This window comes from Phaethon aethereus (genome assembly GCF_964289735.1).
Source record: "Phaethon aethereus genome assembly, chromosome: 1".
Taxonomy (NCBI): domain Eukaryota; kingdom Metazoa; phylum Chordata; class Aves; order Phaethontiformes; family Phaethontidae; genus Phaethon; species Phaethon aethereus.
Genome location: NC_138575.1, coordinates 143,910,802 through 144,199,159, shown reverse-complemented (window position 1 = coordinate 144,199,159; position 288,358 = coordinate 143,910,802). Strand labels below are relative to the sequence as shown.

At 42.4% G+C, this 288,358-nt stretch overlaps 2 protein-coding genes across 2 annotated transcripts; both read right to left on the bottom strand.

Annotated features, from left to right (window-relative positions):
* Window positions 1–80,586: 80,586 nt before the first annotated feature.
* Window positions 80,587–255,075, bottom strand: DHRSX (dehydrogenase/reductase X-linked; the record flags this gene model as incomplete). Its single annotated transcript, XM_082009356.1, is given in 8 exon segments — window positions 80,587–80,784; window positions 109,993–110,200; window positions 127,170–127,377; window positions 142,237–142,338; window positions 203,428–203,496; window positions 216,212–216,319; window positions 254,443–254,611; window positions 254,613–255,075. Coding segments are annotated over 8 exon segments (1,215 nt in total). The 5' UTR covers window positions 254,766–255,075.
* Window positions 244,839–247,080, bottom strand: ZBED1 (zinc finger BED-type containing 1). Its single transcript, XM_081996864.1, has one exon. It carries the CDS (start codon window positions 247,063–247,065, stop codon window positions 244,978–244,980), a length of 2,088 nt encoding a protein of 695 aa, XP_081852990.1. The 5' UTR covers window positions 247,066–247,080; the 3' UTR covers window positions 244,839–244,977.
* Window positions 255,076–288,358: the final 33,283 nt, after the last annotated feature.

Genomic DNA, 288,358 nt, shown 5'->3' with positions numbered 1-288,358 from the left:
ATAAAGTCAAGGGATCATTTTTCTCGTATTACTTCCTGCAACATATTTATTTTTCTTTTGTCAGAAAGTACAAAAAGAAGTGTAAGCATTCAGTATCTAACCCCATGGCTTTTCTATTTAATACCATCAGGTCTGAGAGTGACCAGTAACAGATATTTTATATGAAGGTCCAATAATAAAGTCCACAGAACAGACATTTTATTTGCTCAGAGTGGAAGTCCTTTCTCAATTCCTATTGACTGGTATTTGATTAATGCCTGAAGCGTAATGATTATACCCTTCTTTAGGTTTTTGTTTTGGTTGTTCAGAATACGCTTGGGCATTCAGCTTTTTTACTCTATCAGAGATAAGCAAAAAGTCTAAATCTATGTATAATTCTCTTTGCTTGTATGAGTTTCTTCATTAACTTGAAAGAGAAACAAAAAACTTGTGAAACAGTACGGCAATACGTTAGCTACCAAAAACTTATCCTAAAGGCTAGAGGTATGCAGCAGGCACAAGCTTGCACATGGGGAAACTGGGAGGCATAGGACATAAAGCCTTGCTACAGGGATGTACTAAGCACCTAACAGGTATTTCAGACCACTTGTGCATAGACCACTTCCCTCTGCAGGTGCAGATCCTGCCTCTTTTCTCCCGTTTTCCTCCAGTTCTGAACAACATGCACCCAAGGAGTACCCTGGAGAAATCCCTGTGCTGTGTGGAGGGTCTGCTGCTTGTGCAGAAGCCCTGAAAAGAGTGGTAATCTTTTCCCACACACAAATCATGGCCAGTGTCACCCTCTTCTGACAATTATATTTTCATCTAATTCATCAAACGTTAAGTTTTTCCATTATGCTCAGCCCATCCATTACAGTACCTCACCAGGTTACCAGGTTCAACTACTACACACGCCCCAGACAAAACTCAGTGTTAATTCCTGCCCACTCATGTCCCACCATAGCAGTCCTGGGGTCCTGACAGCCTTACTGACACGGAGAACAACCTCACTGCTCAAGTAGTCTTCTCATGTGACAACAAGCCAATTTTGATACATAGGAAATCCATCTGTGAACAACCTAGTTAAATCTGTACTTGCGGAAAACGAAAGGATATATTCATTTTTCTCTCTTCAGGGAAATGAGCGAGCCATAAAAGATAATGTTGTGTAATCATAAGTGATAATAGTGTATACAGTGATAATAAACGTTGCAGTGTTTACTGATGTACTGTGAAATTTTAATTTTTTTTTTTCATTAAAAACTTGATAGCTCCATTGGAAGCAATGAGAACAATGGAAACTAATTCTACAAAAATTTCCTGTCATCATGACAAGACAGTTTTTGCATAGTTTTCATTGAAGCAACAGAGCAGAAATATAATTTTAAACTTCATAGTCATTCATCTCCATTACTTTGTTAATATGCTGTGCCATTGCCACATCTCCAATCAACCAAAAAATATCCTGAATAGTAATAAGGGGATCAGCACCTTCCAAAATAATTGTTTGATCAGGTATGAAGCGTCTCTTTCATACAGAGTCTTTACATTAATGACTGGGTTTAATTAGACTAGTCAGAAGTCAGAAAGAAGCAACTCGTTCTCAGCATAATAAACTGCTAATTACTAACTGCACAAAAAAGGTTATGGATAAAGAGGACTTTTGCTATTAAGGCACATAGCAGAACAACTTCCGTTCCCCTCACACTTCCTACATTTATCACAAACAATTGTGAGACCCTTTTGAAGGATTATTGGTCTCTCTTCCACTATGCTACTCTGAGATAAAGAAGCAGCTTTAATGCCAACAGTGTCATTTCCATCTACATAGAGGGCACAGAGGTATTTTAAGCAACATTCTCAAGACCAGTGATGATAGATCCTCAGAATTTCTATTTTGCTGGATTTTTTTTTTTTTTCTTATTCAGAAACCAAATATCAGACACTTCAAAAACTCCTGTAAGAATGATATTTGCAAGCAGTGTTAGGGATATTCTCCTCATTTCAAAATACTGAGATCTGGGGCCAGAGAATGTCAAAGTAATCATGATTACAATAGTGAGTGACATTGCAATATGATCTTAAAACAAAGGTAGCAGCTATTTAATAAATCTTTGAATTTTTTTTTCTTAAGTCAAAGTGTTTTCTACTCACACTGCAGTGCCCCACTATTTATTTATACCACTTCATATACAGTAATAATTCCTAGTACTTCCATGACACAATGAAAGCAAAATAAAAATAATCTAATAGAATTTTAAGTGATTTTATGAAATTGAAAATTTTAATTTTTAGATTTTCCAAAACAAGGCACAATTTAAAAAATTATTTGGAATTGGTGACATTCTTTTTATAAAAACCTGGTTTTGGCATAAATTCACAGCTACTTTAGTCATGTGTCTAATTTAGTGAAGGAAAACAGACTGCAAATAAAACTTTTTTCTTGAGATGTTTCCTACTTTGCCATTAGTACCTTCCAGTGTGAAAGCTGAGGATGCTGCTTAAAGCTGTCAAATTCTCTGTGGCCAAACTATGAATGTGCCTTATTGTCCACTTTTGTACTTGTGTCCCAGACTGCAAGAGCTCAAAGGTATTATTCTCACTGTCAGGGGAAATTTAGTGGAAGCAGGATTTCATCTGATAAACATTAAAGAACAATTCCAGAAGTAGAGAATAACTGAACGTCAGTGAGGGTTTTTTAGATATTCATGTTTTGAAATCCAAGGAACAAAAGGTTTGTGTACAAGATGTAAATTTGCCTTTGAAAAAGTGGAGTTATGGAAGCAAGACATTAGGAAAACACTTTTTCAATATAGGACTGTCCCGATTTCCAATGGGATAAAGTTAATTTTCTTCATAGAAACTAGTGTGAGGCTGTGTTCTCGATTTGGGATGAAAAATGTTGATAACATACTGATGTTTTTAGTTGTTACTGAGCAGTCAAGGACGGTCCAGCTTCCCACGCTCTGCCCTGCCAGTGAGGAGTCTGGGGGTGCCCAGGGAGCTGGGAGGGGACACAGCCAGGACAGCTGAGCCAGGGTGGTCAAAGGGATGTTCTATACCATATGTCATGCTCAGTATATAAACTGGGGGAGTTGGCCGGGAAGGTGCCGCAGCTGAGGAACTAACTGGGCATCGGTCAGCAGGTAGTGAACAGTTGTGCTGTGCTTCACTTCTTTTGCATATTCTTTTGTCATTATTATTATCTTTTTTTTTTCCTGTCCTATTAAACTGTCTTTATCTCAACCCACGACTTCTACCCTTTTTCTTTTCCGATTCTCTCCCCCATCCTGCTGCACCTGGGAGGAGGATGAGTGAATGGCTGTGTGGTTGGTTTGGCTACCTGCTGGCTTAAATCACAACAAGGAACTTTTTCCTATTTCTTCTTTTTTTTCTCTGTGTGCTTGATTGCCCCACTCCAGTTCATTCTGAGAAAGATTGCCAGCTGACATTATCTACCCACAGGTACTCAGAGGGATTTGTATGCAAACTCTGCAGCTCAGCGCAATGACCTCCAGTCCTCCAGTCTAGCTCAGACTCTGGAGCTCTCAAGCAGTATAGAGGCCTGCAGAAGCAATCCCACCCTAACACAGAGCTGGGAGACCCCATGATGGCCAACTCTGTCCTTCCTGCATGGAGACATCACCTGTGTTTGCATCCCAGCGAAGCAGTGGCATGGCGTTCTCCCTGTGGGATAATTCTGGCTGTGAGGGGCCTCAAGAGGTCTCCAGTCCAACACCCTGCCCAAAGATGGCCCAGCTCTGGGGTCCAACCAGGCTGCTGAGGGCTTAATCCAGTCATGGTTTGAAACCTTCCAAGGACAGAGATGGCATAGCCTTTCGGGACAGCCTGCTCCACTGCTCATGGAGGAAAGTTTTCCTTTTATGTCCAGTCTGAACCCCTCTGGTTTCAATCTTTGCCCATTGTCTCTTGCCCTCCTGCCATGCAGCACCGTGAGGAACCTGACTGTCATCTCAAACAGCTCCTCTCAGACATCAGAAAACTGTCGTTAGATACTACCCCAAGCCCAACTAGCATGCTAATGGAGGCCATGCAGGCTCTAGTGAAGCAAAGTCCACATGCTATTGGTAAAATAAGTTCTGCTATTAAGTCTCTTCAACAATGGTGATTTCCTGGGGGGCTGGGGGGGAGCAACCAACAGTAAATTATGGAAAAGAAACCCATTCAAACACAAGGCAGAAAACAGGGGTATGACAATATGTCCAGAAGAGCTCTCCCTCAAAATAGTAATTGAAATTGTAGTTCTAAAATAGAATACATGTTAATTCTTAGTATAGCAATGCATTATTAACATTAGGAAGAGTACTGTGTGGCTTTAGAAAAATACAAATGCATTTCCCATGTCTCATTCTTTCATGCTAAGATACCTGTGAATGGTACTTTAACAAACAGATCTGGTTTTTTCCCAGGTGTCCATGAGCAGTTCCATGAGTTTGACCTTATTCATAGCTAATTTCAAGATAGCACAATGAGTGCAGAAGCATTATTGATTTTTCATGAGCTTAGATTGATTATTTTGTGTAGCATATTGTTCAGCTATGAGCTCAGGCAAAAGGCACAAATGAATAGTACATTACCTTTTCCAAATAATTTTAATACTAGCACAAAGAAATGCATTTCAAGTTATTACTATTGCAAAAACCGTACCCAAAGCCTGACTTCACCAGGCTTCTCAGATCCAGGGCAGAGAAGTTTTAAATTTTTTTGTCTTCATTTGGTCTTGACTTTAGATACTAGAACATCCCTTGGCATAGAGGATCCTATCTGATTTGTAGAGGTTCATTGCATTGGCTAGACCACCTGAACACATCAAGCTCCAAGCATACGGTCTCCTCTGGTTTCATGATCCTCCAGCCAAGTAGACTGTCATACAAGAGAAAAATTATCCTAAAGAAAAGAATTCCTGATGTCCCCCTTTGGGAGTGAAACTGCTTTCATTGTGTGATCCTGTCAGCTGCAAGGGACTACAGCTTCTGATTGGATCAGATTAGGTTTCCTTTAGGAAACCTGCATCCCCCAGATTTATGTCATGTTGCTAAGAGCTCCTTTGGGCAAAGGATTCACTGAGCTCTATAAATAGCATTCCAGTTGGATGTTAAGTATTATGTTTTACTATGTTTAAGTAGAACAGTGGTTTACAGTTCACCATCTTAACTCACCATTTGATTCATATCTGAAATTCTCAGAGGGACCAAGAAGGAAAATTCTTCTGTTCCTCATATTACCATAATTTAAACATGTCTTCTCCGGAAACAACTTTCATCTCTTTGTCTTTATTAAATGTGTTCTTTTGTTTAAAATATAGTTATTCTTCCAACTGCTGCATTGGTTTTGCTACTATAGTAGCAAAAGCAGCGGGGGGAAAAAAAAAAAGGTAAAAAAATAGCAAATAGTTCTTTGTCCTCCCACTGAGACACAGCACAAAGTCACAAAGGAAATCCAGGACATAAACTCCATTAGCAGAATGCAGGTCTATCTCCCACATGCAATGTTAAAAATATATCCCATTACAAAATCTCTGTGTCTTTGCTGCTGAAAGCAATAATTAGCAAGGCCCGTGATGAAGAATAAGTGTCTAACATGAATGGGCTCTGATTATGTTGTTGTCCAGGTACTTTCATTGACTATAGCATCCTAATAGTACTTCCCATAAGACGCTGCATTCCTGCTCTCACTGGAGCATATCAGGAAGACAGCCTTGCCACTAATTTGCTTTCACTTCTCTTATTTTTCAGTCCTAATGTTGAAAACCATTCTCCATGAGGATGACGCAGGTTTTAGAAATACGATAAGCAGGTTGACAGGTGGATAGATAAGAAGCATTTAGAGTTTTGCACAGAAACCACTGGGCAAACAGACAAATGTTTGATAGCTAGTTAGAAGGCCATATTGGGTACCTGCATCAAAGAAGGCAGAAAACATTCTGGTATTTCTAAATTCAGACAGCTGCCTACTCACTTTACACACTCAAACAAAAACAAATAGCATGTCTGGAAAATCTCACTGCAGTGGGTTGTAACTCAAACCAACCACCAAAACTCCATGTAATGGGGAAAAACATTTAGATATAGTACACAGGACCATACAATGATAAACAAAAATCCCTCACTACATCCCTGTGACAACTGCTGCACAGAACTTGCTTAATAAGCACAAGTATCACTTTCAGCCGAGGGAGGAAAACTGCTATCACACAGAGCTGCTAATGCCTTGGCCCATCACAGGACACAAAGGTTCATCAGGCATTTCTCAACTTCCAGGCAAAGCAAAGGCTGTTGTCGACTTTCTTTACTGATATTATGACAATGCACTTGGGTTGAGCTACCTGTTTTAAAAGAAGTACAGATAGGTTGTTTCATAGATTTTTTTTTTTTAGAGATATATATACACACACACACACATATCTGTGTATATATATAGAGAGAGATTGTACAGATTTTTTATACAGATATGTGAAAGCTACCTTTCTCTCTCTCGATAAATATACATTTAAGTGAGAATTTATTTTAATCTTTATTTCCTCATATTTCTTTTTTTTAATTTAGTGTAATTTTCTTTAAATAATGAAGCCTATGAACAGTTATGTTGTCTCACATGTTTTAGTTCAAAGTTTACACAGTAGAATTTGCCTCTGTATAATCCAACATTAAGGTTAAAATTGAGGTCATGCTTTCCTCACAGGGCTGTTGAGTCTTGGGGTTTCTTCAAGGATTGCTCACCTTCCACGCAAGATATTCTCCCTTGGGAGAACTGCTCCTGCGCCTTTGCAACCCATTTGAAGTCGTGGTGAATCACATTGAGGCAGCATGTCCTGAGAGGAACATCTCCTGTTAAAAGGGAAATTTCTTGCAGCCAGACTTCATCAAGTGGGCAACATGGATATTTTCTTACAAAATGCAGATATTTTGTGGTTTTTTAGTGAACTTTAGAATATCTCAAGTGCATGTGCAGCCCTAAAATAGCTCTTCCCAAGGTCTGTGGCTCAGTCCACCAGGTCATGAATTTTAAGACTTTTGTACCCAAACAGAGACCAAGCAGTGTTTCTGGGTTGGGGTTTTAAGGCACAAGTCTTGGCCTGCAAATCTTCTGCCAACCACCACCGCAATGTGAAGACTGTGACTCCTCTGCAGAAGTAAGACATCACTCCAAGGATCCTGTTTGAAGAAAGCACAGCTGCAGTGGTGTCCAGGGCAGACACCTCAACTTTTCAGAGGGGTGCCATAGGGAAATCCTACTTTTTTGGCGACGGGTTAGAACAAGACCCTAGAACACCTTTATTCCTTTCTTAGCAATGGGAGATGGTGGACTGTACAGACTTCCCATGCATCATCTCCCACTTGCTGAGTGCCATTCCCTGTCCCCTTGGTGCCCAGGTCCCCAGTCCAGCAGAACTCCACTCATCTGAGCTCCAAAGGCTCAGTTGTTTGCTCTGGAGTGCCTTGATTTGCCTATAAGAAAGCTGGGGGTGCACAGGAAGCTGGGAAGGGGACACAGCCAGGACAGCTGACCCCAACTGACCAAAGGGATTTTCCATACCATATGATGTCATGTATGGTATATAAAGCTGGAGGAAGAAGAAGGAAGGGAGGAATGTTCAGAGTGATGGCATTTGTCTTCCCAAGAAACCATTACACGTGATGGAGCCCTGCTTCCCTGGAGATGGCTGAACACCTGCCTGCCCATGGGGAGTGGTGAATGAATTCCCTGTTTTGCTCTGCTTGCGTGCGTGGCTTTTGCTTTACCTATTAAACTGTCTTTATCTCAACTCATGAGTTTCCTCACTTTTACTCTTCCGATTCTCTCCCCTGTCCCACCGTGGGGGAGTGAGCGAGCGGCTGCGTGGGGCTTAGTTGCCGGCTGGGTTTAAACCACGACACACAGCCATACCAGCCAGTCTGCTCCCCGCACACTCTTCTTCTTCCTTGTGGATTTGTCCATCCTTTCTATAAATGCTGTACTTCCTTAAAATGCGAGGCATTATAATTTGCTACCAGTTGGCAAGTACCGACCACACAACGTACCGAAGAATCACAAGCAAGAAGAATGGGAACAGTCATCAAGAGCAAGACAAACAGAAAGAGACAAGTAGGTGCATGTCAGAAAAATTACCGAGTTTGTTAAACACCCTTGTCTTCAGCAAGTCTGATATTAGATTCACGAAGGTTATGTTTACAGTCCAGACCCCACTGACATTAACAATGAATTCCAATTCGCCGAAGCAAAAGTTGATTTAATTTTTGAAGATGGCTATATTGTTTATGCTTCAGCAGAAGTTCAGGCATTTTTTCTTCTAGACAGTTGTTCTCAATGTTGTTTTAACAGAGTGAAAATTATTCTTTGTGACTGCTTACATTGATTGCAGAAGTCAGCAGCTTTCTGGATCTCCTCAAATACCTCTAATCTGAAAAATTACTATAGAAGTGATATCATAATATCCCTTCCTCATCTTCTCTACTTGGTTTCTGATACCAGTATAGTTAACGATTAAAGTAAAAAGCATTGAATCTCTCACATCTTAAGAAATGAGGGGATTTACCTCAACAGGTGAAAATGTGTCTTTCTGAAGTATGATTGAATTTTGCAACTCAGGGAGAAACTGTTAAGTTCTACTTACTTTTTTCACATTAGTTTTTAATTTAACCTGGGCACAAATCACTTAGCTATTTCTTCTTATCCAGAGACTTTTACTCATAAGAGTAGTAAAAAAAAAAAAAAAGATATAAAATCAGCAAGAAAATATAGAACTAGTCTCTGAAAAAAACAATAATTTTTTTCTGACTATCAGTTGCTTCCTGAATAACTTCTGCTTTCTGTAGAAATGGACATAATTTTTTCAATTAAAAAAACCCTAAGAAGTTCATCAGTGGATGAAATTGGTTTAGTTCCCTTTTCTATAGTAGACTTCAGTTTTCTTAAATGGAAGAAAAGCTGTGCCCATGTCACATAAAGGGTGCAGTGTAGAATGTGTTTGGTGCATATCATTCCTCGGTGACACAAGGTAAAGATAAACAAATGAGACAGCTGGATTTTTTGGTGTTTGCATTTTTCACTCCTTTTCCAGAAACATTTTCACATCAAAATGGAGACTCAGATGTTCCTGAATGACAGTGGACCAATATGAATCAGAAAATTCATCCCAATCTATTTAATGTACTGCTCAATGCTAACTACAGACAACTATACTCTGCTTCTTTCTTTCACATTCAATAGACAGATGCTGTTATAAAAGTTATTGACTGTATGCAGATTATATTGTGGCCAGATATAGACTATTTCAGTTCAGAAATGCGGTAACTTGAACAGTTTCAGGTGGTATTAACCTGCCCATTTCTATTATAGAAAGCAGGAAAATTTATAAAAATCAACCCAAAGCTTATGTAGCTACAGGCAATATAGCTACATAGTTTGAAGTGCAATGTAAAGTACATTCAGGTGTTTTGAAAGGCCCAGAGGCTTGAAACTATGCCATAAATGAGAAGAATAAATTCTGCTACAAAAAATAGATTTCTGCTTAATTTCAAGTAACACTCAGACTTTTAAAATTTATACCTTCATTCTCAAAATGACAACAGAACATAGTTGGAGATTGCTTGTCATTACAGGTCTGGTGTATGGGCTGCAAAGCCTATCATCATTATATCACACTAATATAACCTGACGACAGTGGCCCCATTTGCATTTTCCACGACACATACTATTTTTCTGTAACCAGAGAGACAAAATTCAGCCAATGAAATAGTATTATTTATGATGACTTTATAGAACAAGTATTACTCGGTATGTACCACAGTGCATTCCATGTATTATGTATGATTTTGCTGTTAATCAACAGATTTTCAGTTTGTCAGAGAAGTCAAAATTGACATATGATAGAAAACCATGGGAGCCCTTGTATCAGGCCAAGCTTAATACATCAGAAATTGTTTATTTTCCCAAAGAGACCAGTGAATTGTCAAAGGTAATAGTGAATGTTCCAGAGAGCCAGTCATCCAGGGAAAATTATTTACAGCACTTAATGACTGCAAAAGAGTTGTGTATTTTTGCTGCCCCCAGGATGAATTGAAACTGTGAAAGCTCAGTTTCACATAAAGCCACAGTGGGATATAATTTAAACAAGAAGAACAAAAAATCTCTTAGTATATCTTCCCAAATTTTAAACAATGGGCTTCATTTTTACATCTTTCTAGTTCCACATTATTTTATATTTTTTTATATATTTCCGTTTTATTCAACCTAAAACAGTAAGAAGAGTTAGGCCAAGAAAAGTCTAACCAGCTCCGTGTCCTCCAGCAGTGCCCAGGAGGGCTGGTGGCATAAAAGCAGTATGAAAATTTAACAATAACAATTATTTAGCAATATTAAGATACTCAGAAATACATTCTCAAAAATATTCTTCCAGTCTTCTGCAGCTTGTGGCTCGGAGTCTTCCTGAGCAAGGACATGGTTTTCGCCTTTGGTAGTCACTAATGCATTTTTTGCCCCCTTGATTTGTCCAGCTGTTTCTTGACCTGTTTCTTAAACTTTTAACTCCACCACATCCAGTTGTAAGATTCATGGTTTACATATGCAACATGTGAAAAATAGTCTCCTTTTTCTTGTTTTCAATCTGCCGCTTGCTAGTTTCATCAGATCCCACTTGCTTCTTGCACTGAAAAAGACGGGGAAAATCCATTTCCTGTTGACATTCACGTCAGTCAGCATATTACCTATGCTGTGTCCCCCTCAGTTTCCCACCCGGTGACCCCTTAGTCTATTTAGTCATTCCTCATTTAAAATCACTCCTCTCCTTTGGCTCTTCTCATTGCCTTCACTACATCTTTCCTACTTCTCCTTTCCTCCTTCTCCTCTGAGATGGAGACCTAAGATCTCTATTAAGTGCTCAAGATGCAAACACCCTGTAGATTTATACTGTGCCATGATGATGATGCTGTTTTGCCTCTTCTCCTTTCCTAATACTTCCCAACACTTGACATACCTTCTGAAAACTGCTACCTGCTGAGCTGGTGTCGTGAGACAGCTGTCTCTGTAGCACCAGCCCTCGGGCCTGGGGGACAGAAGCCGCCTTCAAGGAGCCAGAGGCTGTGGCCATCTCGGTATTTAGGCAAGGATCTACTGAGTGACATCATTAAAAACTCAGGATTTAGGACTTGGTCGACAGTCCATGGAAATTGCTGGCAATTTTTCAATGATGGGATCAACCTTTCCATCATATGGTTTTCTCTGGAGGAAGGTATGGACTGTATTTTTGGCCACTCCTTGGCCATGTCAGTAAACCTTTCCCATCTTTACCAGCACACTTAGACTGACAACAGTCTACCCACACTGCAATGCACTCTCAGACTTGCTGTTGCAGCTTTGGTTTAATATGTTTTGCACTGGAGACATGTTTAATGTTTTATACCCTAGTTAAGTTAGATGAAGTGCTGCTGAGCACAGTGTGATGCTTATTATTTTAATCCTGTTAGGCCCCATTTGGGAGCTAAATTGTGTGCAGTTATTGTGGGCTTTTTATCTCTTCGATTTGGTTTCCCCACTCCTTTTAGGAGGATGAAAGGTTTTAACGAAACAGCCTGTGCTGAGCGTGCTATAATGGGTACTAGCAGCACACCACTGTTCCCTTTCAGGGCAAGAGCCATGGGGTGATCTGGTTTTTCTTTTTCATCTAAAGAAACACATTCATAGAGCTTACGCTCTGCTTGCAGGACTCCTGGACATGCACAAGTATCTGTTTTGCAATGTGAGGATCTACTCAAACTGCCTTTAGAAACTAGCATTCAGAGCACTTGGCTCTGTAGAACAGACATGCAGAACCAGTTGAGAGCTGAATTTAAGAAAAAAGGTGCCCAAATGAAGCATACTAGAGCCATGTAGTTTTATTTAGGCATGAGGTTATAGCATATTATGCATTTTAAGACATCACATCATCACCAGTGAGTTCTCTACTAAAAAATAAAGGAATGGCTCTGTTGGGCTTTGATTGGATCAAGAGTGATATAAAAGCATGGCTTTGGCAGAAGGGGTCTGAATTTTGCTTTATTACCTCGATATAAGTGGAGACAGTGAAAGCACAACAATTTGAAAGCTGACTTAAGGTGTTCAATGGGGAACCCAAAAAACTCATTATTATTGTCCTTGACTGGCAGGGAAAGTATTAAACAAATATAAAGGACAAAGAGAGGAATGAGGTTTGCTGTTATGTATAATTTCAAGAATACTTGAATTTTTGAATGCCAGATGTTACCTTCCTTTCTTGGCTCAAATGCTTTGCTTCATAGCTCTTATGAAGACATTTGAACAGAAGTATGGTAGTCACCTAAAAAGGTATTAAATCCAACTATGACTAAGTAAATCTTGTTGCTGTTTCCAAAACAGATACAATTTTTCAGCCTTTTATATTCTTAACTCTTCTTTTCTTCTCAACGTCCCTTTGGTTTTAATTTTTATGAACTTGACCATGGGCAACTGGAGGTGGGACTTTCAGCAGTCAGTCCCAGAGCTAGCTATGGAAAATGGGGGCTGACTCCATCAACCACTTGCCTTGGCACCATTCACTTGCTACTTCAGATTCACTTACCTTTTAGATGAAATTAGAGAAGAACAAGAAATACTTTGGCTTAGTATGTAAGCATGATATAAATTAACTACTAATTTAAAAAAAAATATTAGGAAAGTATTTTGGTTGCAAAACAAAAAATGTATTGGATCAGTGATCTGGTTTCAGTTTCTACAGTAGAACTAGGAAAAAACATCAGGTGGAATAAAATCTGATAGCTTTCTTGACAGCTGTAACTACCCATCTTGACAGTGAATAAAATTACAGTTCATTTAAATTTGAATTTCAATTGAAATATTTATGAATATGAGCAATCTGGCATGGCAGAAAAACAAAACAGTAAACGATCAGGGAGAGTTTAATGCACTTCCAACAGGAAACCAAAATTCGTATTTTACTTTGCTGTCACTTTAAAATGCCTCTCTTTCCTGTGACAATCCTCTTTTTCTCTTTCACAAAGGATTAATAAGTATGCACCCAAGGGAGCAGAAGGCTCTCCAACAGTTTTAAAAACTAGGGCACCTTACTGTCTCTGTGACTGTTGCTATGAAAATGGGACACTCATGAAACTGGGGCACCTTGTGACCTTGCCAAAGATATATATTGAAAATAGTAATGTTAAAAACAGACAGACAATCTAAATGAATCACACTTTTAGGAAGCTAAAATTATTCCTGTGTGATGGTAGGAATGGAATTTGGAAAGCTAATGCACATATACTTGCATTCAACCTACGTCTGCATACGCACAAATTGGGTGTTTCCACAGTCCCGTGGACAGAAAGCCGACAGGCGTTTGCAAACGGCCAAGTAGACACCTCTGGATTAGAAGAGGTGAAGGTGTGGCACCCAGGACAGCCGACAGCAAGGCAGCCCCTTCGCCACCGGGACCATGACACACCTCAGCAGCACGGCTAGTTCAAGGAGCTCTTCCCCCGGCCCCTCTCACCCCTCGCTGTCCAGTCCTTCTCCGGGCAGCCCCCTGAGCTCTACTCACGTCACCTCTTTGCGGGGACTTTCTGAGGACTGGCTCAGCGATGCCTGGGTTGACCAGAAACACTCCCACGGAGACGAGTTCACTGACGAGGTTTCACACCCCGGCTCCACAGGCGGCGGTGCTGGTGCAACCAGAGGAGCCATGGGGCAGCCCCGTCAGCCAGGGTCACCGCCGCAGTCACCAGGCCGGGAGACCTCAGCTTGAGGGAACACACCAGTTCCCTGCAAGAGCTGGTCCTGAGTGCAGGCGTCCTGCCCAGCCTGGGGCACAGGCAAGGCAGTGGGGCCATAACCCGCCTGAGCTATGCTGGGGGTTCTGTGGGAAGAGGGGGCTGGGGATTCGGAGAATCAAATATAGCTCCTTAGAGGAGCTGTTTCAAAATAGCTTCTACCAGACTTTTCTCCAGGTGGTCAAGAAGAGAGAGAGTAGGCGAAGGGATCTGGGAGAATCTGAGTAAGTAAAGCTTATGTATACTTAATTTATTAGAAAACTGCACTATTACGGGAGTCCTCAGTAAATATGCAACTTGCACTCTGCCTGCAGTGCTGTGCTGCTCATCAGCCAGGCGGGGAACAACTTTATTTATTCAACTGCCTGAGTAGAGACGTCTTGGTACTCGGTACAAGAGAGGGCCACTTTGGGGACAGAAAGCTTTTTTCAACTTAGAGGCACAAGAAGACGAGGGAAACGAGTGTGGGAAAATATTCAGCAGCAGAACAAAGCATCCAAAGCACCCGTGTTAGCTTTAGGAAAGGGGAGAGTTACTATCTACTTATCTGTTGATGCCACTAGCATTTCTGTTGTGGGTGTAAAGAGCTCATTGTTTTTATAACCTTACACACAGATCACCTGTGTTGTGTTACACCTGCGTGTGCCCCTGAAAAAGCTGAGTTGTAAACAGCACTGACACCAGTCCTCTTCCCAGAAAATAATGTGCTTAATTACGAAAGCAGCTTGGGGTTCCCAGCTGGTGCTGGAGGCCTGAGGAGACTGGCTAGGTTTTGACCTGAGGACTGTTCTGGTCTCACTTCAGGTTGTTGTCCTGACTCCAGGGCAGGATGACCCTGTGGGGACGTGTGTAGAAAAGAAGGAGAAAAGCAAGTCTGCCTGTCTGGGTGTGTAGGGCAGCTGTAGAGATTTTATTACACTTTAGATTTTATTACACATATTTCATTACACTTACGTTTTATTACACCCGCATTTTATTGCACCCATTTTATTACACTTTTAGAATATGCGTGCATAGTAGTGTAAAGCTGAGCACGGCTGCTGGTGGTATGCAGTAAAATTCAAGCTCCTTTCCACTACGCATCATAGTTTTCACACAGGCACTTGAAATATCATTGTGGTTTCCATATTCCTGAATGCTCCTATGAATTTTTTTATGGTACTTTATCACTTAGTCTTTTGTCTTATTTATTAATACAATGCATTTTCTATAAGAATTTCATTGTGATCCTCATATTATTCCTGAGATACTTATTCCTAACTTTTGTTGGATTTCATACAAAACTCTGTCTTTATTTTTTACCCTTTGCTGTATTTGAAGAACTTAGTCTTTTGTTATTTATATCTTCTCCACGGCAAAAACAAAACTTAAATGGGAGAAGAAAAGCAGGTACTGCTTTCTTGGGTATTTTACAGTTTGAGGATCTTACCAAGAGACTATAGTGTTCTTGATGTATGAGCTCAACTCCTGCCTTCGCTGTGTCAGAAGATTTGGCACCAACAATGAAGGTTGGGATCTAGTGTTCCCAAAGCCAAGAAAAATTGCCTTTTCAAAGCCAAATACAGAAACAGGTCAATCCTTCCAGCCTGATAATGGAGGAGTTTTATTGTTCATTTAATTTAAGGACAAAAGTACGGAACAAACAACAGTGGCTTAAACCTGCCTGTTTTCAAATACCACTGTAGCATGACATTTTTAATGAAAACACAGTGACTGTGGTGGGACAATGCAATGGAGCATTAATCACTGCACCCAGTGAAAACAAAGCTCTGTTTCACAATTACTTATTAACTTTCGTTCAGTATGTAGTGCTAAGAAAAGTATGCTGCAAGAGTACTAGTTCTCTGCCAGTTACCAGAGACAAAATCTGGAGTTCTGTAACTATTATTAGCTTGGATTTTGAGATTGTCCGTAACTGTTAAAAAGGTCCATTTTCTCTTAATGTTTATTTGTGTGTGCTGGCAGAGCTTAGCACCTGGAGTTAGGAGCAGTGAATACTAACTCAGGAGCTTCTTACAGATGTTTGCACCTTGACTTTGACAGCGTCCGTTTTAGAGGACAGAAAAACAGCCTCTTTCTCCCTGCCTCTTTTTGCAGTTGGTTGCAACATCCATATTAATTTAGATCTCCGAAGGAGAATCAATTTTACGTGTTTTGACATGAGAAAATTTATCTCATTGCCTTTTGTCTGACCCTGCTCTTTTTTTAGTTCTTATTTAAATTCATACAGAGTCTTTATCACAAAGGTTATCCTAATGTTCATCTTTTGTATTTGTCACTGGAACAACTTGTTCTTGTCTACTGTATGAATATAGCGCTGAGATCTCCTTGAGGATCTCCTTCTGCAACATACGCCTTAGCAAGAGGAAAGAATGATTTCAGCAGTGTCCCTTTCAAAAAAAAAATTAAAAAAGAAAAACAGAACAAAACCTCATCATTCAACAGAGATGAGGTCACAGCCAGGAACAGCTTAAGAAAGTGACTGAACCAGACTCTCTAAATCTGCAGAGGGTTGTGATGATTAAAACTTACAGAAGCCTGGTATATTCTCTATATATGATGGTTAGCACAGTGGAGAAGATAGTACCATAAAGGACATAAGTTGCCCCATGCTAATGACAATTGATGGTAACCCATTCTCAAATGACAGATCTCCTGTTGAGGATGTGGATAAGGAGGAACTTAGATCCACTGAATGGCTTTAAATGAAACAATTCAAAACCTATATATGAATCTTTATTAAACCTTAGAATTGATAGATTAGAAGAAATATTACCTACATAAAAAAAAAATACATTGCTGAAACTGGCCAAAGGTCTCATTTTGTCATAGAGGCTAGAAGACATCTTCACAGATACCTAAAGCTACTTAGATGTTTTTTCCTATTCAATAAACATGAATAGTTGTTAAGTGATGAATGGAAAAAGTATAAGCAGAGGTGATCATTTCCATGCTCCTACCTTACAGTTAAGGTGCTCAACTACGCAGACAATTCACTTCCTTGTTCCCAAATCCATATCAAGTCAGTCACCTTGAAGCCTGTAAAATACATGTCCAAGGAAAGTAGAGGAACCTGCCCTCCAGAGGTAACTATTTTTCTCCAGTGACTGTAGAGGGAGCCTACAAACTGACTTTGACTTCATGCCTAACATCTGTGTAGTAAGGTTGAGGTGCAATCCCTCCCGCTTGCGTGCACAGCCATGCACTTTGCAAACAATCAGAGCTGGATGCAACCTCCAATGGCAGAAAATAACCATGACTTTGTGTGTCTTTTCTTCATTCCTCTGTCTTGAGTAGTTTTACTCAGCAAACATCCATCTTCAAATTTCTTTTTACTGCCGCATGCCGAGTTCATTCCAGCCAGCTGATAAATGATCCTGCTTAGTAAAGATTTTCTTAACAAGAAAAAATGGAAGGCTACATGAAGCTCATAGAGGGGTGCATGCCTGCTTATAGGAGTATGTAACGAAGTTTGTTAATACAAACATAAGATTTCTTCTCCTCTTTCACTCTTCAAAATATAAACAAAACAAAATAAGGAAAAAATGTCATTTTTTAATGTCTACTAAATTTTCCTTGATTATCATGTACTTTGAATTACCATTTTCTATTCAGAAATATTCCTGCGACTTGGCTTCAAAATACCATGCAAGTACAAAAATGTAATAGCAGATGTTAGTGTTGCAGATGTGCTGATCAAAACACACAGAAAACGGGAAGATTTATCTTGTTTGCTGTGCACTTGACAGCTGCTTAAAAAAAAGGGGGGGGAGTATTCATCTGTATTGGAACAATTTACCGGACAACACAGTTTGATGTATTTTACTGCTTAAAATTGATTCTTACCCTTCTGACAACTCACTGTTTGGATCTAACATGGCACAAGAATGGAACTAGCCAACAGTGATTAACAGATCGTACCTTTTCTAGTCCGCAAGCCTCCTCATGGCGTTATTACAAGCCACTCTTTCAGAAAGTGACAAGATGGGCACCCAAGGTGCCCATGCAGAACGATACTTTCAGTGATGAAGAAAGGGGTAGAATTGATTCATTCACATTATTTCAAAGTTTCTTCCACTCCAGGCTGGAAATAAAGCTTCTAGAAACTCCCTGTAACTTCCACAATTACTTTGGGGGCTGGTAAGAGACCAGACTTCATTTTGAGAAGTGAAAACAAAAAGTTTCAGTTTGTCACCAGGTCCAAGGAGTAAAATCACCTCTGGCTTTTGCCCAGGACTTGCCTGTTTATTGCTCAACTCTGACTCCTCTCCTAAACAAGGCTCCTACTGTGGGCTCCTGTAGGTCTCACAGAGACTCTTTCAGCAGCTGCGGTGCAGCCTGACATCTTGTGCAGCCAGGACACAGGTCAGGTCTGCAATAACCTTTAAAAACAAGGTATTAGTTATTAAAAGTCCCTTCAGCTTTAAGTGCAGAAAACAAAATATGCACAGACATAGTGCTGGCAGCGTCACTCACTTCGGTGGCTCACCACCCCCAGGATTCATTCGCAACCACCTTCCTAGTGAAGCATCCAGAGACCTCGGTCCTTCGTTTGAAATCCAGTCACAGCGTTTGCACGTGCTCTGTTTGTTAAAAAGTTAATGTCCAGTTGTTGACTCTCATGGTTGTCTCCAAAATAGCACCATGACCTGGCCGTCTCCCAGTAGGCATGTCCAAACAGGTACGAACGCGCTCCGCTCAGCACGCCAACCTTCACTCTTCTGGCCCAGAGGAAACACGAATCACATCCAATGCCCAGCAGATACTAACACAAAGGCAAACACGCTGCAGACACTGCTCCATTCCTTACAATTGCCATACGTTTTACAGCAGTGTCATTTTAATGGAAACAAAAAAGAAAAATGGCTTGAAAAGGTGTTTCTTTAAATGCTAATCTTTTATCAGAGTTGACTTTTCAGCAAGACACATCAGATTTTTATCATTTGGCCTCTTAAAAAAACAACAAACAAAACCCCACCAAACCACCAAATAAACCAACAATATCTGAAAATTTCAGACTAGATCCCACCCTTGCTCCCTTGTGTAGGCAGATGGGAAGGGTCACATTCTGCTTCTGATGCCTTTGCAGGGAGAACTGTGCAAATGCTCATCGCACATCTGGATGTTTGGGGGGGGGGGCAGGGAAGGACCACATGGTTCCACAGCATTGGGAAGGGATGGTTGCATCACAGCTCCCCTAAAAGCTGCTAGGCACTTACCCACTGACTATTCCAATAAATGCGGGGATACTGAATGAGAAACTTAACTTTATTATTGGTACTATGAGGGAGGCAAAAAAAAAAAAAAGAGTATTTCTGACTCCAAACATCTATGCTTGGCCTTTTCCAGAAAATTACCTGCAAAACATTTGTTTGAAAATACTTGAATATGAGCAGACATCCAGCTGTATGCATCTGCTACCCCCAGCGATACTGTCAGGCTGCTCATAGGATCATGCCCATAGGATCACATCCAGAACCTGCCTTGATCTTGTCCTTCTCCATCCCAATATTAATCCTAGAAAAAGTCAGCTATCCATCTCAACCTTCATAATTCCAAGGAAGAGGAATCAACTTGGTTTCAGCCATAGTTACAGCAGTTCCTTGCAAGCTATTTGCTCTGGGATCTTTTCTCTGATGTTATTTTATACGCTGAGAGTTTGCACAGTATGGTTCTCAGTGCATTCAGGCAGGATAATGTAGTACAAACTGAGGTAAGGAAGTCAGACAACACTCTCATTTTACAGAGGAACATCCTGGAAAGAGGAAAACGGTGGTTTGGAGGTAAGCAGATCTATGCAGTGCCTAAAAATTAGCCATACTATGATTAAATCATAGCTCTAATATTATATATATTTCTTTTCAAAGTGATTCAAATGGGTACCTCAGCCTTTTTGCATGCACAGTTGGAGACCTTGAAAGAATTTTGTTTCTCAGACCTCGTCACTCTAAATCGCTGCCTTTCCAGGGCAGTACACAAAGTCACCAGTCGCCTTTCAAAGGTATGACAGGTGTGTCTTATCACATCAGTTAAATCCATGCAAGAAAACCCTTGGCTAGGAAACCTGCAACCAAGTGCAATAGCAGCACAGCAGTTAACTCCTTCCCTGGCTGCATGTTCGCCTCTAACAATAAGCCCAGTAATACACCGGTTAAGCATAGAATATCGGTAAGGCAGAAATACAAACAGAGGGAGCACTGAAAACCGGCCATCAGAAGATGGTGCCGGCATTTTGCTCTTCACCGCTGATTTTCACCTAGAAGATTGCTCAGTCACCCTCACCTTACAAGCGCTGCAGCGTTGCATAACAAAAAGCCAGCTGTAGGGTGACTTTCAGTGCTCCCGGTCTGTGCTCTTCTCCACCCTTTCTGTGCATCACAGAAAAGGGGGGTGTATAGGGTTTATAAGGGATATTGTTCACCTCTAAAGAAAAAGTAACAGACCCATCCCTGATTGCTTCCCCTGTGTAAGTACGGAACATCCTTGACTCTCTGCTGCAGTTTGCACGGCGGCTCAGCTCGGGGCAGGGAGAGCGTGTACAGGACTTTTTGCAGACAGACTTGAGCCTCTCCTGCCCAAGCTGACACAACGTTAGGAAGCCCTGCAGCCAGGGATAGGTAACCAGGGTGGCATGGTCCTGCCAGTGCTGCACCGGGACCAGTCACAAGGAGGGGAACACCAGTTTGTGCCCACTGTAGCAGCTTTTGTGGTCTAGGACTACGACCACAAAATGTACGTTTTCATGAAAAAACCCAGGTACATTCAATATAGCAACTAGTGTCGGGGGGGATAAGCTATTTGGGTCTCAGGGTACACAGAGCTTAACTAATCTACAAGAATGTTATCTATACTCTAGATGTAAAGTTACGCCAAACGATCCTGCCCTCTGCACTGGCATCATTCAAACTAGCCATTAAGATGCTCTGAATTTCAGCCAGAACTTGGTTAGAAGCCAACTTTAGGACCAGGGCATGTGAGAGGAGCCTTAGATCCAGAAGCCAGGAGCTTGCAGAAAGAATTAATTCTTTTTAAGCATCATGATCATTATAGCTGTTCCCTTTGAGATGTCTGTAAGGGAGTTAATTTGTAATGGATAACTTTCTAGTTTCCTAGTCCTTTTTGGAAATGGAGATGCCATATCTCAGAGCTGGTTTTCTGATAAGTTGCTTCTTTGGCTGACTTTTTCAAAGTTTCTGCTTTCCACTTGTTTTATGTGTGATGATCTGAAACTTAGTCAAGCTACATCCAAGAACTGAGCCCTATATCCCTCTTTAATGAGGATCAGTTTTTCTTTTTCGTGGTCCTCCATTTTGTGATTTTTAGTCGTAAATATTTCTTTTCCCAGATACAACATCAAGGCAGGAGAACTGTACTAATATATCTGCTTTTAGTGATGCAACTCGGCTTTAGATATGGAAAATACTGCGTGGCCTTTTCCTCCCTCTAGGTGATCCTGCAATCTATGCTTTAGGTTGTGGACAGCTTCACTGTGTTGTTTCTTCATCTGTTTCCTTTTCCCCCTTTTGCCACTAGTGATAGTCCAGAAGGTTTTATCTATCAGAGAATTTAAGCAAGTGTTTACCATTTTCTCAGGAGTACCAGTGACATCAATAGTTCTTGAGCATGTGCTTAAGTACTTCGCTGATTTTTTTAAAGTTGGTAAAATAAGTACTACAAACCAAATTTTCCCCATTTCTTAGTTTTGCCAATGTTGTGGTTTAGCCCCAGCCGGCAACTAAGCACCACGCAGCCGCTCGCTCACTCCCCCTCCCACAGTAGGGCGGGGGAGAGAATTAGAAAAAAAAACCTCGTGGGTTGAGATAAACACAGTTTAATAGGACAAAAAGAGAGAAGGAAACAACAATGATAATACCAACAAAGGAATGTACAAGAACAAGTGATGCCCAATACAGCAATTGCTCACCACCCCGTGATCGACAGCCCGTCCCCGAGCAGCGATTTCCGCCCCCAGGACAACTCCAGTTTATGTACTGGGCATGACGTCGGATGGTAGGGAATATCTCTTTGGCCAGTCTGGGTCAGCTGTCCCGGCTGTGTCCCCTCCCAGCTCCCCGTGCACCCCCAGCCTGCTTGCTGGCAGGGCAGCACGAGAAGCTGGACTGTCCTTGACTCCTTAGTAACAACTCAAAACATCAGCACATTATCAACAGTTTCTCATCCCAAATCCAAAACTTATCCTCACACTGGCTTCTGTGAAGAAAACCAGCTCTATCCTGGCTGAAACCAGGACAGCCAAGCAATCTGGTCTTTTCTTCATTCTGTCAAACAAAATGTGGTGTATGACCAGAGATGGAATCTGCCTGCAAGGAAAAATAGCAATGAAAGCTACCGCACCGCCCCAGAACATCAAAAGAAATGTTCAGTCCAAAGCATCTGGGCTTAGTAGTGCAAAAATTAAAAGAACAATAAGACAAAATCTGCTTAAATGTCAGGAATATTATGGTTCAGACTGTGCTTTGTCACATCACATCAGTTCTTGTGGCATTATGTAATGCCATAGCACCTTTCTTAACTTAATTCCACACAAAACCTTATATGATATCTCACATTTTAATCAAAAGTTGAGAACACCTTTTTCATCCCCCTTTTCTCCTAAAATGAATTGTCCAACATGAGCTGGAAGAAAATGAGTAGGCAAAATATTCTGGCTAATACCAGAGATTTTTTTTTTTTTTTTAATTTGATTAATGCCTTCAGTACACATTCCTTATTTCTATCAGGGTGGAATAAGTGGAATTTCAGAAAATGAGATAGAAGAACCCGGGACTGAACACAGTATGTGGTGCTAATGGGTGGCAGCTGGCCATGCCAGCTCTGATCTGGTATGATTTGAAGGACATAGCAAGGGGGTATTTCCAATCTTTTTTCAATGTTGTTGCTTGTTTCTTACGTTTTGGGGGCATTTCTTTCTCTGTGTGTTGAGAATGTAGGTTCCATTTTTAATACTGAAGTATTAAAGACCACCCTTTTCATTACTTTCCATCCATAAAGAGAAATCTTCTTCAAGTTTTCTGGGGTCTTTTTTCTGTCACAGATGAGTTTCTACTTAGGGTTTTCAGGGCACAAGGACCTTAATTCCCTGATCTAGCAGAAGAGTTAGACCTTCCTGAAACCTGGGGAATTTCGCTTTAGGCAGATGAGGTGCTGAATTTTCTTTCTATGCTGAGAATCTTTTGACAGTACCAGTCCCCAGCTGCAACAGTAAATATACTAAGCTTTAAAGATGACTAAATTAGGTACAAAGCCACAGGGGATTTCCTATTACCTGCGTAAATGTAAGTATCTCCTGCTGATTAAATGTCCTGTAAACATTCTTAGTCAGTTACTCATGCAGGTTGATTGTACAGTAGGACTAAAGAAAAAACACCTACTTAGCTGGAGAAGATATTCTGGAAACATTTTTGAAGTAATAAGCTGGCTATAAGAACTACCACAATTTTAACACTGAGAGGAAAAGAACAGCTGGATGCTGTTGGAGGGGTTGTGCATCTGCCCACTTCATGCCTCTGTCACCCAACAGTACTGTAACTTAAGTTATATGGATCCTGTCCCCACTCCCACCAGATATTTGTACCCAGATAACAGGGTAAATTACGACTACTGTTTCATTTCTGAATAACTTAAATGAATGGGGGAGATGCAGTAAAATGTTCCATCTTAAATATATAGAAACAAATACATTTGAATGGATATGTGTAAAAAAAGAAAAAGGGCATATGTTTGTATGTGAAACTACATTTTATTTTGCCATCAAACTTTCACCATAAAATTTAGTATAGAATTAATTGTCCCATAAATGTGCTTGCAGCTCTAATTGAATGCTTTCTATTTCTCTTCAGTTTTAAGTGCCTGCTTTGGGGCATCTAGATGGTCTCTTGTAGTTATGCAAAGATAATCAAAATTTACAACACTTTTGAAAATGAGGCCTACAGTGACTATTTTATATAAAACACATCTTGTTTCTGCTTGTAATGGTTTTGGAATTTGGGGCTTTTGGGGGGTTTGGGTTTGGTTGTTTTTAGAGTTCAGGAATTTCCTGAACAGGGAAATGATACCTATGAGGAATATTGATGATGACATAACAGTATTAAAATGTATTTAAGAGTCTTTGGTGGAAAAGAAATATCGGGGAGGGGGTGAATCAAACAGTGATGAGCCATTTGCCCCAGGAGTGGAGTACAAAGTTCCACATGACACTATTGCCAAGTTCCCTTCCACTGATGTGTCCCCACCATCCCATGGAGAGCACGCCAGGGACAGACGGACAAATATTCCCTCAGCTCAGAAGTGTTCTGCACCTTCTGCTGAGCCCACAGGAAGCAGAAGTCAGCCTTGCTAAGCAGAGAGAGATACTCCTCCTCTGCCTTCTCCTAGCAGGAATCTTGAGATCGATCTCAAACACGGCTAACTTTTTCAGGAGGTTCATAGGATTCCTGAATCGTCTTCAAGTTTCCACCCTTGGAGAGTAAACAGCGGGATGGTGTAGCTCGAACTGCATTTGGCTGCTCTTCCTCCTTCAGTCACCATTTTCTCCTTGCCCTCAAACTACCCTCAGGGTGCCAACCTGTTATTCTTTAGCTAAATGTTTGTATAGACAAGGGCACTTTGTTCTTTTATGATTCATGAAGATGTACTGGCTCTTTAGCATCAGCAAGGATAAAATCCACTTTTCCTTTCATTTAAGTAAATCTCTTGCATCTGTATGACTGCATCAGTCATAATGCTGATCAGTCTTAATCAGGTACATCAGTCTTAACGCTGAGGTACCTTTCTTTAAGTACATACAAAATCAAAGCCAAAGGACAAAACATACTGTAAACAGGGATCTCTATAATTCTTTTAACTGCAGAACAGAAAATGAAACAGACCAAGATTACACAAGGTGTTGACATATTTGGATTTCAGTAAGGCATCTGGAATGTTATACTGCACTAAATCATTTAGGAGACAATGATATGAAGGAAGGTTGATTGGTATGTCTCTACCTATAATCATAAAGAATAAATCACTTTAAAGGCACATTTTTAAAAAATGACATCCTTCTAGCCTTTGGAAGACAACATGAAAACAATTTTCTTATATTATTATACAGCTTTCTGATATTCAAAGACTGAGAAAATTGGAACCATAATAAGAACATGGTTTGAGGGTATTCTAATTTGCTCAGTAAAGTGGAAATTTCAGCATCAGCTAAAGTGTACAACCAAAGACAAGAAAAAGACTAAGACTGTGGGACAAGCAGGATAACAGCTGATAGCTTAGGAGGAAATCCCTCTGGAAAAAAAGAGATAAATAGTTAGATGAATATTATTTCTCATGCAATGTTATGATCAAAAGGTAAACATGATAGAGTGGATGTATTCATTAACTAATGAACTCTGTGTAGGGACATTGTGGGTAAATCTCAGCTGCCTGAACAGGTGTCTAGTGCCCTATAAAGTGCTTTTCAGTACCCAAAACCCCCAAGCATATTGCACAAATATGACAAAGGACCTATCAGAGATGCAGACCCATTTGGGGCAGCAGCTGGAAGCTAGGTAAGATACAATGTGCATCCAAACTTCCACTAGGCACTTACACTTAGGCACTTACCCTACCTGTATTACTACTGAATTTTAGTACCACTGTAACTACTACCAGGATATCGTATTGTGTTCTACTTTCAACAGCACAAGAGAGAGTGCAAAGACAACTCAAAGACACCTGAGAATGATGCAATGAATGAGGGAATACATCTTATCATGATAGTTACAGGGAACTCATCAAATTTTTAGGAGACTTAAAGAAAAATACAATTGACCATAGACTAGAGTTTCCATATGGGAAATTCAGGTCTGAGAATACACAGTTTTTCAATCTAAAAGTTTAAATTCTACTAACTGCAAGTCAAAGTTAGAGACATTCTTAGCAAAAATTAAATGGGAGTTTTCACACAGATGTCAAGGGTTATAGCCTAGGAGGAAGGAAAGAGTATTGATTGTTTGTTTTCACTTATTACTGGAAAATTACATTTACATTTGAATACTTCTCTAAAAGGGCAGCTCTAGTTCAAACAAAAATCAAGTTTTGGTCTTCATAAAGAATATGGTTTGGTGTTTTAATCTGTGTTTATGAACTTGCTTCATTGTATATTAAAATTGCCTGAAAAGCAAATTATAAACTTCAGTTCATGTTGATAGTGACATGGAGAGGCTGAAGAAATGGGCCAACCAGAGTCTCATGATGTTCAACAAAAGGAAAAGCAAAGCCTTTCACCTGGAACTGAATAACCTCATGTACCAGCACAGGCTGGGGACCCACCAGCTGGAAAGAAACTTTGCACAAAAGGCCCTGAAGGTCGTGGTGGGCAACAAGTCAGCCTGGGCCAGGAATGTACCCTCATGGCAAAGGTGGCCAACAGTCTGCTGGCTTGCATTAAGAGAACTGTTGCCAGCAGGTTGAGGGAGGTGATCCTTCCCCTCTGCTCAGCACTGGTGAGACTGGGTCCAGTTCTGGGCTCCCCAGTACAGTAGAGACATGGACATACTGGAGTGAGTAAAGTGAAGGACAACAAAGGTAGTTAAGGGATTGGAGCATGTCTGATATGAGGAGAGGCTGAGAGAGCTGAGACTGCCCAGAGAGGAGAAGACTCAGAGGGATCTTATCCATGTCTAAAAATACCTGATGGGGAGAGTAAAGATGGAGCCAGGCTCTTGTCAGTGATGCCCAGTGAGAGAACAGAAGACAACAGGCACAAACTGAAACACGGGACATTCCATTTAAAGATTAAAAAACCCCAAACTCTTATTTACTGTAAGGGTGGTCAAAGGTGGTCAAACACTGGAAGAGGTTTCCAGAGAGGTTGTGGAGTCTGCATCTTTGGAGATATTTGAAACCCAACTGGCCACAGCCCTGAACAACCTGCTCTAGTTGACACAATTTTGAGCAGCAGCTAGGACTAGATGATCTCTAGAGGTGCCTTCCTGCCTCAATCATCTTGTGAGTCTGTGATTCATATTTTTTGAAGGCAAGATTCAACTGTATTGCACAGAAAAAAAAAGTTATTAAAAATTATATTCTGGACTGAAGTGCAAGGAATTTGGATTTTGGCATGGTTTAGGGACTACAGGCGAGGAAGGAAGGGAGGAAGGAAGAAGGAAGGGAGGAACGGAGGAAGGGAGGAATGGAGGGAGGAAGGAAGGGAGGAAGGGAGGAAGGGAGGAAGGAAGGGAGGAAGGGAGGAAGGGAGGGAGGAAGGAAGAAGGAAGGGAGGAAGGGAGGGAGGAAGGAAGGGAGGAAGGGAGGAAGGAAGGGAGGAAGGGAGGAAGGGAGGGAGGAAGGGAGGGAGGAAGGAAGAAGGAAGGGAGGAAGGGAGGAAAGGAGGAAGGGAGGAAGGGAGGAAGGAAGGGAGGAAGGGAGGAAGGGAGGAAGGGAGGAAGGGAGGAAGGGAGGAAGGGAGGAAGGGAGGAAGGAAGGGAGGAAGGGAGGAAGGAAGGGAGGAAGGGAGGAAGGGAGGAAGGGAGGAAGGGAGGAAGGGAGGAAGGGAGGAAGGGAGGAAGGGAGGAAGGGAGGAAGGGAGGAAGGGAGGAAGGGAGGAAGGAAGGAAGGAAGGAAGGAAGGAAGGAAGGAAGGAAGGAAGGAAGGAAGGAAGGAAGGAAGGAAGGAAGGAAGGAAGGAAGGAAGGAAGGAAGGAAGGAAGGAAGGAAGGAAGGAAGGAAGGAAGGAAGGAAGGAAGGAAGGAAGGAAGGAAGGAAGGAAGGAAGGAAGGAAGGAAGGAAGGAAGGAAGGTTGCTCTTTGGAGGCAAATACAGCATTTGTCAAATACAGATTACTTGATTTAAGGTATTCACAAATTCTAGCAGTGGCTTTAAAACTTTACTTGAAACACTTTACACACCTTACAGTCTTCAGGCCATTCCTTTGCTAACTAATCTGGCAGTAAATCAGAAATCAAGTTTTGAATGTAAAGGCACATGACACTCATTCTTTCAGAGAATAATGCACTGCTGCTTGAAGTCAGTTTAAATTAACCCTAAAGTGAGACTTTGAAAACACAGAAATGAGATCAGAAGGTAAACAAATCCATAAGCATGTTCCTATAAATCCTTTCAGAGAAATACATTGTTTTGGAGAATTGTTTGAAAAAGAGAACATATACAAATGAAAGGGGGGGAAGGCACAACAAAGCTTTTCTCATCACTTGGGCTACTGCTAGCACTTTTGACCTTTCTCTCTTCATTGAACTTTCAAACGATGAAAGGAAAAAACCAGTCCTTGGAGAACTCCAACAGAGTAGAAGCATTTTACAGGGGAGCAGCTATTTGTGGGCAATACTTTTTATAGACAGATTGAATTATTCTTAGCACACAGTTAGATTTTCTGGTTTACGTAAATGCTGAATCATTGTTCTTGTGAATTGCAGTTCTGCATGGCTGAATTAAGTACTGTCTAGCAGCCAGTTATTGTGAAACTACTGTACAATATACACAAGCGAATTAAAAGTAAACTTAACTTGCACGTGGCAAGAAGAAAGGTGGATGACATCCTTGATCCACTACCTTCTTGAGCAATTTACAGAAAACAATTGCAGGAATGCATGCAACAGTCTAGCAGGAAGGAAAAACGGGCTAGGGACCAGCCTGTCCACCTCAAGTATCTAACTTGCACCTAGCATTTTGCAGTCTGGTGATGCAGTCTCTTGCAGTCCTTTCTTTTCTGCATGCAAAGAGGTGACTGAAGGTCTCGAGTGGGATAACTGGGCTGACTTACTGTGCTGGTTTTGGCTGGGATAGAGTTAATTTTCTTCATAGAAGCTAGTGTGAGGCTGTGTTTTGTATTTGTCCTGAAAGCAGTGTTGGTAACACAGGGATGTTTTTGTTGTTGTTGAGCAGTGATTGCACAGAGTCGAGGTCTTTTCTGCTTCTCACACCACCCCACCAGCGAGGAGGCTTGGGGTGCACAAGAAATTGGGAGGGGGCACAGCCAGGACAGCTGGCCCCAACTGACCAAAGGGATTTTCCATACCATATGATGTCATGCTCAGCACATAAGCTGAGGGAAGAAGAAGGAAGGGAGGGATGTTCAGAGTTACGGCATTTGTCTTTCCAAGAAACCATTACGCGTGATGCAGCCCTGCTTCCCTGGAGATGACTGAACACCTGCCTGCCCGTGAGGAGTGGTGAATGAATTCCTTGTTTTTCTTTGCTTGTGTGCGCGGCTTTTGCTTTGCCTGTTAAACTGTCTTTATCTCAAACCATGAGTTTTCTCACTTTTACTGTGCTCATTCTCTCCCCCGTCCCACCGTGGGGCTGTGAGCGAGCAGCTGCGTGGGGCTTAGTTGCCCACTGGTGTTAAACCACGACACTCAGATGCCTCAACTGAGGAAGTGAAGCCTTCAGAGGTGCTTTTTTCTCCCTCACACCAAGGGAACTGAAGCACTTCAGAAGGCTACTTCCCTCTGAGTCCTGCCCCTGTTATTTGCCTGAGCAACATACTGTGGATCCCACCATTTTTAGTGTTGTTTAATCACTACAGAGTGGATCCCATATTCAAAGTCCTGTCCTACATGACGTACTACTTAAATAGCTTTTTAACTTACATTTTTAAAAGTTTGTCTGCAATTACTGATCCAGGAAAGCAATGACTCTTGCACCCCAAAAGGCTTTTTATCCAGCATGAAAGTAAAGCACACACTCAGCTACTCCACACCTCCCAAGATCTCCTCTCTGCTGTAACCTCCCGGTTCTTTACACAGCGGTCAGTATTGCCATCCTTGTGTACTGAGAACAAGACCCAAACTGTCAAACCTTTTTGCATTATCACTAGTGGTATCAGTCTCATACTAGTTACTTAAGACAAATGTTAGTTAACTGTTCGGAGGTCAAAAACTCAAACGTTGGTAATTCCAGTTACAAGTAATTTGCTATGCAACAGAGATATATGTGCATTGTGCCAGGACACAGCTGTTTAATTTAAAATTAACTATCATCTGCTCAGTCAGGGGGAAGATATTTTCATTGGTACTTTCAGAGTAAGGGAGGGAAAACATAAAATCACTGAGATGTTTCACAATGTTGGGAGGGGAAGATTACTGCATTATGAATGAAGCAAAGTAATCAACCCGGCTGTCCTTTCCCCATCAGTTTCATCCTCTGTGGTATAAATCAGGGATGCTCAACTGGTTTGGATATAATAAAAATAAATATACACAAAATTTTCATTATATTTCAGATCAACTAATTCAGAAATTTAAAAAAGTATGAACAGCCTTTGATTTAGTCTGGTTTTTTAAGTTCTGTGAATTTTCTTCAGGTTGTATAATTCTGTGGGAGGTATATTTTTAGACCTTCATCCTGTGGGGAGTCCTCACTCAGATGAGACTGAATCCACAAACACATAAGTACTTACCAGATTATTATGAGGTTTGCCCTTTTTATTGTGAAAGCTGTGGGAGGGAGAGAAGTTGAAGTTAAGAGAGGGAAATCTGAACAACAGCAAGGATTCTGGAGGCAAGTTTGTATATTTGGTGGCTGTTTTTCACTCCCCTGATAATTTTGCCAGTCCCTGGAATAATGGGAAGAGAAGTACTCTGAAATAGGGTCTGCTGCTGCCTTTGCTCTCTGCCTCTGGCAGAAAGTCTTGGGTTCATTGACATGTGATTGTCAACTTTGTGCAATTTACGGGAAGGGATCTCTATAAAAAGATTTCCAACTTGAAAAATGCCAAAGGAGTAAAAGGTGTCAAAGGTGTTAAATTGAGTGCATGGGATTCATTATTTCAGTAATATACTATATGGTGTATAAACTGAAGCTGTGGATACAGCTAATGCATACACATGTTCTTCACACACCGTATACTCTCATAAAATGCCCTTTTTAATATAAGGTAATACTCATTGCCACTATAGTTATACAGCTGTACCAGGAGAAGACTGAAAGTCCTTTATTTTTAAATGTGTTTGATATTTACACTCAGCAAGTAAGGTGACAAGATTCCACAACACACATGATACCTCTAACAGTTAAAAAGATTGGATTTATAATTAGGCTGTTGTCTCTTATATTCTACTTCTCTAAAACAAGGTATTGACATGCTATAGGGGTTGATGTTAACCCTGGCCAGCAACTAAGTACCGACCAGCCACTTACTCACTCCCCCCCAGAGGGATGGGGGAGACAATCAGAAGAGCAAAACCAAAAACCATCGAGGCTTGAGATAAAGACAGTTGAAGTGAAGCAAAGAGGGGAAAAAACACAAACAAGTGATGCAAAGACCATCACTCGCTACCTCCCACTAGCAGATCAATACCCAGCCAGTCTCTGAGCAGCAGTTACCTTGGAAAATCTGCCCGTACCCCCCCCAGTTTTTACTGATGAGCATGACGTCATATGGCATGGGATATCCCTTTGGTCAGTTGAGTCAGCTGTCCTGGCTGTGTCCCCTCTCAGTCTCTTGCCCACCTCCAGCCTAACTTGCTGCCGGGGAGGAGTGAGAAACAGAGAAAACCTTGATGGTGTGCAAGCACCGACCAGCAACAGCTAAAACATCTGTGTGTTGTTAACACTGTTTTGGTCCCAAATCTAAAACAGCATTATGCGGGTTGCCAAGAAGAAAGTTAACTCCATCCCAGTCAGATCCAGTACACTTCTACAAATTAATACCTAAGTCACATCCTGCTTTCTTTAGGTTTTCAGCCATTGCTGCCCTTTCACATGTTAAAGATGTAAACCCACTATAAAGTCAGACTGCAGTGTAGACTAAAAATGGTTTTAGAGTGTTTGGTTGCCTCCCCTTGTATTGACTAGTTAAGCTCCTGTGCTACTTGCTATTTACCAAGACTTAACTTTCTTGTCCACTGTATGGTGTAGCAGTGTTATACATATTTGTTTAATAATGGAAAATTACATTTCATGTTCTCTCTTCCATTCAGGCACATCACATAAGTCACAACTGCAGCAGCTAGAAACTGAGCCTTTTCTGTAAAGAGGCTAAGGATTGCATAGGAACAGGCAACCCTCTTATTTTTAAGGTTATGTCCATGTCAGAACTTAGAAGATAAATTGCAGCTCATAGAGTCTTTTAAACTTGCCAGCTTGGGTCTTGATAAACAGCGAAGCCAAGATAACAAGAGGCTAAGGACAGACTACGGGATCCGTCAAGATCCCAAAGCAGATATTTATGCAGGCTGTATCAAACTAGCTCAGGTATCTCCACAACTCAAAAAGTTTCAGTGTAGTAGTTCCTTTGTACAGTATAGAAGAAAAAAGCTTTGTATAGTACAGAAGAAAAAAGCTTGTGTAGCTGATGCACTGTCATAGCTGTTCTGCCTGGGAGGCTCTGCTGGAGAGCAGAAGTAGCAAAAAAATAAATTCTACATCCAGTTAGGAAAAAAAATTAATTCTTTTGTGATAATCAAGGTGTTGGGAATTGTATCTAGGAAAATTGCTGGAAAAATCCATGAGCACAGAGGATCTAAGAAGACACTTTCAAGATGTTGTACTCAATGGATGTCTCCAAAGCCTTGATATCAAGCAGAACAGGAATGATAGGATACATAAAAGCGTGGTTTAACAGATGAAGGAATGTGCTCACAATAGAGACTGTTGTAAAATACAAATATCAAAGGTCCGGACAACCTAATTAAATTTCCAGTTCTCTAATTAATTATTTCTGAGAATTGTCACAAACAGAACAGGCACTGCATTCTTTTGTTACATTGAGAATCATTGGATTGTACTGCATTCACTTAATGATGTTTAATCCAGAGCACATACACGAGAGCAGCCATCAGTGGCACAGGAAACCCATAAGCCCATTACATATACATGCAGAATGCACACGTATTCTCAGTGTGCATGTCAGGCACCCATTAAATCCCATTGCTAATACAAATTTGGCTAGTAAGGACAGCTTTTCTGGTAAAGGCATGTTTTGGGGCAAGGGTTGCTATTAATGTCAAATATGCTATATTTCACTTCATTACACTCCTCACAGTTCTGCATCAAAACAGAACAACTGAGCTTTTTTTTGTGGTAACTCAGCATTTGCAGTCACCAAAATGTCAAACTGGACTGAGGCCTCCAGTAACTGCTGAAATATGTTGTACCTGATGGAGAAATGCAGCTGATAGGCACTAAACAGATGCTGAGACAGGAGACCAGAACTTAGGCGCAGTTCCTGCCTTCAAAGATGGGCTAACACCAAAGATAAATGACTACAAGCAGATCCTCTCATTGATACTTCCTCTTACTATCTTGAAGTTCTTTTTCCAAGGTATGGTAGTATAACTGCCCTTGGTTTCAATGGTAGAAACAGATTCCAGAAACCTCTGGTATCGTGAGTGTATCATGTCTGGAGTCACTTACTGCATACTGATGTTTGGATTTGTCCTGCCCTTCACAACACTCACATGGAGTGACTACCATAACATCTGTACAGATCCACATCTAGATGACCTCCATTATTCCGCAGTTGAATAAAAGTTATTTGTGCAAATGAGTGCATATTTCTTTCTCCTATGCACTAAGAGCCATGTCTTGTAAAAAGAAATTGGTTGGACAATGGGCAACACACCAAAACCTGTGAGCTTCTCTCTTGCTTTTCACATCTCAGTTCACTGACTTCATACATCCATGCCAATCATCTTAGGGCCATTTTAATTTCCACTAGCCTATATTGCTGATAAAGTTGGACATCTCCTCCAGAAGAGTCAATCAGGTTCCTTCTGTTATCAGCTGGCATGGCAGACATCCCCAGAGCTGGTACATATCTCCAGATACATCCAGTAGACTTAATGGGAAGTCCATGTGTTAATTTCGACTACGTGCAATAGGCTAGATGTCTTCGCTGTGTGTCACATTCACATGAACATTAGTCTGCAATATAATAAATCATATCGAAGACGCTGTTCTTCCCAGGCCCAGCACAGTACATCAGCAACACAAAAAAACCACGTTTCCCTGACCTCAGTCTTGGTTAGCAGGGGTCTAGGGTCAGACAGTATACAGGATCTTAGATGTTTCTGAGAGAGAATTGGACTTTGGATACCTGAAACAAAACACTGAGCCTTCAAAAAAAAAGCCTCTTGCTCTCTTGTGGTTTTTTTTTCTTCAGTTGCTTGAGGAGACTTTTTTTCCAATTCTGGTTTCAAGAAATGTTCTAATGGAGGTATCTTTAAAATCTGTTTTGTTACTTCTCAGCTCCCTTTGGAACCAACAGCAATGTCTGTAATTATGGCATGCCTCATGTCCAAATTTGAAAACTTACTTTGATTTCTAAAGAATGAGGGAAATAGTGCTATATACTGCAAATTCCACAGCAGTTTATTTTTCTTAAGGCAGCAAATTTGCTTGAAAGAAAGATCAGCTTTAATTCACTGAGTATTCAAAGGACACTGTTTGCACAAATAATGAAAAAACAACTCCATTATAATCGGACTCTTTAGTTTTGCTTCATGCTCTACAGAAAAGAATCTGAACATTCATCTAAATGTCGACACACAGTTTCTCTGGACATGCAAGAAGCAATCTGTATATACACAACGCTAAATGTTTGCTGTACAGGGATCACAATGAGGGCTGTTTAAGATTTGTCCAATCAAAACATACCTTAATAAGAGGTTTGTGCAGCTTTCCTAGTCACCATTGCCGAAATGGTTGTGAAACTCAAGGGAGTAAATTAGAGCAGGTATGAACCTGCAGTCTACCCTGTCACCCTGTGCCGTTCCTCTGCTCGTCCCCAGGGCCGTCCAAGTCCAAGCTGCCAAAGCCGGTTGTTTACTGATTGTGCAGAGAGCGCTGACGGAAAAAATCCTCTGCTTTCCACCGCAGCAAGGACGTGCCTGTGTGTGTGTGCGTGTGCCTTTGGCTGGCAGGGTGATGTCTTTCAGCTGCCTGTTTTGTCATTCGGCAGCGGACCGACACAAAAAGCTTAGGTTGCCAGGCTGCCTTGGCAAAACTCCTGTTTGAAGCAGCAGCAGGAGGAGATCTCTGAGGATGAGGTTTTGCAGCTCACATGCTAGGAACGTGGATGTGGCCCGTTGACTCTTCTCCTGAATTTCTCCATAGTCTTGGTAGGATGTAACATCAGCAATATGAAAATGTACCCCTTAGATACTGTCCTTGAGACTTTGTGTGTAGAATCACTAAAGTCTGGACTGACTTAATGCAGTACACACTGTCAACAGCTTACACATCATACTGCAAATACCTGGTGTTAGGAGAGGTTTCCCTCTCTAGCCAGTGAGAAAAAGAGGCTTCTTCAAGACCTTCCCTCAACTATTGTGGTTTGATGGCCCGAATTTCCATACAAATGCTCTCTGTAGCTAAGAAGGGAGGGTGGCTTAGATACCTAAAATAGGGCTCTAAGTGCCCCTTCTAGACAGAAAAAATCAAGTGGAAATATCTATGTGGTTTCCATGCCTATTCAGTGAGGATCCATCCAGTTTTTTGCAGACATTGCCCAGCTGTGTCCCTGGATCTCAGCATTCAAGAAATTTTCTGTAAGTGCTTAGCACTAAAGCAAAACTGCAAAGAAAACTCGTATTTCATGCTTGAGTAACATGCAGCACGAGACCATGTTTTCCTGACATTCGTTAGCTTAATGTGCAATTTAAAAAAGACCCGCTCTTTTTATTGGTAATACAAAATAGGTCAGAGAAAATGAAGACATATTATAAAAGTTCTGGAATAAGGCATCTGTCTCAGACCTCATCTACCTCTTTAATATAGAATGAAAATCTATTCACTAGTCTTTGCTTAGATCAGTTCATGTGAATGGCTTCAAAACCTTTCTTTAATCACAGCCATCTTCAGCAGCTTGCTGTATTGCTCTTTGCATTGTTCTAGTGAAACCCATTTCACACACCAAAAAAAAAGGGGGTTGCCCTGTAGAATTCTTTTGGTTTTTACTGAACCAATTTAAATTTAATTTTTTGTCATTTGAATCAAGGAAACATTCCTCACCCCTAAAACCAGATACATTCTGTCTTTAGGAAATTGCAGAAGGCTGCACATGAAGACTTTCAATGGGGACAATCAGCAAGGCATCGGTACGTGATGAAATGGGGGATTAACCTTTTTGAGATTGGGATGCTGTTGCTAGGTCTCCTGGCACAACAGATCCTTTCTTATTGTTGTGCTCCCTTGCTGTTATCAGAGTATAAATATTAAAGAAATGTTATTAATTCTGCAGTATGTTTTTGTGGGATTCAAAATATCCCAGAAGAATTTCAGACTAACATGAATGAGACTGCTCTAGAAGTAATAGGGACTTTGTACAGAAGTACGTTAATGTCTCCAGCATGATGGAAGCTTTTGTATACAATTATCTTAGGCGATAAAAAAATAAAATAGAAGGGCATGTGTGATTCTAAGTTAAGTACTATAAAATTTTAATGTGTTTCTTTTTTATTTTTATATTTTGCTATCACTGCCTCCTCTTTGTATTCATAACCCTCGTTCCATTTTTTGTGCCCAGCATGTATGTATATGTGTACGACCCCAGTTAACGCATATCTACGGGTTTAAGCGTATGGTTATTGTTCTGCACTCTTAAATCATTCTATTTGGCAGAACAAAGTGAGCTCGGTGCAGAACATTAGGCATCTGTGTAACTGGCTGGCGGCTGTCAGCCTGGGTGTGAAGTCCTCTGTGGAGCGTGGGCTTCTGTGTGTGAAGGTGAAGCCTCTAAGTGCCAAGATGAAAGGATGGCCAAGTGAGCTACAAAATGTTTCCAGTAATATCATTAAGGAGCGAGCAGCTAACCGTTTCCACGTGATTATCGCAAAATGTTTCACCAATCAATATTTGCAGGTTTAAGTGCCGAACTGTAATTAGAGGCTAAAGCCCGGAGCCAGGTGCCATGCGGTAGCTGCGCCCAGCTCCGTGCCCAGCTGTAGCTACTAGCCGCTGGCCTGGGACAGCCCTTGCCCTGCTGGGCTGTGCTTACTCAAACGGCTGGGTGGGGGAGCCCAGGGCAGAAAACAAAAAGGTTGCCGAGTGCTGAAAACCTTACAGAATCACAGAATCACTAGGTTGGAAAGAACCTTCAAGATCATCAAGTCCAACCATTAATCCAGCACCACCATGTCCCCTAAACCATGTCTTGAAGCGCCACATCCACACGTTTTTTGAACACTTCCAGAGATGGCGACTCCACCACCTCCCTGGGCAGCCTGTGCCAATGCCTGACCACTCTCTCGGTGAAGAAATTTTTCCTAATATCCAATCTAAACCTCCCCTGGCGCAACTTGAGGCCATTTCCTCTTGTCCTATCACTAGTTACTTGGGAGAAGAGACCAACACCCTCGGCGCCACAACCCCCTTTCAGGTAGTTGTAGAGAGCGATAAGGTCTCCCCTCAGCCTCCTCTTCTCCAGACTGAACAACTCCAGTTCCCTCAGCCGCTCCTCACAAAATATTTGGCCAATGCAGCGTAGGTCTGAACGGCCAATAAAATTCAGTAACTTTATATTCACTCACAGGAGAAACGTCATACCCAGTAAAAGGAAAACAAATGCAGCTGAGTTCTAAAAACTGGGAAAATCCCCAAAATATTTAAGTATTATTTCCTGGGGAGAGCCTTAGATGACTCTAGTAGCAGAAGAGCTACGGGCAATTGTGAAGCTGTTGGTAGGATGAAAGGAGCAATTTTCTTTGAGTGGTAAAGAGCTTCTTCCTCTTTTGCTGTCTCTGTCACCTAACCCACCTTCCCTGGTACATCGCACATGCCGCTTGCCCTGCCTGGTAGGGCATTATCTTGTCATAAGATAACGAGCACTAATGAGTTTCTGTAGTGAATGCTGTGACTTGGCTGACGTATTTAAATATTACAAGCAGCCACTTGAAAAATGAATGATAAACAAAACGAAGGCAACCTGTTCTTAGCACTTCGGCCTTTGAACATCTTAAGTTGCTTGCCGTTACTTTTGTCCCTTAGCAAAGGTATAGCGCAGCCAGCAGAAATCAGCAGACAGTAAAAATGACGAAAGCTGTTTCAATGTGCAATGTATTATATACTTTGAAAACCGTCTGTTCTCCATTGCTTTTGCAGTAATTTTTTTTTTTCCTGACACTGTTATGTAGCTAAATAGTCTGTTTTGACTATTTAAGTATATAACCTCGTGGGAAGAGGTTCCCTCCCACTTCAAAATGAACTTGTCGGGGGCATTTTTGTTCTGTTCCCCTTTAGGAACAGCTGCGGAATTTTTGGATGCGGTATTGAAAATAACATAAGTAATAAAAGTGAGTTGTCATGAGCAGAACTGTATGATTTTAAAATTTGCCATAAAAGTACTGGTTTCATTGACTCAAAGCTGTTTTAAAATTCTAGTCACATTTCCCAAATAGTTTTGAACACATGGAATGAGATATCAGACATTTTGAAAGAAATATCCTGATTTTTTTTTTCAGAGCATATCTCAAAAAAAATTTCAGTGCTAGTTAGATAAAGTTGGAGGCAAAATGGAGGGAAGCAATAGTAAATATTTATTGGTCAAAGAAAGAACTGAAATGTCTTCTAAAATGTTAAGGTCCTTGCCTGGGAAATTAGAGGTTTGTGTTTCAGTTCATGCTCCCTTTTCTCTTAAACATTTAATGAAAAATTAAAAAGCTCCAGCAGAAGAGAATGAGAAAGCCTTAATGCATAATCTCATATAATCCAACAAAGAGGGTGTTCAATAATGTACCTATTATAAAACTAGGTCTTTGTTTTTATTAAAAGTGTTCTTAATTTTATTTTGTTTATCCACGTTGATTTGATTTGGTAACTATATTGACAAAATTGTTTGAAGCCAATTTGGGAAAAAAAAAAAATCTTTTTATTTGAGTACCAACCAAAAGCCAGCCATGGTCATATTCACAACTGCATGTATAAAAGGTTCTTAACAAGGAAAAAATGCTTTATACTCTCACCAAGAAAGAAGCAGAGCTAACTGTTAGAAGAAACAGGATTTTTACATCCAAGTCTCTGCCATCTAAATATTTTTCTGCGTACCAGAACTCACAAAATGTTGATTTCCTTGGTTTGCTAGAAACTGTGGCCAAGGGACAATTGTTTTCATGGGCAACGTTAGAATGGTTTCACTCCTTTATTACACCACTTTTTGTTTTAGGGCTGGTGGGGGCATGGATGGTGGTTTTTTTTAATATTGGGCTTTGTCATGCTGTTTTGAGTTTCTTCTTCAGTAACATCTCAAACTGATTAATGGACTTTTTTCCACTAGAATCATAGGAATTTGAAGTAATTTTATTTAGACAGTTTTAGACAAAAAATATTTCCAATGAACTTGGTTTTTATGGAGTGATTTTTTTGGGGGAGGAGTGGTTACTTGATTGTCATTTCTTTCGGTGGGAATATTGGTTCTATTGGCTTGGGGGGATTGTAGGAGGCATTAAATTTACTTTTGTATCTATTCATGTTTCTCATCCAAGTTTGATTGACTTCCATGCCTTTCTGCTGTGCTTTCTGTCTGCCTTCTCAATGTTTGTATGTGGTATTTTGGACCATTTTCATTCTCTGCATCTCACTTCCATGCCAGCACTGAAGGAAGCATTTCTGTATGGCTTGTTCTCTGTTCCTGTTTAGATAAAAAGCTCCTAGTGTTTGTTATTATCCATAAATGAAATGTTTCTTACCAGTATCCTGAATGTAGGGTGGTATTTATACTATCTCTGCTTCTGACTTATCAATACATTAATTAACTCCACATCTTATTTTTGTTATCTCTTTGTTTTGCACACTAGGGTTAAAGAGTTAGCTTGAAGTGTTTCCATAATATAGCTATTTAAGTTTCCTTAATTATTACCTAATACACGTACTACCACCATTATGTAGTAGTAATAATAATAATAATAATAATAATAATAATAATAATAATAATAATAATAATATAAAATCATCTTTCTTGGCAGGGAATTATTGTTATTACTGCAACACCTTCTAGTATGATCTTTGTGCTGTGGCTTGTAGTGAAAAGAAGTAATAGTAGTGCTGGAAAGGGCCAAAATGCTTGGTTTTTGGAGGTATGCCAAGGAAAACAAATGCATGGCTACCTTTCTCTGACAGGTAATCTTGCTGGTGCTGACTGGGACATAAAAGAAATTATTCCAATCAAGTTCCTTTCAGTTGAGATGTTTGTTCTGACAGAGAAAGTGTCAAATGCGTATTTATCCCAAGAACTAGTATCCTGAATTTTTTCTCTTCTGCTTATTTTTAGCGTGCTTTACATGCAAGAGACACAGAAGAAATAGAAGTCAAGCTGCCTTACGCGGCCTCTGCCATTCATATACAGACTTAGAGACTTGTTTGCAAACGTTGCTTGTTGCACACCTGCCCAAGCTTCTTCTGATGGGGAGGTAACACTATTCTTGGAAGTGGTTTAGCTTAACACTGAAAGTTGTATTGCTAAGAGACTTTGTCATCAGTTTATTCTTTTTCCAGCTAACAAAGATCTTCTGGGAGAAACATGAAAGAAATCAGGCATCTGATATGCTCCCTGGTAAGACAAGGAAATGCACTTAACAGTTTACTTGTTTTCTTTAAAATATTCCTATCCACTCTTCTAGGTTGAAACAAATGACACGAATTTACTTCATCTTCCTTGCTTCTTATGGATAAATAACTCATTCTACTTGTGTGAATATCTTTCATGGTGTGTAATTCAGTTTGACTTTTGGCAGTTCTCACATTTCTCAGTCTCAGGTGATGTATATCTAGGAATTAAAATCTCCTATTAAGGGCATAACTTTCATTATTTATTCATCTCTACAGTAACATTACAGAGATCCTTGATCCATATATATACCATCCTCAGGGTTTATCACTGGTTGGTCAAATTGTCTCAGGAGAACTTTTTTAACATCCTTTCCTACAGACCCTCCAACATTTAATCTTCTACTGAATCCCATTCACCTGAGCCCTTTTCAGCTAGGTTTTAACACTATGGTGATTCAGAAGTTTCTCCAGATCATTTCTCCACTCTTCCATTTCTCACTTTTAAGTCATCCATATCATGCCTCAGTATCCCAGACACCTGCATGGTGTCAATCCTTCAAGAAAACTGTTTTTTTTACTAGATTGCATATCTGTGACTGGAAGTAAAATCTTGCTTCTCATAACCAAGCCCTGTTGTTTCTTTTGAATTTTTCTTGCTATGCATTTACATTCCTCTCTTGGGAATGGGTTGAATTCCAGAGAGAGAACTTAAACTTTGATCATTTTAGCCTAGTGTAGACAACCTGGACACACTCCAGTGTAAGTTCTTGTCTTGATGCCAAGAACACTCAGTAGGGTCTTCCCTGTTATTTTCAAGATCCTCTTAGTTCCAGTCTTGTTTATCAGTTTTTGTTTTCTCTACATCAGCTCCTGTGGTGGGATTTAATTTTTTATTTTTCCTAATAAGGGCATCTTCCTGGTACCAGTTCTAGTTTTCTCTATACCAGCTACCCTGACTGTCCATTCCTCTCTCTTTGTTGGACTAAATGTGCTGTCTTCTCACTTTCCAACTTACATTGTGCTCCCACCAATCCTTTTCCTTCTTCTCTGAAGCAAACCTGTTCTCCAGCTCCGCGTTCTCTCTTTCCCGGGGCAGGCTGCACAGGCGCGTGTTTCCAGGTTCACTTTCTTGTGCTAGAGTTTGCTCTGTAGTTCTGTTACGCGGTACATTTGCTTTATGCCTGAAAGTCAAGAGAACTGTTAACTCAGGCATATTGCCAAGTGTTACATCTTCCCTCTCTTGCATGTCCTCAGATCCTGAAGTAAATTCTACCACCCACCACCTTTGGTTACGCCGCTTGTTTATTTGCTTCTTTTTTCATGAGTTCCAGCTGATGACTCTTCAGCCAAAAACAGCTTCCAGCTTGTGTACTGCTGGCAGGGGAAGGGGGGAAAATGAAATCACTTGGAGGTTTTAATAAAGTAAGAGTAATTCAGCAGACTTGTTTTTTTCTGATATGCTTTTCTTTTTTTCTTCATGAAGGGTCTGTCAGGCTCGTGAATTCACAATATGTTCTGGAGTCCTGAAGCAACTTGAGTCATTATAGCACAAACGCATAAAGTTTTATCTATAGCTTTAATTTTCATTATAGGTACACTAATTTATTCTTCTTTGTGGGGGAGGGCTTAAAAATAACCCTGGAATATTTTTTTCCCCCACTTCATTTTCTTTCCTTTTTCCTGCTGCAGAAAAAACTAGTATCAGGTTAAGATCTGCGCAGCAATAAACCTTTGCCACTGGCAGGAATCTAGCAGTCACAAACAATTAGTTCTTTCTGTGAGTGGTCCAAGGTTAATTTTAGCCTCCTAAACTGTCTCCTGCCAGATCTGATAAGTTTTCTCCTTTAGCTCCAGCTGCCTGGTCCCTGATGGGATTTGGCTACAAGGAGGCTGGCATTATCAGCCCATTAACCATCACTAGCAGGAGAACTGTGATGCTGATGAATATTGATCACCCGTTCCACGGGGTTATCAGATGATGCTGAGTGAACCTGACACGCAGTTGTTTCTGTGGGCAGCTCTTATTTTTTACTGGCTGATGGCGCTTCTCTCCCTGGCTCTGCCCACGGAGGAGAGAGCAATTCAGCAGGGCATCTCCGCTTTTGCCATCAACAGGTTATGTCCGACTGCAGGAAGGGATTGCAGCGAGTGTCTTGCCCTGTCTGGGTCAAAGTCCGGATACGACCCATGCAGCTGTCTGTCTCCCTTACCACACAGCTTTGCAAAATCCTTTTATTGGTGAAGCAGGGAGAGGCCCAGCAGGTTAGAAACGGTTGGGAATGGACTTTCAGGCACTGGAGGGGTCTGTGCGGTACTCTCGAAACTGTGGATGGCTTGCACCAGAGTTGGGACTTAGCTGTGTCTGGGGGCCGTAGGTATAAGGGACATGGAAGGTCTGTCAGTGAGACCCAGCCCGATGGGACAGAAGCGTGCAACCCAGCTTCCTGCAGACACCTGCAATCAGAGGGTACGTTTGGTTCTTTTGTTTTTCAGAGCAGACAATTACGAAAAAAAATCTGTATAATGCCAGCGTTTTCTTCCTAGTCAAAGCAATATTACTCAGGGCTCTGGAGGCTAAACAATGCTTGTGTGTTGGGTTTTTTTTCTAAAACAAACAGTCTGGAAAAAATAAATATTTTGTTTCCTTTCACGGCATAGCAACACAAATTCTGGGACTAAAACTAGGACCAGCACAATATTTGTTAATACATAAAATATCAAGTCAATTAATCAAGTTAAAATTTGATAAATCCTTTATTTTGTTTATTATTTACCCATTTATTTCATTACTTTGGCAGTCGCAATTCATTCAAGAGACATTTCAGGGGGGAAAAAAACAAAACAGAATCATCATATGAAGGCAAACAGATACTGAACACACATTTCCTGGGAGTAAGTTGTACCTTGGAATAAAGATGAATGAAAAAATTATTGTTTAACATTACCTTATGGAAAGGAAGAATTAAAAAAAGAGATAGTTTGCAATATTCCCACTGTTTTGTGTGTTTGTTTTATCTTGCTCCAGGGCATGGTAGAACAGGAGTAGGTTTTCTGTTTAAGATAACTGTTTCCCCTTTTAATTCTAAGGTAAATGCCCAATGGATTTTTAAAATCTTGGTAAGATCTGTTGTTATTTCATGTCATCGTTTTAGAGAGCATTAGAATAAAGGGCTATGTTTTCTTTTTTTCTTATATTTTTTTGTAGAGTACTTAAAAGTTATTGTCTCAGCGTATAATTTCTAATCACAGAAAATCATAATGTCAATCAGCATTTCCTCAACTCTTTTTTTCCAGCTTTATCGATGAAATGGGTATCAGGTCTACCAAGGGAACATACAGGAATGATGGAGGAAAAGAGATGGCAGTGTCTGAAATGGAGGTAATTTAATTGTATTCTTATTTTGGGGAAAAAAAAAAAATCTGAGAAAGTATTTTTCTAATTTAGATAAGTTAAAGTTTTGGACACTTCAGCAGGCAGAAGATTTGGAAAGCATATGAGCTTCAGCTGCACCCAAATGTTCTGTGACCTGTTGGCAAGGCTTCCCTGGTATCAAAAGGGAAAGCCTGGCCTCTCCAAAACGAGCATTGAGAAACAAAGCCTGCCCACCAAACTATATCTCTGCTCCACTCAAAGCTCATCACAGCCGACGTGTTTCTACAGATGAATTTGTTTGACACATCAGCCCCTTTCATAAACACTTGTTTTCTTTGAGAAAATTTAAGCTCAGTAGCATTAGAAGAATGCAGAATGGTAGATGAGAAATGGGATAGGGAAAGAAAAAAACAAAAGGGAAAGGAAAGAAAAAAACAAAAGGGAAGGGAAGGGAAGGGAAGGGAAGGGAAGGGAAGGGAAGGGAAGGGAAGGGAAGGAAGGGAAGGGAAGGGAAGGGAAGGGAAGGGAAGGGAAGGGAAGGGAAGGGAAGGGAAGGAAAGGAAAGGAAGGAAAGGAAAGGAAAGAAAGGAAAGGAAGGAAAGGAAAGGAAAGGAAAGGAAAGGAAAGAAAGGAAAGGAAAGGAAAGGAAAGGAAAGGAAAGGAAAGAAAGGAAAGGAAAGGAAAGGAAAGGAAAGGAAAGGAAAGGAAAGGAAAGGAAAGGAAAGGAAAGAAAGGAAAGGAAAGGAAAGGAAAGGAAAGGAAAGGAAAGGAAAGGAAAGGAAAGGAAAGGAAAGGAAAGGAAAGGAAAGGAAAGGAAAGGGAAAGGAAAGGAAGGAAAGGAAAGGAAAGGAAAGGAAAGGAAAGGAAAGGGAAAGAAAGGAAAGGAAAGGAAAGGAAAGGAAAGGAAAGGAAGGAAAGGAAAGGAAAGGAAAGGAAAGGAAAGAGAGGAGAGGAAAGGAGAGGAATAAGCATTGGTTGCATTTTTTTAAAGTTAGAAATCAATATCACTGTGATGGTCTTGGTTACTCAGTGGAGAGCACAGAAGTGTAAATTGAAATGCTCAGCCACCAGTTACAAATGTGTTCCTCTTGACTGCAGATTATTTTCATACCTATAAATTTGCAAACACTGTTTAGCTGGACTTTGCATCTTCCAGATTTTTACTTTAGTTAGCAAAAACAAAAAGAAAACAGAAACAACTAGCAAAAAATGTTAAAATGATGAAATAATCCAAAAACTAATTTTGATGTGACTTTGCTCCAGCATCCTGTTCCCTGCTATCTACAGAGTGATTCTTCCCAGTTTGTACAGTCTGCAATTTATTATAAGATCTGGTTATGAAGATTAAAATCCTGAAAATCACAAAAGATCTGTTTTGATCAGGTACCACCCATCACAACAGAAGAAATTAGGAAGAAATCAACAAATTAAACTTTTGACAGAAATTTAAGGGCTAAAAGCTAATCTTCCTTGCACTTCTTGATTTTTGACAGATGATTTCTGAAGGTATATTGCAGTAACTCCAGTAGGATCTTGTCAATCATAGTGTTACCTTCGTAGAGCTTACGTACCTGTGTCTCTGTGTGAGTTTCAAAAAAGCCATACAATCTTTCCAGGATAGCCTAATGCTAGAAAAGCTTAATTCAGTTAATACTTCCCTTTTTATGCTAGAAGATTCTTGGATGTTGACTTTCATCACCAAACTTTGATGCCTGCTCTGGTGGTGTGCCCATTATTTTAATGTTAAATGTTCTCTTGCAATCTACATTTAGATCAACAAATGCCTGGATTCACATAAAAACCTTGACAAAAAGGCTGAAATGCTGACATGCTGTTGGTAGTGTAAGTAATTTTCGTAGCCAGCAGCAGTGCAGTCCACTTTGACTAAAGAGATGTTCTAGGTTTTACTCTACTAAAGTTTAGTAGAAGGCCACTTCTCCAATGCACCCAGCCAGTGGGCCACGGGGCACACTGTTCAGACCTTCAAAGAAGCCAGGTCCACCATGCAGATGTGGAATCAAGAGTCCCAGAGGAAAAAAAAAAAAATAAAAACACATTGGAAGTTCTGGCTGAGACATTAAGGTTGGACATAGGCTGTGTCTCCAGACACGACACTTTTGAGGTTGCAGGTATTTGAACATCAGGGATTGACGCTAGCAGTTCTCGGAGGAAGGATCTGGACACCAGATATGCCTATGTCCTAGCAGTACACTTGTGGCCTACTGTTCAGGATCATCTCAGGGGATGTGACACCCATGGGCTATTAAAAAAACCCCACCAAAACCCAAACAACCCCCCCCCCAACCCCACTCTCATTCTTGTTTTTCTTCACTTTTTCTCCTCCATCTCAGAACTGGGCTAGGCAGAGCATATGCTGGGTATACAGATGCAATACTGAGGTATTGCCTACTCATTCTGGTAAACTCTCTGTGGATGTCACTGGAGTCCAACAGACTAGATGACCCTCTGGAGGTGACTGATATCTCTATGCAGTCCAGAGGAACACTAAGTGATGCAGACTGGAGCTGTCTCTGTAGAAGACAAAGGTGTCTTCCTCTCCTCGTTAGTTGCTGTGACTGTGACCAGTTAAGGGATCTCAGTTAGGGACCTAAATTATGGGGACAGAATTCCCTCCCTTCCACTGGTTTTCCATAAAATGGCTCAAAGAGGAAGACAAAGCTGTCACCATTTTGTTGGATTCTGAAACAAACAGAATACAACTTTCCTTTGCCTGACAGTACACATTCAAGCCTATTCCTATACAAAAAGTGGGAGCTGCAGCTATACTCATAAAAACACTCATATTTTCCAGAGTGCCTTACTCTGTCTAGGTTTGGTCCATCTTCCAACTGAGCAGGAGCAATTCAGTCACTCTGGAAAAGCAGCATCCACCACTGACATGATTCAGAAGAAGTAACTGTGCTTTGAATTCATAATTTGAATGTGGTTTAGCTTTCAAGTGCAAAGATGCACTAATGCACATGAAGTCAGAGGGAAAAAAAAAACAAATTCCAGAGAAATGTGATCGAGGTGATCATGTGATTATTGTGCTGATTTTTCTCTCTTGTGGATATTGCCCTGCTTCAGAAGATTCAGGGAAAGTCCTTGATCAGAAGTTTGTTTTAAGGCAAAAGCTTTCTTGAGCCTTTTGAATTTTGCGTTTGGAAGCTTTGAAGTTGTCTCATGCTCTCATGCTGAGCCTAGTAGGGGATGGATGTGCATACTGGCTTTCTTGCCTGTGAATCTTCTTAAACCTTACATATGTTTAATGTTTTTGAAAAGCCACCAGAAAGCCTATTAGACACAATAGCTCAAGGCATAGCTATAGAATATATACTTCAATGTGGCATTACACATCAAAGGGCTCTGATAAAGTAGGACTTTGAAAACACTGATACTGGGCCAAGTAAAACACAGTTATAAAGTAGGACTGTGTTTCTCTGTGACCTCAAAAGTCCTTGTTCAACAGGCAAAAGGAGTGTGCAGGGAAGTGATGTTTGTAAGTGAAAGGCTGGGGCATACATCAGCATCAATGCAGTTTGTAACCTCTTTCCTAGAGTTTGCAGAATTAACTCCCATTTTCATTTCTGATAAAATCATCTGTTCTGGCTATGCCAGATGGTGGACATGTTGGAAGAAAAGCAATACCTTTCAAATGTACATGTTGATATTATAGTGCAGAAAAAGGCAGCTTCACACAACTTATTGAGGCTGTCGTTCTGCTCCCTGTTGTGCTCCATTTCCTTTTGGTTTACGGTTAAGCTCAGCACAATCAATTTTGCACGTAAACCAGGGACCAAAGTCACAAGTTAAGTGGGCAAGGGGCCACAGGCATGTCACTAATTTCTATTCATTGATGTTAGCATGGTCAAGTGACGCTGATTTTGGAGTTGCATATTTCTCCTGTTTAATGACAGCCAATGTTTCCTACCCCTCTCTGCTCACTGTCTGTTATTTCTTCCTTTGCTGTGAATGTTTGGAGCACAGTGTTTAATTTTGGACACAGTGTCTGGCCCTCCAGTGGGGAAGAAGCTTACTTAGGACTTAGCTACTCAGTATAATCCTCTGCCTTTTGGTTTGGTGGGGATTATTGGGCATGGGTAATGAGGAAGGTACTGGGAACCATAGTAGTGATTATGCACTGACCACTCAACGAAGAACATTTCTGAGCTGCTGAAATAAAAGCTTCTTTGCACAGTGTGTTAGATAGAGCAGTGGAAACTGTGATTAAAACAGTCTCATTGAGAAATTATGAAAGACCAAAGACAAAATAACTCCTAATAGTATCAAAAAAATTGTCAAACTGACACAGAAAGATATAGCTCTAAAGAACAGTTCATGCCTTAGAAAGACATCTGAGAGAAATCGCTGACCAACTACAGTACTCTTTGAAGTGCTGGGAGATTTGGACAGAGAGTGATTCTACTGCCCTACATATAGTTCCATCCGCTGATACAGATTCATTCTGGGACTTTTTCAAGTTTTGAAAGTGGAGAGCACCTCACCTTCCTCCAGGTTATACAGCAGCAGAAAGCTTTAGTGATGCAGCTATCACATCAGAGCAGGTACTTGCCTGACAGGCAGAAGTTTCAGGTTCTGCCCTGTGCATAAAGCAGTGTGAGGCCTTGGACCCTCAGTCTCCTGACCTCGAGTAAGCACCCTATTTGTCACAGTCTTTTAACAAAAGTCCATCCTTCCCTAAGGAATACTTCTGAAAATATTTAATTGAAACCATATATTCCCATTAGAAGCTTGAACAAGTCAGCATTTCCTTTGCTTGTCATCAAAACTTTATCACCCAGCTGTAATTGCCAAATCTGTCAGAAGTGTTTGTAGACACAACTAAAGGAGTGTATTGCTCATCTCCAGTTAAACCTTTGCCTCAACACCGGTTGCAGGCACTGATAATCTGGCCAAAGTAGCTGTGAGTCCTTCTTTCTCAGAGCAACCTCGACAGCCGGCTGTGATGGGGTCAGGACTTGGGAGGACGCAGGGGAGGGCACGTGTAAAGGCAATGAAGCACAGGGTATGTTCCAGGAGACTGACTGGCCTCTTTTGCTGAGGGGTCTCTCACCCACCTTTGGTAGTTCTTTACAAAAGTTGAACTAAATCAGAGAGGTAGTGAAGAGTTCTCTGCCAAATTACTACAATGGTAGAATTTTAGCTGACTGCTCAGGGAGAGCTCCCTGTTAAGGCCTGTTGTGAAGGCAGGGCTGGAAGACATCTTGGGGGGTGCCAGCCTTAGAGAAGGCTAAGGGTAATGACATCTTAAGATGCACAGGAACTTTTATTTCCTGCTAAGGAATTTCTTCTTCTGCTCAGAACATTGACTCCCAGTGGTGGGATTATTCTGCTCATCAGCTCCTACCACCATTATTTCTTTATCTAGATTTGCTTAATTTCCATGGAAAGCAGATATCGTGTTTTCTCTTGTTCATTAGATTTGTCCTGTGTGATCTAATATTAAACTTACAATAGCTGAAACAATAAATACTTATTGATTCTTTGGCCTCATTTCTGACTATTAATGGTAGCTGCTTTTCATATCCATGTATATTTGCAACAGCTACCCTTATGAAGACCCTTTCACAGCTATAGCTCTGCTTCCAGGGTGTAATTCCATCTGCTTTATTCATCTCAGACTTTAAAACTGTCACATTTTAGTAATCTACTAAACCCCATAAAACCTGTCCATTACCTGTGTCTGCAGCCATAGAATTGCAGCTTTTCCTTCTGCATTAATCATGACACACTTGCTTTGGTTTAAGGACCAGTAAGGGACAACTTTGTCAAACAGTGCTCCACTAGTGAAATGTGTGATGCTTACCTATGGAGCAGAAGAAATCAGAACAAAAAGAAACTACAGTACCTGAAATAATGAAAACATTGGAGTATGCAGGTTTCAGTAGTATATAACATCTTCATTCTTTCAGATGATGTTTGATTTATTAATACTAGTACTGCAGAGAAAGACCAATGCCTTGGTAGCGTGTCGAATGTCACCTAATTCAACAGAGGGCTTCTAGGCACCACAGCAAACAGCTTATCAGATATTCATAAAAGGGGATCATGAGTACATCACTTCACACTTTCATAAGAAGCAATGTGCCTCTTTTAAGGGCTGCATACATTTCTGTTATCCTTTTGCAGAGCAGTTTGAGTCATTTCAGATATTTCTACCAGGATAAGATACTGCTAGGCACTGACGTAGGAACCAGAGCTCTGTTGTGAATTTTATGTGTAAATAGACAGTGTCTGTCCCATGATCAATAACAAGAGGACCAAAGGCAGTTACAAGCAACAGATGGAGAAAACACATAAGAGGCAGTCTGGTAGGTAATGTAACCAGCAGTTACAACATGCCAGCTGTCTGAGTGTCAGACTTTTGGCATTGCAACTGAGACAAGTTTTGAGGGGAAACTTGTATGTAGACAATGAAGTCACTTTGCCAATAGAGTTTTCTGCCATGCATAGGGAGCAACATGGAAGAAAAAGCATGTGACACATTTCCCAACGTGTAGTTTTGAGTAGTGTGATCTCAATTTCAGAAAAAAGTTCAATGTGATGGATAACAAATATTTTAAACCACCATTATTTGGGCTAAGTCTAATTATGATGTGATAAATGGGACAAGGGAATGACGAGATTCTTCAGGAGGTTTAACAAAGAAATGATGGCATGAAATGAAGTTTATGAATGTGGGAAAGTAAACCCCAATCATGGAAAGGATTTTTTGGCAAGGCTTTGAAGATTCAGACAGATGACTTCAGGGGAAATATGAACTGATAAATCACAAGTATCATGGAAGACCTCCACTCGCTCATTTGAATTTGAACTTTTCCATTTAGAAAATGAAAGAACAAGCCTCAGAATTTCTGTTGACTTCATCTAAGTTGATGATGGGGACTGAAATATCTAAAACATAAGAAGTGTTTTTCATATCATCACATCTCCCTTTCCTACCTGAATATCAAAAAAGGCTGAAATTTTGATTTGGTTACTAATAAGAAAATAGAAATGCTAACTAAGGAAGTAGCCAAGAATATGAATTAATCTTTGCCTTCTTGTAGAGGAAACAAAGAATAGATAGCATTATCTGTATCTGACTTACAAGCCTAAAACAGTACATAGGTTTCATTTCTATGTTATTTTACCATGAGCAGTAACTTATCACAGAAGAAGGTCCCTGGGGGAATGAAAAGGAGAAGGCAAAAGCTTAAGGGGGAGCTACGTTGCACCAGGGACTCTGAAAAAAATTTGATCCTCAGTAAACACAGGGTTTTTAACGCTATGCACAGGAGAGCACAGACACCAAACCACCCAGCTATAAACTCTCTGAAGTTTTCTCAGATGTTGCCTATCTGTAGGTTTTTCATTCCCCAGGTACACAAGGGCATGCCTACACTTAGGTACAGACATCTTGGCTGGCTCCACTGTGCTCCCCTGAGCACAGGAATGCGGAGATGCACAGTGCCATCCAAAACTTGTGATCTTGAAAAACACCAGGTAACCCTGGAGGCACCTTGTGTGTTTCAGAGTTATGCCTTGTTACATGTCCAGAAATGCCCCAGTTTTGATGGGACTGGGCATCTCAACACCACGTTCATGTCTAAACTTAATTGCAATACAGAAAGCAAGGATTTCTCTATCCCATAATCCTGGAAGGATTAGTCCCATAAGTGTTCCCAAAACATGTCCCCACAGTGGGTCTGCATCCAGTGCAGCTACAAGTATGCCTTTTGATGCAAAGGGAAAGAGGATGACTCATGCCCCACCTGTTCTGTGTCGTAAGACAGAGGTCTTACAAAATGCTTTGGAGAAGTTCCCACCCCATCCGAGTGGTTTCCAGCCCATGCTCACCTACTCCCAGGAGAGCATTCATATCAGAAGGCTGTGTGCTCTTCTGGATCCAAGGCTCCTCCAACCACACAAGAAAGTGATGGCTTCCAGCCTACAGGGTTGGGCACTCACTTACTCTCTACTCCAAACCCTCCAACAGATTTTTTTTTTTTTTTTTTTTTTTTGGTGACTGTATATTGTGAAACAGAGAAGCAATGCTGGAAGCAGGAGGCAAGATATCTGTGTTTCCTTGTTCTACCCCTCTGTAGATGGACTGTGCAAAACATTTCCAAATTCTGCATATCTCATCTCATCTGCTCGTCAATATCTGGCTCCTGCATCCTTCTCTCTGTTTGGTTCTGTAGAACAAGTATCTTTAAGCACTGACAAAAGACCCCAACATTATAGATAAACATTCCAAAGGCAGCTGTGGGCCAGCGTGACTTTACTCCAAACTGATCCTGTCACTGTCAAGTGTGTAATAAAGTACTTGAATGATGATGTTTCCAATGAACTAGTGATGACTTGATATCAATTAAGATAATGGTCCATGTTATTTCATTGCAAAATAAGAACATCAAATCTTCAAGGTATATAAAAATGGCTTTCAAATTGTTTTACACTAGTGCAGCAGTGCAGTTAAAACCAAAGCAGGAGAATCACATATCGGAATTTACTTCTGAGAAGTATTTTTTGTGAGATTTCCCATTATGCCCCCTAGGATTCTTGCTTTGCAGATCAGCAGCAGTGGGAAGACAGGATACAACTTGTTAGCTGCATAATTTCCATTTAAAATTAAAATAGTGTCAGTACTGACTAAGTTGTTCCTGGAATTTATATACATTTCCCAACCCAACTGACAACAAACTTCAGCTCTGTTGTGCTGCTATGATCTTTCCTTCATTAAAATGTGTAAATAAATGATGTGGTAAATTATCTTATGTCTAACTCTTGTCTTGTTATTAATCTAGAGGGAGATGAAGTTCTTAGAACAAGGCAGGAAAGACAGAGAATACAAGGTGATTAACTTATCTTCAATTCCACTCACAACAGGATTTTTTAAAATATATGTTTAGTCTTTAAAAGATGTTTTTCTAATTGCAGAGGAGAGATCCCTTTATGAAAATAATCTTTTTTCTTCAAGTGGTAAAGAAAAACACTCTCTATTAGAGGCTCCCACAAATCAAAATTAATCCTGAAGGAGCTCTCCAGAGGCATTACAGGAAGCAAAGGAGTTGTGTTTATTTTTAAACTGATTGTTTGTAATCTGAAAAAAAAAGAAAAAAACCCAACCTCCCATTGCTCACTCTTAAATAAAAAAAAAAAATATTATTTATTCATTCTTCATGCAGAAGATTGCTGTTGCCAATAGGCAAATAAAATGAAATGCTCTTTGTCCCAAAGAGTTTATAATTCACGTTTGTGTATGATGGCTTGGAGAGGGGTAAGGAAAATGGAAGAATAATGGCTACAGAAAAAGGTTCCTGCAGGGCCTTTGGTTTATTTTACATATGTCAAGGTAATACGACAAATAAACATGCATCTGTGTGTATGTTGTATTAAATATATGTAACATGAATTCTTAGTTATGGTCTGACTAAAGCTGTGCATAGACGCTACCTCAGTCAGCCTTGTTGGTTGGCAAAAGGCTCACAGTAAAAGGGGAGAAGCCCTGAAATCGGGGCAGTGAAAAGCTGATGGAAAAGAAGCAAAGGTTGATGGGGGGAGCGGAGAGGGTGGGAACAGGACCGCGTCCCAGGAGCAGGGCTCACAGGGCAGGGAAGCCCCATCCCTGCCATCCCAGGTGGCTGGGGGAGACCAGCTGGCAGACCTGTGACTCCCCAGATGCTGGTCCCCATTCCTGCTGTTGTGGGGAAGGGGCTTGCATTCCTCACGCTGCCCAAGAGCCCAGCGCCATCGAATGCTGCCAGCGCGGTGGGGAAACAAGCTGGGGATGCTGAGCTCAGACATGCTGAGGTGCTTTTCAGAAAAAGATCTCACAGAGCGATTGTTACAAGTTCTTTCAGACAGAAGGAAAAAAGATGTGCTATGACTATCAATCAAAGGCCAATTAAATAATACAATAATAGTTGAGTCACAGACAGAGCACTCAGTACAAGCTGCTTTGGTGACAGGAGAATGGACAAAAATATTCACACTGGCAGACCAAGTGAAAAAGCAAAAATGAAATCCCAACGTCTTTCCTCTATAGTTACACAGGCTTGGTGTCTTTCATGAGGAATCCCTTTGCTGTATTATGAAAGGGAGCTCATGAGAGCCAGGAAGCCAAACTCCATTTCAGAATGGAGTTCACTCCTGTGTCCGTGAAAAAGGATGGTTATGCACACAACCCCCCCCAGCGAAGAAACAAAACCTTCCTGGCCGTGCTGCCCACAAGAGCAGACATCTGTCTGTGCATTTGAAAATAACCAAAACGTGCCAGTTGGCATTTTAGTTGGCAAAATGTGCACAAGTAGGGCTCAGACTCAGAACAGTTATTAGCCCGTTGAAAATAGAATGAAAAATCTGTGCACACGGGTGGCTTGAAGATATTTAAACACGGTGATTAAACATAAAATGCCTGTAGTTTAAGAGACTGTCTCAGTGGACATATTTAACCTTGTAAAAATTCCAGAGTTACTGGTGTGCTTTGTGGCTGTGAAAGAGAGAAGAGGCGGACGGCTGCACAGGCAAGCAAGGATTGTACAGGCAACTGAAGACCGCACAGGTGACTGTATAATCAGCCTGATGTGACCAGAGGGATGGCACAAATAGCAAAAGGTGTTTTAGCCTTTTGGTGCCCAGCATGGACATAAGCAACAAATGCCGGTCGTGCTGGGTGGAGGAGCAGACCTGGAAGGCCCTGCCTTCCTACAGTCAAGCCACAGCCTCCCACAGGGGCTTAAGAAGGGGGTTCGTAACCGGTCACCAGGGATGGTGGGAGGGGATGGGCCTCTCTTCTGGTCATCGCTGCTTCCCGGCCAACCTGCAAAAACGGCCGCAAATTTGCGACCTCTCCTGCTCCTCGGTCTCTTTGAATACTGGGGTTTTGGGAGAGGGGTCGGGAGAGCAGAAAGGGGAGCTGCTGACGCGCGGCTGACGCCGTGGTGGGCCAGATGTGAGCAACGATGGCGGCAGCCTCTCGCCCGGTAGCCTAGCAAAGGCAGCGTGTGACCAGGACACACCGGTCCCCGCGTTCCCACTCCCCTGGGGCAGAGGGTGCGCCGGGGGCGCAGGCAGCTCCTGCCTGTACCGTTGGGCAGCCCTGTCTGCGGACAGCCCGAAGAGACGGGAGAAAGGCGCAGCAGTAAAATATCCCGTTGCCTTCAGTTCCCGCTACCCCCGCTGCCGCCCGCTCCCGCCCTGACAGGTTTCCGTGGCTCGTGGGAAGCGCAGGCCGACGCCTTCCCCCTGGGAAAGCGGCTGCCATGCCATGCCCTCCCTCCCTTGCTGAGGGCACGGCGCCGGTCCGAGGAGCGACGTCCAGCAGCAGGGCCGCAAGCCGGGCCAGGCGGCCGGCGCGTGGCTCTCCTGGCCGCGTGTCGCCGAGCGCTCCGCGCGGCGTACGCACCTCTGCGTCCCACGGACCGGGTCCGAGAGGCCAACGGGCTCGCCGCAGTTTGCAGCCCCCCAGAACGCTGCAGCCTCTCACCGGTAAGCCAGAGGCTTCTGAAATGCTGGAGCAACGTCTTCGTAAGGTGTGGGAGTGAAGTACTTCATTCTCTTGCTTATTCTTTTGACGTAGATTTTAACAAGACGGAACAGCACAATAGTAAATTAATTTAGTTTAACAATTTTGATGGTAACAAATGGGGAAACAGATCTTTGTAATTAGACTGCAGTCTTGTGCTTTTCTCCAAATGCTGCAGTCTGTTTCTGGGATGCAGAATAATTTCTGCTTCCAAAGGCCGGAAATTATTTTTCAAGACACAAATAAAAATAATTTTCCCTTTCAGCCTTTCTTGTGCCTTTTTCAGTTCTATACAACATTCCTGTAAAGTTATTTACGAAGCTTCTTAGCTTCAACCAGCCCTGCAAAAAACATTTTGGATATCGCTCAAAACACGTTAAAACATAAAACACTATTAGAAGTGCCCATCAAAGAACTGCTATTGCTTAGTTGTTGTGAAGAGTATTGATTTCACTGAAAACCATGAAGCTGATTATTTATATAAAATCAGTAAGAGCAACTACAATGGAAAACTGATACGACAAAGAGAAGTCATAGTTACGGAATAAAGTGATTTCTGTAAGCACCTGGAAGAACATTCCCAGATGGTTTCAGGCATAGCAAATATTAATGCAGGGGGCTTGCCAAAGGATGGTTCGCTCCTGTCAGTACATTTGCAAAGGTGGGGTTATTTTAAATAGAGTTGTTTGGGATTTTTTTAAATATGTAATTTCTTTTTGTTTCTGTTTTTAAAAAATCAAATTTTTAACCATATTTCTCTTTGACTTTTTCCCTCTTTCTGTATTCACTCTTTGCTCCCTTCAAGAAAGCAAAATTCAAAGACAGAAACAGGAAAAAGCATGAAAAATCATAAGAAGGGTAATTTTTAAAAAATATAAAAAAGCCACTCCTACAGCAAATCCCTGACTTCTTTCCCAATGCTTGAATGCAGACAAAAAAAAAAGAAAAAAAAAGAAAAAAAAAGAAAAAAAAAGAAAAAAAAAGAAAAAAAAAGAAATGGCTTAAAAAAAATTAAGGGAATGAAAAATATTCACTTCATGGATTTTTTTACAATTTTGGTGAAGACCATTTTTTGCTGATTTTATTTTCTATTCAAATAGTGTAAGAAGCACATTTTTAAAACTATCTTCTTTTCTTTGTGCTGTAGTGGTAAGCCCTGACACAGCCAGATAATCAGAGCCCTATTCAGCCAGGTACTGCCTGCATTGTGGCAAAGTTGTTTAATTTGCAAGTTTAACAGTAAAATAAGGTGGATTTTTTTCAAATTGGACAGACATAAGAAGGGCAAAACACAAGTCTTTAAAGAGACTCCCAGCAGACAATTTAAGGGCAACCCTTTCACTGGTAAATTTAATCATTTAACATCAATCCAATTTAGGTTCTGTTGAATATTAGGAGGGAGCAATAATTTTTATTATGTGGAGACAAAGAACTGCCTTCAAATTAAATGTTTACACTTAAAAACAAGAAATAAATTATTGTGTCCCTCCTGACTGTCTCTCAGAATTCATTCACATGATGTAGCACCAGTTTACTTGAAATGGGAGATTCTGCTTTTAAGTGACAGTTGCAAACGAGTCATGGTTCTTCCACCATAATTAAACTTATCTAAAAATAAAGATTTCTTTTTAATGAATTTGCAGCTTATTTTTCAAAAGTTTTAAGGAACCTAATGTCCATGAGAAATCTATGGGTCTTAGCCCAAGCTGGCTGTCTGAATAGGCTGTCAGCATTGGCATTTTCAGGGCAATCTCTCTACTGGCTTGAATTGACTTTTCGTTCTAATCATTATTCAGCTAACAAGGGAGGGGGGTTGTTGTCTGGGTCTTTTTCCCCTTCTAAAGGCTTCTGTAGAAATGGAATCTGCTACTGTGCAGAGCCAGCATAAGATATATTCCTTACTTTGTATTCTTGACTTCCATCCCGCTCCTGCCCTGCTCCGAGGATTAGCGTGCAATTTTGTTGATGCATTGGCTTTCTGCTGATATTTTCCTTAGGGACAAGATTTCTGAAGAAAACTTTTGAAAATACAAGCAGGAATGGTCTTGTTTCAAGGATCAATGACAATTCTAAAAAGTCCAGTAACAAATTCTCCTAGGCTGCTTAAGTACACTAGAGAGTATCTGAACCACTGACTCACTTCAGGCTACTACATTTTGCTGAATAATTTTACATGCAAGTTATTCTAAATGTGACCTACAGTCTCCAAAAGCACCCCAGGCTCATCTGCTTTTATATTATAAACATCCTGTTTCTTGAAGACAACATAGTTATGAAATTTTTGAACCAGGATGAAAAAAGATGTTGAGGCAAACAAACTGCAAATGCAGCTACTGTATCACTGGAGGGAACCTTACAGAAAATAGGTAGACCTAATCATGTCAAATATAAGGCAGTTGTTTACACGTGGGGTCTAGGGACTAAAATTTGGCAGTGGTAGAAATTGGAAGTGCCGGCTTCTCTTTGCAAATGTGCCTTTAAAGTGCAGTCTCTGTTTCTCTATATAGAAGACATTAGCATATTTCTAGCCTTAAGAAAACAATATAGGGAAACTTGGATATTCACTGCAAATTATTTCCTGACACGGCAAAGGTCTATGATTTTTTTTGGCACCAAAGTACTGCTATGCTACCCTGTGATTTGCCTTTTCCCCTCAGTAATTCACAGTGACAGATTTTTAAACAGAATTACATCCCCCTAAGCAGTTTCCCGTGCTCTGGAGATGGGCAGGACGGCACAGACAATAAGGAAACATGACTGGAATACAGACACGGATGTCTTTGTTGTTTGGCATCCACACAGAGATAGGTGTTCAGACCTTCTTCTAGCAATGAAAGAACACCCTGTGCTCTCCATGCGTTTTATTTCTGAGGAAAAAACAGTGTGTTTGTGAACATGCATAAAAGGGGAAACAGGTTTAGAAAAGAAAACCTGAATAGACCACTGCTTTTCAAAGGCTGAAGGTTGCTATTCTGGTGAGATTGGACCTTTAAGGCAGCTCAGCTCTTTCACAAACCTATTGTTACTATGCCAGAATGGTCCCATTGTGGGCACGTATCTTACCCAGTCTCATCCCTTATGTCTGTGCTATGAATTCATAAATGAGAAGCCATAGAGTAATATGCCTTTTTAAAGAGCTTCAGAATAGAAAGTCCTACTGTCACACATGGCTGTAATAGAACAAAAAACCTTTTCTGAGTGTCAAACCTGCTGTGGGGGAAGAAGGACCCGTTGTCTTTTAGGCACAGAATGATTAACACATAGCATGGAACATGCCATAGATATCTTCCTGCAACATCAGTATGCCTATAGGAACATACTGTAGTTTCACATGTAGGGACATGTGTAGTTCTGTCATTTACATGTCCTTTACATATACAAATACTTTTGATGGCTTTGAGAAGAAAGAAAAGGATAAGCTTGCAGATATCCAGAAGCCCCTCTGTAACACTCATAGACATTCGTTATTAAAAAATGATTACATGTTTTGTGTCATTTGGGATGTATATTTCCCTGGTTTGTACATATGATATAAACAGAAAATAGTATCACAGTAACAGGTAATGCACCGGTATAGCTCCATCCACTTCCATGTCAGGACTTACAATTTATAAATTGATAAGACAGGTCAGACTCTCACCTTAAATCTTTTACTTCCTTGCTTCCCAATCTAGGATGTTACAGGCTTTCCATGATGCTGGCCAACTATCCAAAAGAGCGGCGAGAAGTGCAACAGTGAATTCATAATTAACCTCTGTAGCTCTATTGGCAACAACCCTTTAATCATCCAAGATTCTTTTTGAAGAAATTGGATTTTGCCCTTGTTGCAGGAGAGAAGGGATCTGATTCTGCTCATAAAATGTATAAGACTCTGTGTTATTAATTTATTTTCCTTTCTCTTACAATTTTTCCGTGCTGCAGTAGAAGATTCAAATGTGAACTCGCTTATGGTCAGTTACACTATGGTTTGTATTGCAATAGCATGGAAATGTCGCACATGGAAAAAAGGAGCAGGACTGGTGCAACTGGCACTGAAGCACCTTCCATTAGGAGTGGATTAACAGAAACCTCTGAGGTAGATCTCTGATTTTGGATGGAGAACATGAAGTCAGGCTCCCAGTCCCAGGTCTGATCAAAGACCCCGGTGCTTCATGGTCAATTTTGAGGCCCTTGGTCCTCCAGAGTTGAATCCAGGGCTCTGAGTAAGCCTGGGGATGGGGAAAATTTGGTATGTGGCAAAGGGAACCAAACAGGACAGTTTGTTTGAGCCAGGAGCTGTCTAAAATTTTGCATGGATGAAATGTTGAGCCTCATCTCCCAGGTACCTTATTCATTTCTGCATTGAGATGTCTCTATTCTAGATACACAGCCCAGAAGACTATCCTGAAGGTTAAGTGCTGTTACCCTTTACTTCAAAAGGCTGAGAAAGGTATACTGCTAGATTTCTTTTATGTACGGGATACAGTGCAAGGCTAATCTTTTTTTTTATAATGCTGGAGTCCTTAGAGCCTTGGCAACATTACAATGTCTCACCTAGACTAAAGGTTAGGTAGGACAGATCTCCCGTTGTATTATTAAAGTTCCCACAAAGTTCAAGAATGGTGAGCTAGGTTTTGACTGTTCTTAGTGTACTTTTTCCCTCCTTGCTCCAGACTTAAGGAGCAATTGAAGGTAGGGTACAAAAAGAGTTGTGGCAAGCTAGAATCTAGGATTTCTCTTCTTGAATGAGTGGACCCCAAGCCACAGTTTCCCTGACCCACAGAAATTTGATTTCAGTCCTGTGTCTTCAGCTGCAAGCTCTCTACCTCTCCTCTCCTCTCCTCTCCTCTCCTCTCCTCTCCTCTCCTCTCCTCTCCTCTCCTCTCCTCTCCTCTCCTCTCCTCTCCTCTCCTCTCCTCTCCTCTCCTCTCCTCTCCTCTCCTTCTTTCCAAAGGGACAGTTTGCCATCAAGGTACTCTGCAGGGACATGTGACTTCATAGTCTCAGTGGGCATTTCAGGATCGAAGGGACCTCTGCAGGCCTTCTGGTCCAACCCTCTGTTCAAAGCAGGGTGAACTTCTGATCAAAATAAGGTTGCTTTGTCCAGCCCAGGTTAAAGTAACTCCAAGCCTCTCTGGGCAGCCTGGTCCCTCTCAGGAAGTCACATACTTCTTGGTCTTGTCAAGATACACCAGGTCTGCTCTGAGATTACCTACCTCCCTCCTTGGCAGGAACACCTAGAGTGAGATTCATCCTGCCTAAAAGCTGATTGTCTGATCTTGACCTCAGAAGCCTTCAGTCTGTGACAAAGAAATAGGTGCTCTTAAAAGTGATTTTGTGCCACTTCTCTCCCCTGATTATAGAGGTAGCAGCCAGCAGAGTTGCTATTTAACTCTTAGAGGAAAGCTCCTTTCCCAGGTTCAGAGGTTTCAACCTAGGCCAAATGAGAGGGGCACACCAAGCACTTTGACTCGCTTGAGAGCAGAATGAAGGCAGAGACATAATTCAAGGTGGTTGAGGAACTTCTAAGCTATTTTGATGGAGTAATGCAGCAGCAAATTGGAGGATCTCAGGATCACAGTTCTGATCTAAAACTGCAATTTGAAAAAAAGACCTAACTGACCCAGCACTGAGCTGTAGTTTGCTTCATCATGTTTAATTAAATGACTGTTAGTCACTGGTTTCTTTTTTTCTCTCAGTCTCAGAGGCACAGATCCAGAGAGAATATATTTGATTCAGTACTCTCTTTCAAAAATTATGCTAAGAAGATCAGGATAGTCTTTTACAAATGCATCAAGCAAACAGAACATGTGAGGAATTTACTTCCAAGACAAACAGGAGGTCAGGAATAATCAGAACCTCTCATTCTCTTGCATTAAAATAGTGATAAACAAAAGGTGTTCCTCTCCAGGTGGCAATGTCTAAAGTAGCCTTTCAAAACAAACAGAAGGTCTACATTGTTTACTCCATTTTCTTCAAGCTACTTAGCTGGGATTATATTCTGTTTTCTTCTGCAGCTGCCTTCTCCACAGTCAGTCTTCTCCCTGAAGATTTCCTTTCTCCTTCATCGCCTTCATCATACATATTTCATTATCTCACTCTCTCTTAGAAATTGCTCTGTCCTATCTCTTGTTCTGTTCCTTAGCCAGTTTATTTCTTCTCTGCTTTTGTTTTCTGCTCTGCCTTTTCCGCCTTTCTTATTGCAATCTTGCCCATGGTGAGCTCCTGTCTACCTAACTACTACACCGAAACACAGCCAGACAAGATCTCCCTCTGGGAAACCACAAAGACTCCTCCTGCTTTCCACTGACTCTATGGTGAGCAATGGAGTTACTGAAGTTCACTAGGACCCTAAAATTTAGAAGCAAGCTGGGTGAGTGGAACTAATATTTCTTCTCTTGCAGATTTTTTAAAGCTTAATCCCTTTATTCTGTTTTTCAGTTGTATCCCCTGGCTTTCTCCAGGTTTTTTTCTCTAACAGTTTCTCCATCCCTTTTAAGGCTGTGCCTGCACAGACAGCAATGGGCCTCTCAAACTTAGGTTGGTTTGAACACCTCACATCTGAACATAATACCTTCTTTCTTTGAAGCATTTCTGTTTGAGAGCTTCATCTCTGGCCCTGCAGCAATACCAGGACACTGCAGGAGACCACAGTTTCTGTACTCTGTGCTACTCTTCCTGCGTTGGAAAGGTAACCTGGATGCAGGAAGAGCATCTCCTAGTCTTCCTGGGTTCATGTAAAAGTCAGGTACAGAAGTGAAGCTTTTATGTAAAAAATGCTGCTCCATCATTTTTCCCCTCTCCCAAATGTCATCTATTTTGCTCCGTGCTAGGAATCACCTAGACTCCCACATCTACTCCTAAGGCCATTTTTGAGCTCTAGTCTCTACCTTTATGCCTATCCTTTCTTGTCCTGCACTCACTCACAGCAAAAGTTAAAAAGGCAAAGGCTATCTGCAAAAAATATCCTCTCGTCTGAACTCATATGACTTGTGCTGACAAACAGCAGCTCATCACTCACTACCCTCATCCTTGCACACAAACCTGCTGAAGGTGAGCAGGGACACCAGGAGCTCCCTGCCAACCCGAGCTTCCCAGAGTCCCTGCTGGCAGCACAACTTACTCACAGCTATCTGCACCTCATCCGTCATTTCTGAGAACACAATATCAAGAAAATAATCTGCCACATATCAGGAAGTGTGGGAGGGGAAGATGTATTTTTATATAAAACTAGCTAAAAAAAAATCCTCAGAACTGCTTGGCTGCAGTCAATAGGAAAGCTGAAGGAGTTTAACTGTGTGAGGTTTCCCCAGTTCTTGGAAGAGAGAGCACCAGGCCTGCACAGCATCATGTATGGCTGCTGTGGAGCTTCTAGCCCTGAAAGGATCACCTGAGATGTGGTCAGGACAAATGTGTCAAAACCTGTGCCGTGTGGGCATGGATTTGAAGCACTCAAAACCAGGATGTGAACTCAAGAGCTGCTGAACTGAATTGTTCTGCTCCCCTTGACCTCCTCCTCTTTTTTTATTTTTAACTAAGAAGATCTGCCCGTGCTGCTGGTAACACTGCAAGGAAGGTTAATCCAGACACCTACCACATATGTGGGCTGCATACAGGTTTGAGGAATGAAAAATCACCACAGAGAAAGAAAGACTAGATGATCTGTTTGAGAGCAGCCTTTTAGCTTGCCAGAGATGAAGTTCTCTTGGAAAGAGAGAGATGTCCAAAGCAGCAGCTGGGGATTCCTCTGTTCCTTCATTGTATTTGGATGCTGAGCTACAGCACAACCTTCTGCTGTGGTTTAAAGCTGAAGTGTCTTAATTGCTTCCTGAATTACACTTATTATAGGAGTCTTGATTAATTTCTCCTTTCTGTTGCAATTCTAGTCCGTGCAAGAAGTCTTTGCTAGTGGCAGGCTTGCCTAGGGCTGTCATTCCTAAAAAACCTCCAACAGTCTTCACAAGTAACCAGCATTTATCAGAAGCCAAACTGCACTCCCTAGAAATGGGTAATGTTAAATGTGTCAAGGAATTTAGGTTTGCAAGAAGCCACGCAGGTAATCAAGCTCAGGTCCACTGCTGTGTATATACCTGTCCCTGCTCTAGTGGGACCTCAGTTTTATAAATACTCCAATTTCTTTAATCCCCTTAATCCTGTTAAAACTATTCCCGGGACATAACCCCAGATGGTAAGAAAATTTCTATTGCTGTTCAGCCTAATTCATCCATTACTGAATTATTCCTCTTTGTGCTGCCACCACTGTCTTTCAGCTTAAACAGTCCTTTTTTTGCCACGGTGTTTATAGAGAAGAGCTAGAGCCTCTCTAGAGAGAATCAGACAATGAGCTGTTTTAAAGAGAGACTCCTGTACCCACTGCACTTGGGACGTATTTAGACACCTGACATCTGGCTCTCATCTAACATAGGTGCTGTTTGTAATTACAGCTGTCCCGTGTTCTGTTGGAGGAAAGAGGGGAGGAGAACAGGCACACAAAAGAGTGCAGTGGCCATCCCTTGCAAGAGTTTGGTTTTCCTATTAGTTTCATGTTTGCGCTAGGGATGTTTCTGTCACTTTTGATGATTGCTTCTGATGTCTCCTGGTAGTCCTTTCCATGCTCTGAGTAAGGAGGATTTCTGATGCCCAGGGCAGGCAGGTGTCCTTCAACCCTCTACCAGCCACTGCCCTGTGCTGCTTTCCCACAGGTGAGCGAAGTATCTCAGATCTGGCTGCTCCAGCACTGTGCTCCAGCAGGGCATCCCCCAGTCTTCTCCCTAATTAATAAGAATTAGCAAGGTTCAGATTTGAAAACAAAACAAAGAAACAAACAAAAAAAACTTCTAAAATAAAACAGGGTGAAAATCATAATATCAAAATATCCCACCAAAAATAACTTCTGCTTAGGACTTGCCTAACTTTAGGAGCACTGTAACTCACTGGAAGACTCCCCGTCTCACCTGCGGTTCCCTCAGGCACACAGAAATCTGCTATGTACGACTGGGACCTTCTCCATCCTGACAGTTGATGCTTTGCTCCTATATGAACTCTTTTACCCAGGATTTAGGCAGAGCCATGCTTAAATCTTTTCACAAACTGAACTACATGCTGTACTCTGAGTTCTTGTAAGACCCTGTTGTAGGGCTGGGACCTGCACAACAGGCGTTGGGACTGTTTTCTTCATAAAATACCAAGCTCACTGCCTCTTCAGTGCTAGGGGAGTGAGTCAGATCCCCCCCCACCCCACCCCCCCTATTAATCTGCCTCTTTGCAGGAGCGCAGCACAAGCAGCGAGGGATTAGCTGCTCCGGGCGGGTGGTCTCCTCTTTCACAGCCGGCGCTGAAGCTCTGCCAGGCTGCAGGGAGACAGGGATCCAGGAGAAAAGCCAGACAGTAAGTCTGAGCCTCCGCAGCCTCCTGAACGTGCACTCACCTGCAGCAGGGAGGTGCCAGCCCTGCTGCCTCCCCCAGTCTGCAACATCACTTAGCCCATGTTTAATTTAAGCATGTGCCTACTTTCGTCGTTACTAAGGGCACTTGCATGCTACATTAACAACACCTTGCCCCACCAGCCTCACTGTGTTTTTAAAACATCTACAGAGTAGCGTTTTTAATTTTTGTTTCATCTCAAGCAACATCCAGGCCACCTAAATCCCATGAAAACATATCCCACCCCTCGGTTTCCTCTGCACAACTGTCTCCAAGCCCTGGGACTGAAAGCTCTTGCTTTCTTCAGCCAAGAAGACTCCTTCAGGCCCATAACGTCCAGTCAACTATTCTCTTGAGCTACCTAATTGATCAACACAACGAAGTTAAACTGGGAGCAATTAGTCTCAAGATCAGTATTCGTATTTTTTTAGATCTGCGGAAGGGCTTAAGAGCCACAAGCCTGCCTGTTTCTTCCCACAGCTATACCAGCTGGTCTGGAGAATGACGTGGACCTCGTCTCATTCCTGTTCATGAGCCTCTGACAGCTACAGTACAGGCTCATCTCAAACACACAAGTAATTGTCAACTGTGTTTTGTAACTTCGTGTGCAATTTGGAGAAGGTAGATGGAAGTGATGGTAAGAGGAAGCTATTGCTTTGCCTGGCAGAGGGGAGGTGAAAGGCAGGCCAGCTGTAGGTAATCAGGGTGGAAAGCTGCTGCTGTGCCATTTTAGGATTGGCAATTCGCAATCGCGAGAGACATTTTTTTCTGTCCTGCCAGCTGGAGGCTCTTGGCAAAGTGGTTATGTTTTTAGAAGCTAAACAAATTCATCTTTCTTATTTTTCCCCCCAGTTTTGTATTTTACCTCAAGAGGTTTGATCTAAAGCTTCTTATCACATGTGACTAACAAAAGACTTATTAAAAATGAAAGAGAACACAAGAAAAATAGGAAGAAGTACAAGTGTTCATCTGTATTCAGCAAATCAGCTGCTTTTTGAACATATGAAATCTAAGTGGTTCTGAATGTCTTCATTTTCCATTCATGACAATAAATGATTTTACACTGACATACAGTTACCACTCCAGTTTATGTTGCTGTAAAGAAGCGCAGAGCTTTGAGTTGTCTTGTAGCACTGTACATAATCAAGTACTTGAAAATAACAATTATCATATTTAGAAAACTCTGACACAGGGAACATTCTCCCATGTCTTCTCCCAAAACTTATCCTTAGTGAGTCTCTTATCCTTAGTGAGCTTTGATGTATGGTTTGAACTTGTGGTATATGACTATTTGTTCAGCAATACCGGGTTAGTTTTGGTTTTCTACTTTGAAAATGTATTTTAATGTCTCTATTATTTTCCTCTGGAGATTATACAGACATAATGATTTTCTGATTAAAATGTGTTGAACTGAAGGCTTAAAGTTTAAACATATCTTTCAGTTAGTGTTGGTGTTTATGACAAACTCTCAAACACAGAGAACATTTGGTTTGGTCTTTATCACAGGTAAAATTTAGCCCTCCAACTTGTGCTGCGTATTGTACCTACCAGGGTGTGATTTCAAAACCATTTTGGCACCTGTCCCACATCTGTAGCACAACACACTGTAGCCTCGAGTCAGTAAAACACGTGCTGAAATTTGAGCACATGCTTAAAAGCCATTTCCTCCTTCAGATACATTCAAGCACACAGTTTATACTGATGTGTTTTGCCGAGCTGACATGATGAGTAGTCTAACTTCAGTATCCCAAAACATCTGCTCTCAGGAGAATTAGGTCATGTAGATTTGCAGAACTTCAGGGAAAGGAAAAAATTACAGATTCAGTCTAACCTATCACCCAGACCTTTTTATTTGCTTTAGAAGAATGCAGGATAGGAAGCTATTTGCAGGATCAAAACATTCATAAAACTATTTTGCAGATACTCGAGTTTGAAGGTTGTTGTTCAGATGGTTGTGCTGCTGCCTCCTGACCTTGGAGCCTTTGAAATAATATAAAAATGACTTTGCATGAATTTGTCAATATTTCACAAAAGAGCAACACCCAGAATTTGACTTTTTCAGCTGTACTGAAAACAGCAGCCACTTTGCGTTACCAGCTACTGTGAAATTAAGGTTCAACAAGTGTCTTTCATTTTAAGAGGAGGTAAGTCACACCCCGGAACAGATAGGACCACATTTCCCAAGTCCTGTGACCCTGAGAGCTAGTCTTCAAGGGACTACTCAAAACTGAGATACAGAATCGTAGAACCATAGAATTGTTTAGGTTGGAAAAGACCTTTAAGATCATAAAGCCCAACCATGAACCTAATGCTGCCAAGTCCACCACTAAACCATGTCCCTAAGCACCACATCTACGTGTCTTTTAAATACCTCCAGGGATGGTGACTCAACCACTTCCCTGGGCAGCCTGTTCCAGTGCTTGACAACCCTTTCAGTGAACAAATTTTTCCTAATATCCAATCTAAAAAATCCCAATGAACAAATGCAGGATATGAAGCGCTTGGTCTGATTAAGATTTGGATAACTGCTCTTTCATTTTTGCACTTTTCCAAGAGACGAACATTGCTGCTAATTTCCTTCTCCTATTTTCTTTTCATGCAGCCTTCATAGTTGAAACAAGTGGAGGGAGAAGAGATAAAAAATAAAGCGTATGTGCTGTATCTTCCCTTCTGGGTCTTCACGGGCCCCAGCAGTGTGATGTGAAAGGAACATTTCTGTGCAATGAATCCTCTCCTACAGTTCAAGTCATCAAGGCATCTTCGTCAAAAGGAAAATCTCTTCATAACATAATTGCTAAAGACATAGAATCTTATTTTCAGTACAGAATGAAAGACATGTCTTTCACTAAAGGCTTTTTCCAGGAGATTGGTTAAAAAAATTACTTGACTGCAAAATGCTGCACTGTCTAAAGTGAAATAGTATGAGGAACACAGCCATATTGATCCAGATCACCTCAAAAGTGAATATAATTTTTCTGTTTACAAGGTATTTAGAAAAAATAGTCTGTTTCTATTTTTCATCTTCTGGAAAACTGAGTATTTTAAATTTTTGCTATTAATATTTCCACTGTGTTTTTAACATTATCTAAGTTAAATCTTTTGATTAGACCATTTTGATTTTCCAAAATAAATACTTCAGAACCTGCGCTCTGCAGGAAATACCTGCGTCTTGGGTTTTTGTTCAGATGCAGGATGACAGCTGTACTTTTCAGTATTTCCTGGAGAATGAGCTGGTGATAAAATGCTTTCTGCTCTACAAGACTGATGATAAATGCAGTAACAGCAATTGTGTATTAGGAAAATGAAATGTGATACAAAATGTGGCTTGGAGTCCCGTAAAACAGATGGTAATGATTCTCCTCCTAATAAGCAGAGAAGCTGTGAATTTGCAGCTTGAATTCAGTGTCCAGGAATAAGACCCAGCAGGGCAAGAAGGAGTTACGATACTGCGATCACAACTGTCGTGCCACACAGATACACAGAACAAAACTCATTTCCATCAGCTTTGGGAGAAGCCTCTCACCTGCACAGAGGGTTGCATAGCGAAGTTGCATATGAGAGGGAAAGAGGTTAAAAATTAAGATGAAGGAGTTAGGAACAGATCAAAAAAAAAAAGATCTCTGAGAGCTTAATCTGCTTTTCTAAAACACGGCTAGAGCCAAGGTTTGGAGCCAAGTCGCTGCAGCTTCAACACTGTGCTGAAGTACTGTGTAATTGCCGGGGATCTCCTCACCCCGCAGGTGCAGCGCAATGTGCATTTATACAGCTAATCCTGGCTGGGATGAGAGAGAAACGTCTTCTGGGAGATTCTGTCAGAGTGATAAATAACAGAAATAATTTCTAAAACAAAGGAAATGACTGATTTAGTGAAATTAGTTGTGTCCCAGATAAGGCAGGTCACTGCGTACTATGGCTTTAATGGCTGAACTATGGCACATTTTCATGACGTCAGTGCTCTAACTCTCGGTCCCTGTTGCACCTCCTGACTCAACAACTCCAAAATCCTCTCAAGCACTCTCTTGTGTAGATTTAGGGCTTTAACAGTGGAAATAAATCACAATAAAAGAAGCATTTGGAGTTCTATGAGATCATACATCTTGTAACAAATGAAGTGGTCTGTATTTATGGAATAAGACTTCGCGGGTCAGAAAAAGGCTTATAGAGTCTCTGAATCTGAGCTCCTCTATGATGCTTCAGGGAAGAAGGTCCATATAGCCTGGGGGTGTAGGAACAGAGAAAAAATAAGCTGACTAGTGAGGCTATATTACCTGTGTATATCAAAATCAGCTGTTGAGATCCTGAAAGCAGGAGGGAAGTTGAAAAATTGTATGAGATTCACAAAGAGACAATAAAATGATTACAAGATGTAAAACATGACTTCTAATGAAAGATTCAAAGAGCTTAATCAAGCTAGGTTATAAAAAAATATGCTAAGAGGTGACTTCTTCCTTGCCTGGCTGTCTCCACCGGGATCAGAACACAGTTTCTTCAGCCCAGCAGATGAAAGTGTAACTAGATCAAATAGATGGGAGCTGAAAAGCTACTCCAATTCAGGTGTGAAACAAAGCTCAGGTTTTTAAGCTGAGGGCTATTTATGGCTGGAAAGAACATATCCAAGGTGTTTTATGTTTCACTGGAAAATTTAAACAATGACTGATGACTATCTAGAAGAGATGATCCAGTTCAAATAAGAATTAGCTGACCTTTGTTGTGCAGAAGATAAAACTGTAAGATTGCTACGGTGTCTTTGAGCTATGAAACTATGAAAAAAAAATTCCAGAAAAGACGACCTTTATTCTTAGGCAGTTTGATTGCATGTAAAACTGGCTGAGCCCACAAGAGCTTGAAAATGTACAGGCGCTGGATATTTACCTTAGACTACTTGTCTATTTTCCCCTTCTGGCTAGTCAGAGAGACAGCATCATGACTTATTTCACACTCAAATAGGTCAGAGGAATTGTCCCATAGAAGGACTGCACTCACTGGCCACAGATGGAGCCTAACTGTCTGGCTGAAACTATCTATACTGCTTTTAGATGGTTTATTTTAAGTAAGATGAATGCTACTCTTTTTTTCTCAATATGTGGAATTTTTATATTGCATATTTTTTAAGATTAATCTCTTTGAAACAAAGAGAGGGCTTTAGTATATCAATAGAATCACGAAGGCACTTTCACTCCAGAGATAATGTTCTGAGGCATTATCAAATTTAAATGATACAAGGTTTTTATAGCTTCTTCTGCTATTAAGTTATGTGTTTTTCTACAGTGATTCTGGGATGTCTCATTATCTTCAGTGGAGCTGTACAATGCAGTTAAGGGAAAAGTTCTGTGCAAATATTTTACATTCATGTTCTTGAGCATAATCTTACTTTTCTTGTAAAGAACCAACATTGTCTTCAATGGAAGTTTTCCCTGAGAAAAGAATGCAGGATTTTGCCCTTAGCTATGCTGTAACTCTTAAAAAGAGTTTGTTTTTTTCCTTCAGTATTCTTAAAAAAGCCTTAGATGCATCACAGATCTTGAATATATGCAGATTAATATGGACTAAATAACGAATTCCATAAATGTGGGCAAGCTGGAACAAATCTTGTTACTAGTTTCAGAAAAGGGGAGATAAGTAATAGATTAAATGCAAACAGTGATGTTACTTGAGCTTGTTTTGAGAGTTCAAGCAATGCAAAGATAGAGGGGAAGTCCATGTTTGTTGGCCTGTGTTCTCTGGAAAGGACATAATCCTGCTTACCACCTTAATATGTCTTCAGTTCTGTCTGTGAAGAGATGACCAGGTTCAACATCACTCAAAAAGTGCCATAGCCCATTTTTTGTCCCTTTTTTCCTTTTTTTTTCTTTTTTTTTCTATTTCTTTTCTGGGATTAGTAACTCTTTCACTTTAAGGTGATCATTTTCCATCCAGAAAGTGTTTGTCTAAATAAATGATGGTCACTGTTATTTTTTTACTCTTCTTGATTGCCTGTGTGAAAGGAATTCTTGGCTCAGGTCCATTTCCAAAGGAAGAGATGCTAACAAGGGTTGATGGGTATACTATGGAAGCCAGTAACTACATGCATCTGGAAACAACACTCCTGGCCACCGGTCTGTTTTCTTCCTGACAATGCTCACAGCATTGTCAATGTTACCACCATGGATTGCTGAAACACAGTGGGTTTGTTTTAAAAAATAATAAAATTGCCTCTAAAAAATTTGTTCATAATAACGGCTTATCTGTCTTGCCTGGCCTGATGTTTTACAATACATTTTACATTCTGCACTGACTTCTTCAGCTATTGCAGATTGACCAGTGTCCTCAGCCTTTGCTCTCTTGAAATCATGTGGGTTTACCTTATCTGTGACAGATTTCATGTTAACTTCACTAGAAGCTGATTTTGTCTTTCCATGGAGGCAGCTGGAGCATAAACCATGTCATATAATGAGCAAGGACAGTCTAACACCAGAACTATACAAGAGCCAAAGCTTGCATGAAAATAGCTTATTTAGGATGAGGATTTAAATATCTGCCATGTATTGTTATATTTAGGGCTAACACTGCTGTGCATTTGGAAGAGGCAGCAGCAAGCCTGATGTTAAATAATGAAGTCCTTTGTTTCTGTGGTGTATCACTTCTCATTTTGTACTAAAGTAATTGATAATTGTACAAAACTTGAACTATAAAGTTTAGATATTTCTAAAATATCATTGTGGAAGTGTGGCTAGAGGTTCCACATTCAGGGCTTAAAATAAATTTTGAACTGGGAGGAAAGCTGTAACTACTTTATTATGTGCAAATAACAGTGTATTCACACACAAATTACAGCACTTACTCTGCCAGTACATAATTCATTTCCCCACAGTTTACAAATGAAGCAGCTAATTAATGAAAAAGTTAACATTTTTCCTGAGAAACTTAGGGCTTTTTGTCAGCATATTATTTATTTCCTATGCAAGTTCATTGTTTAAATAACATTCTTATCAAGTTCCTAGATAACTGCAGTCATTGCAGTAAGTTCTATAATATTTGTTCGAACTATCCTTTAAAAGTGTTTGTCTTTTTTGTCCTTTTCTAAGGTTTCTTTTTTTCACAGGAGCTGAAAAAGAAGAGTAATCCTTTTTTAAAAAGGAATAAAATGTTGGTTTGAAAGGGTTTCAGTCCCTCACCAAGGGCAATAGGATCAGACAATGGTGGCCCTTAGCAGATACTTCTGCTGATCTCAGACTTGAACTGGACCATAGATTTTGTGTGCCTTTTTGAGACTAGGTAAAGGCACCTAGATTTTTGAATTAAACATTAGCCTTGGTGGAGTACTGGCATGGAAATAAGCATTTTAGAAGCAATGGGTCACTCTCATACTAATCAAAATAAGTGCTGTCACTTAGGGTGTGAGGGAGAATCTAAGTATGACTTGCACTATGACTGACCTACTTTGCTTAGGAGCCTACCTGGCCTCCTTGCCAGGTATCTTTTCAGAAGCATTATCTTGTCATTGATAATAATTGTCATTATCTTCAGGTATCAGGTCTACATGTTCCAGTATGTAATTCCTGCCACAGAGAGAGGATCTGTTTTCTGTTGGAAGGTTGATTTGTCTAACATCAATATACAATTATTGGAGCTTGTTTTGCCTTTCTTTGCAAGGTTAAAAATCTCACTAGAGTTGAACCTAGGGGTAGGTTCAACGTGCCAGAGTTGAAATCAATAGCCCAGCTCAGGTGCATCTACACCAATGCATGCAGCATGGGCACCAAACAGGAGGAGCTGGAAGCCATTGTGCAGCGCGACAGCTATGACGTAGTTGCCATCACAGAAACATGGTGGCATGCTTCTCATGACTGGAGGGCTGCAATGGATGGCTATAAGCTCTTCCGAAGGGATAGGCAGGGAAGGAGAGGTGGTGGGGTGGCTCTGTATGTTAGGGAGTGTTTTGATTGCATAGAAATCGAAGATTGTGAAGACCAAGTAGAGTGCTTGTGGGTAAGGATGAGGGAGAAGGCCAATGAGGCAGACATCCTGCTGGGAGTCTGTTATAGACCACCCAACCAGGATGAAGACACAGATGAGACATTCTATAAGTGACTGGCGGAGGTCTCGCATTCACTGGCCCTTGTTCTTGTGGGGGACTTCAACCTACCGGACATCTGCTGGAAGTATAACACAGCAGAGACGAAACAGTCTAGGAGGTTCCTGGAGTGTGTGGAGGATAACTTCCTGACGCAGCTGGTGAGTGAGCCCACCAGGGGAGGTGCCTTACTGGACCTGCTGTTTACAAACAGAGAAGGACTGGTGGGAGATGTGGTGGTCGGAGGCCGTCTTGGGCTTAGCGACCACGACATGACAGAATTCTCAGCTGTGAGCAAAGTAAGGAGAGGGGTCAGCAAAACTGCTACCATGGACTTCCTTAGGGCAGACTTTGGCCTGTTCAGGTCACTGGTTGAGAGAGTCCCTTGGGAGACAGTCCTGAAGGACAAAGGGGTCCAGGAAGGCTGGACAGTCTTCAGGAAGGAAATCTTAAAGGCGCAGGAGCAGGCGGTCCCCGTGTGTCGTAAGAAGAGCTGGCGGGGAAGGCGACCGGCCTGGCTGAACAGGGAGATTTTGCTGGGACTCAGGGAAAAGAGGAGAGTTTATCACCTCTGGAAGAAGGGGCAGGCAACTCACGAAGAGTACAAGGATCTCGTTAGGTCAAGCAGGGACAAAATTAGAAACGCAAAAGCCCAGCTAGAGCTCAGTCTGGCCACAGTCGTAAAGGATAATAAAAAATGTTTTTACAAATATATTAACAACAAAAAGAGAGGCAAGGAGAATCTCCATCCCCTACTGGATATGGCGGGGAACATTGTCTCCAAGGACGAGGACAAGGCTGAGGTACTTAATGCCGCCTTTGCCTCAGTCTTTAATAGCCAGTCCAGGTATCCACAGGGTATTCAGCCCCCTGAGCTGGAAGACGAGGATGGAGAGCACAATGTACTCCTCATAATCCAGGAGGAAGCAGTCAAGGACATGCTAAACCACCTGGACACCCACAAGTCTATGGGGCCTGATGGGATCCACCCGAGAGTACTGAGAGAGCTGGCAGAGGAGCTTTCCAAGCCACTCTCCATCATTTATCAACAGTCCTGGTTAACAAGGTAGGTCCCAGAAGACTGGAGGCTTGCCAATGTGACGCCCGTCTACAAGAAAGGCCAGAAGGAGGATCCTGGGAACTACAGGCCTGTCAGCCTGACCTCTGTACCAGGGAGGATTATGGAGTGGTTGGTCTTGAGAGTGCTCACAAGGCACCTGCAGGACAACCAAGGGATCAGGCCCAGCCAGCATGGGTTCATGAAAGGCAGGTCCTGCTTGAGCAACCTGATCTCCTTCTATGACCAGGTGACCCGCCTAGTGGATGAGGGACAGACTGTGGACGTTGTCTCCTTGGAGAGGAGATTACTTTAGTAAAGCCTTTGACAGCGTCTCCCACAGCATTCTCCTGCAGAAACTGGCGGCTCGTGACTTAGACAGGTTTACTCTTCGCTGGGTGAGGAACTGGCTGGATGGCCGAGCCCAGAGAGTTGTGGTGAACGGCGTTAAATCCGGCTGGCGGCCGGTCACAAACGGTGTTCCCCAGGGCTCGGTTCTGGGGCCGGTCTTGTTCAATATCTTTATTGATGATCTGGATGCGGGAATTGAGTGCTCCCTCAGTATGTTTGCCGATGACACCAAGTTGGGTGGGAGTGTTGATCTGCTGGAGGGCTCTGCAGAGGGATCTGGACAGGCTGGATCGATGGGCAGAGGTCAACTGTAGGAGGTTTAATAAGGCCAAGTGCAGGGTCCTGCACTTTGGCCACAACAACCCCATGCAACGCTACAGGCTTGGGGAGGAGTGGCTGGAGAGCTGTCCGGCGGAAAGGGACCTGGGGGTGTTGGTTGACAGCCGGCTGAATATGAGCCGGCAGTGTGCCCAGGTGGCCAAGAAGGCCAAGAGCATCCTGGCCTGTATCAGGAATAGTGTGGCCAGCAGGAGTAGGGAAGTGATCGTGCCCCTGTACTCGGCACTGGTGAGGCCGCACCTTGAATCCTGTGTTCAGTTTTGGGCCCCTCACTACAAGAAGGACTTTGAGGTGCTGGAGCGTGTCCAGAGAAGGGCCACAAAGCTGGTGAGGGGTCTGGAGCACAAGTCTTATGAGGAGCGGCTGAGGGAACTGGGGTTGTTCAGTCTGGAGAAGAGGAGGCTGAGGGGAGACCTTATCGCTCTCTACAACTACCTGAAAGGGGGTTGTGGCGCCGAGGGTGTTGGTCTCTTCTCCCAAGTAACTAGTGATAGGACAAGAGGAAATGGCCTCAACTTGCGCCAGGGGAGGTTTAGATTGGATATTAGGAAAAATTTCTTCACTGAGAGGGTGGTCAGGCATTGGAACAGGCTGCCCAGGGAGGTGGTGGAGTCGCCATCTCTGGAAGTGTTCAAAAAACGTGTGGATGTGGCGCTTCAGGACATGGTTTAGGGGACATGGTGGCACTGGATTAATGGTTGGACTTGATGATCTTGAAGGTCCTTTCCAACCTAGTGATTCTGTGATCTCTCAGGTATTTTTTCTATACGTATGCACCTACTGCAAGAACTCAAGCTATCTCTCAGCCATGTCTTCAGTGAAGTGAAACACAGGGTTTCTCAAATCTCCAAAAATTACACGTCCTTGAAATGTGAAAAGTAAACCAGCTCGTACCATTTCTGTGTGCAGAAGTAAAATCATTGTCCTCTTTCTACATGCTTCTTTTTTTTTTTCCTGTATAGATATGCTAAGGATTATTTTGGATTTTTGCAGCAGGATCACATGTGAGTGTTCCCAGTGACACAGAGCACTTTATGATGACACTGGGTTTTGCTCAAGGCAGGCTCGTGTGCTTATGTGACATTGCAGAGCTGACACAGTTTTCTGCTTTTAGGTCCCAAGATAACTCTTTTGCAACTAGCTCAACTACATCTTGATGGCATTGCACCATTCTAGAAATCCCTGGCTTTAGGACACTTTTCCCTCATGCAGGCACAAGCTGTGTTTTTCGTTCTCACAAACCATGTTTTCAGTGTTGTTTAAAACAGATTTCATTGGACTGTGACTGCTAACAAAAGTGGTTCAGATTACACCGAAAGTGGGACTAGATGTTGTTACTGTTTGCTATTTTGCCAATTCCTATGACACTTGAAACTGCTTGTGCAAATATTGTGGAGCTTCAAGAGAGTTAAAACTAAAGGTAATTTGGTCCCATTTAGTTTGAGTAATCCTGGGTGTAATTCTAGCAGCAATGTTGTTCTGTGGAAATGCTATAGCACCATCAAAATGTTGGCTGTCTAGCAGGCTTACTGCATCCTGTGCATGATCCATGAATAAATAGAGGAATTTAGTTCCCAGGGTGTCAGTCTGGCACATTTCACAAGCACTACATTCACTTACCAAAAAAAAAAAAGGCCAGCCAGTCATATAGAGAAAGTGCTATAGTGACTGAGCAGTAAATTTCCTGCTGCTAACCCTTGTATATACTAACTCTAAGAAGCTAGGAATAAATCATGCATGGCTTAATTCAGAGGGGAAATATGTTCTTCAGATTTTGTATTATTTTTGTTTTCATCTGCTTTTCTTTCGTCATACTATTTTTTTTGTCTTTGCATCTCCTTGCTAGTCTCTGGACATATTAATATTCTTTCACAGAATCATAGAATCGTAGAATCATAGAATCATTAAGGTTGGAAAAGACCTCTAAGATCATCAAGTCCAACCGTCAACCCAACACCACCATGCCCACTAAACCATGTCCTGAAGCGCCACATCCACACGTTTTTTGAACACTTCCAGTGATGGTGACTCCACCACCACCCCGGGCAGCCTGTCCCAATGCTTGACCACTCTCTCCATAAAGAAGTTTTTCCTAATATCAAATCTAAACCTCCCCTGACACAAGTTGAGGCCATATCCTCTCATCCTATCACTAGTTACTTGGGAGAAGAGACCAACACCCACGTCGCCACAACCCCCTTTCAGGTAGTTGTAGAGAGCAATAAGGTCTCCCCTCAGCCTCCTCTTCTCCAGACTAAACAACCCCAGTTCCCTCAGCCGCTCCTCATAAGACTTGTGCTCCAGACCCCTCACCAGCTTTGTGGCCCTTCTCTGGACACGCTCCAGCACCTCAACATCCTTCTTGTAGTGAGGGGCCCAAAACTGAACACAGGATTCAAGGTGCGGCCTCACCAGTGCCGAGTACAGGGGCACGATCACTTCCCTACTCCTGCTGGCCACACCATTTCTGATACAGGCCAGGATGCTCTTGGCCTTCTTGGCCACCTGGGCACACTGCTGGCCCATGTTCAGCCAGGTGTCAACCAGCACCTTCAGGTCCTTTTCTGCCGGGCAGCTCTCCAGCCACACCTCCCCAAGCCTGTAGCGTTGCATGGGGTTGTTGTGACCCAAGTGCAGGACCTGGTACTTGGTCTTATTAAACCTCATAGACTTTACTTCAGCCCATGAATCCAGCCTGTCCAGATCCCTCTGCAGAGCCCTCCTACCCTCCAGCAGATCAAAACTCCCACCCAACTTGGTGTCATCTGCAAACTTACTGAGGGAGCACTTGATCCCCTCATCGGATCACTGATAAAGATATCAAACAGAACAGGTACCAATGCTGAGCCCTGGGGAACACCGCTTGTGACTGGCCACCAATTGGATTTAACTCCATTCACCACACTCTTTGGGCTCAACTGTCCAGCCAGTTTTTTACCCAGCTAAGAGCATAATTAGATGTGGTCAGTTAGATGTGATCTCTCTCTGAACCAAAGGCTGGAGATACGCACAGTGAAGTACCAGGTTTGAGCTAAAAACCCCAAATGGGATAATACTCCAAGGTCCATGCATAGGAACACATTCATTTTGTTTCCAGCCTGCTGCAAATGAGAGCACAACACTGTGTTTGCACTTAGTTCTGTCATGCAGTGCCACAAAGTGAATATAAGCTTTACATCTGCCTATTGGTCTCCTTTGCTGTGTATATCTTGAAAAAGGAAACGCAAGAACTTTTATAGGATTATGCTGCTTTATCAGATGACACCTAAAATGAATGAGGTGGGAGTAGGGTAGAGCTTATTAACAGCAAGAGTTCAGGCTCCCTAGTCACAGAGTCCATGCTTGGAAAGTTTCTCTCACTGAGGAGAGATCATAGAATCACAGAAGGGTTTGGCTTGAAAGGAACCTTAAAGATCATCTAGTTCCACTCCCTGTGGTAGGCCATAAGCAGGGACACCTTCCATTAGACCAGGTTGCTCAAAGCCCCAGCCAATCTGGCCTTGAACACTTCCAGGGAGATGTGGGACCATCCACAACTTCCCTGGGAAACCTGTTCCAGTGCCTCACCACCCTCACAGTAAAGAATTTCTTCCTTATATCTAAACTAATTCTACCATCTTTCAGTTTAAAACCATTACCCGTCATTCTACCACTACATTCCCTCATAAAGAGTCCTGCCCCATCTTTTCCTGTAGGCTCCCTTTAAGTACTGGGAGTCTGCTATAAGGTGTCCCCAGATCCTTCTAGTTGTTTTGGGGAGACTTCTAATCTTGACTGAAACTTCCAGGGCAAGTTTCACTGTAAATTATTCTCATAGTTTACCACCTTCCTGTTAAAATGTTGCATCTATCTTCAATCCAGTTTTTCCTTTTAGTTATTTGAGCTTGTAGAAATTCAGACTGTCTTTATATTGCCACATGTCTGTTTTCTTCTTTACTCCATGGATGTGAACATAATTTTTGAAGCTTCTCTTTGGCAGACATACGTAGAGTTCCCTGAACTGTGCACACTGAAGCATGTTAAAACCTGATGGCATCTGAACTGACCACCATGCCACTCAGAAGAGAAATCTTAGGGTTTACCAAAAATAGTGTCATAAAAAATATCAACTCCACACTCAGAGACAGTCAAAATTAAAAATAAAACAGCTGTTAGGAATTTTTAGGAAAGAAATACATAACAAAAGGGAAAATATCCTGTTGCTGCTGTGTAAGTCAGATGAGTAGGCAGGGGCTATTCTTCAACATGGCAAAGAGACACTTTAAGGGGGACAGGTTGGAAGTCTCCAAAATCCTTATCAATGTAGGGTTTGGTTCTGGGGCCGGTCTTGTTCAATATCTTTATCAATGATCTGGATGAGGGGATCGAGTGCTCCCTCTAAGTTTGCAGATGACACCAAATTGGGTGGGAGTGTTGATCTGCTGGAGGGCTCTGCAGAGGGATCTGGACAGGCTGGATCGATGGGCAGAGGCCAACTGTATGAGGTTTAATAAGGCCAAGTGCAGGGTCCTGCACTTTGGCCACAACAACCCCATGCAACGCTACAGGCTTGGGGAGGAGTGGCTGGAGAGCTGCCCGTTGGAAAGGGACCTGGGGGTGCTGGTTGACAGCCGGCTGAACATGAGCCGGCAGTGTGCCCAGGTGGCCAAGAAGGCCAAGAGCATCCTGGCCTGTATCAGAAATGGTGTGGCCAGCAGGAGTAGGGAAGTGATCGTGCCCCTGTACTCGGCACTGGTGAGGCCGCACCTTGAATCCTGTGTTCAGTTTTGGGCCCCTCACTACAAGAAGGACGTTGAGGTGCTGGAGCGTGTCCAGAGAAGGGCCACAAAGCTGGTGAGGGGTCTGGAGCACAAGTCTTATGAGGAGCGGCTGAGGGAACTGGGGTTGTTCAGTCTGGAGAAGAGGAGGTTGAGGGGAGACCTTATCGCTCTCTACAACTACCTGAAAGAGGGTTGTGGCGACATGGGTGTTGGTTTCTTCTCCCAAATAACTAGTGATAGGATGAGAGGAAATGGCCTCAACTTGCGTCAGGGGAGGTTTAGATTTGATATTAGGAAAAACTTCTTTATGGAGAGAGTGGTCAAGCATTGGGACAGGCTGCCCGGGGTGGTGGTGGAGTGACCATCACTGGAAGTGTTCAAAAAACGTGTGGATGTGGCGCTTCAGGACATGGTTTAGTGGGCATGGTGGTGTTGGGTTGACGGTTGGACTTGATGATCTTGAAGGTCCTTTCCAACCTTAGTGATTCTGTGATTCTGTGATTCTGTGAAAAAGTGGACTGGTATTAATTTTTTGCTGTCTCTTCCAAACCATGAACTCATGAAACTCATATGAACTAGGTTCAAAACCAAGAAAAGGAGGCAATTCTTCATGCAATGGGCAGTAGAGAAGTGAATCTCCTTGCCAAAGAAAATGCAAGAAGTTGTGGATGCAAGTTTACACAGGTTCAGGAGAAAAGGGGACAAGTAATCTTAGCCCACTGCCGAGACAACAAGGTGACTGCATCCTCTGCCAAAACCAGTGTCACCATTATTATGTTCGATCCTCGTTCTCACAGCTCACCTTTAAAGGAGAGCTAAACTCAAACTGGAAGCAACTGAATTCGATATCCTGTCTGAACACGTTATTTATTTACATTTTTTTGGTTCTGACCTTCAGTTAATACTTCTGGATAAAAGTTGACATATAAAATTAATGTTAAGATAGAAACAACGTAATGATCATGAATACCAAATGTCTGCATTAGTACAAGCTGAAATTCATTAAAAATTGTCTTAAAGATTAATGAAGCTTAAGGAGAAAATGTTGCCACTTTTAAAACAGATAAAAAAGAGTAAGTTATACGTACAAAGGTGGCTTAAGTTCAACATGTCACAGACACAACATACTCACCAGGGGAAGTTGTGGGTTTTTTTTTTTTAACAAAAAATGAAAACGCAACTCTGAACAAGGTTAAAGATTGTATTTTAATCACAGACTGAAACATCATGATTTACAAAACTGATGGTTAGATTTAAAACCAACCACTACATCTTTCTGTGGGAATATTCCCCCCACACCCTAGCAGACTAGGGGTTCAAGTGAAGAACAGAGCTGTTCATGTTTGCCTTTGGGACTCAACAGTGATTTCCAGGATGATGACAGATGCTGCAAGAATTCACCTAAGATGCTTGTCAATGCATTTCATTTACCCAGCTGGAAGTGGTTTCTTCTAAGGAACTCTGCTTGATTCATCAGAAATCCCAACCATCTTGCAGCTTTCTGTCCAGAGCCTTCTCTGCAGCTCCTCATCATAGGCTACGTCAGCCGATTTTGTCCTTTCCTCATTGTAAAGGTAGCAGCCTCCAGCTCCTTCCATCTCAGGCGATACTGCTGCATACAGGGTTGTAGAGGCTCCTTCCTCTGGAGTCTGCAGAAACAAAACCAAAACAAATTCAGGCAAGGCAGGTACAATAGAAGAATTACATTACACCATAGGACCTTACCAGTGACAATCAGCTTCCCTAGTTTTGCATCACACTTGTGGTTGTTATGCAAACCTCAAGCTGGTAATGATAAAAATGCCACCTATTCAATCAGCGGAGTACAGTCCATTTCTACAGCACTGCTATTTTGAGATAGCTTAAAGCCACAGAACAGATATATGGAAAACTCTGGTCCATTTTTTCAGGATCTAGTCAGATGGAGCGTACAAAATAATTGATTTATTTTCCACAGTTAGAGCTAATAAACCCAAAAGCAAACACAAATATTAAAATCCTACTTTAGTTATCCATTTTGCAAGGATGAAAGGGTCTGTATTCTGCCTTAAGAAGATGAAGGCTATGCTGTGTGCACAATGTGTTCATTGTAACAACATGACACAAGCAAAGGATCATTAAAAACATGACAGCAAATTAAGATTCTGCAGTTCAATCCAAGCAGGCAGGTAAACCAGGGAATTACATTTTACAGAGAGCACAGTTATCAGCTTTCTGCAGTGTCATAAAGCAAAATGGTGACAGATCTATAATGTCTGGTATACTGTGAGTATTAAATGAAAATTAATAAGGGAATAGTTTAGAGTGATAATTCCTTTCATCCTGAGGATATGCAAAACATTGCCATTTTGTATTCAGCAGGATCACACAGCTATCCCTGAAATTATTTCAATGGCATTTTTTTTCTTTTATTGAAACATATATATAAAACATAACATTTGATATGCTTTGTCTTTATCACTGTTATAATCATGATCAATGCCTGCTAGACAGTGCATCATTTTTCAATCCTTACAGTCACTAACAGTAACAATGCTGCTCATAGCTTTGGCTGCTGCACCTGACAGGAGTTCTTTTCCTGAAGAACTCACTTGATGAATGAGACAGTACTGAATAGGTTACTCAGTGCCTAATTTAAAAAAATATAAATCTAAGACATTTGAAGCTTTTTGTGACAAGTTTCAGGTATTTTAAAAGGAAACAACTCCTATGTTTTCTCACTGTACAATTTATTAGAAATAATTCATTTATCTGATGCATCTGGTGTTTGGTCTCATTTACAGATAAATTAGAGCCATGTCACACAATCACACAACAAGGCAAGGTTACACACACTGCGACTTCTCCGGCTGCCACCAGAGCAGAGCATCCTCAGCATCTGAAGAGAAACACATTCCCTGCGTGACCACCGGCACATTCCCCAAAAAGAGAACTGCTGAAGAAGGAACATGGCTTGCTGAGGTACTTCCATGCACCGAGCTCCACTGCTTCCATGCCAAGCCCTTGATCAAAGGTGTTTCAGCTGAACGAAAAACTATTGATGCCAACAGACACCACCATACATTCCTTCAATGACCACAAAATAGCCAGCTTTTACCATCAGTTACCACACAAAGACAGCATGTCCTGTTCCAAATAGACCAAATGAAATAAGGTGATAATTCAGGTATCCAACGCGCTATTCTCTCAGCAAAATACCAGTTAGCGCATTAAAAAAACTCGGGTCCAGGTAACTACTGGAATATTTTTTATGTTTTAAGAAGATCACTGTACTATGAGATATTGTCTAGAAACACTTAAAAAGTGCTTATTTACCCTAGTTTAGGTAAGGTACTACTATTACTTCTTCACCCTTTGTTATCTTACGGAAAATAGTGCTATTCACATCCAGCAGATTATTTAAACGGCATAAAGCTATGTGCATGCACAATTCTTTGCAGGATCCGGATGACTCCAAGAAGTTGAAGTCCACATGTTCACACAGTGGCTACTATCATGATCAACTATGATGACAAAATATCTTTTTATGCTGCTGTAAAGTAGTAGAACAATGATGAATACAAGCGTTCATATTTAAACAATTTATTCTGGATGATAGAGAGAAATCAAAAGTTTTTTAAGGTACTGCTGTGCTTTACTTAAAAATTTAGCGACACAGATAAACCATTAGTTCATGCTATGGTTCACTGGATGTTATGTTCCTGAGTTCAACAGCTCTCCAGCACAAACAAGTATAAATGTCAATGTCAATGACTCCCAAATCTTAATGACAACAGCACAAAACAAAAATGCTTTAAAAAAATTTTCTGTGGGCAGAATTTGTGTGGTTATGTCCTTATGAGCAGGGCTCTCTACAGCCTCAGAGACTGGTCTGTATGGGTCTTTCTATCAGAAATACGACGTGTCTTTGCTAATTTGCTGGGAAGGTTCTCCAAGGATATGCAGGATTTATCAAGTTTTTTATTTTTTCATGATATGCCAAGTAAGTTCCTCACCAGAGGGGATCTATTCAAAATAATACCAAATACGTTAAATAAAGGCTATGTAAGAATGGAAAGACAATTGTTGGTTTTATTCATGCAGCCCTAGTACGCCTTTACCAAACCATTTTATATAGCAAACTGTTTCCTATTCTTCAATACAAAGAAAATATCGAGCAGGCACAGACAATAATAAATGTGCTTACATGGTCACACCGTGACCAGGCTATAGGCACAGTGACATCATCATCATCCATTAAGGTCAGCTTGTGTAACTTTTCACAAGATTTAATTTGTTTTTCATCCTGTCCACCAGTTCTAATATGCTGAGTAGAAGGTTCTATGCAAAATTCCTATTCAGGTTCTATCACCTGTCACTAAAAGCAATTATCTAAACACATAAGGAAAAAATAATATAATACATAAAGCAATTACTGTATAATAATTTAAGTTAAAGGAAAACAATTTTTCCAGTGCAACAGGGAGCAGAGTTGCACATGTATGATTAATTAATTGTCTTATCTTATGAGTGCTTAATTAATGCTGAAAGCTTTAATGTTCCCTTACTTGAGGATCTCTTCATTGTTTTGGCACGTTTTCTGTTTAAGGTAGAAAGGAAACCCTACACCACAAGTCCACTGGCCTTCCAGCTGGGTGGATGACCTACCTGTTTTGAGAGGCTGGAAGAAAAGCACATGCTGTGACTCCAGCTCTGGATCATGCCCATACCTACCATGAAAGCACTGTACATCCACTTGCCCACACACACAGTCAAGACTCTTTCTCAAAGTGCTGGATCTACTACACACCCATAGATCAGCTGCAACACATATAAACACACAGACTCATGCACTCATGTCCTGCCTGTGTACCAGCACGTGAGGAGCTGCTGGGAAGGAAGAAGCTGGCAGTAGGTTGCAACCATTGGTGCAATTCATGAGTATCTGGACAGGGAGCAGGATGAATTTTTCCAGCAGTGGCAGCCTCACTTCTGGTTGCCAACTTTCCTGGGAGACCCATAGCTCTTCTTTTACCACATGGTAGTCCACAAAAAGATGAGTAGGAACCATAAAGCCCTTGGAAGAGAAAACACCACAAGCAGGAGACTACTGCAACACATCTGACCCATCCTTTGATGCCAACGACCTTCTAGGAAGGACAGTACCTGATAATAGGCCAGAGGAATCACCAGCCAGTAGCTGAATACCTTGATCTATAAAACCCAGGATCTTTGTCATGATGCTCTACAAACAGGAACAAGTTCCCGCTTTTGGGACTGTGAAGCATTATACCAAAATTTGCAGGTAGATAGGGAGTAATAATAAGTATCATTCAAATCACAGGGGAGGATACTCTACACGTTGCCAGAATTTAAAAAAACAAGAACAAAAAACCAGTAACAAAATAATACACATACATATAGGATCAGAAACATCTTGTTCATGAATTGGTTGGACTTGTTCTAAGACAAGAGGGATTCCTATAAATTGCACGATGCCTCTTCACTCTTCAGTTACCAACTTGTTTGTGCTGAATTTTTTTTAAATTGGACTTTTGTTTACAAATTATTATATTATTAGTATCCAAGCAACTGTAATTAATAACTTTGTCATATCCAAGTAAAATTGATTTCTGCTTAATTTTTTCATAACGAAATTCTGCATCTGCAATTCCTTTTGCCTGTTACAGTATTGATCACATCTTTTACTTTCTTTTGCAATTAACTATTTGTTTGCAGTATCCCTTCAACAGAAAATAAAGGTCTGATTGAAATTACATATCTTTGTATTGCTCATTACATGGGTAGGCTGTAGAAGAAGGAGAAAAAAGATTACACGTAACCAGATTGTTCAAGAAAAATGCAGCCCATATACACAAAATGACATTATTTTGGCACTATTCCCAAAGAAAAAGATGGTTTTTATAGTAGCTTTGATATTTCTTTTTTTTAAATATTCATCAATAGTAAGTCATCAACATAGAATAATTTTCCCTTGGCATGAAATGGAATATTCTGTTCTGTGAAAACTGGGACATATACTCAGAGGGTTTGTGTTTTAGTTTTGGGTTTTTAAGACTTGCCAGTTAATGCATTTTGATTAATGCGTTTTTAAGTACCATATAATCTTGTCAATACTAGGCACTAATGCTTGCAAAATGTGTTAGCTGACAGTCAGTCCCTGCAGCCACGTCACCATGAAATGTCACATCTTTTTCATTTGTCTGCTTAACTCTTTGGAAATCATGTGTCTGCGTCAGTTATACATGTTGGCTTTGTGGTGCTTTCCTTGTTAATCCATCTTCCATCTCCACCTGATTCATAGCTCAGAGTCCTGGGCAGACAGTATGGTATGTCCATCAGAAACCACAGAAAACTGGACAGAAAACAAAACTAATAAGCTCCTATAATTCCTCTTCTGCAACCCATTCATCTTCCCAGTACCATTTTCAGTAACTAGCAGCAAACAGTGAGAACCTTGCTATGTGCCTTAAACACTATGACGAACAGTTTGAATGGATGGCACGTATATACTTCAAATTGCATTGGTTGACAGAGTTGGCCATATGATTGAAAAAGCTATAGTGATACAACCTGTGGTATCAAAGGAGTACTTACTCTGGAGTAGCTTCCCCGCGCCCCAGTCAATCAGCTGATTGTACTTGGTTTGTATTTTATGACTTCAGGATGCTGCCATTTTGAGAGATGGCAGGAGAGAAGGTTGGGCAATGAGGATGGAGAGCAGGAAGCAGCTGGCAAACTCAATGACTGACATCACAGTTGCATTTTGAGGGACACGAATGAGGGGCCAAACAGGCAGATGTGCACCCAGGACTGCCTGGTATGCTGGCAAATGGCTTAATGCTGAGGAAGAACATGTTATAACACCTTTATCCATACAATTTGTGATGCAGAATACATTAAGTATTGGTGGAATGCCAATAGGAATACTCATCAGTACTGGTTTTATAATGGCGGTCCTACCTCATGTACTCACATCCATTATGTCATGCTCTTTTCAGTTCATATGGGAAATCTACTCATGGGCTGAAGAGTTAAAGGAGTTTTTCAGGGGTTTTTTTGGCACAGGGGCTGAGGATGTTTGCTCTGTGGCCTTGCTTTTTTAAATGGGTGAATTTCCATCAGGCCACTCCTGGCTCAGGTAACATGAAGACATGACTCTGGCTAGTGACACATTCCCCAGGTTCCAGCTAGGAAGACACAGCAAGCACTGAACAGGCCATCTTCTGGGCCTGGGTACTCAGGCACTCTGCCAGTGTTCTTTTACTTTTCTCAACATTTATTATTCTGGCAATGTTTTTCAAAAGTTAGTGTTTTACTGACTTGCTTCTGGACTGAAAAACTCTGTATATATAGAGTGTTCTGCCTTTTCCATCTTTCTTCAGGAAAGACAACGATCATCTGGGATCCCTGAGCAATACTATGCATACGGACAGTGGGGCTTAGCAACAAGAATGAGAATACAAAATTACTGTTTCTTTGTACAGCAAAGTCTTTCATCTACTTGCTGGCAGCTAATGGAGGGGTGACACCCAGTCACCCCTAATGCACTGCTTGACTCTCAAGAACAAAGGAAAACATGAAGCCACTGCAATACAGAATAGTTTGAAAACCATCAGAAATTGAGTAGCTGGGATAGCATTCCCATGAATATTAAAGCAAAAAAATTTGTGAGAAACAAATTACCTCTGTTCTGGGGAGCACTGATTACTATGATCTGTGAACTACTGAATTATTTCAAAACCAGGTTACTTACAGGTGCAAGACTCCAACGTTAAATAACAACAGCTGCTCGAGTGTCACAGCCTCCTGGTGAGACATGGGCTACATGTACTCAACGCTTGTTGTGCAACTTCTGCAGTGTCTAGACCTCCTAACGTGAATCGTTGCTTTGAAAATTTCAGCCAAAAAGTAATCAGTTGAAACACTGAGTACGAAACCAAAGCTAGAATGGAAACCAGGACGTGGGCATAAGGACCTGTTCAGCAAACTTTGATCAATAAGGTTGTAACAGCTGATTGCAAGTCCTGGTGAGACCTGTGGCCAGGACCAACTGTCAGATCCCTAGGAAGCCAAAGCTGCCAGAGAGGTCTGGCAGCACAGCTTTTCACACTATCTTTGCCTTCACTCAAAAGCCCTGGTTTCCATCTGTGTTCTCTCTCTCCTCCTATTCTTTCCTATGTAGCTCACTATTATTCTCTTTCTTTCCAATTTCTGCCTTGATTATAGACCAGAAAGAGAGAGAGACGTTTTATTGAATATACAGTTCTCCCTAGAGACGCAGTCAGCACCATCAAATTAATTCCTCTTCAATCCCCAACTCATGGCAAAGAGAATTCTTTAATAAATTCACTCCTTAATAAAATTCTTTAGATTTCATCTTTAAAAAAGACAGCAGCGACAAACACAAATGGCTGAGTTAAAATGTGAAGCCTTTCTCCTGATAAAGTTGTGGCTACAGAGAAATCATTTCAGAATCAAAGATGTGAATATATAATAAAAGACAAAACATTGATGAATTAAGAACACTAGGAAATATTCAAGCTAAAAAAAATACCAAAACGTTGAAGAAAAGGAGCTTTTATAATATGAATAATTCATGCTTATTCTGGGAAAAAAGAGAAGCTTCTCCCTGAGCATCCTAGCACAAGACACCGTAAAGAATAGCAGCAGAGATAGCTGGCAAGCAGACACAAAGACTATCAAACCCCGAATCTCTCCTTCTCTTTCTGTTGAAACCAAATTTTCTGGAAAGATTTTTCAAAAAAGTCCAGGTACACAGAGAGTCTGAGAAGACCCACCTCATCTTCACATCAGCCCCTGTGTAGATGGCTGAGAAATCTTTAGACAAAGTAGACTATGGAAAAGACTATAGACAAAGTAGCTATCCCCAAAGGCTGCCAGGGTCAGCCTGTTGGTCTGGGAGCCCAAGGAGCAAGGCAGGTATGCAGCCTTGAATGCCTGATTTCCTACAAATCTTCTGATGGAGTCAACAGTGGAAGGTTTCACTTTGTGTTGTGCCAGAGCAATGCCTTCCGAGAAATCTGTTTTGCTGGAAAATTGCCAAGCAGCTCTACTCTGAAGCCCTGGGATGGCTCTTCTGACTCAAAACATGAACAGAGGTTTACTGAGGATGACAGTGACCACGGCTCTGAACCCTTCCCTTCCAAAGCAGCTGCTTCCGACTAAGCAGGACATCATGGGTCATCTCAAATAGTATCAGATGCCTGTTTTCAGGCAGCTGAATGAAGCCGCTGTTGTCTGGCCAGCTTTTTGGGCCACACTGAAGAGACTTCCATTTATTTCAAATACCAGCTTCAACAGTGAACTCGCTTGCAGATACCACAAAAATAAATTTACGTGTCTTGATTTCAAACTGAATCTCTCTCACTTAGAAGTGCAATATAACCTCAGTGATTTGAGCAGGACTGTTTGTGGATCCATACTTTGCATTTTCTAAGCCACTGAAATGAAGGTCTAGAAGAACAATGTTTAGTTTTAAGCAATTTCCAAAACAGAAACATTAACCCAACTTTACATGAGTGAATTTGAGCAGGGACTTGAAACTTTGGGTCAAAGTCATTAATCATAACTGAATTCTTTGTTCATTTTGTCAAGTGCATTGAGGAAGATTACTTTGCCTGAATGTTGACCCCTAAGCTCACTTTGCAGCAGGCAGCAGTGTCTTCAAAGTCAGAACTGAGATATGGCTACAGCCACTCAAATTACATTACACTTCTTACCTCATTCAGCTCGGAAACAATACGCAAAATTTGACAGATAGGAGTCTGCTGCCCCAGACATTGCATAATCATCCAGCCAGGGACTGTCACTTGCTGGAAGAACATCCCGTCTCTAGGAAATAAGGCAGGCAATAACAGGAGGAGAGCGCCGAGAGAGTACACGTACTTCACAAAATGCTGGAGCCTCTTCTGGGAGCGTGGCACTCTGTCTGGTTAGCCAGCCCTCTGGAAACCAGGCGATGTCCCGGAGCTGCCTATTGCTGAGGATGCCTGACTTAAATCACTCAGAATTGTCCAGGGTATCTTCACATAATCTGGGATTTTCTGCAACACCTCCATACACAGATGGGCAAGTGATTTACTGAAGCAAATGCGCAAGTCAGGAGAAGAGATGAGGAAAGAAGAAGCCTCCTACATCCTAATCCTGATTCCTTGCACACTAGGCTGTTACTCCTTTTCTGCGTTTGTAAAGGAAAATACACAATTTGTTTACTACCAGCTTTATGGCCATAATTAAAGTATCATGTGAGCAATTCAATATAATCTTCTTCATTCCAAGACGTAGGCTGATCTGCCATTAATTAAATACTTAATTACAGCTTAGTATTCATGCTAGATATATGCTGAGGAAAATATTTTTATTAACGATGCAAGGTTTTAATTCTACTGAGTTTTGAACTATTACTATCTGAGAAATATGAATAAGAGCATAAGACTACTCCTTCCTCCAACAAAGCTCTTGGAGAGGCAAACTTTTTGATAGGTAGCAGCTGGAACATCTGCATCATTTAATAAAATATGCCAGATTTTTAGTTGAAAACACAATTTAAATATGAATCAAAATGGGAATGGACCAAAATTAAAGAGGACTTAAAACAACAACCAACCATGAAAGCTTTACAGCTTTCATTCTCTATGCATTAGCTTATACCAGTACATTGGTCATCTTTAGTTTGCTGAATTCTTTCAAATGATGCCAGATTTTGACAACCAAATAAAAAAAACACAGAAAAGAACAGAGAAGTGTTTACATTTTAAATGGTAGCTGCATTTTTTACTAACCCCAGAGAACAGGAGACACAGCAAGGCTCTAAGTGCTGAAGAGAATGCTCATGAGTGCATACACTGCCGAACAAGTTCTTTTATTACCTGCCTGCTCACACAAAGTAAAATGTCTTTGCTGGCTTTTACTAAAAACACAAGACTTCAGGCATGAGCTATATGGTGACTTCTGACTCGCAGCCCCGCACTGTCATCGCTACTCTTTTACTTACTGTTTAACATTTGCCCATATATCTTGTTCTCCTTCCTCAGAAAATGGAAACTGACACATCTCCAATGTCACAACTTTCTTATAAGGGGTGTTTTTTTGGTTTTGTTTTTTTTTTATGCTTATAAGCACTCAGGATGGTCAATGGAACTCCGAAATATTTAACAGATAACCACAATATAGCAAACCTTTACCAACAACGAGATCAAAAAGCGTAAAGACTGTGCAGAACACAGACAAAATGAGAGAACTCAAAATTATCCAGGCCAGTGGCTGGCGGTTTCACAGCCCCTTCTGTTTAAATTGCTACAACCCCCCTTCTGCGCCCAAACTGCGGGAGGGCTATTCCACCCGTGGGCTCAGCGGGGCGGTGGGGCTGGCAGAGGCTGGTTGCTCACCTGCCCGCTGGGGGCACTTGCTGAGACCGGAGGGCTCAGGTGAGAAGGTGCAAATCCCTTCCTGGAGCACCAGGTAAGGTCCGCGGAGGACACTTGCCTTCCAGGACTCGGGCAGGCCATGCGCCTGCGCTGGCAAAGATGGGGACCAGAAACAGCGAAGCGCGCAAAACTAACCCAAAATGACCACAGGGCGGTACAGCTCCGCATTAATAGCACGCAAACAGGCCTGGGAAGGTGGGAGAGATGAAAGCAGAAATACACTTTCCCCCGGAGTGCTCGTGCCGAGGTTGCAGCGGCACGCTGGCCGGGCTGCAGCCGACCCCGCGGACGGGCCGGTGGGCCCACGCACAGCCCTGCGCCTGGGGCCGCCGAGATGGGCCCTCGACAGCAGAGCTGCTTGCCTGCCACAGAGCTCCTGGGCAGAAAGAGAGACATTGCCTCGCAGCGCTTGCCCTCGCCCTGGGCCCCGGCCTTTGTCTCCTCTTCCCTCCTGCTGACGCCAAGACCTTCTGCAGGACTGAAGCACGTGGAGTCCTGCGGAGGCTGCGCTGGCTGGGAGGAAGAAGCAGAAGCTTCAAGCACATCACCAAATACCACTTAGCACTCTCTGTGCCCCGACTGGTCTGGCTTTCTCTTTTCTATATAGTTATTGTGTTTAAATTACGGTTGTGCAGTATTCCCCAAGCTGAGAGGAGAAGGCCAAACTGGAGGACACATAGAAGTGGTGGAGAGCAAAGGAATTTTATTCTGCAAATATATGTTTCCTATAATTCCAGCTGCTGGCAATTTCAGCATTGAATCTTGAACAATAAACCAAAAAGATACGAACAAGGAAGTTAATTTAGGTCTGTCCCTTGGTGACATACTCCAAAGATGGAAAACAAGAAGAGTAGACTAGCTTTCTATAGTTATTTTAGTGAAAGAATGGAAATAGAAATAGGTGAGAGTGGCTCAGATTTTCTAATCCTATCTTTCTGACAGATACAGTGAACAGAATTAGTTAGTTCAAATCAGTAATCACAGATATATGTCCTCGGTTTTGATGAGAAAAATGTGCCCAATAAGTTCAAAGTATTTCTGTTTAAGTAATAAAATCCTTAAAAAATGACAGTTCTCTTCATTTTAATTAAAGCCATATTTCATCTGAAAGCAGCTTGTAAAAAAAACAAGGAAAAAATCAGTCATCTTGTACATAAAACTACTGTTTCCCATTTTTTATCACAACAGAATGCTAAAGTCAGAAAATCACAGATAGGTTCTGAAACCATATGACTATGGAGGTGTCTGTGTAGTTTATCCTCTCAGTTACCCAAAGGAATTACTGAATTTAAAGGCAAAGTTTATACTCAGTTGCAAATCGACATATCTGAATACTTACTAGGCCACTAGAATCAACCTGTTTTTAACAAAATAACTAAAAATAAAAGTGCAAAGAGGACTGAATCTTATTATTCAAATCAAGCTTTTTATTGTGTGGACTGCAAGTGAGTTTAAGCTCTATAACTTAAATCCCTTTGTTTAAATCAATCAACCCCAGGGCTTCTTACTGTCTGCCACAGAACCTTTCGATGGCTTCAATTCAGAAAAGCCCCAAAGAACATGTATAACTTTAGACAGGCAAATAGTGCCATTGATTTCAATGAGATTAGTCATGTTTCCAAAATTATGTCAGACAAGATCTGAAGCATCATATCTTTTACCGCAGAGTTCATTATAGAGAGCGAACACGCAAACTCTCAGCCATGCAAATGCTTCCCAAGGTCTGAAACAGAAGCAAAAAACTTCCATCTTGAAAAAAATTACTCGAGTTTAAAGTTATCACATTTAATCAGCTAAATGGTCTGAAAGAAGGGCAGGTTGGTACTCGTAGTGCAGAGGGGGATGTTAGTCTGGGGAGAGGTGACAACTTTATCAATTTGCAAGGGGCCAGAGAGAGAAAAACAAAGGTGGCAGCTCTTGCCAGTGGAACAGATAAAGGAAAGCAGGGAATTGGGATGTACTGACAATTGTTAAGTACTAGTAAGTAGCCAGACTCAGATTTACTATCCACCAAAGTTGTTGCTTTTACTATCCAGGCTTACTTTTAAGGTGTTTTGTAAACCTTCATTAAGGTAGCAGATGGAGCCATTAATTAGTGAAAAACATCACCCCTGCAAAGGCCAGGACTGGATTTGGTGGTAGATGTGGTCCTTCCCGTGTTCCTGTTTCCTTTGCCGGATGAAGTCAGTCACAGCAGAAGTGTCATGTTGCTGTACCGGTGACACGGTATGCCCCAGTCCTGTGCGAATGACTAAAACTGACTGTCCTGGCTTGTGTTGCAGGAAGAATTGGTTCACGTTGCAGAAATCAGCTCCATAGTGAACAGCCAAAGCTCATTACCTGAAGGAGGATGATGAAAAACTGGAAAGGAGAAAAACATTTAATCCCTTCCACATCCAAAATTTTTCCTCAATCTGCTATTTAAAAAAAAAAAAAAAAAGGAAAAAAAAAAAGTTGTGGGGCAAGAACGTTAAAAATCCCAAAAATCTTCCTGAAAATCTTCATATTCCTTTTATTTCATTCTCAGATAACTCCCGTCTCTGCAGAGAGCTTCTGGGCGGGGTTTTGATACTGGACAGATTAAGGGCATAGGTAGCTGTGACCGAGAGACTTACACTTGCAGATATATCAGTAGCCGAAATAACGCAGTGAGAATTAACCTTTTCTTTTTATTAAGTGCCCCAGGAGAGTTTCTGTTGCACTTGTATTCAGAGAGATTTTTGACTAAAAGGTTAGAGCAGTTGGTTAGAGTGGGAAACAAATACTGTGAGGTTTTGTGGTTCAATAAATACATGTTACGGACTCATCTGGTGCCGAAATAATTCGCTTTGTTTAGGGAGCTTGTATTGAACTGAGCTCTTTGGTAATGCCATTTTGCTACACACGTCCGTTTGCCTCGAGAGTCCAATCAATGAGCCATCCCCGCTCGCTCGCTCGCTCGCGGAGGTACACTGCAAACAGCGATGCTCCAGATGATTAAACTTCTGTTTCCCGGGAAAAATTCCAGTTGTATTACTGCAGAGCTGTGCTGTGGTTTTGGTGACCGCTTTTAACTCATAAAAATACAGGCTGAGGTCTGAGCAGAGGCTTGAACGCCAGCACAGAGCGCCTGTCCCAGCCCTCCCCGCTGCCCCTCCCGCCTGCCCGGCAGCTTGCTTAAAATTCTGCTCTTCACCTGCAAGTCTGCACAACTCTGCAGCCGCCTGTTGTTATTTAATATGTACTTCACAGCCGAACTGAATTGTTCCAATCAAGATTAGGACTCCGTTTCTCGAGGTGGTATGCAAAGCACGTCTGCAGTCTAAACTTGCACCCATTTCTCCGCCTGCCCTTTCATCATGCCCCATGACAATCTCACAGACAGTCCCAGCTCTTTTTCATTCCCTTTTCCTCCTAAATTCCTAAATGCCTCTTGCCAGGCCCTCACTGCAACCTCACTGAGTGTGGCTCCTACATCAGTGTGCCAGGCACTTGCCCCGTTGGGTCAGATCCCTTTTTGCAGCCCATATGCCATGTGGAGCAGGGTCTCCTCAGGGGCTCAGGGTCAGTGGGCTCCCAGCCCAGCACCGACACTCGCCTTCCTTGGATTACCCATCCATGTCACCGAACCCTTTCAGAAACAAAAAAGGGGTAGAGAGCAGCCTTCAAAGCATGAGCTCTTGGGGCAGATGACTCTTACCATCTCCTGAGAAAACAAAGGCGCAAGCCCAAGCCTTTTGAGAGTAGAGAAAGAAGAGGGAAATATTAGGTGTAACCTCATCAATACATTGACCCAGCCAAATCGGAGAAGACAGGAGAAACGGTAGGTCCACAAGCAGTGCCAGGCCCTTACAGCAGGGCTCCTCTTGCAGCAAAATCGCAAGGGGAGTCGAAATGGTGGTGTGACAGCATGTGGCATTGCTGGATGCGTGGGGCTGCGGGGAATGAGGGCGAGCGGCGCTGGTCTCAGGGCGCGGAGGGCACCAGCATCAGTCACAATCCCTCGGCCCTTCCCAAGGCATGAGCCGCTTCTGCGGCTGGAGGGATGAGCTGCAAAACTCCCTTTGCTCTGCAAACATCTCCTGAGTTGATGTGGCTAGTTTTTAGTCCCTGAGCTCTGTAAAAGAGCCACAGTCAAGAAACAAGACTTTCCCAAGCAGCACGTTTTTTATTATAAAAATAATCTTAATGTTTGGGTTTTTCCAATTACATAAACTCCTTAGTGACCAAACCATAACTGACCTTTACTTTTAAAGCTGTGTTCAATAAAAGAGGATTACAATTGTTTGTGAACTTTGGTAAGTCTGTAACATGGCTCAGGGAAAAAACCCTTAATTTATATTTGTCTAATCCCTAATAGCTGCTGACAGTCTGTGAAACAAATAGTTTTAATTATTTTCTCCTTGCTGAATCTCAGGTCTCATCATTTAATCAAAAAATAGCACATTACCGACAACCGGGATTAAAAGGAGAGTCATACAGTAGGAAAAACAGGAAATTACATTAGCAGCAAATAGTGACAAATATGTCCTTCTCATTGCAACTCTGTCCTGAGACAGCAGAATATTTACAACAACTCCCCCATAAAAGAAAAAAATCTAAACAAAACAAAAAACCCTTAAGACTTTTTCCATTTATCCTGAGATTTATGGCTATTGAAAATGTCAATGTGGTCTCTGCAATAAAAAAAATACTTTAAAGACTCCTTTCCGTTATTAACAAACAATGTACGGACCTTACACATTGGTGTAAAATGAGTGCTACTTCTTTTTTTATTGGAACTACTGATGCATGAAAATGACTATAGAGCTAATCAATAGGTAATGACTATATTTCAGGAGTAATGCTCTGTTCAGAGAAAAAAAAAGGCTGCAATTCACAAACAATTATTGACACCATAAAGCACATGAATCAATGCCCGTAAGAGATCTGTACATTATTTAAAATTTCTTTAGCAAAATTTGTCTTTGTTCCTTCATCCTAGAGTAATTTTTCCTGCTTGAAATACTGTGAATATGTTAAAGGTTAGTGTGAATACGTTAAAGACACTAGGATGAAATGCAAAAGCTAGACTTCTGATGGATAAGCCTAACAGCCAGCAGTGGCGTGACTATTACCACTGTAGCCATGGGAATCTGTGCAAAGCCCTTTCTTGCATAAGACACTGTCAGTCACAAAATGATCAAGACCTCACCTCTCACAGGCCCAGTATAACCCTGCAGGACTTCAAATTTTTAGTCTTCCTAGTTCCTTTTTCGGCATGCAATGTTTTACTGCTCAGGGTAACTGGAAGTAGGTGAGGTGGCCGGAGCTGGAGGTGCTGTGCCCCAGTGCCCGCTGAAGTCTCCCAGAGAGACAGATCTATCGCTGGCTCCTATAGTGAACCTATGAGTTCCCGTTTGCCCAATTCTCTAAATATAGCCCTTTGCCTTGGTTTTTATTGCCACCTCTGTGTAGAGCAAGGGAAAAGCATGAACTAGTCCAAGGGACAAATCTGAATTCGCCTCTGTTAACACAGGGGAGGGAATAATCCATCCATTCTTCTCGTGCATAAACAAATACCCCAGATGTACAGGGCAGTGAAGAAGCCGATTACCTCTGGCTCTCACATTTCTCTTTTTGAGTCACATGCCACTTGAGACGTGGCTCGTTTATAGCCTGAAATTATGTACCTTTACTTTAGGTTTTAATTGCAATTCAGTCTGCTTACCCCCGAACAAACATCTGGTCTTTGCTTAGAGAGCTCGAGCACCTGACAACAGTTACCAGCAGCATCTGAGAGGAGGGAGAGATTTTCAAAAGAATAAATACCCAGCTGCGGCTAGAAATAACCAGATTTGGGTGTCTTGCTACAGCTCTGCAGAAGAAAACAGCAGTATTTTTTAATCACTAATACAATAAAATGGAGAAAAGTGGTTTGGTTCTTGAAAAATCAGGCAGATTCCTCTTCTAGTCTAAATTAATATTACAAAGAATTTACAAATAGCTGTAGATGACCACAGTAGAAAAAAACCCACGTAACCACAAAGAGAAATTTGAAGAGAAAATAGCACTGAGGTATACGTTCTTACAGAAAATGTTTCCCTAAGCAAAAATAGATGCTTGAGCCAAGTATGCTCTTTAACTCCTTTTCTGAAAATGCAAACTCCTTTCAAAAAAGCTCACTCAGGGTTTTTTTCCTTTTATTTAGGCAAGTATGAGACTGAAGATTTTCTCGGCACACACTACTCATTTGCAAGTAGTAGAGAGTTGCTCACGCTCATAGAGTTGCTTTTGTGTAGAAAAGGAAATAAAATCTAGACATTCTTCTGGCCTGCGCTAACTGCTGCTGCATTGAATAAGTACAAATACAACTCTTTCGAAACTATAAAGGGTGAAGGAGGCTCAGCGAAATGGAGATGAGAAAACAGCCCAGAATATATTGACATAATTTAAAAATAAACATAAAAATATGCATCTGTGGGGTGAGGAGCAGGAAAGGAAGCTGCTATCCCAAAGCTCGCCTGCCTGAGCGCACTGCCCTGCTGGCTCCCCATTTTCCAGTTTAATTTAGAGGAAAGGTTACTGTCATCTATCATGTTCCACGGGTTGTCAGAAAAGCCAGCCCTATGTATTTTATCATTAAGAAACCCCACCGAAGAGGTGTTTTAAACAGCTGCAATGGAGGTCAGCCGACTACTTGCCAGCTGCATCGTAGCTCTGCCCTTTCTTCCAATTCAAAATTTATTAGCCAGAGGATAATTGCAGGTGTTTTCGTCCATAATCCACAGTGACAATAAGAAACAGGAGATCAAATGAAAAGGATCTTGCAGTCTTACAAAATTTTGTAAGTTTTGCTATTTATATAGCTTTCCTAAAATTTCTTAGGTATTGCAGGTGACTGAAATTAAAAGTGAAAAAATGTTATTTAAAACTACTTCAACAATATATGTATAATTTGCAAATTTACAGTTGATTACTTTTTTGCTTCGTATATTTAATTAAAAGGAAATTATATTTTATTAATATAACTGTGTATATGAAAAAGTTCTATACTTGAAGGTAAGAGATATTTTAAAATGCAATTATCTAATTTCTACAGATTTTAGCAAACGGACTCCAATACGTGAAAGGCACGCCAGGCTTCTGCACTTTAGAGACATCTATTTTCCTATGATAGAGGCACTTTGTAACTGTAATAAGAAAATACTTGCAAAAGCCTGTTAATAAATACCTACTGTCACCAGAAGTTTTACAGAAATACATGTTGACCGTGAAAATATGGAAAAATAAGAAATGAAGTTATATGCACTGACTTAAGAAAAATACCTTCCACCTACCACACATGAGTATAAGGAATTTTTTATGCAAGAAAGCTGTTTACATGAAGAAATACCTATTGGTACAAATGACCCAGCAATGCTGTGTTCTTTACCGGAGAAACTATGCACTGTTTACTAATTCCTTGAAGTGGCAAAAACACATGCATCTCAGTGACATGATTCATAGACAGACATTTCCATCATAAACATAAAAGAAACCCTACAGGCTGCTGACAGCAATGAAAGCTGAATGAGAGATTACTGAAATACAGCTAAATTGAGGGCAGCTTAAGAGACCTATGTTTCAGTTCACCACACTATTTATTTCTTAACAGTTCAAATTTTCAGTATAATCCAAAGGATTTATTTTTAAATCTAGGCACCCATTCATATCAGAGGGCAAAGCTTTAACTCAGTCATTTGGAACATCGACACATTTTAGCTATCACAATGGATCCATGATCAGTATTTTGCAGCAGGTCTATTGTTCTGATTTGAAACGCACATCCAAGAAAGACCAAAAACCCAGCTTTGCCCCCTCTAAATTATCACATCATGATTTAAATAAAAAAGTCACAAAAAGTTAAAAAAAAAAAAGATTTTCCAGATTTTAAAATGTGCAGTATAATCTCTCCATCAGAAAACTATGGCAAGTAGTGGTGAAAACACCAATTCACGTGAGGCAGACCTGCCATCACAAACCAGGAACATAAGAATACCTTTCTTCCCCTAGGCAAAATCCTGTACCAAACTCTCTGTTCTGGACGTTTTAGGAATAGAAATCCTCACTGTGCAAACCCCTGCTAGTCTACTACGGCCACTGTCAGTTGGAGGTCCTCAGCTGACTTCCCGCAGGGCTACAAGCCTCCTCAAAATTAGTCATCTTAAAGGTACTTTAGATGCAAACCGGACAGTCAGGAAGGTACAAGATGACAACCTCAAGCTGCTTGTGGAAACACGGGGGAAGCCACTGTCTCTCGTACAACTCACACACTACCTGCTGCTGCCCCCAGCCTCTGTGCTGGAAAGGGTTTCTTGAGCACTAACTTCTAGAAGACCCCTGTGGTAACCCCGATTAGAGATTAACAGAGAAGCTATGCCAACTCTACAGCTCCGTTTTCAATTTACCTTGGCTAATTTATTTTTTAATAGCAGGTACAGATTTCTCGACTAGGACAATAAAAGATCTCATTTTCATTGAAGGGTCTTCAGTCTGACCCGTAGCCCCATCTTCACTTTTCTCCTGTAAACAACAGCCAGCACTGTTGGAAGCACAGTTCAATACAGCTGATCAGCAAACAACTGGACGAACTATTGTCTAGAAAGGCAAGGATGGAGGCAAGTGCAAGAAGTGGCACCAAAGGTTTTCCTAACGGATTTTCTGGTTACTCCACACACTCAAAATCAAAATGAACATTATCTGGGAAATCCTCATTTTTGGACCCTTATAGTGGATTCCTTTTTTTTTTCAGCATGGGAGCAAAACAGATAAACCTGAGGAAAATTTGGATTCTAAATACAAAAGGAATTCAGAAGGAACAGGGCAGTGTAGGGACCTCTTGGGATATCTCTGATCTCCTCATATTGCAAATATCTTATCATCTGATCTCCTCCATAAACCTATTCAAACTTAATCTTAAAAACAACATTTTTCCTATAGCCACCACTCTGTGTGGAAGTTTTTTCCAGAGTCTGATTCCAGTGATTAGAAACAACTTTCTTATTTCTTTCTTCTTATTTCTTTCTCATTTTCTCAAATTAAACACATTTCCAGTCAGCTTGCTTCAATTCATCCTTGTCTTGACAAAATTATTTTCTTAAAAGCAACCTCACTCACGTTTAGTTTGATTGAAGACTATTGCTAGATATCATGATGTAACTTTACAATAAAGAGAAAAAAAAAAGTTGTTGCCTCGAGTATTTACAGAGTCAAACTGAAATCAACACGAGAGATGTGTTGTCTTTATGGTAGCAGTGATGGCAGTGGTACCATCCTTGAGTGGGGTGGTACCTGCTCACATCTATAAAACCTAATGACGCTAATGCTGCAAATGCTCTCTGTCCAGCCAGAAGAGTGTGGGACAGATTGTGCATCACATGTACGAGTGCTGCTGGGCACTAGAGGTGCTTTATAATGCCCTTGGCTCCTCTGAGTAAACTGTTGTGTAGTGACCTGGAGATGACAAATCCAGGTACCTCAGCACAAACACATTTTATATTTTATCACCTTTTCAAAAGGCTGAAAATAGATGACTCACCAGCAATCTGCCTTTGACCCAGTGCTGTGCAGAGTGGGTTGAAACTCTCGTAGGAGAAATTATACAGCCAAGATACTGGGTGATGGATATATTTTGCAGTGAAAACAGTGTTTTGTGTGAAATAGGCTTGGCCCAAAATGAGGGGGAAAAAACCACCACACCACCAAAACCAAAACTGAGCACTTGAGTGAGTGTATGTAAAATAGCATTAACAGGTTTAGAAAAAAAGACTATGTAAAACTGCCTGCTTCCTACCTTCCAGGTCTGCTTGTTGAACGGATTTCAAGCAACATCAGCTGAATCTAGTGTTATAAACATTTGAAGTACTTAGTACCTCTGAAGACCTGCAGGGCCTCTAAAGCGATTAGGGTTCGGTGTATCTGTGCCAGCCTTAATCCACTTCCCCAGATAATAGGCATATAAAATAGGACACATGTGCCACAAACCTAAACCAGTCAAGAAATATAAAAAGCCAGTGCCAGATCAAGGAGAACTTCTAAGGAGCAGGATCAGGCATGTAAAAATGTTTTACATAAGGACAGTACTCCACACAGAGGATTTGAAGTCAGATCAGATAATTCTTGCTACAAGAATAATCCCAATAAGATTGGGACCTGGATGGTTTTAGGTTTGGGCATCATTTACTCATTTAGCAGGTTCTCATCAGCTACACTTGTGCAAAGCGACTGATGAAGTACCAAAACTTCATGATGATGGAAGTCGTCATTTTATATGTAAAGGAAAATGGGGGATGTAAATTGTCATTACTGATCATGGTACATGAGAGTGGTGATAACTGAACTCCTCTCTGAGAAGTGACCAAGCTGCATTCACAGCTTGGGCAGTCATAAAAATAACCTTTGTACCTGGGCAATGTACAACACTGACAAAAAAACAAGCGTGCTGCCCCATAATGCCTTTTCCACATTCATTTTTAGAACAGAGTCACCTCTCAAAATATACTTATAGCGTGTAATTTTATTTTCAACACTCTGAGCTCCAAAAACAATGGGACAGCTTTTCTCTTTCTACATTTTTAACCGTCTTAGGATAGTATGCAACAAGTGGCAGATGCTGTGGAAAACTGCATTTTGCATCTCAAGAGCTCGGCAGGCAAAAATATTGAATAAATCAATCCATACTGCTCTTCCTGAGACACATTCAGCCTCAGCATATTGCTGCCTGCTGCAGGGATGCAAGGCAGCCGGGGAGCGACTGCACAACGCCGCTCGCAGCGAAGCTGCAGGAACATGGGGCGGCCAGGCACCGACTCCGGCCCCTGCTACTCATTCAAAAAGAAACATATATACTAAATTGGATAAACTATTAATAAGATGGTAAGTTAAGCTCGTAAGTTGGCGGTGGCAAGCTCCAGGACTATGGTGAGCAGATAAGAGATATTGGGAGCAGCTGTTATTTTTCTAGACCATGCCTGAGCCTAGGACCAGCAGCAGCACCGCTTATTCCGGCGACAGAAAAGTAGGTCAGCATGACGGGGCCAAACAAATACCACTATAAATTCCATCCCTGATAAGCTGTCCAAGTTCATTCTTGTTTTATTGCACGTTGCTCAGGTTTCATCCAAATCCTCTTGTGCATATGTTCTGTATTGCCCGCAGAGCGCCCAGTGCGTGGTGACGTAACTCCTGTGGTTGCTTCCGCCTTCCAGTACTGAGATGGCAACAACCACATGTAGTCATTTGCCCCGCAGAGACTCACAGACGCAACTTAAAGAGAATGTTTAAATATGTAATATAGAAGATACTAACTCTGGACAGATTGGGTTAATGACTTGTGTGTGAGCCACATCTAGGATCAAGATCCTTCTAGAAAAATGGGGGCTAGAGGCCCCGCACCAAATTCTTTTCTCATGTTTACCTATTAAAATCCACCAAATCCCATGTATTTAGCCGAGAACAAAATGAACCATATGAACGAAGTCTTGCAGTATCTCAGTACCCTTTCTAAAACGGAAACACGTATGTTTGGGGCTGGCAGTTGTCAACCGTTACAATCATTACTAAAGCCAGAGTTCTTCAAGTGACTTCTGAATTGAAACTTTTCAAAATTCATTGATTGGCTGCTGGATGATCCTGTTATTTTTTAAAATGTATTTGCTGCTTCCAGTTCTTTCTCAAATGGTGGATGGTGCCCGCTTTCCGTGGTTCTCTCTCTTATATATCGTTACATACATTGCACTATTATAAATACATACAGGGACAACACGTAACTACCCATGTAAATTCATGGCAATATCTATGTGATAAATAGTGGAGGCACATGATGGATTGTAAACATATGTGAGAAATACATTTCATAAGTAACTGGGATTTCCTCATCTGTGGCTGCCTGCGAGCACATTTCCCACTTATACGGGAAATGGTTCGATACTCCAAACACCTAAGAGCTGCCATATGAAAAACCAGCTTGATTACAGATTACTTGTGCCCCAGCTATGTGAACACACCTTTCCAATTCCCACTGTCTACTACGCACATCCAAAACCATATTGTTTTCAGTTCTTAACTAGTACCTCTGGTTTTATAAAAATAACACAAATTTTATGTCCTGTACCTTGGGACGGGATTCTTCTTAACTAACTTTATACCTTTATACAGCACAGACACCTACAGCTGAGCTAGTCACCAGAGGACCCCTTTGTAGTTCACAGGGATAAACCAGCATTTGAAGGACTTGATTCATCAGGCCAGCTGTAGATATTTATCTTGGGATAAGACAGATCCAGTACCAGGAGTGACCCTCTACCAACCGTAAGGAGATCACTGAATGAACAACTCTGATGCAGGCATTCATATTGCAGACATTTATGAACTAGCAGCCCTGTCAGAGGTGACTTTCAGGCATAGATGTACAGACCACTGGAAAAGGGGATGTCTTCAGCTTCTTGGCAGAACTTGGCATTTTCTGTCAACCTTTGAAAGCTCAGGATGACCGTTCAAAATTGTGTCTATGTTGTTCATGGAAGAGCTTCCTTTCTGCACACTGAAAGGTTTTTCAGTCTCCTTGGGTTACTGGTAAATTAAGGAGATTCACATTCAGAGAGGGGGGAAAGGAGTGCTTATAAATCTCCAAAGCATTTTTAAAGTTATTTTTTCTGTGGTAAGTAGAGGCTTAAGGTCATGCGGCTTTGCAATATAAATTTTATCAGCATTGTTTTGTTATAGATGCATTACAAGTAGCAAAACAGCAAGGAATTTAGGTAGGTCATCCTCAGAGAAATATTAATTGATCTATAATGGACACTGTGCCTGGTGGCAAACTGCCCATGTATGTATATATATATATGAATACACACTCCCACAACCTCTTCCTCTGCATCTCCTTATTTTAGTGACCTAATTGCAAACTGCTGCTCACTCACAAGCTCAGTAGCAGGATTTTCCATGGGAAGCCAGTGGTCTTTCTCCTTAACCCAGTGTTATGGCTCTTTCACATGGAAGAGAGAAATTGCCTGTAACTCCTGTTCCCACCCATGCCGGATAGTGGGTTGTTTCAGTGGGGCTGGGGTGGTCCCTTCTCTCTTGCTCTTTTTCTCTCTCAAAGAGATAGCTGAGAGATACGCTGGTGAGCAAGATCAGTGGCTGCCCTCTGTTCTGCCAGTGACTTCAAGTTTCCAGCAGTGTTCTATTACCTGACTGAAAGAAAACGGAATTTTAATTACCTGGTGGTGGAGGTAGAACTTCTCAGGCGCATGAGGGAGAAGTACAGTAGTGTGATGCTATAACTCCTAACTATGAAGATTATGGATTGAAAGTGAAAGGCTAATGGTCTAGTTGAAATTTCAATATTTTCTCTCATTCTCCAACCTTTCAACCTCTTTTTTGAGACCTTTACATTGGAGGCATTGTAGTTACCTTATTTTAAACTGACAGGAATCAGTAGTGAGCCTCTGGCATGTGTTTGGTCCACAGCAAATTCTCTTCCTCTTTTGTGTTTCCTCCATTTTCAACAAGTCTGATTGGGAATAGATTACTGTACAAAGGTATTAACCAAATACATAGGAAAGTACTGCCAAGAAATGTTAGCAAGGAATAAATTGATTGATGGAAAATGTCTTTCCTAACTGACTCTGTGGGTTCTGAATATGAAAACAGTTACAGATTACAAGACAATAGGTGCTGATGTGCTAACTCTGGTTAGGCTCATCAATTTTCACAATTTCTTAACTGTTTACTTACTCTGTCCTCATTACAGCAATACAGAGACTACTTTTTTCACTCTTTTGGATACAAATTCCTTTCAGATAGATAGAATTAAAGAATCTGCCTGAGGTGTCAAGTTAGATCAATAATCATCTACCATACAGGAGCTAGGGATAAACCCTTTCTTACACAGTACAAATGCCTGTCTTCAGTATGCTTCTGACCTGCCGGCAAAATGATATCACAGCCTTTCAGTTGCTTACCAGTCCAAAAGTTTCACTCCAAAACAATTTCACACAGGGCAAGCATAGGTTTTTACATATGCATTGAATAGGTTTAACCTGCGTTTCCTTAGACCATTTTCTAGGCTAAAAAGGGTCAATCCTGCAGGCAGTGTTAGACATGGAGACAGTTTTCCCATCCTGTGAACTCTTCTGAAAGATGGAAAGACCCCCATTTCACATTGCCAGGCAAAAAAGAGGGAAGCTTTTTTCTTCTTAACCAACCAACTAGAAACATGGGACAGGGCACGAGATGGATCTCTGACTCTGCACACTGCTTCATTTTTCGCTTGCTCCATGGCTCTGTTTCGGCCTGTTCCAACTAGCACTCTCCAAGAGGAAGCCTGGGTGTGGTTTGGGGATAGATCATGCCAGCAGCTTCTCCGAACAAGAGTTATAAACAAGAACTTCAACAGCCTTGACTCCCTGTGGTGCACCCCAAGATGATCCCACCCGTTTTGTGCTGTCCCATACAGCACGCTTACCCTTTTGTGTGCCATACGCCAAGGTACGCAACGCAAATCCTTCGCTTCGCTGCCGTCAGAACACTCTCCAGCAACTCTCAACATATCTCTTATAATAAACATTTTGGCTACTTAGGCCTGAGAAAACACACACAAATATCATATCTTGGGACTGCAGGGGAACAACAGGTTCGGTGGAGACCAGGGTCCAGTGCTATGCAGGTGTGCACTTTGAGTCAGCCTCCTTTAGAGGGATCTAATCCTAATTAGGACAGACACAAAATACTCCATGCTCCAAAGCCTTCTTATTTAGTAGTTAGAATAAATAAAGCAGCCAAACCGCACCCGCATACCCCATAACAGGCAGGACCCGGGTGCCCACCCAAGTCAAGGGATTCGCAGCTGAGAAAAATACCCAGATCACCACGATGTTGTAGCTCAAAGGTGGATTGCTCATTATCCTTCTTAGGTGGGTCCCTCTATCTTTCCCCCTAGGATCGTTCTATGGCTATATGAATAATCAAATATTTATGAGATGGGAAAAAAGAAGCCCTTTGTCTCTGAAGCTCCAATTCCTGCACCAATGTGTACAAAAAGGGACTTTTTTAAACATCAGAGTTACTGGGATAAAGCAGACTGTTTCCTTCTCTCTGATTTTGACCATAATCCCACTTTTGAGCTGAAAAACTTTTTGCAAAAACTAACCGCAAATGACACCCTTCTGCAAGTTTTCATTTTGTGAGAAAATTCCAGACTAACTTTACATGAGGACCACACACTCACATGGGCCGAAGATGTTGATGCTGATGAATTGCTGCTTTCAGCTGTAGAATTTCATTATTCTCGTTCTGTACAGCTGGCGTTATTGTGTGGTGATGTGTTTGCCTTCTGACACCTCGGGGGGGAGGATGAAATGAATTTTCTACATTCACAGCACCAAAGAGACTGTTTGAATAAGAAATGCTGCAATAAGACCTGCACGACTATGTCCTCTGGCATGAATGATGAATCCAGGGTTTTTAGAACGTGTTTTCTAGCAGCACTTATGGACTGGAAGCATTTCTTTAAAAATGTTATAGGAAAATTACACTAAAGACAAGCCTATTTTGACAGACGAAATAAATGAACTAGTTTATATTGGCTCATTTCTAGCCTGTGTGAAGCCTTTCCCTTCACTTTTACAGGCCAGTAGATCACTAATCCTACTCATTTTCAGTTTGTCAGTCAATAATCACTTACGTGGCACTATGTCTTTGGAAATCACAGCTGAGACACGGTCTGATGCGCAGTCTTCCTTCCACGATGCCTTGCTAAATACCTATCTGAGGCAGCTCAGAGGACCGAATACTCTGCTGCTGGTAATGACACGTTCACCCAGCTTGTCATAAAGAAGGTTTTGGGGAAGTTTACAACACTGCTATGCAGGAAATGTCTCTACTTCAATGGCATAATGAAGTTATATGAAGCAGAACAGTCCCTGACATTAATGAGACTCAACTTTTTTTTTTGCTCTAAGGCACTTTAACTGTATCACGAGCAGAGGCCATCTGACTTAAGAATGAATATTCAGTATCTGTAGCAGAAGCAGAAATACTTGAGAGGGAAATGGTACCTTCCCACCTTCTAGCCTGGACAGTACCCATCACTAAAAGTGGTGTGCTGCACAGTTGGCTAAATTGCAATTTGATGCCCAACCAATGGCTTTTTAGGGTATTATTATGTTATTAATTAGTTATTGTTTACTCGTTTGGATTTTATGTCTTCAAAAAAGATCACTTTATGTTGAATACTCCTAAGGGATAGCATATTTCACGGCACTCCGCAGGGAACTGTGACAGCTCATCAGCTTCTATTTACTGAGAAGCCATAGGGGTAGAAATAAATTTATGTTTTTAAGGAATAAACATAATTCCTCTCCTGCATGTGACAGGTGCAACCCCTGTTTATTAAAAAAGTAGAGAAAACATTTTGCAAAATGGATACTTCAAGAACAAGTATCGCAATAGACAATAACTTTCCTGAGAAAGAACAGAGTTGAGAAAGAATGAAATAATAACTTCTAAAGGGCAGGCAACTGTTTCACAATTTTTATGACTGTCACTGACTCCTTTAGCCTGGCCTATCTTAGTTCTGCAGCAGTGACTCTCACTGCAGCTTGTTGGGGGAAAAAAAAAAAAGTAAACTGACTTGGCAGAGACATTTACTGAGCTACTTATGAAGACCAGAAGACGATGTTTCACAGTTCTGAGAAACTCAAGCTGTTAATACTTTCAGTAAATTATATGTACGTATTATGGCCTATTTACAAGGCTGTAGGTTTATTTGCTTAAGTACCTAAATATCTTGAGGCGGCTCTGAGGAGGATGTTGAGCCGACAGCCTTGTCTGCCACGCTGAGCCGCCTCAAATACCCGGCGAGAGCGGGGGCCAGGCTGCAATCCCTGGGAGGTGTTTGACTGGAATGCAACTGGGACCAGTGCTGGCAGAAGTGCATTTAAAGGTAGTGGAGGCTCTGCCACAATATTCTGAAATTAAATCAAACAACATGTTGACTTTCTCCTGAGGGAATATGATGTGATAAATCTGTGATGCATTTCCTCACCGGAGCTATGTGGGCTGTGCTGGCTCTCGCGAGCACCAGGTTGCAGCGGGTGAAGCAATTTCCCGCGCGCATTTAGAAACCGCTCCAGAACACTTCAGGGTGATAAAAGTTAGTTGAGCCAATATGATTAGAGAGCTCTCACCTCATTTTCGCTGCATTACTGCCATAATCCTAGAAGGAAGATTCATATACATGCACTCAAGAATGAAATTCCAGGGGAGAACAAATCCATAATACCAACAATTGACTAATATTATGACAACTGAATTTTCTTGTGCTAGCTTTCTTACTTTTTTCAGGGCAAATTTACCCTAGTGCATGAGACCAACACAAGACCTGCCCAGGCCTGAATGCTGGATACTATGGCCCTCAGTACAGTGCTATTAAAATTGCCAGGCAGGCTTTCAACATGAGCTTGCTGTAGAGCTAAACGTCCCTGCGTGATGCAGTTCTGCCAGAGCTGAACAGGGCGTACCTATGTGATGAAGTGCTCCTGAATGTGAGAAAGGCAGGCAAAGTCAATCCCGAATGCATAAACATATCTTAAGCAACAAGCAAAGAGTAGAAGTCAGAGCTGTAACTCAGAAGTCTAAGGGAGGATGGGAAGAGTGACAGTAAGAGTTTCCCTCTCCTTTGGTTTATAGAAAAAACACATTGAGCATTATATAAAAATGGGAAAATCTCAACCTCAATTACTGAAGCATTCGGTTATCCAAAGCTGAAGTTATTCAGACCCAAAAAGCAACTGATGCACTTGTTTCTCAGGCAGCACACACATTGCACTTCCATGCAAGTCAGGATGTCTGTCCATCACCTGCTGCCAGGCAGAATTCCTTTAGAGGGGTATCTCATCCAAAGAATAGGAAGTGACCAGGAACTGTAGGCACCATTACCATTAGAGCTAAGTATGCGATTCCCTCTTGCGATAAATCCAAACTCATTTTGTGTGTGTTCAGTGACATCCCATTCAGTGCCTAAACATGGTCAGTATAATACAAAAATGTATCCCTGGGCACACCAATAAAACTGAATGGAACTGAGTGCTGTAAATAACACGACACTCAATTCTTGGTCTCAGATGCAGAAATTTTGACGGAATTTTGTAGCTCTAGAGGAAATGCTGAGCACAGCCTAAACATCTACATGAAACTGTTATGTTAGCAAGGTGAAGTCAGTCCAATGAAAAAACACCACCACCCAAGACTGATATTTAAAATGGCAATCCCAAGAGGCAAAACAAGTTTAATATATACAGACTGGCAAAGCTGCATTCTACTTCTTTAAGAATGCATTACATACTATGAGCATTCCTATTACAATTTTATTGCAATATTCAAGGTGTACTCAGAAGATACTATTAAGTTTTTTTAAATATGGGTTTATTTGTTTGCATCTTATTTTACAGCCACTCTTCCAGCCTCCAGTTTAATTTCTAAAATTAAAGCTAGTGATATTTCCATATCAAAGTTTAAAATTAATTTGCTTTGTGAGACATGCCCCTTGATCTAAAATACTTCATTTTAATTAGGACATCTAATTTTCTCTAATGGAATCAGGTTCCATTCACTTAATCCAAAACTACTTTCTGAAAGAGTTATAAGCAGTACATTTTCTCAGCACAAGTCCTCCTAAGGCTTGTCCGCATGAGGAGATTGCACCTATGCGGCTAAACTGATTTCAGATTGATCTACTTACACCACTACAAAATGTTACTGAAATTAACTGTAACTGGGTCTACCCCACTTCTGGATCACTTTTATCAAACAGCTTTAAGTTTCCTGATGCAGAAGACCAGGAATAGATAATAGAAAATCAGGTACCATTACAAGTATGTGTTAGGATGAAAAATGAAAATTGTTCCACCTCCCAGAGCACGAGTGTCTGGACCCGCACAGCCTGGAGTATGGCCACTTCCCACCATCAGTTTTGTACAGCTTCCTACTTCCCTTTGCCTTCTTGTCTGTAACGTGTTGCATACTGTCGCAGATCATGTCTGCTTCTCATTAAGAGGACGTACAGGACATTTCTGAGGAACACTTTGCATATTCTGGCTCCATGTTAGGATGATGTTCTGCCTCCATGCACACACAACGGTACATGGATAGATCAGGGCAGAGATAATCAGTGCATGGGCACAGTGAGAAGCATCCCTTCCCTTACTGTGAGAGCTCCCTCCATTTAAAGTAAGTGTTTGCTATGGGGAAGGCCTTTCTTTATGGATTTTGTACATCTCATCAGCGCAGAGAAATGCAATAAATACCATACATTATGATAAACTCGGAAACACTCTCAGCTCCTTGCTGACTACAGTTCTCACAGTGCAGGGGCACAGCAACAAAATGATGTAAAAGACTGCATACCTTGAAAAATATCCAGGCTGTCATCCATTTGGCCACTTTTACAACCCAAAAGACATGCTTGTAGAGCTCAGTATTCACTACTCCAGGGTCTACTACATTAGCAGTCACATGGCTTCCATTTGCAGTCAGAAGATGCTGTAGTCGATAGGTAAATAGCACAAGGGCAAGTTTGCTTTGGGCATAGGCTCCATGGGGTGAATACGAACATCTGTATGCAGGGGAGAGAGAGAAAGAGAGAGGGAGATGCAGATGAAAATAATCAGAAGGAAAACAGAGCTGCACAACCATCAGATGTACTGCATTTGGCAATATGCAGCAAACAAACAGCTATACATTGAGTCATCAGAAGAAACAGCTTGTCACTGGCAGACCTGTTGTTTGCTGGAGTTCCAGTGATTATGCCATCAGACACCAAGTCTGATGTATGGCGGGGAAAAAAAATTAAATAAAATTACATGGTACCTGGCAGACTCTCTATGTCAAAAATATTTAAACTAGAAATGCTGAGGCACCAAACTGCAGGATATCATCACTTAGAGGCCCCCAAACTACTCTCTCCTTCCTCCCACACATACGTACCCTGTTCGCACCCAGTAAATCAGTGCCTGATAATACTACTCATGGTTATTACTATCTGTATTGCAGCAGGATCTACTAGTTTCTGACAAAGGCTCCTGTGTTGGGCACAGTACAGGTGAGTAAGGCAATCATTGCACCTGCCCCAGTGACACACCAGATTACGCATGGCTAGAGAGATGGATAAAAAGATGGGGCAAGGAGAGCAGCTGCAAGTATAACCACAGTTATGCCATATACAGCCTTTAGAGCACAGGCAGCTGGCTGGGTCTCTGCCAAACAGGAGGTGCGACGAAGGCACACAAATACTGGGACTTCACAGAATCACAGAATCATTAAGGTTGGAAAAAACCTTCAAGATCATCAAGTCCAACCATCAACCCAACACCACCAAGCCCACTAAACCATGTCCTGAAGTGCCACGTCTACACCTTTGTTGAACACTTCCAGTGATGGTGACTCCACCACCTCCCTGGGCAGCCTGTTCCAATGCTTGACCACCCTCTAGGTAAAGAATTTTTTCCTAATACCCAATCTAAACCTCCCCTGGTGCAACTTGAGGCCATTTCCACTCATCCTATCACTAGTTACTTGGGAGAAGAGACCAACACCCCCCTCATCACAACCCCCTTTCAGGTTACAGCAAAACATTATCTGTTGAGACTCCTGTGCAGCTCTCTCATCTGGATGCTGAACCTGCCTTTCTTTCACATCAAACTTTCTAGGAACTACTGATTAGTTTGGTTTCACTGCATGCAGGCAGTAGTATTATTTTTTTAAATAAGCAGGCTAGTTCCAGCCAAATTAGCAGGTATGTCGCTTAAACTGCCCCTCCCGACTGGGACAGGCCTCAGCATCACTTCCACAAATTCCTATGGCATGACAGCTCACTCTTGTAATTACTACAGCCTCTCATCTAACCTTTTTTGTGCTTAGCAGAAACAGAGGTAATTCCTGGGATTACAGACAGCTCATAGGCAAAGCAGGCAGGAGCCTAAAGCAACGGGCTCCTGGGAGCAGCAGAACAGCTCCGGTGCCCATCCCCAGCTGCTGCTGGTGGAGGGAGATAGAGGAGCACCCACCCAGGAGCAGATGTCTCTATCTCAGCTCTCTCCTTCCCTCTAGTTGTTGTCCTGCTTCAGTGACAGCCGCAGCTACAGCTCCATCCTCTCTGTCTTCACCCGCAGCACAAGCAAACGCCCAGGCTGGAGATGCTTCCACCCTGCTGAAAAGCCTGCCTTCGGTTTTCTGTGGTTGCTACTATGTGCAAGGTTTTTATTTTGAATGAAGAGCAAATATGTCTGAGTTCTTTTTGTTATCTCATTCTTGATGAATACCTTATTTATTATATCCGGTCCACTTCACCACAGAAAGCCCTGGACGCTAACAGACTGACTCTCTGCAGAGGTATAAGGCTGCTGAAGCAATTTAACTGTTCATGTTATCTGAATGGACTCAGAAACTTGGAGACACGATGGTAAATCGCACAGCTCAGCTACAGGAAGTAAAAGACAACAGCATTAACTCTCCAGTGCATCTCTTTTTTTTTTTTTTCTTCTTTTTTTCCCCTGTTCTATTCTTCTTCAAGCAAATGACAAACAAACAGGCTACAAAAGCATTATATAAATTGAGAAAGAATAAAAAAGGACAGCTGATTGTAAACAGCCCTTGTACCAACCAACGGCCTGAACTGTAACATGCTGGATAACGTAGCTCCATCATCATAAAGATACCACCTGCGCCTCAGGGTAAAATGGGCTATTTTAAGAATAAAGAACAATCACTGCATGAATATAAAAGTGACTTGGCGTTAGTCAGGAAATCGCAGTTACATTTTAAATTCAGTAACGTCCGTGCTCTGATCTGAGGCACTCAAAATGTCACCTTACGCTTCATGCATATTTCAGCCCTTTTAACTTGAAGGACCAGATCCTCAGCCGCTACGAGCTTCCCGTGCGCAGCCGCGCAGGGCAGAGCTCACGCCACCCATGGGAAGAAGCACTCAACCGAAGCGCCTCCGGCAGCCAGCTGGCAGCCAACCCTGGCACTTCTCCATCGGTGCCACCATTCCCCCACCCATGGAGAACACAAGCTGGGGCACGGGACAAGCTTCCCGGGTTGAGTTAGAGTGATCTTGTCTGGCAAGTGGCTCGCAGGGAAGCAGGGCTGGGGACTACTCTGACTTGTTCTGCCTGGGTCTAGTCTGGCCTTCAGTAACCTCCAGATGCCAGGCAGGAGGACGCTGAACGCTCCGCATTCCCACATTTTGTGCGAGTGCTGTTTTGACTTACCTTGTGGCAACGAAGCATAAACTACAAGGGCCGGATCCTCAAAAGCCTTGTACTTTGCATAGATATCTATGTCAGAGAAACACTAGCGCTGAGAAGATATAAAAAGCTATCCAATCACTGAGGAAGCCTTTTATATCACAGTGCAGAGATGCAAATGATTTGCAAGGCAGCGGGGAATCAGACTTCAATAACACACTATAGATATAAAGGATATAAAATTGGATACACAGAGCAGACACTTTTGGCAGAACCCCTGCAATGATTACCTGCTCTCTTCCCATTTTCTGTGTGTGTGTCTTTTGCTTTCCAGGAATCTGACATCAAATGGACTACATAAGACAGAGGAATAACCTGTGACACAGAACTGACAAGGATTTTCATTGAACAACTGTTTTGTTCTTGAGACCCTGTTTTCTTAGGTTCATACTGTTTAAATGCCACATTGGGAAAAAAAATCAACACTGGTTACTTGATTTCAGTACATCCAGTCTTCACTTTACGCATTAGAAAAATAGGAGTGCACAGGCTCCTGTACCTGTACCATGGTTGCATCTGCCATGCACAAACATGTTGCATCACAGATTCACAGAATCACAGAATGATTTGGGCTGGAAGGGACCTTTAAACATCATCTAGTCCAACCGCCCTGCCATGGGCAGGGACATCTTCCAAAGACCAGGTTGCTCAAAGCCACGTCCAGCTTGACCTTGTACACTTCCAATGATGGGGCTTCTACAATTTTGCTGGGCAACCTGTTCCAGTGTCTCACCACCCTCACCATCAAAAATTTCATCCCTATGTCCAATCTAAGACTAACCTCTTTCAGTTTAAAACCATAAAATGTATTACTCCTATATATGGAATCATCTGGCTTTAAAGCCTATGCATCTAAATCTAGCCTCTCTTGGCACTCTATGCTCTGCATGTACATTTTCTACACTGAATGCAACTATAATTGTATACTAAATAACATAATAATATTGATATTATGCATTTCCCCATTGCTTTCATCTTCTGAAGGCTCTAAAAGCCTTCTAAAATGAAAGCACATACAAGAGGCCAACGGACGCACAGCCCAGAGCCGAACACAGTTTACCAGAGAACCGTGCTGGCTCACCAGTGCACGCGGGTGCCTGTGGCACTTGGACCCCTGAGGAAGCAGGGCATGGCAGCAAGGCAGGCAACTGCCCAAGCAGAGAAAGTCGGCCTCCTAACCGGGTGGCTAGCCAGGCAAAAGACTGGTAGCTCCCAGCTCCCAGTGATATATGCATACACTGGTCTGGCAGCTAGAGAGCTAGGAGGTACAGGTGTTGGACTGCCTGGGGGTCCATCCTAATAAATGCTGCCCACCAGGCTCGAGCTATGCCAGACAGCACGTGCTGTGGCAAAAGCAGAGCAAGGGAAGGCACTGAGCACGGACTTGGTGGGAAGAAATCCAGTGGGAAGAAGTGGCATGTCTGGCGTAGAGAGCTTGGAGAAGTTCATGCCCACCCAGTCATTTGAGCGGGGCTCTCTGTGGACCACTCTTCCTACCATGGAAAAGAGTCTCCCTGGGAGATGCCCCACTAGAGCATTTTGTCGAGTCAGTGCAGATAAAAAAGGGCAATACACAACTCACTGAATGGAAACTACGGGAGGAATGAAGGCACGCAGAATTTAATTAGCTGCTTTGAAATCTGACCAAGAGAGCAGCACCATACAAGACCTTCTTCTTCCTTTTAAAACAATGTTTTATTGATTCTATACTGCTGAATAAAGGATCAGGATAAAGCAGGCTATGCATTTTCTGTTCAATTGATTTTTAGTAGAAATTCTTACTTTTGGCTTAAGATTTTTTGCAACATAGACTGACAAGTTTGAATTGTCATTATAAAAATTAGGGAGAAGAACAGAAAGGAATTCTTTTGTATTTTTGCCAAAACATTGGAGTGAGTGCCTTGTGGTTTGCTGGTGTTTTTTTTTTTTTTTTCCCCACCAGAAACTGGTTTTATCACTCATCTCCATGGTACTGTCTCTAGCAGCAGTCTCCCTAGCACGCTGGGGCAATGTATGTGTAAAAAGTAATGAGGAGCCAAATTTCAAACCAAAGCCTGCAGTAGCTCATTAGGTGTTTAAATATGGACTTAGCTGCTATCCAAGTTTGAAAATGGGATCCATGTTTAGCACTTGCCTTGGCAGCCAGTCTTACTCTGGTTTCTTTTCTGTCTAGCTTTAGTCAGTCTGTGCTCAGCAGAGGTCTCCCATTCACGTCCAGTGACACCGTGTTTAGCGAAGAGCGTTAGGTCAGCTCAGGGAACCCACTGAGTAGCAGGGGAAACAAAACTGCTGCTCGGCACAGACCACTTCCTCCACACCACCTCCTGCGCGTAGGCTCACGCTGCTCTTGGTTTTTTCTCTTTCATTAGCGGCTGCTTTTGCATCGTGCACACATGTGGAGGAAGCGGATATACCCCGACTGAAAGAAGGGTGCAGTGACAGCACCTTTTCCCTTCCCCACCGCATCTTGCTTCAAGAAAAGGCTCAGAGGACCTGTGACCATACTGACCAACACACAGCTACATTTAGCCTGGCTGGTGCTAGCAGTGAGGTTTTCCTGATGTGGACCTCTTTCACACCGCGCTTGCCTTGTGCATGTCATCCTCCCCTCACCACGCTCCCCAATTTCCAGCGCGCTAATTTGCCTGGAGGGCAGAGTGTGCCAAGATCAAACTGCAGAACAACCCGACTGCTATGTGCTCCATCAAGAGACAAGTGATGCAAAACGTGGGTGACATGCTGGGGTTTTTAATGAAAGGCCACACAAAATTTCAATATATGCCTCAGGATGAATCAGTGAATTAAGCAAAACACAGACTTGCTGTATTAAAATGACTAAAGTTTCCTAATGATTTATGTATTAATCTTGCAATACATCATCACCATTGCTTAGTCAAGAATATAAAAGACTATTATTAAACACTCATGAAGCTTTCACAGTCCTAAATTTTCTTTCCCCAGGGAATGCAGCACAAGATTTTTCAAGATTTTGATAGATTTTGCAGTTTATTTTAAAGCAGCTACAGAAACTTATTACAGAATATAGGTATGTTTTTTCCAGTTATCGTAAGCAGTTTCTTTCTGTGATAACACAAAACTTGAGTCCTAAATATTGCTTATTAGATTTAAGCAGAATTCCTAACAGTACTACATATATTTATCCTGTTAATACATTTGCTGAGTCTCATCAATTATGATTTTCCCTCGATACAAAAAAAAAAGGAAAATACAGAGAAGGAGAAAAGGCAGAGTTGGAGAAATTAGAATACGTGTATTACCACTGAAAATTAGTATCCTGACAATTGAAAGAAAAAAGTATATGCATTAATAAAACAAAACTAAAATCTAAAGTGTTAGTGTATGTACTTATTGAGATGTTGTTACCATTATGTTTTGTACAGTAGCTGTCCTGTTACCAACCACTACTATAGGCTACCGTCTAGCCACCCATTTCATATACATGCCTGGGTATTTTGGGTCCTCACTGAACAACGACACTTCCTCATGTACATTTCTTTCATATACTTGATATGTTACCTTTAAAAAAACATATTTAGACATCTATAACAGTGTAACAGTACATACTGCGTATGTATAACAGCCAAGGAGGCCTTAGCACACCCTCATGTATTTGAATACACTGGCAGCTGTAATTTGAGTGAGTAAGAGCTTAAGCATTAGGGACTCCTGAAGTGCCCTCATGACCCTGTGATGGACACATCAGAAAGGAAGACTGCAAGATGGATAAGTGATACTAGTGGTTCTATGCAAGCTGAAAAGCAAAGCCTTCATGTCCTAGTTGGTCGCACCAGGGTTACTTAAGCAGCCAGAGGCAGGCGGCACTTTCAGAGCAGCTCACCTTGCCCTTTCATTCCAACCCATGGACAAAGACCGACAATGTCTAGAGCTTCCCCCTCTCCCTGCAGTGAGCCTCTCAGTGCCAGGTGCTGCTCACACGCAGCTCTGGCCAAACCCAGGCTTCCTCTGAAATCTCAACAGTGGTAAAATAGCATTTTTCTTCTTAAAATTACAGGATAAACAGAACGGTGGAAGCTCAGAGCTGGGAGATGCTCTCTATCTCTAAAATGTTGGTGATGGTCCCACTACCAGTAGCTGGCTTCTCTACAAGTCAGTGACTTCTGCCTTGTGCCTAATCCACAGATCAGTAGGAGCCACAAGCTGGAAGCTGGGTTGTGGGGCTTTTTCAAAGCCATGCTTCCCAATTTTCAGCACTTCAGTGTATAAATACATAGCCTTCAGTGACATAGCTTGTTATAGCTTGTAGGAAATGCAGAGGGGACAAAAATTAACTTACTGTCTTTGGGGTCTTCACATGTAGTGAAGGAGCCTGGAACATCTTTATTATAAAAATATTTATGAAAGGCAAAATAAGCAGGGGATTGTCATCCTGGGCATTGCTGTCATCCAGATGGAATCAATGCATCATTTTTCAGTTGGTTGATCCCTCCTCCTAATGGCAGCAGGTGAGATGTCAAGATCCCTCCTGCTCTACTGATTGCCTTGCTGTGTGCAGCTCCATTGCTCTGTGCTCAGCATAGTTCTCAAATGTATGAAACAGGAACTCAAAGGCTGGTGTTCTCAAAGTCTCACCAGAATCACTATCTTAAAAGAAAGTCTAATTTGTTTGTGTACAATTGGTGTTAATTTCAAATGCTTTTTATGATTTGAAATATTGATGGCAAGTTCAAGTTGTAATTACTGTAATTCCATTCTCCCAGGAAATATATCTTTTCATAAAGAACTACATAAATTGCCTCTTCTGAAGCATCATTTTTCTACAGTTGGTGCATACAACGCAGTGTTAAGTACTTGCTAATATTTGAAGTAGTATTTGAGCATAATGGTATCCCTTCATTCAATTAAAAATCTCCATCAAACAAATGAATGAGTAAATAAATAGAAGCAAGCAAGATTTTGTGTTGCTGCAGCCAAGAAACACATAAAGGCTCCAAGACCTACATTCTGTGTCCTCGTGGCCCTTTTGCGTGATGGTCATGCAACATCATGGCCAGATATCTTTTCGTATTACTTCTTGGATAATCTGGATCTCAGTTTATTGAAGATTGTCACATATCTTTTAAGATTACCTCTTGGATTATAACAAGCAGAGTTCTGAGGCACTCTCCACCTACTTGTGGAAAGCTTCCTAAGTCTCCCGCAATAGAGGTTTTAAGTTGAAGGAAGCAATGGATCTTCCTATGGAGTCTTCCCTTCCACCTGAATGCACATAGGGCCATAAAATGGGCCAGTAATAACTTGAACAGTCCCAAATCTTATTCCTTTTTTGATAAAACCATCTTAAAACTGGTGTAGACTTTTGCAGAACAGCTGCAGATTCTGGGCTTTTAATTTTGGGACTGAAAGGGAACTGTAGGGTCTTGTTATGCACAATAAAGTGCTGCCATTTGAAATCCAGTGGAGTGCACGTGTGGCTAGCAGATTTCCAGTAGACTACATGAAATTTGTTGATCTATATGGGAAGGTAATGTAAGGTTTTGTTTTGTGGTGGGTTGAACCCCCTGCACTGCCTTGGAGTTGAGGAGGTGCTGAATATGTTCTGCAAGTGCAAATGTTCAACATGCTGAAGAACTGCTTTGTCTTACCAGGAGAAACATGGCTTGAATGCACACACAGACTGCAAAATCCTTTTTCCTCCAAGATACGTATAAATACTGTGCAGAAAGTCTTATACCACCACTCTCTGTCCACAGAAGCAACACAAGATTATCAAGTCTTACACAATAATTTTGAAAGTCAGGGTGGGGTTTTTTTGTTGTTGAAACAATCTAATAACTGCTTTTTCAAAGTTTTTTTACATAGTGAGGATATGAGCATCTCAGCTTCAAACTGAGAGATAAAACTAACTCCCAATACATGAATTAAGACAAGGAACAAGCTCATAAAGACAATTGTTTGTTAAAAACAGGTGTGAGATGCCTTCTCCGCTGTTGGGAGACCTTTCTAGGTTAAAGAAGAAATACGGCTGAAATGCCAACAGGTACAGGAAAGATTAAAATGCGGACGTTTTCTGCACCCATGAAATGACTGATAGTTCAGACACAGCAGGAAAGGCTTTCATTTGTGTGAGACCATATGTCACCAGCAGCCCTTGGCCGCTGTCAGAAAAGATGCAGGAATTAAATACGTGTATGAAAGGGGCCTGTAAAGAGGGGGGTCTTACTTAAGGAAGATAAGCAAGTCAACTTCAGCAAACAAAAAACCCTGCAAGAAATTAATAACATACAGTGTCTCAAAGTGGTCCACAGCCAGCATTACAAAGTGGTTCCCCACCATAAGGGACAGTGGCAGCAATCACTTGCTCTACCATTTAGCCTTAGAGTTGGTTTTTGGTTTTGTTTTATAAGTTTCCCAATACTGTGTCACCCTGGAACACTGTAAATAGAGATCTGTAATGGAAAACCAAGTATTTCCTAAGAAGGGGCACGGCATGACCTGGGGCCAGAGCGCAAGAGATCTTTTTCAGTCAAAAACACACTGGAAGCAAGTGAAGCCAGGCAGGTTTGGCTTTCCAGGAAATGACGAGAAGTTTCATGTCCAAATCCCGAAAAACCAACACACAGTCATAGAGTGCTCTGTCCCAGCCCACACTGAAAAAAGAATTAAAGGATACTGCTGCTTCGGCAGACTGATTGATTTTTGGTGGCGATTCAGATACTGAACACCCTTCCACCACCACCTCTTTGGGCTGAGAACAAAAAGATTTCATGCAAAATTCACAGTATTGTAATCTGGGCATTTCTGCAGTACTGTATTACAGCTAGAGTCGCTGTTAAAAGCTCTGTGCGTCTCAGAAAGCCACCGTGATCCACAGCGCGCCTCACGCTCCATCCTTCTTGGGAGGCCGAGATGGTGCTGTGCACAGCCGGTCTCCACCTCCCATGACAAAAAACGCAGGGGAACCAGAGCACCTGACATATAGCAAGAACAGAAGAACTGGAGCAACGAAGCTACAACTATTACAAGACATTCTGGCAGTATTAAAACTCCCTGTGGCTAACCTGTTTTATAGTGTCGTATTTTATTTAGCAAGTACATTTTTCATAAGCCCCACATTTTTAATAGAGAACTCAATTTAATCAAAAAACCAATTTTTCTTCACAGGTTTAAGTATTCAAATGCCTGGTCTACTTTTGAACAGATGAAGTTCTCCTTCACTGAAAGAAGAGGTTTAGGATGGGGAGCAGAGAAAAGGTTAAGAGTTATCATTTGTAATCGCAGAGGCAGAAATCTGCTTTTGACTCCCTCCAGTACAGCTTGTAATCCTTCATGCACGTGGCAAGATCAGGGATGTATGGCTGTGAAGAACCAGGGGCAACAGCAGGGCTGCAACCAGAGGGGATTTGTGGAAGGCAAGCTGATCGTTTTGACCTTTTCCCTTAACACGTTATTGCAGGGGTTTACAAGCATGTGTGCAAGCTTTCCCTAGCTACACGAGGCAGCTCGAAGGACAACTGCGCTGAAAAGGTACTGTGAAGACGGTAGTAGTTAGAGCAATTGAGAGGAATGCAAAAATCTTATGAATAATCACCCAGGACCTGAACTCCAAAGCTTTTAAGGTTCGTTCAGCCTTAACGAGTCTTTTTTGCTTATAGGGAGGTGTTAAACTAACCTCCCCCTCTCACGGGGGGGCCACACTGCCTCCACTCCACTTTCTCTGCAAGTCTCTTTTGCCGTCTCCGTCACACGGCTGCGGTACGTTAGCTTTCAAGTTACCACCCAACCGGCTTGCCGTTTCGGAAAAGAGCATCCCTGCGAGCTCCGCGGCCGCGGGTGCCACAGGGAGCTGACTTCGCCCACCCAAGCCGCTGCGCAGGGAGAGGCTGAGCGGCAGGGACAGCCCTACGTCACATACTTCCCAACACGTTGCAGTTTTGAACTATCCTATTAAATCATTAACCGTTATTAATAATCCTTTGTTAAGGCCGCTAAGACCATTAATTCCTTTTAGACAAGAAGGAGTTTAACATCGGGACACACAAAACAGCTGCCTTAATTTCCCCGAATCCATTAAAGTCTGACTTTACCGGTGCGATAGTAGTGCTACACTGCGTTATTGTTCTTCAGAAAACAACGACCCCGAAAAGTATTTTGATTCGACAGAACAAAAATGCACCGATAAATGTAACATTAAACTTTCCAAAGTTGGCATCCTGACTTAAATATTTCTTCATTATTGGCTGCAGGAACAGATTGGGATCACCTGTGGCCTGCAACACAGATAAAACACACGCTGCATATGAACTAAAACTCAGCCTTTGGACTGATGAATTGGTCTGCAGATATAATAGCCCATTTACTGTTTTAATTAATTCATAGAATTTGAGATCTGTGCCTTCACTAGTACACTCATTTTCCAGGCCAGCAAGTTAATTTTTGTAATTAATGCTAATTGCCACTAAAATAAGGGATCATTTTGCAAAGCAGCAAAACCTTTTGTATTTATACAGAAAGCATTTTGCAAAAAAGGATGGAAATACCCTTATGTAGGTGCATTAAGCATTTGAATACTTATCATCTAACTACAGAGAGGAAAACTTGGAAACCTGCTGCAGGAAGGACACGTTTAACTCAATACAGCAGTCTGCCATAGTTGGTATTTGGTCCTGTCAAGGGAACACGATTTATCTTGCAAATTGAGCCAGAATAAAAGTTATTGTTGGGAAGTTGCTTAAACAATACAACTCAAACAAAAACATATATTCCTTGAGTAAAATAAAATCTATCATAACATGCATCTGTCCTATTGCCTAGAAGAATCTTTTATGATAACAATTTCTGTAGTTTTAAAGCATTTTTTTTAAGCAGTAGCCCCATGACACAGCTCTTTATCTGTAACTGTGAAAGACTGCCGTACTGACTAAAATGGATTAACAAATAAAAGGATAATATTTAAAACCCATCCTATTTCCTCTTACAAATTTTCCTTTATTATTCAAAAATTTGGAAATAAAACAATAGTACTATGGTACTAGTATGCTACCTCAGCTTCATGTTTGGTTTCGCTTGAATTGAAGATATTGCACATCCCAAAAGTTCTTCCAGTCAGAAAGAATTAAGAAACTACAAGCGACAGATCAGTTGTGAAAAGGCACTGAAGGAACCAACTGTGAATTAATAAAGAAAAAGCTTTTAATTTAAAAAACTGTTGACTCATCAAACCATTCTTAGGGAAAAAATTGGTTTTAAACAAATGTTCAGCTAATAAGCCAAATAATTTGAAACTGGTGACAATACCTTACTTCAACAGGATGCCTTAGGAATTAAAGGTTTGGGGTTTCAGTTTGATCAACATTATACTTCAAAATATGAATGACAAGGTACTCATAAGGAAAATTACAACATAAATTAGAAATAAAATATTCTGAAATCACTGAAAGCAATGGGTTTGGTCTGAAAAATTGATTCCTATTTTCCAAAAGTAATTTGATATTTTAATTTTTCATTGTTATTCATGGACAATATTTTCAAAATCTCAGCAATGCTGATAGGAAAAAATCCTCAACTTTCTGCCCAAACTTAATGCAACTCCATTTACCAACAAACATCGCACACACGCAAGAAGTGAAGATAAAGGACAACATGCATCCAAGAACAGGAGGTCTCCAGGGACTTGGCAGACAGATTTTCCCATCAGTACGTGACACCTCCTGTTACATCCCTTATGAACTGGCTAACAGAGATTAACTGGGGCTGCCTTGTCTCCGCAGCATCCTCGCAGGTCCTGGGAAGAGCTGTTTACCCTGTTTTACACCAGCTAGGATGCACATGTGGCAGCAGGGATTTTTGCAATTCCTTTCATTCAGTCTCTATTGTCTCTGACATGATTCATGCGCTATGGCTACAGGGGAAGAAAAAATTTATCTGGGGACTGTACAAGCTTGGAGAGTTATAAAAAACATCAGATCCTTCTGCAGTTGGAGAGCAGAGGAAAGAGAGCAGAAAAAGTGTGACTAACTGTTCCTGAATATACAGAGACGTGAACCAGAAAAGGAGCTGTGTTACTATGGCTGGGGAGTTCATAGATCTGTGATTCACAGCATTACAGGGCCCATTTGGCATGCAAAAAGAGAGGATGATGAAAGGAATAGTTAGTCATGGAGAAAAAGCTAGACAGAACACACAAAGATGCTAAGCCTTGGGAAAGGGAGCATATTCAGGTGTGACACACAGCCTGGGAAAGGGAATAAGGTCTTTTTTTCTTTATTTTCCTAAAATTCCTCCTTACTTTGGTAGGCAGAGTAACTGAAGGAGTGCCCTCCATCCCAGCCTTGTAAGAGCACCATGAACTCCAATGTACTGTTGAAGCCTAACTCAACCCAAGAGGATAGCACAATGTTCTTCAAGCTGTGTTAGCATCAGACAGCCATATTCTCTCATGACCATACTTTTTCCTCCTCTCACTTTAGAAAGTATTATTTAAGGCAGGCAAAAGAGGAAAAAAAGACATCCCGACTGTTAGAGTGCACAGTGTACTACCCTCAGCATGCAATTGCTGAAATCACCACTGCTGAAGCGCTTGCAGATAGATAGCGTTTCTGTTAAACTTTCACCTCCTTGAAAACAGTCGTATTAAAAGTAGGGATGAAGGAGAATGATTTGCCTGAGGGATCCCCTTGTCGTCTCATGTGATTGCTGTTGAAAATGGTCTGGATCTAAAAGACCACAAAGGTGTTTGATGTTCTTCTTATATCCTTCAGCAAAAGAACTGGGAGAACAGTCATTGCTCTTGTGCGTTTGCATTTTCAATAACACACATGAAACAAGCTATGCCCTGCCAGTTTGGAACAAGCTCTGTCCTGCCTTGATGTACCTGTGCTGTGTCTCTTCCACTGGCGTGTGTGAAGAGGATGGGCGGGAAGGGGGAGAAATGACATTGGTAGGGGAGAAATAGGACTGGGGCTAAGAGGAGAAGATAAGAGGAAGATAAATAGAAAGAAGGAAATGAACTAGTGGGTGGAAATAAGACCCACCCCCAAAAAGACCTGGAAAAATTAGGACATAGGGAGGGAAAAGGAAATGGAGACAAAAAAGCTTAAAAGACACAGGTGAAGATGAAACTATGAACAGAGAAATCAAGTAGGCAGGCATGAAGAGAGAGATAACAAAGGAAGAAAAATAATGTAAAATGCAAGGAAAATCAATAAAAAAATTAATTAAACATCCCACCGAAAAGGAGATGAAAAGGGATAAATCAGATTGGTAAGATGGCAGAAAACCAACCAAAGAGGAAACATGGAAGACATTAACAAAAGCTGCATTTAACACTGTTCTTGGGACAGAACTTCCAACAGTTATTTGTTACGCTGTTGCCCTGTAGTCACTGTAATATGGATGACGTCTGCCTTCAGAACAGGTATCTGAGCAGCAAGCACAAGCAATGGGGAGTGATGGCCACAGCTGTGGCTGCCAACCCAGAGTCCCCCAACTGGGAGAACGATCCCATAGAAAAATCTGTGGTAAAGCAGAGAACTGAACCTCGGTTTACTGTGTCCTTTCTGTCAAGACAGTCTTCTGCCTTTCCTTCTCTGCTGTGTCGGATGGATAGATCCCTCCTTCACCACCATCACTCACCTCCAGTTTGGACACTAGCCCAATCAAAAGCTAGAAAAAAATGGGTCAAGAGCATGGTAAACAATTCAGTTTGCTGCCACCAATAATTTTTCCAGCACAGAGTATGGCCCCCTTTCTCCACTGTGAATAAATGACTCCAAATTGTTCTGCTGCTTTCCTGTGAGGTTAGGACTACCAGGCAACCTGGGAACATACACCCAAGTCGCGAAATGAATTATGGCCAACTAGTTCAACTCAAAATGCAGTATAAAATTTTTAGAAAGATTTCCCATTCACACAAGCGGCAAAAATGTGAGGGATGGCATCACTGGGAAACTGTGGCAATTTGTGGAACACTATCATACCACAGTGCTTACCATGGGTGTCTTTACCACATCCATTAAAGCTCTTAAACGCTGCTCTGAATCACAAGGCGTCTCCGAGGCCCCGTGGCGTGGGCAATGCCTGTGGACGGTACCCTACAACAGTCCTCCAGGGCTGCGAAACCACCTGCTCACGCTGTAGGCACACACTCCAACACACACATGAGCTCACTGCTTTTAGCAGTGGCGTTTGTGCAATAACTAACTATTCACCCGAGCGGGGGCTTATCAGCAGTTAGGCTAAAAAAAAAAACCCAAAATCAAAACACCCTGGAGTGTTTTGTTCTGATCGAACCACAAAAAGGTTTGGAGCTGAATCCACAGCCCCCTCTGGGTCCCACCGGTGTGTCTGCATGCTCGGAAGGCAGGCACTGCTGCCGCCAGTGTCATCCAGAGCATCCATGTGGGAAAAAGCAGGCAAAACCAGCCAGAGGCTGTTGTCCTTTATGGCTCTTCTTACACCAATAAAGTTGAAATGTAAAGGGCAGGGTTTGGTGAAAAGCCACAGGTAAATCTCACTGGTATTATTTTTTACATCAGATTGGCCATGTTCATGCTCAGCCATAACTTTCCTAACTGAAACATTTATCGCTCCTTTAAAATATGAGTTAATAATGATGAATCACAGGTAAGGATGATCCTAAATTAAAGACACACAGTATAAGGCTTTGCTATAATCACAGAAACTACTGTTATCTAAAGACACAGACTAGCCATACTGAATTTTGCATTTTGCACTTTAGCCCAAAGAAATACTGATTATGCTCCTCTCAGCCCCCTTGCGTGGTGCCATCCAGCACATGCCCATCAGAAGGAATGAATACACACATCAAGTGAAGAGTAAGGGTAATTTCCTGTGGTTGTTTTACAAGCAAGAGATTAAACTGTGACTACCCTGCAGAGTTTAAACAATGTGCCTGTAATAAAACTGATGCCTAGTATGTAATCAGAAGTCAAACAGAAAGTTTGACATGTTTAATGCAGCATTCATATGTAAAATGTCTGCAATGGCAACAGCCCAGCCCTCTAATTTCAGTCTTTGTGCCAAAATGGAACCTCGGGCCAGGTGCCTCTGAAGACATGCTGAAGTCCCCGGCAAAGGACCGAGGCAGAGTTTCTCCATGGAAATGGCGGAGAACCCAGACTGGCTCTGTGCAGACATGCTCTGGAGCCCATCAGAAGACAGGCTCAGTTTGAGCCCGCGAGTAAGCGTGTAATTGCCGCAGGTGACTGCATGGGGAAATTTTGAAATGTATCTCAGTTATCCTGCCCCTTCCTCAATTACCTAAACAGCTCTACACAGTTCCTGTATGGCACCAGAGGCATTTACTGAAACGTTTGATGTCTTCCTAACGTCATAAATGTCCTGCAGACATTCACCCACGGTTTTCCTGAACGAAAGTAGTCGGACAGAATATGGCCATGCATTTTAACCCATCTTGCCGGGTTAATAACCCAGGACGGCGGCAGTCGTGGACCTGGGTAAGGTCTCGGGGACACAGAGAAGAGCTGGGCTGATGCGTGGGAGGGCAAGCATCACTGGGACGGGAGGGAAGGCACGGCCCGGGGACGGGAGGCCGGCGGGGCAGCTGGAGAAGCACCATGAGGGGGGCAGAGGTGGAGGACGAGAAGGTCAGGAGCGGTGCAGGACGAGGCGGAGGCCAGAGGCGGCGGGGAGGGAGGGCAGTGTGCCGGCAGCTGGAGGCCAGCGGGCAGAGCTGCCGGGGAGGAGGCAGCGGCAGGCAGCGCATGGGCCGGGGGAGGCTGCGAGGCCGGTGGGGCCAGCTGCCCCCCCAGAGCCAAGCCAGCAGCCCCACGCCCAGCGGGCAGGGAGCTAGCAGCCACAAGCATCTGTCTGCGCCCACCTGCGGGCAGGATCAAGGCCTCTACCTATGCATCCACTCGAGGACGAAGTCTGTTAGCGCTCGCCCAAGCCATTTTAAAGCACCCCAGTTATTGCGGAGTCTCCCTGATCGGGCAGCGATGAGTCCAGGCTCTGTGCCACAAGCGTCACCCCAGCATAAGCATCAGAAAGGAAAGGAAGGCTTTCAAGGTTCGGAATAAAAGACTCGATTTAGAAGCTTATGCATTATTTGTACCCCTTGACTGAAGGCTGCAAGCTTTGTTCAAGCCTGAAAGATATTAAGCAACTGTTTGAGAATCACCATTAATTAAAAAAAAGAAAAGAAAAAAAAAGGCAACAAACCCCCCCCACATTCAGTATTCGGTAACCATTCCCTTGGAGTTTAATCTGCACACCTTTACCACAGGTTAGTGAATACCAAAAAGGGATCAATACCTGCTTTGTAAGTCGTTCAGGTGCAATTCGCCTACATAATGGGTGGCTGATGAGACAGTGATGATCCTAGCGTTGTGACTGTGCGTTCCTGATTGCTTCAGCGTATCCAAGAGGAGGTTAGTCAACAGGAAGTGTCCCAAGTAGTTCAAGCCGAAGTGCTCCTCAAACCCATCCTCCGTCTTCCTTTCAGGGACCAGCATCACCCCAGCTGGAGAAGAAAGTAGAGGTAAAACCTGCTGATTTATTTCAGAGAAGGAGCAAGCTAGAAGGAGCACGGATCTCCTGCTGCAGAGTGTAAACACGGCATTTAGAGCAATGAGTGATTGGTGATGGCATGTGAAGTGTAAAGCCGACACTGATTGATTTCTGCCGAGAAAAATGTCAAAACCCCCACTTCAGTTCCTTTACCCAGAAAACAGGTAGACTGACTCCCTCCCTTCCTCCCTGCAGGACTGTGAGGATAAATGAATTCATTTGTGAAAAGTGTTTTGAAGACATTAAAAGTTGAGTTAACCCATTGCTATTGTGCCAGAATTCAATGCTGCAGATCCGCAACAATAATTAATCCATCTACAATAGGTGGGAGCTGGGCAATCCCAACAACATTCCCTCCATCAAAGAGCTTAGACCAGTGGAGACAAGACCAGGCTAAGCAGCAGACCTGCTCTCCCAGATGGCTTTCTGCTGAGTCCTGGCTGGAGTTTAAAGATCTGTTGAGTCTTTGTCTGAAATCTGCAACTTCTATCTCACTGGTGTGGGTGAGAAAAGATGCAGTAAATTTACCCAATATGGCTTAATTACTGTGCTTACAAGCAGCTGCATATTGAAATAAGTTTCTGAATGCTTATTTTGGCAATATTTTTGCATATATTTCTACAAACCACAATTTTCAAACTCAGTGCCTAAAATAAGTATCCACATCCCTAACATGCAATGTTGATTTCAGCATCTTGCAGATAATCCTGAGCTCAAGCATAAACTATACCATGCACTGCAGCTGTGTGGGGGATAGCTATCCTGCTCAACTATAATGTGGACTTGAATGTTACAAATTATTCTTATTTTATTAAAATTTGATTAAGGTACACGTGGACTTGTCCCTTGTAATTTAAATGTAGGTGGTCATGGCTCACAAAAAGTAATGTTACAGGCCATTTGTCTTCTCTCTAAAACACATGAATATGATATAGCAGAAAGGCCACCTCTGCCCATGGACATGAAAGAGTGTCAGCTTCATCAGCTTCATCCTTGTGCTACTTCATATGCCCATTAAAAACCCTTTAACATCCCCTTTCTTGACGTCAGACTGGTGACGGCATATTAAATTATCAACTTAAATTGCACATGCTGTGCATCTGCACCACTCCTTTGGGAGGAGTCCCACCACCCGAAAGTCCTGCTTTGTTACTGCTACTCGAGCGGAAGAGGAGATATTTTCAGGATCTTTTTAGCACGGCCAACACCCATAGCAATTGACCTACGGGCTGCCTACTGCTTAACAGGCCCGCATGACGAAGAAACAGCTGTCCCTGTGCGAGAGCACGGCCCAGAGTAAAACGTGGGCATTTTGTAGGAGTGGAGATTAGCTGTTTCAATGCTAGTCTCTACTGTTTGTGGAGACTGTGGTTTTATACAGGTAGGGGAGAAAAAGCATGAGGGAGGTGGGAAAAGAGCAACGGTGAAAGGATGCAAAGAAAGAATGTAAAACATAGCAGATGATGGAAAAGAAAGTGAAGGTGAGGAAGGGAGAGGAAGACAACTGGAGATGCAGTGTAAAGGTAAGGAATGAGAGAAGACAGAGCAAACTAAAGTTTTGGGTGTAACACAGTGTACCCGCATATGGAGAACTTAAGACTGAACATGAGCGATGCTGGCTGATGGCACGGTGAACGGAAGACAACACAAATTACATGATGAGGCTCTACAAAAGCTCTGACTGGCATCTCTCTCTCTCATTACACCCACTTTCCTAGATCCCTCAGAATGATGGGAAAACCCAGCTGGCGGGTGCGGTTTCTCTGCATGTCAAATCTCAACAGAAAGGCACAAATTAGAGGGTGCCTGGTTGGGTCTCCCCTTGTATCCTCCTTCCTCAGCAGCACTTACTCTGTTGCATGGTGCAGCTGCTCACATAGCTGGAAACCGATTCCCATTTCCTCCATAACCTGCACGTGCGGCACAAAATGACGTCTGGAACAGTGGCTGGGACCGAGCACTGGCGTGAAGGTTACGGACAGACAGAACCGTGAGACAAGGCCTGTTTTCTGGGAATAAAGAAAGGGTGGGAAGGCTCCCAGGCTCCCAGGCCAAGTCACAGCCTGCTACAGTGCGAGTTTTAGCAGACACAGGGCTTAGCACAAGTTAAGCTATTGGAGATGGGAACAGCACCACATCTCTAAACACTCACGCCGGTACAAGGAATCAGTTGGCATCTCTCTGAGGCCCATCCTGCTCCCCAAAACTCTGACACTTTGAAGGAGTGTCAGGAGGAAGCAGTTTGCCAGAGGTCTATTTGCAGCAACACTGGTAAAATGCAAGCCCAAGAAAAGGCGGCCAGCGTAAAACAGCCCTGGCACAGCAAAGCTGATGTGAACCCCAAATGTTGCTTCTGCATCCGCCGGGGCTGCTGCAGGGCTCGCTATAGGCACCTCCATGCACACACACACTTCTGCTGGCCGAGTCAGATGGAGGGGTGGAGGAATTTGTCCGGAGAGAAGACGAGTGTAGACAGCTGCTACAGCCATTCAGCTTTGCAACGTGACCAGCAGGCGAGCCCGGGAAGGCTGTCACCGCGTGCATCAGCCCCGAGGACGCCTGTGCTACAGCAACTGCCCTCTCGACCTCTGGGGAGATGCGGGATTTCAAGAGCACATACAGGCTCTGCCCTCCACCCCAATTAGTCTCCACCATCTGTGCTGCACGTCCTGGAAACAAAAAACAGATCTGAGCTCATGCTCAGAGAGAAAAATTTTCACTCATGCAATGCACAACTGTTAAGAAACACGTTCCCAAAAATTATTTTGCTCATTCTTCAGGAGCTTCCTCTGAGCAGAAATTGTGGTCAGGTCCTTGAGCAGGCAAAATCACCTCTCCTTACATTTGTTGCTACTATAATTCCCTTTTTGTCTTCAAGCAGTGGTCAAATCCAAAACACCTTTGAAAGACTTTTTTTTTAAAGGCTTTGATCTTTGAGGTGGTTCATATCAAGGCTATCAAAAAATCTTTCCCTGCAATTTAAGGGTAGTTTCTTTTATTTGAGGGGAAGCCATTTTAATTCACTGAGAGCGAGCGTGCAAAGGAACACCCAATAGGCAATTGAACCTGGCTGCTGCTCTGACAAAAGGGAAAACCTTGTAGGTGTAGCAGCAACCTCTCTTTTTTAAATTATTAACTACCTAACGTTCAGTAGGTACTAAAAGTGGCATGTTGTTGATTTTCTTTTGTCCAGAAACATTATCAGCTTTACTCAAGAGCCCCAAATGGTAAGTCAAAGAATGAAAGAAGAATGAAAGCTGCTTTTCTTTTTTTTTTACTTCTTGATTGTAAAGTAAGAATGATTTCATTTATTCTTCTGGTATGGAATCCATACAATCCAGTACCTTTCCAATTTTAATTATCATTAGTCAGTCTCCTCGGTTTTTTGGAGTGCGTGTGAAATTTGAAGTGGCAGCACACAGACCATTAGCGTCAAACACCTCAGTTCTGATAAAATTATTTGTATGTTTTACCTGGATTGTTTCCAGAAGCTTTGTTTGAAAATACGTCACTGATATCAGCATGGCATTAGAAAATGAATTGATAAATAAGCTGAACATGAGCTTTTACTCTGTAATTGACTAGCTGCTATTGAAACAGTCAGGTAAAAGACTGACAGTACGCATGCAGAAAATGGCCGAAATGACACATTGATGTGTGATTTTGCAAGGGTGGAAATAAATTAGAATAAGGAAAATATTTTGCAGCATAACTACGCTGAACAACTATTCTTATAGTAATACATTCCAATGTGCTGCAGTTAAGGCATTTATTGTAGTATGTTCAAATTATACACATTTTATTTAGCTATAATGAATAAAAAAATTCTTTCCTTTTTTACTTTTATGACTAGGCAATAGTCATATTTTTCTCTCAAAGAATGAATACACCTCAAGAGAACTGTCTTTGTAAACCGTCATTTATCATGCTTTTCTATAAAAGTTTGTAATGAAACTCTTGGTTTGGGATCCATCAATGAATTAGTCTTGCATGATTTTAAGAGCTTAATGGATCTGATACTGCACACAGCATAACCAAAATGTTTATGACAGTTGTAAATATTACAGGCCAGGCATACCAGGTTTTTATTGGATTATATAGGATAATTTGTACCATGCCTGCCTGTACTGCAGATGATGGTAAACATTGCTGTAATTCCTGTACCTCCCATTGCAAAGACATCCTTCATCTCCATTATAAAATATGTTTTAAGAACTTTAAAAATACAAGTATTTCACTCATCTAGATGTATTTACAGTGAGCTGCTTCAAGGTTTTTAAAGGTAGTTCTCTCAAACTCACTACAAAAGAAAGATTTAAAATCTCTTTTTCACACGCAGAACAAAATGTCCTCCTTCCGAGCCAGAGTGGGGGTTTGGAGGGTTTGGAGGCAGTGCTGGGCAGACAGCACAAGAGGTCATCCACATACACTTACACGTAACACCTCCATAGCAGGAGGTGAACCTATATAATCACATTCACCCAATTCTTGCTATTTGCAAGGAAGAGATGCATATGGAAAAAGTAATAGAGATGGTAGCTCCAAGTAAAAGCACAAAGCCTTTTCTCCATACAGGCTCTGTACTGGCGTAGCTGATTCATTTAGCAGCATTTATCCATCCCATGAGTGCAGCCACACGAGGCGACCCACCTCACGAACAGAGTGTTAAAACCTCTCTCTTCTGCACGCCCATACACCAAAAGATCTACGAGCGGATCTATTCTAGCTATAGAATAGTATAGCCCACTTCTCTCCTGAATAGGGACAGCTATAGTGGAGCGAACATCTCAATAACCGTATAGCAGCATCCCCTGGGTAGGCTGCCTATACTAGACTGCTCATCCCACCTCGGTCAGTTGGGCTATGCTACCCCAGAATAGTCCTGTGGATCTCTCCTGGCTAGCGAGCAACAAGGAGATGCAATGCCTTATTAGAAGAAGTGCCCCCAGAAGTGCCTACTAGAGACACAACTGTACCCACATAACTGCTTTTTACAAGTATGGCCTCCTCGGGGCTGCAGGGAGGAGAATTTACAGGCTGCTGCCACACACTGCTTGCTACGTTACATCCATACCCCAGAGCCCAGCGCTGCGGGTATGCTGCACACCTACTGGTATCCCAGAAAAGCCTTCTGAGTCTAGACAGGACCACACACAGAACACAGATTAACAGTATATGAAAGCTGAAAAGGCAAAAATCCAAACAGTTAAGAAATAAAACACAAAAATACAATGAAGCTTGGTAGAGCTCTCCAACCCTATGGTCTTATTTTCTGTCTCCCCAGAGGGATTTCAGACTTTTGCACTTTCTAATGTCTTCTGGAGCTCTGTATATATGTATATGCAGTTTTCTAAAGCAAACTGGGAGGAAACTGAAGCAAAGAAAGGAATTTTAACCCATAGCATAACGATGACGCCTAGATGACACCTAGAGTCCACACCAATGCATTTGACCCATGTGGAGATGCAAGAACATCTGCTGTCAGCCTGTCTGGCATCAGTGGTGGGACAGTGTCCCGTGCATGGACCTTCCCTGAGGGTGACTGGCCATCATGAAAACGAGTTTGAGAAAGAGCAGGGCAGCACCGGGACTCAGCCTCGGACAGCCGTCTCCAGAGGATTTGGTGTCTCCTGCCACTTCCCAGAACAACTCCTCCACAGGAATCTGCCTGAGCCTTCGCTCCAGCACTCAGCGAGTTCCCAGCACCTCCCTCCTCCCGCTCCCTTGCAAGGGGCTGTGCGCTGCCTTCCTGACAGCAACCCAAACTCCCCGTGCCAGCACCAAAGCACAGCCCTGACAAAGCCAAGGACGGGGTGCTGTGTCCCAGCCAAAGCTCTGGGCTGTGCTCCCCTCCCTCCCCTACCCCCAAAATCAGGTGACCCGACGCTGATCTTATCAAGGAACAGTATGTGTGAGGGGAGCAGGGGAGAGGCTCAGCCCCAGACATCCATATCATCTTCATCTGCCTCTCTGCTTCCCCGCAAACGGTACATTTGCTCTCCCTGATTTTCTTACCCAGCCACTCTAGCTCCTTGGTGCCTGAATCTCATGAGATCTCACTCCTTATCCTGCAGGCATCTGCCAGTCACATGCTTTGATCACCCTTCCCTTGCTCCTGAGGCTGGTTTCCTTACAGGGCCATGACCCGTGGCTCTGACGCTCCCACCAGCTTCCCCATCCCCTCTTCAGTGTCAACCAGTTGTGACACAGAGGTAGATGAGAATTAACTTCTACAAGTTATGCTGAAGTTCGTGGCCAGGCACAAGAGAGAGGCTCCAATCACATCCCCACTGGGGGGGATAATTCTCATCTCTGTTAAATGTCAGTAAACTCACAAAAAAGACATCAGTCAAGAATTCCCACACTGCAAGAAAAGGTTCAATCAGTTTGTGCTCAACAGAGACTCTAGTCCTCAAGATAAGGACTCAGACCTCGTGAATTATGTGGTGTCTAAGCACTTGCAAACTCTGACTGCAACCTCTCCTTATAGTTCAAACATGCCTAACACCTCTTTTCGTCCTCGCTACCCACCCCAGCTCCCTCCCCCCATACTCGCTCTCCTATGAATTTCCTGATATTGAACAAGAATATATGCTATATTCATAGTTTAATTGTTAAAAGGTCTTTTAATCAGCAAATTTAAATGTATTTTTGATAATGCATCAAATTTTCCCCCATCCTAATGGTTCTCACCTGACAGTCCTGTTTCCCTGCATCAGCTCTTCACTCCATCTTCTGCTGTCTCTCCCTCATAACCAGCCTCAGCTGCCTCTCTTTTATTTCAGTTCTTTACGCCAAGGCTCCTCATATAAATGTGCCTCTCTTGGAGGTTAGGGTCTTGTACCATCTGCATTCAAACTGGGCTTTTTCCTCTTCCACACTGCAGGTTTTGTCACTATGCCTAAAAATGCAAGAGCCAGCTCTTCTAGAGAGATGAGGTCACTAGCCAGTCAAGGTCATCAGCTACATCAGCTCACCAGCCATGCCTGGTGAGACGTTTAGCTCCTGACAGCGCTGAAATCACATCCCAGCTCCACAGTCGCATTCCAGCTGTGTATCAAGGTAAAACCCAGACACCCATCAACTCCCATCCACCTCTCCCCACCCAGCAGTCTGCTTTTCATGGGACAGAAACTTGCTATGGAGGTCACAGAGGACCCGGGCCCTGGGTGTGGACAGTGGAGAGACCAGGAGGAGCCTGAAGCAAGCCATGGTGCCCGTCTCCACCCCAGCTCAGAGGTAGTCACAGGGAGCAGAGGGGACACTGGTGCCCAGCCTCAGTGCCAGTGCCGTTGCCTGCACGCAGTACTTCCCACCACAGTTCAGGGTTGTGACTCCAGCAGAAAGACCTGCTCGGTCTCAACTCAGGACATGCTTGGTACAGGCAAAATCTTTAGCAATTAAAATGTAAAAGATGTTTTTCAAACTGCAGTGCTTAACAGGCTTCTGACTCAACCCGTCATGGGAATCTTCCATGGGTGGCGAAAGGTGAAGCTGCCTCTGACACAAAGGCAGCATCTTGCCTGCATTCAAGTCCCTATTCCAAACTGTGATAACACCAGAAATTTTCTAAAGAAACTTGCCATCATTTTTGACATTAAAAAACAAAACCAAAACCAGCCCAAGATGTTTTTCTTATCATCCTTAGAAGATGAACTCTTTTGTCTGGCATTACCAAAAACATCAAATAAAAATAAATGAGCCTTATGCAAATTCTTGGCATGGAAACTCTTAGCCCAAACATTAAAAGTTTGACTAACTAGTAAAGAACTGAAAATTGAGTAATGTCTACTCCTGGTCCTCCCAGATCCACCTATAATGCTCACAAGGGTGAAGTGGACTGTATTAGCTGTGCCAAAGAAGATAAAGCAATTCATCTTTTCACTGAAGACAAGCTCTTTGTTTACCAGTAGGTTAAAGAAAAAAAGAGAAAAAAAATGCAGAAAATCCACATTCAAGGATTATGAGAACAACAACCAAACATCTTTGTTAGGTTCAGCACAAAACTGAACAGGCTGCAATACCTCCTTAAGAACAGATTCACTTTCTGATTCAGTGTCACGCTATTACATAGCGAATACACAACGCATGGGCTAGGTCCCTGGAAAATGAGTCAGTCTAAAAAAGAAAATATGATCCACAACTGAGGTTTTGTTTTGACACTAAAATAAATCAGGGCATTCATAATTGGGTCTGGATGGAAAAAAAAAAACAACTTTGTTTCCTAAAAATATGCTCAATAAGTGTTTGGTTGGCGCAATGGTGAGTTATCCCACTCATAATCAGAAAATAGGAAAGTCAGTCACAGCTTTGTAATCCAATACGAAGGTGTCTTAGAAGCAAAATATCCTGTTTTGCAATTTGTATAAAAAATATTTTTACCTAAAATCTATGAAAGGATTAGGTAAGAATAAAACATGTCTCACTCCTGCCTCTCAGAAAAGCCAGTGGCATATGTTCCACGCACTTAAGTAGAACTGGTTGGGTTTCCTAATCCAGCAATAGCTGAATTTTGTATCTGTCTTCCACTGATAAAACATCCACATTCAGGACGTAAAAGCAAATGGGTCAAGAACCCGCAGCATGTGGAGCCTGAGGTATTTCCCTTTTCACAAAGTGTTTGATATCACAGACACAGAAAAAGCTTTGGAAATAATTAGAAAGACAAAGATAGTATCAAGCAAAAGTAAGGATTTTCATGAATGAAATTCTTACAGTTTGAAAGTCAGAAGTAGCCTAAAGTTACTCTTCTAAAGTTCCTCTAATAAAAAATAAACCTCTTATAAGAAATCTGATATCTTTAGGATACATACCATTTTGGCAGACAACAATGTTATTCAAGTATAATAAAAGCTCTAGCTAATGACTGCTGCTAAAAATCTGCGCACTAGGTAAATGCTGGCATTGCACAACTCTTGGTTGCTCTGAACAAGCTGGGTTGGATACCATCGGCAGTATCACGGTGCTCTGACACATGTGCCCAGACAAGTTACTTCCAGTACCCAAGGCACCTAATGCCTGTAAAGAGCAGTGTGTGATCAGCCAGCCTCCTCATACTTTCTGGCCACCTCTCTTATAAAGATGATGTCTTCTGAAAAATCTGAGTAAATGGCATCTGTCATGCACTGAGCTTCTTCAAAAAATATGGCTCTAAGAGTATCTTCTCATTTTAGGACACATTAATGCTGCATGTTAGTGTTCTTATGACTCTTCTAGTTTTGCCCATCATCCATGGAATATCCATTTTAAGCCAATCCCCCCGCCACCTTAAATTATCTTTTCCAGCTCTAAGCATCTCCCAAAGGCCCAGCTCTCCCATGATGTCTAGTATCTATCACCCATTATATACAATAAAGTGCCACTTGCCCTTCTGCTTGTTCTCTCTTTTTCTTCCTGTCCCTCTACACCTCTTCCATTCCAACTTTGCTTGCATATTGCTCTAATTTGTCTTCGAGGAAGGGTGAAGATGAAACATGATGCTGTAATCAAGACACTGGAATAAGGTTCATGAGATATCAGATCCTGACTTCACCACATCCTTCCCATGTGGCTGGAGGCAAAGCATTATTTTTGATGAAACCCAAGTTCCACTGGAGTCAACAGCAACCCTCCTCAATAACTTTCTCTCAAGGCCTTCTCCAGTGAATTTCCACATCTCTGGGGTTTCTCTCCTTTTCAATTTACAGTCTGTGTAGCCTGCAGCTGCTACAAAGAGGGGAGCCGGCTCTTAACTACCAGTGGCTCAAGATCTTTTCGTAGATCCCACTGTGAAAATGTAAGTAACTATTCTTAAACTTAACTGATAAATAATAGCTGTGAATAAGTAGGCAGCTAATAAAAATGTTTGTATTTGATGTATCTACTTGTTTCCACTCCTGAAATGTCATACTACTTCTGAAGATTTGATCCTGCAAATACTCAAACACAAGAATAATATGTGATCAACCATGGCAGTATCCACAGGCCTCCTCAAATTGCTCCCTGCAAAGTCCATGGCTGGACTGCACATGGCTGAACTGTGTGTAGGTAACACAGAGAAATATATATATTTCACATACTTACCTACTGATACAGCTTTTATTGTGCCCTAGGAATTAAAGAGGAAGGCTTATAGAGACTTATTCATTCTATTAAGAGACTGAGATTTCTCAGATGATCCACAAAGTACAAAATATGAACCTCTGAATCAGCCAGCAGTTCAGAAATATTGATTTGAAATTGGCTTAGATAGGCTTCAACCTGAAATATATTAACTGTAATCTGTCTACAATAGGCTAATAATAGTCTGAAATCTCTAAGTTCTTTTTCTGTGTTTGTGTGCATGCCAAGGTATATACTAAAAGTCCTTGTAGTTTTCTCCTCCTCCTTTCCTATCCTGTAGCCAAAATCACAAATGAACTGCAACAGAGAAGGCAGGCCGTATTTCATTGTTAATGAATTAGACCATGCATGTTTGGTATCCATAGGTATTCTTTTATCACTAAAGATGTTGTGATTTTGGTGTTAGGTCCCGTGGTTTTAAGATTATTAAGTACTGTAAACAATGTATAAGTAAAAACATTAACTACAAGGTGGTGAGAAGCATTTCTAGCACACAGAGAAAATGACTGACTCCAAGTTAGAAAAAACCTCTCTGGCATGAAACAATGACTACCGCTCATGGAATTTTATGAAGTGTTTTACTATCTGTCTCTTTTGCAACCACAGGAAGATAGTAGACTTTCTAATGCATCTTTACAGCAATAGTATTTTAATGAATATATTAAATAATTACACTAGTGTACATGCTGTAATTTGCTAAATGCTTTTCAACTGTACAAAGACACAGTCCTTTTCAAAAACAAAAACAAAAAATTGGCACCCAATTGCTAATTAGCAGACTGGAAGACATACTCTTCTGACCTTCTGTCAGATTAAGTTTTCTAAACTGCTTGTACTGCATCCATCTTTCTGTGGTTCATAGTTCAGCTATTTAGCTTACTTTTTTTTTTTCACAGAAAAATGAATTTGTTTTGTGTCATATAATTTTTCTCTTTTACCACTAGCATATTATGTTTTTATAAAAAATGTTTATGTAATACTCTATTTGCATCTTTAATATATTTTGTTTATTTTAAAAACCAAGAGCTGAGCATGCACATTACCGATGCAGAAAGCATAGCAATGGAACAAGAGGCTTTTATTTGTCAGCTGAAATAATGCATGCATTCAACCAAATTTTTCCTTTTAAATTAGAAATTAGAAAGTTAAATGTATATGCTAAAATCAGCTATAACAAAAATAGAGGAGGTGACTCTAGTGCACTAATCTCCATTTTGAATGCCCTAAATGTTCACATAAGACTTCTTAAAGTGCCTGAATTAATTGGATACCTAAACCTTGCTGAAATTTTTGTGGGACCTGGGTGCCTAGCTCTAGGAAAATAATACTTTGAAAATCAGGACGTTAATATTAATTTAATTTCCAAAAAGATCCTTGAACTGGGCAAGTGATGGAGACACATTTTTTTAAAAAAACATCAAGGACCTGGAAAACTGCGGAATTTCATAATGATCTTAGATCAGATATATAGTATTTATTATTTACCTAGCACAGTAATTCATGCCAAATCACCTGTTTTTAATAATATTTCAATGTTAATTTCACAGTTTGCATTATTGTACAATGTTAGAACTTTCCTTAATTCATCTTGAAATGTTTGGCTTTTTGATAGGTTCACACAAGCCCACAACAAATATCACATACATACAGGATACATATTGATGGAGATAAGATGTGGAAAGAACATTGATGTATAGGCATGGTTATATCAATTAGTTTAAACGATTTTGATTTAAAACAATTAAATAATAGTAATATAGTGTGCAAAAAAATTGCAATGTAACATTTCTTGACCTTTTTACATTAATTATAATAAAAGGGTACAGTCCTTGATAATAAAACATTTGGTCATACGAAGATAGAGAGGAAAATTCGTATTAGGTTGCTGACAGTCTGATTCAGAAGTCATAAGACCCACACAAAGTCTGATTTTCAAAACCTAATGGAGACTTTCCATTAGCCCCAAACAGACTTTGGGTCAGACTCTTAAAAGCATATGACTGCCTACAAATGCATTGTGCGGGTGCCTGGCTCACAGGCTCTTTGCCATATGCTAAAAAATAAAAATACTTCTTCATATCAAGAACACTAAAACTTCAAGATCTGTAAGAAATAAGAAAGCACTAGATGATACCAAGGGACTGTTGTGGTTTAGCCCCAGCCGGCAACTAAGCACCACGCAGCTGCTACTATTCTAGATGTGTGCACTGAGACATAAGAAAATTAACCATGTTTTCATGAGATGTCCTGCAAGCCACCTTTTTGCAAAGTCATGCAAAATGCCTTCCTATTGACAACAGAGTTTTCTGACAGAAAGCTTACAGACTCACGGACAACATGCCCAACAACTCATTCCTATCAGACATTTAAATATTGCAAGCATTGTCCTCTTCCAGAGACTCAAGTTTGTGTCCAGGGGATCATGCGGTGAAGGCAATGGAGCTGTCAACTGTGATGAGGCTTTTGAGTGAGTAGTGCCTCCAGCCCTGATGGACTGAATCTCCCTCCTTACTGCATTGCATTACAGTGAAAAAAATGACAAAAAAAAAAGGAAAGGGGAAGGGAAAAGGAAAAGCCTACTAGTTAAACCAAAGGTCAGCATTTGTCTTGGCTGTGCTCAACACTGATAGAAAGCCAAGAGCAGCTGTTCAAAGGTTTTTGCATCAGGACATTTCTCCTCCATAAGGTATGTTAATTTTCCTCTCATTTACCAAGAAATCACTTGGGCTTTCACTACAAAACTAGTAACAAAACTAAACACTACAGTTTATTTACAAAAGCAAACAAAAAGGACCAGAAAAAAAAAAAAACAACGGGAAAGAGCTTTCATAAGTGGGGGCTGAGATGACTTGCCAAGTAATGGTTGGAAACTAACCTGGGAGTATTTACAGCGGCTTTGGACATGATCACTTCTGTGATTCTGTTAAAGATTCAGCAAAAAGCAGAGTTGGACCATTCATTTCATTGTAGTTTCTAACAAGATTTTCTCAAACAACAGGTTTCTCTTGCCAACTGTATTTGGTAACCAAGAGTAAGTGAAATCAAATGCCCTTCTTGCAGGTCACGAAAATATAGCCTAATTCAGGCAAATACTAGTCTCAAGCTTCTTTCTTAAAAGAAGTTTTGGACCTACACTCTTTGGTGTCATATTGTAATAGGCACATAAGGAGATCTATTTTCATGTAACTTTGTTTCTTGATTAAGAAGATATACTTAACTGCAATTTTCATCCATCCTGCTTCAGCAGCAGCTAGGGCAGAACAAAATCCTTTATTCAAGAGGGCTTCCCAGCCGTACTGTTGCTTCAGCCCCGTCATTTCTCTCCCAAGCTGCCTCCAAAGCCCCTACTGCACAGTCCTGGTTTTGTTGGTGCAGACAACCGGTGGAGGGCAGGGGATGCCTCACAGGTGCATAGATCTCAAAATATATTTTTTTTTTCTCCCCCACAAAATGCTGCTTTTTCAAGTAGTGTTATTCCCATCTGTGTAACAGTTTGCACTCTGCACCTTTAAAAGCAGGAATGTAAAACTGGAAAGAGTTTGTAATCAGGATTAAATATCCACTACGTTTAATTATTGAACAATTAAAATAATAATGGTAGGCTTTTTTGACTAGTCAAATAAAAATGAACATTTAATTGAACATATCATGAATGTTTCATATCAATCAGGAAATAAAATACTCTTGAATGTTTCTTGTAATATTTGCTTGTGTTATTGAGGGCTCTTTAAGGCATCAACAAATGTAACAAACCCATTTATTTGCAGCACGTTCGCCCTCACTAGGACTGAAGGGTGTGCAGGAAAATAGAAAATGTTCTTTGGGAATTCTTAATAAAAATACATGCAAATAATTGGGAAAATAAGAACAGCAGCATATAACAGCAGAAAACTTCTAAAAAGCCTAAATTGTCGCTGGCGGGTTTTTCCCCTAGTTAAATAGACAGGTGAAAATTCCCCTTTAGGAAAGTTCATGCATAGCATGCAGGGTTTTTAGAGGAAAATTATTGTATGGGCTGGTTTCCAAAAGTATTGTGGCTATAAAATATAATTAGATGGCAAGTATGTGAATAACAAAAGTTAAAATCCCTAAGAGTAATGAGATTCATTTGATAATTGTATGAATGCAAGATAAATGTTGTCCTTTTAATTTTTTCTCTGACCACTAAGGACGCAGTTTTATGGACAACTTTCCAGCAGCACCTTGATCTAAGCAGTGATTGCCATGAGGTCGCTGGATAATTTGCTAGATTATATTTCAGATGGATTAAGCCCCCAGTCCAGCTCACCACACGGCTACAGTGAATGCATGTATTCATAGAGGGAAAATACAGCGGGAGAGAAAGTAAATAAAGATGAAAGGACAGGTTTTCTACAGGCATAAAGTACAGCTTTCCTTTTTTTCTTTTTTTTTAGGGATGCTCAGATTCTTGTGCACTTGCGTGATGTTTAGTGCTGGAGAGCTAAAAAATGCAGCAAAGAACACAACTTGCAGTAACATCACGAGCAGGGGTGGTACCAAAGTGTTCTGTTCAGCTGACAGTCTCTCAGAAAGGTGCAATTTAAATCCTCAAAAGACATCCCTGTTAATACAGCCATATTGTAACCTGCCATATAGTTCAGGTAATCAATCTGGAAAGTGAAGTGATAGACCAGACCCCTGTTTGGCACATCTTCCCCTGCAGATATGAGAAGCAAAAAACAGAACTCACCATTATTCACCAGGACATGGAGTGGACAATTCTTTGCTCTAAACCGCTGCACAAATTGCCGTATAGACTTCATGGAAGCCAAATCACAGTATAAAAACTCCACTGGGAAAGAAGAGGAGATGAACAAAAACAGAGTTAAGTCAGTTACAATGATATAAAAGCACACTTATACACATCAGCAAGGACTCCTGTGATAATGTCATCAGGAAAGTAAAGATGTTAAAAATAAGCAGGCTTTTGAAAATTATGGGTAAAAGCTGGTCTCAGAAGGTTTCTTCTTTCTCCTTTCTCCATTTCTAATTTTCAGCTATTGATTCTTCACAGAACAAATATGAGGAACTTTGCTGCCATGTTATAAAATTGAGGCAAAAAACTTGAGTACCTCAGCATTCTCCTTGTCCGTTGTTTCCAGTTTGCCAGTCTTGCTCACCAAGGCGGGTACACTTTCTTTGACCCTGCTGTTCTGGCTGACACACCTATAGAAGCCCTTATTATTATTCTTTGCATCCCTCTCCAAGTTCAGATCCAGCTGTACCTGGGCCTTCCTGACCCTACACAACTGGGCAGTGTCCCTGTACTCATCCCAGGATACCTGGATATTCTTCTTGCCCTTCAGTTTGCCCAGGAGATCTCAACTCATCCATGTCAGTCTCTTGCTGTCCTTTCCTGATTTCTTACATGTCACAGTGGGACTCCAAGTCACAGCTAGGTTGTGACACCTCCATTCCAGCCAGATCCAGTACACTAGGACACTGAGGTGGATTTGCCTGAACCTCTTTCATACAGTGAACTTCCCAAGAAAGACCAAAAGGTGTTTCAACTTTAGAAAGTCAGACAGTACTGAGCAACTTGCAGTGGCTAAGTCCAGCAGAAAGAAAGGCAAAGGCTGTACAAAGCATGCTCCATTTGCTCACCATGTCCTTGCAGAATGAGTCACAGAATCATAGAATCTTTGGTTTGGAAGGAACCATTTAAGGCCATCTAGTCCAACCTCCCTGCAATGAGCAGGGACATCTGCAACTAGATCAGGTTGCTCAGAGCCCCATCCAACCTCACCTTCAATGTTGCGAGGGATGGGGCATCTACCACCTCTCTGGGAAACCTGTGCCAGGGTTTCACCACCCTCATTGTGAAAAATATCTTCCTTCTATCTAGTCTAAATCTACCCTCTTTTAGTTTAAAACCATTACCCCTTGTCATATTGCAACAGGCCCTGCTAAAAAGTCTGTCCCCATCTTTCTTATAGGCCCCCTTTAAGTACTGGAGGGCTACAATAAGGTCTCCCCAGAGCCTTCTCTTCTCCAGGCTGAACCACCCCAACTCATTCAAGCCTTTCTTCATAGGAGAGGTGTTCGTTCCATCCCTCTGAGCATTTTGGTGGCCCTCCTCTGGACCCACTCCAACAGATCCATGTCTTTCCTGTGCTGAGGGCTCCAGAGCTGGATGCAGAACTCCAGGTGGGGTCTCACTAGAGTGGAGTAGAGGGGCAAAATCACCTCCCTCAACCTGCTGGCCACGCTGCTTTGGATGCAGCCCAGGGTACACTTGGCCTTTTGGTCTGTGAGTGCACATTGCTGGCTCCTGTCCAGCTTTTCATCCACCAGTACCTCCAAATCCTTCTCGGCAGGGCTGGTCTCAATCCATTCTCCGCCTAGCCTGTCTTTGTTCTTCTGATTGCCCTGACCCATGTGCTGGACCCTTCACTTGGCCATGTTGTACTTCATGAGATTCACACAGGCCCAGCTCTCAAGCCTGTCCAGGTCCCTCTGGATGGCATCCCATCCCTCAGGAGTGCCAACCGCACCACTCAGCTTGGTGTCATCTGCAAACGTGCTGAGGATGCACTTGATCTCACTGCCAAGGCTTTAACGTCCTTAATGTCTGGTTTGATTTCAACTCCCAGGTTTCCTGTTCTGTGGTAACCTCTGCACAGATGCCCACTCCCCAGGATGGTTTTGGCCACCACAGCTGAGGACTGGACCTCGAGGTTCTTGTTGTGTTTTCCCTGCTCCCCTCGTCCCTCCTATGTTCCATCCTGAGGGCTGCTGCCCTGTGCTCCACAGGAAGGAACAGCCACCCCCTTCTTTGTACATGGCTTCCCCCACCTCTTCGTATGAAAGAAACAGCCTTTAAAGGAAGGGGAAATTAAAGATATCCAGTTATTCACACACACTAAAGGAAGTCTTTCTGACAGGAACATTAAACTATAGGGTAAACAGGTTGCAATAAGAGACCTTTCCTGTTACTGTTTTCCCTGGTCCATCAGTGATGTTCACCAAACTGCTTCATCCTGTCACAACTGAGGCTGCAAGCTATAATGCCTCTTTACAGTATGCCCGTACAATAAAAGCTTAGGAAAGCCTGCAGGCACAACAGCAAACTAAATAACAAAAGACAGTCATGGCTCTTATTAAAATCCTTTACAGAAGAACAGTTCCTTCAGTTCCTTTCAGTTTTACAGTATGGGGCTTTAATAATCCTTACATATTTTGAATCTAGACAGTATTAGTCCTCTGAAATTGTCTTATTGAATTTATATAAATTACTCAGTGGCCTTTTCCATTTTTTTTTTTTAAAGAATGCTTAGATTCCATTTTAACATGGTATAAACACATTTTTTTCAAAATGGCTGTAAAGTCATACCATTTCAACAGCACTGACCCATGGATAACACTAGACAATTTCTTAAGCTCCCTATGTACCTTTAGAAGGTCTGCAATTTTGTTTAATTTCACTGATGTCCTGCATCTGGCAGTGGTAAGGAAATGCAAAAGTTATTAACTCCTGACAAAGAGTTGTTCAGATCATTCCTTTTGTGGCCTGGCAGCTATGGAAAACCACATGAACAGCACTGTAATTGCTCAGGTACACAACACCTGGTTGTACTAACTTATTAGTAACTAGTGCAACAATGAATGGAGTAAGGACCTAAGTTAAGCTTTAAGCTGACTCTGTTGTTGTTCTACTTATCCAGGCAGCTCACTGAAGAAAGAGATTAGGAAAAGCATCATCAGCTTCTTAGGAGGCAGCCACTCACACTGCCAGTGGAGGAATCCCTTCTAAGACAAAATATTCACCTTGGTAGAGAAGACATTGGACTTCCACCAGCTGCAGTATTTTGTGGCACATTTTCCAACCACTTCTTCACCACCCATATGGACTGCGGTAACATTATACATCACCTGTATTTTGCTAATGCCACCATATGTGCAAGAGAACCAGGCCCCTGAGAACATTCACTAAGCTAAATTTTAATCTCTCCCCTCATCTGACCTTGAAATTTTCCTTTTCTGCATTGCCAAAAGCAACGGTGGTTAGATAACCAGTGTGGGAAGGCAGGTGCTTTTCAGCCTGACTGGTACAATCTCATCCTTCCTGGGAATTAACTTTTTGCTATGTCTGTCTGATCTCCTCTCTCTTAATTTTGTAGTTTTACAGAACAAGTGCTGTCCTTCATTATGACTGTACAGTGCCCAGAGTAATGGCACACTCAGGCAAGGGTTTCATTACTAAGCTTATTTACTTGCTTACTTGGGAAGCGTGTCATCATTCAGTATTTGTAAAGCACTTGCCATCAAAAGATCATAACATGCTTGGAAAGAAAAACAAACAAACAAATCAAACCCCAAACCTTTCTTTTTGCTCACGGGGAAGCAATACTAATGGCCAAAGTCCTTGTTCATGCTTATTCGTACACGGTGGCTCTTTGCCAGGGAGGTGGTCTCACTGGCGTGAGCGCCGCGCCGACTGAGGTGCCATTCCACTCGAGACAGGGTGCCAAAACACGGCTCCAAGTCATGTGCTGACCCAGCGGCAGGGCCATGAACAGAAACCGGGTTTCTTCCTTGTCCCATGGTCCATGTGTTTGTTATTTTTAGCAGCGTGCGAAGAATTACATATTTAGAAGCTAAGGACAATGGCTTGTTTTTAGAATATTTCAAAGTATGCAAAAATATACTAAGCAAGCCATTTTAATAAATGTCTTAATTACTAAAGATTAAATTAGTAAAACTTTTAATGATGTGAGCAAATGACCAGACGTGAACTAGCAATGTGACTTGAACAACTTTTCAGAAACATTGATGGCAAAAGGTGTTCTGTATAGGATAGGTATAAGCAAAAAGAATAAAGATGTGCAATACAAGCAAGCAAGCTGAAACATATGCCAAAAATAATATTTAGATACGTTACTTCTTATCTTTTTTGGTTTGTCTGCCACTGTTCTTCAAATTATTTAAGTACCTATTAATTGACAACAGTGGTCATTCTGTTTTTGAGTTTAATAATATAATAGGCTTTCTAGACTAACTGGTTCCTTTGATTTGCCGTATGCCATTAAGAAAAAAAATGGAGAATCGAATCTACATACCAAATATCTGCAGCTAATGCTACTGAAATACTCTAATTTCTAAATCTGTCCTGTTTTATCTCTCCTTCTACTATTCTTCCCCTTGCTTTCAGGTACTTGAGAATGACAGACATGCCCGTATTTCTTTTTTCTGGTGGATGTGTCTCTTGTTCTTCTCTAAATTATCTTTCCAATGAAAGCAGGTGAGTACATAATTGTCAGACACTGGCTAAAATATTCACTGTTAAAAATATTTTATTATTATTTTATTGTCATTTGATGACTCAGACATCAGAAAGCTATTAGCTAATAAAATATAAAAGGAGCATAATTTCCCAAAAGACATCTGGAGCTGCTTATGCCATTATCCACATATGAATAGATATGTATATGATGGTACTAGAATTGCTGCTTTGCCTAATTGCTTTCTTTCAAACATGTATCTGCCTGGTGCAGCATCTTTTCAGCAACAGAAAAGCCAGTACTATGTTTTTCTGGCCGCTCCTCGATAAGGCCATAAGAATCTCACAAATCTCTGCTGGCTGACCCCACCAACCCCTCTGAGCACTTGCACAGCCCAGCGCCTCCTCCCGCACTGTGCGTCCTCCGCTCACTTCGTCGTGGCTACTGCAGCCGGAGGACCCCAAGGGCAGGCACCTGGGGGCTCTTGAGGAGCTTTCTGACACCATGAGCCCCACGGGAGCCCAGAGGAGCCCCAGCATTAGGAGAGCCTGACACAGCCCCTGAGTGCTCATGCTCCCCCGAGTTTCCCCCTCGGGGTCGACTTCCCATTTAGGACCGTCTGCTCCTTCACACTGTCAGCACCGTTTCTGGAACCTCCTTTGCTTTCCGCACCAGCCCAGTTGACTCTGCTTGCTGTGTCTGTACCACAGAGGCTTAAAAAGCATTGAAACAGGAATTTTGGTCTACTATGGAAGGAAAAATTCAGAAGCAAAAAGAATGGACAGGTATTGCAGTGAATGAACTGTAACTTCTGAGACATCCACTGATCAGCTGAATACAGGAAAATGAAATGTTGAGGCTCCTGCAAAGACTATGTCACTTAGGTTTGATTTAGATCAGATTAAGATGAGATGGAGACCACCTACCAGTTACCAGTTTTTCTACATTCAGCTCTAACTCGTCACCTTGAATTTATTATCAACAGCTACAGCTCCACTTCAGCAAAAATCATAAGTCAGAGTCAACTTTCTTTTATGACTTATGCCAAAGCAGTTCTCCCTCATGCTTTCACTTTGTGTTAGAAACACAAGCGGGGGATCCATTCTAGGGAAAGCTGCAACTCTGCCCAGCGAGCCAAGAACTTGTAGTCCATGGTGGAAAGAGGACTACAGAAAGGATTGCTTTGCCTGTTCTCATTTACCACCCATCTATCCAGTGTCTGGAGATACCAGAAGGAAGAGTTATATCTGCAGCAAGGCACAAAGAATGGTTCCTAGACAAAAGAATAAAAAATGGTACTCAGTAGTCACATATTCATGCTCAAAAAACATGTCGTAAAAGCTCCACAAAGGCGCATTGTTCGCTGGGTGCCCCATCTCCAGAGGGGGCACTGGGGCATTGGCCTATCGTCTGCTGTTCTGCCTCACAGAGTTATGCTTTGGCATCTGCAGAGCAGCAAGGAGAAATGTTGTCCTGCTCACGAAAGAACTGAATACGCTTCTGAGCACCTGGAGAGTGCAACGGAGATGTTGTTTATCAGAAAGCGCTCCTACTGAGGCAAGTATCTACCCCCTGACAGATGCTGCGTTGCAGAGCTAGGGAAGCTCTGTCAGCAAGGCGGCAAGTGGAAATGAAGTGGAGCAAATCCCAGGAAAGAAATAGCATGAACTGGAGGAGGAGAAGACATAAAGCAGTACTGACTGGAGCCTCCTTCGGTTTTGTCACTGCACTGTCCTTGCTGACACTAATAAACAGTGGCTTTGGCTGGTCCAGTCTTCAGAGACAAGCTTGGTATCTCCCTTCTCCCGTCATCCTCTCTACCCAAAGTAAGATGTCCCAGAATCAACTGATCTTTCTCAGCCAGCTCTGCTCATCTGCTTACACATCTTCCAGCCAAAACAAAAGCTGTTCTCAATCAAAACAGGCCTGCCAAGGGAGGAGAATGAACTTCTGGCCAGCTGGAAATTATGACCAGTTGAGCTCAAAACTGTGGCCATTACATGACAACGCTGTGAGTGGAAAATGCAAAAGCAGTTCTAGGCTGCTAACAAAACCTGGGTTTATCAGTCTACAAACTGGGTATGCGTGGAAGCACACAAGCCCCCGTTGACAGCACATGACTCCTGTTAACATGATTTTCCTACTTTGCCTGGACTAACAACAGGGCTGGGTTGCCAGTTTTGCTCAGACGTGCATGATGACAGAACACCACATGCTGTTCAGGGTTATAGAACGCTTACTTTAAAAGGACTTCTAGGAAAACAAAAACAAACAAAAACCCACAGGTAAATAAGGCGTGCACCAGCCAATTGCATATTGAGCTGTACAATGAGAGACAGTCATTATAAATGCAGCAAGCACAGCATCTCTTATTTATGCCGTGCTCCTGCCCTTGTGCCTTTGATGACCTCTCTGGCCTCTACACCACAAGAACTCCAGAATCTCCCTCGTTCTGCATTAGCAGCCAAAATTCACAGGAATTAAATATTAAATTGACTAATGCCCAGAAAACCCCAGTGTGTGCAATGGTACCTACGGCACTAGTTGACTGTTAATTCCACTTGTAATTATGGTGACAATTCGCAAAACTTTGGCTCCTAATCCTTCAAACTCCTTTAAGCATGTGACTGTGGGCCAAATTGTTGTCTGTTGCCTGTTGGGCATCTTACAACTTCCCCTGACCAGTCTTCTCCTCTGTCCTTTACTAGGCTCTTTTTCAGATCAATGATCTTTCATAGACGATTAATAGAAATAATAAATTATGGCTAACTCTAGCACAGATTTACTGTTCAAGCTGAAACTTGTGATTATGCCATTGAAGAAAAAAACAGATGGAACACATCCATCCGGCAAAGTGTATGAGTGCACTACCATGGATCAAAATTGTGAGCATATTTAAAGACATACGGTTTGGGCACAGTCATTAAAAGATACACTCACAACTTCTGTTAGACTAGTTTGTCTAGGGCCTTCCAGCAGGCGAGCGAGAGCACCTAAATTCAGCTGCTCCTTCTCTGAGTCATCCGTTCTAGTGCCACTAACTTTAAAGGCAGTCTAAGGAGATCAGCCTCCTGTGGCTAATGTTAGCCTTTGTGAACAGCCGCTGTGTGTCATCCTCCAGCCTATTCAGTGAAAAAAGAGCTCTGCATCGGTGTTCACAACATAAACAGAAATCCACATTGGGCAAGTATTAGAAATTCATGCGCTTTTGTTCTTCCTCAGGATGGTTTGAACCTGAACCTCAAAGAGCTATTGTAAAAAAAAGGCATTTCATGGTAGCTTTAACCTATTGTCCTAAGAGAAATGGGGAAAAAAGTCTTCAGCTTTCTGAGAGATGCTTTCTCTCTTAGAGGTTGAAGAGTAAAACAAAAAAAAAAATTTGCTTTTTGAATCTGAGCAGTCTGGCTTAGCTACTTTCAACTTCCACAAGAGAAGTGTGTGGCCTAGTCCAGTGATCCTTTAACTTGTTAAATTCAGCAAACACCCCCGTAGCTCTTGTGTACTGGTTAATCAAAATAAGCAAAATTCCAGGGTAAGAAGAGTGTTTCAGTTCCATCGGTACCAGCAGCTGTCATTAATGACAAAATATCAGCTCATCACAGGGGAGCCCCCTGAATGGCTTCACAGATCATGTTGCCAGAGCACTGGCATGTAACAGCAGTACAAAAAGGAGGTAAAGTCCCTGTAAAGCAACAGAAATGCCCATGCGTGACTCTGGTAATCACACCACCAGGTAGGATGTTATTTAAATATACTACCATTTTAGCACAATTCCTACAGACATAGCATGCTCTAGGTTTTCCAAACATACAAGTAGTGCTTTGCTGTATAATATTTGATATTGCCTGTTCAGCAGGGACAGGGCTTGAAAAGAAATAAGCTGCTATCAACTTGTCAGAAGAGTAACCTTAGGAGGTGGTGGCAGCAGGACAAGAGCAGTAGGATCCATAGCCAGCCCTCAGGGTAAGAAAGGTTATCTTAGCTTCCCGTGGGTAAAATTTCCTCCAGATTATTCACTGGGGGGCTTTATATTTTTAGAATACCAAATACGATAATAGATAGATAGAAAATTTCCTCATATGCTTGCTGGAAATTAGATGCCATCTCCCTCCTCCTCCTCCTGAGTTCAGGTGGTCATCACCCAGGTTTCTGACTGCAGAGAGACAAAGTCCTCTGATATCCTCCCTTGCTGCTGTGGGAGGACTTTGTTTTCACCCCACCAAAAAACTGTTTTGGGAACCGCTTCTGTCATCATTTCTAATTATCTATGGGCGTGCCTTCACAGGTTGAAAGGAAATATGATTTGGTCTCTTCATAGGACCATGTAGAGCCCTGTGGAGAAATGGTGGGAAAATTACATGGTCACACCAATTTCAATCTGGCGCTGATATGTGGCAAAAAAAAAAAGTGTTGCAGTGGAAATGCTTCTCATATTTCTTCATCCTTCATCCTGTTCACAGCTAAGTGTGTTTTCTTCCTTCCACAGGGACCAGAAACAAGAGGACAGGACCAGGTAAATTCCCTCTGCCTCATGGGGACAGAAGAGTTCACAGTGAGCATCTGAAGATTCCTCATTTATGGAGAAGATGGTTTAGAATACCCTCGTTACTATTATTACCCTCATCGCATGGGGGGTTTGAACTAGATGACCTTTAAAGGTCCCTTCCGACCCAAACTATTCTATGAATCTATGATTCTGTATACTTTTAGATCTATTTCCCTCTTGCTCCCTGGTGAACAGATTTTTCTATTAAATTTCATTGCTATATTTTGTGAGTTGCAGATATGTTTCTTTTTCTTCTTGGGTGACATTTAGTCCTTACAGTGGCTTAGCTCTACAACTGTGGCTTATATCACATTTGAAACCTCAAAATATATGGCACATATGTGACACACACATTACAGAGTTCTCATATTGACACTTTCCATCAGGAGTAAAACTCAAGTAAAGAGCTTTTTGGAAGTAATACAGAGTCAAGCTATTAAAGAAGACAAAAGTCAGCAAGGCTTTTACAAGATGACTAAATGAAAATGTACTTCAGGGCAAGTTAGGAGCATGAGTCTTCCTAGAAATGATGCTGAGTCCTCAACTGATTTAAACTGCTATAGTTCTGCAAAGTATATGGAGCTATCATTTGTCTCCAGTTTCTCACTCTGGACTTCCACATTCCCAATGCATCTTGGGTTGTGTAGCTTAAAAGTTAAGATATAGAATCGCTTGTATAGTTTCATGATCAAGGACACGTAGATGCATATGAAAGAGTACCAGTGAGGACAAAAAAAGGCCCAGCAATCTTTTGCTGGCAGACTTCTCCTTCAGAATATTTTATTAGACATGTACCCTGGCTAAAACATGCACAGCACTGCTCTTGAGCTGTTCCCCTTTTGACTTGCAGAATTTCTTTTCTATATGAACAGCTTACTGTTCACAAGCAAGTGTAATTTATTTATTCAAAACATTTTCTCCAAGCTAGCCAAACCCTACCAAATTCAATTTAGTTTCAAATTAGCTACTTTGCCATCTCTACCCCCCTAAATCTTTCTTCCCTCAGCCTCCCTAATTAATTTATTTTTTAATGTGAAAGTCTACATTCTTCACCTTATAAAATAAAAAAAATAAACCCTCACATTCCCAAGGTATTCATTTTGGAGACAGAATCAACAGGAACTTCAGTGAAGAAGAGGCTGTTCAGAAAGTCAGGGGTTTGCTAAAACAAGGCCACTTTAATTACAGGCACTCCTACAGCCATGATATAAGTAGAACAGACTTTTTCTTTAACTTGCTACAGTAATGAACCTCCAAATCCAATTAGCCTGCTTTTGGACTGAAATAGCTCAGTGCTGATGATACCCCAGTTCCCACAGTGGCCCAGAACTGAGCTGGGACACTTGGTTGCTGTCGGTGTGGTTCTGGCTTCTCTTGTCCTCTCGTAGATGTAATTGTCAAGAGATGTGAACTGGCTCGTAACCTTCAGTCTTTTAAATTTTACCTGCTATTACTGATTTTTAAAGATAGATTAAGACCTTCTGTGGTATTTTATGGCAAGTATCAAAGGTTTCAATCAAAACTCAGAGAGCAACCAGCATGTCCTAGTCTGCCATGCAGAAGCTTCTTTCCATAAACCCATATCAAATACACACTCAGAGATGTGAAAAAAGTCCCTTCCACTAGGACTGTTTGTCAGCACACTATCTAGATATTTCATACACGAAATCAACTTTCAATTCATGGCCAGACTTTAATATCAGAGAATCATTATGTGATGGCAAAACAACTCTCCCATTGGCTACATTTCCTGAAAAGAGCATGCATTTTCTGAGTATAGCTGTTTACCATTTCAAAACCACCAAAATAAAAACCTCCAGTGTGAAGAAGTATGTCTGTAATAAGCTTTGGTATTACCACAAAAACACTTCAGCAAATATTCTGCTCCACACCCTCTGAGGTAACACAGAGAGGCTGATAGTGTCTCTGCTTTGTAGTACTTCAAGGACAAAAACGTTGCAGAGTCAAAGGATATAAAACAAAGAAGAAGGGAATGATATTTCCAAGCTCCAGGCAAGAATAACTTTGAGCTGTCCAGAATACAACGTCTTTTGCTCTGGACATGCGAAATATCCGTAACATGTATTTCTGCAAACACTACCTTCTTTTTCCCCAGAAGTGTTTTGGTTTTTTCCCCGTGTCAGCCCTAGCACCCACTCGGTGACCTTGAGCAGCTCTCAGATCCAGCTTCAATCAACTTTTTTTTTTTTTTCTTTTTCTTTGGAGGTAGTCTTCACAAGGATCGGCGAGTCACTCCCCCCCTGTGGCAGCAGAGGCAGCAGAGCTGGTGGGGGGGAGGCAGTGGGAGAAGGCAGCTGGGGTGGAGGAGATGCGAGGGGCAAGGGCGGCTCCTTCCACCAGTCATGCAGCTTTAGGGTCAGGTTAGTCACAGCTAGCCTGGTTTCTGATCACCTGGTGGGGTGGCTGGTCTCCCTCGGCACCCCTGCCCCTCTGTTCCTTCCACACAGGTCTGCTGGTGCAAGTGCCTCTCCTGGCTCGTGCCAACCTATACCTTGGATGTTATCTGGGTTATGGTAAGGGAACATAAATAACCTTGGGTAGCAATGCCGTCGTCCTTTCTCACTCCTCCAAAAGTCAGGATGCACAAGCTTGCTTTTTCCTTGTCTCCAGATGTGACACTAGGCTGTTTCTCTTTCATGCTTAAGCAAGCTTAGATTGGTAAAGGGCTTCTAAGATATGATTCATCTGACCTGTTTCACAAATCTGGTTTAAGATGAGATGAATCATGTCCTACAACTGCTTATTCCCCTCCACAAACTGCAAAGGGAGCTTGGGGACACTGACTCAGATTTAAATCTCTGCATTATAAACCTCAAAAATTAGGTGATTTGAATCCTAGTGTTCAATTTCAACTAATAATGAACAAACAGAGAACGACAGAAACATGAGAGAACTGGGCATGTGTGCAGATGATTCAGGGTTATTCACCATACTCAAGATTAGGAAAAAAAAAGAGAGTGAGAACTTTCAGGAGGATCTTGCCAAAGGCTCACAGATAGCTGGGTAACACAAAGAAAATTCATGCTGGAAAAAGATAAGGAGTCTTGCAGGGAGTGTTTAAATTCTTTTCATATTGTGAATGCCTCTGAAATAACTGTGACTTCTCAACACAAAAATTGAGATATCGTTGCACACACTAATTGACGAACACATCCCCAGAGTCAAAGAAAGTAAATATAATCGTGGTTGGTTGGGTTTGGTGTCGCTATGTATGTACATGCACATAACTGAGACTGAGCTTAAGCAGACTGCAAGACATTATCATTTCTAAAATAACAACAATATAGCTATGCATCCCAGGTGAGAACTGGCAGTTTTGCTACTGCTCTATAAATCACACAGCTTGCACAGCTGCTAATCTGCTGCAGAGATCTTACTAGCTAGCAAAGTAATAGGAAAAAGAAGTGCAGAAGACTAAAATGCCAAGAATAGAACCAGAATCTCTTGACTGCTGCTTCAGAGGCTGTCCCGTGCGCTGGACTCCACTGCCTTTCTATTTTTACTTCTATACAAATAGGTATTTCTTATTATTTTCAGGGATGCATTCATGTAAGAAAGACTTTTTTTTTTTTTTTTTTTGAGATTGATTAATCTTTAGGAAGCTTTAAATCTTCCCCCCTAATCCTGTTTTGTTACTTACTTTGCTATTCTTCTTCTCATCTCACCTCCCTTGCTGGTCCTCCAGAACTTTTAACATGATCACTCTAATGTAGTGTCCCTATTTAGTGATGGGGCTTTAAAGCAATTATCTTTCATAGCAGTTTTCTGCTAATGCTGACCTGGAATTTCAGGCAATATAAGCCAGAGCTGCTGAGTGAGGAGCCACACGGTTCTTCTCCTCCACCTCAGTATTCAGTGCCCCTGGTATTTTCGTTCTTGAAGGCAGACTCACTTGCGGACATCTGAGTAATTCTTACTCTTAGGAATGTGCATCCTGTGTATTGTCCAGTATGAACTCATGCTGATAACTGTTTTCATTAGACAGTTTGTGGAAATTTTTCCTTTCATTAGAAAAAATATCCCTGGGAAGCCTATCTCTGGCTGGAAAGGGTACACACTCATTTGGGGAGTACTTAGGAAAGAAACAGGTACTTTTAACCACATAAACCCCCTTTTTTTCAAGGGGAAAAAAAAAAATCAAAAATATTTTTTCTAAAGGTACAGCTTGGGGAAGTTACCAGATGAACAAAAATGGATACTTAAGTCTTCCTCCTGTTCAAAAATCCGGCTTGTGTCTGCCGGTCTGTGCCCTTTACGCCAACTCTAGGGACTGCCTGTACAGATAGGTCTTTGCATTCCCATTCAGTCTTTGGACTTTCTCGAGATACTTTCATCAGCTGAACTCATAACAAAAAAGTGTTGGTGAAAACTCACCATTCCTCCATGTCTAAATTTCTCACCTGCAGAAGGGGTGCAAGGTACAGAGCAATGTGTTAGTCGTACTACAGTGAGAGTAGCCCAGCTTGCTGTTCAAGAGATGTATAGCTACGGCAAAAGCATAACAAGTGTATGAATCTATTTCTGTATGCATCTGCTCTCTAGTTAGCAGGGAGGAAACCAGCAGTAGGTAGAAGGGTCTGTCTTTTTTGAGGCAAAAGTCACAACATTCTTTTTTCCTTTGGTGCACACCCTTCAGGGACAAGCCTTTAAGAGAGGGGAGGGAGAAAATAGATTCTCATTAGCCTGCTTATACCCAAATATAATTCAAATACAGGTAAACTGGATTTTTTTTTCCATTCTCTTACCTAAGAAACATAAACTCGGAAAGACAAGACCTCTTTTAAATTTCGCATCCTCTGCAGGGAATTCATAATGTATGAAATTACTATTATTATGCTTTCTGATGTATTATCAGCATTCAGTTAATAAAGAAGCTAGAGATTCTACTCACCATAGATTACTATTTCTAATATGGTGATAGCTGTGATCCCAACAGTACGGAGATGGGGAGTAGAGAACTACAACCGGCAGGATACTAGATCTAAAGACTTATGAAGGCTTTTGATTTCTTCTTTATGCCAAACTAGCATTTTTGGGGAAAATAACCCCTCACATATTGGGAAAGAAATCAGATAATAATAACTTTTGTGCAATCAAGCATGCTATTCTAGCACTAGCTTCAACAGCAGGTCTGGATCTGAACTCTACCTTTTGAATACATTTTGAATTGCTGCAGAGCCCCAGATTAGCAGCACTGCAAGATCAAAAGGCTGTGATGCAAAATTTTGGTGCAGCGTGCCGCAACATATGAAAACCACACTGCCTCTTTTTAGCAGATTCTCACCCACCATAGTGCCTCCTTAAGTCTATGTTTAGGGCTCAGGTCAGCTCGCACCTGCAGAGGGCTGAATCCGGCCTCCGACGCCATGGTGGGCATGGTACCACCCGCCCCGGCGCGGGGTAGGGTGCTGGGCCCCCTTCCCGCCTCCTCTCCCTCATTTGGGAAAGGGCAGCGCAGATGAGCTGGTGCCCGCCTGGGAGAACATGTCCGCTCTGCCTGGGGAGAGGGGGGAGCCGGGCTGCAGCGAGGCTCGGAGTGACCACCCAGCCCCGTCCTTCCCCGCCGGCACTGGGGCCATGTGCTTCCTCCCGTTACTTCACAGAAGAAACACAGATCTCCTTTTTTGGGACCAAAAAAAATTTGGTTAGCTGTGTATACAGCTCTGGAACAACACATTTATAATGGGCAGGTAGAGTGCTAATTTAAGGGTAAATTATATATTGGGGTTAGCAGCTTGGATGCTTTGTTGTTTGGTTCTTTCAGACTGCTTGGATGGCATCCATCCATGCTCTGCGATTTATCTCTATTTAATTTTTCCAGTTTTTCAGACCCTTGACTGTTGGTAATTCAATTTCTGGCAACAGCAGACCCTCAGTCCCTATTATAAGTTATACCCCAAGGCAGACACACTGCCATCTGCACTGTAATGGTGGTGGTAGCTAGTGGATGCAAACAGGCAAATGTCCAGATGCCGCTTGCGCTCTGAAACAGATTTAATATACAAATAATGTTTGGATTAGAAATACCCTCTGAATCCAAATGTGAGCCTCTCAGAAGCATTAGGTGCTCTCCCAAGGGACCCCTCCACCCTGTACTCAACTTCTGCGTATTGCTTGTCCCAACAGCTTTAATGGATGTGGAAAACAAAGTATTTTCTTTTGTCCAGCCTCCAAAATCATCAAAGGAGGAACTAATCCCCATCCAGTCACCCTTCATACACACTCACTTCACTTCCCTCATCCTCCCTTATCCTCTCCTCCCAACCTCCATGCCCCCCAGAAGAAATCTTCTTCCAGGAGGTTTGTGCTTACAGCAAACCGTCAACTCCTGCTTTCCCGAGAACCACATCCCGCTCCCCGCTGCCAGTGGCAGCTCTGCCAGCTGCAGGCGCAGCGCAGCGGCGCAGGGCGCAGGGCGCTGCCGCGTGTGAGAGCCGGGAGGCATCATCCCCTCTCCAGCCAGCCTGGAAACGATACAGTTCTTGACCTGAATTAAAGAGGGATGATTTGATCTCTTGGGAGACAGTCCTGAAGGACAAAGGGGTCCAGGAAGGCTGGACAGTCTTCAGGAAGGAAATCTTAAAGGCGCAGGAGCAGACAGTCCCCGTGTGTCATAAGAAGAGCTGGCGGGGAAGGCAACCGGCCTGGCTGAACAGGGAGATTTTGCTGGGACTCAGGGAAAAGAGGAGAGTTTATCACCTCTGGAAGAAGGGGCAGGCAACTCATGAAGAGTACAAGGATCTCGTTAGGTCAAGCAGGGACAAAATTAGAAAGGCAAAAGCCCAGCCAGAGCTCAGTCTGGCCACAGTCGTAAAGGATAATAAAAAATGTTTTTACAAATATATTAACAACAAAAAGAGAGGCAAGGAGAATCTCCATCCCCTACTGGATATGGCGGGGAACATTGTCTCCAAGGACGAGGACAAGGCTGAGGTACTTAATGCCGCCTTTGCCTCAGTCTTTAATAGCCAGTCCAGGTATCCACAGGGTATTCAACCCCCTGAGCTGGAAGACGGGGATGGAGAGCACAATGTACTCCTCATAATCCAGGAGGAAGCAGTCAAGGACATGCTAAACCACCTGGACACCCACAAGTCTATGGGGCCTGATGAGATCCACCCGAGAGTACTGAGAGAGCTGGCAGAGGAGCTTGCCAAGCCACTCTCCATCATTTATCAGCAGTCCTGGTTAACAGGGGAGGACCCAGAAGACTGGAGGCTTGCCGATGTGACGCCCGTCTACAAGAAAGGCCGGAAGGAGGATCCTGGGAACTACAGGCCTGTCAGCCTGACCTCTGTACCAGGGAAGATTATGGAGCGGTTGGTCTTGAGAGTGCTCACAGGGCATCTGCAGGACAACCAAAGGCTCAGGCCCAGCCAGCATGGGTTCATGAAAGACAGGTCCTCCTTGAGCAACCTGATCTCCTTCTATGACCAGGTGACCGGCCTAGTGGATGAGGGAAAGACTGTGGACGTTGTCTACCTGGACTTTAGTAAAGCCTTTGACAGCGTCTCCCACAGCATTCTCCTGCAGAAACTGGTGGCTCGTGGCTTAGACGGGTTTACTCTTCACTGGGTGAGGAACTGGCTGGATGGCCGAGCCCAGAGAGTTGTGGTGAATGGTGTTAAATCTGGCTGGCGGCCGGTTACAAGCGGTGTTCCCCAGGGCTGGGTTCTGGGGCCGGTCTTGTTCAATATCTTTATCGATGATCTGGATGAGGGAATCGAGTGCTCCCTCAGTAAATTTGCAGATGACACCAAGTTGGGTGGGAGTGTTGATCTGCTGGAGGGTAGGAGGGCTCTGCAGAGGGATCTGGACAGGCTGGATCGATGGGCAGAGGCCAGCTGTATGAGGTTTAATAAGACCAAGTGCAGGGTCCTGCACTTTGGCCACAACAACCCCATGCAACGCTACAGGCTTGGGGAGGAGTGGCTGGAGAGCAGCCTGGCAGAAAGGGACCTGGGGTGCTGGTTGACAGCCGGCTGAATATGAGCTGGCAGTGTGCCCAAGTGGCCAAGAAGGCCAAGAGCATCCTGGCCTGTATCAGAAATGGTGTGGCCAGCAGGAGTAGGGAAGTGATCGTGCCCCTGTACTCGGCACTGGTGAGGCCGCAGCTTGAATCCTGTGTTCAGTTTTGGGCCCCTCACTACAAGAAGGATGTTGAGGTGCTGGAGCGTGTCCAGAGAAGGGCAACGAAGCTGGTGAGGGGTCTGGAGCACAAGTCTTATGAGGAGCGGCTGAGGGAACTGGGGTTGTTCAGTCTGGAGAAGAGGAGGCTGAGGGGAGACCTTATCGCTCTCTACAACTACCTGAAAGGGGGTTGTGGCGACGAGCGTGTTGGCCTCTTCTCCCAAGTAACTAGGGATAGGACGAGAGGAAATGGCCTCAAGTTGCGCCAGGGGAGGTTTAGATTGGATATTAGGAAAATTTTTTTCACTGAGAGGGTGGTCAGGCATTGGAACAGGCTGCCCAGGGAGGTGGTGGAGTCGCCATCTCTGGAAGTGTTCAAAAAACGTGTGGATGTGGTGCTTCAGGACATCGTTTAGGGGACATGGTGGCGCTGGATTAATGGTTGGACTTGATGATCTTAAAGGTCCTTTCCAACCTAGTGATTCTGTGATTCTGTGTGATTCTGTGATTATATTTTAGGCAGAAATTACCCCCACATCTTTCTAAAAAACTCAGCAAGGACATAGCCTACAGTGTGGTGGAAAGAAAACATGGGAAGGGCTGAAGTATACCCGCATTTGTAGCACGGGGCTCCCGGCAAGAAGAGGGAGCCTCACCCCACACGGGGTGTTGCACAGATCAGCACCAGTACAGCCCATCTTTCTGATCTCCCGTGTGACACAGGGCATGACCCTGCAGTGGCTCATTCCCGAGTCAAACCTATAATTTCTCAGTGAGCTATGGCACAGCTTGATGAGCTATTAGTTGAGGGAAACTAGCAAGAAACAAGGATGCTGCTTCTTCTTCATGGGGCTCGAGATGTGGAAAACCTGTGTGGTCACGGTTGCATCTTTCTGCCCTCTGACGAGAAAGGACAACTGTGGTTATCCTGCGTGATAACCAAGGGGGTAGAGAGTTGCTCACGACACCACTGGAGAATTTCCTTGCTCCCTTCCATGTCTCCTTGGATAAGTATTTTGATTTATAAACTGCAAGTTTATTTGTATTTCCTAAGCAGACATCCACCTGATATTACCCAGGCAGAGTTTCATCTGTCTCTACCGAAACGGTTCAGTATCTGTCAAATATACCTTCAAAGTTTCTGGACTTCACAATGAGAAAGTTGTAATTTGCTCCTTTTTGATAGGCACAGCTATCTATAATACACATCCAAACAGTCTGCGTGGATGGCTTCCCACAGTATTCAGCCTTCAATTCTGTTTTAAAATTACCTTCACAAAGAGAATGAGGTGAAGCAGAAAGACTTCAGGCTCACTAAGCACTTATTCTCTATTAAACCGTTCTGAAAGTCATGAAGAAAAAGGTAAATTGATCACGAATATTTCCTGTCCCTATTTTGGAAACAACGGCATTCTTGTTCTCTGAAGACGTCTCTTTGCTGTTGCCTCAGTTAAGTCAATGAGGAAGAAAGGAAAGCCCGAGCCAAAGAGAACAGAGAACAATTTAAGACATTTGGGCAACCTGGAATGTAGTTTTGCTGGAGGGCAATATTCACTTTCCACATCATTTTGTTTTTGTGGAATAAAGGACTTGTTACAGCTTGGCAATGCTTTTTAGAAGATTTAAATTTCTAACAGAAAACAAACCCTTTAAGATGCTTGACTTGCATTGTTCCAAATTACCACATTCTTTAGCTCTAATCAACCCGGTTTTGATCATTGCTCTTTTAAGATATATTTTCTTAACATAAGCAGAAGTTACATTGTCTTTGCATAAGCTGTGACTCACAGCTATGATTTTATACTACTTTAATGTAGGACTGTTTTCAAAACTCTCTCAAAAAAAACGTGTATGCAACTAGTACATCAGCAAAGATTTTAAAAAAATGAAATTTTTTTTTTCAGAACTGTCAAAGCTGACACCTATTTTATCACTGGCAACCACAGCTACAATATCCAGCCAATAACTTTTTTACCTCAGTTGGAGTGAGCGGCAACCATTAAAAGGAAAAGAGTGTGCAGTCAAGGTATGTGAGTGACTGCTGATGGCGTTTCAGAAGTTACAGGTTTTGTTTCGTCCATGAAGATGAGTAAAAGACGTTTGTACTCCATGCTCAGAGCAAGGAATCCTTCCATGCTCCTCTAGATTGATAGGGTTAGTTTGCCCACAACAAGAGCAGTTTCTTATTCCCCTTTGCCCTTGGTTTCCTGACTACTACACCTTGTGGATGAAGTGAATCCACTCTTAGGAAGGGCCAGTTTATGCTGCTCCATTTTTTTTCCTGGGAGTAGGGTCGTGGTGCGTTTTGCGTAATGCCTGGCAGGACAGCTCAGCCTAAAGCCAAAATCCAGGGCAACATCTTTCCTCCTCTGTGCCACTTCTCCTCTAGTTCCCTCTACTGCAGTTTCATACCTGTATTCTTTCAATCCCTCTTTAAAATCTGCTTTTGGTTATGGGAAATGTGGACATAAATTACACATGCCTCCTTCCAACTGAATTCTGTCTTCTGGAGCTTTTCAATGAAAGGAGAGGGAAGAGGATGTGTCTGGTACTTGCGAAACAGTGGGAGCAATCCTTCTAGTGACTGGAAATACACATCTCAAGAAGAACGTGTGTCGTGCATTAATTCCTGGCAGAAACATGAAATCTGTCACTTTAAACTATAAGAGTTTTTTTTAACTACAAGAGGGGAAATAAGACCAAGTTCTTAGTGGGGAAGTGACAAAACTGATGACTGACACAGGAGAGAAACTTGCAGCTGGTGCCTACACAATTTGAAGAACATATCTATGCTCTCTCAGAGGTTATCTGAATACTCCTGTTATACTGTGGTCAGCTTGTGGTAAAGCCACCTATTAATGTCAGACTTGGAATCCAAGAATTTTGAGAGATACTCTTTGTAAAAAAAAAAAAAAAGAAATACAAGTGGTATTAATTCTGTGACACACCATGGGTAAAAATTTCAAAAGTTGAAGTGCTCTCACAAAACACAAGCAAGATGGAAGAAGGAAACTTTCATCTGCAATGAAAATCTGTTGGCTTAATACAAGTTCTACCAACGTAGCTCCAAAATCAAATGGAGGTCAAATACCATGCCCGGTTTAGAGGAATGTTAAAAGTACACTGGATCGTACATAGATACTCAATTTTGTTAGGACACAAATCAATAAGAAAGAAGTTTTTAAAATGTACTTTTCTCAGCATCACTCAACCTCTTCTAGAAACAGCAGGAAAAGCTCTAATATTGTCCAAGTGACGAAAACTTACCACTTTAACATTTTGAGCTAATCTCATTCTTTTCAAACACTCGGAAATCAAAACACGACTACAGAGTCTTATAAAAGACAATTCTAGAGAAGCCACTAGTCATGAAAAACCCTGACCTAAGTATGCGGGTGAGTCAGGAAAGATTATCATGCAACATAGCTTATATATTTAAAACATCACACGATTATAAGAGCCATAGAAAAAAGTGTGATTTTTCCTACAGAGAGATTCCCATAGGCCCTTACTGCAGTTACAGTTTAACAGGATCCCTTTGAAGCAAAAGGATGAGCTACCCTGTGTGAGAACATCAGAGCAGGCAAATCATGACACATTAGTGTGGCAAATGCTACGACTTTCAGTTACCTGTTCACAGCTCTGCATTTCTGCAAGGCAATGTGCATAGCATACCAATGCGTACAAGGATGGCCCGTATACCTGGTCCATGGTGATAACAAATGGTAAGACTATCACATCCACAACAAAGTGTGGAACTGAAAAATTTCTAGTTGAGAGTTCATATCACATTACCCAATCTACCCGAAAAGAATGCAGTGGGAAAAACCGTTATGAATTTTGAAAAAGCTTTAAAAAATCATCAGACCATGCAAAAGACATCTCTGTAACCTATGAGCTATCTCCTGGCCACTTATCGCATTTATTCCAGCAGTCTCTGTCCTCGATCCATTAAAACGTAGCACTAGCTGGGGAAAGTATTCAGTGCTATTTGAGTGTTTGAGAGCTGCTTGAACCCAAGGTTTCAAACAGTTTTGTAAGCCAAATTGCCAGAGTTTATAATGAAGGGTAAAATACAGCAAAATAATTACATACATTTGTAATTAATTCTTTCTCAATTGAAATGCAAAAATTGATCTGTGACAAGTAATTATTAAGAACTCTTAAGAGTGAAAATACAATGGCAATTTTCTAAATTAATTTAATGGTTGACTTATTTTAATTAGTGGTAAATTATTTATTGCAAGTTCTTTAATCATGTTCTATTTACACAAGGGAGCCCCAATCTTGGTTAAGCTATAGAAATCACTGCAATAATAAACAATAAAAGATGGTATCTAATTCTTACGGTTTTGTCTGTGCTTGTGGAAGAGAAAGCAAAAGAGCTTGAAGTCTCTGATTTTTATTTTACTGTATAAGGTTATGTACAAGCCACCTATCTGCAGTTAAAGTCAGGAAGCATGGATGGAGCAGATCGTCACAAACCATGGGTATATGCACGTGCACCATGTCACATCCCTTCATAAATTTATCGGTTTCTACTTTAGAAATAGGTTTTATTCTTGTGGGAAGTCTGATCCATAATCTCGCTTTTCCAGCTGATGGGAAACGTTTTCTAATTCCTGGACTAAACATACTCATGGCTAGTTTATAACTCATTGTTTTTGTCAACTGTATTTTACTGTAAATATTTTCGTACTGGTTTTACTATTTGCCCCATTGACATTCCCACAGGCAGCAAGGCTATCCTCTCTCATATTCAATAATTTTTGGACAAAACCAGACATTTAGTCTTTTTGTTAAAGTAGACTCTCTGTTTATCTCAGAAAGCCTTCTCTATTTCAGCTTGCATTCACCTTTGTTGAACACACAGAGCAGGACAGTACCCTGTATTTTAGATGGAATTCAACATAACTTGGTACTGATATTTCCCAATTTCTTTCAGGTATACACCACCAAATACCTGTTAGGATCATTCATCTTTTTCACAGATATATGAAAGCCTAAGCCACTGCAGCAATGGCTTATCTTTGTCACCTTTAGTCATCCTAATAATACTGCATCCACTGACGTCCTCCTTTTCCTTAGTTATTTTTAACAGATGAGCTTCGAGTTTATAGCTGAGAACTTATTTTGTGTTATGACCCAGGGAAGCCTTTTGATACTAGACAGATGAAAAGCATCTCAGTATTAACAGTTTGCAGCTTATTAGCACAGCATACGTCTGATGAATTTCATTGCACCACACAGAGCTTCATTTGGATGATTAAAATTTCATACCAAGAAGTTCAACTAAGCTGTTCTGGAGAATCTGCCATTAAAATTCTTTTAAGTCTCATCATACCAATCCAGGGAAAAATCAGCTATGACAGGCTTGGAAAAGTTCACATTTAAATAATGCTCTTTGTCCTCCATACAGGGCATATAGAAAAAGTCAGCACCAAATATCACAGTGACTTTTTAACATACTATTCCTTCTTCTTTGCTAGATCGTTGGGGGAATATAGGAAGCAAAATGGGAGGGCAGAAGAAAGGGCGGTATTTTGAGGTAAAGGTTGCTTATCTCACAAAATGGAAAAAAACAGATAAAACGTGTCAAGAATGAAAAAGAAAAGTGTCCTGGTTTCAGCCAGGATACAGTTAATTCTCTTCACAGAAGCTAGTGAGAGGCTGTGTTTTGGATTTGGGATGAAAATAATGTTGATAATGTGCTGTTTCCAGTTGTTGCTGAGCACCCAGCTTAGCATGCTGTGTGTGCCCGGCTTCTCCCGCTGGGCTGCCAGCAAGCAGGCTGGGGGTGCGTGGGGAGCTGGGAGGGGACGCGGCCGGGACAGCTGACCCAGGCTGGCCAAAGAGATATTCCATACCATACGACGTCATGCTCAGCGCGTAAATCTGGGGGAAGAAGAAGGAAGGGGGGAATGTTCATAGTTATGGCGTTTCGTCTTCCCAAGAGACCATTAGGTGTGACGGAGCCCTGCTTTCCCGGAGATGGCTGAACACCTGCCTGCCCATGGGGAGTGGTGAAGGAATTCCTTGTTTTGCTCTGCTTGTGTGCGCGGCTTTTGCGTTACCTATTAAACTGTCTTTATCTTAACCCATGAGTTTTCTCACTTTTACCCTTCCAATTTTCTCCCCCATCCCACCGTGGGGGAGTGAGCGAGCGGCTGCGTGGGGCTCGGTTGCCAGCTGGGGTGAAACCACGACAGCGGGTAATGGAAACCCACCTGCCCATGACTGATGGATACATCTGCACCAACCCCTTGCTAGCTTGTGTCCTACTTCATCCAGTTACCTGTGGAGTCAGATGACCCTCTTTTGCCCCTAATCTCTCCTATTATTTAAACATACATCTTGTTATACATTCCTTCTCCAGGATCTGCCAAATCTGGGGGATCTCGTAGCAATCAGCAGATTAAAGAGGTCATTTCCATCCCTGTCGTGGTTTAGCCCCAGCCAGCAACTACGCACCACGCAGCCGCTCGCTCACTCCCCCATGGTGGCACGGGGGAGAGAATTGGAAGAGTAAAAGTGAGGAAACTCATGGTTTGAGATAAAGACAGTTTAATAAGTAAAGCAAAAGCCGCACACGCAAGCAAAGCGAAACAAGGAATTTGTTCACCACTCCCCACGGGCAGGCAGGTGTTCAGCCATCTCCAGGGAAGCAGGGCTGCATCACGCGTAATGGTTTCTTGGGAAGACAGACGCCATAACTCCGAACGTCCCTCCACCCCTTCCTTCTTCTTTGTCCCAGCTTTATATACTGAGCATGACGTTATATGGCATGGAATATCTCTTTGGCCAGCCTGGGTCAGCTGTCCTGGCTGTGCCCCCTCCCAGCTTCCTGTGCACCCCCAGCCTGCTCACTGCAGGCCAGCATGAGAAGCTGGACTGTCCTTGACTACTTAGCAACAACTCAAAACACCAGCACCTTATCAACATTTTCTCGTCCCAAATCCAAAACATAGCCTCATGCTAGCTTCTATGAAGAAAATTAACTCTACCCTGGCTGAAACCAGGACAATCCCACTGAACCTCTGACTGGTGGCCTGGATAGAAAGGCGTGCTCTGACCCTCCCCGCTCAAAGTTCATGAGTCCAGTCCTGACGTCTTTACAGGACTCATTTGACACCAGTGCTGTCACTTGTGAACATGTTCTTACTCTGGCATAATGCTTATGGATCTGAAAAAGCGAGGCACGTTTAAATAGATGAACAGCAAGAAGGTTGTGTGTGGTTTTTGTTTTCTACTTTTCCCTTAATGAAATTCTGTTATGTTGGAAAGCATTTTAATGAAATGCATACAGGAAACAAGCAGAAGTTGCTTGAAAATTAGAGCTAATTATACATTAACTGCAAGACTTGTATGCAATGGTCTGAACACAGTAGTTAACACATTTATCATCAGAAGTTTAATGATAGAAACAAAACACAATGCTTCTGGTCCTTCTTACAGTTGTATAAAAGCATTAATTAATTGGCTTATTAATAGGTAGAAAGTCAGTGGGGTATTAGCATTTGGGTATTCTTTCTGCCTCCCACTTTAATTCATTTGGAGCACTTTCCCAACACACACAGTGTTGGCATAACTCTCTTCCTACTGAAATGAACAGATATTTTACCCTAGATATGGACAGAATAAGAAAAATAAAAAGAAAATCTGAAAAAAACCCCACTTTGTTCTCTAAAGAGAAGTCCGTAGCACAAACCCTACACATCCAGCTTCAGTGCTTTGGACAGGCACTTCGGCTTCCTGGTGGTTAGAAGACGACAGTGGGCTCTTTCAAAGGAAGCTCTGGAAGGTGACCTTCCTTCACTGACTGCATCAGAAATACAGGAATCTGAATATTTGCCTAGATGATTAGAATAAAGAAGTATGACAAGAACAATAAAACCATTTCTATTCCCCCTTTTTTTGATTATAATTTCTAGCAGTTATGTGGAATTTATGACTACTAAGGAAGTAAATGAGCCACCCAGTTTTACATTTGTCAGAGGTATCTAGAAGAGTAGCTAACGATGTTACTGTTTCCTGCAAAAGTGGGTTTCCAGGTATAATGAAAATTATGCATGAGAGACTGCATTCTTCATGTCTGTCATTCTACTTCTACCATGATGCTGAAAAATGAAACTGATTTACCTGCTCATCTATCCCAGCTTTTGTTCTTTTCCCAAGAACCCACTAACCCACCTAACTATCCTGGTCTATATCTTTTCTTACTCACATCGTAACAGTTTTCTCAGAGACACAGTGAGCTCATTAATTTGTATTTCAGAACTAGAAACCCTTCTTTCAGAAAGGTAGGCTATTTTGATCTAATATTCAATCCATCTCTTCTGGAAATTTTTAACCTATTTATTTTACTTCATGTTTTATCGCCCTTGCTGTTAAAGGTGATTTCTCATTTGACCTTATCTGCCTTCAACTGAGGGACATAAGTCAGATAATACTCTGAGTTTTCAAACCTAGTTCCAGTCTTCACAGGAGACCACACATCAGAAGTAAGAAGTAAGGAGGGGGGTCAGCAGAATTCCTACCTTGGACTTCCAGAGGGCAAACTTTGGCCTGTTTAGAAACCTGGTTGAGAGAGTCCCTCGGGAGACAGTGCTGAAGAACAAAAGGGTCCAGGAAGGCTGGACATTCTTCAAGAAGGAAATCTTAAAGGCGCAGGAGCAGGCAGTCCCCATGTCCCGTAAGAAGAGCTGGCGGGGAAGGCGACTGGCCTGGCTGAACAGAGAGCTTTGGCTGGAACTCGGGAAAAAATAGGAGAGTTTATGGCCTTTGGAAGAAGAGGCAGGCAACTCAGGAGGGCTACAAGGATGTCGTGAGGTTATGCAGGGATAAAATTAGAAGGCCCAAAACCCAGCTATAACTTAGTCTGGTTACTGGCGTAAAAGACGATAAAAAATGTTTCTATAAATACATTAGCAACAAAAGGTGGGCTAAGGAGAATCTCCATCCCTTAATGGATGCGTGAGGAAATGTAGTGACAAAGGGTGAGGAAAAGGCTTAGGTACTTGATGCCTTCTCTGCCTCAGTCTTTAATAGCAAACACCAGTTGTTCTCTGGGTATCTAGCTCCCTGAGCTGCAAGTCAGAGATGGGGAGCAGAATGAAACCCGCATAATGCAAGGGGAAATGGTTAGCGACCTGCTACACCACTCGTCTATGACACACACAAGTCTATGGGGCTGAATGGTATCAATCCAAGGGTACTGAGGGAGCTGACAGAAGTGCTCACCAAGCCACTCTCCATCATTTATCAGCAGTCCTGGCTAACTGGGGAGGTCCCAGTTGACTGGAAGTTTGCAAATGTGACACCCATCTATAAGAAGGGCCCAAAGGAGGATCTGGGGAACTAACAGCCTGTCAGTTTGACCTCGGTGCGGGGGAAGGTTATGGAGCAGATCATCTTGAGTGCCATCACACAGTGCATACAGGACAACCAGGTGACCAGGCCCAGTCAGCATGGGTTCATGAAAGGCAGGTCCCTCTTGACCAACCTGATCTCCTTCTATGACAAGGTGACCCACTTAGTCGTTGAGGGAAAGGCAGTGGATTTTGTCTACGTAGACTTTAGTAAAGCCTTTGACACCACTTCTCACAGCATTCTTCTGGAGAAACTGGCTGCTCATCCATGGCTTGGATGGGCATACTCTTTGCTGGGTAAAAAACTGGCTGGATGGTTGGGCCCAAAGAGTTGTGGTGAATGGAGTTAAATCCAGTTGGTGGCCAGTCACAAGTGGTGTTCCCCAGGGCTCAGCATTGGTAACTGTTCTGTTCAATATCTTTATCAATGATCTGGATGAGGGGATCAAGTGCCCCCTCAGTAAGTTTGCAGATGACACCACATTGGGTGGGAGTGTTGATCTGCTGGAGGGTAGGAAGGCTCTGCAGAGGGATCTGGACAGGCTGGATGGATGGGCTGAGGCCAGCTGTATGAGGTTTAATAAGGCCAAGTGCTGGGTCCTGCACTTGGATCACAACAACCCCATGCAACGCTACAGGCTTGGGGAGGTGTGGCTGGACAGCTGCCTGGCGGAAAGGGACCTGGGGTGCTGGTTGACAGTCGGCTGAACATGAGCCGGCAGTGTGCCCAGGTGGCCAAGAAGGCCAACAGCGTCCTGGCCTGTATCAGAAATAGTGTGGCCAGCAGGAGTAGGGAAGTGATCGTGCCCCTGTACTCGGCACTGGTGAGGCTGCACCTTGAATCCTGTGTTCAGTTTTGGGCCCCTCACTGCAAGAAGGATGCTGAAGTGCTGGAGCGTGTCCAAAGAAGGGCAATGAAGCTGGTGAGGGGTCTAGAGCACAAGTCCTATGAGGAGTAGCTGAGGGATCTGGGGTTGTTTAGCCTGGAGAAGAGGAGGCTGAGGGGAGACCTTACTGCTCTCTACAACTACCTGAAAGAAGACTGTAGTGAGGTGGGTGTCAGTCTCTTTTCCCACGTAACAAACAATAGATCAAGAGGAAATGGTCTCAAGTTGTGCCAGGGGAGGTTTAGATTGGATATTAGGAAAAATTTCTTCACCAAAAGGTTGTCAAACATTGGAACAGGCTGCTCAGGGAAGTGGTGGAGTCACCATCCCTAAAGGTGTTTAAAAGACATGTGGATGTGGTGCTTAGGGACATGGTTTAGTGGTGGACTTGGCAGTGCTAGGTTAGCGGTGGGACTCTATGATCTTAAAGATCTTTTCCAACCTAAACAATTCTATGGTTCTATGATCATACAATCACCTTTATAACCATTAGAAATGTATTACAACCAGTTAGTTTTCAGTGCTCCCTAACATGTTCTTAATTGCTTTTGTTATGCCTTTTTTTTCCCCCACTGCTGCTAACAGCCCTTTAGTTTTAGTACCTTTTGCATTTTTTCTCTTAAAATGTATGACAACAAACTGTCCTATTCCAGGGAAAATCTGCAGGGTCAGACAGAAACTGAACACAGATTTTTTGCCTGGGGTGTAAACTGGCAGGATGCAAGCTGGCTCTGGTCTGGAATTTGATGTAGAGCTGTGCATAAGCAAATACACTTGGCAAATGCTTGGGTAACACCTAAGTTTCCCTCTAAGGCACTTTCTCCAGTTGTTCAGTCATTTCCTTGATCCACCCTTACACTTTCCCCAGTTTTTCCAATACCTTATGTGTGAGTATACATACATGTATGTACACACATATATATTTTGTTGTATCAAGTCTGATTTTCAAAGTGTCATTAAAAAGGTATGTATATTCACCATTAAGGGTTTTAATGTGCTGCTCATTCTTCTGATTTTGCACAGCACAGCACAAAGTATGCGTTCTTGATTGCCTTCATCTCGGGGTCATTTTTTTTGATCCAATTTTTTTTTAGGGTTTAGTGGTGCTTTTTTTTAGGGCAAAAGGGATTGATGCATACAATTAATGGGAGTACATAAAAAAAGAGTTAAGACAAGTCCTTGACTTGCCTACTTACTTTTGTGCGGCCTATGGGCTATCCCAATTTATTAAGGTTAACAGTGAAATTATTCTAATGCAAAGCAAGCAATTTAACAGATATTTAATTTGGGAGGTGAGACTTTCTTTCTTTCTTTTCCAGGCCAAACTGTAACTCTGCCAACTGGATCCACCTCCCTCTGCCCCCAGAAACCAACCACTTCCAATGAAACATCAGGAGAGACAATTCTCTAGCCAGTGCCTTGCATCACCACTGTTCATGCAACTCAGAAGCAGCTGACCAGATTTTTATTGAGCTTTTCCAAGTAATGTACCTTGGCACGGGTTCAAGCATGAAGAAAATATGAAGCGACTGCAAAGGAGAGGCGGTGACAGGGATTCAAATGGCAAAAAACCCAGCATTAGCTGCTGTGGGGAGGCGTCTCAGAGAGCTGCAGCAAATTTCAGTTTGGAGTGCCTGGATGACCCCTCCTTCCACACCTGGCCTAGCCAGGTTACAGAATACTATTTATTGATTTTTTTTCTCCCTGGGGTGGTTTCTGCACCCGTACTGAAGGTGCCCGCTGCCCACTCGGGCACGTGTGGCCACTGCACTGCCCTGCGCGGCTGCAGCCCGCGCTGCCCACTGGCTGCTGCGTGGCCAAGCACCCTGCTCCTCCCGCGAAGGACCCTTTGCTCCTTGTTTCAGCAGGTATCAAACACGTCGACATCCGCCCTTAAGACACCCAAGCTATTGAAGACCAAGGGAGGCTGTAGTGCAATTCAGAGCAGTGCTTTTCAGAAACACCATGCTGTTACGAAACAGAGAGAGAAACTCGTTTTCTAGGAAAATGAATCCTCATTAGATGAAAACTCCAAGGAAATAGCTATGAAAAATATGTCAGAGGTGTACTGCAGAGTTTTAATGGCATTTTCTTCATACTGATTACCGAAATTAATTCACAAGACTTGCCACAATATGCTGATAGGATATAGCTGTAACACTTTAAGCTGTTGTTAAGAATTCAAAACATGACAATCAAAACAGTCCTCTTTATATGCGATTAGAACACTTATTTGCTTGTTTGACGCAAAATTAAGTAGTAAAAGCAACCGGGAGCTGGGAAGGCAGCCAAGCAATAAAATTGATTGATTGCCCAAATACATAAAAATCATATCCACAGCTTTCAAACAGTCTCTCAAAAGCAGAAAATCATCTCTTCAAGGTTACCAAACAACCTGGTTAGACAGGATGGCAAACTTGCTTTTAAACAGAAGACATAGTTTGTCTGTGAGGTGTAGCTAATACAATTACTGGTTGCTCAAAATAGCATGCACTTCCATAAATCTGTCTCTGTTTAAGCTAATTACCAGAAATTATTCAGCAATGTCATTTTTCTTGATTCTTCGATTACATCAGATATACAGTTGTGTGTTGAGGAAAAACATACCAGTCATAAAACCCATGTTTTTTTCAGAAAAGACGCATTCCCAGACTTTGTTTTGCTTTTCAACTGCTTCTTTCATAAGGTTACAGATCACTTCACCACAGCACATCAATTTTCTTTTGTTCATACATTGCAATCAACCACAAAAGGATCCATCTTTCAAATTATATCCATTTCTCCTGCACTGTCATCATTGTCTCAAAGTCAACATTTTCCAAACCAAGTATTAAACAAGTATTTATAGTAAAAACGGAGTATAAATTGCAGAAATCGAACCCTTTGGTGCACTCACAGGCAGACTTTCCTGTTATAGGATGATATTTTCAATCTCTAGTTGTCACCAGAGGATAAGAAGAACTATTTTAAAAGCAGGAAAATAATATCTTACAAATAAAAATGCTTGAATTAAGCAAATTAACTGCTTTTCCATTGAAAGAAATCAGGATTCAGCCTCAGAGAAGGTGCTGAATACAACACTCGGCACTGCAGCCAGAGCTGGCTCAAAAACTGTTTCTTATCCTCACTGACTGAATCAAGGCCACAGTTGTGCATGCCAAATTCACATTGCTCTTTGTTATTATTACGTGTGACAGCCTTAGTCGTTGTGAAGGATCAGAATTCATGGCACATGGCGTTCAGGGGGATTCAGTTCTGGCAGGAGCTACTGAAAAGCCAAGCCATAAATCTGCCTTTGTAGGCTCTGATCAAGAAAAAAATACTGCTGACAGGTCCAAAAAGTTGCTGAAATACTTTTCACAAGAGAAGTTGCTTATGAGACAAAAGGATGTTGTTCCTCAGCCCCTATGAATAAAATCTAACAAATATATGGCAATAAATATCTTCAAAGGCTTTTGTAAGTATTAACTAGCCAAAATTAATTTCACTAAAACTTCTACTTGACTCTTAAGTGGTTGGTTAAACAAAACAGACAAATAAACCTCCTACCTGTATGCTTAAACTAGAGAATGACTTCTGAAATAGATTTGATCCACATTAATTACTTAAAATAATACAGCATCATGAATTTTACCTACATATATTGAATGGACATTACTCAGCAATCTCTGAACTGTAAGAGTTGCAATAGTCCTTTTAGTTTTCAAATTGTGGTTCAGTTTTCCATATCATTGTAATTATTGCAGCTGCACTGCTGCCAACAAAATCCTAGACTCAAAGCTCTTGGCTATGACAGCACATCTAAGTAATCACCATGGGATACTGGGCTAAATTCAAACAGGTTTCTTTTTTATGAGCTATATACATGAGCTAAAGCTAGAGCATGTTTAAACAAAGCAAATCAATTCAAGTCAAGCCTCCCTACTTAATAGATTCACACAGCTTATTAAGATGAGCAAACATGCCTTAATGAAGAACACCCATCTTATAAATGAGAGAAATAAGGCCTTGGTGGTGCTATTTAGGCAGGGCAGGGCATAGCCCCAGTTTCAGGCTGCCTCAGTGCTTGGAGAAGAAAATCCACTGCAAAATGAGTTCACTGTGGACTTTTCACTCCTCTGCCCATTACTTTTAGTTCTACTTTGCTACCTATTAGAGTTGTCATGGTTATCTGATGACTGCCCTTTGGGCACATCATCCTTTGAAGGACAAAAGGAGTCATGGCTATAGTGACTTCATGTTCAGCTGGGCCTTTCAAATGACAGAATGGCTTCTTTCACTTCCCCTTCTAGAAAATCACCAAGTACTTCAGAAGCTCCTACAATGTAAACAAATACTAGCTCTAAAGGAAGATGTAGAGTAATATCATTAGTCAGTGGAAACTACCACAACCATTTCCTATAATGAAAACTCTTCCCTTCATGTATTTTTTCCCAACCTAGTACAACTTGGAGAAGTTGTCAATGTAAGATGGTCAACAATTGTGTCATGCTTGGACTGTGCCATCTCAGACGCTACAGGCTTTTTCCACTGACTTGTTAGTTGTAGGAAACTGTAATGGCTCTAATTTGTCTGTGAGGCAACCATTGCCACACTATGGCCTATGAGTGGTGAATGCTGTTTAATACTAGAAAAGTTTTTAAAAAAATGTATTCAGATGCACAGATTTGGAGGCAACAGTTCCAAACCGATACTCTCCATAGTTTGTACCATACTTGGGTATGAATGTAGAATCACAGAATCTTTGGGTTGGAAGGGTCATTTAAAGGTCAGCTAGTCCAACCCACCTGTGGTCAGCAGGAACACCTGCAACTAGATCAGGTTGCTCAGAGCCCCATCCAACCTCACCTTCAATGTTTCCAGCCATGGGGCATCTACCACCTCTCTGGGAAACCTGTGCCAGGGTTTCACCACCTTCATTGTGAAAAACTTCTGCCTCATATCTAGTTTGAATCTACCCTCTTTCAGTTTAAAACCATGACCCCTTGTCCTATAGCCACAGGCCCTGCTAAGAAGTCTGTCCCCATCTTTCTTATAAAAGCCCCCTTAAAGTACTGGAAGGCTGCAGTAAGGTCTCCCCAGAGCCTTCTCTTCTCCAGGCTGAACTACCCCAACTCTCTCAGCCTGTCCTCACAGCAGAGGTGTTCCATCCCTCTGATCATTTTGGTGACCCTCCCTTGGACCCGCTCCAACAGGTCCAGGTCTTTCCTGTGCTGAGGGCTCCAGAGCTGGATGCAGGACTCCAGGTGGGGTCTCACCAGAGAAGAGTACAGGGGCAGTATCACCTCCCTTGACCTGCTGGCCACGCTTCTTTGGATGCAGCCCAGGATAAGGATGGCCTTCTGGGCTGCGAGTGCACATTGCCAGCTCATGTCCAGCTTTTCACCCACCGGTACCCCCAAGCCCTTCTTGGCAGGGCTGCTCTCCATCCCTTCATTCCCCAGCCTGTACTGATACTGGGCCAGGGTTGCCTGAATGTAGTCAGAGTATTCTGCATTATGTCTTTGACAAGACACTACTGGTCTGGTTTTCCTTGTATTTTTGCCCCAGTAGTTGTGAGTATGGACAGCACATGCAACAGAAGTGTAAAAATGCTATCATTTTAATCTGTAGCACTTAGCATCCTCTTAACCATAGTAAATTTGTCCAGATGATTGACTAGAGCTAACTGGAAGTCTCAAAGGCTCCAGAACAGAGATTGATTAGCTGAGAATTTCTTATCATGGGCACTGGGCATGGGTCTGTGGTTCATATACACAGACACACATCGCATTCATAAACGAACTACTTAATTCATTATGTAAATTTTTACAGCTAATTACAAAATACATGCTAAGGAGTGCTTCATATTCCAAGGGATTTTGATCTCTATGAAAATGATTAAATATGGAATTGGTAACTAGATTCATCGTTTGCTGAAAAATTAAAAAGGAAAATGTAGGAAAAGGAAAACAATTACTATACAACACTGTGGCTTCGTGCAGAATCAACTCAGAATTTCAAATAGAAAATCCGGTTTGCCAAGAGATTTTCCTGTTTATCATCTTTTAAAAAATGGCTATCTGACATCATCATTTACTGTGCACAGTACAGCTTACAGTCATTCATATTCCCTCTCTGGTTGTGTCGCTTCTCTGACCAAAACACCTGAAAATATATAATTATTTATGAAGAGAATTCAGATGGAGAAAATGCTAATATAAAGTGGTATTGAATGACATTAGAAAGCTCACCAACATTACTGAACAGATTAAATTAGTATTTTTCCACAACATTAAGACTCTGTCATGGAATGCAGCTCACAGTACATGCCTTTCTCTATCTTTTATTCAAATTAACTCCAGGCTTTTCCTTGCTTTGTGGCTTTATCCTAATGGAGAATTATGATGGAGCAGTCAGTTGTTGCCCAGGTAATATCACTCACAGGAGTCCTGAACCCCACCAGGCCATCAAAATATACATTGAATAAATAATGTGGTATTTCTCACATGAATGACTGGTTCTGTCATGCACAGAAATATTTTAATACTTTCTTTATTTTCTTTTCCCCTCATCAGTCAAGAGATACTCTCTTCAGCTGCAGATACTTGTGGTTTTGTGGTTAGAGCAGTATTTCATCATGATCTACTACATATAATACATCCACAGGCCATGAAAAGAGAACATTTCAGGTACACACGGGTTGAATTCTGCAACAAGCTGCAGAGGTGCTACGTATTATCTAAGGCACAAACCCAGGTTCAATATATTTTATCGAAACAGAGACATGTCATAGCATGGCAGCACAGTATCTTCTAATTCAAGCATTTTAATACTGTATTTAAACACAGTTGTTATCACTTGAAGATAAATACCTTGTTTTTACTTGATACATGTTTTCCTTTAGAACTCCACCTTCAGGAAGATTTGAAGGGAAAAGTAGCTTTTTCCTCACTGAGGGAAAAGTACATCAATAAGCTCAATGACATCTCTTACTAAGATGTTTCTTCTTGCTGGCTTTTTTTCCTGTTGTTACTTACATTTCCTCTTCAGACAGGAAATTCTATGCAATGTCCTTTATGATTTTGTGCAGTATTAGCACCATTAAAGAAATACAGGTTCACAGGCACAAGAACTCACTTCTCTGTTTCCACACATTTCATCCAACACACCATCTTCCCTCCCATGAAAACACGAAAGCTGGAGTATCACAGTTTGTCTTACATGTTCCCCAGTTCAGATCATCTCCACATTTCTATCTGTAGTGGTAGGGGGTTCTTTCAGAAGAATTATTTCAATATGGTACAGTTAACATATCATAGCTAAACAACAAATCCTGCATCTCTGGCACACTGGAATTTCTTTCATAACATAAAATTCAAGCTCTCACTAACATTTCATGGTGTTACAATGATGTTTTATGGTGGAAAAAAAAACCTACATAAAAAGCTCTGCATTATACATTTTCATTCTTTTATAAATTTTCACTGACACCAGGTGACCTACCCTCTTGGTACTGAGTTTCCATGAGTAAGCTCAGAAGAGAAGTAGCCTGCATGATAAGAAGTATTTACAAAGCAAAGGACACACTAGTTCAGTATCATCACAGATATAACAGTCCTGCAGTGACACACGTGGAGCTTGATATTCTTTGTGCTCAAGTCAATAATTAAAAGTACATTTACTTCAGTGGGAGGCTTCAGAGGAACAAAATGAAAACAGAAGGATAATGATCAAGACCACTGAAATCACGGGTGAAGTTGTGCATATTGACCTAGACTAAGGCTAGGTAACATAACATAATGTAAGAAACTAGGGCTTAGGGAGAGAGACAGTTGGATAGTTGGAGAAGATCAAGCAGACAGATCGAAGAAAAGATCATTGAAGGGATTTAACACAAGAATTTATACCACAAATGCATAAAGTAGAGGCCAATATAATCAGAAACTTGGGAAAAAAAGATGATGGTGATGGTCAGCAATTTAGGCAAGCTGAAAGCAAGATACAGCATAAAACTTGAACACGAAATGATTGCTATCTGAAGCAGGTGAAAAAGCAAGGAAAAAGAATAAGAGAAGTTTCCTGTATCACCTAATTTCTAAGCAGAATACTTCTGACTCTCTTAGGGATCATGAAGCGTTGAATGAAGCTTTTAGAATATCTGTAAGTGTTTTAGATATAACTGTACCTCTTGAATGTAGCCAAATCATAAAGAAACTGATTAAAAAAAATCAAAAAGACAGAAAAAACAGATAATTTGGAAGAGCTTTTGGAACAAAGCCTCCTGCTTTGACATGAAACAGAGCGTGGAGAAACAGAGTAGATAATGTTTCTGCATATTTCCAATAGTTTGTTCCAGAGCAGTGTAGATGTTTTACCACTCTATCTCATCAGTCAGTCGTGTGAGACTGAGAATGAGGAATTCGACCAACTGGAAGCACAACAAAGGACCAGCAGGAACTTCACTGACAACAACAAAAAATGAGAATAAAGGAGCTGAACAACTGCATCGAGTGCCTCCTTCAGACCTGTAACAGGGGAAGAAGAGCTGCAGGGAAGACGAGAAAAACAGAAGGTTTCTGCTCTGGACTAGCAAAGACAGAGAAATCAAAAATGCCCTCAGACTACTCTCCTATTAGGAAGTAACAAGGCAGGTCTACTGCGCATGGTTTCATCAAGAGGAAGCATCAACATTGATCAATACATAGCATTCCCTGTATGAAGGGAGAATAAAAGTATCTTTGTGGTAGGGAGAGAAACATTAGTAACTTCAGTGAGAATGGCATATATAGACATTTGCCTTGCAATGTCCTTTGGAGAGTTGAAAAGATGAAGCACCTCTAGGAAGCTGAAAGTTGGGAGGAGGAAGTAGCAAGATGGACTAAGAGTTATGCAGAAGCAGCTAGAGGAAGCCACACAAGTGAAGGCTGTGTGACTGCGCCACTCAGAAATAATGCACGAGACATAATTCAGTGACCATAAAGCAGAAACATGTATACTGCTTTAGATTTGTGCTTGTAGCCCAGAAGGCCAACCATATCCTGGGCGGCATCCAAAGCAGTGTGGCCAGCAGGTCGAGGGAGGGGATTCTGCCCCTCTAATCCGCTCTGGTGAGACCCCACCTGGAGTCCTGCATCCAGCTCTGGAGCCCTCCGCACAGGAAAGACCTGGACCTGTTGGAGCGGGTCCAGGGGAGGGTCACCAAAATGATCAGAGGGATGGAACACCTCTGCTGTGAGGACAGGCTGAGAAAGTTGGGGTAGTTCAGCCTGGAGAAGAGAAGGCTCTGGGGAGACCTTACTGCAGCCTTCCAGTACTTTAAGGGGGCTTTTATAAGAAAGATGGGGACAGACTTCTTAGCAGGGCCTGTGGCTATAGGACAAGGGGTCGTGTTTTTAAACTAAAAGAGGGTAGATTTCAACTTGATATAAGGATGCATGTGATGAAACCCTGGCACAGGTTGCCCAGAGAGGTGGTAGATGCTCCATCCCTAGCAACATTGAAGGTGAGGTTGGACGAGGCTCTGAGCAACCTGATCTAGTTGAAGATGCCCCTACTCATGGCAGGTAGGCTGGACTAGCTGACCTTTAAAGGTCCCTTCCAACCCAAAGATTCTATGATATAAAATAAGTGACGGTGGAGTTGCCTTTATTGGCGCTGAAAATTCTCTGGGCTTAGAGTTACTTTCGCACAGCATTTCTGCATTTTCCCAGAGCTCCGAGCTGGATACTGCACTGTGTCTGCAAGCACGATCAATAATTCTTGAAAGGTGCAATAAGAATGAGACTCAAATACCTAAAACAACCACCTCCATTTTAGCTGTAGGTAATATTTTGAGTAAACAAAAGTGAGATAAAGTAGAGCAGAAGAGTGATTAGATCATTTAGAGAAAGTGTATTTGCCTCACTTGGTGAAACCTATTTTCTTGACGTTGCTCAAAAGGGGAAGAAGGGGCTCAGTCAATGAGCAATTCTGTTCCTAGAAGAAACTATTTCAAGTTGGTTAATATCCTTTACAGTACTGGAGAGGTAAATTATTAGTAAATGATATTTTGAAATATTACCTTGAAGCTTTAAGCATATGCCCCAATAATCTGAGATTAAATCATTCAGCTATCAAAGTGTTATTGATCCTGAGCAAGGGTACTAAAGTCTAATCAGAATACCTAAATTACACTTTACTTTCAAATTATGCTGCTTTTACAAAACATATGTTGTATGTTGTAGTTAAAAGCAAAACCATACCTTTGTTATGTTTTCATTAATGTTAGTGGTAATTTTGGCAGCGCTACAACATATTACTGAAAGGATTTAGTTAAATGTAATGTACAGCACAACTAGTAAGGAAAATTCACCAGCACAGGTGCTCCTAAAAATATATCCAGCAAGGCCAATAAAAGATTTTAATCTGCTTTTAACTCTCCTTTGTAGATAATACAGTATATTGTGCATGCACTCTTCTACTGAAAATTTACTCTTATTTCAGCTTGTCTCTTTTGTTGAAATATGAATCTCTGTTCTGCCATTCACATTCAATCAGTCTACTCACATTGACTTTATGAAGAGAAAAGTACCATTCAAGCAATTTGGACACTGAGGACATGATTTTAAAGAGAGAGATCAGACTTCCTGAATTAATGTTTCTCCTTTCATCTTCATACAGGAATGCTATTGTCATAGACACAGGGTATTCAAGGACAGAGTCATCCCTAACCTAATACTGCATTGGGAATATTTGGTGTTATTTATTAATTGAATCATTTAGTTAAGTAAAAGGAATAATGCGCACACAGGCCATCCTTTTGATCCACAGACCTTGTACACAATACATGAGAGGTTTCTCCAAGGTTGAATTTTCAGGCTCCATGTATTACCAGAATAAGAGAAGGAAAGAAAGAAGCTAGAGGCATTTGAAGAGCATGACAGCTCAGAGAAAAAATCTGCAGACCATCTATATGACACAGCTAGAATAAGTCCATGAGTGCTCACCCAGCTGCAGCCTAAGGGATCTGCCATGCAGCCAGCTGCTGCTGCTGACATCTGGGATCTGTAACCGGCATTGAAAAGAAAAAAAAACAAAACAAAACAAAACAAAAAAAAGGGGGGGAAAGAATTGAAGAGTTACATGAGGTTAACAACGAGAACAACAGAAAAAAATCATCTCTCTTTCCCCCAACACTAGACGTATTTCTGAAGAAAGAAATTTTGTTGCAGGCAAAAATGAAAATGGACCCTCCATGCACCGCATGGGCACAGTGCACAAACGAAAGGTGAAATAAGCCCTGGCAAATGAGCATAACACAGTGAACCTATTAGAGGAACACACTCATATTGCTAAAAGCAGCATCGTATGCCCATATCTGACCGGCAGTTTTGTTTACGTGCTGCTCCACTTGCAAAGATCAGCATGGCTAATTCATGCCGTGGGGATGAGCGCGCCTGGTTTTTGATGCCGAGTTCAGTGGTCTCAAGCTTTACGCCACGGGAATCCAGCTCTCCGCTCACAGAAATCCGCAGCCTGATTTCCCCTCCCCGCTCACCAGTATGTACTGGGCATGGAGAGAAGTGCAAGCAGGGAAGCAACTGGCCCGAGAACCGGCCGTGTGCCGTCAGCAGAGCTAGGGAAGGGGCGACCAGCCTGCCAAGGAAATGCCCCTTGCACAAAAGCCTGGATCCTCCTACCACACCAGGGACCAGGTGTTTGGCACCCAGCTAGTAACGTCAACTCCTGTTGTCTGGGTTTCAGTGTTTTGCAAATCTCTATGAAATACCATAAAGCTGGCAGCCAGTACTTCCAGATTACTGCAGAGAGCTCCTGACAGGTTCCCTTTCTATAGCTTGTGCACTTCATCAAAGGTTACTCCATATGTCTAGATAGCTTCTCATCCTCATATGACCTCCTCTTCCTCTCATGACTGACAGCATTTGAGATATGAATGATTCAGCTATGCCTGACACAAACTCCCAAAATCTTTACTAAGTGTAATTTTATAGAAGCAAATTGCCTGTTTCTCTGAGCTGGATCAGCAATGTTTCCTCTTGCCAACCCGCAATGCTAGTGAAGGTTTGAACTGCCGCAGTCACTCTCTGAGAAAGAGACATCGTTGGGAAAGATCATGGGTGGAAAAAAAAAAAAAAAGACTTCTGTGCTCCTGCACGTGTTTCTGTGACAGCTTCTATATTTACATTTTTGGGGGAACTAACTCTGGGCCAGATTTTGTCAATCCTATTCACAGTGAAGAGTATCTCACTGCACAAATAGTCCCGAGGGCCTATACTGAGGCAATCTGGATCCTGCTGAAGAGCTCTTATCACTGTGAGTGAGTTGTTTTTCTGTCTGGCTTAAAGATGGCTTCAGCTGAACTAGTCATAGGTGAAGGCAGTGTTCATTGTGGTGGCAGACTGCGACCTCTACATAGGAAGGAACATTTCTGCAAAGGCTCTTCTGCTGGTGGAAGGGGCAGATGGCACTCCATGAGTTTGGAGCATCTGCATGAAGTAGGGAGTGAGAAACGTGAGGCACATCTGCGTTGTTACAGTGATGCTGCTCATAGGCACCTGGCCAGCAAGTACAGACACACACAGCACTCTGCAAACCTCTGCAGAACAGAAAAAACTTACATTTTGGGCAAGGAAGACTTGGCCTTTGCTCTTGGCGTGAGACAACTTACAGTGTTGCTCTAGCCTGGAAATTACATTTCTGGAAGTTATGGAACTGACCGCTACATCTAACATACATAGATGCTGATACTGAGTGCATGTACTAGAAGTGTGTTTTTGGATGTGGCTTTGATGCCTCTCCCCAGCAGACTTTCACAAAGGTCAGAGCTTCTTCCTGAGGCAGTAAGGAAAATCCCATTGCACAAAGCAAACACACAATATATTAATACGTAAGTATGACTAGGCATATTCACAGAAAACAGGTAGACAAACAGATCAACCACAAAAGTAACTCTTGTACTTTCTGCCTTTCCTCTTCAGTTTATCTACAAGCACTTCTCCAAAGGCCTATATAGAAAAGTACTTCACTGATGAATAGCTAGTATTTGGCACAACTAGAAGGCAGTTTGGAGCCCTAAGATTTTACTGTGTCTGTAGCTTAAACAACAATACACATGCAGAGGAACTGAAAAGGGGAAAATTATCAGTTGTTCATGCTTGGCCTTGAGATACAGCCATCAAACGTAAAATTTCAGACCTTCAGTGCAGGTCTTAACCCCCAGATCACGTAGTCTGGCACATTTACAGCACTTGGCATCACAAAGAAAAGGTTCTCCACTGGTTCATTTCAGAAGTCCCATGGGAAGCTAAAAGTGTTCACCAGAAACACAGAGTATAAAACAACATGTAATTCCAGTACCTTCAGGAAAAAAAATCCCAGAACCCACTGATGTGTTCCTGTTACAGAGATTTAAAACTAGCAAAGCTGTAGAAAAATTCTGATGGGTCGTTATCTAAGCCATTTACTCCATAAATAGCACAACTGATTTCAGGACCTTTGCTGCTTTCATCAACAATACAAGTTCCTTTCACCCTCAAAGTAAAAGAGAAACTAAAAAAGAAAAAAATTTTAACACTACAAACATTAAGCCTGCTGTTCTGTGCCTGTGATGAATAATGCTCGTGCTCTGGAGGACCCAACAGTGTTACCACCAGAGAAACTTACTATACCTCTTCTTGTGAATGATGGCTGTATTTAGTTTGGGCTTGAATCCTGCCTGACACATCTGATTCCCTACAAATTTCACTCAGGCCCAGAGGACAAAGGACTGGATGAGGGCTGGCACGTAACACACCGAAACTGTAGAATAGGAAAACTCTTTGGGTTTGGGGATGGTATAAAGTTTGCCTAGCTGGTTTGGGGTTGGTGCTGGTAAGCATAACCTTGAAGCCAGATTGTGGTCTTTCCCCTATGGGTCCTGAAACATTCCAGTCCAATGGTCTAAGTGGCTCAACACACAGAATCCAGCCTTAAAAAGAGTAAGGAGGGGGAGCTAAGCAGATTTCTTTTTGTTAGAGTTACCCCTGGCTAATGGCTTTGCTGGACTGAGGCCAGATACCATAACATACATATCTCTTGAGTTTGTCTAGAAGTGGTAGGTGTATCATTTGTTAAATTACTCTCTCCCTTATCTCATGTGGGAGGAAAAAAAAAAAAGGAATATAAATGTTCTTTTACTACAAACAGACACAAACTGTTTTGCAGCAGGTTGAAATGCTTCAATACATATCTTCCTGGGAGCCTTTAAACTGTTGTTTCACTAATTCCAACAAACACTTGTCTTCCCTATAAAGGAATGAATTATGCATGGCAGCAAAGGAACGGAAAGAAGGGAGGTGATCTCGGTTAACTACAGCTGCCTAGGTGTTAGCTGCCTAGCTCTAGCTAGTCATTTATGCTGTCCTCCTTAAAACAGATGTCAGAGGTGGAGAAAATTGCTTTTTAGATGTGCCAGCCTCTCTCTTGTCACTAGTAAAGGTGTTTGGGTGAAGAGCTGGGAGGATCCAACCAACTCTCAAATGGCTGAAGTTGGCTAGGTGAGTCACGCAGCGCCAGGGAGCACCAGACGGGAGCAGAGCAGCACGAGTTCCAGCCCCTAACCTCACCCTCGCTGGCAGCACCAGTTGCCAGTTTCCTTATTTCTTTGTGGCCTGCCAAAGGGTACTCCATTTACCCAGGACCAGGTGTGGTGAGTCTCACCTAACAGTCAGCTGCAGTAAATGTGTGCGAGACCCAGCACGGTGGGTCACCGCCCAAACCGAGCAGGAGGAGGGCTTGTCTGGCCCATCGGTTATAGTTGCTTCCCACAGCATTTCCCATCATCTCCCAGCCACCAGCGGTTGAGAGATGTTAACTGTCCAAGCTATGCCTCAGACATTTCAGCATGTGAGAAGACCACAAGTTACTCAACACAGTCCACAAAGGCTCCCTCAGTCACTGAGTTAAGCAGTAGTGTAGATGAGGTTAGACAGACTGAACCACAGCATGCCCAGCATTAGCTGTCTCGAAGGTCTGTTTCTCATAAAGGAGATATCACGCTGAGTAATGAAAGGCCTCACTTCTTTCAAGGAATAAAAATTACATGAAGTATGCTTGAGTTCCTCGCAAAAGGATCTGTTGCTAAGTGAATGGGGCAGAGTCTGGGGAGAAGATCCATGCTATATGTCTCCTGATGTCTTGGGAACAAAAATATCTAGAAGCTGCATCTGGAAGATCTTCTCACCAGATGAGACTAAGGTTTTCATGCAGAAGGGTGGATGTGATGCCTTGTACAAACCTCTAGAAGATATATCTCCCTCTAGAACCACCTTGCTAACTGTAGAAATCTCCAACTCTCATAACACTGAAATGTGATTTTCCTCCCTCTGAGCACCAACTTAAAATTTCAGAAAATCAAGGATCTCAGTAATATTTCATGCAACATATATTAACCATATTTTATCCTACACTGTTTCCTGTGAAATAATTAAAAGAACACCCATGTTCCTAATGGGTTGGACTTGATGACCACCTCCAATTCAAGTATTTAGGTGGGAGCATGCTGCACATTTCCCTAATTACCCAGAACTTAGTCTTCCAGAATATCCAGACTTCCTCCCTGCAAAAACAAAGGCGATGGTCAGCATTGACATGTGCCTCTGCCTCACCTTAATATGGGGTAAGGATGCCACCAGCCAGAAGCACCTCCTAGGTGAATTAGTTTACACGTAGCTCTCCAAAAACAATTAGGACAGATTATATTTCTCAGCCTCAAAAAGACCATGTGGATATATCACCCAAAGTCATGACATGAGCAGGTGCTATGCAACAGGCATCTTAACTGAGCCTAATACAGTCTAAATATTTCTAAATACGTCCAAAGCTCTTTGATCTTGGAGATAAAAGGACAACATGATTCAAAAATGGAGGTTAGGTACGTCAGAAAGCTGAAGTTAGGCCTGGCAACAGCAGGAAAATTTTTAATAGTGGTAACAAATAACCACTTAATAATGCATGTGACAGATTCTTCCTAAGTTGCATCAGACATAGTTTTGGGGCTTCTTTTTGTCTTCCCATAAAGATCTGCTGACCACCTTATCCTACATCTTATTGGGTTCAACTTTTTCCGTACACTGCATGATTTTTTTTTTGCTTAAATACCCTTAACATTTATTAGTTGGCTTATAGTGTACATGAAGGTTGAAAGGAACCGCTCAAATCACGCATTTATTATGAAACTATTTCACTGACACAACCGCATTTTTTCCCACTCTTTGCTAGTGCCCATTTTTCCCACCTACATAGCTGTACCCATTGGTCTCTTATGCCACTTGTCTCTACATTGCTCAGTATCCCGTCACAATTTATCCCTATTCATTAGGTATTAATGAGTGGGAAAACAGCAAAAACACAGCTAAATCCCCACTTCTGTCATTATACATTTTAACATCCCACAGCTTATCTCTGATCTATTACTACTGCACAGTTTGAAAGGCTCTACTTAGAAACTACAGTTGAGTTAAAAATCAAACCGTTACTTAGGTAAGTATCCGTACTTTTCCCTTTGTGTGCGGCATGGAGGGGGCGTACATAAGGACATAGAAGCTCTAAAGCATGTTAAAGCCTCTTATTTCCCATTTCCTCCAGACCCCTTCCCTTCAAAGTCTTTCTGAAAACCTGAAGGAAACAAGGCAGGGAAGAATACGTTCCGGGGCACAGGGTCCGCATAGAAACATTGCGCCTTTGTTCTGAAGCTACACCACGAAGAAGTGGGCATTGTTCATGCATGGCAAAGACAATTAATATGCTGCAACGTCTCAGGCAGAAGAGCTTATCTTACAGGTGGATCAAGGAGTCCAGGTGTTTGGAAAGCTGTCCCCTGCCTCCTCCAAGGATTCAAAAACCACGTACTATTTTTGGAGCTTTTTCAAACCACTGTGTTAAAACACCTGGGCTCTGTCAGCTCCTTCTGCTAGATATTGCCGCGGGGGAGTATTACATATTCCTTATGCGTGCCTTGATATAATTCACAAAAATAAGTGATCAATGACAATGTGAGAGCCAGGCATTCTCAATTAAGATTATATCAGCCCAGAAACAAGTAATTTTTTTTTTCTTTTATTCCTGCCAGCTCTTTATTAAAACAGCTAAGTAAATACATAAGACTGTTGAAATTGAATTTGGAAAGGCTGAAATTCCCAAAGACAAGTTGTTATTGACATGTTACTGAAGAAACAAAATATTATTCACTTTATGAATATTTCCTTCTGGCTTACATAAGAAAAAACTAATTTCTAGCCAAAATAAATCTTCATTTATAGATCTCCCTTAATCACTTAGTGAAATGAAGCTTTTAGATCTTCACTGTAACAATAGATAGTACATTTAAAGAAAAAAAGGTCTAAAGCATGAAGCATACTCATGAATTCAAAGGCTGAACTGACTGTAATTAAAAAGTCCAACCTTTGCTCATTTTTAGAAACTGTACCTGCATCTCATCCACCCTTCTCCTCTGCTTTCTGAAACTTTCACAAAATGTACCAGGACACTGAAGTGACCTCCTAGTCAACAATTTAAATCACTCTTGAGACTGAATATGGAGGTTCAATACAAACTATTGTTTATTTATCATACTAAAAACCGTGAAGGATCCGTGTTTATACAGTTAACGTGTCCAATTTAGCCAGCAGCACTCCAGCTGCAGTTGGCATCCCAGTCATTCTTCAGCTATTGCTAACTCTCCCACCATTACTGCTTCTCAAGGCTTGGATCTGTTCCTCAAAACTCTCCCTTGTCAGATAAAAATGACATGTCCTATAACAGAGCAACTCAAAAAGCTTGCATTTATATGGCATTCTATGTTCATGCTAGTATATGCATCCCTTTCAGTTCACTATACCTAGGTTAAAGACACAGGTCACAGAATTCACAAGTGTTTTTACAAAGCCTTTCAGATGTTCTTTCTGGCAACTCATGTTTCCCTGACTCCTTTTCTTACTCCAACAGAAAAAAAAAAAAAAAAAATCCTAATTTATCCATCTTTTTCCTACATATTTCCTTCCTGCATTCACTTAAAATTAGCTTCCCTTTCCAGACAAGGTTTCTGAGCAGTCAACACAGCATTCCCATTGCTCTGTGTCTAACCACTTGCTCTTCCATCTTCTCAGTGGACTTCACATCCCCACACTGAAGTAGGTAACACACAGGAGGGCTCCTGAATAAAATACCTTCTGTCCAAAGATGCTACAGAGTACCAGCTTGCATCCTAGTGTGCTGCCTTCTTGATGCCTTCAGCACCTGGCTTTTGCAACCCACAAGCTTCATTCTTCAGTTCCACAAAGTTTGGTACAACTGATGAGATGGCGTTGACTTCAGGCAAAGGCGCTGGCCATTTCCAAATCATGCTCATTTGTGTTATTTGAGCATTTGCTGTTATGCACACACACCACAATAAAAAAACAAAAAAAAAAGGCAACCCAGCCCAGGTTTTCAGTGTCAGGTCTGTTTGCGCCCCAAAGAGTCCCTTCCCCCATGCACCTGAGTCTAAGGGCTGACTGGGGCGCTGCTCATGAAAAGCGGAGCCCCTGCCTCTGCCTGCTGCCAGTTCTGAGCACTCTCAAGAGAAAGGTAGCGGCTGATTTGCTTCATACCCAAACATGTGGCAGGTGCCAGGTGTTAGGAATTTTCTGTAAAACAGGCTGAATAGACAGGTGGTGAAAGTTGCTGACAGCACAGAAACGTTTAGCTTAACCAAGGCTTGAGATCACTAGGAATTTCCTGAACAACCAAGCAAAAGTATGCAACAGGCAGCACTTAACAGAGGAATGACTGCAGATAAGGGCAAGGTGTTGCAGGAGAGCAGAGAAAAATAAACAACCTTCTGGAGGAGAGTGACCTCTTCAAAATAAGAAGCTCATTAAAGGAAGGACTACAAAACACCTGCAACTGGGTGTGTGTAGGGGTATAGTATAAAGCAACTAAGATCTTTGACTTGTTGTCTGTAACCACCGTGCATAAAAGATAACAGCAGTTATAGAGACTATTTTTGGCTTGAATTTATCCTCCGTATAGTAAACCCTGGTTCAGATTCATTGCACTGGGAATGCAAGATGCAGAGATTCCAGTACTTTGTCAGGCATCGTGTAGACGGAATTCAGCTAATGCCCAAACTTTACAGGCTGCTCTTGCTGCAAATTGGAGCCCAGTGCCATGCAGTGTTTTCTGAGCAGACTGATTAGCATATATGAACTCCAGCATATACAGAAATCACACCACTATTCAGCGCTACACAGGCTAAATACGGGTTTAGAAGCCTTCAAAGAATCCTTGCAATTAACTGTAAATTCATTGAAAACAAAAACATTACAAGGTATGCATTTTAAAATGTGTAGCTGAATTATAGTTCTTATTGACTGAGGAAACAGAGAAATTTAGTTTGTGGGTTTTTTAGTAGTAAGTGCATACATGGATGGGAACAGCACCTGCATGCACACCTATTGTGATTCAGATTTGAAGTGCCATGAGACTTGATGCCTCCCAGCACAAACTGATGGCCAACTGAGATCAAAATCCTGGCCTTCTTGGGCTACGTCCGAGTAACTGTCTAGGTCAGCTGTTGGAATTGTCACTTCACTGATAAATCTGGGGCAAGCCTCTAATTAAGGCAGTACACTGAAAGAAATAGAAATTCATTGTACTGTTAAAAATTATGAGATAGAATCCCTGATTGCGTTCAAGTCAGCAGAAAATTTACCGTTGTTTTCAAGAGGAGCTGGAATTACAGCCCCAAACCCCAGTATTCAGAAGGCTATAATACTCCCAAAAAAAGAGTTAGAAATAATTAGATGTAATAATCAAGTAGCTTTGTGATTCATGTTTATTGAATGTAATTGTACAAACTGCTAGGTGCAGAACCCTTGATATTTCTTCTCAGTCCTGCATAAATACCAAGTTCTGCTCTGGCCACATTATCACATCTGTCTTCCTTTAATTCTCGCTTTTTAAGGAGGTGCTTTGGAGTTGTTTGGCCCCTAGCAGGGAGGGATACAGGTCAACTAAAAAAAAAAAAGTCAAGAAAGGAACTGTTACATTAAGGAATTTTTTTTTCATTCTGTCTTCCTAAAGCTCCAGTGTGGTTTCACAGGTTTCTACCTGCTTGCTGTTCATGTTCAGCATGAACATAAAACCACCAAAAGAACTTCCTAGATTTTAATAATGCTTGAGAACTGGGTCAATACATGCTGCTAGAAGCACTTCAAATGCATATACCAGCACCTGCTACAGAAAAGGCAGGGGAAGAACGAACAGGGCTTCAAAACTTCAGCAGTGGCGATCTGTAACGCCCTTTCGGCTTCTGATTTTGCAGAACACATTAAGTGGTGTGAGCATCCAGTCCTCGGGTAGCAGGGGGAACCTCTGTGCCTCCGTGCCATGGCACAGAGCCAGGATGGCCTTCAGAGATCCTTCCCTCTTGAGGAAGGCTTGTACCCTCTCCTGCCAGTCCTCTGCTCTTTTTAAGATTCTTCAGCCTTTCTGAGAGCTGGGAGACCCTCCACCTAAACCGAAGGCCTTTATCATTGCCAAGGAACTGGTTGGCGGCAATGATGAAAAGACATAGGTGGATAACCTGAGGTTAAGTTCATACTTTTAAATTGCTGTGTCCACCCACTGACACCTACTTCTGCCTTGCCTTTGGCAGTCAAACTCAGAATTTGCCGTTCAGAGCCATAAAAAAAAAAGAAGCTAGAAACAGTTAAAAACTCATACAATTGGAACTTGAGAAGAAAGGATTGGGGAAAGGATGGAGTGGGAATGGAGAAGTCAGGGGGACATTTGGACAAAGAGGGCAAGAAGAGAGAAAAACCCATCAGGATTTATTTCATCCCATCCAGAGAAAATTAGCTTAATGATTCAGTCATTCTTTTTCTGGTTTTCAGTTGAATAATAATGAAAGTTATCTTTCAGGCTTTTCCCAAGGCTAGCATGATACCTCTTCCTAGGACACAAACACCCACTGGACATAACATGTCACTCTTACTTAGTAGTTTTTAATCTGACAGCTTTGAAACTAATTTAACAGAATAGTTGCCAGACAAAAGATATCATGCAATCCAGATCATCCATGTGTAGTCTTCCAATCCTATATAAAATCAATGAAGGAGCTTGTTTTTCCTGGAGTTTATGTCTCCATCTCAGAAGCCAGCTAAAGAGAAACTAAATAAAACTTAGCATACTGACTGAAATGTGCAGAATAGCAAATCACACTGCTCCTTTAAAAAATGTCCAATTTTTCTGACTGTGCAAGCACCATTAACCTGAGATCATTTTTAAAATTGAAAATGAAAAAGCACAATAAAAGTACAGGCTGTTCCCATTGATACTTACTGCTTGCTTGCAATATGCAACCCAGAGAATGTAAAGCAACTCCTGTGAGAACATGAATACCAACTTAAACAGAATATGAAACAGCAGGATGTGTGTTACAAAGCTATTTCCCATTCCTTAAAAAAATGAGGGGAGGGGGGCAGAGATGGAGAAGGAGAGGGAGAGTAAGGAAAGGAGGGAAAGAGGGAGAGGAAAAGAGAAAGGGAGAAGAGGGAAAGAGGCAGAGATGGAAACGTAACGATGCCAGAAATGCTGAACGCTGTGGAAGACCTTCAGAGAAGATGAGGAAAGTTAAGTACACAGAACAGAAAGGAAAATACATCATTTTCCTTGATGGAAAGGTAGGGGGAAATACGTAAGCTGAAGGCTAGAACAAAGCCAATACCCTCTTACATTCTGCCCGGGGGATATAAATGAGACCGAAAGCAAAGCAGCAGCCTCACGTGCACTGTGCTAGCCCAGCTCGTGCCCTGTAAGCAGGCATGGCTCTGAAAGCTGTGTCACTCTTAACCGGGACGTGACCCTCTGAGAGTTTCTCCACCGCGTTAGTGCAATGAATGCAACTCCCAACAATGAAATCCTGAGATATGAAGTGACTCCAGTTCTTTCCTCAGGGACTCATCCACTCAAAGTCTGCTTAGCACATACAGCAAACAACCAGCCAGCCCCTGTGCACCGTATTTTCTGGATATAATCTTACACTCCTTCAAACTCACGTGGCTGTAACCTCTTTTCAGGTTCTTCTTTCTCTCTGTCTTCATATGTTTTTCATCCTTTTCTGCTCCTTGTATTGTTTTGCTCCTTAGTCTCCCTTTCCTCTCACTCTTCAGTATCTCTCAGCTTTGTTTGGCTTAACATCTTGCATGTTAGTGTTTTAACTGTCTATTCTGGATTAAATTTAAAACTAAATTAAAAAACTATGGACATTCAAAAAGAAAATGGAATACAGAATGTGGTATTTATGTTGTGATTTTTTCTCCTATCATTGTGTCCTCTCTTTGTTTTCCTTTTTCCCCCCATTTTCTCCCATTTTACCTGTCCGATTCAGATGCTCTTTGAACATATACATATATATTCCTTTTTATAGCATCCACTGCAGTAAGGTGATGATTTTTATTTCACTCAAAGAGTAAACTATATAGAAAAATTATTATCTCAAATTAATGTGCACAATCTGAAATTAATCTGCAAAACACGGAAATTGTCGTATTGTTTTAAAGCCAAAAAGGTTCAATAAAAAAACTGTTTTTCAAGTCAAAGAATAATTTGCTGCTGGTAGTGTAAATTTATACAATCCCTCTGAGACTGAATTCTCCTTATATCATCAGTTACATATAATCTCAGCTGGTGCTAAAAGGAAATCGAAGGAAGAACAGCACTAGCTTTTATCCTCTGTGAGTACCAGAAGATGGTGTGTTTTAAAAGGTCTCTCTGGGCAGTTGCGATGGCAGCTCGTGGAAAGGGTCCGTGAAGCAAGGCAGCAGCGTGAGCATCGCTCGGGTCCATCCCCCGCCGGGCTGCACAGGACAGACAGCAGGCAGGGACAGACCCACAACCAGTCACTTTTCCTTTCAGCTCCAACCCACTGCTGACGCAACCGTCCCCCATGCACCACCGTGCTGCGCTGGACCCAAACTCCCCGGCGTGTGCTCCTTGCTGTGGGCTGAAGGAGATGGATGAAATTCCCCATCCTGGCCTCATTCTGCTGCCTCGCAAATCCCAAACGTGAGGCTGGTGGGTAGCACTCTTCTAGCTGAAGGGAGGGATTAACCCTTTTGAATCCAGCTTCTGAAAATAATCCCCATGCAAATGTTTTGGAAGCACAAAAGCGTGGCTTTATTTCAAAATATTGTCTTCGGAAAAGAAGGTAGAACTATATTTAAGAGACTAAGGATACAGGCGCTAGATCTTCACACAGCCTAGGAACAGTATTTCTGGAGTACTCTCGTGAAGTTAGCTTTGGCACCAGCAGTTCACCTCACCTGATCAGTTCTCCTTCACCTAACCAGAAAAATGACTCGGTAAGTTCCCTAGCGCAGACACCCACTAGAGGCTGTGTGCCCATGGCACGAGGCTGAGACCCCGGGCTCTGCCCCAGGCTGCCGCCTGGACAGCCTGCCCGTGAGAAGGCAAACCTCAGAGAGGATGAAGGACCTCTCAGCTCAGCTCCAGCCGGCTCCCCAAGGCTGCTGCGGCTACGTTGTCCTGCCCGTCTCCACACGCATACGCTGCCAGAAGAGTTACTGGGTCCCTAACGCACCTTGGGGCCCAAATTCCCACCAGTAAATGCAAACGTGGGCCTAAATCCTCTCATTTTGAGAGAAATTGAGAAATTTTCTTCACTGAGATGAAGAAAAATGACCATGCAGCTCTGCCCTGCCCCACAGAGCAAATGCAAGTTGCTGTTCCCTGATGCCCTTCCTCCGGCACCATGCACTACCCGCCCATGCCACTTGAGGAGGGACAGGCAGAATTAAACCCTCGGTGACATTGTTTTCGTTACCTGAAACTCAGGATTTATTTAGACTTAATCTCCACATATGTTATTCCAGGTTGGTTAGCACAAACACGCCAAGCTGAATTTCAGATTTACACAAGAAGTCGCTGTTTGGCAGTTAAATTGGATACTACACGACCACTGCCACGAATTGTTCTCTTTTGCAAGCAAAGGCAAATATACTATTTTATTCTGCTAGGAGGACACGCAGAAAAGGGTGCTGCTTTCTGAATAGCAGGTTTCCAGAGACACAATTCAAGCAAATTAAAAAAAAAAAAAAAAATTCTATATTTTGTCTGTAGGACTAGCTGAAAGGGCATCTGAAGAGGCAAACACAATGTAGTTATATATCACCGGTAGCTGTCAAGGTAACTACAGGATTATGGTTCCAAACTAAAAAATCATTTCATATATCTTCTAAGGTAGCGGTCTTTAGCCAGACGTTTGAGATGATCTTAACTGGAGGAACAGGCTGAGTAAGATTCTCAGAACTGCTCACTACGTCAGCCTTGGTTCTACACCAAATAAGCAGATTTTTGGACATGTCTCTCTATTAACTGTGGCCCATGGTTTCAAAGCATAAAGCCTTCATAGCACTGGAGATGTGCTTTGCTTTCCGCATTCAGAAAAAAGTCTTGAAGGAAATCCCATTTGAAGACTTCACTTAGACTGAGACAGAATAATTAATTTTGCATCATCTCAAAGCAGAAAAAATAAATAAGATTGATGGAAAGTAGGCTCAGACTCACATGAAGGAAGTGTTTTCCATAGGACAATTGTCATTTTGTGGCAATTTTTAAACAAAACCTTTGCAAAATTCTCTTTAAAAAAAAAGAAATTCCTTTAATAGCATGCATTTGAAAATCAATACAAACCACTGATAAGCAGCAGCTTATTAATTCAAGAAGATTTTAAGGTCTAGATTCTAAAACAAAGATTCTCTTTGATAGTACAGCAGTCTAGGACATAAGAAACCCAGAAGAAGTTGGGATGAAAAGCCTTTGATCTGGATTGACCTGAACACAAAATACCACATTTCAAGGTAATCCTTTCTACAGGCAGGGGCACTTTCCCTGCTTTATTTTGCAGATATAAGTGCAAAAATTTTTTCTCTCTCTCTTTTGCCAGTAAACACTTCCATCAAAACAGACACATCTCTAAGAAATATTCTGTCTTCATGAAAAATTGTTGCAATTAGGGCCATGGGATTTTTGCATGGATTGACTTCCAAGCATAAAATATAAGCTAGGAGACAGCCTGCAAGATTTTAGGTTGGAAAATGAACTTCTTGCAGACCTCCAGTTCAAAAGCCCCCAACTGCCACAACGAAGTTTTGAACAGGAGAAACTGCTTTTTTCCTTACACTATTTTTTCCTTTCCTCTCCTCCAATTACATACATCTCTTTTCCCCCCCTCCCCCGATATGCCATCAAATTCCTAAAGAGAAATGAGCACAAACACCGTACTATTGAAATGAGATTAATATTCCAGGAAGTTTAGTAGCTGTAAATTATTAAAAAAAAGCACAAGTGTGTGAGCGTGAGATTGGAGTAGAGTGAGAGGAAACACAGAAGAGCAGCAAATGTTGCCCAGAGCCATGGAGATCTCTCTCCCACCACAGGCTCATACCTTTTCCATGCTTGGGAGGTAAAACAATGGCAAGGATTACTTTTCAACTAGGTCAAACTACATATTGGAAAGATGATTTGATTTATTTTGTCCCCTCAAGTCACATCAGTTGTGAAGAGCTACTCCTTCCAAGCAGCCTGAAGTCAACAGTAAACTTGGTAAGAGAAGACAGTGGCAGACCTAATGTTGACTAAATAAGGACTAAAACACATTGGGCCATTATCTTGAGGAAATTAATCAGGTGCTGGTAACAGTTCACATCACCTCGTCCAGAAACATTGCCTTGATACAAGCAGAAATATCGAAATCCAGATATGATTATTAGACATCTAATGATTCTCATGTAGATGTTTTGCTTAATTCAAGAGTTTATCAGTCTCCTTAGGAGTATCTCTTTTTCTTCTTAGAAGTAAGATTTCCTAGCACCAAGTACCAGAAAAGACTATAAAAAATGCTCTGACATTACATGTTACCTGCAAGACTTTAAATAGGCTGAGAAGGGTTTCAACGTGTGCATGAGCATGCTAATTTCTATTCAGATTGTGAAAATGTGGCAGAGATGTCATGCATCATGTAATCTTGAACATATTTTATTTGAAACCTAGATTTTAAAATTTAATCTTAAAATAAAATGTATTAGTCTATGCCTTGCATAGAAAAAAATAACAAGAAGGGCAAGATGCTCCAGAGTCATGGGCAATATTTCCTGGACTTTTCACACAGATTATTGTTCTCAGCATCAGTGTTCCTACACTCCTTCCCTCTGTTCCCACAGAACAGGTTTTTTTTCTGCACAGATGGGTTGTTTTTACACTACTCCAAAGTTCTTCTCAAATACCTGCTTCCTAAGACTACATTATGGTCAACTTATTGCTGTTCTTACCACTATCTGTGCCCAAGAGTCTTATTATGAGTACTGTATGAACACCAATACAATTCCTTGGAGACTCTGCAGTCCAGGAACCTGTGTATGTTACAGTATTTATAGTCAGGGCTGGACAAATGAAGCAGACAGGGTTTCATGCGGTTTTGGCTGCTAAAATTCCATGGGCTCACAGAGCTACAGGGCGGCTGAGGCTGGAAGGCAGCTCTGGAGATTGTCCAGTCCCAGCCCCTGCTCAAGCTGGGCCACCTGAAGCCGGCTGCCCAGGACTGTATCCAGATAGCTTTTGAGTATCTCCCAGAATGGAGACTCTACAAACTCTCTGGGCAACCTGTGCCAATATCCAATAGCCCTTACGTTAAAAAGGAAAAAGAGTTTTCCTATTTTTAAATGGGATTTCTTGCATTTCAGATTGTGCCCATTGCCTCTAGTCCTGTCACTGGGCACCACTGGGAAGAGCCTGGCTCATAACTCACTTAAGAACTGGGACATCTATTCAAAGCTTTGATTCTTTGCCATTGAAAAATGGCCCTCAAAATACAAGTTTAGCATGGACACACTAGTGTTGGCCCTTCAGCGGTGCGGAGGCTCCCCTTGGCCATGCTCCCTCCAGAGCCTCGCCGTACCGCTGCGAGGATGGAGAGGACAAGGCAAGACACGCGCTGTCCGCACGCTCAGGTAGGCCATGGTCTGTCAGTTCACGTGCAGCTCACACCGGGAAGGTTACGCGCACAACCCGCAAGTGCTTCAAACACAGGCGCTTCTTTTCCCGTGTTTAACTCAAGCCGCAAGTGCTCCGTGCTCCTAGCAGCTGGACCCTCAGCGCAGAAGCCGATGGCGTTTGCACAGCAAGTATTCTACTTTTTACAAGCAAATTAACGTCTAAAGCTCTACATGTAACCCACAGAAGGTAGGACTATATAAAAGAGAACTTGGAAGAGCTATATGAACGCATTCCAGAGAGAAAACAAATTTCCTTTTTCTTTGGCTTCGTCTTCTTTCTATATTCGCTGGCAATTTTCTTGAGAATAGACACGGTCTAGAAATAGCTCACGCAACCCGCCTGCAGCTACTGCTCGAGCCGGAAAAAATAATGGCAATGCTACAGGAGGTGTCAAACCCATGAGCAACTCTATCCGGCCACTGCTTGACATCATGGATCTATAGGTACATAAAAGAGGATCAAAATCCTGTAAAAGGGTGAAATGGGAGCTTTTTCAGGCCTTGCAGAAGCAATTTCATTTTGAAATTCCCTTTCTCCAGTTTGCCTTCAGTAGGGCAGCACAATCAGCAAAATCCTAACCTCGGAGCTCCAGTCCCATTAGTTGCAAAAAGCTTCGGTGATTTACAGTCAGAAAGTCATTTCAAGACATCTGAAAGGACTTTGTTATTCTGCCTACAGCTACACCTGTGTACCTCTTTGTCTCTGAGTTTCAATTAGAAATAATTTAAATAAGGCAAAATCGTGTTTCCTAGTGGCAGAGCCTGTTAATGAAATATGTTTCACATTTCCAATGGAAATGGGAATTTAGGAAACTAACAGGCAGAGCTTGTGCCTGCCTTATGAATACATTTTATATTTGAACGACTTTACCTCCATCTCACTATCCAGATCTGCAGCTCATCGTTAGCTCTGTGAACCATACTTGTATTGCTCTTAATGGTTGAATTGCCACCCTGTTAATAGGACAACTCAATTTCTAAGGTGTCTTAAGAAACACAAAAAATAGGGGGTTCTCTGTTGTTTTAAAGATCTGTAAGCACTAAGGGCAAAAATCTTGTAACATGTTACACTCAAAGTCAAAAGAAGAACAAAAAAGACATGAGCAAACAGACTTAATGAATTTAACCATGTTTTTGCATCCAAGTGTTATGTAAAACAAACAGAAAAGCAGGACAATTGATTTGCAAACTATTCACCAAAATGATTTTATCAGAGGGCTCCAGGGATACCTTTCTGTGGATTAAAATCCTCCCTGCTTAGTATGGGGCAAAAAGTCACCAACTTTACTGGATGAGGGACATAAGTGCTATTAGCACAGAGAAAATGTATTAGCCCCTGTATTAGTTTCTTGGAGTCCAGAAAGGGGTCTTCCATCCCCTGAGCACGTGGAAGATCCAGTCCTTACAGACTTAGATTAAATTTAACACATTCAATACTTTTCAAGATTCAGATATTTTCATATGGCTTGAATATATCTTAGATGAGGCTACAGAAAGAAAAGAAATCCTAATATTTAGGCTTGTACCCATCATCAAGTGACAAAGCAGAAGAACTCTGCATTTCCATGCAGGGTACTGCAAAGTAGCGTACTGTCAGATTGAGACTTCTTTACTCCTCGCTCATGTCATCACCCTGTCTTTCAACATGTCTTAATGAGCCTGGTGTTCAGTTGTACAGCTTTAACTGAGGACAGTCCTTGACCTGCCAAAGGTAAGTATTGAGGATAATACACCAGCACGAAAAAAGAAACCACATAGATGGAAACTGCACTATTATTGCTAGGATAAACAAATCCTTCAGGTCTTTCGGTATCAGCAGTGGTAGCAAAAGGATATGCCAATGGCAGGATGTGGTGAAAGGGACACAGCAGGTCTTGCCACAAGCTCAGGACATTATACTTTTACACCTCAAAACTACACCATGAAAAGCAAATCTGACACAAGCATAAACTCACGCATGTTTATGCACATTCATAGAAAATACATCTCAACCACAAATATTTTCTACTATTTTTGACCAGTCGGATGATCACTTCCGTAACACCACCTTTCACACACCATGTCAAAGAAGCCTCAGGTGACATTTTTGCATGTTTTAACAAGGCATCGGTCTTTGCTGAACTGGCTTACACAACTCTGGCCCATGTGCTGGGGATGCCAACATTGACTCTTGGACAAAACCAAACCTAAATGTTTGGGAATTTGGGAACTCTCAGCAGGTGACTTGCTCTAGCCTGCAGGGAAAGCCAACAACAGTCTGGTACAGAGCGGAAAAACGTGGACTGTTTTGTTAAAACTGGTGGCTGACATACAGAAAGTGTCAGTGGAGTAACCACCCGTGAATTATTCTGCAATTATGTTTGGTACAAATATGTATATTGGCTAGATTACCCCTTCTTCTTTCCTGTAAACTCTTCGATCTCAGACCTCTAATAACAAGGAAAATCTCCTTGTTTGTTAGCAGGTTATACTGCAAAAGGGAGCAAGTGACCTTGTCACCTCTTTATTCCCTGGCTGAGCCATATGTAGCACAAACATCCCAAGAGAAAGCTCTGGGAAAAAGACAGGCTTGTTGAATGCACACAAATTGCAGCGTTTTTAAGGCGGTATCATTCCTGCTACTGCTTGGCCCACGCTGTCTTGATGTGGGTCAGACTGTAAATGACACAATTTGGTTGCCACCGTACTAACCTCTACATTCCTCTGACTCTGAGAGAGAAAGTCTCTTCTTCCTTTCTCGCCTGGCTTCAAATGGAAGTCTCATGAATGTTGTGGATTTAGTGCGTAGTTTTATAATTGTGGTTTTATTTGAATTGCCGCAAAAATGTTGGGTGAGATTAAACACAGGCTTCTCCTTTTGAAGAGGTCTGTGCTTAATATGACTTTTACACCCTGTTTTCTCACTAACTTTTAATTTTTTTCTCCTTTGAGTCTAGTTGCAGCTCCAGCTTCTACACTGCAGTTGTGAGAGCCTTTCCTTGGTACTGTACTAAGTGATACTTATGCATAAACTTTTGCTAATTGCTGATTCCATTGGCATTCATGAACCTATGCCGGAATGAATGAAGCTTTCATTCATGTTTATATATTAGTTTCCAACATTTGTATGTTTGTAATCATCAGGCTAAAACCAGCTTTCATTTGCAGAGATGTAAACTGAGGGTAACTGAGTCAGGAGACTCTATTATGTACATGGAAAGATTTTTTCTAGTATCATTGAGAGATGAGCTTATCACAGAAACGTCCCAATTCCATAACTCAGTGTAGTTTGTTCAGGAATGGTAACTACAGTTATGGCTACATTAACAAGCAGTTTGGATTAATAGAATTCAAATTCTAGAGCTCATTTTATGCCAGGGACCTGACATTGACACTTGTATGGGTTGCTGGGACTATTAGTTCAGATAAGCTCTAAGTTTGCTGCCATGCACTAATGCTCTGTAACTGCTGCAGCTCACCTCCCAGGCCAGTTCTGTCCAAAGAGAATCCAGGTGCCGTTCCTGGTGCGAACCTGTGCCCAGCAAGCGGGCAACCACTGAGCGCTGCCTGAAGAGCACTCTCCTCGTCTAACAAACGAACACACTAACGCAGACACACCCTATGCGTAAATTACAGAGACTTACACAATTAGAATATCTCTGTGGCAATCCCTAGCCATCAACAATTTTCCCAGCCATATAATTGCTACTATTAACAACACAAGTTCCCAATTTAACAAATGGAAGTAAGATAAATGCCCACATCATTCTGGCTTCCCCCAGCTTTATGATTCAGAGCGTAGCAATCTGTTGCCCTTGGTCTTTTGGAAATAGTGTCCATGTGATAATTTTAATGACAATGCAGCACTTCTCCTGGTCTGTTCTGGATATCTGAGAGCTTTGACTGCTTTATCATGGAGGACATTCTGATGGTCAATTCTGTCTATCATGCACCAAGGACCTGTATCTTATTCTCTTCCATTCAGCTGCCCACGTCCTTCCTCTCTTTACACTTAGCAATAGGTAACTCAGCACAGAGATCTGAAACCGAGGAGGACACCTAAACAGTCTGGAATCAGCAGGGGGGGGCATCAAGGGGGTTGCTGGTGTACCACTGCGGGAGAGGATGGGTTGTAAGAAGAGGTGATGTGACACATTGCTTAGATTTTCTGCGTCCTTTAGCATTGCTGGCTTGTAGGGGAATGGTCACAACTGCCTGCCTCCCAGTACTCCACCATCTTTTGGCATTGGCTCTGGTTTGAATGGTTCCAGCACAGGAAACCAGGCTTACTGCCTCCTTGTATACAGAAATGTTATCAGTCCTTTCTTCATGTCTTGCCATGCTGCTGCAAAAAAGCATCACTTGTGTGCATAGCCTTTTTATTTTTATCCTTTACCTTCCTCTGAAACTCTTAACATGCTGTTGCTCATCAGCTGCTTCATAGGGACCATTTATGTACACACTTTGACTCTCACTTGTTCCTGAAGTAACTTATGTCAAGTAAAACTGTTTGCCCTTAGAAAGCAGATAGAGCCCCAGGCAGACAGTGGGTCAAGACGTAGAAGGATGATATCGCCTTAAAAACACTGTAATTACATGAATTTAACAAACCTGGCCTTTTCCCAGAGCTGTCTCTGGGGACGTTCGTGCTATGCTCAGCCAGGCAACAAGGAGAGGACAAGGTCTCTTGCTCCCTTTTGCTGTCTAACCTGCTAATGAGCAAGGAGATTTTCCTTGTTATTAGAGACCTAAGATCTGGATAGCAAACTGATGGCACTCACTCATACAGGTTGTCCACGGTAAAAGGAGGACAGCTAAATTGGACCAATCTTTGAACGTGCTGGCTGCTCAGCAATACTGTTTTGAGTAGTTTTTCTTCAGAAGTTAAATATTGCAGATGGGAACAGCTTCTGTAAGCAGGTTTTTTAATAGGGGCCATGAAAAACGCTCAAAAAAAGGAGGAAAAAGGGAGTGGCAGGGAGGGTCAAGATAACTGCTAATGTTTTTATGCAGTGACTAAACAGATGTTGAACTGCAGCTTCTGGAAGACGATACATTGGCACAGCCCAGTCCTGCCCATAGCACCTGCACACACATCCCATTACAAAGCGACACGCAGATCCATCGACAAGCGGTAACACTGGACTGCTGCTCAGGCTAACACAAGTCCTTTGGACAGCATAATGCACTTGCAAATACAAACATCCCTCAATCGGGGAGAAAGAACGAAAAGGCAATACTCTTCCAGATTGTTTTGAGGACAATTCTATCAGGACCTGAATTTACTAAAGCCTCAGTCATTATAAGTACGATGAGGAACAACTTCAGTCAACTTCAGACACAGTTTCATCTTCCTCAAACTACCAGATGTATCTTGATGAAGTTTAAAACTGAAGGTTAAAGCTTACTTCATTCAGAAAAAACAAGCAAGACTGGGGTGCTAGAAAAGTCTGTGATGACACAGACGTGAGAAAAAAAGGCAGAACCTGGTTTATTCAGCTTCACGCAGGTCACGTGATGTAATTAATTCCAAATGGTTTTGGTCTCTGTACAGAAACTTCCAGCAAAAGATTTAAACGATGTAATAATTACCTTTTTCCTTTCATGATCCTTCTGACTGTGCCTTAATTTATGATGCTTTTAACTAGCATACATGTATCCTGAGGCTATGATGGGTGCACATCTATTTAAGTCAAAAGATAAATCTTAATGAAAGGGGTTTTTAACACAATAATTAACGTATTTTGATCATCATAACAGTAATTATTAGAGGCACAAAAACAGAATCAGATGTCAGCAGAAGCCATGAAGATCCTAAATAGGGTGGAGTACCAGCACTGCCCTATTATTTTGCCAAGAAATGATACATCAAAGTGGCAGCAGTGAATCATCATACACTGCTAGGAACTACACCCAGTGAATCCAAGAGATGGAAATATTAGATGCACTAACCTCCATCATAACTTGCAAATTATAATCACACAGCAGATAGCGCGCAATATGCTTTTTCTCATAGTTATCAAGATATGCTCTCCTTCAGCCTCCCCCAACATGATCGCTCATCAGATTAAAACAACAAAACTGGAAGAACCACAAAAACGTAGGAATCCTGGTTTGATATGAAAGGTCCATCTATTTTTAAGAACACGGTTTTATTTTGTGAAGACTTATAAGCTCTTGACATGTGTCAAGTAACACAATTGGGCAGCCCTGTTCTTTTAGAAACATCTTTTTTAAAAAAAATCACCTTTTCTATGGGATTATACACACCATGTATAATGAGAGGCAAGACCAGTAATTAAATAGAGCACACCCGCTATTACTTCCTGTCATCCTCCCCTTAGCAGAAATGACTAGTATTCTGATTTTCTGCCCAGCTATTAAATCAATGTGCCCATATACACTCGCAGGCAGACTATAACTTGCTGCCAGCCCTTTTGCAATGGCACACAGTAAAGAAGACCAAAAAAAACCTGAAAACATTTTTAAAAAAGCATCCTACTCATTTTACCAGATTGTGTCAGATTTACTTTCAGAATTAGTTTCCCCAAACTAAAGAAGTTTGGTGATACGCAAGAGGACCTTATATAAAAGAAGATGCCAGCAAAAAGACAGGAATAAAGAGTTTCTTAAAGAAAAGGATGTAGTACGGTACCTTTTCCAGTCAAAGTTTCTTCTTGTATTTTCCTCACTGCTTCTTGGCCCTCACTCTCACTGTTTCCAGCTGTCACAATGCAGAAAATGGAAAATTAACCATGCAGTCAACTTAAGAACAGTGAATAGAAGCATGCCACTATGAAGGGCTAACCACAGTGTAAAACCAGTGTGAAGTTTTAGGTGAAAAGGCACGATTTGTTACAGCCAGGCAGCAGAGGTTTTCGAAGAGGGCTGTACAAATGTGCTGCTGTCCACATGAGTTCTGCCAGTTTATGTCATTTATTCATAAAAGATAGGACCATCTGCTGGCTGGACCAGCAAAACTGAGGTGCGAATCTGTGAATTATACCACACCCAGATTCTACAAAAGCTTCACTAGAGGTTGGAGCGGACCTCTCCTCACTCTTTTTCCAAAATGAGGACTTCCACACTTGGAGGAAAGGCCCCACCACCCTGGCCCAAATGCTCAGGAAAAGTTTTACTAACATTAACATAAAATGTGTTGAAGCATCAAATAAATGCCTTTTGTGCCATTCAGCTTAGATGGACAGTTAATAATGGTCTGACATTTGTTTGGTAATTTTTTATAATAACTTACATGAAAGGAAAAAACACAAGTACAAGCAACGTATTGTGCTTGGTAGTACAAGTTATTTTTTTTAAATTAAGTTTAACATTCCATTTATCCACCCACAAACATATTCCATAGCATGACACATCAAAATACTTATTGTTTGTTATCTAAATTGGATAAAAACACTGATATCTCTGTGAACTTCATGAAGTTGCCTTCTTCTTTTTCTGATTACATAAACCCCTGTCTTGTTTTCTATACAGGCTTTATCTTGTGCCCCTCTACAAGTGTCCTGTCCTCTCATTCACTTGTTAGCTATGCAGCAGAAATTTCAGGTTTTCCACTTTTTTTCTCACTTTTTTTTTAGTAACAGTGAATCAGCTCTATCAAAGACAAGGAAAGAATTACAGAGTCACAGGAAAATTTGAAGTTGGAAGGGACCTCAGGAGGTCATCTGGTTCCACCTTCTGCTCACATTAGTTGGTACGTGCTCATATTTACTTTAAGGTGTTGGAACATGCTTTCTAGTGCTATTAAACTGGATTAATTTGATCTCACAGAGAATGTGTTCAAAAAGCGGGAGCAAGCCCTCTGAGATAGATCGCATGTCAACTGTTGGTTGCCCTAGCTGAAGGGTCAGAGCACTGAATGGAGATTTTTGGGACAACCTGACCACTTTGAGGAGGTAGGCTCATGCATTCTTTTCAGGATGGAGTTTTAGCTGTGCTTCTGCAGTAAAAAACAATGTTATGCAACACATCTTTTTTTTTCATCACATGCAAGAGGACTCTCTTTATATAAATGTATCCAACATAAAGACATTTAGCATTCCAGATACTGGAGGGAAAATAATTCTCACATAAAACCTAGAGTCATACTGGTCTGTAAGTGTTCTCTATAAATTCCATTAACTATGGAACTATATTGCTCAGACTGACCAAGAAAGAAAGAAAGAAAAAAAAAAGAGAGAAAGAAAACCACAGCAGACATTTGCAGCATTTTCTTCTTGCTGCTGTTTTTTCCCCCCTTTAAAACCACCCAGCCTTGTACGTAACAGAAACAAGTCAGCTTGATGCTAATTTCCAGGTACAGATGCAGAGTCCACAAACAAACCCTCCAGTGAAACTGCCATTTCTGGGGAAATCTGTGCACAGAGGTTATGGGCAAGGGATCAATTTTCCTCACTGTTTCACCTCAAGTGATGTACTAGAGTAAGATTTCAAACTCAGTGTGTTATTATGCTGGATAGAGTTAGGCTAGAAACAAAAATACTTTGGTGCCAATTCTGTGAAGGTCTTATTTGATTCCTCTTTCATTTAGCACTCCTCACGCAGAGAACAGGCTTATTAAAGCCTCCAGTGTCTTGAATTAACTCTCAGTATGTTCACTTAATTTGTTCTTTTAAAAGAGCATGTGTTCACAACAAATTTTAATGTACTTTATTTTGCTGTTATATAAATGGTTGTTCATTAAAGCTCAGTGCCTTCCAAATGAGCTCATTTTATTCATATTTGCATATTTTTCACTCTAGACCACAGGGAAAAAATAATTATTTTGCTAAACAGTCACTTCAAATGTCTGTTTCCAGCCTGATTCAACAGAGAGTTTGAAAACCAGCTTCTGGGGGCTGGAGTATTGCAAAATTGAAATAGCCTCAGTGAAAGCTGCTACTGTAATAGAGGCTTTTGAAATACTTCTTTGAAAGAAAATCCTGTAAGAAAGAATAAAGACACTGAACAAATGACCAAAATCCTTACAAAAAGAGCAAAGACACGTATATCAGAAAGATACCATAAGACTGGGAGAGTAACCTACGCTTCTGAGTTAGCTTAAGAAGATCAGCATCCCCTTGCTGAGGATGGGTGGGAGAGAAAAGGGACTTTGCACTGTTCTGCTGCTTCTCTCCTAGTACATCCTTCTGGGATTCTCTAAGTAAAGTGAGTGGCAGGCATGAAAAAGAACAATCTCCTTTTACGTGCTACATTAATTATTAAAAATTTTAAAAATACTCTTGAGGTCACCAAGCTAACACAAGCAGCTTTAGGTTGGGAAAAATCAAAAATAATTTGTATCATCTTCTTGATGAGGATGCATCACTAAAGGGCACAACCTTCAAGTCTACTGAAGAGGAGTACAGCACTCTAAACTGAGGAGGGGGACAGTCTACTGTACAGGGGTCAAATTCTTACCATCATCAGCTGGTTTAGATCCTCATCTGTATATTTGTAGTGATTCTTTTAAAAACTTTGTGATACACAGGAAAATCCTCTGGCTGGACGTTTTGCCAATGATTCACCATAATTTGCATACGTTCCACATGCCAGAATTTATCTATGCCAGAATTCATCCATTTTAAGCACAGTAGCATCTGTAGTGTAAGATCTGCCTAGTCTGGATTCAAGTGGTTTGGAGGGGAGGATAAGAAAAGGAAGACAGACCATGTTTTTTACACAGTGAGAGAATCTGAACAAAAGCTTTGAGAAAAAGGGATTCAATGTCTTGAGAGCTTACATCATCAAAGTACCCAAAACTGTAATAATCTTCTTTTTCATGCTAATTTAAAGTGTCTATTGGGAACTCAAAATAGATATAGTTGTCTCAAGAACTGTTTATGCAAGCTGTTCAGTGCCCTATCTGATGTTTGTCTTCTACTTAGTCCCCACAGAAGAGTGAAAAATTCAGGTGAGACTGATCCAGTAACAATGCTGACTGCAATCAATTCTGAAGATAAAACTAATAACATAAAAATAAACTCGTCTGAATAGATGCACCTGCATAAAATAAGATGTCATTTTAATGGCATGAAAAATTCTAATTCTTAGTAAAATACTGAAACTCATGTTGAAAAGACAAAAAAAGATGTTAAATAGATTTAAATACAACTTTTATTAAAAAAAAAGACTCTCCTATTCAACATTCATCTACACAAATGCCACAAGTCAAAGCACATTGATCTAAAGCCACCACAGAAGTACATAGAAAAATTCTTATCAGCAGCAATAGGCTTTGGATCTTACCCTAAAGGTCAGGCTCCGTCATCTTAATCACTTAAGTAGATCCTAATTCTGAAAGTTGTTTCATGGATTTCAATAGAATTATCACAGAGGATTGCTGAGCCAGAATAAGGATGGCAAAAACACTGCCCACAGAAACACAGCATGGCTGGGAAACATTTACACTATCGCTAGTTAAAGGGTCCTGATACATCTATACGTATTCTTTATACAATATTTTTAATTTCTTTGAATGTGACAATCTCTCCAAAAGAATAATTGCTACTCACACTCATAATTTATGTACAAAATTGATCCTGATAAAAAAGCAAGATCTTTTCCATTTGGTGTTTTGCAAAAATAGGAATTTGCAATCTTGACATTTCAAGGGAACGTTCTGCAGGGCATTGTAAAGAAATTTAAAATAGTCTATGAACAACGATACAGCCTATAAAGCTTAAGGTTGCCCTGAGAGAATAAACCCACAAATCCAAAAAGTCCTCGCTTACCAAAGTTAGCAGGGGGAGAATTTCCCAACTTTCAGCAAGACAACACAAAACTAAAACGCAAATAAAAACTTTTTGAGACGAACCTCGAGAAGATGCAAGCCACCCGGGATGCGGAGCTCCAGAGAAAGAACCACCCCCCCAGCCTGGAGCCCTCCGACCCTGACCCTCTGCACCAAGGCACCCCTCCGCCTGCCATAACCCCCGGCTGCCAAACCCAGGAGGAGAGGCAGGGGCAAGCTGCCCGGCAGCGGGGCGGCCATGCCAGCACCCCCCCGCCAGCCCTCCCCACACCCCCCCACCGACGAGTGCGACCTCCTCATCTGCCGCCAGCGCCTGGGGAAGCTGTCTGCCTGAGAGAAACACTCATCCCTTAAAGTTATCTAGCCATAATTGCGTATCGGTTAATCCCTGAAACGATGAACGACTTTCCAGGGTTCGCAGCCTGCCCCATGACCCTCCCCACTCCCCCCGATCACTTCAAGTCACCCAAGTTTGGAGGTGGTGCCCGTAAACGCCGATGCATATCTGTATTACCTAGAGAAGCTTGGCGGGATGGTAACAGATTCTCTATAAATGCATACCGCCTGACGGAGGAGTTGCAGAGGGTGATGGTTAGGTGCCTGCGTGCAACAGAATACAAAAAAGATTCCAGCTGGAATTTTGAATTAAGGCGCCTCCTCAGAGTAGCATAATCCTCATTATGGTTGAAGGGGAAGTGATTTCATTGGAGTGCCAGCCTGAAGACAGGGCTTGCAACGGCACCCAAAGCCTCAAGAGAAGAACAAAGTCCTACCAGCTGGTGTTATGAGGATTTCGTGAGCGTGCATGGCACCGCACAACAAATAGCATGTGCCTAAGAGAGAGGAATGACTGCGCCCAAAAAGCTCTGAGGATGAGAAATTTGAACTCAGTACAATATGAGTGCTTTTAAAGACATTGATAACGTCTTCAATTTAAAAAAAAATAAATAAATCTTGTATAAGAAAAAGGAATATAGACCTTGGGTCTCACCCATAAAACTTCCAAGTCATGAATTTGTCATCTAATAAAGCCAGGTATAAGGAAGTGACCTGGTATAAAAAAAAACTTTGAGAAAGTGATATGAATCTTCCCTAAATCTAGAGGTACCGCACGTCCTTTGTCAGCCAGTTCATCATACAGCAGTCACAATTAAATGCATGCCTTTTTGACATGAAAGGCAATAATATCATTGTAAGTGTTCCTTTGGGAAGAGACGCAAAACTGAGTAAGGAGGAGGATGTGGGTTTGCAAAGATGAAAGAAATCATCATTCTTGCCCTGGGTTTCAGCAACCCAGGTGTTCCAACAAGAAGTTAAGAATGACCCTGTTTATCAAACAAAAGACACAGCCAGACAAGTGCCCTGTTTTCAACAATAACCCTTAGCAGGTGCTAAGGAAAAAGTATAAGTGATGGCATTAAGTCTAGAAGTGGCATTTTCTGATACACTCTCCCAGTAGCAAGATGTTTCAGAGATTTCCTGAATCAAAGGTCACCCCTAGCTTCTCAATGAACCTATCTCCACTACCTCATCTAATTGCACTTTCAATTCATTCAAGTGCTTGGTCGTCAAAGGGTTCTGGAACAAGTTCTGTGATTTAGTGACACACTTCATTACATTAAAAAGGTTGTGCTTCAGTGGCAGGTTTTTTTAATTTTGTCAGATGTTCATTACTTTGTGTACAATAAGACAGAGAATAACCACTTCTCATTCACTTTCTCTATACCATTCGTAATTGCATGACATCACACTTCAGTCACCTGTTTGCAAGCAGAAGAACCTTTGTTTATTAGCACAGAGCCATCCCATTCTCCTCACCATCCCTCTCTCGTTTTTTCCAGTTTTACCAGACTCCTTTTGAGTATTCACAACAGGATGAACCAATGATTTCTACAAAGGAAGAGGGACGCTTCCTGCCCTGTTTTCATCTTCTTTGCTGCTAAGTAATAAGATTTTATTTGCCTTTTTGACTGGCATTGAATATTGAAGATGTTCTGCCGAGAGCTTTCAACAGTAAACCACGATTTTTTTTTTTGAGTGATAGTAGTTAATTTAGATCTTATTCTTGTAAATGTATAGGTGTGGGTTTTTTACCTCATATGCAGTATTTGCATTTACTGACACTCAGTATTTATCCATGCCTTCAAAACCCAGTCATTCAATATTGTGAGATTCTTCCCCCTTCTTCATCATTGTTAAGATTTCACAAAATCACAGGATGGTTGAGGCTGGAAGGTACCTCTGGAGACCATCCAGTCCCACCCTCTGCTACAATTGGTTGCCCAGGACCATATCTGGTCAGGTTTTGAGTACCTCTGAGGATGGAGAACCCACAGCCTCTCTGGGCAGCCTGCTTGACCGCCCTCGATGCAAAAAAGTGTTTTCTTACACTTAAATGGAATTTCCTGCTTTTTGATTTGTGCCCATTGCCTCTTGTCCTATCACAGACACCACTGAGCAGACCCTGGCTACATCTTCTTTACTGGCCCCATCAGATATTTATACACATGGAAAAGGTCCCCCCGAGCCTTCTCCTCTCCCAACTGAACAATCCCAGCTCTCTCAGCCTCTCCTTGTACGTCAGATGCTCAAATCCCTTAACTATCAATAGTCAAATTAATTTTACTATCCTAAACAACATTTGTGCAAAATGCATCATCTCACTGTTCACCCTTTTTTCTTTATCTGTCTTTTATAAATGTACTGATCAGGAGTCGCTTTGCTCCACCCCAAAGCTGACAAATAATTCCTAAATGTTGTTGAACTGGACTATGCACAACATCCTTTCTAATACTGCCCAACAGTCGCATTTGCCCACCTTACACTTCTCGTATACTAAGGATGGTTTAAAGTCCTGTGCAGAAGATACTACTTCAGAAATAGTTTTATGCTATTCAGGGATTTTGTTTTTAATCACAGTGGCTTGGTTTAGACTGTTTTAACTTATTTTCTGATGGGTGGTACTGTATTTATACTGAGTTTGTAATAAACTATATAATATAATTATATATAATATAATAACTATAAATATTCATAAGCACTGCATCTTTTTAGCTGCTCATTTTATGTACTTCTTTTAGAAGAGACAGTGAATAGTGGTTGCCCGTCACAGAACACTTTTTCAGATTGAAGACTCCGAGCCCGTTTGGTTGCTCCTCATAAAGATCCTTCTCCATATCCTTAACAGGCTTGTCTTCCTCTAAACCCTTTCCATTTTGAAATAGGCAGACCAGTACTTAACACAGCAGGTAAGGTGTAGGTGCACAAAGGATTTATACAGTGACAAACTCACACTGTCTGTTTTGTTTGTTCTTTTTATAACAATTTCTAATATTTGTTTTTCTTTTTGCAAGCTATTGAGCACTGAGTTTTCACAGAATGATCTATTGCAGCCCCAACATCTTCCTCCAAAGCGAAGATGGTCAACGCAGAACCCACCACTTCTTTTTCTGGAGTTAAGATTCTTCCCCAGGTCCATCACCCCACATTGATCTACGCTGAATTGCACATGCCTTTGAACATTCAGCTTCTTACGGTCTTCCTGCAATTCTTCACACATGTACCTGGTCTTTATTACCCTCAATAATTCATTACAATTTGAAAGACTTGTCACTTCACTATTTGCTCCTCCTCTAAAATTATATGTTGAAAGCATGGGTTCTAACATGTACCCCTGTTCAACTCCAGTGGTAACACCCTCTCTACTACGAAAATAAACATTTATGTCTATGTTCTGTCATAAAATGCAATGTTGTTATATGAATGTAATGACATTTGTACTTATCCTCTGAGCTGTGTAGTGTCTTTAAGAGCCTCAAGGAATTTTGCATTAAGATTTCTAAAAATCCAAGCAAATCATATCAACCCAAATCTCTCTCATCCACATGATGCCTGAGCTCAGCTAATCAAAGCGGTTTACTATGCAATACACCTGCACAGTTGATTGAGTTACATTTCTACTTGTAATTAGTGCCCAAAAGAGAATTCTTGTGCTCTAAGTGTCTGTTTAGATGTTTGTCACTATTTTAATAATAGTTTCAAATGTCCCAAGAAATGTTGTAATGAGTTTGTTCATAGATAAGTAGTCTTAAACCACTGCCAATTATAAAAAACACCCTATACATTTTACAGGCAGAATGTTCAAAATGAATAAACATAAATGAGCTTCACGAAGTTCAACAAGGCCAAGTGCAGGGTCCTGCACATGGGTCGGGACAATCCCCAGCACAAAGACAGGTTGGGCAGAGAATGGATTGAGAGCACCCTGAGGACAAGGACTTGGGGGTGTTGGTTGGAGAGAAGCTCAACATGACCTGGCAATGTATTCTTGCAGTTCAGAAAACCAACCGTATCCTGGGCGGCACACAAACCAGCATGGCCAGCAGGTCGAGGGAGGCGATTCTGCCCCTCTGCTCCATTCTGGTGAGAACCCACCTGGAGTCCTGCATCTGGTTCTGGGGCCCCCAACATAAGAAGGGCATAGACCTGTTGCAGCGAGTCCAGAGGAGGCCACCAAAACGATCAGAGGGACAGAAGATATCTCCTATGAGGACGGGCTGAGAGAGTTGGGGTTGATCAGCCTGGAGAAAAAGCTCCGGGGAGACCTTCCAGCAGCTGGCCAGTACCTAAAAGGGGCCTACAATAAAACTGGAGAGGGACTTTTTACAAGGGCATGCAGTGATAGGACAAAGGGTGGTGGCTTTACACTGAAGGAGGGTGAATTTAGATTAACTATAAGGAAGAAATTCTTCACAATAAGGATGGTGAGGCACTGGAACAACTTGTCCAGGGAAGTTGTGGATGTCCCATCCCTGGAAATGTTCAAGGCCAGGCTGGATGGGGCTTTGAGCAACCTGGTCTAGTGGAAGGTGTCCCTGCCCATGGCAGGGGGGTGGAACTAGACGACCTTTAATGTCCCTTCCAGCCCAAACCATTCTATGATTCTATGATTCTACAATATATATTTTTTAAAAAGGAAAAATGTTTTTAAAGCAGGGCAGTGACAGTCTTCAAACAGAAATCAGGGATTAAAGTGTTTGTTAAAATTCCTTCTGCTGTGGAAGGCTGTGTGTGGCTGTGTATATGGCTGCGTGTGGCTGTGTGCACACACATAGTGTATAAATAAGAGCACTGTAAGTGCAGTTTTTCGTAACCCTGATTACAGTGTACTGATATGTTAAAAACTGAACTGAATTACAATTATAAGGCAATCCACATGCGTTTTCTTAGTGTTCATACCGGAGAAAGGAAACCATCACCTACTTTTAAAAGGTTGGTAACATTTTGATACTTCCTGACTAACTCTACAACCCATCCAGGCCTAACAAAACTTGGCTAAAATTAGGAAGAAAAATACTTTTCTACAAAAAATTATAACTCAAACACCTCATACATCTATGTATAGTGAGAAAATACTATTAAAGTATCCCATATAAATTTTCAGTGATTGAAATTAAATCAAACCATCTTTGAAAATGAACAATCATACCATCTTCATAGGGTTTAATTATCCTTCTAAAGTCACCTTGTAGTATTAAGAATTGTCTGATTTGCAATGCAGAGGGTCCAGCTTGAAAATTGGAAACTAATGTGAATGAAAGAGATGACAGAAATAGCTCTTGCTTGGTCTCCTGCAAGGCTTACAGAAGTCCCACAGAAATGCTGAGTCTGGTGATGGAACTACATTCACTGATGCCAAAATTGCATGGCTGAAATAAGTCACTTGAATATATATACATATATATAAATATAATGAAACTGTTTCCCTCAGAATGTGAGCCTGTCTTAGAAAATTATGACACTGATATACCCAGACACTAAAGATTGATTACACGGTCCTGAACCTGGTGTTTTATACTAAGCAGCATACGTGTAACATTGTCAAGTTGAATATCTTTCTTTTTTATTTCACTCACCATTCACAGCAGGATTATCAAAGCTTTTATATTAGATATTGTCACACTTTTATTTCCATCCTTCTTTTATTAATGTACTGAGAAACAAAGGGAAAATCAAACCAAAGCTCTGCTTTTTAAGTCAACAATTTTAACACGTGCTCACAGAACTCTCTTAAAATTAAACCCCAGTGATGAAGAATGGAAGGGATACGAAGAGTTTATGCTTCTAATCAGTCTAAAATCAGACACAAACTGTGGCCAACACTTGTGAAACAGAACTGAACCTTATCATAAACATGACCGGCTCCTCTTGATTTTCAGTATCCTTATTGCTAAGAGCATATTTATTTGTAAGTCCACACAATATACTACCTTCAACATCAGCTACTAGTCAACAGGCACCAAAAATGGTGTGTCATTTACCTCCTCTCTCTGAAAATGAAATTGCAAGCTTATTTAGCAAGTACTAAATTGTGTAAGAGGGGGCAGGAGCTCCCGGTGTGGCTTGACTCTGAAGACTCACCGCCGGCAGTAGCTTTCCCTACCGGGGGTTCCAGCTGTCTGCCATGAGACTTGCCTGAAGTGAAAGCCCTGCTCACTGTGAGTAATGCAACCGCAGCCTGGCAAAAGGTCTCAATGAAATCTGTCAAACCAATCTGTAGAAAATTACTTTCCGCATTTCAGCATTCATGCCGACCTTTTTCCCAGGGAGAGGCTGCGGGCAGGGCGAGCAGCACCTGCACAGGGAGACCATCCTGGGGATAAAGGAGTCTTGTGCACCGGTGCAGGGACTGGAATGGAAGAAGCTGTAAAAGCGCTGTGCAACTGCTTGCTGAAAATGCTCTGAGTGAGCACACTGCCTTTTCCTGCGGTGACTATTCTCATTCCACAAGGTAACATGCTTTCTACTTATTTGTTTTCCCCGCTCTGCTGGTAGATTGGATTTAAAAGCAAGGCCACAGCACAGAGGACTTGCCAGCAGATGACCATGCACTCTGACACCAGGAGGATAGCATGAAGGTTGTGGCATATCACCCACACCTTACTTTTCCTGTTAGCCCACCCAGAAAATATGTTATAGACATAGTCTATATACTCCAGACAAGGAAAAATGTACTAAGAGCTGATGACTCCCAAAGGGTATAAAAGATCTGTCCATAAACTAGCCTGCCACTTTGGATCAAGAAGAACCACGGAGACAGGATAAGGACTCGGTAGCTGGCGTACCTTTTCCCACGTTGCACACAAGTGATGCTCACCAGACCACATGAGCACACACAACTTGGTGCTTGTGAGAGTATGGGTGTGAGTGCGAATGGATGAGATCTATGAGGGGGTGACCGTGAGTTGAAAAAAATCAGCATATTCAGAGATTTTGTAATTAAATATCACCCCACCTTTCCCAAAGACCTCACACTGAATTTTGTTACATGGAATCATCTAAACATTAAATGGTATAAAAGAAGTCTTCAAAAAAGTACCAATATTCTATGCTTCCACAACGTTATGCAAAGAGAAGAAAACTGGCCTTTTTGTTTTCCCACTGAGTACATTTTTGCAGTCCACCTTAAACACGAAAAGAGACTTCTTCAGTGCAATATTAATGCTGGCATCGTCAGCTACATCTAACATCTAGCTACATATAGCAGCATCTGTTTGCCTTTTTGCAGATGCTTGGTTTTGACACATCTATTAAAACATGTATGGGTTAAGTCATATTCTGCATTACACCTGTATGATTCCAAGGCAACTCCATTAGTGTTACTGACAGCACTAGCTAAAACTACATGGCTACTATGCTCTATTATGCTCTTGTTTATTGTTTTGGTTTTTTTTTCAAAAGATGTGTATACAAAACCTTAGAGATAGCACATTCTGTATAAAAGCTAAATAAAATGGCCTCACCAGCTTGCTAGTGTGTTATGAAATACCAACCTTCAGTGACCTTATGGTAAAAATCTAGTTAAAGAAAGATGAAGGGAGTGAAATGTAGCATTTTAACTGATTTAGTAGCTATGTTAGTGCATATATATGTATATAGAACAGAAAGCTTTACAAAACAGGAAAAAGGTCTCACTAATATTGTCTCTAGCAGCGAGAAGAAATTGTGCTTTCAGGACATTTTTAGAGTTCCTACAGAAATTCACCTATCCTAACTTCAGTCTAATAGTCACCTTAGAATCTCTTTATTATCGATGGAGAGAAACAGGCACCTCCAGAAGTTGAGTTGTCCAGCCCATCTCAGACTGACATGAATGAACCTCTCAGGGTATTTATTTCCTGGCCTTGCCTTGCCTACAAAGGCCACCTGAAGTGACAAACTGAGATGTGCAGTTTTTATGTGCACGAGGTTATAAGGCTTCCTCTGTCCTTATGACACGGGTCATTCCCCCACTACTGGAATTCCTTCAAGGCTTTCATTAGTTTTCTTCTTAATTAACTCGTGCATCCTAATATTGAAGCATAGCCCATCCTCAGCAACAAGATAATAAAATATTCTTGTAATACTCATATTTTTAAGTCTTTTTCATTAACTTATTGTTTACTTCTTATATAAGGTAGTCCAACTTTTCCAAGTTTTGCACAAAAAAAGTCCCATCTACTTCTCTTTAAGGTCTTGCAACGCAAAACATAAATCAAATCTTTGTTTGTGCTAAATGATAGCAAAACCCTCTCCTACCTTCCCCTGCTGTATCTTTACTTACACCGGAAAGAAAATACTCCTTAAAAGAAAAAAAACACTTTCTGAAACGAATGATACATTAATATTAAGAAAATAATGACTTTACCTATTATAACGTGCATGCCAAGTCGTGCCAAATGCTTCACAGTTTGGTAACCAATTCCTTTAGCACCTCCAGTCACTATAGCAACCTTTCCATTTTGTGTAGGGAAAACTGTATGAAGAAAAAGAAATAACGCACGGTTAGTTCACAATAGTAACACACTTGAGAAGTTAAGATGTATTTTAAAGAGGCGTACACTTAACAGGCCACTCAAATCGGGCCAGTAAACAGTCTCAGAAGCAAACTCTGTACGGAAATAAAAACTGTAGCACATCCGCCATTATTTACTGCACTAGACCGAAGGTGGCAGACAAAAGACGAACCCCCAGTTCAGAAAGTTTCTCATTTCTATTTGCGTACGTTTTGCCATCCTGCAGGAACCTGCCCTTCAACATTTTCACCTTAACTTTGGTACAGAGCAAGGCGACAGCCGACACGAGTCAGCTCAGGGACGGTTTACTTCACACGCACAGGGTGAAAAATTCAGTCATCGGCAACAAGGCACCCTGCAGACTTCTGGAACGAGGAAGGACAGGCCTCCGCCGGTAACACAGGGAAACAGCAAACAGCTCAAAGACAGAATCACAGAATCACAGAATCACTAAGGTTGGAAAGGGCCTTCAAGATCATCAAGTCCAACCATTAATCCAGCACCACCATGTTCCCTAAAATGACACGTTCTAAAGGGCAGGAGCTGGTTGGCCTAATTTACCTGCGTAACTGAGCGTTCCCGTATTAAAAATCACAGCCTCCTGGCCCCCAAAGGAAGGAGGGGGGCGATTTTTTGCATGAGAAACCCCTCCTGCTTTTCCCACCCACCCCCGAAGCCAGCGTCCCACACCGCCTCCGCCCAACAAGCACTCCTCACCCCAAGGCAACACGCAGCCTGGCGGGTCCGGCACGCTCCCCAGACCCCGCTGCTAGGGACTGCTTCGACCGACGGCCCGCGGCTCCCGCGTCCCCAGGCAGCCCTTCGACCGCCGAGCGAGCCGAAAAGCGGCTGGGACGGCCCCGGCGGGGCGGCCGCCGTCCCGGCTGCGAGCTCTCACGCGAGCCGCAGGTTGCCCGACGCATCCCTCCGAGATGGAGGGAGCCCTCCCGCCAAAGGAGAGCAAAGGTGGTTTAATTTAACTGCTTGGGGGAGGCACGAATTCGGTCAAGTATCAAATATGACTTTTTGATGAGGCGGCGCATCTTGCATGCGAAGCACCGTGCGGTCTTCAGGCGAGGGAGGCGAATTTCTGCTTGCTTTTTAGAAGAAGCTGCTAGGTATTTGTACAGGGAAAACAGCACCGAATATTTCCTTTTGCCACAGTGCAGTGTCCGTGGGCAATGCTATAGATAACAAATGTTAAAAAGATGCTGACTTTCATCTATCAAAGGACTTTCTATCTTGATTTCTAGGTTTTTAGGATGTTGCTTTGTTGTACAACACAAGCTCATATTTTATATGGTTATGAAACACAGAACTAGCGCTGATACAAGCTGCTTTCTTCACAGCAACTTCAAAAAGGACCCAGATTTCACCTTTTCCAAAATACATCGTTCCTTCCAGCACAATTCAACATGAGTTTCTGTTCTCTTTAGGTAACAACATGATTCTTCCCATCCACGCAAAGTGAGAATTGTTTGCAAGTATTTGAAAGTTAATTCCTATTACAGTGATATCCATGCATGTAAGTGTCCTAATATACATAATTCAAGCTAAATAAAACTTTGCTGAGAGCTTTTCTAAGGGGTTTCAGTTCAGTTATAAGCGGTCCTGCAGTCTCCACCAAAAATATTTCTCATAACAAACTCTGAGTAAGATGCCAACATTGTTTTCAGTAGTTAAGCCTAGAAATTAAAGCTAGACTTGACACTAAATACTTGGGTAAATTGTCCACTCTGGGTAGTATTTTCTAACTGCTTATTACTTCACCAGACTTGGCCTTTTTAGATTACGTTTCCCATGTCTGTTCTCTGTCAGTGAAGCAGAAAAAAGGGAAAAAAAAAAATGTTTTTGCAGTTTTCAAAAATGCAGACAGGAAACAAAGACTTTAAAGAGGAAGAAAAATAAATGTTCTTACTGTGAAACAAGTTGTTGTCACCTCTGTGAGAACAGCCCTTCTGCCTCAGCGTGACCGGATATGCTGGAAATTTGGCAAGGATATATAATCTCAAGTCCTTTCAGCCATTCAGTGAATAATCACTGCCTGAATGATTTGTGTTCGTAAAAAAGGGGACCAGTATGTGCCCACTGTTCAGCATTTTAGACCACATGAAAACACGAAGGCATTGCCTTGTGCCAAAGGCGTGCTGAGAGGAGACAGGTCTCTTAACCAGGAACAGGCCAACACTTTGCAAGACGGCAGACAAATCTGAAACAAATGCCTTTTTGAGCTTTTCTTAGCACAAAAAGTCCAAGACACTGAAAAATGAACTCTTGCAAAGCAAGAATTTCTTCTGTCACTCGAGTCCATGCTGCAAGAGCTATTCTGAGACCTCTCCTGAGGGGTCAAACAGCTGTAAATCCATGCAAGGAGCACTGGCACTGTCTTGGTCTTAATGTAGAAAAGGCCATTTCTGGCCACAAAAAATACATGTGTGAATTTTGCATGTGGTAACTGCATATGCACTTGTAAAAAAAACTCATCAAGAAGGCAGTAACGTGAGCTGAAGACCACTAAGTAACTTCTTTTAAAGTTTAGTTAATCCAGTCACAAACTACATTGAAAATTCTGCTGATACATGATAGAGCGAGTTGCACAAATATGAAGTTTGCTTTGTCCCCAGAGCTCACTCTCCCCATTTGTCTTTCATCAAATTTCACCTGTGCATTGAGGTATGGAATCTGGTGAAAGAAAATGAAAATTAAGTGATTTCCATTTTTGTTTATTTCACTATAGCTGAAAACACATACTCTAACACCAACAAAAGCAAGTTCCTCAAAAGAAGTAGCTTTCCTTTGGGCCTGAGTACCTTCTCCTCCTCTTCTGCCTCCCCGTGCCTGCTCTTGCTTCCTCCCCTCTCGCCACATTGCCAACCTGACGTCTGGATTTCACATGCTGCATACAGGTGCTGTCACTCATTGCCATTATTGCACCACTATATCTACCTCCCCAACAGGAAGTGACATTTAGTGCAAAGTTAATCCACTTAGAAAAAAATGAATGAAAGAAAGGGAGAGAAAGATGTTGGGACTGGGGAAGGGGCAATAACAGGAAGGAAACATGGGAAGTCAGAAGAGCAAAGTGGTAGCAAGTATCACTGCGATGAAACGCTCCTTAGCAGAGGACAATGAAAGAAAATGGCTGGTCCTGTCCTGTCCTTGAGGGCTGCAAAGAAAAAGACAATTTTTGGTCCAAGAACCGCTCAGGTACATAACCAACGTGCAAAGAAGAGCATGTCAGATGGACAGACTCTACTGCAGAGATGCATTCTGTGAGAACCTATATTCCTGAGAACTTTTAAACAGGCCTGTTTGTAGCAGATAGCTGCGAGGACCTAAGAAAGCACGCAGGGGAGGGAGAAATGAGGGCTGCAGACACATGTATAAATGGCCAGTATCCATTTTATTTAGAACAGGTACAGTATACAGCTTCCACAGAGCATGGTTTTGAATAGACACAACACTGCATGTCACATCTCAGTATATCGTCACTCTTCATAGAAAGTGGGAAGCACAAAGAGAAAAACTGAAACATATCTTTGGGGGAAAGAAAAAAATCTAAAAAAATAACCCCCTCAATTAATTCTTAATTTTTGTTTTTATTAAACTTAATTTTAATCTGCCAAAAAGGTGTACTGTTTCCACCAAGACAGATCATAGAATCATAGAATCACAGAAGAGTGTGTGTTGGAAGGGACCTTCCAAGGCCATTTAGTCCAACCCCCCTGCAATTAGCAGGGACATCTGCAACTAGACCAGGTTGCTCAGAGCCCCATCCAGCATCACCTTCAATGTTGCCAGGGATGGGGCATCTGCCACTTCTCTGGACAGCCTGTGCCAGGGTTTCACCACCCTTGTGGTGAAAAACTTCTTCCTTAGACCTAGTCTAAATCTGCCCTCTTTTACTTTACCCCTTTACCCCTTGTCCTATAGCCACAGGCCCTGCTAAAAAGTCTGTCCCCATCTTTCTTATAAGCCCCCTTCAAGTACTGTCTGGCTGCAATAAAGTCTCCCTGGAGCCTTCTCTTCTCCAGGCTGGACAACCCCAACTCTCTCAGCCTGTCCTCAGAGAAGAGGTGTTCCAGCCCTCTGATCATTTTTGTGTCCCTCCTCTTCACCCTCTCCAACAGGTCCATGTCTTTCCTGTGCTGAGGGCTCCAGAGCTGGACGCAGGACTCCAGGTGGGGTCTCACCAGAGCGGAGTAGAGAGGCAGAATCACTTCCCTCAACCTGCTGGCCACGCTGCTTTGGATGAAGCCCAGGATATGGTCAGCCTTCTGGGCTGCGAGCGCACACTGCCGGCTATTGAATCTCCATGAAAATGAGACGCTGCTAGTTCTTACATCAGTAAGAACTGTAAGGCCACGTGTGTAAGCCAGCAGCAATTACAGTGAAAGGCAGTCTACTGGTGCCCTGTTCCCACTAGAACTCCACTGTCAGGTAGAGTTTGTGAAACACCCAGATTTTCAGTGTGAAAACACCTCTTCCGTGACGAAAACCAACATCAAACTTTCAAATCAGACCTGGGCTCAACCTGGTTTTCCAGCAGATCCTGGTTTATTTTGTGCGAGAGGTTGAGCCGAGTGTGGCTGAAGGCTGGGAGCTCCTTGGGCAGGAGGCAGTGGAGACCCACCAGCTTCACCATGCCGGGGAGGTTCCCTCTGGTGTTTCTTGCACCGCATGTAAAACACCCCAGCTCCCTCTCTGCCTCTGCTCCTGGTAAGTAGGTAGATACTGATCTCAATTACAGAGGCATAATGGCAGTGATCTCACCATGGGACATGAGAACCGTACAGCCCTGGTGCTAATGAAATCCCCTGACCAAGCACTAGCTGGTAATTTCCCTTTGTGTTCGAAGAAACCAGCCTGCAGTCCCGGAGTGCTGCTTTATCACAGCCAAGTCTGAGAGAGGCTTCTCCCTGGCTGCAGGTTCTGCCTGCTTCCCAACGTATTTGGAAGAAATAAGCCTGTGTACCTTGCAAGTGGATTAAGCTAAAGAAAAAAAAAACCCGACAGATTTATTCCGTAATAAATATGTCCAGATATGAAGCTATTTTAAAATAACTATTGTCCTTTTAAATATGCTTCTCCTTAATCTGAAATAACTTCCATGTACAGAGACATCCTCACACACAGTTGATACTACAAACAATTTAAGGCAATTATGTATTTTTTAAAAAATACTGATTTTCAAGGGACTCTTGAAGAGGGCTGTCAAGATGCCTCTGCAACTACCAAGACCACAGAGAAATAAAACAGACTGCAGACCCATATCAATGACCACTTCCATATCAATGACCAGTTGCTGACAGCAAAATCTCAGCCCTGGGGTAGGGATGGGGGTAACTGAAGCAGCCAAATCAAAACAGAGGACTTCAACTGTCATCCTTGCAGAAGGGTACGATGTGAACACAGACAATGCAAACCTCAGAAGAGCTCCCCTTAAGAGTTGCTTGCTTTGGTAAAAAAAGAAAAAAAAAAAGAAGAAAAAAGTATTAAAAGTTTATTAAAAGCAAATTGCATGAAATTTTTACAAAGTTCCACCTCCTACCCTATTATTCCAGCATCTGCGTTGTGGAACATCATGAGTCATGTGAACATTAAAATATAATATCTTTATATTAATCTCTTCATTAAACCCTCTTTTTAAGACATTGAAGGCCAAAGGCAGAATTTAGATTGCCTGAATCAGTCTCCAGTCCTTAACAGGCGAGAAAGACGAGCACTGCTGAAGGCATCCAAAGAGCTCCTCAGAGGGGCCACCCAAGAGGTGCCACGCTGGGACCTGCCTGCACCTCCTGAACTGGGCCCTGAGCACAGGGACTTCGGTGGCATTTCTGCTTGCGGCAGGTACACCCATCCCGAAAAGTTGGTTTGGCGGTGCAGTATGGGATGTCATGTATTCCGAGTGACCTGTGTCACATACCCCACTCCTGGTGCCGCCAATGAAAGCCACCCTGGCCAACAAGCATTTTTGTGACCATGTATGACCACTAGCCCCAATCCAGCTTGCGTATAAATCGAGTCCCACCAGAGACCATTTTCAGTCCTCCTTTGGAGCAGCGGGTCTCCAACATGAGGTCCTCCCCGTGGCAAGGAATGCCGACCACAGGTACTCCTCAAGGCTGAGTGCCCTTACTTGTGTGTGTGAACTGTACGGACATTTGTCTCAATAAATTGCAGTTAATTGTGGTTTCATCTCCAGTGGTCAGTGGTTTTGGCCTGTGATAGCACTGAAGAGACCCCCGCAGACAAATCCTAACAGTTATTCTTTTCCTTCCTCCTGTAACTGAATAATTTACATGCAAATATTATGCCTGAAGGTAACTGGCAGAACCACAGATGGAAAAAAAAAAAAGGAAAAAGTGAAAAGAAGCCACAATGAATATTTAGTTTGATGACAGAATAACAAGTGCCAAGTTTGGAGCTGTTCTTCTATAGGAACCCCAAGTGAGAAAAAAAGGGCAAACTGTCATTGTCAGTCCTCATCTAATGCCACAGGACATGCACAATCAGGTTTTTCTAGTTGGCTAAAGAATTCATATAGCTCAGTCTACCACCGAATTATGGAGCAGTTTTTCCCTATCACAAAACACTCCGTCTCTTTTCCCCCGATTTACACTGTGGCAGTGCTGAGATTATAGCCATTAAGCTCCCTTTCAAGGCAGATTTAGAAAAATAATTCCTTTGCGACTCCGAGAGGCAATCAGTAGACCACTGGGGAATCCACGCAGCTTTCCGCAATAGCCTTTTGTTTCAGCCTTACAGTAACTTATCCGTAAACTTCCATCTTGGCAGAAAACAGAGTAGTAAACAGAGAGTAAACAGGGTCCAGACTCTAAAAGTCATTCCAGGACTATCTCAATAGAAGACAATTTCAGGTACTCAAGTCCTGAGGAATAAACCAGTCAATCTTTTTTTTTTTTTTCTTGTATGACACCATCTTTCACCAGCAAAAAAGCTGCAGGTCCTAAGCCTGTGCAGATGATCTTTCATATGCAAATGGTCTTCCCAAATTTGCACACCAAAATCTTTTCTGCCTCTGCTGCTTCCTATCACTTTCCTAAGGAACATCAATATGCAATCAAGATTGAAGGCTTTTAAGGCTGGAAACCAGGTAGGTGGCAACCAGCCTGACTAGTCCTTCTGTGAAAAGGTATCCTGCTGGTTTCAGCAGTTGCAAGCTATCAGACCTTCTGCTGATGAGCAACTGTCATGCGCACATGCAGATCCGCTGGCACATGACCAGCGCGTCCAACGTACCTCGAACCGATGGACGCATTGTGTAAGGGCGATTTCTTTGCCCAGGGCGCACATCTGTTTCCAAGCACAACACGAATTTTGCCCCAGCTAGGTGACAAGCCTCCTAGCTTTTGTCTTACTTTACTTTTGTAGAAGAAGTGAAAGTCAGGAATCACGAGGAAACAGAGGTACCGGAGACAGGCTGGCCCTGCAGTTACTCATGGGAAGGGAAAGGTGTTGAAGAACCAGAACAGCAGGAGAAACCAAACCATGGAAATGTGTCCCTTACCCTACAAACACATAGTATCTCAAGGTGCTATGAATGGAACAGCAGCAGCCAGATGGCTGTAAGAATTTCAGCAGCCAGGGGAAGACCTAATTTAAGAAGCCTCCTACACAGCCACTGATAGGGAAGACGGATTGTTAACAAAGGCTCACAAAAGCACAGCAAAAACCCTGGCATCCATAAGACCAATTTTCTTGTTTAACCATTGCACAAGGTCCACATGGGTCCTAAAACGCTGAGTGCCAACGAACCAACAAATAATAACTCACACTTACCAATGCTGGACATTCACAAAAGCTCAATCCCCTGTATTCAGGCTGGGATATCCGACACGGGAATACACGAGCAGCCTGTGCCCTGTGAAACGGACATTTCCAAAACTGGGCAGAGCTCCCACACAGAGGCAGCACGGGCAGTCACGGGACCAGCAGCAGCAATTTGCCTGGGCTGCCTGGACACCCGGGAACCCAACCAGTCGTAACTCAATCCAAGGTACCGGGTATCCAGCATGTCCAAACAAATGGCCAAAGCTCAGCAAGGCAGCAAATGACACGAAAGCAGGAGAATCGGCAGCTACGCCAACTAGAAAAGCAGCGTTCCCACCAGCTAAGGAGCTAATGCGCATCGTCGTCCCTTCCCGACCTCGTCAACATGGGAACAAGTGACATCTTTTCAGAGTTAGCAGCAAACATCTGCTGAGCCAGACTAATTAATTTTTTTTTAATTGCCAGTGAAAACAACTGAAAAAAAACCCCAAATTTAATCCTGCTGTACGTTTATAGCATTTGTTTAGCTTTTCCACAAGCATGCCAGCTTGCTTATAGGGGACAGAGTGATAACATTTGCAGGCAAGATGACAAGCCCTTCACAGAATACAAGTTCCCAAAATCAGTTCCAGGACTCATCCCCAGATATCTCATTTAACACATGGGAAAGCCATACTACAAAGGATTAATAAGCGGAATAGCTCCTCCTCCCTCTAATTTTTCATCTCATGAACACACTGGGGAGCCTTGGGAGGTATTAGATAGCAACAAGTATTATTAGAGTTCAATATCACAAGACTGGAGCACCAGTATCCACAGCAAGACCTAACTATAGCAAAAGAAATCCACATACTAGAAAAGATGCAAGATAAAGTGGTGCAGCAGTAAGAAGAAAGTTATGATGCCAGCATTACAGCACTGAAAGAAATTTTCTTTTGCTAAAGAAAAATAACGATATCCTAAATAAGGCAGCTTTTCAGAGCAACAGTTTTTGGCACTCAAAAATCAAAGTCCTGTGATAAGAGATCTCTCCAGCAACAATGGGAAGGTGGGGTGGAAAGCTGCACTAAAAATTTCATTTGCATGACACACCTATCTGCATTTCTTCTAGTGATTCTTGGAAAGACAGGATAAATGCAGATAAAGGGAGAAGTGTGTGTGGAAGGCAGGGTGTGGAAGGGGAAGGAGAAGGAAGTATTAGACTTTCAAAGACACAGGAAAAAGAAAGCTTTTTTCCAAGACGACCTCATTTTCAAGTGCTTCAACACCCTTTCCCCTCTCTGCACTTTCCCCCCTACTTCCAAGCAGTAATAAACTTCTGTGAACTGCTACAAACTTCTGCTATAAACTTCTTTAGCTGAGAGAGACGCATCTCTAAGCAATTAAATACACCTCAACCATAAATCTCTTTGTGGTGGTGCTATCCTCAAGGCAAAAAAAAGGTCCAGCGAGGAGACCTGCACAGTCCACTTGGCCTGTGGCTGCTTACGGATGCAAATCAACCACAATTCGGTGCGGGGAAGATGGTGTAAGTTAAGGCACTGTAACCGCAGACTGGTAGAAAAGTAAGCCATGGCTATTGCCCAAGTCATCTGAAAAAATATTTCCTCTGTACTTGCGCATGTATTTTCAGTGCCCTGTTTTCTAGAGCGTATGACGGGATCATGTGCAAGTAAAGAAGTCCTGCCTGGTTATGAGAGCCAAGGGACGCTGCATTTTCACACAGCTTTCAACTACAGCCTGAGTGCGTCTGGTTTATTTGTCAAATAAGATCCTCAGTAATATTGATCCTGGACTTTGTAATGCTTCTAGACTTGTCAGAAGGGCTGCACACAGAAGAAGATAATTGCCATTTTCAAAAACAGTATAGATGGTAATTTTCTGAACTGATTTAAGCTGTCTTGCTCTGACTGTGAAGAACATTTTCCTCCAATAAACCCTACGCAGACCTTGTGCATCAGGCTCATTGATCACATGAAAAAACATTGAATGTTGCCTCCCCAAGAAGGAAGGGGCTGGGAATGGAGAAAACTAAAGAGGATGGGAAGTTTTCCTGCCATTTCTGAACTGAGTTTCTCTAAGACAATGGGGAACATGGCTGCATTGAAAAATGGTTTGATGAAACATATATCTGATCTTTTTACAATACAAGTTCAGGCTGATTTTGACAGAGATATTAGGAAATTTGATCCCAACAAATATGGAGCTGCCCTAAGGTAAAAGAAAGCAAAAGTAGCAGGGAGGGTGCAGTTCCCAGGTCCATTCTCGGGTACTTTGTTCCTTTAGCCAAAATCCAGCTAAAGATAAGAGATTTGAATCTAATTTTTATGAGTGCCAAATAGATTGAAGACACCATTATACAAATCAGACAGTTGGGAAATACCACAGTGCACTATTAAAATCTGCTAAAAATTAATCAGGAATCCAGGTTTGTCCACAATCCACTCTGGGAGTAAAGTTCCCAGCCAAATGTGTAGGAATAGGAGAGCACTAGGTCCCTGGGTGGGGATGGAGGGAGACAGAGAGAGAGAGGGGGGAAAAAAAAAAAAGAAATGGCAAAGTTGCCTTAGATCTATAAGTATAAATTATATTAGTGAAATTATGACTCTGCAAGTTCCAGGTAGGCATCGAGCAACTTCCTTCGCTTGGAAGGGAGGGCTCTGCGGCCGCACAGCCGGCTAGGAGAGGCGTGCGGGACACCGCCGCGCTCTGACAGCAGCGGCAGCGGCAGGGCACAGCGCGAATTCGGCTCAGCCGAGGCGATCAGTACGTGAGCAGTGCACTTCGTGAAAACCTAACGCGGGGTTTTGTGAAATAAGGGCAAGATGCTTGTTGCAATAATATGAAGAAATCCCGACAATTCCTTACAGTATACTGGACAGCCACAGCCTGCACGTGAAAGATTACCGGATTTGTTAAAAATACCAGGAGAAGGAACTCGACACTAGCTCCAAGAAGAAAGTAACCATGTCCTACATATGCATCTATTTAAAGGATCCATTTACCCATATAATTTCTTACATGGGAAAATACTATCACAAGAATAGAGAAGGACATATTTCCATTTGCCATGTATTCTCTGCCCTGCTTAATTCCTTTTATATATTTACCTATTAAATCTTACTCTTTGGCTTTCTTCTCTTTCACTCCAGTCACACTGAAGATAGGGAAGTTATATACAGGTGTATCTTTAAATCAAGAAAAAGCATCTGGTTATCTTTTGAACAGATTTACTGATACTTACTCCCATACTCCCTCCCTCTGGGCAAGTGTAACTGTGCAATACCTCGGGCAATGTCATTTTATGTAAAACTTCCCAATGCTCTTCAAGTCATGTCATCTTGTAATTATATTTTTTTCCTGTTGTGAAATAAGAGATGAAAAAGAGGAGCTCATCCCAGGAGATTTAAATAGGGGTAATGGAAATAGCTCTGCATAGTCTAGTACCTGCAGAATGAATTTTCCCATCCTGCAAAAGTTAGAGACATTAGGAATTTGTTTTTTCCATTCTATGTCAGGAACTGAAGACTGTCCAGGCTCCAAGCTTTTACAAACAGCTAACAAGTAGATGCAGCTCCATCTTAGAATGGTTTACATCCCTTGGGATGTAAGAAACCATTTCAAGTCCTTCCTCTCAGTTATACCCTGAGCATACGAAAGCCTTCCTGGCATAACTCCCAACCTAACAGAGGAAAGTTTCAGTTTCACCAAACATTTGCCATTTAAAGCCACTTTTCCCTGCTGCAAAAGTCCCCAATAAATGTAACATTTCTCGACATCATGCTCAGAAATCCAGTGATCGATTTGTAAGAAGTCGTAAATAGAAAATAAGGTGAAATGTAAGTAATGTCAGAAAATGTCTTCTCTCAGAACAACCACATCCCAGCTATCTCAAAAAACCTGAAAAACACTTATCTGGATGAAATATGGCACAAAGTTCCTAAGGTTTTAAAATTTCTTGTCTAACTGTGAAACATTAGCATTTAGGTTATAGTTTTGACCTAAAAACCAGGGCGATGACAGTGAATTTGGAACGCTAAAGAAAAAAATAATCAGCAAAGAGGGACGTGCCTGTTACTCCATTACGAACTAAGTAAATGTCACAACTGGTTGCAACGCAGAAACCTCATTTCAGAAGACTGTAAATGCTGGGGTGGTTGTTTCACAACAAAGAGACCTCAGTAAAAAAAGAAAAACCCAACAAAAAAACAACCCAGTTGCTGCTCCTGATTTAATCCCAAATAACGCAGAAATCAAGCCGAGCAGGCAAGCCCTCACACTTTGCATGGAAGAAAGGTTCTGTCATAAACCTTCCAGTCTGAAGAATATTTACAGTACCTAAATCTCAGAAAATGCTGAAACTCAGATATTCATCAGCACTTTCATATGCAGAAACTGAAGCAAAGAGTGATCTCTTTACTTATGGTCAAACAGGAAAGATCAATCTACTTCTGGTCAAACTGGAAATCCAAACCAAAAGCGAAATATTGCTACCTGCTTTTTAGCATATCACCACAGGAATTAAAAAGCCAACAGAAAATAATGTATGCTTTGCACTATGATCTATACTTTTCAAAAGATGAAGTATTCTATTTTTAATTTTCAAGACAGCATTGACAGTATTATCATATTCCTAGACAGTACAGGATATCGTACCACAACCCCCAAGATCATCTTTACAGCTTCCGCTTTTACTGCTTGTAAATTCCAACGCCTCTGATTCTGACCACACGCTATTAAAAGACTGAATTAAACATTCCATCACTTCTTGCTCAGAGAGCAGATGGAGAGATACAGCGGGGCAACCAACACATCGGAAAAGTCGATTCTTTAAACATTCCCTTATTATATTAGATTCCTGGGCCAGGGGGGTGGGAAAGAGAAAAAAAGTTGGCAAGATCATTAAGAGCAGTTTAAACTGCATCTCCTCTCTTCCCAGAGACAAAGTGATTTCCATATCCCAATCAAGCTGAAGAGCATCCAGCTGAAGGTCACATTCAGATCTGCCTCTTGCAGCCAACAGAATGCTCTGCTGCCACTTAAACAGTCCCCTTTGCTCCCCGTGGCTTCAGCGTGACACTATTTCCATCAGACATAAGTAAGTAAGCAGAAGTCACGAGTTGGTACACAGAACTTAAAAGGTAATTGAAAGTTTCTGGAGTACTTCACTTCAGAACCCTGTGCAATCACTTGTGAACTGAAGTGCTTGTTATCATATACAAATCTCCAGTAATTAGAATCAGGAAAAGAGCTACAAGGTGATTAGAGTTTATTGGGAAAAATCTAGTTAACAGGAAGCGTAGCACATAAACCAATCGGTGCTTAAAGCTACCTGCAATTAATTAAAATACAAAATGTTAAAAAGCACATTTCCATATTTAAAGTCTTCAGAAGCAACTAACGATCAGAAGCCATTACGGCATTGACATTAATGTGAGATAACCCTCAGGTACTACTGGCTTAATAAAAAAGATGGAAAATAGCCTTAACATCCTTTTCTCTCCCTCTCTGCCCTACTTCCACATCCTTCAAACCAGTCCCTGGCTCATACATTTATCTCTTCAGCTAGCCGGCGCCTGGCAGAGACTCCGGACGGTGGCAAAGGCTGTCGGCAGATCGACACTCCTGCGGGTGCCCATCTGCCCCGCAGGTGTACGCACCCAAAGCAGCGGCTCCAAGGAAAGCAAGGCTCACCTTGCTCGCGTGGGACAAGAGCACGTCGATGGGGCAGACGCTCGTGGGGCTGCGCAGCCCGGAGGAGCTGCCCCGTGCGGGGCCTTTTTTAAAGAGAGCTCTTCTTTTAGGTGGGAGTTTTACAGAAGGCCCCCAAGCCTCTGGACGGAGCTGGTTTTTGTATGCAAAACTGCTTAAAAACCAACTCTAACCTGGAATGAGAAAGTACAAAGGGTAGGCACACGTTTTGTCTCCAAGACAACTATAACATTTGTTTTCCAAAGATGGAATTTTATTCATTTTTCTCTTTGATAACAGGAGCAGGGCAGGGGTTTCAAATGGAGTATGAAAGTCCGAGTACAGAAATATCTTGACTGTACTATATATAATTTCCTAATTCTCTCCCAACAGTCCTTTTCTAGGAAAAGACTGATTTCTTTTCAGACTCCTCTTTCTTAAAACACATTGAATTGATCTCTTACACACTTTCTTTCAATTTTCACCTTTCTTGTTCCTTGTAAAAGATGCACCAAAGTTTTCACGAGGAAGGTAGCTGCTTTGCAATAGACAGAAAATTGTTGTGAAAGACTTTTTTTTTAAATTAGACATTTTTATTCCTCAGCGAAAAACTAATTTTTGAATGAAACTTCACAGGCCATTAATCTAATGCAAATTTATGGGACTCAGGGAATTAGTTAACTTAAAAGAGCAGCTACTGTGCATGCTCTATAATTGCTCTTCATCAAAATTGTCAAAGATTTTTAATATGCAGAGTTGCCACACAGATTAAAAGCTCTCAAAGTATGTCTCCATATAAGATAAGTCATTATCTGCTATTAATATTTCAATTAGAGAGTAACACACGCTCCTCTAAAGAAACGCAACTGCTCACAAAATGAGTCCCATTATTGATAATGCTCCAGGAATATGACACAAATGTCCTATTTTTACTCCTATATGTAATAACTTCCTATAAATAGCTTTCCAAATTTTTAAGGGAAAAGCTCATTTCATACAGAAACGAGTGTCTTTGTTGACCGACACCTCCCAACCATCCTGCTTCCAAGAAGGGAGGCGAAGGCTGCAGACCACACCGGCCCTTCTGCGTGGTCAAGGCTATGGCCTCACTCCCCAACTATCTGAGCTCCCCAGTGGTTCAAAAAGGCCGACACGTCTGTGCACGCTGTCAGTCCTTCTAAGGACGTCAGATAGGAATACCAGCACTTTTCAGGCACCACCACTAGCACAAACAGGCTTCACGCCTGCTTTCTGCTCCACCTGACCAGAGGATCTAGCACAAATCGCCCGGCCCTGTGAACAGCCCATTTGGTGTGAAATAATAGTCTTTCCAGGCACGATTCCTTTTTATTTTTTTAGGAAAAGATACTTTATTTATGATGACAGGTCATACAGTCCCATTTTCATCACGCCAAGCTGACAACCAGCTTCCAGGGCAGCTGACATACCTGGAGCCACCTCTCAACGGGCAGACCTTGCCAAGCTGATGGAGAGCAGTTACCTGCCTACAGCACTCATACTACATCTTGCACTTAACAGCAAGAAGTTACACCTACGTTTAACTTGTTTGACGCTAAATAATTAAAATCATTTGAATGAGGCTTTTTTTTGAGAAGCATAAAGGAATTTAGCAATTTAAACATATCAAGTGGCGGTGAGGGGAGAGCTTGAGGAACAAAAGCCTAAGAGCTTGCACTGGCTTGCTCGGCAGCTCTCTGCTGTTTCCAATATTTCTCTCTCTAGGCCTTTTTCCACGAACATGCAAGGCTTGCATTTCAAACACACGTCTTACACTGCGCACTGGCTTCTTGGTGATTTGAAAGATGTGACCCCAAAATGCAGTTGCTCTTCCAGACTCCAGCTTTACCCCTCCATCAGCCCCGCCCCCCCCATTAACACATGGTCGGAACAGGCAGCCCACTCACACTTGGTCCTTCAGAGGGGCTTTCCCACCAGTCAGGACCTCCCTCAGAAAAAATCACGGTGATACAGAAGGTAAAAGGCGCACAGCTCTTTGCCGGGAGAGCAAATTGGACACACACCCACTCCTGCCGCCCCGTCTCTGCAAAGCTGTACCAGCAGCTACTAGAGTCCTTGCATCAACATTTATTTTATTTTATCACATTTGAACCTTTGCAAACTTTCCACACAGAAAATCTGGCAGCACCAAGGGTTGCATCGCCTTCATTTTGGCCAGAGTAGCACCTGCCCCCCACGGTACGCTCCAGCATCCGGCTAACGTGCCTATGCCCCGGCGCAGCCTGTGACCGGTGCTGCCGCACCCGTGGAAGCCTGTGCTCTGCTCCAGGCGGAGTCACGGGCATTCCCCGTTTCGCCTGGAGAAACAGAAAAAACGTCATTTTATCGAATAGGCCGCCCTCCCGCTGAGGCACGCGGCGCCTCATAAGGGCGTGCTTGGCCCAACATGGCGGCGCACCGGCAAAGCCAGCCCCGCCCAGCTTCAGCCGGGAGACGGCAAGCGTCCAGGTGAAAAACCCGCAGTTACAGTCAAAGCAGCGGCCGACCGGAGTGACGCCGGTGCGAAGCGGGACACCTGCTCCTGTGGCAGCAGTGACGTTCCTCCGGGGAGCGCGGGCGTTTTGCCAGCCTCGCGCTCCCCCGGCCCTTTGCAGTCGCACACACCGGGGACCGGCAAGAAGGAGAGGTCTTGGCATCTCGCCCCCCAAACCACCATGGGCCAAGCCAGAGGAGCGCGCTGCCAAGCCGCGGCGACGCAGGCAGATGCGTTTGCAAGCAGCGGATCGTGCCTGCGGGGAGGCGGCTGAGCCACTGCGGCACCCGGCCTCTGTCCCCGCCACCACAGCACTGGGTGAAACCGGCCGCCGGCCGTCAGCCAGACCACGCTTGTAACGCTGACTTTGGCCTTTACAGCAGAGGGTAGCGGCTTGGAAGAGTTTTGACTGAATAAACTGGACCTCATCGCTGAATTACAGTCATTTTCTGTGGATTTATGTGGGCAGGTATATGCTTTTCTTTTAAGGAAGAAAAAGAATCCGTTGAAAATTGGATTAGAAGACTGGGGAAAAAAATCTCGTGCCTCACGAGAATACTTTATGACTGGTTTTAATGAGTAAATATTGAGAAAAAAAATTATAAATCACTTTAAAAATGGAGGTGGAAGAGATGAACAGAAGATGTGCTACACTTAATAGCAAAAATCCCAATAAAGGTCGTTAAACTAGTGCGTAAACAAGAGCATATGCCACTGTAGCATAACCTGAACAGCCATACTCAAGCTGAAATCCAGGCTACAATGTGGCCCGCCTGTCCTGTTGTCTTACACTCACCTCCCTGCATCTTCAACTATGCCTGCCCGCCCTGCAGTGCTGGATGATTACACATAATGACTTCAAAAGATCAACTGTGAAAATGAACCCACGAGAAACTACAGGAGGAATAAAGTGACCTGCCTACAACCAAGCGCAGAGAACTGCGCTGGCGCCTGCCGGGCACTACTGATGGCAGCGTCTGCAGCTCCTGAAACTTCCTTCTCGCGCCGGTTAGTTGCTCTTTAAGTATCTGTACCATATAATTAGGAAGTACAGCATAATCGAGAGAACATAGATTTTTGCATTTCTTGACCTTTTTCCTACTACTTTTCCGCAGACTATTTAGTGTTAAGATTGTATGCTGTGCAACGCAGCGGCTCCAGTTACGAACGCACAAGTAAGACTGGCATATAGGTGGTGGCATTCATTAGCACGAAAGCACTCCAACATGCAGATTAGATGATATCTGTATTCACACTGGATGGCTTTATTCATTAACAAGATGTTATTTGGGGAAAATATGTCCAAGAAGCCCTCGTATTTCTGCTGTAAGAAGCATTTCATAGCACAAACGCTTCATTTCCAGTTATCCAGGTTATATCCAATTGCCCAAAAGCCAGCACTCCACTGCTCTGCAGGCGCTCTGCTCACTGGGATAGGTTCAGTAAAAACATGGCAAGTTCATTTCTTCGCTGTGTCAGTCCTGGTTTGCAGAAAGTGTAGTGCCAGTCACATTTTATTTAGAAAGTAGCTTTCATTCCGAGTAATACATAGACTGCTGCGTCCTTTATAAGCCATTTGCAATGGTACAACTGAATTTTTTTTCAAGAACGAGGTCTGATGCCAGCTCACCCCTAATTTCCTTAGCCAGGAGAGGTTGGCATGGTTGTTGAAATACTGTTACACAGAACTATCTGTTTCAGTGTTAAAAATGACCTGCCTAGGGCAGAGAGCATCTTCTGCGTTGTCTTTGTAAAGCACTTGGCGTACGGGCACTAATATCAGTTGTTTCAGTACAAATTGCTAACGAGAAGCATCACCCGCCTCCCGCTGCGGCACACCACGCCCGGGCAGCCGGAGGTGGCAATCAAACCCTTGCCCACAGCGTTTCATTTAGACACACTGTAGCGGATTAAAAACTTAATCCCAAATTCATTGAATGCTCAATAAGGCTCATTTAACTTCAACCCCTGGTTTGTGCCTGTGAGAAACGCCAGTGTGAGATCCGAGGTCAGGAGGTGACCGAACTTTGCTTTCATCTGGCATGACTTTGTGTTCCCACGCCAGCGAAGCTAACGCCACGGAGGCTAACTCGGAGCAGAGCTCATAGGAGATGAGCATTTCCTCATAGAGTTGGAGGGTGTTTAGTTATATCAGCATGTCACAAATGTGTCAACAAGAAAAAAGATAAAAATCGGTTTTAACTGTTCCCTCAATGTCTTCCTTCAGAAACAAGTTCAGTGCATTTTTTAGGTCCAACTTTCTTTTTCTCCAGGCTAATTTAAAATATTGAGCAATGTTAGCAATCGTTGTTAGACGTTCCCTCAGAAGATGAAACGTCCATGTCTCAGAAAGCACACTCTGGCAGAAAACAGTCACACTACAAAACGCAAAAGGGTATCAGAGCCAAGTGCTCTTACGCAGCCTTACACAACTTGGAGGATGTTTTGGGTAGGATGGGGGATGCGGGTTTCTTGCCCAAGGAATTTTCTGTGAAGCACCAAACCTCTCCTAGCAGAGCACAAATACAACAAAAGGAAAGCAAAGGCCACAATTTTACTACAAAACTATGGCACTTTCTTTTTTCTTAAAAGCAATCCTAACGTGAAGGAAAATATCACTGCTTTTTTGGTTATTTGCTTTAGGAATAGTAGCTGTCAAGTATCTTCTCTCCTTCGTGGCGATAACCCCACTTAAACCTTGCTATATTCCGCTACATCTGCAGCTTTAATGAAATAATTTATACACTATAATAAAGCCACGAACCCAAAATCACTGTGTCTGTAATGACATCTGTAATTTAGAAACTGCAAGGATGGGAAGCTTGAAACCGGCAGACGACAGAAAACATTGAGGGAGCTGTGTGTATACATAATTACGACATTTCTACTCCATAACTGCCCAAATCTTGAATCTTGCCCTGTCTGCAAGGCGAGGCACATAATCTTAGTGGCACAGATACCAAAGTATTTCATAAGACTCTATTTGTTCAATGCACTAAAAGATTTACTGTAACTGAGTTGAATCAAGAATTACACATCGGTGCCCAAGTAACCTCAACACTACTCCGGCACTGAGTGAGGAAGCTCCAGGTAAAGCATTTGTGGTGGGACAGTATCTGCACGGCCTAAGCAGACTGGCATATTACGACTCTACTACCTCTAAAAATAACATCATGGGGTCTGTGGCTACTTCCTCCTGCCTTCAGGCCTTGCAAAACTACACAAGGCTGCTTCAGCACTCACATCTAAGCCAATTAAGACTTCTGGTTGTGCAACTTGTCTCACGCAGGCAGCCTCATGGTAGAGTCCGCACGAGGTCCTGCGTGACTAAAGACTTCCACCCACCCAACTGCCCTGGCAGTAAAGCTTTACGTTCCTCAGCTGCATTTCTACAACCTCCGGCGCCTTCAACTGAAGCGTGACTGAGTGGAATTTGGTTAAACAATTCTTTTTATGATGTCAAGGAACAATTACATTTTATAGCTCATTTGCCTGAGTTGCATCATCCCTAATGCTAACAGAGTTTGCTCTATCACCTAAACGAGCAGATGCTACTTCAAACAGCCCCGAAAAAAGCAGAGACACGGAGTGACTGCAGAAGTTCCTAATTGCACAACCAGCTAATGCTCCGGGTGAAGTACCACATTTATTGGCATAGCGCTGACCTGAAAGCAAAGGCCACGTACCCTTTCCAAGATACCATCTGCCTATCTTTAGACCCAAATGCCCTACTGGCACAAGCACAATCCATCGGACGGCTCTGAAATCCATGAGTGCCTCACCTGCATGGGCACTAACCAAACACCCAACCTTCCACCGATAGTATTGGACCCCTGTTTGCGTTCTGTCCTTCACTCTACCTTAATGCAGAGCAAAAGTTCTTGTCTATCAAGGAAGAAAGGACCAAACAATGGAAATGCTTGTTCACATCTGCCGAAACTGTTGATTTTTTGCCTGTTAAGAGTAAATCATCTAAACTGAAACATCCTTGCAAGCAGAATAATGACTAGGTAAAAGGTGGTTGTTCTTTCGCTTGTACGCTCACTGAAATGCCACGGGTCTCGTTCCATATTGCCACGATGTAGGTAACAGGGCAGAAAATGGGGTGCTTACACCTAAGCCTTTTACTCTCAGAATTTTACCTAAAAAAATGGGATTATTTGCATTGCACATTCTCCCACATTTTGGTCAAACACAGTTGCAAATGCTTCTCTCAACAACAGAATAATTACGACTTTCAGTTTATGAACTGTGGGGGAAAATATTTCTCTTACTTCTGAAGCCCATCTACATTTGGGACCTCAAGTGTTTGAATAGCTCACTTCAGACAGAATGATCCTATGGATACTAACCTTTGTGAAGCACAACTGAAGAAAAAATGGATACATGGAAAATGAAAACTTGTGTATTGTATTTTAAAAAGCTCTGCATACACAGCCCACCTCAAAATACCGTTATTTGAAAGATATTTAAAGAGCGACACTCATGATGCCAGCATTGCTAGTGGTTCTGAAGGCAGAGCATGCAAAATGGATCGCTCTTAGGGATTAAATCCCTAAATCTGTGTTTGCACACCTAACTCAAGGAGTTAATGCAGAGGGTCTGAAGGCTCCTTTTTAGGCCACATCTTGCATCGTTTTAATCTTAGCCTAAAAATAAATACAATATTAATCATTTTGTGGCCTTGGTGTTTGCAAACTCACCAGCCTGTGGTGGTTACCATCTGCACAATCCTCTTCCCAAGGTGGGCAACCAGTCCAGGGAAGGAGCAGGATGAGGGGAAAAGCCCTGGCCCACCCCCTTCCCTCAGGCACGTGCAGACCAGAAAGCAGCCCCAGCAACACGAAAACACAGGGAAAACACTACCGAGGAAACAGTTTTCCCTCTGCAGAGCACAGCAACTTTCCTAAGCAGCCTCGAGACCTCTGTAAGCCAACAGACCGGCGTTGCGGACTGAGCTGAACCCCTCACCGCAGGACGAGTTCACCAATCTCTGCGTACAACAACCTACTTTAGACATTGGTGGATGCCGTCTCTGGGTAAAAAAAAGGATTTTATCTTCCATCAGCTCTAACATGCATTGCCAAAAAAGGCACAGAAAGCATATGCGATGCTCTTAACAACTGACAAATGGTTTCTTAATAGTAACTATGAATTTCTCTCTCCAAAAAGAACGGTGAAATCTTTGCGAACATCAGCCGAAGTAATGAAGGGGAGGTGCGATGGGGTCGACTGGGCAGGGCATGTATAAGGCGGTGGTTCTGTTTGCAAGACTACAAAAGACCTAGTTCACGTGAGCGCTTCAGGTTCGCCTGGGGATTGCATCATGCCTCCAGATACAACAAGCAGAGGGTTGCTCTTTTCTCACCTCACTTCTCTGACCAGGCATGCAGAAATCTCCTAGCAGCAATGCCAGTCTTGCATTCGTAACACTACAGGGTAAACAAAATATCGTCCTCAACCCACTGCTCACGCAAAGCGGCCAGCAAACCACACACAGCACAGGCGAACTCCTGCCTTCTTCCCCCACACCTTGACAGCACACAGGTAACGTGCTCCTATCCGTACGCTTGGAATGGAAGAGCCGCGCCGCACGTCACACAGCGAAGACCGGCGCTGACGTGCGTCCTCCCTGCACAGGAAATAGAACGGGGCTTAAAATCAGAGACAAGAACGGACACATACCACACACAGAAGGCTCCACTCATCCACAAGACTGGCTCTTTCTCACCACAGCACTCGCTCCCTTGGGACCTGCCGGATTTACCAACAGTGGCGAGTTGTTGGACTGTGTGTGAATGCGTATCTGTGGTAAACGACAGAGACTGGAGCAAAATAGCGTTCAGAAACGGCCATTTCAGCCCAGGCTCCCACGTGCTAGGGGACAGCTTACGCTAAGGGCTTGCTCTTCCCTTCTTCTCCGCTGTCTTGTTACTGAAAACTCCTCCCTGGCCATTTGGGAGCGCAGAGGCTTTGAAGCCGACCAGAGCTCACCGCCGGCAGTGTGGCCACACCAAGGAGTGCGTAAAGCACCTGTTTGACACGGTTCTGAGACGTCAGACTACGGGAGGGTTAGCCTTTTCATATTTCTTAAATGCTGTCAGGATTTCAGACAGGAATTGCAGACTCCCGTTACAATTTCAGTAGTTTTCCTAGATGGACGCACTTCCTGCTTGTTCTCACCAACGAAGCAACTGAGTTTTGCAGATTTGTTATTAAATTCCTTCTGCTCGTACAAGTTCTCCTGTGTGCTCAAGAAACTGAAATTTGTGGCCAAACCCCTGAGTGCATCCCAGAGCACAAACTGACAGCAAACTGAGCTATCACCCAAATAATGGATTACAAAAGCACTTTATTTTTCTCACACACACCCCCAGAAAACCACCTTTGAGGAGATGAAGGTTTCCCTTGGCGGATAGCGTTCATGACATGGGAGGGGATTTCTGGCGTGAGCCTTCTCGATGCTGACCTGATATCTTCCTTGTTATGAGTTGAAATTTCTACCACTGTAAACCTCACGGGTGACTGATGAGAAAAAAGCACATTAAGAAAGAAAAGAAGAGAATGAAACCCTTTCAATCGCAGTGTCTATAAAAGACGGGGTGACACACTGAAACAGAAAATGTCTACAATTTAAAAGCAAAGCAGCATCTGCCAGAGAAATAAGATTAATTTCTCATTCTTGACTGCAAGTATTTGGGGACAATGACATATTCAGAAAATCATATGTAATCAAAGAAATTGCCTTTTTAAAAACCACCTTATTCTGCGTTGCTTGGGGAGTGACTGTTGGACATGACAGCATGCGCATGCAGCTACAGACAAATACAGTCATACTTTCAGTGTACTAAGTAAACCAAAGGAATTAATTCTCTACAGATTATCTAGATAAATTATTGTACTATCACAAACATTTACAGATGCATTTTAATTAGCCTTCTACCTAAAAGCACAGAAATGAGAACATTCCTTACTTAATTTATTTCAAATAAAAGTATTCCCTCCTGTCTCTGGTATACTTAAAACCAGGACTACCCTACCGCTTCCGACAGCTGAATGCACGTGTACCTCTGGCCACGGTATTTATATCCGTAAACCCACTGTAAACATTATCCCCAAAATATCTATCAAATAGGAACTGTAGCTTTAGCCTCTATATAAAATCTTAATATTTGAGTGCCACAGAACACTCTTCCCTATGTCAGCTTTAAATACCCAAGTTATTTGAATAATCACAAAATTTCCCAGGCACAGCTTCAGCCTAGAGCACAAACCCTTACCACGTTAAGACGTTTACCTTAAAAGCCCAAACCACCAGGGCAACACAGATCCTGTCTCTACCCCAACAAGCAATAGGGACTATTGCTTATGATGCCTTTGAGCCTATTTTCCTAGCTGTGTCGAGCCCGATTCCCCAGCATCCTCCCCCCTGCGTAGGCAATTTTGGTCCAACTGTGCAGCGTGTTCAAGCGTGCGTCGCCGCGGGGGGCGGAATCGCTGGCTCTGCCTTTTCGCAGCACGGCACAGGCGCCGTGGCCCCAGCGGGCTGGAGTAAGGACCTCGTTTAAACTCCTTTTATACAGAGTTGAGCTGCCCTCAAAGAACAGTCTCTCTGTAAGGGAAGACAAACACGCTGGGGAGCTGGGCCAGGGAGAGGAGACAGGACAGAGGAGCCCAAGACAGATGAAGTAGGATTTTGCAAATTAAAGTCACTGGAAATAGGCACTAATTGTAATGCATGGAAACCAGCACACGTGTGCAGCAGGTAACAGTCTTTTCAACATCTCTGAAAGAAGATACATCGGATCACGACTTCAAAGCATTGCAGATGGCAGCATCGCTTTTATGAACACTAACCTTTTCTTCTGGCAGCAAGGGAAATCGATACTACCCTGCGTAGAAATGTCAATATAAATGCTCAGAAATCATAATATTAGCATTTCAGAGTCTGAGGGACTCTCATTTGAAAACTCTTTCTGCAACAGCCCTTGCATTTCTAAAAAGATATAAATCAAATTTTATCACCAAAAAGTTTTTAGAACACAAGGTAAGCTGAAAGACAGTGTCTGGGTATTTTTTTTTTTTTTTTCCACAGTAAACTCAATTCCCTTGTGGCATTTTAACTCAACTGCAGGGGCACTGAAAATGACTGTAGAAGCAGTAAAAATCTATTTAATTGATTTTTATTGTTCAACCTAAAGGAATTGCTTTTGTTTGTAAAAATGACAGCATTATACAGCAACTGTAGGGATGTTTTGAAATGCCAGTTTAAATAATACCAAGTCATTAGACATGTTTTACTGATGTGCTTTTAAGGCAGACATAAAATTACACTGTAACTTTAAATTCTCTCTACAGGACAAAATAATAATGTTATTAAAAAAGAAAAAAACAATTTGTGCAATTTCCCTACATCCCCTAAAAATAAAACATATCTTGAATTTAGCAGAAGACTAGTCATTCTGAGGAAATACGGTGAGATAAAACACATAGTCTTGGCCTGCAAAAAAAAAAAAAAAAGCGCCACAAAACATAAAAACCAGGAGCCAAAGCCAGCCTAGACTAGATAGCACTGTACCACCAGAACCAGGATCACCAGACCTTCAGAAAGACATCAACCTGAGGACACTCAGAAACGGAGATCACCAAAAGGAGTACAGTGTGCAGAGACTAAAATGCAATTTTTTACAGCATAAAGCTTCCTTTACCCGGTTGTCATGAAATACATAAAATACACAACTTCTGTGTTCAAATCCGTATGCTTCCCCTCCTTCAGAAACAATGTCATCAGGCAGCCCCTTCTTTTTAAGCTATCACACAAAGAGGACAAAATCATGAGCTACATGTCACACAAGTTTTCAGAAGTCCTATAAAATATTACAAATAACCAGTTAGTGTTTCTTTTGCTTTTAATATTCCTAATATACAAATGCTCCTGTAAAGCTAATTGGATCACCATGACATTAATTAAAGAAAACTGTCCAAATTAATCTAATATGTTGCTGCGATAGAAACTTGGAATAATGCGCCCTTTCCACAAATAATCCAGCACTTTATTCCCTTCATTTAAACTGAGGCATCTCAGCCATAGTTTGCTGGAAAAATTCACCTTTTCCAACTTGAGTTTGGTTCAGGGTTTTCCTTTTGTCTTCACAGTAATCCCTGACGGCAAAGAGAGGCAAAAATGCGTGCAAAGGTTGGTCAGTCACACAAAACTCCCTTCAGTTATGCTGTTAACCCTAAGAAACCTTGTCTAGCCCACCACCTTTGAATCCTGAATTGGAAATACTTAGCTGGTGGCAAAAGGCAATTCTTCTTCTTCTGACATAAAGTATGTACTTTGACAGTCTGTTTAAAAATTCACTTTTCCAGCATAAGAACACTCAAAAGCTGAAGCTCCTTTATCGCCCCTCCAAAAAGATGTCTCAGCTGTACCAAAGAGAAAAGGAAACATTAGCCTGTGTATTCAAATGAGCTGTCAAGAAACACTGACATAAATCTGATTTAATAGCATAATTTGGAAATGGGTTCTGGGCCCACCCTTGGCAACACCACCACAGTTTAACTCACGTTGTAGCAATATTTAAAACAGTTCTGCAACTTTGGTTCTCCACCCAACTAAACAACAGAAATTTATGTCGTTAAATGAAAAACACCACACGTATTTAAGCGAGAGAAACTGTCTAAACTTCTGACATTTTTCATCTTCATTTTTTTTTTAATCCAAAAGATTTGTACAGCATTTTTTTTAAATAACTTACAGGATCAAAAGGAAAATAAATGCATAGCTTCAAAACTTTAGAATATAACCTCCCCTGGTTGCGGAAGAGTTCAAAGTCGTAATAAAGTGCTGAAGATATGAACACACATCAGACAAATAATCTAGTAACTAGCTTATTTTTCTGGTTTATTTAACAATATTCCAGGCTTAGAACGTTAAAATAAAAATCTCACAGACAACAGGTAGGACTAACAATTGCTTTGTGTATTTTATTTTTTTTCTTCTCCTTTTTTTAAAAGAATGCTGAGACACATCAATTGAGCTGACTACAGTTTTATTTTGGATACCAAAATATAAAAAGAAGCTGGAAGAGAGTAGTGCATTGCACTGATCTCAGTAAAACTGCTCGTAAGCGTCACTGCATACGTTTAGCCCTAGACGGACGAAGATGGAAACGGGAGGTGGATGCTGCCGAGAGGAGTGGGCTGCACGGGGACCGGGGGAGCGGTGCTCTGGGCTCTGCCTTGGTTGCGAGAATTGAATTACGCTCGCGGAAGAGCGAATCCACACGCCTCGCGCTAGCGTTTGCGCAGCTCCTCAAGGGCCAGCAGCGGTGGTAGCAGGTGGAAGTGGTGCACGTGGACGCAACCGACACGGACGTACAAACCACGGGAACACTGAAAAAGGACCTGCTGTATCTCACCCCTGCCACTATTTGGCTTTGCCACCCTCACAGATAACCTACACACCTGCAGGAGTTTAGGACAAGCCTGTGTTTTGCACCTTGGGCAATCACAGACACCTCTTCAGTGGACATGGAGAGTAGCAACATTCAATGGGTTGCACTGCACCTGTGCTTTGTACAAGTGCAAATTAATTTTCAGGGGGCTGGAGAGTAAAAACCCAGGCTTACTGACAGCCATGCCACCTGTCAAATGCATTTTTCCTGGGCTTAAACTTGTCAGTTAGTTCACTACTAACTACCCCACTGCTCCTTTACTCTAACCTCTGTCCTTCCTTCCCACCCACCCGCCCCTTCCCACCATCTACAAAGAACACAGAGGCCTCAAACTAGCAAAAACTATTAAACCAAAACATAAACAAGCAGTTTGGCAATAGATTCAATTCCATTGCAATTCTCATTTTTATATGTTCCCCCAGGCTAGGCCCTTTCTACAACCAAATGTCCGTGGGTACCATGATGAAAAAACCCCAACTTTCTTCCTCCAGAACAGTAATGGCCAGTCTCCAACAGAACTCTCTCCAGAAGGGTTGTGCTCAACATAGTCATAAACTAAAGCCAAGGGCGGGGAGGGGGCAAGACACCAGTAACAAAAATAAAACCCCAAGCAAACCTTGACTGTAACTGGACAATGCCAAGAGTCCTCCTCTGCATGTCAGGGAAAAATGATGGCTGCCATCCCAGTCCATGCCAAGCATGAACTCTAATCTTGTTTATAACCTGCAGTATTTCATAAGAGATGGGGTGTTTGGGGTTGGTTTTCTTTCTTTTTTTCTTGTTTGCCAAGTTCTAAAAAAGGGCTTAAAACACTCAGGCACAGAGACACAAAGGGAACAAATACAATACACAACAACTAATCGGAAACAGTACTCAAACATTAGACTGGACTGGACTAAAGTCCACTCTACAAACTGAATCAAAAAGAGACAGGCAAAAAATGAAGAGTTTTTAAGTGCTAACATAATAAGAAACAATCTTAAAGACTCACTAAATACATGTGGGGAAATGGAGGGGTCCCCTTCTTTTAAATATATTTACATAATATTAAAGCTTTTTATTTTGTTTTTCTTGCCAACAAAATCTTCTAGCTACCCTGGGCAAAGTCCCCATTTAAATTAAGAGGTTAAGGATTTTATAACATAGACAGACTGTTAGACCCATGGCCCATACATGTCTCCCTGCGCTCTCCTTCCCTCCACTGCCGAGGGGCCTGGTGCCCTGCCTGCTTTGCAGCGTGTGGCGACAGCCATAACGTCGGCACAACGCGAAGGTAACACAATGCCGCCCCGACCCCGCACACTTCGTAACCACTTTGTAAAAGCACAAGAGACTACAATCAGGGCTTGCCTGGACACACACACACAAAAAATAAGTTTTGCCATTTAGCTGCTGCAGTTAAATGGTAAAACTGGACTAATGTGGACACAGCAATACCAGTTTAGAAGTGTATATACCATTTACACCGCACTGGAAAGGAAAATAACTTATCCCGGTATAAGTGCATCCACACCACAGCCTATGCCAGCACAGTATCAGTTAAAATAGTAACACATCAGTCCCCTAATTGACAGAATTATACCAGCTGAACTTTTCTAGCATAGACTAGGCCTAAGACATGAGGTAGTGAAAAAGAAAATCAGGCTCAAGATCTTTTTTCATTCCATAGCATCGATACACTCTAAAAATGTTCGCTGCTCAGATTTATGGATTTTAAAAATAATGTTTTAAAATCCAAAATTTAAAGCTAACATCCTGAGTCACGCAGGATTTACAAATGGAGGCATAAATCTGAAAAACTCCCTTGCTTAGGGTCCTAATTCAAGAAAACATTTTTATGATAGAAAGCACATAAGCATGTGTTTGTCTCCCACTGAAGCAAGTGGAAAGGAAGCACATGGGTAAGTGCCTTCTGAAATCTGGGGCACAGTCAGAAATCACGGTCTTTGTAGAATTTATTTCCTCATTCATTTCAGTGCTGTTTAATCACAAGTCATGTATGTTTTAAGACAGTGGGAAAAACATTGACAATGGAAGCTAAATCAAGTCTGTTACAACTGTTTGATATTTACAGCATTCCTAGCATAAAACAGAAGTAATTTTGGTAACTTAAGACAAATACCTTTTCTCTTTGTCATTAAATGTACCGGCAGCAGTCCTGTTAAACAAACCCACTGTCTCGGATATTAAATAAATTGTTGTTTACATTTACTGAGTCATTTAAATTAAAAATCTGTTCCTGTTCCAAACCCCACTCTCCTTCGTCTTCATCCTCTGGTTCTGCCTCAGACCCATTCCGACTGTTTTCATACAAAAAGATCTGCTCATCCACGTGAGCCGGGGCTAACCGGTTTCTCTTTGCACTTACAACATTAGCAGAAGAACCAAAAAGGCGTTCGGGGAAGACCCTTGTGGCCAAAATACACCAGTATTTTTGAAGAACCTTTGGTAAAACTGGAAACAGCGCTAGTCTGTCAGACCACCACTTCAGCGGGTCTTCGTTCAAACCGAGGACCTTCTGTGACTTGAAGTTGCTCAACTCCTCAACTATCTGAGCATGCCATTCCTCCTGGTCTTCCACGCCTCCTGTCTGGCAAAAGATCTCTGCGAGCATGTTGTTGATGACACTGGTAGGAGGAGGAGTAGAGGAGATGATGATTTTTTTCACAGGGGGCTCTTCTGAAACAGTGAAGAATTTCTCTTCAGTCCTAAAGGTGTTTTCTTTTACTTTCTCCAGCAGGCTTTTTGCTTCTTCCACTACTCTGTTTTCAACCTGCTGCCGCTCAAAGGCTGAAAGAAAAGGCAGTTTTTTGTAGCGGGGATCCAAGAAAGTTGCAACGTTGAGAAACATGTCTATCTCAGGCGTGTGCTGGTAGGTGGTTGACAACTCTTTAGCGATCACCTCCTTTGCCATGCTGATTTCTTTCAAATCGTTCTCTTTGATGTTCAGGGTAGTATTCAGAAGCATGTGGAGAAGCGGCTTCACCATACTGATCGTCGGGTACTTTGAGGCAGACATCATCTCTGCAACCTGCTTGAAAGGTTGCAATAGCTCCACTAGCCCTTCGATTGTATTCCACTCACTGGCTTCCAGCATGAGGTGATGGTTGTTGCTGTCCTCCACGAGAACAGCTGCAATGACAAACTGCTGCTCCTTGAGACGCTGCAGCATAGCAAGTGTGCTTCCCCACCAGGAAACACGGTCGCTTACCAGCATGCAGTGGAGAATGTTCTGCTGCTTCTGCTTCTCGCTCAGCATGTACATCGCAACCGTAGACTGCTGAAAATACTCCACCAGTTTTCGGCACCTGGCAAGAAGGCTGCAGAGTTTGGGGAGCTGAAAAGCTTGTTGTATTCCTGCATTAAAAGTGTGCCCCAGACAAGGCATCTGTACGGGAATATCCAGGAGAGAGCAAGCTTTCACAATGTCTTTACTGTAATCTGTTGTAGCACCAAAGACTTTTGTATTGATCCCCCACTCAATGAATGTTTCATAAAGGACTCGCGTAATAGTCTCTGCAGTATTATCCTCCGGTACTTCAAATGTTTTTAAACACCGCGAGTTCACAGCCAGGCAGTTGGCAGGACTGCTGCTGAGAAAGTGAACCGCTACGGTTACGTACGACCTGTTCTGGTTTTCGCTCCTCCACATGTCCGTGGATATGCCACACCACAGAACCTCGGTGAGCTCTTTCAGCACGATTTCTCTAATGGCATTGTACTTTTCAGGAATAGCTTTTGTACAGAAGTACTTCCGACTGGGAAGTTCATACCTGGGGTCTGCTGTTCTCAAGAGGGCCTTGAAGGTAGGTTCATCAACGATAGAGGCTGGATACATGCCCTCACAAATTAAGCTGATGACTGCAGATGTCAGTTCCTGATGCTTTTTGTTTTCGTAGTTCTGGTAGGTCTTCATGATGAGGCTATCTTGAACAACCTGCTGTGAAGACTCCGGCTTTATTTTTGAAAACGCAGTGGCAAAGGCTTCCCTCATTTGCTCAGTGTTACTTTTCACAAATTCGCAGAATTCATCAGGGTGATTTTTCTCAAGGTGGTAGGAAAGGTTGGACGTGTTTCCTGAATAGGCAATCTGTGCCATGCAAATACGGCAGTAGATCTTCTTCCACTGTAATATGCATCCTTCTGCATTGGTATCAAACCCGAAGTACTTCCACACTTTACTCTTTGCTCTCGGGTGAGCCACTAACTTTAGGTCTGATGGGGAACCTTCTAAACTTTTATTCTCCATTGCTTCTTGGCCACCGTCCCACCTTTTGATCCTTCACTCATTAATGAGTACCTGATAAAGGCAGTAAGATAAAGATACAATGAGAAAGCACAGGTTTGACCACACTTAACTATGTGAAATCAGCGTTTCTGCGAACGTATCAAGAAACCTACCTTACTAATTACATTTGCAAAGTTAAAGATGAGATTTGCAGGAAGTGTGACCTACAAGAAGCCCATCAGATTGTCAAAAATTAACAAGGGTTTTAATGTATCACATTCTGCTGTGAAACTGAGCTAGAAGACCTGAGTAAATCCTGCTTCTGGAATTACATAATTCTGAGTGCAGAAAGCGTAACCACCACCGAGTTGATAGTTGATACATTACTGTCACACAAACCAGTCATCTGCTGTAGCATTTTCCTACCTCTTAAGTTATAGTTAGGGCTAGCCCAACATCCTCTTGCCTAAGAGTTACTGAACTTCACTTAACATTTATTTCAATTGAAACCTGATACTGAAGGAGCAAAGGTTTTATTGTTTGTTTATTTTGAAAGAGGTTTTGTTAGCTCAATCTAACTGTTCCAGGGCTTGCTTAAAAAAAAAAAAACATAATAAAAAAATCTGTGATGCAAATTAGAGCATTAACCTGCTCATCTGAAATGTAAAGATGTTTTCTGACTGAAGTTAAAGGAAAAGGAGTTTGAACCTACATGCAACAATACGTGTCTGCCACCTTTCCTGTCCTCCTCTTTCTGAAATTAAAGCCATCTCCTGACCTACTAGTTCACAATTGTGGTTCCTGGAATAACAGTGCATTATAATTACAGGAAAAGCAGACAGGGAAGCACTAATGTCATTATCCACATCAGCTGGAAAACAGTTTTGCTGTGTTTTTCTTCAAAAGGCTACAGAAGTTGGGAGGAGGTGACACTCTTAGAGATGAGTGTGGCGATAAGGCAAGACTTGGCAATCTGTACCTCAATACCTGCACAGGAAGACACTTCTTGTGCAAGCAGTCACAGGCAGGCACAACTTGAGGCCTACAGCGTCTCTGTGCACAGTGCCGGCACCCGCCGGCGCCCATTTCGCTACACCGAAAAGCGGCTGGCGCTTCTCCGTTTCTTCCACACCACCAGTCGAGCCACCACGACAGCAACAAGCCCTTCGCCAGGGGCCTGGCCAGGATTGGGAAGGAGAAGGAAGCCATCAGTTAAACAGACGCAACCTCCTCCACAAAAATCCAGGGCAAGAGAGCAGTAGAGAAACATCAGGAGCATCCCTGGCAGCCAGCCTGAAAGCAATGGCATTGCTCCTTCTCCTCTCCTCAGGAGCTGCACCTGCACCCAAGCCCAGAAATCCTCGGGTGGTGAGACTGGCTGGGTGGGGGAGGAAGAAACAATCTGACTTTTTCATATTGCTGCAAGGGAATATCCAAAAAAAAAGTACATAAGCAAGCTTCTCTGTTGTGCTTTCTGCTGTTGATGAACATTCCCAAGAAAATAGGGTTTTCTCTCTGAACTATAGGTGGTATTTTGCAGGACTTTCTGAACATCTTGAATGAAAAAACAAAGACAGCTCTACCAAGACTAAGCATATTTATTTAAACACAACTGTTGGTTTAGAAGCAGAATGAGAGATGCAGGGCAAGCATTTTATTAGCTTTGTTCTGAAGATTTACTTCTGGGTGTAGACTTTTTTTTTTTCCTGAGGGGGGCAATGTTCTGGCTATGGGCATGCCCTCTACTGTGATTCATTCAGTACCTTTTAAGTTGCCAGGATAAACTATTGATTCAACATGGTAATGCTGCCTGGTGCTGAAGATGTGCATATCAACAGCACCAAGGTATGCAATCCCACAAAAACTGATGATTTTGAAAGACAAAGTGGTGTAATGTATAATGATGTAACCCTGCCATAGCATCAGACTGTGCACTGACAAGATATGTCGTATCAGTGTGTATTATTATTGCTTTTTAGATCCCTCCATTTCAATCCATGGCATGGTGTCTCAAGGAAGTATAGAGGCTCCTGGTATTTCATTAAATCTTACAGTTTCCTTTGCAGTTACGTGGCAGTTCCTGAGAGCAAGGAGGAAGACACTGTAATAAAAGAGCTGATGTGTCTTTAATATTTAAAATTAGTATGACACACCTTGGATCATAAAAAGTTCATCACAGACTGATAAAATACAAGTTATTTTAGAGCAAGGGAGTGTTGCAGTCTCACTCCACCCTTCATTCTTAATGTATGTCATAGCTTTGCCATCATTTTGAGATGGGTCTGGCACTTGGTGAGAGTGGCACGGAGTAGCATTGCCACAGTTCAGGATACGCCAGCATAACACAGCCTGTATTACAATGCTGTAAATCACACTTCAGCTGTCATAATAACTCAGATATAAACTGCTAATCAACCCTGCCTCTTCTCAAGTGTTATACAGCATAACTGGCACTATAAAAAAAACCCAAAACATACCTTTTATTTTTTCTACAAGAGGAGGTAAATTTTTCCTCTTTCAGACAAACAAAGTGTTCACAGCCTAGGCTTGGCAAAAAACAGGGCAGCTTCAACTCTGGGCCAAACTGAAGACACCAGCACCCTGCAGAATGAAATCCATTGGGAATGAAGAACCTCACTGCCTTTGGGAAGCGCTGCCGATTGTTACAAGGGCAGCTGATGGAAATGCTCTCTTGTAGCTTGCCGAACTTTCCATGATAAAAACCTAGTGCCACTTTTGTTTGCTGAAAACCCTTCTGCGCACAGAAGCCCTCAGGCTACAAACGTGCCTTTTCCTTTCTCCCTTGAATTCCCACCCACACTGAAACAGAGCGCACCTTCGGAGAAGCTGCCGTTCTCCTTGCCGCCTCCGTGCAGCTGGCCAAGACCACCAGCCAGCACCGGGGCCAAGGCTTTTAAAAGCCTGCAGACAGGTTTCTCTGCTGGCTTCGCTGCGGACTCGGCTCCGCAGGAGGAGAAGGAGGAAGAGCCCAGGTTGCCTGACCCTAGCACCTCACCCCGCTCTCCCTGGGGTGGGCTGTGCTACCTCCTCACACCTCTCAGACCACTCTCACTCTCCCAACACGAACCCGCGACTCCCCTCTCCAGGGCAAGGGCTTGGGCCAAAACACTGCAACGCCAGGGACGAGGCATGTTGCAGAGGGCAGCGGCACTACCCTTGCACCAGGCAGGGCTCAGTTTCCCCAGTGGTGAAGAAAATAGGTTCAAAAACCCCTACAAGAGTCACTCGTATTGTGAAACCAAGCACAGGGATGTGAGGAAACGTGGGGCATGCAGCCGCCCTGCAACCTTAGCTCTGCCCCCTTGTGCGCGCACAGCGATGGCACCCTCTCTAATTACATGGTAGGCATCGTTGTCGCACAACCCTTGCCTCATTCAGCACATAAAACCATAAAAAGAGTGTTTCCTCATTTCTGAAAACTACCTGAATACCTCGCTCAGGTACATGCATGGGGGAGAGGGATTAATCGTTAGATGCAACATTATTTTTGCCTGCCGTCAATCCTTCCTACCTGGTCGCTTCTCTACCTACCGCTGGGTGTTTTACAACCTAGAGCTCATACGGCTTTGAGCAGGAAGTGCTTGGTCTATCATTATGCTTTACTCATATAAAGTAAAAGCCCTCAATACATGAATCAAAATTAGGAGATGCATGTTCCCAAACTAATATTTCATGATTAATTGTAAAGAAACTCGGTACAAATGATGATACGAGATAACTAGAAGTTGGGGCAAATTAAAAATACATATGAAATTTCAATCACTTTTAAGAACAGGAGTCAGCTTTAAGGTCTTCTGGACTTCAGCCACATGACCGCCTTCCTCAGAGCCAGTTTGCTACACATCACAGGTACCAAATTTAACTAGAGAGACTTCAAAACTACAAAACGTTCAGCATTTAGTCTTACCCTACCAAATATCAATGAAACATGTATGTACAGTAGAAAAAGGAGGAGGAAGATGCCAAATAAATTCCTTGAGAAGCTTTTAAAATACCAGAGATGATGATGATTATAGCCATTTTTGTTATCAGCGGATGACTTTCAGTGACCACATTTCCAGTGTTAATATGCTGGTGTCACAATTAATACTAGCTTGTCTTTTATCGATCCACTGATTATATTTTTGTTTTTAAAAAGCTGCTTATATCAAGATCTTTAGTCACATAGGGATTTTTTTTCCCCTCCAATTAACTAAGATTAAGCACTGTAAAAAAAACATCCAAACAGTAATCTCTAATGAAACTACTAATTGTTTAGACCACTGAACACTAACACGATTTACACTAACACAATTTACACTACGTATCGGCAGTTATACCATTTATGCAATTAGCACTTGGAAAAAGGTTTTAACAGAAGTTAAATGTAAGTTCCCCTTTACTTATACACATTGCTTTTTATTAGCGAAGCAATCACTGAATGCACCCCGTTTATACCACCAGCTCCGTATTTCCCTTCCCTGAGCTTCAAGACCAGAATTTCAGACCAACTTCCCTACTCTGTTTGCAGGAGGGGAGGCTCACTTCAATAGTGAGTATTACTATCTTTTTGGCTTGCAAATAAAAACATTTACCAGGTTTTTCCACTGAACCTAGATTTCAGAGCTCAAACTGCCCTCTTTCCCCAAAAAACTGTCTTGAATCCAATCTATAAAATTAGATGGACCCCAGTAGGATAAGACAGAGTAGATGGTCACTTTTAAAAGCCATGTGAAAGCACATGTGCCAAGAGCATTCAACTCCGACTAAGTTAGGGTAAAGACAAAGAAAAGAAAAATGAAACTAATTTGGTTTACTTGGGTTGAAATCCTGAACACTTTTTTCCAGCAACTGCAAGAAAGCAAACTTTTTTTGGAAAATTTGGAGGCAGAAGGGTGGCACTGACACCAGATCCCTTTGCTCGCCCCCAGAGCTCAAGGACGAGCCACCGGGCACCCCTCAGTTTTAAACCTTCCCCAGGAGAGCTGCACCGCTGCCGCATGAAGAGTGGGAACTCTGACGGGGGAACTGGGGCCAAGGAGATGGGATCGGAGGCACGGGCTGACTCCGCCACCCTGCCCTGCCATTCCCAGCCCCACTTCCCTCCTCCAGGCTCTCCCCGGGAAGGCACCCTGACAATAAATCACCCGTACTTGTTGAGAGTTGCGGACATCCCCTCGAACAGATACAGAAAATCTTAAACATATGCACCTTTCTAGATTCCTGTCTGGAAAAGTTACTTTGCATTTTCTTACAGCAAGTGTAGTTAACTGATCCAAGCTTTATTTAAGCATGTTCTAACCAACACTTTCACTTTTTGTTGCACTGCAGTTGCTATTTTGAACTTATTATGGAAACGAGATTACTCTGGGTAAAAAAAGTTCCCGTTGACAAGCTGATTCACTTTTTTAAGCAATGGCTGGACATAGCGAGTCGAAGCAAGGCAGCAGGTAACTGCCAAGAGGCAACTGCGCGCAAACAACTAACCGAGAGGGAAACTACTTGCCCTTGGAAGAAACCACCCCGAGTGAGGGCTGAAAGAAAACTTTCCACATCCGTCAAATTTGCCCTGGTCTTACTTAGGCAGCTGACATTTCCCAGGTTGGAAGGTTGGATCTTCACTGCCTTCCTCCGGCATTTCCAAATTCAACACTTTTTTTTTTTTAATAGCAGTAAGAACGTACTGCAACAAAACACTCCGGTCACATTTTCGTCATGCTGTTTCTCTGTGGTTCGAAAAAAGACTTGGAAAGTGTTACACACCCTAGGCACAATACCCAGCTTCACTCTGCCAAGAAAAAGTAACGCTAGAAAAATGCTCAGATGACTTCAAACTGTATGCACATCTGCCCTTTTTGTCATCAGGGTTCTCTTGTTTGTTTGGGGCTTTTATCTCTGTCTCTTGAGAACAAGAAAGGTGACTCCCAGTCTATCATTCTCCTAGAAGTATGGGGTAAAAAGTAGACAAAATGATACCCAAGGAAGCCACATGTGATGAAATGCACAAATATGCTCTTACTGTGTGAGGTACTTGTCCCATCTCCTCCCCGGTGCTTCAGTCAGTCTCTAAAACAATTTCCTCATCTGCCTCATCTCCTTACCAAAACACTATGCCCTCTCAGTATTACTTCTAACCGTTCCTCTAGTTAAAGCTATCGACAGAGCCAGAAAGGCTCACTTGCTGCTAGGCAGAGAAAGTTAAAGGCACTGACTTGCATGTGGTTGTACGCTCAGCTCTGATGATACCCTATACCTCCGTCCGGACTCGTAGTTTGCTCTAAGTTTATAAACTCAGAAGCATTTTAAAGTCTCGAAGAGTAATGTGAGGAAAGAGGAAATTCAGATCTTTGTTTTCTGGCAAACTCAACGTTTCCTCTAGTCAGTATTAAACACACTGTTGACCCAAATGGGAAGTGTTGAAAGCGTAACTTCTCCATCAAGTAACTAATCTCATGTCCCCTTGGAGAAAATGACAAGTGTCACTCACTTGTCAGCTTACAGGCTGGCAGCGAGTGACAACCGGTATCAAAGCCTACGCTTTCAGAGCGCGGGTACGTTCCCCTCCCGGAGCGGCCGGAGCGTGGGGGCAGCGGCCGGCGGTCCCGGCTGACCCGGCGGGCAGAGGCGAGGGGCAGCGTCCGGCGGGGCGGCGGCGGGAGCGCCCGGCCCAGCGGGAGGCTGCCCGCCGCTGCCCGCCTTCCAAGCACCTACCTGGGCTGAGGGAGGCTGCGCCCGCGCGACTCGGAGCCGAGGTCTGAAGCGAAACCGGCAGAAAGCAAAAAAGAGGAGGAGGAGGAGGAGGAGGAGAAGCGGGGACCCCCGGCCCGCGGAGCCCCCACACCGCCTCCCGAGGCCGCAGTCAGGCCGGCGCGCAGCCAGCCGCCCGTCCCGGGCCCGGCCCCCCGCCCCGCCCCGCCCCGCGTCCGGGGCGGCCGCGGCCCGGGGGCCGGACGGGGCGGTAGGGGCCGGGGCCCGCCGCCCGCCGCCGGCAGCGAGGGCGGGGCCCGGCGCAGCGGGGGCGGGGAGGGAGCCAAGCCAGCCGCAGCCCCCCGGGCCGCTGCCCTCAGGCGGCGCGGTGGGCCCGGCCCGCGGAGGGGAGCGGGGGAGGAGCCCGCCGGCCGCCGGGGCCACCGCGGTGCTTCAGACCCTGCCCCGTTGCGGGGGAAGCGGCGTGGCCCGGGCGAACCCCCACTGCGGCCAAGGTCGCGGCTTTCCCGTCCCATCTCGTTTCGTCCCGTCCGGCCACCTCCCGGGCTGGGCCGCGAGGTCTCGGCCCCGCGCTCCCCGGGGTGGAGGAGGAGGGGGAGGCGCGGCAAACTTTCCCCCGCTCGGCGGCGGGGGCTGCCGCCCCCCGGCCCGCAAGCCGCCCCGCCCCGCGGCGCCGGCTGCGGTGCTCACCTGGGGCCGGGGGGCAGCGCGGGCGGAGGCGGCGACGCAGCTGGCGCAGGACGACGAGGAGGCCGATGCAGTACACCCGGAGCAAGGGCACCAGCGCAGACAATAGCGACATGGCCGCCTCCCGCCCCGCGGCGGCTGGCTCGGGGCGAGGCGGGGAAGGGGCGAGGCGGGCGGCCGGCCGGCCTGTGCGTGGCACGGTGGCTTCTCCGCCGGGCCGGGCCGTGGGGGCGCGGCGCGGCGCAGCCCCCACCCCGCGGAAGGGAAGGCGCCGCCGCTGTCACAGCAGCGCCCGGGCGCGCCGCGGCTCCCGCCCTTCTGGGCATGTGCGGCGGGGGAAGGGCTGCGCCGCGGCCGGCGCGGCAGGGAAGGGGCGGCGGCGGGCGGACCGACAAACCGATCGACTGACCGACCGAGCCCGCGCCGGCAGCGACGGGGCGGCGGCTCGGCCTCCGCCGGGGAGCTGGGGAGAGGGCGAGGGGAGCGGCGCTCCGCGGCGGCGTGACTCAGCAGCGGGAGGGGGAGGCGGTGTGGCAGGCCGCCCCGCTGGGTTTTTGGGTGCAGAGTCGCTTGCTGCCGGGCCTGTCACAGGGAGAAGCAGTCAGAGGTGTCCGGGCGGGGGTGAGGGGCACGGCCCGGTCTCAAAATGCCGCGGCTGAGCGCGCTGACAGGGCTGTCCCATGTTTCCCCTCTCTCTGGCTGCTGCTGCGTCCCACGGGCACGGCCCTGTCACCTCGGGCATCCGTCATGCTTACTGCCCTCCTGGTCCCGGCTCCGGCAATCGCAGGTACCGGTTTCTCCAAATGCAAAATCACAGAATCACTAAGGTTGGAAAAGACCTTTATGATCACCAAGTCCAACCACCAACCCAACACCACCATGCCCACTAACCACTAAACCATGTCCCGAAGTGCCACGTCTACACGTCTTTTGAATACTTTCAGTGATGGTGACTCCACCAAAAAGAGTGGAGCCACTATGTACAAAGTATTCCTGCATCAGGCACCTCAATTTTGTACCAGCCTCACGAACGCGTTCCTCACAGTCCTGATACCTAGTGTATCACGTGGTTTATCTACAAAGTTTTGTATTGCCGGTTTTAAATCCTCAGCCTTATTTTGAAGAGCACCGAGAGCACGTCCTACCCACCAGTTCTTCTGGTAGGTGGCTGGTTTCGGCTACAGGAAATACAGCACCTAGTCCCAGCGTTGTGGTTTTCATTCACAGAACTGGCAGTGTTTCATAAATGCAGATGAGCCTCAATATCGATACAAACCAAAAAATATGAACAGTCGTTTCACAAGAGGAGACGTTGACCTATATATTCAGTTTCAAACCCTTGGGTAATATTTTGGCTTCGAGGATGATGGGGAGCCATATGAAGTTCTTGAAGTGCATTTGAAATGTAATCTCTTCCTCCCTTTAAAAAAAAACATACTTTCTAGAAAAAATACAAATAACAATATGCTTTTTCGATGTTGGATCAGATTGCTCAGCAGAACTGACTTTCTGTGTTCTGTCAGATACATGCATAAAGTAAAAGCATAGTGTGTACTTGCTCCAGGACGAAACCAACCATTTAATTTTATGTATCTCTGGTGAATTATTTTTCTTTATTAACACATGGAATTATGCAAACATAAATAATAAACAGAACATCATGAAGTCACATCAATGAAGGATTCATTCTTAAATGCATATTGTTCTCAACCATGCATGAAGTGGTAGAAAGAGCATCACATAGACATGAAAGAAGAAACACTGACATTTAGTAAAGGTGAATTATTCTTTCAACTTATCTTAGTAAAAATCAAATCTCGGCTCCTTTATGTTGCTTTATATCCTTTTCTCAGAACTACAGCATTAATGAAAGCCCTTTGCAACATTAAACTGTGGGACTTGCCTACAGTGTATTTACACGATATGTATATAAATACACCATGCTTTCTCAGGTTTTCTAGTATAATAAAATGAATCGATGCATATTCAAGCTACAGAAATAAATACTCCGCTGTCTTTTTTCAGACAACGCTATCCAAAGAAATAGACTAAGTGAGGAATAAATGATGGGTTAACTTTATAGTCTTATTGGTCCCACTGTTTTTTCTGAAGGTGTTAAAATTCTTTTCAGCCCTCCATGGTTCATGAGTAGGGCTTCACAGAAAGGAGGATGAGGAAAATTTGTTTCAACACTACATTAAATTATATTTTCTAAAGGCTGATGGGGTATGGAGGAGAAATTAAAATATTAACAAAAGGCTATAGGTCTTTGATTCTTCTCAAATAGCAACTTATAGTACAACCTAATTTTAACTGATACTTCCTTTTCCTTGGTTTTCAATGGTCACCACCTTTACTTCTTATTGATAGTTTGGTTTTTTTCTTGCAATCATCAGCTGCAAAGCCTTGAGTATTCAGGCTGGAATCCCATCCATCTACTTTAGATACCTCACTGAGATGTTATTACCTCAATGAAATTTTCATTGTCTGGGCCCTGGAAGGGATGAAAGGAGCAATCTAATTGTCTCAGCTTTGCTGTACAGGCAGCGGACAGAGAGAGGCATTTCTGAAGACCTGCAGAAGATGACTGCTTCCTCTGGGGTGCTTGCAGAGGTGCTGCTTCCCACCGACCGCAAGTGAGCTCGCAGCACCAGTGGGCAAAGCCAGCCTGCAGGTAGAGCACAGATATCCTCTTGGAAAGGCGGCGGAAACACTAGTAATGCTCCATCCACACATGCTCCAGCGTATGTCCCTCCTGCAGGACTGGCACTGATGAAGCCATGTGTGATCACAGTGCTTCCACCCACATTTTGCATAAAGACGCATAACGCCGTAAGAAAGGAAGTGGGTGATGTTTCTAGACTCTAATTAAGCCCTGAGCTCAAACTTCCCAGCAGAACGGCATAATCAGCGAGCACCAGGTAGCGTGGATGGTAGGTGTTGCAGCTGAGAGCCTGTGCAGCCAGGAACGCGCAAGGCACGGGGCCACATCAGAGCAGACAAAAGCAAACCCAGGGTTAGCCTAGCAGTTCAGGCGCTCTCTGGCACAGGGTGGAGGGTTATGAGGTTATGCCCTATTTTTCTTGTTCGTTCCATGACAATCTCCTGTACAATACATCTTTTCAAGGTATGTGAGTTTGCTCCCCTTGGTTTTGCTCCCCTTGAGATGAGAACTGCAGCCAACACCTCCTTGTATCCACCACGTGGTGGTTCAAGTTCCATAGGAGAGGTCGATGCTTTTTGCCCAAGCATGGCGTAATAGCTGGGACAGTCTCGTAAGATGTCAATGGTGTCACATCAATCCCTGTCAAACAGTGAAATGTACACTTCCCCTCCCGTGCTTAGCCCGAGACGTGCTCTCTGCGTTTCGCACGTATGTCAAAGCTGATGGGCCACGCCGGAAGAAGCCAGACATAATTCTGACTGCTGCTAATTTTTCAGGCTTCTAAAAGAGATTTAAATGCCTGTCTTCCTAAGATGGATTGCAGTGGGACTTGAGGCAAGAGATAAGTGCCTATCTTCCCAAAACAGGATCTCCTTAACATGTGTGGGTGAATAAAGTTAAATGCCCGAGGAGCTTTCAGGTTCAGTAGGGAGGTGCTCACAAGATTAGGCAGTGCTGGGAAACAGTAGGTTGGGATTGCATCTGGAATTCATGTGGGCTTTCGAGCTCCTGCAGACAATTTTGACAGGCTGCATATGCTTTTTTTTCTCTCTCTGTGCAAAAAAAAAGAGTAATTTTAGGTACCCCCAAACTAGGCATCATCTTGCCTAATGTTGGGCACTTGAGCATAGCAGGACCGTACAGAACAGTAAGCAACTAGGCACCCTCCATAGTAGCTTGGGGAGGGTCGGTTACCTGGAAGGGGAAAGAAATTTTGCCAAAGGGAGAGGTGTCTGCAAGTTATGCAGTAGGAAGTCCCGGGGACCAAGAGCTAGCTCCTCTGCTGTTGGCAGTTGTCTGATGGGACACATTTCTTTTTCTTTAGTAACGCTGGGGGAGATAGTAGATGGGTGTAAGACCGACCTTCTGTGTAGCAGAACCAGTGCTGCAGCATTTGCCCATGGAGGGGGATGGCTTTTGATCCCTCCCAGTCTTTTTCAGGTATTTCACTTTTCAAGGAAATAGTTCCATTGGAAAAAACTGACCCTTGCCAGTGTGGCTATAGTCATACGGATGTGAAGCCCAGGAACACAGTGAAGAGAAGAAAATTGAGGGGTTTTAGCCCAGCGTTTAAGTTCATGGGAACGAGGGGACAGATTTCCAATCCATATTCCCTGAAGCGCCGACGCTTTTTAGTCTAGAGAAGAACAGGACAAAATATGGACTAACAAGTGCAAGTAGAGTTCTGGAATAGGGACAACTTCCCCTCCTCAACCAAATGCCCAAACCACTCAGCTATTATGCAAGAAGCAGAGTGTGCTTATTACTGCTGCTGAGTTTTTTTTAAAGCGACCGTCCCTGCAGCAACTATTGTATTTGTGCATCTGAGTATTCAGCGTACGTCGTACTTTCAGGATGTATCTGGTCTGGAAAACCTGGAGCATGAGTAGTTGGGCCTGGGTTTGCATCCCCCCCAGTATACCCCTACTCCCTATCAGGTAAGATCTGAGCATCCCCCCTGCAGTTTAGTCAAGACTTAGAAACAAAGAGTGAAAAGAAGTCATGCAGAAAAAAGCAGTAACATTAAAAAAAAAACAAAACCAAAAAAAACCAAACCCAAAATAAAATAAAATCTCCAGATGTGTGTTTACATACAAAACTTCTGCAGGAAACATAAGTAAACAGGTGAGCTGCTAACAAAAATACACAGCTTTTGTTAAAAACAACTTCTGTCATAAAACACTTAAAAATAGTAAATCTGTTTAGAATTGAGTAGGGGTATTAGCAGCCTACAAACTGTATTTGGCAACTTGACTTGGTGAATTGGCTGAAAGAGTAATAAAACATCTGGAAATTCTAGATGTAGCAAGGACTAACCAGCAATATCTCAGCAGTGGGAAATCAGTTCTCACGTAGTTCCGGGACTTTATTTGAAAATGTCCGTAAGTAGATAAACTGATTGATTAACATACATGACGTTTCAAAAGCCCTTTGACAAGGTCCTGCGCACAAGGGATGCTAAGCAATTGGGGGATAAGACCCAGCATATTTACAAAACAGAAGAAAAGAAACAAAACCCCACACTAAAATGAGAGCGAAACGAGATGATTGACTTTCATTGGGAAATCAGAACAAAATAAGAGCAGGGTGTCAAGCTTCCATACCACATCCAACCCTGACTAATACGATCCTTAATGTCTTGGATGGGGTAAGGGAAAAGCTGTTGCACCAAAATGGCACAGTGTTATTTCTATTAGTCAAGGTGGGAGAGGAGTGGGGGAATTTCAGACAGATTTAAACAAGCGAGGTGGACTGGCAATACTCCAACATTGATTACATAATGCTATTGAAAAAAAAAAAAAAGATTCATTATGCCCACTATAGAAATGGATTTGTTGACAGTTAGTTCATTTGTGTTAAAAAATATCTAGTGTCAATAACTGCCGTATGGTTATTTCAGTGTTTGTATAGTGATGTCTGCAAGCACCTGTGGCATACGCTGTGCAGCGCTGCCCAACCCATAGCTAAGAGGATTTTGTTAGGGTTCAACAAACAGCCAAGAAGATGATTATGGTCCAAAGCAAGAGTTTTCCAGGTCCTCCATGTGTCTTTGATCTCTTCCTTAGCAATACTTGTAAGATAAACACGTCTTTTGTCAGAAACTTGGTTAGCACTGTTCTAATGTGAAGGAAATAAAAAAGCAGAATCACCCCACAAGAACTGTATATCATGAGTTGATCTGCACCTGTATTTTTGTTGCATCTGCTTGCAAGAATACTTGAGTACCACGTACAACGATATTGCACAAGGCAAGGTTTGTGGGGAGAAAATAGCAGACCAGCTTTCAGGCACACATAACCCTGCCTGTCCCCTTAGCCAAACGGGGCTGTAATAACTCTGCTACTGTTAATATTCAAGGTTCAGTGGTGGAGTTCACTGGTCTCATCCATGCTGTCTGCGGGCACTTCCCTGAAGACTGCACTCGCCGCTGTTGCAGTTGGGCAGCTGGCCTTGGGAAGCGGTGGGACCAAACCCCGCGAAGACATGGGAGCCTTGGTTTTGGGCATGCCGGCTGTGTTAGGTCCCACCCATTATACATAAGCAGGCAACTCCAGGCCATAAGCAGCGTATCCTCACACTGATGATGGATAGGTGGCCAGGTCAAGGAACCTGGGAGATGGAGCTTGGATGTCAAGACCTTCAGAGCAGAACAGAAATCGCCCAAGTGGCAAGGATTGTGCCACACTTAAATGCGTGAGTCATTGCGGCTGCGGCTGATGTTTTAGACGGTCAGGGGAGGCATCTTCTGCTGCCTAAAGAGGGCAATTCTCACTTGTTGTGAACTTTTCATACAGCTTGAAGTGACCTGGCTTTGTGCCCCGGTCTGTTTGTGGCATGAAGATACTTTTCCTCACGTATTCCTGTTTCGCCAATTGACTTCTTAGATCGGAGCTAATACGTGTTGTCTGTAAGACCCACGCTGCTTTTGTACTTAACTGCACAGATTTCCTGGGTTCCTTGAGGGCAGGTCCTGCCCGCAGCACTCTGCAGCTTCAGCATGGAAAGAGCATCTCTTATTTTTGTTGTTGTTGTTAAAGACGGGCTGGGGTGTTTCCAACTGCCTGTCTCTAGGCTGCGGCATATGAGAGAGCAAACGTGGTGATGGGTAAAGAGATGTGTAGAACAAGCTGGAGGGAAGAAGATCAGGCCAAAAGACAATGCAAATGCTGAGCAAAGGAAGACACGCAGATGACAGAAAATAGGAGTTGTGAGAAAGGCTAGAGGTGGATTGGCTTTGGTTTAGCTTTGCTGAAAAATGGTCCAGCTCACTGCTAACCCAGATCACGGCATGCAGCGAGAAGGGTGAAGATGGGCAATTTTCTGGTCTGTAGGGTCAGGACATCTGAAAGCAAGTGGAGTTGAAAAGCCCGGTGTGGTAAAACCGTCCTTCCTGCTACAGGGCCAGCTGCCCCGCCCTGACCCCAGCAGAGATGTGCTCCTGGGGTGTGCGGGGAGGTGGACCACGAGCAGGAGGGAAGCGTACAGTGACCTGAGCTGGGAGGTGCCTGAAGCCCGGTGTTACCTTTCTCCCTTCTATATAGAAAAATCTGGGGGTTTACTGAGAATTGGAGAGGGTCTGGCAGTTCTTTAAGCCTGCTCTGCACTTCTTTTTATCACTTTTCTGGCACAGCTGCTTTGCGTTCCTCCTCTTTGTCAATGGGTCCTGGCTCCTGAATCTCCATAGACACTTATTACTGCTGCAGCTGGTTCCTCCAACCCCCCCAGCGCTCTCTGCACTGTTATTTCTCCTCGTCCTGGGACAGCCAACGCTCTCTCCCGTTTTTCCCAATTCCATCTCACTTTTTACTTTCTAATCACCCGGACAAACCTGTCTCTCTATCTGCTTACAATCACTGGATTCCCCATTCTCTTGATCACACCTGCCTGTCAGTTGTCCAAAAAGATTACGTACGCCTCGAATTTTCCACTTGCTTTAATAAATGAATGATTGCAGCGTTATATAACTTGTTTATGTTTGGCTTGTGCAGTAATGGTTTGGATTTTGGCTATTCTATAGCATTACATTAATTTACTAAGCACAAAGCAACTGTGTAAAAAGCTAGCAAGGACAAGAAATGAACAGACTCAACACTTTAAACGGAAAAGTTAAACAAAAGAATAAAGAGGTCCTGCTATTCTTGAGGACAAATTCACATGTGACATAGATGGGGTAAGAGGAGACATCTGAAAAAACATTTCTCATTCCTTGTCCTTGGAATGATACAAGTCTGTAAACACTGAGCTTTATTTTTCACTCTTCATCTCATTTTTGCCAGTATTAAAGCAAATCATAGTGTGATCAGTGCTGAATTGCCTTAAGAACAACTGCAGAGAAGATTCAGCCAGGCTCAGACCTTACACTTTCCCCTCCAATACTCGTCTGTGAGGAAGCAGAAAATGTTCCAGAATTGTAGCTTGACCCTTGGAATATATGCACTAGAAATCATCAAAGACAATTCATTCTGCTGATAAAAATAATTTAAAGGTTGGAGAAAGCCAAGGGCTCATCCTGACAGTTGTTAAGAATACACTTTCAGACTTATCTAAAGATGTTTGATTCCGATTATACATATGATATTAGTCTTCATATTTTTCAGAGGTAATAAACTATTTCAATTATACATAATACATTACTTATGATAGTTTAATTTCCAAGTCTATTAAGACAGCAGTTTCATTCAACATCATCATCACATCCCAGTCTGCTGAGACAGTGCAGAATGACAGATTGGCCATTTTAAAAAATCTTTCACTAGAGACTCTCAAATATGTAACAAAGTAGGTATTTTTCAGTCCTCCAGTCACCCTGAGAGCCAAGATTCCTTGAGCCTGATAGATAACCTTTGGATTCCCATGAGGCGCAGTGGTTAGAAATGGTGCATTTCAGATTCTGGATTAGTCTTGAGTTTGTATCGTTTTCTAATCTGCTGTTACTGTTTCACTAATATCAGCCATTTACATTCAGTATTAATGATGATAAGCCTAACATAAAGGACTCGGCTGTCACTGCTTGTATATATATTAGATATATTTTTAGTTTCTGGGTTTGGGATTTTTTTGTGTGGCTAAGAGTATGCTGTTAAGTACCAGCATGACATTATAAAATGACATAGGTAGTTCACATGCATAAGAAGCTTTTAAAACTAAGATTTAAGACTGTTTTATAACAAGCATTTTTCATCTAGTAAAAGGCCTTAATCCAAACCAACCAATAATTCAAGTGAAGAGTTGCAAACTTTAAAGCTACTTCTTAAAACTGGGCTGTTTTTTTTCTAGAAACTTGCAAAAAGACCATCACCCAGTGATCCACTACATGTCACTCTGACTATTAATTGACAAGTTTAGGATAAGCTGCTTTAGCATTGCAGAACATTTTATTCCACAGTCCTAGCTAGAAGATGTTTTTCTATGCCCTGACTTCATTTCAAAGCAGATTTATCTAAGGTCTGGGTTACTAAAGTGAGTTTAGACAACTTCTCATAATAAAAACCAGAATATACGTATTTATTTGTAAACGTATATGCACGTTTATGTGTACAGACAGATACAATAACATCTTGAAATTTCATTAGGCATGTGGAAGGGGAATGGCATTTGCTGCACTCAGGACTTAACAGGGAAGTGCTTAAAGGGGTTGGTTGACACTGTTACTTCTTTCCTCAAATGAGTAGGGATCTTTTTCTATATAAATCACATTACAGCATCGTTACTACTTTGAATAAAAGTGTTCTATTTGCTATAACATGTACTTGTTATACGAAAATTATAGGTGGAGAGCAAATTCTCCTGGTAACCGCATGTTCAAGTTGCAAGCCTTAGCAAACAGGTTTTTATCTATCAGAAGTGTAAACCCAGGAGCCTTTACTACTGCTCCATATTAAAGAAAAGCAAGCAACCAAAACCATACATTACGTACAGGATGAGTGGCTTTATGTTCACGATTTCACTGGCTGGGTTTCTAATTGCAAAACAGGGGGTTTCCTGCAACTTGCATGTTGGGTCTTGCACCCATCTCGCTCGTGGCCAGCCCGTCTTTCATTGGGGTTTTGCTTCCTAATAATGAGATTATTAACAGCCAATTCACTGTGTTTAAATATTCTTTTCCAGGGAGGAATCAAGGTAAAAACTACATTTTGCATCTGGCTTTCCTTGTTTTTTGTTTGTCACGATATCAATCATGCCCTTGTTTTGCATTGTCTTGCAACCAACTGTTTACAATAAGCCATCAATAGCAATCAAGGACCTGATTCTATATCTCTTGCTGTTGTTGATTAAATAGGGAGAGTATGAATCGAAAGAGAACTTGACTGCTTAATCAAAATAGTATATTTACAGAAAAGGACATAAATTTGCCCATAGTCAGGTCTGTCACGAATGAGTGGCTTAGGCCTCTTAAAGAATCACCGCCAAAGATATTAGTAAAAAAAAAAAAAATTTAATATGAATTTGTAAAAAGTGCGATAACAGAATTCGATGGCAAGGTTCACTCTATCAGTTATTATACATGGAAAAGCACACAAAGGGAAATCAAATTAGAATTACACATGAATCAGGGGAAATAATTTATGCGGGATCAGGGCAATCAGGTCAGAATCAGGTTGGTGTGATTTATATAGGGATTAAGGAAAGAAGGTGAGGGAGAGCCTCCCGCTGAGTCGCAAGGTTCAGAGTGGACCCCCTTGCTTTCTAAACTCCTTCTCAGAGAGGAGTCTAGGTGCAGCTGAATCCACTCCTAGTCCCAGATTTAATCAACAGTTTATGTCTAAAGGGCAAATTGCACACACACACAGATACAGACATACAGATATATAATGGTATGCCCTTTAAAAATTCCCCTTGAGTTCAGTGAAATACTCATGTTGAATGCCTTTGCATTTCTCAACAGGCGAGAGTTGAGTCTCAAGGAGTGGGGGTTTCAGCCCAGGTCCCGTCATCAGTCATCGGCGACAGTCCTCCAAACTTCACAAACTTGAGACTTTGCGAGCTCTGAGAGGCATCCCACTCAGAGAGAGGTGCTGGTTGCTGCCTGCTGCGGTCCATGGGAGCTCAAAGGGCCTCACTTAGGACTACTGTTCATAGGGTCACAAGATGATTGACTTTAGGCATCAGTAAATTTCCATCCTGGCCACAATCCAGATCAGTAACTACTGGAATTCTCAAATTTCCACTAACTCTGGTACCAACCTACCCGTGTCACAATGAGATATGTTCCAGGGCTGTCAGGCAATGATTAGTTATTCCTGCAACCGAATTCCTGGTACAGTCAGTACCATTCCTCGCTTTAGCTACGCAAGAGTGCTTGGTACGGTCAAGTAACTCATTGCACAGAGGCCAAGGCTTGATGGGAATTGCTAAAGTCACAGAGCGGTCCAGGAGCAAAGTAGGGGGGAAAAGGCACCACCACAAGGCACAAAGAAATGGCTTTTTTCACCTGCAGGTTTAGTTTTCCCTCCATTTCATTAACTGTTCCTGCTCCAATGAAAACGTTAATTTAAATCATGATGTTATGAAAGAAAATTTTACTTGGCTTCAGAAATGCATATGGATGAATGTGTGATCTGTAGTTCAGGGGTGGGATCAAGCACTGAACAACCACATTGGATGAGGCGGAAGATCAGCACAGATTTGTATATATCCTTTAAAATGACCAAGACCAGATATCAGAGAGGGAAGTTTAAAATCTTCTCAGCAGACACAGTAATCTCCATTTTCCTTCTCATCTCCACCTATTACACTGATATTTAGTAATGGTTGTTAGACCAAAATTCTGAAGATTTCATATCCATTTTTTTGTCTTGCTGCCGTTGTCTCTTTAGATATATTTGATAAGTAGATGATTTTCCAAATTATTTTTTAATTTTATTAAGTCTCTTCTAGTTGTGCTGTGCTTCATGTATAAGATTATATACATTGTGTCACAAAATATTTTAACATTTTATAATTTACCACCTTATAATTTAATTGCATAGCCCTTTACTTCTGTACTGTGAGGCAGGAAAGCAAAATTCCCAGTCTATCTTTAAACCACTTATTTTATATACTGCTTTTTTGTCTTACTCATTTCCTGTTTACTGTAAAAGATCTTTTATGTCTCTTCAGAGGGAGTTCACAATACAACACAATCTGTTAACTTTTATTTAGACACCTGCTGTTCAAAGTGTACCATGGAGTGTCTATTAATGTAACTGAGACTGATATATTGAAAAAGGTGTTGGTATAAAGAGTATTTCATATACCTACAGTGTGAAACTGCAAGTATAAATGTGGTGGTGCATTTCCCCCCATGCCCTTTTGCTCCTGGACCACTCATCACACTGACATCCCTGCACGCAATACCTTTAGACATAAACTGTTGATTAAGTCTGGGACTAGAAGTGGATTCAGCCGCACCTAGACTGCTCTCTGAGAAGGAGTTTAGAAAGCAAGGGGGTCAACTCTGAACCTCATGACTCAGCGGGAGGCTCTCCCTCACCTTCTTTCCCTAATCCCTATATAAATCACACCAGCCTGATTCTGACTCGATTGCCCTGACCCCACGTAAGTCATTTCCCCCGATTCGTGTGTAAATCATTCTAACCCAATTCTAATTTGATTTCCCTTGTATGCCTTTTTCATGTATAATAAGTGATAGAGTGAACCTTGCCATCGAATTCTGTTAAGTCGCGCTTTTTACAAACTCATATTAAAATCTTTTTTTTCCCCTAATATCTTTGGTGGTCATTCTTTAAGCGGCCTAAACCACTCATTTGCAACAGTAAACTGGGCAGAGATTAAAGTACGAGTATTATGTGACCCACAGACAAGAAATGTTCTTGTTAAGGCCTGCACAGAATTGGCTACTCATACCGTGCTGCTCTCTACCCTATTTTTAACTGCAAGAGCATATGAGAACACGGGTGATAACTGCACTAGATGTTTTCCTAAAATTCTGCTCCCAGGCTCTCCTGGCTGTCTCCAGCACTGGCACACCTCATTATAGCCATCCAGCCCTGGGTTTAGAGGGTGAAATCTTTTCACACGCTGAGAGTAACAACGCGATCGGTACTGCCGATGGAGACGAGCAAGGACCTTATCTAATGCCACAGACAGCATCTGCTCTCTCAACAGCACCCAGCAGTTCTCCATCTGTGCCATTCTCCAGCCATACTCCGGGACCGCATCACCCCTTCACCAAGTTAGGCTGCTATGAGGCTAAGGACAATTTGTAAGTAATACTTTTTCTGCACTCTCTTTTTCCAATTACTATTGCTTACCACTTGAGAGAGGGAGTGAGAGAAGAAAAAAAGAAAGAAAATAAAGGTATTTGCAATGAGTTGTTGAAACATTTTAAATATAAAGCTTGATCTCAACTTTTCCTCTCTAATTATCTGCTGCTACTTGGAATTTTCAGGGCTGTTTGAGCCCTGTAATAACTTGTTTGATTTATAGTTATAACGATTTATTCCTTCTGGGGAGGAAACCATGCTGATTACTTCTCTCTCGTTTTTGCTGTGTCATTCTCTATGCTCATAGTATGTATTGCAGTGTTTTTTTCTAAAAAGATATCAATCAATATAATTTTCTAAAAGCAAACGCTTGATGTACACATTGATGCACAAGCTGCAAACTCTATCTTATGTGAAAATGAACATACCTCTTGAGTGTACAGATGCTTTAGGTTTTATCCCCGAAAAATACATTTTTCCATATACCAAGAATCAGACATGCTCTCTGTTATTTTCTTGCTTGCATAGAGCAATCTATTGCAATCTATTATCTTGTTTGCATTTTTTTTTCTATGCACTAGGCTGATCATTTCAATGATTTCCCCTTAATAACCTCAAGCTGTTTTTCTGATCATTGCACTGGATGATGGTCCTACATAGTACATATACTTTAGCTTGGGGTTTTTTTGCCCCAAGACCAACCAGTTTCCATTTATGCATACTACAATGATTCCAGTAGAAAAGCCAACCGAGTGGATGGTTTTATATGCATCTGGTTTGTGTCCTTTGAATGAAATTCATGCACCCCTTTAGAGGGCCAAAGAAGTACATCATTCTGAGTGCTCAGGAGGTGATTTTTTGCTGCATTCATTTTGCTGCATTTGCCTCCTGCACAAAGGGGAACTTTGCTCTTCTTTCGGTATTAGCATTGTGCCTGCAAATAGAAATCACTTTACCTTCAATTAAGCTTGCTACGCATCAGTGGCACACTACAGACTTCAAGTTTATTCCACATTTACAAGAGAGAGGAGGATAGGTTTCACTACCCTGAAGATACATTTCTTGATAACTTCTAGCCGCTAATCAAAAACTAATCCAGAGTATTCGTGACTAAAAACCACATGCATCTGAAGTGTGGAGTGCTTTAATCACCCCTGTCCAGCATCTCCAGAAATTATCATTAAAGCTGAGAGGAAAGATTTGTTTCAGGGGAAAACAAGTGAGCAGGTAGTGATGGTGCACACAGCCTCCTTCCATCAGCTCCACTCTCTGCTGCGCATTAACTCATTTTCTTGTCTAGGAATCTCTCCATGGATTTTATTTACCAGCCTTCCTAGGCAGAGCTTGGAAATAAGAAAAAAGCGTGGCGCCCTGTCTACCTAGTCATTTATTTATTATATTGTTTCCTTGCTTCAGTCCACTCTCTGCAAAGGTTTTGTTTCTCTTTCTTCTTTGCCTTGTACCTGCACTTCAAGCGTAGGGCTGCCGCCTCTGACATCTCTACAGAGAAAGCTGAACCCGTGCTCTCATGTCTCCGTCCAGGACTCTTCCGAGGAGCTGGCTGGGGAGGGAGGAGGGTCACTACCAGAATACCAAGGACCCCCGATTGCCAGCCAGCTCCAGCAGTATCACTGGCAGTCTAGAAAGCAGAAGAAACCCCCCCATAGTAATTTTGCAAGACTTAGTGGATTTGCAAAATTTTAGGCTTTGCCTATTTGTCAATGTCCTTTTTTATTTGCTTGTAAACTCATTGAAAATATTCAGATCTAAGGAGTAAGCCCTAGTATGCATCTAGAAAGAAATATATCTATTAAGACCAGTGACAATTACATGACAAAACCCCTATGGACTAATTAGAAGAGTCAGCAAACAAACATCAGTTTCCTAACAGATTTTTTTTTCAGAACTTTTTTTTCCCCTCTGATAATCTGCCAGTTCCTCAAGCATATTTCTTCACCTCCTAATATTCCGAAAGGCACCATTAATGTCTCCTGCATCTTTAGCACCCACCAACTCCAATCAAAATAGCAGCAATGAAGATGGATACCCCCTGTCAGGCATTGCTTCATCTCCTAGCAGAGCAAGGAGGGCAAAGCCAGTATCATAAATCACTTTCCGTAGAAGGTCTAGTCAAGCGGCATGAGAAGTTAAAGGCTTAAAATGAAGTTTCAACTTCACCTGTCATTTTCAGTGTCACAGAGTGGCAAAACCCCAGCAGTGGGTACAGTCCAGCTCAAGGAAGCTGAGGGGGGCTGCAACAGTCTCATGGCCCATGCTATGCTGCCAACTATTTCCATGAAAGGGAAGGTTCCTGAAAACCTTCTGTCAAAAGCTAATCTGCAGCTGTTGATACCTTTACAAGAAGTACATAAAATGCTCAGGCTGAGAATTTTGTCTGGTAACGCATGAAAGGCAAGACTTGAAGCTCAGCGAGTCTGTGAAACACATCTCGGTAGGCTTTGGTTCTCTGTGGATACGACACTCAAATGCAAAATGAAAAGAAAGGGCAGAATATTTAAGAATATTGAAGAAGGGAGGCTGGGGAGGGAGGGCTGGCTGGAAATACCCAGCACCCTTCCAGGTCTGTAACAATAGGTGACAAAAAGAAAACAAAACGGCAGCCAAAATCATTCCAACGTAAAAATGTCTCTCTCCATTGATCGTAACAAAAAGGCCTTGTTTCTCTCCAGCAGTGTCTTTGAGCAACCTGGGAGTCAATCCTCCATCTTCTAAATTCTTAGGCGCCTTTTCAGCCCTCAGAGTGGCCAGCCTGCTTTTGGGGCAGGTTTCCCCAGAACGAGAAAAAACAGCGATAAGTGAAATGTAAATGCTCTAGAGGATCTCTCCTCCAAACTGGGATTCTTCTGCTTTATCACTAACCTCTGCAACACCGCCTTTGAGTCTCAGATTTATTTACTGACCACAGCACCCCTGTAATTAAGTTGTGGTTTTGCTCCAGAAAGTGACCCTAGGAAAAAAAAAATTAAAAAGCATCGTGTGATTCCCCATAACTGCAGGCCAAATGATATCCTCAGTTACCCTCGTACAAGGCCATTAACTGTCAGCGGGGTTGCGGAGGTGTAACTGGAAGGCGAGTTTGGCCTGCAGAACCGTAAATCCCGTGAGACAGCAGCTAGGAAAGCACCAGTCGACTTGTGTAGCCCGAGCGAAGCTGCGGGGCTGGCGGGTACAGTTAAATCACCGTTGTAAATGTGTAAACTGAAAAAAATGTTCCAGATGGCATGTTCTTCCTCTTAAATCCTCTCAGCTCTCACCTGGGGATGTGAGTATCTCTAGGCATAGTCATACAAAGAGAGGCAACACTGAAGGGAAAAAAGCCTTGTACACAAAAATGATTTGAGCTTATACTTGAACGGTTTACTGGAAAAATCTTAAACTTTCCATACATATTTTTCTTTGCATATCAGTAGTCTATTTTGCTCTACTCCCATAACCTAACCAAGAAAGGTGAAATAAATGTTAGCTTGTAAAATTAGAGACATCTGTGCTTTGCTGAGATCCCAGTGCTGAGATATCTGATGTTAGAAACACTGGAGCAAAAGTTTTAAATGAAAGCTATTTTAGAATAAATGTGTCTTGCATAAGTTGCATACACAAGAAGAAAATAAAAATTAAGGAAAATTGCTGAAATGAAAAGCATAAGCTGTGAATATCAATAGACTACAATATGTAGGCTTGCATATTCTAGCTGCCATTGCTCTATTTGGCTTCAGAAACAAGATTATTTAGGATAATTATAATTACAGCTGGTAAGAATTTCCATGCTCAGGGAAACACTAACAATTTCAACATTTGTTTTCATGCTGAATCAGAATTTAAAAATTCAAATTCCTCTCAGAGAAAAATTCTGATTCTTGGGTATTAAATATAGATACTGTCAAAACACTGTCCTATGTATATCAATATCTGCAGCATCTAGTAGGAACATATTGTAATGTTTAATGTGGTATTCCAATAGGATTACAAAGTCAACGTGAAAGGAATAGGAAAATTAAACACTTCCAGTTCACAAAGCAGAATAGTTTGATGTCGAACAAGGACGTTGGAGTGAGATTTTCAGCACTGTGGAAATGTTTGTATTTTGACAAAAAAATTTATTTGCTGACAGTAAACTTTTTCATCCACTATTCTTTTAATAGCTAAGTTTTGACACCTTTCAGCACTTCTTCTCTTTGACAATATCCTGATCATGCGGTTTGTCTTTCCTTCTCGTTTCCTTCCTTCCTTCCTTTCTTCCTTTACATTAGTATGATGACAAAGCAGCTTTATTACTGTATTTGGATACTCTTTTTACAGTGCCTAGTTATATGGAAACGTTCACATCTCTGGACTAATGTGCAAAACTGGATTCTCATAAAATCCGAGGCAGGCAAGTAAGCAGATAAAATGGTGGGCGAAGAGGGGTGTGCATTTACGGGGAGAGCTAGGATTAGAAGGAGCACAGCCCTGGGCCTTACGCTGTGCTTCAGACCGCCGTGCCTCTTGGAAAACGGCTCAGCGCACCAGCTCACAGAGGAGAGCGGCCCGCTGAAGCGCCATGTGTAAAACCAGTGTATTCCTGACAACAGGGTCCACGCGCGTGGGCCCGCAGGTAGCGGCTGTGCTCCTTCGCATCTCCACGTTCAGCTGATGGAGCAGGCCTCTGGGGGCAGAGATCCTGGCTGTCCCAGCAGCCCGCCTGCCCTGCGCCCCGGAGCCGTCGGGGCTTGGCCCGAAGAGGCCCGCCGCCAGGCACTCCCAGGGTGTGCCGGTATTCAGGCTGTGCCACCAAACCGGACCTGGCCCAACGTGAAAACCCCTGGAGTACCCGCTCCTTCTTCCTCCGGTCTGCTGCTGCTGAGCTAGTGCAGAAGTAGCCATAAAAACCCCCATGCCATCCACTGTATTTGGAATATTCCTGCAACTATTAGTTAAAATTGGACCTTTTTAAAAGTGTTTGTGAAGCACAATCCTTAAGAAACGTGGTTAAGACGCTACAGAAACATACAAGCCCTATGGCACAGCACAGCATAGGGTAGCGTAGGTGCACCCGTGTTATCTGCCCATAGAGGCAACGCTCAGGCTGGGAGGTAGAGGAGGGCTCCTGCCCTCCCTGGCCCGTCTCTGTAACCCGTTCATCTGCTGCTCCGTGGCTGGGAACCGGGTACTCGGGCAGGATGTCTTCTGTGACACCCTCACGGGAGAAGCCCCAGCTGGACAAGGAGGTGACCAGGTCTCCTGAGCACAGCCGTGAGCGCCTGGTTCACTGAAAACCCGAGCTCCAGCGCAGAATATCCAGCTGTTCTCCTCCTGCCAGGGAACTGCAGCAAAAGCTTTGCCAGAAGGAGGGAGAAATAACGTTTGGCAATGACGGGCCTGTTACCCAACAGCGAGAGCCACGCAGTTCCGCAGCCTGGTGCTCGCCCTGAGCCCCGAGTGAGCCGGCTGGGCTCTCCGGCCCCGGCACACACGGTCCCTAGAGGGAAAGCTGCAGCGTCGCCTCGCACAACGCTCGGGCACCGCTGCCACTGCCCGGCGTGGCCGGCCTGCCTGTTGGCCGAGGGGAGGATTTCAACAGAGCAGCCTCTGCATCCAGGCAGCCGCGCTTGGTGCCGAAAGACAGGCACCGCAGGAATTTGCTCTTCCCTTTTCTTTTCAATAAACTGTCTCCAATAATTGCCTTGGCTTTAGAATCGAAGGCCTCTGGAGTAATGAACAACTGTTATTTCTAGTACAATGGGTTCGCTGTCTATAATGGTATCCCTTAATTGCTGCTGCAGTGCAAATTATGAAAAGCAAGAATATAGAGACACTTGGCCCTTGTGACAGGAAATTAAGGTCTGTTCTCTAACACCGCTGCACGCCCTGAACTCCAGCTCAAGTCAAAATGAATTACATACATTCAACACTTCTAAAAGCAAGCTCTTAACCTTTACAAACAAGAGCTTATAGAGCTCACATTGTGTGCGTTCTGGCTATCCCTATCAATGTCCAATGCTTTTCCAGATCGTACTAATCTTCTGGGCATCCTGGTCCCATCGTAGCTAAGAGCAAAACTTGGCTAAAAAGGTTGAAGTACATTTAAAAAAAAAATTAATAAATCTGTGGGTGTATTATGTTTTGACATTTTAGTGGGTTTGATTGCTTAATTGGTTGTTATTTTTTACTGTAAGAAAGAGCAAGTGAATGTTGCTATGTCATCCACAATATAAAACCTTTCATCTTCCTTCCTGTTTTTCATGCCTTCAGAGTCTATCGTTTTCAGCCTCTTGGACAAAATCTTTTTCATACCTGTTCATGCCTTGCTTTGGTGTTTTACTCCTTGAAAGCAATAATGTCCAGAACAAACCCAGGCTTCTGAGAAAGAGCATGTTATCTCTACAGTGCCATTTTAATAGTCCAGGAATTAAGAGTCTAAATAATTAATCTCCACTGTGCACTGTCTGAAAAACGTGGTATTGTCAAACAATAGCGGTAAACTGCTGAGGAAAGGTCCAACTCTTCTCTTACTGATGTCAGCGGGACTTTTGCCAGGAAGCTCAGCATGAGCAGGGTATAGCCCAAAGTAATCAGTCCTACAGATGATTACATGAAAAGTCCTTAATTATAGCATGATGATTGAGTATTATTACAGTCATGAGACAGAGGCATCTTCTGGAACCAAAACCAAGAAAAAGAAGGTACTGAGGCTATTCCTCCTCCGAGTTGTGCCTCTTTGGCAGCGGCTTTTTATCAGATGACTTTTCACATGTTAGCGCAGCTACTCTGGTTTTGGCCGCAGCCTGACATGCACAGTGAAACGAGCCCAGATTTCCTGTTCCACAGTTCCTCTCTGCTAAAGGTCTCTCTCAGCCCGCCAAGGCTGCGCCCTTTGGTAAGTGAAATGCTTTCGGCAAAGCCAGGAACACTCTGCACTTCGTTGTCCGTCTTCTCACTTCGGTTCAATGGCATGTCTTGCTCCGTAGATACCTTTCCCATGCTGGCGAAGGGCAAGTAGCTAATGACCTTGCGTGATGGCTGCCATCGTGAGGAAGGCAGGGAAGAGTGGGCACAGACCCCCACAGCCGGACGCCTGCTTCTGCAGCCTCAACCAGCCTGCCCGGCGCCCGAGCTGAGAGCGGGAGGAAGCGGCTGATGGCCGTGAAGGGGACACTGAGGGCTCAGGCGAGGCGTGCGCGCTAGCGAGATGCCCGCGCGCGCTAACAGGGTGCCCGCGCAAACACAGCCAGGATCTTCAAGGTTCTCCAGGGAGCGTTTGCTGTTAGGCAGATACACAGCTGCAGTTTTGCACAGTTCAGCTGAGAATGTGAAGCTTGCACAGTATGCTGCAAAAGCCAAGTCTGTATGAAGATGGGAATACGATTAGACTTTGTATGAACTTTGGATTAAGATGTTTTAACATTACTTCTATGTAAGGAAGTTCATTTTGTCCCTGTTTCTTGGGGGTCAAACAGAAGCCTGCCCTCCCCCCTGAAATCAATGATTTTGGCAGCTGAAACAAGGATCTATTTCTTTGAATCACAGCTTAGCAAAATCTGTCTTAATAAAGACAAAAGGCAAATATTTCTAAAACATGCATAGTCGTTTCACTCAGTGTTACTAAATCATTACTAGTGTTTGGTTCTGGTTTTTATTGCCAAAGTCACAGGAAGCTGCAGTGATGATAGTGGGAAAACACACATCCACAGCAAGTTTTAGGTACATTTTGTGGGGGATTTTCTTCACTACCTTACTTAGGAGAGAAGTTTTTATGTTGCATTCTAATTTATTTTCCGCATTTGTATGTTGCTTACGTTTCTTATCTGAAAGGAACTGTGAAACTCTCCCACTGCTTCCTGCCCGAAATTGCTCTCTCTGGATGCAGCTCTGATTTCCCTGTCATGATATGTGTTGTCAGGCTTTCCCTCCTCTCAAAATTACCATTAAAATAGTAACTGGCAAGCACTCCCATTTGTAACAGTGGGGGATTCTGAAATATTTTCTGTTATTTTCATAATAGCAGTTGGTAATTTCCTGAAGCTATGCATTCTGATTAAATATCTTTTCTTTCTGCAGTCCTCTGAAAGAGTGGTAAAAAATCACCGTTATTTCATTTTAACCTCTCAAGAGATGAGCAAAAATCAGTTGCCTAGCAAGCAAAAGTACTATTGCCTGTGTTAAAAGGTCCAGACAAAAACATGCTGAAAACTTTTTGGATACTTACATAAAGAGATGATTTATGACTTGAGAGTTGTTTATTGCACAAAGGGGTCTGTATTTGACCCTGTGCGTCCTGCTCTCACATACTTAACGCCACTTAAAGGAGGGCAGTATCTGTATGCCTCAGGCAAGCATTCTGACATTTCAAAAAGATAACAGCTACCTCTCAGTTTAAATAAACTCAGAAATGTGCCTGGAAAATCATTTGTCATTGGCTATAGAAATGTCAGAGTTCCAGATTAAGCGATAGAGGTATTAAATTCTTTTCACTCTTTCACCATGTGCTAAAATAAGCAGCAAATGAAAAGCTATTGTGCTTATTTTCTAAGGGCAGCTACTGCATTTGGTAATACCTTCCATGGAAATCCATCACACTATGTACATATTACAGTTCTGAATATTCCACCTACTCTAACCTATACTATACTTCAGTTCTCAAGACCTTTGTATAGCGCAGCTCATGTGTCGCACAGCAACATCAAACATGCTGCACCTCTCAGTTGGGTGGATGAATTTCTGGGGTGCTACAAGTTCCACTTATTAGAATGCAACATTAATTCCATACAGAAACCTTCGGAAGCAAGAGCTCAGGCTGGGTTTAGGCTTTGTGCAGACCTAAGTGGTGCATTCCCTCCCTAGGGCCCTCGCTCCTGGAACTCTCCTCAAGCCTTGGCCTTTGTGCAATGACTTTGGCAGTTAAGAGCCCCTTGACTGTACCAAGCCCTCGTGCTTGGTACAGTTGGCGGGGAGTGGTACTGACCGTTCCAGGGCTATCAGTTGTGGGAGTCACTAATCCTCCCGATAGCCCCAGAACATATTTTATCTAATCGTGACACGGGTGGATCAGTACCAGCATCACTGGAATTTTGCGAATCACTGGCCAATGATTGTATCAAGGATGGAAATTTACTGATGCATAAAGTCAATCATCTCGCGACCCTATAAACAGCAGTTCTCAGTGAAGCCCTTTGAGCTCTCCTGGACACAGCGGGCTGTGACCAGCACCTCCATCTGAGTGGGGTGCCTATCAGAGCTCACAAACTCTCAAGTTTACAAAGTTTGGAGGACCATTGTCAAAGACCAATGACAGGATCTGGGCTGAAACCCCCACTCCTTGAGGCTCAGCCCTCGCCTGTTGAGAAATGCAAAGGTATTCGACATGAATACTTCACTGAACTATTAAAGGGGAATTTTTAACAGGTACCTTCGTATATATCTATTTATATATCACACTATATACCTCTTCATATCCCTCTATATATCTCTTTATATGTCTCTATATTTACATCTGTATCTGTATCTATATCTATCTATATCTGAGTGTGTAATTTGAGAACCTGGTTAAGTCTTCAGCAAAGTTCTTGTGTTATTAGGCTTTGTTAGAAAATTATATAATTGAACATTGTGATTTACCTTAATAGTGTTAGTGAATTTTAAATTACTACTATTCCACATTAGATTGCTGCCATCCGAAAGTTATACAAAACACAAAATCATACGTTAAATCATCACACCAAGATCCCTGCACTTAACCCCTTTAGATGTAAACTGTTGACAAAGTCTGGGACTAGGAGGACATTAAGCCACATCTAGACTCCTCTCTGAGAAGGAGTTTAGAAAGCAAGAAGGTCCACTCTGAACCTCGTGACTCAACAGGAGGCTCTCCTTCATCTTCTTTCCTTAATTCCAATATGAATTGCACCAACCCGTTTCTGACTCTGTGTAAATCATTTCAATCCAATTCTGATTTGATTGCTCTTTGTATACTTTTCCCATGTATAATAAGTGATAGAGTGAACCTTGCCATTGAATTCTGTTAAGTCACGCCTTTTACAAATTCATATTAAAAACTTCTCTTTTCCTAATAACTTCGGCAGTGATCCTTTGAGCAGCCTAAACCACTCATTTGCTCAATGCCTCCCCCTTCTTTATCTGCTGCTATGGAAGCATGAAAAGTGTATCATACATCAAAATGGGAAGAGGGATAAAGAAGCTTCTTCAACTCCATCAAACTCTCAACCTCTGCCACCAAGTTTCCAAATCAAAATACTCCTTTTCTGTCGCAATGCATTGGTACAAGAGCACCTCAATGACCTGAGGCAGTGAGTGCGTCAGCTTTTTCTGTCTCATCCATCTCCACGCAGTCTGCTAGTTAATCCAGGTCTGGGTCCTGCAGCGAGCTCAGCTGGGCTGGCTCAGCCTCTGAATGCAGCTGGAGTCCGGGCAGGTTCAGCATCCCACCTGCAGGGACTCTGTGGCAGAGTCAGGACTCTGGCAACTGATCCACAAATTAAAGTGGCTACGACAACTTTCATAGAAGCGTTAAAATAACATTCCCTTTGTGTTATTTATTATTCTTTCTCTCCAAACATACTGGTTATATCAAACATTTGTTAAATTGGTTTCCAGCGAGAAAATGCACTTGCGTTCTCACAGACTTTTCTTTGAACTGATAATCTGTTTCAAGATGCTTTTCAACTTATTAAAAAAGAGAACGAAAAAAGGCAGAAGAGCTAATATCCTTCCTAATAACCTCAGAAACCAGAATCTTCTGGAAAAAATTAGCATTTATCTCATCCCTGGTGTAAATCACTGTAAGCCACTTTCCCAATTTGCTTGACAGTGAGGGATTGCTAGGCAACACCACATTTGCAGGTCAGCTGCCACTTCATGACTATGCCAATGTCCATTTTTTTGAGGCCCACACTGAATTTTTTTCAAAGATTATGTTACTATTTGAGATTAAGAGCATTTAAAAATACTTAGCTAATCTTCGTATTATAATACTAGCTCTTGCTTAGTCTAAAGCTGCGTTGCTATGGCTGAGTATTGCTCAGAGTGTCTAAATATTTGGAAGTAAAACCTGCCATTTTCTTCAGGAGTACAATGAAGTAAGGTATAAGATCAAGCCTGATCTTAATTATAAGGTGTCCTGTCTCTCACTCTGCCTGCCCTCCCTGTTTTTGATGCCAACAGCAACTGTTTGATTTGACTTGAAGGAAAACTGAACAGCCAGCCTGAAGTAGCAGATAAATCATTCCAATATCTGATAACTTTCCCAAATAAAGGCAGCTCTCTCCAAGGAGCAAACGTCAGCCTCCATCGCTTAACAAGCTTATGTGAGCCAACGCAGTTAGCGGGGACACGCTCACACTGAAAAGCCAATGGCTGATGATGGGACTTTCAGCACGTTGCCGAACTGCCGAGTAGGAAGTGATATTCCCAATTCCCAGCCGAACTTCGGCATGCAGCCTGCGCCTGAGCAAGAGCTGAAGATACATTGCAAAAGTTCCCAACCACGCAATCCCAAAAAATAAAAAGTGGTCCTCAGCGGGCCACCACGGGTGCTGGGGCATCTCCTGCTCCTGTTCAGCTCAGGTGTTGCAGAAGTCCCCTTCCTGCGGGCAGCCCGGGCACTACCGTAAGGCTCTCATCCAGACGCTCGGATACTTCAAAGAAGTGCCAACTAAAGAGGGGTTTTCATAAAGGTACGCACTTGAATACAGTGCAGAAACCTTTTTAATGCTGAGTACCTCATTAAATTGTCAACTTCCTTGCAAATGGTGCTCACAGCAGCGAGAACGTAAGTGTGCGGGAGCTGGAGCCAAGCGCTCAGGGCTGCGAGATAAAGCGGCGCTTGGCTTGCGCGTGAAGCCCAGGAGCCCGCTGACGCCATTTGCTAAGGCTCGCCGCCGGTGTAAGGAGCGGAGAGCCAGGGCTGAGGGACCTCCAGGGAGCCGGGCTTCCCTCCACCAAGGCAGCCGCTTCCCCGGGGAGCATCTCCCTCCGGAGGCCCTCACCCCGGGTCCTGCCTCTGGCCACCGGCCCCGGCTGGACAGGAGAGTCCGCCCCAAGCCGGCATCTGAATGTCAGGCTTGGGCGAGCCTGATTTATTTCGCTGCCTTTTAGTAGGCACCTGCCTCAAAGTAGCATGTTTAGCCTAAAAAACAATAGCATTCTTAAAAATCAGTATTTTAGGGATTTTTTTCTAAATCTGTTACCTAGTCTGTGAACCTTTCAGTAGAGTAAAATGCCACTTTTTTTCTACAGTCTTGATCATTAGACTTTTCCTAAAAGTATGGGGAGGCTAATGTAATTAGATGTAATGAGAAAGTCAAAGTTGAGGATTTTAAGAACAACAGAATCTAATCAAACACAGTCATGACAGTTGCCATCATTGTCACAGTACTTACAGCAATTTCCCTTGTTCTTACCAACACAGAGGCTGGTCATTCAAGCCATTTTAATTATATTTTTATATAGCTGTCTCATTTTTATTTGTTTGGGTTTCTTCTTTTTACTAGATTTAGTTCTTTGATGGGATCCGTACATGCCAAGGTTGCTCACACTGCTCTGAAGCTACCACTGGGTTATTACAGCTTTCAGAAACTTGCAGACGATCCAAAGAAAATTGAAAACTAGAGTTTCACAGAGGTCCAATGACTCTAGTAACATTCTACGGAGCCCCAGGCTGTCCTTCATCACAGGGGTAGCAACTCGCCACCTCATTTTTTTGATGAAAACCATGGAGCACTCACATGCATTCAACATTACAAAAGATCCAAAGTGAAAAATTTCTAGCCATTCTAAAATGTCAGGTAAAATGTCAGCTAGCACTGTAATAAAAAAGGAAAACCTAACATAAAACAAGGGTACTCTGATTAGTACATTGCTTTTTAATGAATGTTACACATTTGGTGAAACTACTGGGCTTCAGAAATAACAAAGTACTGACTGGATAAAAAAAATCACTGCAGTTCACTAGTAACTCTCATGAAAGCTCCTTTATGAAGTGGATCTTTCTTTGGACACTCCGTTAATTGGACACGTCTTAGGACCAAATTCTCTCATCAAAGGGTAGATACTAAGCTCTCACAGAAGTCAGTGGGACTTTTATGCATCTCAGAAGAAAACTTGGCATTCATTGGTGTTCCTCTAGGGAGAAGGGAAAGTAAGGAAAAAAATGTATTTTTAATTAATGTTTTTTTTAAAAATTACAATTTGTGAAATGAACAAATAGATAAAACCATATTATTATAAAAATTTGTTGTTATTTATAAGATTCTTTGAAAACATACATAACATAGCACTTAAGTCTTTTACCAGAAGGTGCATTTATTTTGTTCTGGTTTATCCTCCATTATGTTCATATTGCAAGCTTCTACAGGAGTGTCTTTCTAATTTATGTATAAAATACCCTTTTCAGAAAAACACCAATTTGAAAATTCTTTTTTCTAAAGATTATTAAATAAAATAGAAATAGTACTTCTAGCATTACTGAATCCTTAGTTGCTAGAATCAGAAATCACAAGTCCTACCAGTCACATAAAACCAGTAAAAATTTCCATTTCAATGGAAAAATGGAAAAAATTATCAGAAAGGTCAGCTACCCTGACCTGGTTAAAGAACCATATGAAGAGCAGAAACAACTCAGCTGTTGTGTTGCTTAGTCTATCCCATGTTAAAGCATAATTATCCTTCCTCTGTATTTTTATTTCAGAAATAAAGAGGCACAAAGAACCTGTCATACACTCATAGACAGCTCCCAACAGCCTTCTACGCACCCTCAGATTACGTACTACACAACTCAGTGCTTGTTCCACTGCCCTTCACGGACACTCACCATGGTTTTTCAGTTGCTAAACACAATTCTTTGAAGAGGAAGCAGTCTGAAAAACCTCATCTCCCTCACTGTTCTTTGTACCTTTCAAGGCAGATGTCTCATTCAGCATATTTTTACTTTCTTGCCAATTAGCTTGACTACACACTTAATATTTAAATTTATGTTGTTGAGTCTTCTGTAGTTTTTATATTATTCCACATACAAATCTGATGGAATATACTTGGCCTAGAAAACTTGATGACAGCTAGATCCTCAGGTGTGTTGACATCGTCACGGTACTGTCAGTGTCTTCAAGAAACAGCTTTCTGCAGACTCCGGGCACTGAATTAGGTTGCCCAGGCCATGGAGGCCTTGGTCTTTGTGGGTTTTTTTCTGTACCAGATGATTATCTTATCACAAGTAGTTTTTACCCTTGTGACTTTTTTGGGGTTGATATTAAAGCCTTTTGAACTAAAGAGCTCTTTGGAGATCTTTCTGGTTTGCCAAGTCTCACAGTGAGGTTAGGCCATTACAATTTTTTGTCAGTTCTGCGCTCTTCTCACTTACAATCCGTAGGGAGATGCTGCTGTTGACATATCCCGTTGGAAGGTACCAGCCCCTTGGTTAGGCTGGCCTTTGGAGTTCATTTAGTCACCACGGAACCACTGGCAACGCACCACTGCCGTGCAACACAGTCACAGCTCAGGTGCTGCGTCTTTCACCCATGGATTTTCCCTTGGTGCCAAAGGATGGAAACTGAGCTAGACAGCGGGAAGAGCCTGGCTCCCTGACTGCTGTACTGAGTGCTTTCAGAGGATAGTCTTCACTTCTGCCAGAGTCCAATCTGCTATACCAGCCTGAGATCTCAATTGCCTGGAAACATTTAGTTCCACTCTTCTTGAATTTCAGGAGTTGATAAACTTTACATTCTAAGGTAGCTTAATTTTTCCTATCAGTGTTGCTAATGTACTTACAGATTTCTCCAAATAATAATGGGCAAACTCCCTCCTCTGACGAAATTCAGATTATTTCTTACAACTCAGCCCCTGTTAGTTATCTTAGTGGTGCAGTACTGTGACACATCTGCCCAAACTTTATCCAGATATAATTTGAGAAGGCTTGAACTGACTTCTTCAGGGCTAGGACTTGTTTACGTGCCTTTAGTTACGCTAAAGAGTGTATCTCCAAGCTTCCTGTTTAACTGATGGAGAGTGACAGACCATTCCAGATGCCTACTCAAAGTAACTAAATTAGACCCTCTCTCCACTCAAAATAGAAGATCCAAGGAAGAGTGGCCTTCCTAAAAATCAGTCTTTATGAATCCCACATAACAGGTCGAGTGGGAGAGTCCTCTGAATGTTAAGAGATGAACCTAAAATAAATCCGCACAGTAAATTTGTCTTGCAAATGGGGAAAGTAAAATTTGCAAAATACATCCTCAATTTTTTTAATCAATTATTATTTACTCAAGGGAAGTCTCCTACGGACAAAGGAAACACAAGACCAAGGATGTTCTTGACCAAAGGTATCTGTAATCAGAGCAGACCACTCATGAGATGTTAAATAAAGTATGCCCTATAACTTCTTTTCAGAGATCTCCCTGAAAATGTTCCTGTCTAATCCCTAATATCTGCCACCTTTTATACAGTCCTCCAGTAAGCTGTTTGTCAACGTTGGTACAAGTGTTCACTGTACCAAAAACAATCATCTCTTTTTCAACACAGTGCTTTGTGAGACACAGTATCCAATGTTTTATTACATTCTAGACTCTAGACATACTACAGCTCTAGTAACTCTTTTTTTTTTTTTTCTATTTTCTCAGAAAAATGTGACATTATCTGACATAATGTTATCTTTGGAAATTCATATGTGTGTTGGTCATCATTCTCTCATACTTCAGATGTTCAAATGCATCCTTTTCTACCATCTGTAACAATAATTAACCATAGCTAAACATGCAACTTACCGATGGTAATGGTGGGATTCCTTGCTTTATTTTTTTAAAGAATCACATCCTTTCTTCCCTACACCTCTCTTGTCTATTTACACATTATCATCTCTTTAGCTAGCTATACAAATGTTTGGTTTTAGCTATTTCCCTACTGCTTACAACTTTGCAAAATTCATTGCAGAGGATCAGACCATTATTCTGACATGTAGACTATTTGAGCCTGAAGATGATGTGCAGGTCCTTTTTACTTATTTTTTTTACAGTCAGATAATCTGATACAATTGTTATGCAGTTCTGTTGTTATGAGATTACTGCACTTCTTTATTCTTTTTGATAGACCCTATAAACATCCCATTTAAATTCTCAATAATTTGGTGTTATTGCTGTTCTTTTACTGTCCAATATACTGGAATGCCTTAAGCATCCTGATATTTTTTGGCATCAGTTCCTTGAAGTTCAATGGGACATGCACAACTACTGCCCTTTGCATCTTTCTACATCTGCACCCACAAAATATTGTGCATTTGTAATATAAAAATAATCATTTTTTGTAGTAACAGCAATCCAAAGGATACTTCTCTCTAATACTTGTCTACACTGGGTGAAAATTTTGATCACTGAAATATTGTATTATTTGGTCATTGAAATAATAGAAAAATATTGTATAATATAATGGAAAAATTCAAAGTGAAATCTTGGACTAATCTGAGTTGATGGCAATTATCCAACTGCTTTGTAGATTAGAGCTATGGCCTCACAAAGAATAGAATTGCAGAATTATCTATATCTATAATGATAGAACTCCCAAAATTATAAGAACACAAAATATGAACATTTTTGTATTTTCCTGATACTAACCTTAATTAAATTAGGTTTTTACAGCTACTGCTATACACTTTTTTTCTGGTTTCAGCTGGGGTAATTTTCTTCATAGAAGCTAGTGTGAGGCTATGTTTTGGATTTGGGATGAGAAACTGTTGATAAGATGCTGATGTTTTGAGTTGTTGCTGAGCAGTCAAGGACAGTCCAGCTTCTTGTGCTGGCCTGCCAGCGAGCAGGCTGGGGGTGCCCGGGGAGCTGGGAGGGGACACAGGCAGGACAGCTAACCCAGGCTGGCCAAAGGGATGTTCCATACCATATGATGTCATGTACGGTATATAAAGCTGGAGGAAGAAGAAGGAAGGGGTGGAGGGATGTTCAGAGTGATGGCATTTGTTTTCCCAAGAAACCATTATGCGTGACGGAGCCCTGCTTCCCTGGAGATGGCTGAACACCTGCCTGCCCATGGGGAGTGGTGAATGAATTCCTTGTTTTGCTCTGCTTGTGTGCCTGACTTTTGCTTTGCCTATTAAACTGTCTTTGTCTCAACCCATGAGTTTCGTCAATTTTACTCTTCCGATTCTCTCCCCCGTCCCACCGGGGGAGAGCGAGTGAGCAGCTGGGTGGTGCTTAGTTGCCGGCTGGGGTTAAACCACAACAACTTTTATGTTTAAAAATATTATCAAGTGTAGGATGTTGCTAGATAAAGAACAGTCATCAGAAATCTCATAAAATATCCGTGATGAGGGGCTTCAGTTGCTGGTACACAAGCTGCCCAAGTTTCATAATAAGACAGAATTTACAGCTGAAGTTTCCGGAGCCCATCAATGACTGCTTCATACTGCTGAAAATCCTACAAAATGGGAAAAATCACTTCTTCTGTGGATTCAGTCCTAAGCAACATTTTGGAGTTACTTCAGAGCTAGTTAGAGCTTGAAGCACTTACAGTTGAAGCTTTTGGAAAATTCTGCAACTTCTAAAAGATAGCCATATTTTTCTGTCGTCTCTGTGTGATCAGTATCGCTACTAAACGATAGCTGCAGCACATCAGGAGGCCTGGACTGCATCCTGTGCTGTCCAAAGAGAAGCCTTCTCACGCTCGCTGGGACAGCTCTGTGATATGAAGCACCACCTGGGAAGTGGCACCAACCAGCTGCCTCATTTCAAAAGCATGCTCTGGATCCAAACCGAACACTAAATGTAGACGTTTTCCATATATCCCATGGGAGAGTAGTTAAGTCCTGCTATTACAGGTTTTCAACACTGGAGTGTGTCATGGTGCTCCAGTTCTTCATGCATTCTATCTTCAGCAAATAAAATAAAATAAAACTAAGACTTAAAAAAAATGTTGCTTGAAATTAGGAAACAGATTTTTGAGTACCCTGAAAGTAACTGACTGCACCAGTTAGGATTTACCATCTGTAGATAAGCAGAGCTAGGGAAGGGAAGCCAAGCCAAGCCAAGGCCAGGAAAGGGGTTATTTGCTATGAATTCCATGATGTTTGTTACCTCAACACACTTGGTATCATAAAGCTGCCAAGTCTGAGAACACCTTCACACATCTCTCGGGCAGTTGTGTTACAACTGCTGCTGTTCGCATCCAGGGCCACAGCTTCCTCTGGGCTGCAGCCTGAGCTCCTTATTCAGTCTCCTTAGAGTCTGCTCCCCAACTGTCTTCTCAGTTTCGTCCATCCAACTCCCCTGGTCCCAGACTTTAATATAGTAATGGGTACACTACTGTATCAACTTCTCAATGGCTGTTATTAGCTAGCTTGTGGAAATATCCAATTGAAATATTTCAGTGGATATTTTCAATGGCAACAAATGAGTTGTCATTGGCAAGAACAGAAATAAAAGTTAAACATCCTCAGGTTATTACCTCTTCACACTAAAAGCGAACCTTGGCTAGCTGTTGTAAACCTAGATCTCGTCTAATAATTTCCAATGAAACGGTGTAATAGAATACATGTAACATATAAGCATAAACATTTTCTATGTCATATGCTTCTGTATGTTTCCACCTATATTTTTGTACAAATGATTGATGCATAAAAGGCTCACTTCCCCATAAAATACAAAAACGAAACCCAAAAGTGCTAGCTCTAAAAATGCAGAGCCGAGTTTACCCAGGAGGTAACTCTGCTTTAGGATGGATTAATTTGTTCCTGATGCATCATTATTCTTTACTGACTTCGCAGGAGCCCTAACAGATAATAACTGTTCCAAGAGTTGTGTTTTAACTGTCAGTCAGTGATGCTTGTGCAAAAGCAAAAAATATCTCGGCAAGACAATAAGACACCAACATAAGTCCAAGGCTATCCTCTTTCTACATAAATTTCAGTGTCCAAATGGTAGGAAAACCAAAACAATTTTCAAGCTGATAGAGGGTATTGCCAACTGTGAAGAATAGGAAAATAACTATGAACGTAATTATTCAAGTGTGCCCTGTGAACAAACAGGAAGATTTTGAAGGGCAAGCACAGAATTTTCTAAATACATTTTCTCCTGATAAGCAAGATAGACAGACAATAAACAATTAAGGTGATTTTTTGCAAAATAGCGTACGGAGGCAATATTAACAAGTCTGTACTGGTTCCCAGCAGAATGCATGCGGAGGGCAAGCCCTGATGTAGTTTTTAATTCCGTTGCTTCAGGATCCCTATCCAATGTTTTCCATAGCAATACCTTCTGAACAAATCTGCCTGGGATCAAATTCTAATTATCATTTAAGGATTCAGTGGAAAATCTTCCGGAGTGAAGGGCGAATATTTGGTCCTCAGGCATGTAAAAGAAGAGGTCTTATTTGCAGTACTTTTCCTTTCATAGCAAGAAAGAGAAGACTCCCACTCGTGTGCCATCACCAGTCTGCGAGCCATTCGAAAGGTACGTGCCTTGGAAGAGAAAGGTGCCCATTGCCATGATGGCACCTGTTACTGTGACTGCTGCTCTTCCAGGTACACGGCAAAAGAGGGCAGTGGAGCACTGTACATTTTAATAGATTAAACTAATGATCCCTGCAGATCTTTTATCTACATTTCTTTGCTGCAAAAATTAGAACAATACCTAAAAAAGCAACCATGTTGTATTACTAATATCTAGACAGTTTAAACTGAACACTTCTTAAGCTGTCACTGAAAATGGCATTTCTCTCCTAGCGAGCCTTGTAATTGACTGATTGAAACCTCCGTAAATTGCATACGTTACCTTCCAAATCTCATGTCACAGGAGGTATTGCGTTTTCACTCACTAATAGGATTCTCCATGTTGGTTTAACGTGCATCACCTCCTTCACATGCACTCCAGGGAAGCTGGTGTTCCTGCATGTAACACAACTCTCCAAGTTTAAAACGGCCAACCGTAGTTTAGGTGTCCTCACACAGAATGAGCTTTGTTTTCTTTCCTGTGTCACTACTAACAGTGTTGTTTTTTGCCAACACGCCATGGCCGGTCATTGCTTATGCTGGGTGCTTTCTTAATTTATTGGGCAGTTCTGCCTTCTGAATCCTTCACAAGTGTTTCTAGACTTTGTTTGTACCACGTCCATCTCTGAATGTGTTCATTCATGCAACTTTAAACATTCAGCAACACCATCTGTTGTTCCCATATTTAAGAAAAGTGTTTGAAGGTCAAATATATCTTCAAACATCTCTAGTTTTACATTTTAACAAAATCATATCTGAAGTCTGGGTTTGCTTTTGCTCTCTATTTGAGTCTGGGATGCCATCTCCTTTCGCTGAAAGCAGTGGTGCCCACTTCTGCATAAGTTGACATGAATAATATGTCATTAAAAATAATGACATGTTATTTAAGAGGAACGGTCACAGTGAAGAACCATGGCCTCTCTATCCAACAACCTTCTTTCATCTTGTCAGCAACAGCCTGTAGTCTTTCTTTAAAATGGCAAAGGTTTCCAATGTCAATATGCTCCTCTATCCCCAGGATGGCAGTGCTCTAACCAGATTTGTTAGCAAATCTCTTACCTTCCCATTATAAGCCAAAGTCTGATACTCAAATGTCAATCACTTCAAAATGCTACGTTTCATTTAATGGCTATAACGTCAGCCCTGTCTCCAATGCTCCTTTGATGTAAAAAGACAAGGGGATGTGACAAGATACCTTTGATGTTCCACATCCGACCTGAAGTTTGAATTATTTAAAAATGTTTGGAAAATTACATAAAATGATAGTGTAGTGCTATGTAACCCGTTACCACTACATTCTCAGATCAAAACACAGTAATCACCAACATCATTATCTTATTCCAGAGCAGTTTCAAGGGTAGCTCACTGGACTGGGACGTGCGGAGTTCGTTTATAAGCCTGGCTCTTCTACGGTCCTGGTGGTGAACTCAGGGAAGTCCCCCCAGGCTCCTCAGCTTCGGTCTCCCTGCCGTGAAAGCAGCCGGGGCTAACACCCATCTTTTCTGTAAAGTGTCTGGACATTGCGGTGCTACGTAGTTTTTATATTTACAGCATAGA

Excerpts from the sequence above, each read along its gene's own strand:
- ZBED1 (XM_081996864.1), bottom strand. The coding sequence starts at position 247,065 with ATGGAGAATAAAAGTTTAGAAGGTTCCCCATCAGACCTAAAGTTAGTG.